The sequence below is a fragment of the Periplaneta americana genome, chromosome 3 (genome assembly GCF_040183065.1).
Source record: "Periplaneta americana isolate PAMFEO1 chromosome 3, P.americana_PAMFEO1_priV1, whole genome shotgun sequence".
Classification (NCBI taxonomy): domain Eukaryota; kingdom Metazoa; phylum Arthropoda; class Insecta; order Blattodea; family Blattidae; genus Periplaneta; species Periplaneta americana.
The window spans coordinates 40,817,601-41,105,958 of NC_091119.1; the positions used below are offsets into that span (position 1 = coordinate 40,817,601).

The 288,358-nt window shown below is 35.3% G+C and overlaps 1 protein-coding gene across 1 annotated transcript; it reads left to right on the forward strand.

Annotated features, from left to right (window-relative positions):
• The first annotated feature begins 3,855 nt into the window (after positions 1-3,855).
• LOC138697014 (putative transcription factor SOX-15) lies at positions 3,856-207,408 on the forward strand. The gene is made up of 4 exons (XM_069822607.1): positions 3,856-4,038; positions 29,867-30,254; positions 173,010-174,338; positions 204,405-207,408. The coding sequence occupies exons 1-4, from the start codon at positions 3,856-3,858 to the stop codon at positions 204,977-204,979; spliced, it is 2,475 nt and encodes an 824-aa protein (XP_069678708.1). The 3' UTR covers positions 204,980-207,408.
• The last annotated feature ends 80,950 nt before the right edge of the window (positions 207,409-288,358 follow it).

The following is a 288,358-nucleotide window of genomic DNA, read 5'->3' on the forward strand; positions in this document are numbered from 1 at the left end:
GCGCTCGTGTTCGGTCGCAGTTCAGATATAATATTAATAGGCCTATAAGAGAATATAAAATAAAATAGGAAATAAAATTAAAATTACAGTTACATCAATTATATAATACAATATTAATATAAGAGAAATATAGAAAATAAAAAAATAAATAAATAAGATGAAACAGGAACTAAAATTTAAATTTCAGCGGCAATGGAATTATATAATATAATAACACTTGAGAAGAATAATATCGCATGTGAAAAGCAGGACAGTATATATATATATATATATATATATATATATATATATATATATATTAGTAAGAAACACCTTAAAAAGGCAAAATAGGCAAAATAAAAATTGGCCCTATCACTTTGATTTACTCCAAAACACATTTATATCTATGCAAATAATGATTTACTTCCACCCAGTAAAAAAGCATTTTGCCAAACATTCGGGCTCTAATAATAATAATAATAATAATAATAATAATAATAATAATAATAATAATAATAATAATAATAATAATAATGATAATGATAATAATAATAATAATGATAATAATGATAATAATAATGATAATAATAATGATAATAATAATAATAATAATGATAATGATAATGATAATAATAATGATAATAATAATAATAATAATAATAATGATAATAATAATAATAATAATAATAATAATATACTCAACCTACTGCACTTTTGTACATTCTGAGATTTTTTTACAGCCATGAGATTAGCAACAGTGTTCTCTGTCTTTGTGGTTCTGAACAGCGTATTAAATTTTACCCACTTAATCAGGAATAAAGTTCAATTACACGCCTAGTTTTACTTCCTTTCCGAATGACTTTTATCGTCTATTGAGAATCTATTGCCCTCGGCGGGGTTTGAACCCATCAAGCATGATAATCGCCAGACCACCGAAGAAGTCCTTCTGAGTCATTACGTTACGTTATAAACAGGGGACGAAAAATGATGCCTGAATGTATCCAGAGACATGCGGAAGTGCTTCAACAAATAACAGCTCCTTGAAAAGAGGTCCCATTGGTTTACTAACTCACAAAGTGATGTGTTTTATGATGCCAGTGAAGAAGGCGTGTACGTGTAAGAAGATTCAGCACGTACGAACAACAAAACCACTTTCGCCCACAGCCATGCAAAAGCTGAATGTACTGTCACACATTTATTAAGTTGCAGTGTTGTAAGGCCTCAAAGTAAGGTCAGATCTGAATGTTCGGTATACAATATGGCTATCCTTTGTAACGTTTCTCCTCAAGCACACAAAAATGCCGATATTTATGTCTCCCTACTATTCTACGCGTTTCGTAATTATTGTACAGATCGTTTCAAATATCTGGAAACATCTGTATATTGAAGTCTAGCCACCAGATTCCGTCTCTGACGTATTTTGAGCACATAGTTGTGAATAATATTTGTGCGAGATCCTGCGTATTTGCTTGGTTTCCGCAAAAAACCAATGCGCGGAAAGTCTAAAATTCTACATTCAGCATTCCCAACCTAACACACGTAACAATTTCCCTCTTCTTACCACTTAAGTGACATATTGATTTTACTGCTTTAGGCTTTTAACATATTATTTTTAGAGACGTTCAATATAGTAATAATTATAAATTGGAAACTTACCACTGCAATTTCACCTAAATTGCACTGTTAATTATTGTTTTTAAATATTTGCAAAAATTAAGTAAACTCTACAACTCCACTGAAGTTACTGCATTCGTGATGCAAGTAACATTAAGGAAGCCGTGAAAAAATCAACAAGATTCCAGACTCATCATAGACTGGGGGAAACAAAAGACAGACGTATAGTAAACACAGAAAACATTTTAAAGCAACAATGTTGAAGATAGATATTTTTGTTTTGTAAATTTGCCGTCATTGAACAGAAACCAAGATGGAGATTTCATTGCTACTAATTAGAAATTCCTCTTTCAGGTATGTAATAAATGATCTTCGCACAAAATAATGTACGATACACGAGCGGTATGTTTTCTTTCAATTCTCGGAAATTAAAAAATTTCAACTACGTTTCGCTTTTTCAAACTTTTCCTCGAACATGAAAACTTCAACATACCGCTCTTTTAACGCATATTACTATTTCTACGTTTATTATAGCACAAGAGTTTTTAACCTATGTGCCGCGAACCAAAAATAGGTCGCCGCGACTTTCGGGATGGGTTGCCATAGCATTCACCGAAAAGAAAAATTAAATTTAAAAACATTTATTTAACATGTTGTTTGGTCAACTGTCCGAAGACAGGTCTGAACCTCACAAGTGATACTAAAAGGCACACTTATAAGGCAACTAGGCCAGGAGATAATGGGATAGGGTGGCCAGTTCCTTTCTCCCTCCATTGCATACACCGCCGATTAGCTACAAATTTAATTAAAATTTCTTTATTTATTTATTTACTCAATCATTCATTCATTCATTCATTCTTCCATTCAACCATTAATTCATTTACTCTATTGGACTGAGCAAGGCGACTCGCATGGGACTCGCATTCGGGAGGCCTGCAGTTCGATTCTCGGACCGACCGACTGTGATTATTCCACAGTTACTTAGGCAAGTGCCGGGTTAGAATTTTCATTGCCACGGTCCATTTCCCTTCCCTTCCCGCGTAGAAAAAGAATTCGGTTTTCATATCATTCGTTTTCTTCATCTCATTTTATACACATATTCAGGTCAAGACGCACATCTTCGTCCGCTTATGGGGGACGTCCTCTTCGCAACCGTTCCTGGGTTCCCAGCCTTTCGCAATATCTCTGCCAGGATTTATTTCTTAAGAGCACGTCCAAGGGCGCTTCGACATCTTGGAATGGATCCTGTGTTGCTTGGTCACCTTGGGGGTAGGGGGTCCCCATTGGGTGAGCGGGCGGGGGTTACATGCTGCCGGTGGGTTGGTACACATCATTCATCCCATAAATTCGAGGTGCACAATACGCCTCAGTATGGCCGATGTGCAAATGGTGGTCCCTAACCCGCCTCTAGCCATCGTTACCTAACCTAACATACTCTGGTGGAGTTGAAGCCATCAGGTCTTCTCTGCCACACCATTAGAAATGTAACTACAACTACAAGAAAAGGTGTAAGTTTACATCATAATTATGGAAATTAATCTACTATAACGTGTGAAAATATGAAAAGAACGTAAAAAAACTACACATACGAGTACAAGTGGAAATTCAAAATAATACAAATTAGTCTGACATAGTAACAAATTATACAAAAATAAAACAGATGCAACAAATACAGACACAAAATAACAGTGACACTCAGTTTCAATCTAATTAATCAAAGGAAGATGGGCTGTTCTAGTATTCTGACACAAATACAACAGAAAGAGTTAATCTAATACGAGGAAATTATTACTAAAATACTAAAACAAAACAATTTATCTATAGCAATCTCACTAAAGAGTTTGATTTGTCTAGAGAAAATCAAAACTTGAGTGGGATTTAACTGACTATTACACGACGAGAAGAAAGTATGTAAAGATTAGAAGAAATAAAGTACTCTATTACAATAAAATATTAACTGACTTACTATCTTAAAAATGTATTATTGTACCATCCCGTAACAAATATTCCGCTAGATGGCAGTAGTGTGTCATGATCAGCTCTTCTCTTGTTATTAGTTGTGCCAATTTTACAATCTTCATTGAATTCTATGGATGATTTCTAGTCAAGAAGGTTTTGTTGATTCTGTTTCATTTTTATTAAAACAGCTGCATTCCACTTCAATTATCAATATACAGCAAGTCCAAAAGTCTTGTCATCCCCTCCCCTTTTCTGTATGTTGATGTGCATCCATTTTGAACATTTCATAGCAGATGTGTGACAATGGTTAATACTTTACGTTCCAGCATCAATATGGGCACCATCGTTGTCGCGGCACAAAATGATGGGCGCCATGTCCTGTGTGAAATTTCCCGCAGCAAAGGCGGTGTGACTTCCCTTTGGGGAATAATTAAGCAGCATGTCTCGAAACATCGATACCAGACAATTGAAGATTTGAACCAAGCTGTTAGGAAGGCATTCAGGGAAATCACACCGACTTTGCTGCGGGAAATTTCACACATGACATGGCGCCCATCATTTTGTGCCGCAACAATGATGTTCTGGATCTCTAAACAAGCTGGAACGTAAAGTATCAACCATTGCCACACATCTGCTATGAGATGTTCAAAATGGATGCACATCAACATACAGTACAAGAGGGGGGAGGGGACAAGACTTTCGGACCTTACTGTATATTAAACAATCTCTTATACGTGATTATCCATAATCGTATACAGCAAAAGCTATAACATAAACTAAATAATATAAACAAGATAAATGATAGACGATTCTTTTTTTTTTTTTAGTTAAGGATGATGAAATAAACATGAATCATTTTAAAAGGTACAATGTTGGCAAACAAAGGAACAAATGCTAGGGAGGTGATAAAACAAATAAATGCTAGAGAGGTGATAAAAATTGTAGGATAAGCAGCCATTATTGGTTGAAACACGTCGTTCCGTACCACTTTATTGTGAAAAGTAGTATGACGTGGTAAAATTGTAATAGTCGAGATAAATGCTGTACAGAGTCTGGAGAAAAGGCTAAGAATAATTGAAGAACGAAAATGGTCTCCATATTTGATTCTTATAATAGTTGCCTATTGCTTAAAATGAACCCCAGTAATGTGTGAATAAATTTTTCTGAGTTGGTTATTTTACGACGTTTTATCAATTGCTACGGTTATCTAGCGTTTGAGTCAGATGAAGGTGATAATCTGAGACCGGAAGTTTGGGCATTATGAATCATTAAAATAGGCAGGCAAAAAGGCATCATAAATAGCTAAAATAGGCAGGCAAAAAGGCATTATAAATAGCTAAAATACGCAATGAAAGGCAATTACAAAAACCTTGCACTAGACCCACAAAGGGATTTCGGCAGCTAGAAAAGCTTTACATAAGTCGAATGCAAATTGAGATATTCGACTCGATGTTGCAATTACTATTGGAAGCAAAGAAATCTTCTTCCCAGTAGCCTTGGAAAGTGCATTTTTGTGTTTGGTTGTACTGATATGTTGCGATATGAAATATTTAGCTAGCTACAACAACATCACAATGAAAACTGAAAGAAAAATAACAGTTAAAATTAACGTTAGACTCGCACTTATTGTTGCCTTGTCAAATAAACACAAGCGATAATTAAAACGCTTACTGTTATACATTTTTGCACGGCAGCACTCATTGTTGCAAAGAGAATATGAACTGACTGAAAGCCAATAATATACATTCGGTGAAGTCACTCTCATTGTAGCGGTTATAGAATTAAATTATAGTCCCGTCGCTCTAATTTCCGGTAGCCAATCGCGTTGCAGGTCGGCTACATTTAAACGTGTGCGTCTTGTGATTCGATTATGAAGACGTTATTCATTTCTCAAGGCTCGATAAATACTTAATATAATCGCCCGCCATTTTGGCTCTTTCGTTGGCGTTCGCAGAAAGCACACGAAGACGTTATTTGCAGCTCAATTATTTGCTGAATTACAGTACGTTTGATTTATTATCATAGGAGCTACGACATTATAATGTTTAACGGTGTGGCAAATAGATTCCTTGTATGGTAGCTCGGCAACGAAAGAACAAAAATGACGAACGATACTATCTACCTAGACTTTATAGAGCCTTCACTTCCTAAGACGTAACCAAAGAGGAGGAGTCACGCTGGGAATAACAGCGTCGCGACTATAGCTACAACAACATCGCAATGAAAACTGAAAGAATAATAACCGTTAAAAATAACGTTAGACCCGCACTCATTGTTGCCTTGTCAAATAAACACAAGCGATAATTAAAACGCTTACTGTTATACATTTTTGCATGGCAGCAATTGTTGCAAAGAGAATATGAACTGACTGAAAGACAATAATATACATTCGGTGAAGTCACTTTCATTGTAGCAGTTATAAAAGTAAATTAAAATATACCTGTAAGCAATTTTTAATAATAAATTAATAAATAATAGATATATAATCAAATAAAGGCAGAAAAAAGCATTTATTTTGTAAATTAGGCATTTATATTAAAAAAGGCAAAAAAGGGCAACATAAAACTGTGACGTTTCAATCACAAAGGTATAATTCGTACAGATTTACTTTCAAAATGAAGATAGATTTAACATATTTAAAAAGACATTCTACCAAAAGATTTCGGTCTCTGGTGATAATGATAGCGAGATGAGTCCAGGCTCCACCAACGAAAGTTACCCAAAATTTGCTCTTAATGGGTTGAGGGAAAACCTCGGAAAAATCCTCAGCCAGGTAACTTGTCCCAACCAGGATTTAATCCGGGCCCACTATTTTCACGATCAGACAATTTTGAATAAATTGATGTATGTTTAGCAGGACTTGGAAATTTTCAAAGTGTCTTCACAAATAGGATATAGGCATAATATGGCATAGAGGATCACAGTAACTGTCAACGTGTTCAGTGCAGCAGCTGAAATTCGTACTCTAGCAAAATGTGACACAAAGTCCGGTCTTGCACGCACACATGAGCCGCATGTCTTGACCGCTTCTGATACCTAGTCCAGCGGTACGTGCTTACCGAAATCAAGGCAAAACGTAACGGAGAAAAATGCGAGATCAAAAAAGAAAAAGGAAAGAGAAAGGGGATTGGAGATTGATGGGGAAATAAAAGAAAATACAAATAAAATAACCTATCGCAAGGAAAAGAAATAAAAGAACGAGGCTGAAAAAGAGAGAGAAAGAAAGAGAGAGAGACATACAAGTTGCTGTGATTGGATACAGTATCCTATCGTGCTTCATGGTTCAATTCTGCTGCTACCGTTTGCACTGGGAAATCTTCACGAGACTTTAACATCGCAAGTTTTTATACAAGAAAAGTTGAAATTATTTCGTGAAGGCTCAAATCAAGTGAATGTTTTCACGTTCAGTCACATTAGAAAGATCCGTAAGAAACTGAATAAGAATAAATATTTTATTTATAGACTTTATTACAAAAAATGTGATCAATACTACTACTACTACTACTACTACTACTACTACTACTACTACTACTACTACTACTACTACTAACTTACTTACTTGATAGATAGGTGCATTTATTGATGCATAATAAATTATACAAACTCATGTACACAAGATCCTTCGCAAGAGCTCATACGGCCATTCGTGCTGTAACTATGCACAGTTTGAATCTTCAAAACGAAAATAATGCCTACTAATAATAAAATAGTAAAACAACTTACTTACTTACTTACTTACTTACAAATAGCTTTTAAGGAACCCGAAGGTTCATTGCCGCCCTCACATAAGCCCGCCATCGGTCCCTATCCTTTGCAAGATTAATCCAGTCTCTATCATCATTCCCCACCTCCCTCAAATCCATTTTAATATTATCTTCCCATCTACGTCTCGGCCTCCCTAAAGATCTTTTTCCCTCCGGTCTCCCAACTAACACTCTATATACATTTCTGGATTCGCCCATACGTGCTACATGCCCTGCCCATCTCAAACGTCTGGATTTTAAGTTCCTAATTATGTCAGGTGAAGAATACAATGCATGCAGTTCTGTGTTGTGTAACTTTCTCCATTCTCCTGTAACTTCATCCCGCTTAGCCCCAAATATTTTCCTAAGCACCTTATTCTCAAACACCCTTAACCTATGTTCCTCTCTCAGAGTGAGAGTCCACTAAGTTTCACAACCATACAGAACAACCGGTAATATAATTGTTTTATAAATTCTAACTTTCAGATTTTTGGACAGCAGACTGGATGAGAAGAGCTTCTCAACCGAATAATAACAGGCATTTCCCATATATTCTGCGTTTAATTTCCTCCCGAGTGTCATTTACATTTGTTTTTATTTGTTACTGTTGCTCCAAGATATTTGAATTTTTCCACCCCTTCGAAGGATAAATCTCCAATTTTTATATTTCCATTTCGTACTATATTCTGGTCACGAGACATAATCATATACTTTGTCTTTTCGGGATTTACTTCCAAACCGATCGCTTTACTTGCTTCAAGTAAAATTTCCGTGTTTTACCTAATCGTTTGTGTATATTCTCCTAACATATTCACGTCATCTGCATAGACAAGAAGCTGATGTAACCAGTTCAATTCCAAACCCTGCCTGTTATCCTGAACTTTCCTAATGGCATGTTCTAAAGCGAAGTTAAAAAGTAAAGGTGATAGTGCATCTCCCTGCTTTAGCCCGCAGTGAATTGGAAAAGCATCAGATAGAAACTGACCTATACGGACTCTGCTGTATGTTTCACTGAGACACATTTAAATTAATCGAACTAGTTTCTTGGGAATACCAAATTCAATAAGAATATCATATAATACTTCCCTCTTAACCGAGTCATATGCCTTTTTGAAATCTATGAATAACTGATGTACTGTACCCTTATACTCCCATTTTTTCTCCATTATCTGTCGAATACAAAAAATCTGATCAATAGTCGATCTATTACGCCGAAAACCGCACTGATGAAGTAAAAAAACAGTTATTATAATTACTACTGTTATCATTAACTATCACAATTACAACTAATCTAACTTCAAACCAAATTTCACAAAAATAATAAAAATAAAATAAATGTTTACTTACTTACAAATGACTTTCAAGGAACACCGACGTTCAATGCCGCCCTCACATAAGCCCGCCATCGGTCCCTATCCTGAGCAAGATTAATCCAACCTCTAACAACATATACCACCTCCATGAAATTCATCTTTAATATTATCCTCCTATCTACGTCTCGGCTTCCAAAGGTCTTTTTCACTTCGGCTTCTCAATTAACACTCTCTATGCTTTTCTGGAATCGCCCATACGTGCTACATACTCTGTCCATATCAAATGCCTGGATTTAATATTCCTAATTATATCAGGTGAAGAATATAATGCGTGCAGTTCTGAGTTGTGTAACTTTCTCCATTCTCCTGTAACTTCATCCCTCTTAGCCCCAAATATTTTCCTGAACACCTTATTCTCAAACACACTTAAGCTCTGTTCCTCTCTCAAAGTGAGAGTCCAAGTCCCGCTAACCGTTACTCCACAGGTGTGGACTGCTGGAAACGGGAAAACCTTGCTACTCCAAGGAACATCTCTTTACACCCTCTGTGAGGCAGTGGTAGCGTTTATAGGTACAAACCTAACGCATTCGAGTTCAATTCCCGGAAGAGAAGTAGAAATTTACCTCCCTTACATTGGTGATAAATATGTCATTATCATTATTTGCCTTCTGTTGACTTCCTTTTCATTGATTATTTAGTGACGCTGTGTCAAATGCGGAACTACGTAATATCGATGAGATTGGTGAAAAAAATTAAATTACGGTTTATTTAATGACGCTCGCAACTGCAGAGGTTGTATCAGCGTCGCCGATGTGGCGGAATTTCGTCCCGCAAGAGTTCTTTTACATGCTAGTAAATCTACTGACATAAGCCTGTCGCATTTAAGCACACTTAAATGACATCAACCTGGGCCGGGAGGAACCCGCAACCTCAAGCGCTATACCGACTACGCTACCGAGGCCGACTGAGATTGGTGATGAGATGGTATTTTCTGGAGACGAGTCTGAGGGCTCGCCGTGGGATTATCTGACATTCGAAGTCTTGCAAATCTAGCTTTCAGATATAGCTGTAACAGACACTAGCTCTATCTTTCCTTTATATCCACATACCTCAAGTGGGCTGACAAGATGTCAAAGACCCAACATTCAATGGACACAAACTCTGTGTCCCTCGCTTTTCGTTATGAAACCACAATTCAAGTCACACAGAGTTTGTGTGCACTCAATGTTGGGTCTTTGACGTCTTGTCAGCCCACTTGAGATATGTAGATGTAAAAGAAAAATTGAGCCAGTGTCTGGTAGCTCAGTTGGTAAAGCGTTGGCGCGCTCAAAGGTCCTGGGTTCGATACCCGGGCCCGGAACAATTTTTCGGTTGAAATTATTAATTCGAAGTCTTGCCCAAGCACAGCTTACACCTGCTCTTGAACCCCTGACCACGGCGCGGCACAGGTTTCTTTTACGTGCCGTATAACGTATATTTAATGGAGTCGTGCTACAGATATTTGTCGCTCAAAAATCCATCGCTTTAAGCCGGCGCGAATTTCGTACGCATGGCAAATGTCGTAACCGACGAGGATAATGATGATGATGGTAAATTATAAATTGAGATCGACAAAAATTCTTGACAGAAAGTAGTTTCAATATTTGTTGACTATAGACGTTCTACGTAATAATCAAATTAAGGCCAGACCTCTCGACCGAACGTCTGTGAACATCTAACGAAAGAAGAAGACAACGCTCACAGTATGTAAGAACTAGGTGCAAGAAGCGATGTACGCTACTAACGATACAAACCGCAAACACTTGTACTGCGCCGTGTCTAATGACTACAAACCGCGGAACATCTGCAGGCCTGGTTTATGATTTAATCAGGCACAAGCCGACCACCATTGTTGGGATATTCAGCGGGAGGAAAAAGTGGTCGGGAATGTAATAGGAGAAAACAAGGTACGGGATTTTTATTAATTGGCTTATTTCTCCATTAATTCCGCTATATATTCATAAATATTTGTCCATTCATTCCGCTATATATTAATAATTATTTGTCCATTCATTCCGCTATATATTAATAATTATTTGTCCATTCATTCCGCTACATATTCATAATTATTTTCCCATTGATTCCGCTACATATTCATAATTACTTGTCCATTCATTCCGCTACATATTCATAATTACTTGTCCATTCATTCCGCTATATATAAATAATTATTTGCCCATTCATTCCGGTACATATTCATAATTATTTGTCTATTCGTTCCGCTACGTATTCATAATTATTTGTCCATTCATCCCGTACATATTCATAATTATTTGTCTATTCATTTCACTACATATTCATAATTACTTGTCCATTCATTCCGCTATATATAAATAATTATTTGTCAATTCATTCCGTTACATATTCATAGTTATTTGTCTATTCATTCCGCCACATATTCATAATTATTTGTCCATTCATTCCGTACATTTTCATAATTATTTGTCTATTCATTTCGCTACATATTCACAATTATTTGTCCAACTATTCCGCTACATATTCATAATTATTTGTCTATTCATTCCGTTACATATTCATAATTATTTGTCCACTCATTCCGCTATTTATTCATAATTATTTGTCCACTCATTCCGCTACATATTCATAACTATTTGTCTATTCATTCCGCTACATATTCATAATTATCTATACATTCATCCCGTATATATTCATAATTATTTGTATATTCATCCCGTACATATTCATAATTCTTTGTCCATTCATTCCGCTACATATTCATAACTATTTGTCTACTCATTCCACTACATATTCATAATTATTTGTCCATTCATTCCGCTTTTTATTCATAATTATTTGTCCATTCATTTCGCTACATATTCATAATTACTTGTCCATTCATCCCGTACATATTCATAATTATTTGCCCATTCATTCCGCTACATATTCATAATTATTTGTCTATTCATTCCGCTACATATTCATAATTATTTGTATATTCATCCCGTACATATTCATAATTATTTGTCCATTCATTCCGCTACATATTCATAATTATTTGTCTATTCATTCCGCTACATATTCATAATTATTTGTGCATTCATCCCGTACATATTCATAATTATTTGTCTATTCATTTCACTACATATTCATAATTACTTGTCCATTCATCCCGCTATATATAAATAAATATTTGTCCATTCATTCCGTTACATATTCATAATTATTTCTCTATTCATTCCGTTACACATTCAGAATTATTTGTCCATTCATTCCGCTTTTTATTCACAATTATTGTCCATTCATGTCGCTACATATTCATAATTATTTGTCCATTAATTTCGCTACATATTCATAATTATTTGTCCATTAATTTCGCTACATATTCATAATTATTTGTCCATCCATTCCGCTACATATTCATAATTATTTGTCCATTCATGTCGCTACATATTCATAATTATTTGTCCATTAATTTCGCTACATATTCATAATTATTTGTCCATCCATTCCGCTACATATTCATAATTATTTGTCCATTCATGTCGTTACATATTCATAATTATTTGTCCATTAATTTCGCTACATATTCATAATTATTTGTCCATCCATTCCGCTACATATTCATAATTATTTGTCCATTCATGTCGCTACATATTCATAATTATTTGTCCATTAATTTCCCTACATATTCATAATTATTTGTCCATCCATTCCGCTACATATTCATAATTATTTGTCCATTCATTCCGCTAAATATTCACAATTATTTGTCCATTAATTCCGCTACATATTCATAATTATTTGTCCATTAATTTCGCTATATATTCATAATTATTTGTCCATCCATTCCGCTACATATTCATAATTATTTGTCCATTAATTTCGCTATATATATTCATAATTATTTTTCCATCCCTTCCGCTACATATTCATAATTATTTGTCCATTAATTTCGCCATATATTCATAATTATTTGTCCATCCATTCCGCTACATATTCATAATTATTTGTCCATCATTCGGCTACATATTCATAATTATTTGTCCATTCATTTCGCTACATATTCATAATAATTTAAAAACTGACTCATTTCATTACTTATTCCTAATTTATTAATTAATTTCTTCCACTTCATAATTCAATCACTCACTCATTCTACTAATTCAGAATTGATTGATTCATTCATTCATACTTCATAATTCAATCACTCACCCATTCCGCTTCATAATTCACTCACTCATTCCACTACTTATAATTTATCCCATTCATTCATTCATTCATTCATTCATTCATTCATTCATTCATTCATTCATTCATTCATTCATTCCTAGTATCCCGCGCAAGGGCAGGATCTTCACTGCAAAACGAGTGTTCTCCAATTTCCCCTTTTCTCCTCCTTCCTCTTAGTTTTTGCCCATGATCCATATAACTTATCTTAATGTTGTCTATCATCTGATATCTTCTTCTGCCCCGAACCTTTCTCCCATTCACCATCCCTTCCAGTGCATTCTTCATTTTGCAGTTTCTTCTCTGCCAGTGACCCAACCAATTTCTCTTTCTCTTCCTGATCAGTTTAATCATTGTTCTTTCTTTACCCACTCTTTGTATCACAGCTTCATTTATTATTCTGTCCGTCCATTTCACACGCCCCATTCTTCTCCATATCCACCTTTCAAATTCCACAACTTATTCATAATTCATTCATTCATTCCAATACGTATTCCTAATTCATTAATTCCCAGCCACCAGTGATAGGCGCGTGTGCCCATTGATCTAGAGCTGCGGTAAGGTGTGGCCTTGGGCCGATAATACGATTTTTTATTTCTAGGCTTTCCCAAACGTACGACGAATGTCATGCAATCACGTGATGAATTCCTGGCCTCATCTCCCCAAATATCTATCACCAATTCCAATGACACTATATAACATAACAGTTGACACAGCGTCGTTAAATTATAACGACTAAAATTTTCGATTCCACTATATATTTGTACTTCATTAATAACTGCTAATGTACTTACTCATAATACATTCAATAATTCATTCGCAATTTATTCATAGTTCATTCATTCATTCACTCAACTACTTTTTCATAGTTTATTCATTCACTCAACTACTTATTCATAGTTTATTCATTCACTTATTCATTCAACTACTTATTCATAGTTTATTCATTCACTCATTCATTCAACTACTTATTCATAGTTTATTCATTCACTCATTCATTCAACTACTTATTGATAGTTTATTCATTCACTCATTCATTCAACTACTTATTCATAGTTTATTCATTCACTCATTCATTCAACTACTTATTCATAGTTTATTCATTCACTCATTCATTCAACTACTTATTCATAGTTTATTCATTTACTGATTCACTCAACTACTTATTCATAGTTTATTCATTATCTCAACTACTTATTCATAGTTTATTCATTCACTCATTCATTCAACTACTTATTCATAATTAATCAATTTACTCACTTGTTCAACTACCCATTCATAATTCATTTATTCCACTATTAATTATTCATATTTAGTTCATTTTCTACCACTTTCACTCATTTGTGTACCGGTTTGATGGCTTAAGAGTAGGTTATTCGGATCAAATTTCTGCTCATTTAAAGGACAAAACTAAAATTCTTTGAATCATTGTTACCATAATATACTGCTCTCTTAAATTTACTGAGCATATTGAGAATTCAATCAATGGCGTTCCCAAAAAACACTATGAAATGTTTCGTATGAAACAATTTTTATCTTGAAAACGAAGCAAAAACAAGCAAAATTGTATTAAACTTTTTGTTTGAAATATCTCAAAGAATAGCCCCCTGAAATTAACGACATTTCTTACGGTTCATCCTGCATATGATTGTATTTTATTTAATTTTTCGATTCGTTTCGATATTAAACTCCCGCCGGATTTCGTTTCATCAATAATCTCGCCCAAATCTTTTAACCTTATACGGGTTGGTTATACAATATAACTTACTGAGCAATCGCCAGAGACATCACGTACCGTAATGGCGACGGGAAGGTTTTACATGAGTGAAAGCATTTTCTCAAAATCATATCACAAAACTGTAGTTAAAGAGTCTATATACAGATACGGATTACCATTTTGTAATGCATTACGAATGTGCAAATACCCGGTGGTAACGAACCGCATTAGGAATGGGTTCTATCGCCCACAGGAAATTCTACTGCAGCCCGTCTGCGAAATCCCTGTCTGTTTCCAGGAGCGCAGTGCCGACAGTCTCATGTTTCCTTTTCCATGAACAACGGACACCCGAGCGACCGCGCACGCGCTGGGCGTTGTGCAGGGACACGTCCCTGCTTCTTCGAACGACGTCCGGCCTTCTGCATGACAAAACAACGAGACTCGCTTTTTACTGGGCACTGGTTGACATCTGAAACTAACAGCGAACAATTAACAAGTGGCCATTTTTCCAAAGAATCCCGAGTTCGATTTCCTGCCATAAAATTTTGCCATAAAATCAAATTATTTAAATTTTTAACACTATTGTAATTATTATAGTTCATTTCAATATATAGTAGGCTGCAAAATAAAAAAAAAAAAAAACGAGATTTCCATTAAAATGCACATTTTAATTTTAAGCATTACTGGTGTGCCGAAAAGTGGTTCTGGACTTGTGAGCATTCCTGTGTATCCTGAAATATTAGACGGATTTTGATCATATATTCACTGCCTGCGAATCGATTAGCCCGGTAATTTTGCACATTACATAAGTTTACTGAGAAATTTGCTAGCTAGAGGCCTCAAACGTTTTGAAATAAAGTTGTTTTAGTCTCCAAAGAATTTTCTGTTTCAAAAATGCATTTTACCTACTGTACATACAGTACATAATAGAGAAAAAGTATTTACTGTTCTGCTCTCTGAACGGTGTATGATATTTTCCTTTCTATGACAAAAAAAAAACGAATAAATTTGGCTTCTGCGCCTGTGTGTACCTCATTCTTTTACTTCCGACCCCACACACATACGAGTATAAAACTGTTAATCTGCTACGTTTTGTAGCCACGGGTCAGCGGACTGGTATTATGCTAAGGGCTGGCTTTCATTACATGGTTCTTGAAATTGAAGAGCACAGGAGAAAAACGTGATAAGTCCAAAATGATCGATTTTCTGTTTTAGATGTCATGTAATAGCTCAGGTAGTGAAGATTTGTGTAGTTCAACTGTACAAAATAACAACCTTATTAGTCCAAAGAAATATGAATACTGATAACTAAGAGGGTGGAACCGGGATATTTTAGCAATCAATGTACGCAAGTATTGACTATAGCTTTTACACACTCGGTACTGGGCACACACTGCCGCCATGAACAAAGGTAGTACAGTCTGGTTATGATTGAAAATAAAGTACATGAATATATACCTTATATATGCAACGTTCCGTCTTCTTCGGTTTCATTGCCGGCATTACAATGAACAACAAAATACATCCGAAGATTTGCGAACTGAACCGTCCTGCGGCGATCACTCAAACAGTTTTTATATTTTGAGAACGACCGTTCACCATCACAGGATGTCAATGGTGAATGCAAGTAATACGACTGGTGTTTTGACATTGCACTTACACACGTTACGAAATGCAGTACAGCGTCTCGTTTAGGCACAGTGAAAACGTAAACAAAGTGCAGGTAACGTGTGGGGGAGGACGAGCCGTACGATAAACACGAGGGATGCACAAGGTTTTAGTTACAACATTTATGGCGGAGCAATAATTGAAATTATATTTTCCAAAAACATACAAAACAAAGGAACACAAATTGCATAACTTTATCGTAGATCTACACACATTTTAATAAACAACACTATTTCCTAAACATAATAATTATCTCTTCTCAACGTTCAAATTATTCAGGTACAATACAGAATACGGTGATATTATGTTAGTCATACAGAAAGTGAAATTCATGACCGCAAAAATGCTGCTTGAAATCACCATCATATAGCCTAAGTAGCAAAATTTGATTTGTTATATTGAATTATTTCAACATTACAATTCCTTGGTTGTTAAAATGTGTATATGATAATTTTTATGCAATTTGTGTTCTTTTATTTTGTGTTTTTTGGAAAATATAATGTCAATTAATGTTAATTAATATAATTAATTGTAACTGAAACCTTGTGCATCCCTCAAGTTTATCATACGGCTCGACCACCCCCACACGTTACCTGCACTTTGTTTACGTTTTCATTGTGCCTAAACGAGACGCTCTACTGTACACGTAAACACTGTGACAAACAACCTCGACACTAACGCTAGACAACTATTCACTATGACTGCGCACAGTACTCTGCAGGCTTAGGTTCGGTTCCTACAGCGCGCAACGGGACGGCTGACAGGTCATTTTGCGTTCTTAACAAAATGTACTTACGAGAGTAACGTCACATGTCTAAGCTACGTTGTGCATCAACCTATTGCCGCCGTAAAGGTATCCCAAACCCGCCGTCTACTGATAACTCAAAGACAATAGAATATAATGGGTCTTGAAACTTTTAACTTGACAGACGCAGAACTTAATTTAATAATAAGTTATTTCAAAATTTCTAAATTTTGACAAAGAAATACAAGGCTGAAGATATATAAAATCGTTGCACGATCAGTTCTAGTTCATGGAAACGAGGCATGGACGATGAGGGAATGTGATGAGAGACAGTTAACAATAGTTGAGATGAGATTCATGCGAAGAACTGCAGGAAGTTCATTACTTGACCACCGTCAGGTTGAAGACATTCTCGAAGAAGTTACAATTGATCCTGATCCTATCGTCATTTACCTATAGCAGTATAGACTCCAATGGAAAGAGCATGTCTATAGGATGGATCGTACTAGATGGCCTAAACAAATCTTATCATATATCCCAAGATAACGAAGAAATTTAGGACGACCTAAAAAACGCTGGCACGACAACGTAACAGATTCACTGAGGTCTAATACATGAAGGCTCATGATGATGATGATGATGATGATGATGATGATGAGGACGACACAGGATTCCGAAATTAAATTTTGGTTCAAGGCTTTTAATATCGAAGGTTGATTTTGATTAATTGTAGGCTTCTCTTGAAGGATCTGAAGTCAGATTTTGCTATCACGTATGAAAAAAATTGTATTATGATTTGAAGAATTGCCATATTTATAGCTCCATTCATGCAATATTAACACGTTTGAATACATAAATCAAGTAATCTTTGAAAATGTCTATACAGTAAACATAATCAAACAGCACTATCTTGTTCATATTCACAATTTACGTTCAAGTCATTCCAAGTTTCATGCAGGCACTTCATTTTTCAATACCGCTTCCTCTTCGTCTGGAAGTTCTGTCTTCGAGATTGTCTTCTATGTTGCAGCTCCACATTGTCTTTTTTCATAGACCAACAGTAGTCAGCCAACATCACTTCATCCCACCTGCCTTGATAAGGATTTTCAATTTTTTTCGTATCTTGATGTACCCTTTCTCCATATTCTATTCTGTAATCTCTAAGACAATGAGGGAAGAAGTCAAGACGGCTATGAAGGAAATGATTTTAATGCTCATATTGCATCCTAAGTTTTTCATAGCTACCAACATATTTTCTACAATGTTTTTGTTTTTTAATCTGGGTGTTTCCTATACCCCAGGAAATTGTCAACCACGGTCTTTAATCCTGACGAAGTCAGTCGTTCTTCAGGTGTCATTAAATTTTCAAAGTATTCATCTTTCACCAAACTTCTTGTGTTGGTAGGCTTTTTTTGACAAATGAGGTTATGTTCTCTCTCCGGCTTTTGAGAGTGAGAGAGCTGCAGATATAACAAAACACGTTAGAATCACTTACACATGCTCATCGTAATGAAGTCGCCATCAGTAGACCTATTTGAAACAACCTGATAACGTTTACATTTACAAAAATTTCACTTCAGCAACAGGCGTAGCTCAGTCGGTTAAGGCGCTTACCTGCCGATCAGAAGTTCCACTCCAACGCGGGTTCGATTTCCGCTTAAGCTGATTACGTGGCTGGGTTTTTTCAGAGGTTTTCCCCAATAATAAGACATAAGATAATCTATGGCGAATACTCGGCCTCATCTCGCCAAATATTATCTCGCTATCACCAAATTCATCGACGATAAATAACCTTGTAGTTGATACAGCGCCGTTAAATAATCAAGTAAAAAGAAAGTAAATTTCACTTCAAAATTATTATCATATGACTGTACTGCTTCTACACAACTCGAGAAGTATCGATTGTTTCACAGTCTATCGTGTTCAATCACTTTACTATAGATTATATCATTGCAGTATAAGGTTACGCGAGAAATTTAAAAATAGCGAACTTAATGGGTTAGGTACAGCTTACAGCAGTGAAATTTTGGAAATACTCAACTTTTTTTTTCCTCCATTACTCTAGCTTGTACAATGATGAAAATTAGCATGTGTAAAACACTGTCCTTCTGCTATATGAAGAAAATATTTTTACGATTTAAAAAATTTATTTACATTTTTTTTTTTCAAAATTCAGTTCACTGTGCAGTGATGAAGCGTTTCCCACATAACTAAAAACTATCCAACATTTTGTGATGACATTTTTTGTGTGTATTTATGCATGTCATATCTACAATATAATACACAATCACTTCTCTACCTTTGACAGATCGTCTGATAAAAAAAATTAATTCCTTTAAAAATGGTCAAATATCAGTATTTTCTTCTAACACAAATAAAAAAATATTATTTATTAAGGAATGTAGTTGAAAGAGCACGATATTGTAAACATCAGTTTCAGCAATAAAATAAAAGAGAGAGAACATAAAAAAGTTAACGAATTTATGAGTTATGCGGGAAACGTTTCATCACTGCACAGTAAACTGCCATCATTTTGAATTTTGAAAAAAATATATATAAATAATTTTTTTTAAATCGTTAAAATATTTTTTTTCGTATAGCAGAAAGACAGTGTTTTACACACACCAATTTTCATTATTGTACAAGATAAAGTAATGGAGGGAAAAATGTTGAATATTTCCAAAAATTTTACTGCTATACGCTGTACCAATCTCTTAGGGAATTATATAAAAACTGTGTGCGTTTGACGAAAACGGATGTCATTTTTGCAGAGAGCATCATAAGTCATTCAAAGTGACATGTAAAGCGCCAAAATATGGCAACCCTGCATAATAATAATAATAATAATAATAATAATTATAATAATAATAATTTGGAAAAGGATTTCAATAACACTTCCAATCTTTATTACATTAATGAAGGATCGGTGGAGAGGAGAAAAATTCATATTATATCATATGATAACGCAGAATTCCTTCACGGAAATATCATATGTACTTCGGTATATCGCAATAATATAATTTATTACATTAAATTCCCATACGCACTTTTTTCATCCATAGGCCACCACTGTTATTGTACGAAATGGAAATATAAAAACTGGAATTTTATCTTTTGAAGAGGTGGAGAAGTTCAAATATCTTGGAGCAACAGTAACAAATATAAATGATACTCGGGAGGAAATTAAACATAGAATAAATATGGGAAATGCCTGTTATTATTCGGTTGAGAAGGTTTTATCACCCAGTCTGCTGTCAAAAAATCTGAAAGTTAGAATTTATTAAACAGTTATATTACCGGTTGTTCTTTATGGTTGTGAAACTTGGACTCTCACTTTGAGAGAGGAACATAGGTTAAGGGTGTTTGAGAATAAGGTGCTTAGGAAAATATTTGGGGCTAAGAGGGATGAAGTTACAGTAGAATGGAGAAAGTTACGCAACACAGAACTGCACGCATTGTATTCTTCACCTGACATAACTAGGAACATTAAATCCAGACGTTTGAGATGGACAGGGCATGTAGCACGTATGGGCGAATCCAGAAATGCATATAGAGTGTTAGTTGGGAGGCCGGAGGGAAAAAGACCTTTAGGGAGGCTGAGACGTAGATGGGAGGATAATATTAAGATGGATTTGAGGGAGGTGGGCTATGATGATAGAGAACGGATTAATCTTGCTCAGGATAGGGACCGATGGCGGGCTTATGTGAGGGCGGCAATGAACCTCCGGGTACCTTAAAAGCCACTAAGTAAGTAAATAAGTAAGTAAGGGCACCACTGTTTTATCAGTTCCTTCTACTAGCTCCTTCTATTTTAAATACACTTTCGATCTACTTTCTTAGAACCGAATTGGCAGCTACAGCTTCACACTCGGTTGAATCAGGTGTATAAACCTCAACTTTAGATTTATGCATCCCATTTCAGTTTCATAACTTAAAAGAATCCCCACTCGCATAAAAAGTGCAGCTGTAACCAATTCATTTTACTACGCAGTGCTGCAGAGCCGTGCACGCCGCTTCTGTCGGCCGGTGGAGGGTTTAATTGCCTCTGATTCATAATCATGAGCGCACTTGACATCCTTCTGTTCAAGTAGGTCTAAAAATCACCACGACCTCTATTACTACATTTAAAAGTGTTGGTTAGGATTTTATTAAAGATCAGGATTAATTGTGTGTCAATACAAAATACTGAAATGAATGAGGTAGTATGTTTAAATAGTGTTCTATGGCAACAAAGGACAAGAACAATAAGATGAAGTATATGATTAATACGAGACTATTAAGTGAATGAAAACGAAAAGAGGAGGATGAAGGTAGAAGGAAGAGAATGAGAAGGTGCACAAGAGAAGTTGAGGAAAATAAATGTAGGAAATAAAAGATTATGAATGGAGAAAGGGGAGGAAAAGAAAAAGAGGACGACAAAAAGCATAAAAAGTAAAATGAATGGAAGAAAAGAAAGAAGGAAATGTGCAATAACATGACCAGAAATAAAAAGTGAGGAAATAAAATAAAAGATAAAAGAAGATAATCAGGATATAAGTGCCGTTCTTTTCATAGTCTTCGGGGACGGTCTACAGCAGTGATGTCAAAGAAGGCGCATTTTTCTGACCTTGACGTCGTGCGCGGGCAGCAAGCGTAAGTATGGAAAGAGGAAGGGTTGTATATATGAATAAGCAACCTGTTGGATTAAGAAAACAGTGGTGCACAAACTTCAAACGGAACGTGAAATTTTATGTCGATATTTTGATATGGCTTGTTTCTGTTTAATATTATCTATATTGTCTGTAAAACAAAAGTACTAATATTAATTTCTTAATATTGCAGTTGTGTTTTAAATCTTAATAACATAATAAAGAGTTAAGAAGAAATATTCACTTAAATTCCATAGTAGTATAATATTATACTGTATTAAGTGGATGAAACACATCATTCATAAAGAAAGTGATATTCCAAAAAAAGAGACTGAGTATGACATGATAAGTTGGAATTTATATTGATGGTATCTTTAGCCTTACAAAAGTAATCAATAAACTAATCAAAACAATATTACAGTACAAGGCAAAGTTACCTAGGTACTGTATCTGTTTTAAGTGTAACTAATAGTACATAACAAAACTCTTATCGCATTATGCTTTTAAGGTGATATTTGTGAGCAACTTCCTATCATCAGAATATTAAATTATTTTCTCGAAATCTGCTGAAGCTATAGAGCTGACGTTTTTACAACACATGGGCACTTATCTTTTGCTTATGATGTAACAGTAGTTGCTTTGTTAATTCATTTCCTTCCAAACAATTTCCATGCGAATATTTTCAAAAATTTTCAATACACTATCTTCAGTAATACGTATATACGGTATATTAGATTTACGAAAACATTCTGTAAGGCTACTAAATAAATAGGCCTATACCTGAAAGTTTCACTTTTCTATACGGAAAGTTGAGAAAATATTTCGTTTGAATACAAAAGTCAAACTTGTGAAAAATGAGCATTAAAATTAAAACTTACATTCTTATAATGCACTTACCCTTCTCAGGAAAATCTAAAAATTAGCATGGATACAGTTTTAATAAGTTCTCTTCCCTTTATCTATTGCATCAGTGCCGGCCATCCCTGAATATAGCTCGACCAAGCGGCATATACTACCTCTTTCGTCTGTCTCTTTCCTTTCCGCTGTAAAGCGCTCAGGCTCTCCTGGGCTCTAAAGCGCGCGCTTGCTCCTGTGGGCATAAATTGACATGCCTGGTCTACAGGATCAAAAAAATGTCTATACAACATAGGGACAAAACTTGATAGTTTTCCCAGGAAAAATATTTATTTTCTTATTTTATTTCCGTTATACTGCTTATATCGTTAGTAAAATTACGAAAACAATTACATCAGTAGGTATATCTAGCAAAGAGTTAATATTAGTTTAAATATATATTTGTGTGTTCTACTACGTTTTCGTGAAATTAAATAAATATGCATGCTTAAATTTGTTAATATTCTGGCGTGAGAGACGTGGCAACGTTCAGCAGACAGTATTCTACACAGACGTAAGTACGAGTCAGCTGAGTTCAAGCTCCCTGTCCATAGGTATACTGCCAAGCGGATGGCAGTTCAGTACAGGGTATTCAATAAACAACTTACTATGTCATTCACAGTTTAGGAATATCATATGTTATTAATTTATGGAGAAAGTCGTCGTAATTCAAGTGAGACAAGAAGGATGTACCATCAACGTTTTCCTCAAAGAAGATTACCTAATCGGCGAACTTTTGTAGCAGTTTCTCAACGATTTTTAGAAACTAGAAGTCTCTTACACCGTTTCGACAATCACACAACTATAAATTTGTTTAAAAATGATACTGCTTTACGGAAGCGGGAGAGATTAAAATTTTACATTAGAAAAAGTTCGTGTGTTTTTGTGCAGAAAACCATTATTGTTTACTTTTTAGACATACAATAAAAATGGAGCAATATTGTTACATAAAATATAAATTTACCATAATGTTCTATTAATTAAATTGAAAGTTTGTATTTGCTGCTCGTTTTATGTAAACAACAGTATTATCATGATCCGCCCCTGCATTAGAACAGAGCATCTGTACCGGTATGTCTGTACCCGCTTGAGCTGTACTGTTACTTATAAACCCACTCCTCCCTATCCAGCAACGTTGTAAAACGTCTAATATTGTAAACTTTAATAATTAGTTAAATATTGCAATTAGAAGAAAATTGAAAGGACATTTTTTCTTCCTTATAACATGACTAATCCTCAATTAAAATAATAGCACTTATATCCCTTACACCCTGTATAGAAAAATAATGAAGATGCTGACGGGAAAGATTGTAGTTGAAAAGGAAAAGAAGCAAAAAATGAATGAAGAAAGGCGGAGGAAAAGAAAAACAGGATGACGAAAAGCATAAAAAATAAAATGAATGGAAGAAGAGGAAGAAGGACCTGTGATATAGAGTGAGCTAAAATAAAAAAGTGAGGCAAGAAAATAAAAGATAAAAGAAGACAATGAGGATGGTATATGAAAATAATGAGAAAGGTGATGGGGAAAGTAAATAAATTGCTGGTTAAACATTACACTCTCACCTACACACACATACAAACCTTTGGAAAACATCAAAATGATGTGGTTACGAGGTCAACATTCAGGGAAAAACTAAAATTACAAGACTGTGGTCGTGAATGAAAATGTCAGTTGCGTCGCCATGGTTCCAAGTAACAGAACACGATCGGCTAGGTTCCAAGACCAATCTGAGCCAGGCACCTGGCTTCGTGGAATCAGACACCAACCCCATAATAACTCGCAGGCGTTTACTTTTCCGCCTCAATACCTTTAATTTCTGCGTATTACAACCACTGTCAATTGATTAAATTGTACTGATGTGAGTTGGCACTACTTTCCATAGAATATCTCGGTTAGGTACACATAACCGAAGACTGCTGTATGCAGTACTCTAAAGTACAGATTGAAATCCGTCTACGAGCCATGGTTCGAATCTTGGTTCATTTACAGATTAAAAGTTGTCCCTATACTTTGCAATGTGTGTGGAAGTCTCACCCCTACACATCATAATTAATTCGCCATCAGTCTACAGTAAATTTGCGCACACCGAATCCACTCCGAAATGTGATTCATTCGTATATATTCAAAGATATGTTTGTGTGTGTGTGTGTGTGTGTGTGTGTCCAAAGTCTACCTACTTCACTTGCGTGATTCGGGTTCCGTATATTGCGGATAGATGGCAAGACTGTGACCCATTTTCAAGTTGCACACCACTTCGGCGGGCCACGCTATGCATGATGTGTACCTGTGGAAACTTATGTCGTGTACTAAAATGAATGTATGTGTCAGTGTTTAAGTGTAGTGTAGAGAATGGGTGCAGATGATAATGAAAATGAGGAAGGGAGAAGGGGAAACCCAGTGCTGGCACGTAGCCTACTCCTGTCAAATAGCACCAAGAGGACCGCCAGGCTTAACGTCCCCGTCCGACGGACGAATCACTAACAACAGCGACAAATGTCTTTTTTCATATGCAAAGATATAATTATATTATTATGATGGGATCAAACGTCTTGATACTTCATTACTGGATACACACTTTTAACACTTATATAATCACTGATTAACTTTATAACTTCTTTAAAGTGTTAACATTAGAAAATCACCTGGATAGATATCTTAGTTATTTTGATGCGCGTTGTCCTGTATTTATGTATTAAATAATTTGTTTCGTCTTGCTACTTCATTGTTGGATACACACTTTTAACTCTTATATAATCACTGATTAACTTTATGACATCTTTACTGTGTTAAAATTAGAAAACAATAAAGAAGTTATAAAGTTAATCAATGATTATTAAGTGTTAAAAGTGTGTATCCAAGAATGGAGAATTATTTCATTGTCCATATTATTCATGTATTTTGTTTTAGTGTTATTAATTGACAGACTAAATATATTGGTTTCATCATGTATCTGCTTGAAAATGTAATTAACAAAATTCAAATTCCGGGATAAAATAACAATTTCATTAGCAAATATTAACTATTGAGATCTTATATTAAAACTGTATCACTTAGGTTTATTTTTATTTTCCGGACCAACGCCAAATAACAATGTAGGTAAAGAATCTCCTAATCTGATTGAATTAAAAAGGTTATAAAATTCCCCCAGAATTTATTTTTTACTGTAATCTTATTATGTGTTCATTCCAAGATCATTTTTGTCAAATTTAGTAATTTGTTTGAAATTCCAAATTCGGCCATTGATTGAAAAATATATTATGTACTATTGATATAAACAAAAACCTGTTTAAAATTAACCTGTAACTGATTTAATGGCAGATTGAATTCATAAAACTTTTCTAAACTCAGACGTAATGAAAATATCTGATCAGTAGTAGATAGGAATCTTTAGAAACCACACTGGTATTCATTAGAAATCCATTCCACATATATGGTTCAATATATTTTGGATAAAATATTAGTAAAAACTTTGTACAGGCCGATTATTTAGTCCTGACAGCTCAGCGACGCGAAAGAGGGGAAATAATAGGAGTAGTGGGGAGAGTTCCGGAGTAGAGATAAGGGCGAGCGGTCGCTAAAGGAATGCAGTACAGCTTAACTGTACTGGAAACACAACGCCATACCTCATGCGAGACATCCGATCGCTCTGACTGCAGGCAACAGACTAACCTGAACATCCCTTGGCGTAACTTAATGGACTCGCCTGACCCAGGCGCACATTGCCGGCGACTGTCGTACTGTAGCTGACGTTTAAAAGTGAGCTACATATTGTTACAATCCAATTTGTTAATTTTATATGCATAGCAGATATGACATTTCACTAATTAAGCATTTGTTATAGATTCCAGATGTTCATTATTATATTATGAATACAGCACACTTCCATGAATTCTTTACCGGCATATTTTATTAGTTCTACATTAGAGTAATCTTCTCTGGAACTTCCATTAATTTTCATCCTTCGTATGGTGCCATATTCCACACTGTTGAATGACATTAATAACACCAATCTGCGATGAAATTACTGCCTCCAAAGTTGAATGTTTTTAGGGTACTTTTAGCATGCTGAAGTCAAATTCGAAGCCAGAAAGTTCCTATCACGTACCATTTTTTTGTTATTTTAATTTTTGTATAATATATTACGACAATTTATAGCGTAATTATATAAACTATAATACTTCAACAACTGTAGTTTTAGTATGTTAAGATATGAAAACCAAATATATTCAACATAGTTTTAAGATGTTTATATTGAAAATCAGGGATAAAAGATGTTTCTTAGCAGATAGAGGGTGCAAGCGTATAAGGAAGTTAGGATGAAATAACGTGCAGCCTTGTCATTATCTTTATTTGTGGGAGATAGAAATGCCAGCCATACCTTGGTGAGAGACTCAACTCAACTCGTCTAGTTCCTCTCACATTTCAATAGTCTGTGTTTCACCTGGAAACGAAACGAAATCAGTTTTTGAAGCTTTATTGTGGAGTAGAAAGTTGAGAGTTTTTAGTTCAGTAAGAAAGTATTTACCATGTCGCATAGAGAATGTATAAATAATCCAGACCATTTTTGTGATATAACTTATATAAAGTATACTCATTGCCTAAGCAAAGGTGTAATTTTACAGATTTTGTGAAAACATCATATCTTGCTTATTTTGGAATCAAACTTAGAGATCAAAGTAAAACTTGGGCACCACACAAAGTATGTAGAGTATGCATTGAAGAACTTCATCATTGAATCAACGGCAGAAGACTGTTACTATGTTTTGGAGTACCTATGGTTTGGAGAGAGCAGTCGAACCATAGTAATGACTGCTACTTCTGTTCGTGTGATGTGAAGGGATACGATTCTAAAAATAAAAAGCATATCGTGTATCCAGTTATTCGGTCAGCCATTTTACCTGTACCCCATGGGCCTGATGTACCAATCACTGTGCGACTAGAAAATCTTGAATAGTTTTCATTGAATCTGATGTAGTGGTGAGGAAAATTGTGACGAGTGACAGTGACTACCAGAATCGGGTGCTGCAGAACTTGGCTTTAAATAAGGAAAGAGACTGTTTCAAATACATATGTGAGAAATTTCCACTACTACCTGAAGCAAATTAAAAGAAGGTATATTTAATGGTCCTGACTAAAGAAAACAGATGCCTGATGCAGCATTTAAAAACAATGTGGATGAAAAGGGGAAAGCAGCATGGATATCTTTCTGTGAATTTGTTTTAAAATTTCTTGATAACAACAAGGGTCATAATTACCGAAACATTGTGGCTAACATGCTTCAAGCATATGTGTAACATGAGTATCAAAATTCATTTTCTGTTTTCTCACCTAGATTATTTCCCCAAAAATCTAGGATTTTGAGCGAAGAGCAAGGTGAACGATTTCACAAGGATCTGCAGGAGTTCGAAAGGAAATACCAGGGACGATGGAGCATCAGTATGCATCCTCATTATTGTTGGATGTTAAAGCGTAAAATATCTGAAGACAAAAATAAAAGAAAGTGGAGCAGGAGGACTTCTTCAACTAAGAAGCAAGTGGTGTAATTTTTTATGTGATAAATTGTGCTAATTTATACATCCAATAGTGAAGTAAACAAGACAAAACAAAGCAAAAACACTCTAGTGACATGTATGAACAACCATACTCATAATTGCAGCAAGTTATGTCTTTTAAATATTGCTTTTGCATTTGAAATAAAAAAGTGAAATGAAAAAGTTTGTGATGAAATTCACGTATTTATACAATACATTTAAAGTGATTTTGCAAACAAACCTGACGTGATAGAAGTAAACGGATTGAAAATTCGAATTCAGCACATCGACATTATATAAAATCACATTACTTAGTTTAGGCAACAAACACAAAGTTGAAATTCGCAGGCTATGTAATGAATGGAAAATGACAACGAATAAAGGGAAGGCAGAGAAAATAAAAGTATAGATTTATAAGCTTTTCTTCTTGAACTGTATTAAGTTAAGTTGTGTGTTTATACTAGCGTAACAGCTTAAAATCCCACTGAATGGATATGTTACGTCAATTCAGACTGCAGAGTCTGAAAAAATAAAATCATAGTAGGCCACGTGATGGAAGTAAATAGACTGTGGTACAGTGCAACACTTGCAGGAGGGATAACAAAGATATGTCTAACATAAACGAGAGTGCCGGTAACGTTGGGGTACACGCGACCATAGCTAATGCCGTCTGGGGCACTGTACCACTATGAAAACTATAATTACACTATTATAGGGCACCACTGCACCTGATTCTTATGTACGGTATAGACCTGTGGTATGGAACGGTGCAGCAGAGCAGAAATTACAAGAAGTTCGATAGTTGCTAGGTGACCACACACTGTGATGTTAGAAAAGGTCTTAGTGCCCACACAGGAGGTGTCTACTGCAAGAGCGACTTAAGTTGTCCGTTGCTATGGAAACTGATTCAGAGATGCGGGAAGTATGGTTAGCAGAGCATTTGTGGCAAATTAGATGAGTTGTTTTTTTCCTGGTATGAACATGTGAGGACTATTCTGATCCATCACAGTGAAAAAAATTAAAAAAAAAAATTTGCTTCATCATACCACAACAATAAATCAGCAATAATAATAATAATAATAATAATAATAATAATAGCAATAATAATAATAGCAATAATAATAATAATCATCATCATAGCAATAATAATAATGGCAATAATAATAATAATAATAATAATAATAATAGCAATAATAATAATAATAGCAATAATAATAATAATAATAGCAATAATAATAGCAATAATAATCATCATCATCATAGCAATAATAATAATGGCAATAATAATAATAATAATAATAATAATAATAATAATAATAGCAATAATAATAATAATAGCAATAATAATAGCAATAATAATAATAATCATCATCATAGCAATAATAATAATAATAATGGCAATAATAATAATAATAATAATAATAATAATAATAATAGCAATAATAATAATAACAGCAATAATAATAATAATAATAATAATAATAATAATAGCAAAATAATAATAATAATAGCAATAATAATAATTAGTTATTTATTATTATTATATTATTATTATTATTATTATTATTATTATTATTATTATTATTATTATTATTATTATTATTATTATTATTATTATTATTATTCTGCAGTGTCTGAGAAAAATGACATAAGTCACTTTCCACAAACCATTTTTGATAATTTATTGACAACTTACGGAACATCTGCTCGCTTGGAAAAAGAGACATAAATATTCCTCCCATTACAGTAATTCATACAGAAAAAAATCAAATCGACATAAACCAGTGTAAGTTGTCAATAAATTGTCAAAAAGGTTTGTGGAAACTGACTTATGTCACTTTTCACAGTCACTGCAGAATTATAATAACAATTTCATCACCATCATACCACCACTACCACTACCACTACCACTACCACCACATCACCACACCACCATCAAACAACAACCATCACACACCACCACAATACCACCATCACACCACCACCACCACCATCACCACCACACCACCAACAACACCACCATCATCACCACCATCATCACTATGCCACCACCACCACATCAACCACACTACAATCATCACCACCACATCACCAACAACACCATCACCACCACTACACCAACACCACACCATCATCACCACCATGCCACCGACACCACCATCACCATCACATCACCACCAACACAACATCATCACCACATCAGCACCACCACGAAAACCACCACTACCAACGTAGGTGCTGAATATGTACAAAATCCGTTCAAAAACTCAGAAGAAACAGTAGTCATACGTTCACAAACTGACGGATAGACAGAGAGGGGACATACTCTGAAACACTTTTTCGGTTGTCAGAGATGCTGAAGACAATTATTTTCGCTAAAATGTTCACATAAAGTTTTCGGAGTATTACATTATTTTGTGTCAAAAAATATCAACGATCCAGTTCAAAAGGGAAACAACTCAAAATTTGAAGTTTTGGGAAACCTGCATTTTAAAGCTTCATGTTACTATGAAAAATTAAAAAAAAAACATTGAAATTATTCCAAACTCTGTTGATAATGTTTTATACATACTATAAGTTTCAAATTAAAATGCGTTACTTCGATTTTTCATAGCAACATAAAGTTTTAAAATTCAGTTGTTTGAAAACTTTTTGAACTGGCCCATCGATATAAATAAATATATTTCTGATCTTAATTTTAAAGTGGTCCTCAAGATTATTACTTTCCAAGATCAACATCACAGGCAGAGCAAGTGGCTTGTACATAATAATCTGCACAGTGTTATTATTTCTGTTGTCCATCGACAATAGTATCATGGTAAACAATAACACTTCCTTATTTACCTATACGCCATTATTATTAATATATTCATGAAAAAATATTAATGTATTCGTAAGCAGAGGTCGCAGGTGAGGAAGCAAGATTTCAGAATAAGAATGAACTTGAATTATGTACAGTACCGCTGCTCTAATCGCGAAAAAATCGAAACGTAAATGTTGCACCGCGTACTAGGTAATGCGGACGTAATGGTAGGTCTTCACTTCTCGAATATTGTAGGAACCACCATAATAAAATTCTTTTTATTATGGCGCGAAGAGCCCGCTGCTGGCCTGAGGAAAGGTAAGCGATCATCCAACCAGAACTAAGCTTTGTATCGTTGTAATGATGCTCGTAGTCTTTTTATGATTATTACAATTTTACTACGTCATACTATTTTTGACCAATAAAACGGTACGAAAGGACGTCTTTCAACCAATCATGGCTTCTTATCGCACAATTTTATCACTTCCCTAGCATTTGTTTCTTTTTATCACTACCCTAGCATTTGTTTCTTTGTTTGCCAACATTTCAAACTGAAAATTCTTTACGGTATTACAAAACATGATTTTGACATAATTTGTTTCCCGCATAGATAGCTGACTGAAATGGTGCCACCGTTCAAACATTTTGGTGAAGGTAACATTAGTGAAAAAGAATTTTAGTAAGTCAGTTAATATCTATTTTATTGTATTATTTCTTCTAATCTTTATATATGTTCCTCTGTTTTTAATCACCTCACTACCATTTGTTTCTTTATTTACCAACATTTCAAACTGCAAATTCTATACGGTACTATAAAACATGCTTTGCGATCGTCATTTGTTTACAGCATAGATAGTCAACTGAAAATGGCGGCTCCGTTCAAATGTTTTGTTGAAGCTAACATTAGTGAAACAGATTTTCAGTAAGTCAATTAATATTTTATTGTATTAGAGTGCTTTATTTTCTGTAATCGTTTATACTTTCTTCTAATCGTGTAATAGTCAATTAAATCCCACTCGAGTTTTGATTTTCTCTAGATAAATCATAACGGTTAGTAAGATTACTGTTGATAAGATTCCAGGCTATAATGTTACAATTTAGGTAAAATGTAAGTTGCCGTGTTAAGTTACGAGAAATTATGACCTATTTCAAATTGCATTCCTTAATAATATGAAGTTTAAAGGGGTAATGTTGTGCTATGAATCATGGACATGACTATGTTTTACGAAAATACGCATTTTTAGAATCGCTTACACTAAAAACGTGGTTTTCTACATTCCATATATGTAGAGTATTTTTTTTCTAATATATTGAATACAATGCTCGTCATATTTACAATAACATCTAGCAGGGAATTAAAACGCCAATCGTGGACTTGAGAATAATAATTTTACTTAAAATAAAGCCACTATTTGAAGAAAAAAAAACATAGCATAACAATAACAATGACTCAAAATCGGCAGATTTTTTTCTTAAGTTGGTGATAAACAGCATATGTAGATTTCGTGGACTATAACTAAAAATGAGTCTCAAAAAATGTATTATTATTATTATTATTATTATTATTATTATTATTATTATTATTATTAAGTCTTAATACCAGAGACGGGAAACTGCCACTCTCAGAAGATAGCTTAGCTTCTCCCGGTACAGTTGCTGTTGTACGTAGATACTCATGCTGACTGCTCTGTTTACAATATGAGTTTCGCACCCCTAGTATCACCAGTCTTATCATCACAATAATTATCACAATCACAATCAATATCGCTAATATTATTAGCATTATCGCTATTATTCTTATCATTATCTCCACTATCATCCCCACTGTTGTTGCTATCAGTATTATTATCGCTGACATTCCTATTATAGTCATTCATTCATTCATTCATTCATTCATTCAGTGTTGTGCCCAACAGCAGGTTTTTCACTGCAAACCCAGCTTCTCCAATCTTTCCTATTTTCTGCCTTCCTCTTTGTCTCTTCATATGATCCATATACCTTAATGTCGTCTATCATCTGGTATCTTATTCTGCCCCGAACTCTTCTCCCGTTCACCATTCCTTCCAGTGCATTCTTCCGTAGGCACTTTCTTCTCAGCCAGTGACCCAACCAATTCCTTTTCCTCTTCCTGAAGAGTTTCAGCATCATTCTTTCTTCACCTACTCTTTCCAACACAGCTTCATTTCTTATTCTCTCTATCCACTTCACACGTTCCATTCTTTTCCATATCCACATTTCGAATGCTTCTATTCACTTCTCTTCACTTCGTTGTAATGTCCATGTTTCTGCCCCATACGATGCCACATTCCATACAAAGCATTTCACTAGTATCTTCCTTCGCTCTTTTTCCAGAGGTCTGCAGAAGATGCTTCTTTTTTTTTATTAAGGGTCGTATTCATAGACGTGACTTTGGACCAAAGTTGACTTTGGAAAGTACAAAGTCACCATTTTCCTATTCCCAGTGGACACTTTGAGGAAAGTAAACTTCAATCGTGACTTTACTTCGAAGTCGCTGAAAATCTAGACTTTGACTTAGACTTTCGTTCATAGACAAAAGGAAAATGATTGATATTTGGGAAATTGTTGAATTTTCCGAGAATAATGCAGACATCCAGGAGATTATTAATGCTGCTCATGTTCCTTAGCGTGTTATTATAGATTATAAATTCAAATCAAGCTACAGATTTGATAAACAGACAGTATTAAATATCATCGTCATATTTCAACTTTCATTGATGAATAATCAACGAGGATTATCTGTTCCACCAATAAATAATACAACTTATTGCTGGTGATCTCGTCAGAGTTTAGTGCCGATAGACGGCAGGCGTACTGGTCCCTTAGGTTTGACTCGCTCTGTAGATTTTCAACTCTTTTAGAACCAGTGTTGCCAACTGGACGGAAATTCCATCAAAATTGACGTAATTTTTCAACGTAGCGGACGGGAAAAAATGGCTTTGACGGGTGACGGATTTTCTGGCGGAAATTATGATTTACATCACGTTTTGACATTTTTAGCTGCAGTCATATTTAATTGTTTAATTTTTGGGAGATTTTACTTTTTATTTGAAAAGCCCTGCCTGTTCCATACTATGTTTAAGAATCCCCTGTTTCAGATTTCCTCGTAATCAAGTTATATGTTGACAAATTATTATTTTAATCAGAATTGGGAAGTAAGTTGTGTTATTTTTTTTTTAATTCTGACGGATTTCCAGGTGTTATACTGACGGGGATACAATTTTATGTGTTGGCAACACTGTTTAGAATGTTTAGAACTACCTGACTGATAGTATTAGGCACTTGTCTCAGTCAGATGCTTGTTCAAAATTTCTAGGACGTGAAGTTGTATAGTGTGAATGTCTACTTATAGATGTTCCGAGGGCTTTTAAAGAAGTATGGTTAGGAAAGGAGAAAAAAGAAGAAAAAGCATAATCTTCAAGAGACAATTCTGTATCGAACAACAGCTAAATGCAGTTTCCCCATCCCTGAGTAATGGAAATAGCATTGCTTCGTGTACAGATCACGATTTTCGATGACATTGCACTGAGAATAGAAACATATCGACTTCAATTTGTATTCAGTCATCTTGACCTCTCTTCTGTCCAACCTGATAAGGATATCATACACATAACACCAGCAAGAACGAGTCTTCTTGTAACATACCATGTTTTTATATACGTGAAGACACTACCCAAGCTCTGTTTTCCATTTCTTTGACGAGTTGAAACAATTAGTTCTACTTGTCAATTTACGATCTTTTGCTTATATATATTTTGAAGCTTACTTCAAAACATACGTGATTTGACTCCATCTTCAGGTCACCACGTGAAAATAAATACATATTTCATAGCCGTTTCTTAAGTAGAATTGAATTCTTAATCCCTCATTCAACGTCTGTTTCGATATCTCCTCACCCGTCTGGTACTTCAGTGTTGTAGAGCGGGATTTACCATTAATCGAAATCAGTTTTATTCCTCCGATGACTAGAATGATACTTGTAAAAGAGAATATCGGAATTCTTCTGTTTTCCCCAGCACTAAACAATTCACCCACACCACTTCGTATAATCAACAAATGTGGTTACTTGGCTAATATTAAATGCAAATGGCCAGTCACAATGCAAACGACCAATTACTAACGCTATACTTCAACAATAACTGACAGTTATTAGAGCACACGAATGAATTGATGAATTAATTATTCTAAATCCTGAAGAAGAATCATTTTTGCAATTATTTTCTAGTTTAAGTCCTTCATCAGTCTGTTAACTAGAACTATCTTGGGTCCCTTCTTGAATAAAACACATTTAGACTAACATTTGGGCAGTAAAATTTTATAGAAATATTCTCAACATTATATAATATTTTTTTAGACTGGTTTTTATAAAATGTGATTTTTGGTCAGTGTAGCGATGGAGGAAATAAATTAAATACCGATATATTGATATTGCAATATATTGCAAACCCAATTTCGATAAACGATATATAACGCAGAAAATATATCGATATATCGAACGATTATCAATATATCGCTATTCCGTAAGCAAAATGCATTTTCAGGCGTACATTTACTGTATTACAATAAAATTACTTAAATTTTAATATTCCTTTTTACCATTGAAATTAACACCATAACAGTCAAATGTAAAATTGTAACAATAAACAATACATTTTCAATACCATATTACAGCCGTGGCGAAAAGGACATGGTGCGCCGAGCCACTGTGTAAGCTGCAACGTGCATAGCACCTATGGAGGGAGGCGGACAACCGAAGGGGAAGTTAATGTTTAGGACGTGTAACGAAGAAGGAAATGAACAAGAAAACATAGGACACATTACCACAACCTAAAATTAACTGTCTTCAGAATGTCTCTGCGACAAAGTTTCAAAATCAGGAATTATGTCACTTACTGCCAATCGTAGTTGATCACGAAGGTATTTGTCTGTCAGTCGTGATCTAAATTTGATTTTTACTATTTTCATTGTTGAAAATAATTTTTCACAAACGTAAGTTACAGCGAACATGGCTTCAACAGAGCAAGCGAAAGAACGAAGCTTCAAATATTTATTTTTTTTCCAAAGATTTGAAAAGTTCAATATCTGTCAAGTCCTTACATCTAGCTTACATTTAACGTCACATTGTAAATCTGTGAGTTTAAATTGAAAATCTAACCGCATTATTCGTACATCTGCTGTAAAAGAATCGACGTACAGAGATGATAATGATAATGATAATGATAATAATAATAATAATAATAATAATAATAATAATAACACTTAACCTTTTAATGTTTCATCAGTAACATGTAGTAACTTATAATGCCGTTTTATGTTATACAACCGTTTTCCTAGTAATATTTGTGAACAAATCATACATTTAATATTTTCATCATATTGTAGCAAAAGAATGCATCCTCCCATCCTACTTGAAACTTTCGTTTTTTATAGAGGTACATGGTTTCGAGAGAGATATTGCGACGATATGCCACTCGCAGGTCCGAGACAAATACAAATAGAACGGAGTTTGACTCCAGTGAGTAAGAGGGTGGGGGTTGTAGGTAGGAAGCGAGAGAAAAGCACTGCGAGCCACAATGTGCTCGTGAGTCGCATTTTCGCCGCGGCTGCCATATTATGACGTAAGTCTAAACCTAAATAAAAATTATGATGGAGGCAAGGGAGCTTAAATGATATAGTGGGAAAGAGTTAAGTGAACTCTACATGGTTGAATACTTGATATTGGAACACGATTCAATTATTCTAATATTATATAGAATTCAATCCAAGACACAGATATAATGCTTTTTTTTACCTAACAACGTAATCACTTTTAAATGTAAGTAAACAGAACTTGTAATTATTTTTAATGTAAGTATACCGTACTTAGAATGTTACAAGTTTTAACAAACTTCACAGTTGATTTGATACAATCCTTCTAGTAAGTTCCCATTGCAAGTTATTGTTAAACTCCAACATTCCAAACAATGGTGATGATTATAGGGATTAAATTTTCATGCACTAAAAGATATAAGAAAACAGAATGTCAGCACTAGGTTGTGCATAGAAATCATAGACGTAAACAAATGTCACATCGGTATTAAATCCTTGCTTCTCTTTCTATTTCAGAATATAGAAATAAAAGTTTTGAAGCCCGTTTTGAGGTCAGACGGTTCCCTTTCAGAGAGAAAGTTGCTCCTGCCTTGGAGAACATTGATAGCAATATTAAAACAGTAGTAGATAAACCTCCTGTCTGTCTCACGTTCGCACACTCTGCATTTTGAATTTGGTGCTGCATATTAAACACTTTGAATTCGAATTCCAGTCCATCCAATTAGAACAAGGTATTGAGTGAGGTTGCACAATTATACAGGGACATCATTTTATTTTTACTTCAATTTTTATTGTACCCGAGTTTTTTAATGTACTTCACTCCCACCCCTTCTACTAATGAAGTTTCAACTGTTCTCCAGACAGAATCAAGACCACGTATAGTAAACAGCACTGAGTTACTGAGTATAGTACGTTCAAGAAATATGTTCGCGCTTCCAATGACGAAAGAGCTATCAATATTGAATCACATTTTCGCACAGGTACTGTCCGTTTGCCTACGTCGCATCCCGATTTCCCCCACCTGCTTCTGCACAGCCCTCTGTAAAAGCTGGGCTGTCTTAGCTCTTTTCTGAAAACATTAATTTCTGTTACAAATTGGACGTTTAAGTAATATTATACAACTGTTTAAAATAGGCCCTAACTTAAATAAAAGTGCCTCGTTAAGTAATTAACTGTCACGTGATTTCCCCCCTTTCTACGATCCTGCGGCATAACCACTTAGACGGACAGTAGATAGCATGTCTGAGTAATTTTATCTGTGCGGGTCGGGCAGAAGTGAAGATTGAATTTACAGTACGTAAGGTACTCTTTTATAGAGTAGGTACAGAATTATTTCAACATGAGTTACTAGTACGAAGGACGAAACTGGCAATTGAAATTAGATGCAATAGTCTATAGTGCGATAATATGCACAAAAGAACTGAAGCCTGTATCGAAATGAACGGCCACTATTTTCAAAAATGTGTTTAAATATCCATATTATGATTGTTTTTCATTTTAACTTCATTCTCTATATTGTACGCTAATGTGCTGTAGACAGTATAATATACACTGCATAATGAATACGTTCGCATAGACAGGTCAGTTCGTGAGTAAAAACACTTATTCTTAATACAGTACTGCATTTTGATTAAACACAAACCTAATGAAAATTATCGAACTCAAAATCGCGATATTTCCTAGTTTACGTAAATGGATGAACTACTTTTCTTCCCTCCTGTACTAGTAAAGTGCTTTGTTTGTGTTTTACGCCAGTATCATCGAACTCCAGTTGTGGAAGGGGATAGCTAACGGTGTTTCCGGTTCTCTAAAGGTATAGCCAGGTTAATATTAAAAATGTTAGTAAAAATAAAATGATGTCCCTGTATAACTGTCCACCTTTATTAGCGCCATCTCTCGGGAACTATCGGAGTTGTCTAGTGTGGATTTTGTTGTTATTGATAGTGATAGTAATTCCACAAAAAATCGATAAATTTATCAGAAAATCGATATATTATACGATATATTGAATCAAAATTTCGATATCGATATATCGCTATATCGAAACGAAAATATCGGTATTTCGTAAAAACCGATATATCGTTCCCATCTCTAGTGTAGATCTACATTACCCCGTCCATAGAGACATCCGAATGATAAAATAGGAAAATAAAGGAAGTATGAAGATATGCATAGTAACGAAATGGACTACAGCATTTTCAAAACTATATGAATCAGGGATTGCAGAAACAGCACATGTCACTATTTGTGGCGAAGTGAGTTTATTTGAGTTTCATGGACTGTTGATATAGAGCTATCATCATTCCATGCAGAAGCCACATGTCAGTATAGCCGTCTCACATTTGGAGACCTGTGAAATCCTGGAAGCGCGGAAAAGAACTCATGTCAAAGACATATGCCGACACATTGGTTCCGATTCCAGAAGGCAAACATCTACGACACAAGGATACAAAAATTGATCCCAAGGAATGACAGATGTCTCAATTCTGGTGGTGAATACGTTGAAAAATAACTCAACCATTGCTATATCTGTTCCAATAAAACTTTCCATGAAATTTTGTCTTCTTTCTGTAAACGGCCCCAGGAAAACTTATTTTTTAAGGCCTTCGTAATTGCGCTCGAGTGGCCAAAATTTGTGTAAGCACTTTTTTGACATTATTAAAATGATGATAGAAAAAAGATTAATTTTTTATCTGCCCCCATGAGAATGTTTGCTTGTAAGTACAAAGAAGAATACCATATTTACCTTCTTCATTTGATATACAGACAAAATCGTGCCAATTCAAAGAGAGAAGCTTGACGGTATACGCAAACTAATGCGTTACATACCACATGAATATCAAGAATTTTACAATAATATTCTTCAATGGCCTATTATGAAAATATAAGTTCATTTAAATGCTGAACTTATGTGTTAAGTACACAGTAGGCCTATGCATAATATATTATAGCCCTAATTTGACAAATAAACTTTAGTTGAACTGAAATTATTATACTACAATTTTGATTCCTTGCAGAAAGAGCACATGTCAAGTTAATATATATTGATTTATTTCATTAACAATTCATTAGATTCCAATTAATGTGGTATAAAACGACACATCTATTAGACTTCTGTCTGTAGAAGCCAGTACTATAACCAATGATGTGGTCTACCTTCAGTAGACAGTGGATGCGGGATGACTTAAGGAAAAGTGAAGTTGTTTCGTATCGGAGTATATGGCACGTGCCGCGCCGCCCGGCTTTTGTGTACTTGGCGAGTGCAGCAGCGTACAGAACGAAGGAACCCCGGTCCACATTGCAACGCAATGTGTGCAGTTGTGTTATCCTGCTCAAGTATTTAGTACGAGTTGAATAGTGTAGTGCTGATCCATTCATAATGTCGAAGTCAAAACGTTAAATTCGCTCAGAGATACGAAATGCAATTAAGAAGTATGAGAGTGACATTTTATGTATTAACGAAGACAATATCGTGTGTAATGTATGTAAAATTGAAATAAAAACCAGAACAACTCAGCTTATGGAGAAACATTTCAACAGTACATCGCACAGGAAATGCGTTGAAATGAAATCTGAAGAACCATCATCATCATCATCATCATCATCATCATTTAGCTGACGAGTCTAAACGACACGTGCAACATGATGCTCAGTGCAAATATTCCTCTGAAGAAATTGAGTGATCCCCATTTTAGAGTTTTCTTCAGAAATTCTGTCGATACAAAAAGACGATTCAGCTGCGACAACTTACGAGAATATATCGTCGTATACTGCAACGCTGGTAATTGCATCAATGATGACGAGGACTGAACTTGCAAAGTATGTGCTACACTACTACAGTACGTTGTTTTTCTTTTCCTTCTGACTGTACGGAGATACAGTAGATTGTTGGTCTCGTCTGTTTACGTTTAAAACCTGTTGAGCCAATGGTCTGAATGAAAAAAAAATGTAATCTATAGTAAATGTGCACCTACATTCAACGATAAGTCATCCAGCATCTACTGTCTAATCATCAGTCTACTGAAAAATTTAGTTTTCATGACATGTGCTGTTTCTGCAATCCCCGATTCATATATAACTAAGACCTTTGAAATGTAAAATAATTGTAAATTCTCCTTGAACTACAGACATTATTTTGACACAATGGGTAGATAACAGGGAAATGTTTGAACAATTTGTTCATTTAAATAATGGTGAAAGTGCATCAATATAGAATAATAATTCAATAATCACTTTCTTTGATAGAAGTCTTGGATTCGGTATGGAATGGAATTTCAGCCGAATCGGTCCACATTCGAAATTCACGTCTCTTTTAACCAGAAGCCGTCAGTTCATTGAACTACGGTTGGTCTACCATAACTCGAGCTACTGGTATTATAACAACTTCTTACAATTTATCTGGAATCAAACTTCAGCAGAATCTATCTGGAACAGATCTTCAATGGAATGTGTTTGTCCTCTTTCGATCAGAAACCGCCAGCTAACATAACTACGGTTGGATATTCATAGCATCGAACAAATGCCATCTTCATTTCGTTTCGTAAGCCACTCTTGTAGTGAACAAATCAACGACATCCAGTATGGGCCATCTCCCTCCTGGAGGGCGGCCAACAATCAATCAAGATATCGATTAATCGAAATGGTTTTACGAGAAATAATTGACGTGCAAGATTGCTCAGACATATTTAAACTTGCGCGTGATTAATGGAGCTGCGTTCTGGAGAGATCTGGAACAATTAACTCGAGTTTCAACTATTTTGCTACGTTTTCCACGTTGCCTTGGTAACGCAGCATTTTTATTCCACCTGAAGCTTCGTATTAATCGACAGGGGGCAACACTAAGCACCAGACCCCTGGGGTTATCCCGTCAGGGTCCGGGGGAATCAGATTCCCGGGATGGAGTGGCACGTTGAAGGAAAGAGCGATACAACGCACATATCCCGCTACTGCATTTCCAGCTTTGTGAATGAATAAACACGTTTTAACATATTATGTATAGGTACATTTATTATTTATACTCATTTATCTATTTATTCATTTATTCTATACATTTATTTTTCTCTCACAATATACAATTTATTTTAAAATCATTACTATTTGTGTTATTTGTCTTTTACTTATATAGGGTGATTCACAAGGATTTACCGTCACTTACAGAGGTTATTTCCGAAGACATTCTCAGCAAGAAATGTCATATGAACATTTGTCCTAATCTCAATATTTTCAGAGTTACACCAATTTGAAGTTGTTGTAAAATACCTTTTTTCTTTAGTTTTAAGGGTAAAAAATATTACAAATAGAGAATGAACTATTCAGAAGTGTCATTTCTTTAATTGGCTAATGTTGCGAAGCTAAAAATGTGTTGGTAATTGCTTTGTACAGATTTTGTTTTTCAATTTTTAACCAGAAATTACATCATTCTTATGCACTTATCACCAAAATTGTTACAAATTATACGACTTTAGGAACTTGATTCTTTACAGTTTAATTATGCAGCCTAATATACAGTCTTAAAGAATTTACAAGTGTGGCGTGATTTGTAACAATTTCTCATTAAGGAGTAAGAAAATGTAATTTTGTAGTTAAAAATGGAAAAAAATCTGTACGAAGCAACTATGGAATTCACAACACATTTTTTGGCTTCAGAATACTAGCTAATTAAAGAAATGATACTCCTGAATAGTTTATTCTTTATCTGTAATATTCTTTTACCCTTAATACTCAAGAATAATTGCATTTTACAAACAACTTCAAATTAGTGTAACTCTGAAAATATTGAGATTAGGACAAATGTTTATATGACATTTTTGCTCAGAATGTCTTTGGAAATAAGCTCCTTAAGTGAAGGTAAATCCTCCTGAATGACCCTGTAGTGTAAACATTGGTAATTTCGTGGCAGTGGTTATTTCGTGACACTTTTTCTTTGCTCTTTTGTGAACTAACCAATGGTGTTACGAGATTCAAATTTCCACCAAGGGATTGCATATGTTGTCCAGTTTCCAGAAACATACAGCTAAGCTTTGTGTGACTATTGTAGTTGCTTCAGTGAGCTTTTATGTTTGGAGAGAGCAAGTTTGCGTCGACTTCTCAGGCATAATTATTTTTTGGATGTTTGTAATTACATTAAAGGCTTATTACTAAAGGTAAGCATATGATATTTGGTACAAAGATTTATTGTATCTTCATGAAATTTTAGGAAATATTTTTGGAATTTTAGATACATCTGTAGTCGCCATATAGGCTTAGCTTTACTGATAGATATCTTAGCTGTTTGAGGCGAAATTTTGTTGAGCATTAAGTGTTACATTTTATACTATTTTAAAAATTGTATTACAATAGGAATTTTAGAAATCTGAAGACAAGATGTGATAACAAAAAAGAAAACGGAGACGCAATGGGTTCAGTGTAGTTTCTGTTTGATTTGTTATCATGCTAAGTGTCAATGATAAGTGCTAGATGACTTACTTGCAAGAATTGTGACAGAAGATGGAACATGGCTCCACCATTTTGGACCGGAGACAGAGGCAGACAATGGAGTGGCATCGTGCAAATTCAACAAAGAAATATAAAATTCAAAAGCACACCTTCGGCAGGAAACGTTATGGCTACTGTGTTTTTCGATTCAGAAGGACTCTTGCTTGTGGACATCATGCCACACGGAACCACCATTAATTCTGACGGGTATGTTGCAACTCTCAAGAAACTTCAAGTTAGACTAAGTCGTGTTCGACGACATCGGGAGAAGCAGGATGTTCTGCTATTGCACGACAACGCACAGCCATATGTCAGTCACAAGACCACAGACCAGATCAGAAAATTCGGATAGACAACACTGAAATGGCCGCCTTACAGTCCTGAACTGGCACCGTGCGATTACCATCTCTTTGGTAAACTGAAGGATCCCTTCGCGGAACGAGGTTAGAAGATGACTCCCTTGTGCACGCTGCTAAAGAGTGGCTCAGACGTGTTGGTCCAGACTTTTACCGTGCTGGTCTACAGGCCCTCGTTCCTAGGTTACGTAAGGCAGTTGAAAGGGACGGGGATTATGTAGAAAAGTGACATTTTTGTTCCTTAAGGATACATCTACATTCTGTGAAAATAGCAAAGCTGTAGGATAAAAATATAATTTTTAAACAAACGTTATGCATTACTTTTGGAATTACCCTAGTAACATAGGCTATAGTAAAGTCCGTAATAAAAGTGTTCAGTCTTTCAGGGCAAAGAAGATCCCTTTTCAATTTCAATTTTTACTTTGATTTCATTCTTGTTATGTGTTGACATGTATTTCTATGTTTTCTTTCTATGAATATTAGACGGAATTACTATGTTTGAAGTCTTGTAACAATAAATGAGAATTTCATTTGACTTTAATGAATTTTTCCACAATTCTTCTACCTCTCACGAAATTATCAATGCAATATCACGAAATAACCAACCTTTCAGCTTAAGTTGTAAAAGTGGTTTTTGGCACATATTCAAGAACGTATCCAATCTTTTATGTCTCCATATTTGTACAGCAAGTTATCGTCTTTTAGATTAAAAAATCGGAATAAGGATATATTTACACATTTGCATTTTAAATTAGTTTTCATGAAATTATCACGAAATTACCTATATTTACCCTATACTGTAATCGACTTCTGTATTATTTCCTTATATTGTAATGTCAATTCCTAAATACTTCCATAGATCACAGTGTGTTATGTATTATCCCCTCTCTTCCAGGATCGTATATTTTGCGGGCCGTCGCCAATTGTCATATATTTTCTTTTATACAAATCCCCACTTTTCGCACTGCTCCAAAGGTGTGCTTAATAAGTATTCTAAATAACTTTTTCGTAGCCCCACTTTTCGTACTGCTCCAAAGGTTTCCATAACATATTTTCTAAATAGCTTTTTCGTAGCTTCTTTCGGGTTTTTATATCTACCCAGTTTTTCTTTGTTTCACTTCGTAGCATTTTTAGCATTTTCCAATGAGGAGGAAGTTGTCTTCTGCATTGAACTCGAAACTGGAGAACCAAGGATTTTTTTTTAAGAAAACACCATAGACTAATTTGCTTTCACTGCAGTTAAGAGTTTGATTTAATTTGCAATTTAATAACTGAAATCTCGTTACTATGCAACGCTTTAACAATAAGTAAACTTTATAAAAACAAATTTATTTTAATGACTAGTGAATAAAGTAGAAAACTTTAGCAACGCTTTAACAATAAGAGTGGATAAATTTTTTATCACTAAAGTGAATAAAGTAGAAAATTTCTTCAATCAAAAAGTTTAACGACCTTAGGCCTACTTGTTTTTTATAATAATAGGATCGACTCAAATATTTATCGAAAATCGATCAATTTCATATATCTATAAACTTCATTTAAATTTTTTCTAAAACTGGGAAAACATTTTGTGTGTGTATGTTTGTTCCAAAAGTATTGTAATGTGCAAGTGAATAAAGACTTTTATAATATGCACTCGCGGAAATTAACATGCTCGTGGTTAAAATATGGCTTGACTCACTAGCACCATAAATAGCTTTTATTTATTCATTCATTCATTTATTTATTTATTTATTTATTTATTTATTTATTTATTCGTTTGTTCGTTCATTCGCCGATTCGTACTGTAACAACAGTTGCAAAGCAAAAGTTGTCCTGTAATACCCGTTGCTAAGGAGAAATAGTTCTGTAATAACTGTTGCTGAGAAGAAGTAGTTTTATAATACCCGTTGTTACGAAAAAGTAATTATGTAATATCCCTGGCTAAGAGAAAGCATTTGTAAAAAACGTTGCTAAGCAAAAGTAGTTCTGTAATAACTGTTGCTAAAAGAAAGCATTCTGAAAAAACCGTTGCTAAGCAAAAGTAGTTCTGTAATACTCGTTGCTAAGCAAAAGTAGTTCTGTAATACTCGTTCCTAAGCGAAAGTAGTTCTGAAATACCCGTTGCTAAAAAAAGTATTATGTAATAACCGTTGCTAAGCAAAAGTAGTTCTGTAATACCCGTTGCTAAAAAAAATTACTCTGTAAGAACTGTTGTTAAGCAAAAGTAGTTCTGTAATACTCATTGCTAAGAAAAAGTAGTTCTGTGTAATGCACGTTGCTAAGAAAAAATAGTTTTTTTAAAATCCATTGCCAGGCAAAAATATTTCTGTAATACCTATTGTTAAGTAAAAAGCAGTTCTATAATACCCATTGCCAGGGAAAAATAATTGTTTGATACTCTTTGCTAAGTAAATTAATAGTTGTCTAATACCAAGTGAAAATAGTTCTGTAATACCCATTGCCAGGCAAAAATAGTTACGTAACAGCTTTGCTAGGCAACAGTATTTCTATAATATCTGTTGCTAACAAGCAAACATTCTCATGGGGGCAGATAAAAAGTTATTTTTTTTCTTGCACCATGCTAATAATGCCTAAACAAGTGATTGTACAAATTTTGGCCACTCGAGTGCAATTACGAGGGCCGTAAAAATAAGTTCGTCTGAGGCTGTTTACAGAAAGAAAATGTAAGTTCATTTAAACAATTTATTCAAACAGATACAACAATTGTTGAGTTATTTTTCAACATATTTCCTACCAGAATTGAGTGAGACATTTGTCATACCATGGGATCGGCAGAGAAATGCAGACGGCTGTCACACACTGGTTCCGATCCCAGGAGCAGACTTCTATGACACAGGAATACAAAAGTTGATCCTACGGTATGACGAATGTCTCAATGCCGGCGGGGAAAATCTAGAAAAATAGCTCAACAATTGCTGTATCTGTTGCAATAAATCTTTCCATGAAATTGTGTTCTTTTTCCTTTAACGGCCCTAGGAAAATTTATTTTTACGGCCCTCGTAATTGCGCTCGAGGAGCCAAAATTTATATAAGCACTTGTGACATTATTAATATGGTGGGAGAAAGAAAGTAACTCCTTTATCTTCCCCCATGAGAATACTTGCTTGTAAGAAGCACTTTTATAATATCCGTTGCAAACTACTAAGATTTATTTCAAATCATCCGTCCTCAAGTGAGGTTGACCATTGGGATCCGGAATTAAAAAAAAAAACATAAAAGATAAAGCGACATGAAACGAGGAAAATAATGATTCGATTTGTACATCAAAACAAAAATTTACGTGTTAACATATAGATCTTAGATGGGCATCGTGCCTCACTTGAGAATTTGTGCCTCACTGACCTTCACAGAGCTTATCGCTCTGAGTGACATCATCTTCACAGTCCCCGTTCCTCCCTCACGTAGCTCCTAGGCGTGGGCAGCTTCTATATCAGTTTCATAAGCAATATCAGTGGTGGCATAATGGCATTATCGAAGCAGTGTGTACGCGTTAGAAAACGATTATTTCATGAGAAATGGGAGGAAGAGTTTTTATGCTGTTTAGAAGGGGAGAACATACGATGTATGTTATGCTCTAAAATCCTATTAGGCATGAATAAATTTAATATACAACGACATTACTCCTTATGTCATAAAGAACATGCTGAATTAGAAGGTAAGACAAATTAAATGTTATTTTCCGTACTATTCCGAAGAAAATTTATGATCTTAACGTTTGCATAGTATACTAAATACATTATACCTTAGCACGCTGCTTTAAAAGGTACGAGGAATTAAGTGTTTGTACGTATTATTTCCAAAAGAAATTTATAACAAAATATCAAATGTGCTTAGAAAACGAAATATGATTTTCTGAAATTATTTTTGGTCGAGAACATGCAAATATATTAAGTAATCTTGAGAAACGCCAGAATATTCAAGAAAATAAACGTAGACAACGTGATGGAATATTATTGGCTAGTTACGCCATTTCTCGCCTGTGATTTAAATCAATTCAATGATGGAGAAATAGTAAAGAGGTTTATGATTAAAGCTGCCGAATTAATTTGCCGAATTAATTTGCCAAATTAAATAAAAGTTTTCGAGTCTCTCACGTTAACTAAGCGCTTTCCTAATAATTCGACACTGGCCGCCTTAGCGATTACGATAAGGTGACGCAGGTCACAGCAGTTTATATTTCCCATCCTACTCTGCAGTCTCCTGTCCTAGTAAACAAGCTATTTCAAATCGAGTGCCTCACGTAACCGAAAATTGTACCCATGTATGCTATAGATGATAGTGCAGAATTTGAAGAGAGGCCTTCAGGATTTCCATTACAATCTTCTGAACCTCATAAAAGGGAATTTGAAAGGATTTAAGGATATTACATGTAAATTTGGTAAACAACCCCTCGCTCCAAATAGTAAGCCTGTAACATCCCAGTTGTAAAGTGAAATATGTTGTCAATCAAAAGTATATTTGTAACACCTTTTCTGATCAACAGTATAGGCTATTTGCAACAACCGTAGCTAAGCTACAGTTTATGACAAATATTGATATAGAATAGTTTCTTTAAAGTATAACATTGGAAGTAACAATTACTTTATAGTACATTATGCAACGAGCCTATAATGATAGTAATTAAGACGCGAGGATGTTTATGAAACGAGCGCAAGCGAGTTTCATAATTTTCATATGAGCGTCTTAATTACCATTATAGGCAAGTTTCATACGACTTTTTATGCTCGACCATATTTCTAACTTGAAATTATTCATAACTTTCACGTTATCTTATGTGAATGGGAAGGGAACTGACCTTGTGCAATCTCGTGAATTGTGAGATGTGCGCAGACGCGAAAGTATTGATTTTTCCCCGAAACGTATGTCGACGACCTTGATGTAATCTCGTTAAACTTGATATAACCTTGAAATTGAATTCGACATTGAAAAACGAGATGACAAATTGAATTGATTTGAATATTATTTACAATTAACGCTAATTATTATAGTAACAGAACATAACCTTCTGCGACAGTATTGGATTTCCAGCCTGCGTGACGTTTTGCTAGTTGCCTTTCGATTGCATATCCGAGAATAATCGAAAACCTGAACTTTAATGAATAGGTGTACTTTAATGACACGCATTAAAGGACTGCTACCAGGTGTATAATTACTACATTTCGGCATGGTCGAGCATAAAGAAATTTACACTGCCAAATCTTTTATCTCCAAAGAAATGGAAATTTGAAGTGAATATAACACGCTTGGAGGATTTATTGAAACTGTCCTCCTGGGAAGTGCAATTTGAAGCTCGACATGTCCAGAACCTCCACCGTGTCCTCCGAGGGGTATTGGGTCAGGGACACAGCCTTCCCATAAGGCGTTCCAATCCCTCGCCTAATATCTATCATAACGCAATTCACCGTAGCAGCGGTGTAGGCTGCGGAAACAACAACAAATGCGGTTTGTGTTACTTTGTACAACAGCGTGAAGAATTCCACTCACAGACACGCCTAGCGTCGACGTGACTCATTCAGTCACTCGTCCCGATCGTCGTGGGTTCGATCCTGAACACAAGAAAACTTTATATTGCTGCAATTTTTCACATTTATTTGCTAAAGGCGTGCCATAACGTCGTCTTTTATTTCAGTCCTTGAACCTTGACACCTTTCATCACACAAGACGCTATAAACAATCTAGCAGCGATGCACTAGACATTATTATATTCTATTTATTGGCACATTTACACGGACACAATCCAAGTTGCCTCACCATGGCAACTCTCCTTCTCTCGTTGCTGAGAGAAACAAATGACTATTACCTGTGTGTAGGTATATCTGAATAGCAGATACAGGATGTTTGGAATTTCAGCAAGCTTATACTCCTTTTCTTTAATATGAATATGCTTATACAGAGTGATTCTCGAGAATTTACCGTCACTTACGGAGCTTATTTCCGAAGACATTCTGAACAAAAAATGTCAGTTAAACATGTGTCCTAATCTCAATATTGTCAGAGTTATACTAATTTTTAGAAAATTTTTGTTTGAGTCGCAAATCGAAACGAGTGATAGAATACTGTGTAAACACGCGTATTAAACACTTTCTGAAAGAATTAGCACAATCGGTTGGAATTTATAGATTATGAAGATACGGAGGTACAATGAAATTAATAAAATTGTTTAGACCTGACATCTTTAAAGGAAATCTACTTTTATTTCGCGTACTGAATTCCTCGTGAATCACCCTGTATATTATGCAAAGTATAATGTAGGTATACCTACAGTATAGATTTAGTATATATACATTCCTCTGTATGGGAAAGGCAGGATGACAACGCGAAAGTTTAATAGGCATAATATATTTCAGCGCCAAATTATCATACACACATGCCCCAATTTTGAAATTTATTGAGTTCTTTACGAAATACCAAAGGAATAGTGAAATTATGTACCATTTTTCAGCTGGTTATCGGCCACAAGAATGTACATTAACCCAAACTACATTATTATGAAGTATTTTACATTCCTCCTGAGACACTCTGTATGCATAACAATTCTTAACTATTTGCTCTACTTGTTCGTTAATTCAGAAAGTATTACTTTTTATAGGATATAACATTTGACTTTCATATGACATTTGTTTTTGGGATTCTGGAACCATGTTGAATGACATTTTTATAGCTCAGAAGCGTATAGTGAGGTGCATAGCGGGTGGTGATAGAACTTCTTGTAGGGATTATGTTTTACAGTATAATATTCTTACTGTTTATGGTATATATATATATATATATATATATATGAAGACATTATTACAAAAACAACCCTTGTCAAAATTTCTATTTTTCAGGAGAACAATAAAAAATAAAAGAATAACACATGTCAGCTATTCCCGTTTAACTGGTGTTTCATCCTTGTGTCTATTGCACTTGACATGGACCGTTTTTGAAGTCTATAAACATTCAAAATAGTAGCAAATGTGTCCTTAACTCAATTTCATTAAAAATGACTAGGGCTGTTTTTGTAATAATGTCTTTATATATTTTTTAATGTACAATTAATTTATTCTGACTCTCACCCTATATCATATATATCCAGATTGCTCGGCGTTATAGGTTTTGTCGGTAACAACTTTTGTCAGGTTTACTATGCTGCCATCTAGTTTTTACATAAGGAGTCACGTCGTAACTCCCATTTGAATTGCATTAGCGACTGTATTGCCATCTCGCGTTCGTTTACGGCGGACGGGTGGCGATCCTGGCGGTTGTTGTCTTCGAAGTGCAACCGATTTGAACATAGGAATGAGCAATCTACATGTGATCTGGGCTTTCACCAAAGTAGTGACTTTCATACTTATGATACTCGCAATAAAATAGTTTAAATATTCCGGTACACCATTTTATATTAGCGGAACTTATTTGGTTTTTCGTATTAAAATTTACAATAGCTTGGCTGAGGATAATAAATATAAAAATAATACTCTTAAATTCAGGAAATATATATATATATATATATATATATATATATAAGAAATTGATACAATTGTGTGCGTACAGTCTAGAGGATGCACGTGTGGATCTTTGAACTCTTGCCTAATGTATTTTATATTTTACTTTATAGTAATTTTAGTATAGTCTATTTAAATATATTTTATTGACAATGTCTACTCATATTTATGCCTCTGACAATAGAGTTTATGTTATCTTACCTTTCTTAGCTTATTATATTAGGAATTCAGTCAATGGCTTTTCTAAAATACGGTATGAAATATTTCATATAAAATAATTTTATCTTGAAAAGGAAGCAAAAGTAAGCAAAATTTTATTGTATTAATTTTTGTCTTTGATATATCTCAAAGAATAACCCCCTGAATTTAATGTTATTACTATGGCTCACTTTCTACATAGTGGATCTTGAAGTCATTTTGACATTTTACAGTGTAGACAATTTTAGACACCTGGAATCAAATTTGCATGAATCATATAGATCAGGGCTGGTCATTGGGAGCGGATCCAGACTCTAAACGGGGACGCGTAATATTCATCCGTTATTGAATCAACGCTGCGCGGTGTTCGGCGGGGAAGAAAGGGGATGAAGAGAAATCATATGGCTCCCCGTGAGAGAGTAGAATCCGCTCTTGCTGCCCAGCCTTGATGTAGATAATAAGGCACTTCAGTGTGGATCATGTCTTTATCGCTTGTTTGTACCAGACTTCTTTTTTTCATACAAAATAGACGATTTCTGGGTTGTAACTATGGTTACATAAAGCAGAGAATCGGTCATAATTGTAAAATAAACAACTGGTTGTAAGGATAACACTGAAGACCATGAAGAGAAAAACAAGGACTTGGAACGGAAGTAATTACAAGAAACAAATGAAAGTTTAATTATCTGTAAGAGAGAAACAGAAACAATCCCCTTCCGTCACGTATTGTGCAGTTACCATGCACTCCATTTATCGATCTTATGACGTTCATAAAACTGACCATGTATCTGCCGTAGTCAGATCTCAAAGTAACCATTTATTACCGTGTACATATTCAGATATTCTGTGAATGTTGGTTGCTATGGTTTCATCTGCGATTGTCTACCTATCATTGAACGCTGTTTAGATACGTTTTTTATTTTTTTAATCACTCATTGCTGTAGCTGCCCTTAAGAGGAGATGTAGGTCTACACTAACCATAAATCACATTTTATAAAAACTGGTCTAAAAATATTACATAGTTTTGGGAATCTCTCCACAAAAATTTACGGCTCAAATGTTAGTCTAAATGGGTTTCAATCAAGAAGAACCACAGTGTAGTTCTAGAAAAAGACTGGAGAGCGATTTGAACTAGAAAACAACAATAGTAAAAATGATTCCTCTTCAGGATTTAGAATAATTGATTTATCAATTTTTTGTGTGCTATAAACAGTGTCTGTTGTTGTTGTTGTTGTTGTTGTTGTTGTTGTGGGTCCCATGAGGAAAGAGTAATTAACCTCTAAATTTACAAAACTTCATTTCTCACACTAGTTTATTAAACCGTGTCGGACTGTAAAGAAAACAACTATCGCAATGTCCATATTACTAGCCTACTAAGATTTATTTAAAATCATCCGTCCTCAAGTGAGGTTGACCACTGGAATCCAGAATTAACAAACATAAAAGATAAAGGGACATGAAACGAGTAAAATAATGACTCGATTTGTACATTAAAACAAAAATTTACGTGTTAACATATAGATGATAGTGTAGAATTTGAAGAGAGGCCTTCAGAATTTCCATTACAATCTTCTGAATCTCATAAAAGGGAATTTTAAAGGATTTAAGGATATTACATGTAAATTTTGGTAAACAACCCCTTGCTCCAAATAGTAAGCCTGTAACATCCCAGTTGTAAAGCGACATCCATATGTTGTATGTACAGTATTATTGTGAAATTTTGGTTAAATTTAATTTTCCTACCAATTTTTTTTATTGTTCCATTAAAATTATAGCATATAGCCTATTAACCTGTTGTATCCTACAGGATACATTGTGAATTTAAGGGTTAATAATGTGGCATGCATATTCAAACTTTACGACTTATTATTCGCAATACTCAATTTTCACTTTTTTCATTTCATTTATTATATTCCATAGATCTTACATGAGCAATGAAACTTTAAGATGTGGAACAAGTCAAAATTTTACAATATTACAATTACAATTTTTACAATATTTTACAATTTTTACATTGACAATTTTGTAATTTTCTACACTTTTTTACAATATTTTGGCGAGATGTAGTGAGATGAAGGAACACTTTCTCAGAAACTATTTGAGATAAAGTAATGAAATTGTGCACACTCCTTTATTATTGCATAATAAAAATTCCCCTGCGGACTGGAAGGTCCGAGGTTCGATCCCAGGTGGCGACAGGATTTTTTCTCGTTGCCAAACTTTCAGAACGGCCCCGAGGTTCACTCAGCTTCCTATAAAATTGAGTACCGGGTCTTTCCCGGGGGTAAAAGGCGACCAGAGCGTGGTGCCGACCACACCATCTCATTCTAGTGCCAAGGTCATGGAAAGCATGGGACTCTACCTCCATGCCCCCCAAGTGCCTTCATGGCATGTTACGGGGATACCTTTACCTTTTTTTGTTACAAATTCCCCTGCAGAAAATTTATTTTTAGGTGAATACTGAAGGAACTTTACTTTTGCAAAGCAATGATAATTTTTTTAAATACAGCACTACTACAGTTTAAAAAAAACAACTGAAGTTTTAAAATTCTATCTGCAGGGATTTGTTACATATAGTGTGGAGCAAGTATATACAAAATTTCAGAACCATATCTTTAATAGATCATGAGAAAATGTTCCTTATATTTTGTGATAGGTTACTGTAGATTAGGTGGGTTCGTAATTAGGTTTACTGACATGGTAAGGCATTGTAATTATGTGTCTGTAAGTGAAATCAATAATTCTTTTCTGTGTTTATCAGTTTATTACTTTATTTATTTATTAGTAGTACAAATACAAAGCATGTCGAGTACCTACACACAACACAAACATAAATCGAGCTGGCATTTTCGGCTCTCGTTTCGTAATCACTTTTCATCTGATGTTTATGTAGCTGAATAAATAATGTCTACAGTTAACAGTGTTGTGGTCTTGGTGCTTAGAAAGGCATTCGTATCGACAACCAGCTGTGTAAACATCACTCGTGGAAGACCATAAAAACCATGAATCAGCTGGACGCGATTAGGACGCATGAAATGCGAACTACTTGACGTAGAAATGAGATTCTTGTTTCTATATATTCGGAAAAATAATGTTATTCAACCTAGTCATATGTAGACACTAAGTCACGAAGAACTTGTCCGATCGCACGTATTATTTTTTACAAGCGGCACTGCAGCGCTGTTGCTAATGGCTATTGCCGTACAAATAAACACGGCGCAAACGTCTGGAGATTTGGACCACACTGTAGCAACATATTACATTAGTCAGACTATAAATTAATGAATTCACTTATTAATTAATTTATTTTAATTAATTAATGAGGAAATGGAAGGAGAAACATTAATTAAAATGTAGGGCTATGCAAAAGAAAAATTGGGGCTGAGCGGAAATACCTTTAGAGACCGAGTAAAAAATCAGGAGGCATGAAGTTCATCGTCCATTTCTGTTTCCATGGTACCACGAGTGACGTCAGAGTAAACAGTTTATATCAAAACGTTACAATTTGTTTCACTCTTGTACCTCGAACATAGAGGTTTAAATCAATAGCATCACAACCTAATCGCCGTCAATCTTGATTCTGGAATCTTAAGAAATGATCTCGTCCATTGCGCAGGACTATTAAGGCCCATTCACAATGAAAATTAAACATAACCGTAACATAAACACAGAAGTTTGTACCCAGGCTACCAAATGGGATCATTCACAATGATTCACATAAGCATTGACATACACATTACCATAAGACGTTAACATGACAGTTTGCAAACTCCAAACTTTCATGCTTATGCTTACGTGATTTGCAAACAGAACACAATCGTGGAGCGCTGAAATATACGACAGAATATGAGAAAATGGCGTCGTTGTTATGTTTCCATGGTTACCAAGTATGTTTGCGGTTATGTTTATGTTCCCATCGTGAATGATGGTATGACTTCTTGATTTTACCGTAACGTTTATATTCTTAAGTTAACGCTTACGTTATGTTTAATTTTCATAGTGAATGAGCCTTTACAATCAACTTAAGTGTGCGCTGGTCCAATAATTTTCGGAACAGCGGGTACCTATTTTGTCTCGCACTAATCGATTAACACTATTCATCTAGCCAGAATGACGTGGACTGTGAAGAAGAGAGTGTGGAGTTGGCTAATGACGGAGATGACAAGTGACGATAGACTAATCTCACGTGACGTAACCCGAGAGGGTGCAACAGAGTTGGTCATGGCCACACCATCACGCAGTGGGCCGTGGATGCAACGCCTGACAGCCTCGGCTTCACCGCATAACTGAGTCAAGCGTCAGAGAAGCACTTCTCTGTTTTGTTTCCTCGGACGAAGAAGGTCCTTCGTAGTCGCATATCTCAGTGATTAGGCGTGGACTCGCGTTCTATTGTGGCGGACAAGATCGGAGAAAGAGCGTCGATGGAATTGGTGATAGCGAGATGGTATCTGGAGAGAGAGATCGAGGATTCGCCATAGATTACCTGACATTTGCCTTACGGTAGGAGGACACCTCGGAGAAACCGAACAAAGTAATGAGCCCAAGCGGGAATCTAACCCTTGTACGAGCGCAACTCAGGATCAGCAAGCAAACGCGCTACCGCCTGAGCTACGCCGCAGTTTCTGGGCTTCTTTTCACTTTGTACTGGTCTGAAGCACTGTTATTTGGTTAAGTTTCTGGAAAGAAGTGTGGTACACAGGGTGATTCAGGAAGATTCTGCAATACTTTTTTTATTTTATTGGGTTATTTTACGACGCTGTATCAACATCTAGGTTATTTAGCGTCTGAATGAAACGAAGGTGATAATGCCGGTGAAATGAGTCCGGGGTCCAGCACCGAAAGTTACCCAGCATTTGCTCTTATTGGGTTGAGGGAAAACCCCGGAAAAAACCTCACCAGGTAACTTGCCCCGGCCGGGATTCGAACCCGGGCCATCTGGTTTCGCAGCCAGACGCGCTGACTGTTACTCCACAGGTGTGGACACAATATTCTAGGACAGGCTTGCAGAACTGGGCGCCAAAGGTGGCATTGCGTCACTCATCGGAATACGTCACTCACCCCTTCCTTTCACCCCCGCATCATTGACTTATTAGGGGAGGGGATTTGTATTCAGTGTCTGTGTTATGATATTGCGTACGGGTCACAGTGACGTCATTCAACGCCGGTGGACTGTGGACGGGGAACCAACCCTTTCCCCATTCTTTCCACCTCTCTCTTGCCAGTTCTTATCCCTGTCCTAGGATGTGATTTCTGGCATCATTCTGATTTAAAAGTTCATATGAACAAATGTCATATTTTAAATTGAGTGAGTTACGCCCTCCTCAATGTTAAACGTAGATATTGTGAAGGTTTAAGCATGTAAATTATTCACAACAATGGTACTGGTGTATTAGAAATTCATTAAAGAACATTCACGTTATTACTCACCTGAAAAACCTGTATTAAAGCCGGTTTTCAAAAACCACAACTTTTGGAGCAATACACGTAGTCGCCCGAGTGTGAACCGCGCGCGCTGCATTCCCTAACTTCCGTTGTTCGGATGCTAGGTAGGTACGTTGTACCAGTGTTAAGTTATCTCTAACCATGATCCTGATGTCACAAGACTGTGTTCGCTGCTATCAGCTATACTATTAACACATACAGCTCCAGACGTCCATAGAGAGAGAAGTTCACAAGAATGCGTGTTACGGAAGAAAGAAACGTCTTATAAATGACGTCATATAAACAGAATAGTATTTTTAAACTTTACGTATCTTATATTAGTGTAGCATTAGATATAACACAACCTCCATAATACAGAATAGTACTGATGGCATGAATACTGTAATTGTGTTTTGTAACATATTAGTGCCAATACACAAATACTTTAATATATTATAGTGTGATCACAATGTGTGAAAATCCCACTTAATTTTCATTACAGTTACAAGATGAAATATATATGCACTTATATAATAATTGTACAGGGACATCATTTTATTTTTACTTCAATTTATATTGTACCTGAGTTTTTGAATGTACTGGGTGTTCAGTTCAAAATGTGTCTTGGCTCTCTGTATGCCGTCATGTGGCTAGCTGATGAACCTAGAGAATTCAATCTTCCTACACTTCCGCAGCTCAGGTGTATAATCTAAGAGGCAGAGAAGTTGGCTAGCAAGTACGGCGTTCATTCTGAAGAGTACGTGCCGATACGTACGGTAACGCCGGTAGTGGCAGGAATGTGAACTGTTTGGAAATACGTACTGTCGGGATATGGGGAGAGGGTTAAGACGATTACTTACGTATTTGTTGACATTAACTTCGACGGTCAACATGGACACGGAGCATTTGATTTGTGTTGTGGAATGTTACCGTACGCAACCGATGATAACAAATACCCTGCGTACGACTTGCCGGCGCAAAACACAGACCGCCATCTGTTGCTACGACGCTCAAGTTATGCCGTACACGTTCTCAAGTTCAGATTGAAGAACGCCTTAAATAATAGGCAACTTCTCTAACATATAAGCTGAAACTCGCTTCAAATCGGTGACCCAACAACAGTGACGTCATGACACACTTTGAAATGAACATCCAGTACTTCACACCCACCCCTTCTACTAATGAAGTTTAACCGTCCTGCACACAGATCCAAGACCGCATATACAGTCATAGTAGCCTTACGATCATAGTAAACAGTATGTTCCAAAAATATGTTTGCGTTTTCCAGTGACGAAAGAGCTTTCAATATTGAATCATTTTCGCACAGGTACTGTCGTCCATTTGCCTACGTCGTATCCCGGTTTCCCCCACCAGCTTTTATTCGCCAGCTAGTGGCTGGGCTGTCTTAGAACATTAATTTCTGTTAGGAATTTAACGTTTGCGTAATTATTATGCAACTGTTTAGAATAACTTAAATAAAAAGGCCTCGTTAAGTAATTAAATGTCACGTGATTTCCTCCCTTTCTACGACCCTACGACATAACCACTTGGACGGACAGTAGATAGTATGTCTGAGTAATTTTATCTTTTCGGATCGGACAGAAGTGAAGATTGAATTTACAGTACGTAAGGTACTCTTTTATAGAATAGGTACAGAATTATTTCAACATGAGTTACTAGTACGAAGGACGAAACTGATAATTGGGATTAGGTACAATAGTATATAGTGCGATAATATGCACATTAGAACTGAAGTCTGTATCGAAATGAACGGCCACCATTTTCAAAAATGTGTTTAAATATCCATATTATGATTATTTTTCAATTTAACTTCATTCTCTATATTGTACGCTAATGTGCTGTAGACAGTATAATATACAATGCATAATGAATACGTCCACATGGACAGCTCAGTTCGTGAGTAAAAACACTCATTGTTAATACTGTACTGTATTTTGATTAAACAAAAACCTAATGAAAACGATCAAACTCAAAAGCGCGATATTTCCTAGTTTACCTAAATGGATGAACTATTTTTCTTCCCTCCTATACCTAGTAAAGTGTTTGTATATTACGCCAATATCATCGAACTCCAGTCGTGGAAGGGGGTAACAAACGGCGTTGATCCAACGGTATAGCCAGGTTAATATTAAAAATGTTAGTAAAAATAAAATGATGTCCCTGTATTATATTAATATCGGATTTTAATTACTGAAAGTAACTAATTATGTGAAATATGCATGATAGTAGCTGGAGATAATATAATTATATTATTTTGTAATTATCAGAGTCCTGAGTAGACCTACATCAGGTAGGCCTAATTTGGTGGATTACCGAAGACGTTAAAAGCAGGAAGTTGTTTTCTTGAAATTCATGGGAAAGGAATCATGTTAAAGGAAATTAATTCAAACTTATTACTGAAGTTGAACGGCTTTAATTTATACCAAGTTTTAATTTGATTTGGAGAAAATGGCCCTAAATGGAATAGCAAAACTTAGAATATAGGTTTAATAGTTATATGAGAGTGGAGGTGACAGATCGTGGCATAATTAATATAAGGCGGTGAGGGGGAGAGGTTCAGACATGTAGCCAAGTCAGTTCTTGTCGTAAGCAGAGTCTATAAAAGTGGAGCTGGACAATAAAACAATGGAAATACTGTGTCAATGAAATACTTGAAAACTGCTGGTTTGACAAAGTGTCCATTCCTCTACAGGTAGAAGAATGCCACTAACTCGACTTAAAATTCTAAGGTAACAATGTGAAACTTGACTACCCTGCTCCCGGGACTGAATCTTGATATCCCAACAGTTCTATTTTCATGTTCAAAGTTTCTACAATGTTCCATTTTCTCGTTATCTTTTATCTAGTACGTAATCAGTAAAATATACACGCTTAATGTTCTATGCATGGGCAAACTATTTGGTTTTACAATTACGAAATTCGCTTTAAGAAGTTTAAAATTGTAACATAATTACTTTTGTTATTTATTGATATATTTATTATTTTTTTATTGTGCTCTAGTTTCTAAATTAGGCCAATTTTATTGATTATTTCACTGGAATTAAAAGTCCACCATCTGATTCTCGTATTTTGTGAATTATTTCACTGGAATTAAAAGTCCACCTTCTGATACTCGTATTTTGTGAATTTCTGATACTCGTATTTTGTGAATTACTTCACTGGAATTAAAAGTCCACCTTCTGATACTCGTATTTTGTGAATTACTTCACTGGAATTAAAGTCAACCTTCTGATACTCGTATTTTGAGAATTACTTCACTGGAATTAAAAGTCCACCTTCTGATACTCGTATTTTGTGAATTATTTCACTGGATTAGAAGTTCACCTTCCGATACTCGTATTTTGTGAATTACTTCTCTGGAATTAAAAGTCCACCCTTTGATACTCGTATTTTGAGAATTACTTCACTGGAATTAGAAGTCCACCTTCTGATACTCGTATTTTGAGAATTACTTCACTGGAATTAGAAGTCCACCTTCTGATACTCGTATTTTGTGAATTACTTCACTGGAATTAAAAGTCAACCTTCTGATACTCGTATTTTGAGAATTACTTCACTGGAATTAAAAGTCCACCTTCTGATACTCGTATTTTGTGAATTATTTCACTGGAATTAGAAGTTCACCTTCCGATACTCGTATTTTGTGAATTACTTCACTGGAATTAAAAGTCCACCCTTTGATACTCGTATTTTGAGAATTACTTCACTGCAATTAAAAGTCTACATTCTGATACTCTATTTTTTCAGTCATAATACTTTGAGTCTCATATTCGTATTGATTACCATTATTATTATTATTAATATTATTATTATTATTATTATTATTATTATTATTATTATTCGTAATACCATAGGAGTAAATATGAACCATTTTAAATTCAATCATAACATAACACTTAGAACCCCAATAAAAGTTTCTTGACAACATAAAAAGTCATACAAACCAACAAAATCACGTTTCAGCACGCGCTAGAATACAGACCTGGCGTCACTAGCAGAGTCGCCTCTACCAGGCAATGCCAGTACACTTTTCGCACCTCTGCCATATAGTGACTTTTTTGAAAACTTCTTTCACCATATACTACATCCAAATACAGAGTTTAACCATCATAATTCTGATTTATTATATACTATCCCTGAAAAAATGGCATTAATAATGTAAAGATATTAAAAATCCAAATAAAATCTAAAATATCTCAAAACCCTTACGTGATACAGCAATTTCGAAAACCTTTTCGGATTCTAAAACCAATAATTGATATGAATTCATTTATCACATACCATATGCAAAATGGCCGTTAAAAAGTGTTATCATTAGAGCCCGTATGTTTAGCAAAATGCGTTTTTTACTGGGTAGAAGTAAATCATTATTTCCATAGATATAGATGTAATTTGAAGTAAATCAAAGTCATAGAACCAATTTTCATTTTGCCTTTTCAAGATGTTTCTTACTAATAAATACATTGTTTGTCATTTTAAAGCAATATTTCTTGTCTATTTGCAATTTTCTAATTAATTGTAATGTAATGTGTATCAAATTTAAATATTTCAAACAGTGACTAACTTTACTAACAATAGTAAATAAAGGTAATTTATTTCGGTGCTGATAATCGTGCTTTAATACTATTGGTGTAATATGAATAATGATCGACAATCCAGTTACAAATATAATATTGTCATGTGTTCACGATACCAACAATCAGCTTTATAATTTTAAATATTAAGCTCGTTCTCATAGAAGTTGTCACGTAGCATTTCCCCTCCCTCCCCAAATCTTACTGTTACAATTTTGTGCTACACGTGTTTATTATTGTAGGAGAAAGAAATTTGAGTGAGGAACAGTCAGTTATTGTCGGGTGACAGAAAGTATAAGCTCGGTTAGCTAGAATGCCTAAATTCAATAAACCATTGAAAAGTAAACTCCATGCTTATGTTAGTGAATTTGGTGCCCATGTGTTTTCAACCAATGGATCAGTTTTGTTATGTAAGGTTTGTGAAAAGACAGTTAATCACGAAAAAAAAAGTATTTTATAAGTCAATATGTGTCACCTACGAAGTAAATATGTGAATTATGTTGACATAATTTAAATTTATTGCTAAAATATATTATGCCTTTTTCAAAAATTATTGTGCTTTTCCTTAACGTTTCTATTGCCTTTTTTTTTAACTATTATAAATGCCTAAACATCCGGGCTCTAGTTATCGTAAAGATGAAGACGATCCTAATAGCGAAGGTGTAATAATGATATGAAAGGCTGAAGCTGAAGAGAAACGGTAAGGAAGAACGGTGAGTGTGATGGAGGCTTTCGTTATCATCGCAGCAGCCTTTCGAGTCGTTAATTAGCTGGTACTTAATGGTGTGGAGAGAAGATAAGAGATTTCTCAGCGGAATTAGTGCAAGTTTACGATCCTCCGTAATGCCACTGTAAATTTAATTTATATCGGTTATTGCTGTTGACAGTAACTGAATTTCCGACACCCATCAGAATTATTTATAATGCATTGTTATTTTACTACAGTGTCCCGAGATTTTGAATCAGACTGTAAGTTTTGTTTCACCACTTAATTTTCTTTACGGTAATTATATTGACTTGGTTCTCGCTGTCTTGTGAAGTAAATGAGGTTTTTTCTGTGCCGTAAAATTTCCCAGCTTATCAACGCCAACTCTGAATGCACCCACATTGGAGATATCAAGTTGAGGAAGGCAAATATCGAGCACAGGATAAGCTTCTAATACGTCCCGTAAAAAACTTCAGTTTCCTTACAGTTTTACTTCCCTTCCAGAAGAAGCCGATTTGAAGCCGCTAACCTCGGACCCAACGGTCAGCATGGCAACCGTTCAATTTGTAAATGAAATCAAAAGTCTACTCTTCGGACCACAAAATACGCTTGTAGTGTGCAATTTATTTATTTATTTTATTTATTTAAGCTGGTAGATATAAGGCCATTAGGCCTTCTCTTCCCCTCTACCAAGGGATTACAACTACAATATCTGCTGTGCTCGGGAAAAGTGACATAAGTCAGTTTCCACAAACCTTTTTTGATAATTTATTGACAACTTACGGAACATCTGCTCGCTTGGAAAAAAATACATAAGTATTCCTCCCATTACAATAATTCATACAGAAAAAAATGAAATCGACAGAAATAAGTGTAAGTTGTCAATAAATTATCAAGAAAGGTTTGCGGAAACTGACTTAATTCACTTTTCCCAAGCACTGCAGATATTAAGAATACAATTACGATTAATATTAAATTTACAAATACAATAAAAATCAAAGTACTAAAAGATTAACTGATTAATAATAGCTAGATAATTTATTGTAAAAGTTAAGAAGAGAGAAAAAAATTTTTTTATTAATTAAGTAAAAATTAAACCTACTCTACGCAGTAAGAAAATACTTAATAAGTTTGCTTTTGAACGCTACTAAATTCCGACAGTCTCTGATGTCACTGGGTAGGGTATTCCATAAATTCGAGAGCGAGATTGTGTATGATGATGAATACGATGTTGTCTTATGTGTTGGTATGGTTAGTATGCGTCTATTTTGCGTGCGACTGAAAGTTAAAAGTTTAATTTCTTATTTTGGGCACATAGTGATTCCTAAAACTTGTGAGAAAGAACATTATGTTTAGTTTTCATAATATTATTTTCAAAGTATTCCTTTTTTTTTAGCGTGTCAGTTAGGTGGAGGATTTCCTGAACTTCAACATCCTATTCAATGCAATGTAAAATGCTAGTCTAATTGTAAGTAATAAACCTTTTATAACTTGTAATCATTTGTATCAGTTATTATAATATAATATCCTTCAAATGATTTCTTCTCATAAAACAGCTGAGTAAGAAACTTCCATTTATATAAAACACGTTTTCTACTTTGTCCCACTCTTGCACACAGCACGCTGGTAGACAATAATATCCACTACAGTGTTGGTAACACATCGACAGCAACTCAGGTATTTCATATACAAGGTGTTCCACGCACCACTTGACACTCAAATACACAAATAACCTCCATCAACACTCAACCTTATGTTTCCGGGATTCAGAGTCTATTCTGAGCAAGATGTGGTCATAAAATGAAGTATTTTATTACTAAGGAAGTATTGAATTTCATAAAATTAATTTTAGGCACTTGTTCAGGAAATAATGAACACACACACACACTATGAAGAATGTTAAATTCGAACAGTTTATTGCTGTTATCGCTTACTTCACACAACAGAACTCTATACTCAGTCAAACAACTTTCACATTGCTTCACAGAGATTGTATCTAAATATTTTATCATCCTTTCCAGGACAAAGTAGCATATTATTGTAATACAAGTGCAGAAAGACCTATAGTCCTATTGCTAGATAAGTATGAAAGTAGAAGCACAGTCTAGTATATACAGTCACGAAGCTTGAGTTGTGAGGGTGCTAGGAACAATTGACTGTGCCGGTACTATTTCACATTGTCTGTAATGAGGCGATATTAGCGATCCTAGAGGTTAGCAAATATCTATGGATGCATATTTACTACATATTGAGCTTCGTGACTGTATATACTAGACTGCGGTAGAAAAATTTTTCTACGAAAGTGACAGAATGGAGTCAATTAGAGCTATGAGATTTACACAGCTGCGTCTCCCCCTATTACTGTGATCCCAAGGAACGCAGCTCCATTTAACAGTTACACATGAACCCACCAACAACAAAATTTCCCCATTTTTTTTAAACTTCAAACCTTAGAAACTGCTAGGATATTCACAAATATTTTTTTTATATATTTGATCTTTACTAATTTAAAGAGTAATATATCCTATATTATCCAGCAACAGTTGAGAATCGTGAACCAATTAGTTAATCATTCGTTTTCAACTTTGATACTGAAAATGTAAGGTTTTTCATTTTGTTTGAAAAATTTAAAATTATTCTCTACAAGTACTAACAGTCATCATATAAACACCGAAATTGCACTCAAAATTAGTCTTTCCTATTGTTAATCAACAGTTAAAAACATTGTTAGTTCCTGTAATAAGACTGATCAACAATGATTATGTTAAATGTACAATTTCTGCTGTTTCTTATGTAATGTCATCTGTTGATTCCAAAAATGAAGTCAGAATTTTTCTATCACCCACCATTTGTTTTGTTTTTTTTTTGTTTTTTTTTTTTTGTTTTTTGTAATTTTAGAAAAATGTATTTATTTTTGTACTATATACTGTTAATAGCGAAAAATGTTTCAAATATTTTATTTTATTGCTCTAACAATTAACCTATAACTTTAGATCACTGTTGCCTGTGAAGTCAGAATTCATAAAAATTAATTTTATTCCTCATAAGACTGCGAGAATTATATTCTCAGTTAATTGGAACTTAACAATCATGAAACAATTTCATAACCCATGTTTTCTTTGTCCTCATTTTAAATGTGGTAAAAGTATCTTATAAAGTGAAACATACCTCGAAATACTGCGTAAATCATAAACAATTTTTGTTACGTTTGGGTTAATTAACTTTGAAAGCACACAGGTGAATTTTACTACACTAGTTAAAAGAGCTTACGAGTGTTCTGATTGCAAAATAGATGAGGACAGGAACTGGGCCCCTGAAAACTGTTGTGCTCCATGTAATTCTGTTAGCCTAACTGGTTGGCTAAAAGGGTCCCGTCATATGCCTTTTCCAGTTCCAATGATATGCCGGAACCTAAGGATCATTCAAGAGACTGTTACTTTCTAGGAACCACAGATCAGAAGATTACAGAGAATTTGTCAGCGAGCTGATTCAGAACTATAACGTGATGGGGTGTCATATAAGTATCTCTCAAAATAACTTCTTGGATTCTCATGTTTTTTTTCTTTCCTTAAAACCTTCGGGTAGTGAGCGACGAACGTGGAAAGCATTTTGATTAGGATTTTTCTGAAATGGAAAAGCGCTACCAGGAAAAATGGAAACGAAATATCTGACAGACTACTGCTAGACACTCAAAACAGATTTTTCTCAAGCGTAGTATAGATTAAAATCTATTTCACACACATTTTAGGTAAGTAAATATGATTTTAGGTCAAATGTTACAAGGTATCAATACCAGAAAAGTTTGAATTACATTTGATATAATTACTAAAAAACTCTGGGTGATAGAAAAATTTTGAAAACTGATTTGAAATCAGCACAAAAATGCTACAAAAATCACCCATTCTTTACCTTTTAACAAAAAATATGTTTAATTTTGTTGACCGGTGAATTTAAGGCCAGGGCAGCATTTTATAAGAATCATAAACTTTCTGGCAACACTGTACTGTTCTCCAACCAGGAGATTAACCGCGAAAGGAATGTGCTTACTATTGCATCACATATTGGAGCGAAGTAGATAGATAATATTACCGTTATAACGTCATATTAAAAAACATGCGCTCTCCTGCATATGTTATTTCCTGTATGGAGGGATTAAAAGACCAGGAGGTTAACAGTGATCTAATTTTGTAACTAGGGTAGTATAAATATGTGTGTATCAGTGTTATCGTTTGTGCTGTGAGAGTTAGCCAATAGAGATACGTGTACCCACGTGTGTGAACTTATGACATATCATGACATCAACATTCATTCACAGCATTACCCCGCTGGGTCTCATTCCCCTGAGACTTTCTCGTGGTTGGAGTGCAGTAGTACTCCGGGCGAAATCTTTCGACCATCTCACGTCCAAGTTGAATTTCGACTCTAAATAAAATCAGAAGCTAAGAGTCAGCAATAAAATAACAGTACCATATAATTTTCAATAGGGAGCATATGAGCTTGTTAAGTAGATACTATAGATTCCGAATGAAGTTAACTGCAATTGGGGTGTAGGAGTGGTCCAGATAGCTTCGAGAGTGCGTCGTCCACTTTTGCCGCAACAGTTCTCCTTGCTGCACTGGAAAATCACAGGTCTGCGGGCACAAGCCTCCCGCTGCAAGGCAAGAGGCCAGACCTTGTGTCAGACCGATTATTACCGTTTGGAAATCACCGTGCGTGGTGAGCTGATTTGTGTTTACACAATTACGGCACAAGGTTGCACGGGTTCAGGGTTCTGACTTCCGAGGTTATCGGTTCGAATCTCTCTTCAGTTTTTAACTTATGTGTAAATCCTGAACAAAAGAAAATTAAACTCCAAGACCGGTGCACAATGACACAGAATTAATTTGTATCAATTGGCTTCCATGGGTGTAAAATTTACTTGCACAGAAAGGGAGAGACAATGACTTAAGAACCTTTTAAAACAATGAGGCAGGAAATATTTCCACGTACGAGATATTAATCACAAAGGCGCTTTTATATAGCAAGTTCGATTCCAGACAAAGGAATTCTACTTATATCCCGTCCACAGATAATGCGTGAATTTCTGTTTTCCTTTTCTTCTTCTTTGTTGTCTCAAAATATGGACATGCTAAATATACGTATAATTTGAAAGTGTTAAAATGTTTTTAATTGGTTTGTTTCCAAGTCCTGCTATTTTCCTTTCAGTATTTTTACAGGAAGTACAAAAATTGCTGCCTTCGAAATACAGTATACGAACCAATTTTAAATACTTACTTACTGGCTTTTAAGGAACCCGGAGGTTCATTGCCGCCCTCACATAAGCCCGCCATTGGTTCCTATCCTGAACAACATTAATCCAGTCTCCATCATCATATCCCACCTCCTTCAAATCCATTTTAATATTATCTTCCCATCTACGTCTCGGCCTCCCCAAAGGTCTTTTTCCCTCCGGCCTCCCAACTAACACTCTATATGCATATCTGTATTCGCCCATACGTGCTACATGCCCTGCCAATCTCAAAAGTCTGGATTTAATGTTCGTAATTATGTCAGATGAAGAATACAATGCGTGCAGTTCTGTGTTGTGTAACTTTCTCCATTCTCCTGTAACTTCATCCCTCTTAGCCCCAAATATTTTCCCAGACACCTTATTCTTAAACACCCTTAACCTATGTTCCTCTCTCAAAGTGAAAGTCCAAATTTCACAACCATAAAGAACAACCGGTAATATAACTGTTTTATAAATTCTAATTTCAGATTTTTTCGACAGCAGGCTGGATGATAAAAGCTTCTCAACCGAATAATAACACGTATTTCCCATATTTATTCTGCGTTTAATTTCTTCTAGAGTATAATTTATAATTGTTACTGTTATGATTATTCTTATCTTTACGAAGACCATGGTCATAGGAAGAAAAATACAGAAGATAAACTTGCGAATTCTGAATAAGGCAGTAGAGCAAGTGGACAGCTTCAAATACTTGGGGTGTAGTATACGCAGTAATATGAGCTGCTGCCAGGAAGTCAAAAGGAGAATAGCAATGGCCAAGGAAGCTTTTAATAGTGTGTGTGTGTCTAATGCCTACCCACTTCACTTTGTGTGATTCGGGCTCCGCATACTGCGGATAGATGGCAGGACTGTGACCCATTTTCCAATTGCACACCACTTCGGCGGGCTACGTTATGATGTGTATCTGTGAAGAATTATGTCGTGTACTAGGATGAGTGTATGTTAAGTGTTCGTGTAAGTGTAGTGTAGGGAATGGGTGAGGATGATGATGAAGGTGAGGAAGGGAGAAGGAGAAACCCGGTGCCGGCACGTAGCCTACTCCCGTCGAATAGCACCAAGGGATCCACCAGACTTAACGTCCCCATCCGACTCTTAACCCGGTCACCATTCCTTCTAGTGCATCCTTCAGAAGGCAGCTTCTTCTCAGCCAGTGACCCAGCCAATTCCTTTTGCTCTTCCTGATCAGTTTCAGCATCGTTCTTTCTTCACCCACTCTTTCCAACACACCTTCATTTCTTATTCCGTCCGTCCATTTCACACGCTCCATCTTCTCCATATCCACATTTCAATGCTTCTACTCGCTTCTCTTCATTTAGTCGTAATATCCATGTTTCTGCCCCCATACAATGCCACACTCCACATAAAGCACTTCACTAGACTAGACGGCAATTTGGAAGGCGGTAGTCTGCTAGCATTTGCGTCGAGAGAGACAGATAGAGGGGCAAGTCTGCGTACAACATTGGCACATCGTACTTCACGAGCACGTGCAATACAAATAATGCAGGAGAGAATTTAAATTATCAAAAGACAATAATGACCTTAGCCGTTGATTACTGTAAGCATGACACCAAACAAACCCTCTTTCCTTCACTATTCTTTGCACGTTTCTCAATCCCACAACATATGTTTCTGCAGTCGTTTCTTGCACGTTGGCAACGTTGCAGTCAGCGTCAAGATGGCCGGGAGCGTTCTGTTCGTCAACGTTTTTAAAATAATTATACACCTTAAACACTATCTTCCGCGCCTGCCTGTGCAATACTTGTCTTTTTACAGTCTCTTCTTTCATTTATTTATCTTACACATACACAGTAAATGTTAGTTTTATTTATTCAATGTATTGAAACACTCACACGTGAACAAACGAACTCTGGAAGTACTTGTTATAGACTGATTCTGATTGGTTCTACTGTACAAGTTTGTGACGTCACATACCAGGAATGCTACGGCGCATGTAGCAGCTGACTCCTTCCGAAATGCTGTCTAGTCTAGTCCTTAGTTCTTTGGATAAATCGCAATATAGCGAACGCCAGTAGGGGAAGTTATCCCCACCCACATGAAATGTGCATTCGACACAACACTCGCCTATCACGTAGATTGTCTGATGAGCTAGTAGGGGAAAAGTGGAAGGGGTCGTGGGCGGAGCCTCTACGTTCGCTATATTCCGATTTGCCCAGTTCTTTCTCCAGAGATCCCCAGAAGGTGCTCCTTTTTCTATTAAAAGCTTCCTTTGCCACTGCTATTCTCCTTCTGATTTCTTGGCAGCAGCTCATGTTACTGCTTTCAGTACACCCCAAGTAGGCTACTTGAAGCTGTCCACTTGCTCTACTGCCTCATTTAGAATTCGAAAATTTACCTTCTTTACTTTTCTTCCTATGACCATTGTCTTCGTCTTGTTGGCATTTAACTTCATTCCATACTGCTCACAGCTCACGTGCCGTATGTTTGGTCACATTTAAGGTATGAATTCTTTAAGATTGTTTGAACCAAAATGCAACACTGCTACAGTATTTCATCATATTAGTAATTTAAGCCCAAGAATATATAACAAATTTATATTTAAATATCCTAATCTTGTCAATTCTATTAGTTCTAGTATTAAATTAAAAAAGTTATGTATGGATTTTATAAAACTGAAAAATTGTAAATTTAAATGTAATTATTCTTATTGCGTAGTAGACATAAGACAAATTGTATTATATACTTCTTAATTTCAATTCAGAAATCCGCCCCTGGGCACGAGTTCTACTCTTTGAGGGGCGAGCTAAAGTTTTTCTGTTTATATTATATTTTATGTTACAATAAAATTATTAGCAAAATAAATAAATAAATAAATAAATAAATAATAAAATAAAATTTGTTTATATGGTTAGACCATTTAAAACAGTCTCAAATATTAGTACGAGCATAAGAACAAAAAAAAAGTGGATTTTCTTAATTTTTCAGAAATATTTCACCGTAGTTTCTTCTTAAACCAATACAAGACAGAAATGAGATCAAGGATGGAATCATAGTCCAAACTGACAAGGGAAGAGTTTCGGCTCGAACAGGAATTTTTGGTTGAAGTTTGTACAGACGCTTACCTCACAATGGTGATGAAGACCGTCATTTGTGTAACTCTCCGTTTGGTTGGCATTGGTCAATACACTTCTTCAAAAATGTACATGAGGATCTTTACAAAATGCATGAAACAGCATGGAGCAGAGCAATAAGCACAACACGCAGAAGCAACACCTGAACAATCTTCTGAACCACACTCCAGTGCTGAAAAATCAAATGCTACCTGAATTACATTTTTGAAGACCGAGACTTGTTCAGGATTCACGTAACCAGCTGACTGTCAGGAATACTGAAGCATAGGGCGGTATACTGGAGCAGACAACTGGTTATGAATAACAGAGTGCATTTTCGTTATAAACATTCGATTTCCCAACTTAAGTTCTGGATTCTCAGCAAGAGTCCTTATGTAATCTGTTATCCTCCGAGCATAATATTGTCTAAGGAAATAGATATCCAGAGGCTGGATATATTTAGTTTTTTTTTAGGTGGAATGATCATACATTTCGTGTCCTAGCCTTGGAATGATTCATTTATTAAGGTTGTGTCCTTGTGCGCATTCAATGACTCACACAACAGTGTATACTTTTGATTAGCTGCAATCAGACAGAACGTTGGAGATAAATGTTCTTAAATGGGCTCTAGACATTTTACCACTCGCACTAGCTTCAAGGCTAGGCTAGGCTTAGGGGTAAGGTGTTCCATCTCCTTAACTTGTGCAGTGCTCTCCCCACCCCTCAACTTATGCAGTGCTGTAACAGACAAACCACACATTACACAAACGAATGCTTCTGGGAGCTTTACAGTGATGTAAAGATGGGCCTGTATACAAATTTTGGATACGAAAATCCTGTTCGAGCCGAAACTCTTCCCTTGTGAGTGGAGAAAAACCTCTAACTTCATGCGGGGAATCGAATAAGGATTCTTTAAAATTGCAGCTTAAATGCACTACTTCTTCAGCAAGAGAGGAGGAGGACTACGTGAAAAATCAGCGCGATTTCTTGTCCCACTCGAACAGAAATTTCTGGCGAATTAGTCAGCCGTCCGCGCGATTAATTGTGAGCAAGGCAGAGTCTACAAGCAGGGCTACATTGCGGTATCGCCCAAAAGCGACTCTGTGTTGTGCTGTGTTATTAATGAGACATGCTGCGAGTTCAAACACTATACACCCACGTGCGGCGTGATTGTCGGTTTAATATGGTATATACCGTTGGCGGACATGTTTCTCAATAAATGGGTAGGAACTCCCTATTTATGCCTCTGATTTATTGTTCAGAATGGGCGTCCAATCCGCTTGTACAATGACATACAAATTAAGCATTCCGAGGAGAACAATCCCAGGACTTCTGGAATTGAAGACGGTTCGCTTTCTTTCTGTCTTCCTTTCCTGAATCCTACTCTCGCTTCTTACTCAACAAAACTAGTGAGAACAATAGAAAGTATCAAAACAAAACAAGTCCGGGACATTTATTTGTTTAGCATCTTGCTATTAGCTTAATGTTCTCTTAAGCGGGGGGGGGGGGGGAATCCACGAATACTTTTGTAACCACGCACTTTATTAGGTACCGTTTCTATGTACAGAAACAGCGGAATCAGAATTTGATTCCTGAACAGAAGTGACATTTATCTCCCATTGAGACTGAAGTGTTTCTTCTCTGTGTTTATTCTGTGTTGTCTCACGCGGTGGTCATGCTCCATGCACTGAGGGTTTCGCTACTTGTGAATGTCTAGTGTTGGGTTAGAACTCTCATAGGTGTAAAGACGGAAAAGGCCAATGGGTCCAGTCCTTGAAGACAGGTGACGAATAATTAGTTTAGTTCACGACTTCTCTGCCAATATAAATAAATAAATAAATTATTAAGATTATTATTATTATTATTATTATTATTATTATTATTATTATTATTATTATTATTATTATTAGGAAGTGTGCCATATTCAGATATGACTGTTATTATAGGAAACGTCCGTTTCTTATTACGGATGGATGCTGTTGCGGAGCTGTGACGAAACAAAATATCAAGGGAAAGTGAAGGAAGGTAGAAAAGAAAGAAGAAAGGAGAAAGAAAAAATATGATGAACAAAAAACATGAGAAGAAAATATGTAAAGAATAGGTGATGATGATGGAGTGAGGACTGAGGATGGAAAGGAATTAAGGATAAGAAGGAAAAAAAAAAAGAAAATACTAGAAAAAGAAGAGAAGAGGAGCCATAATAATGAGCAAAACGATTAATAGGAATGAGAAGGGGATAAAAAGGAGCGGAGCAAAGGGGATAAGGACGATCAGCTAAACAAACAGAAGTGGAATATCTATATAATTAAATAGAAAGGGGAATGAAGAGAAGAAGGGGAAACAAATATAACAAGTGCAATTAAAAGAGAGGGAAGAATGAAGATCTGAAGTGGGAAAAGAGGTGGAGAAATGGCAATGAAGGTCTGAAAAAGGGAATAAAGAGAAGGAAATTGTAGAGGTAAAGTGCGGAATTAAGAGAAGGAAGAAAAATTGAGATGTAAAATGGAAAATGAAGAGCAGGAAGTAGAATGAAGAGACGAAGTGGGAAATGAAGAGAAGGACAAATTGAGATATAAAGTGTGGAAAAAGGAGGAGAAAGGAAAATGAAGAGGCGAAGTGGGGAATGAAAAGGAATAAGAACAATGAAGAGGTGAGGTGGGGAATGAAGAGAAGAAAGAATGAAAATATGAAGTGAGAAATGAGGTGATGGAATAATGAAGATATAATGTGGGGAATGAAGAAAAGAAAGAATGAAGATATAAAGTGGGGAATGAAGAAAAGAAAGAATGAAGATGTAAAGTGGGAAATGATAATGAAGATGTAAAGTGGTGAATGAAGAAAAGGAAGAATGAAGATGTGAAGTAGGGAATGAAGAAAAAGAAGAATGAAGATGAAAAGTGGGAATGAAGAAAAGAAAGAATGAAGATGAAAAGTGGGGAATGAAGAAAATAAAGAATGAAGATGAAAAGTGGGGAATGAAGAAAAGAAAGAATGAAGATATAAAGTGGGGAATGAAGAAAAAGAAGATGAAAAGTGAGAAATGAAGAACAGAAAGAATGAAGATGTAAAGTGGGGAATGAAGAAAAGAAAGAATGAAGATATAAAGTGGGGAATGAAGAAAAAGAAGATGAAAAGTGAGAAATGAAGAACAGAAAGAATGAAGATGTAAAGTGGGGAATGAAGAAAAGAAAGAATGAAGATATAAAGTGGGGAATGAAGAAAAAGAAGATGAAAAGTGAGAAATGAAGAACAGAAAGAATGAAGATGTAAAGTGGGGAATGAAGAAAAGAAAGAATGAAGATGTATAGTGGGGAATGAAGAAAAGAATGAAGATGTAAAGTGGGGAATGAAGAAAAGAAAGAATGAAGATGTAAAGTGGGGAATGAAGAAAAGAAAGAATGAAGATGAAAATTGGGGAGTGAAGAAAAGAAAGAATGAAGATGAAAAGTGGGGAATGAAGAAAATAAAGAATGAAGATAATATAAAGTGGGGAATGAAAAATAGAAGATGAAAAGTGAGAAATGAAGAAAAGGAAAAATAAATATGTGAAGTGGGAAATGAAGAAAAGAAAGAATGAAGATGAAAACTGAGGAATGAAGAAAAGGAAGCATGAAGATTTAACCCCTTACCGCATGGGACAGTCTTGCACACACCGGTTTAATATTCAAATAACTTAAGTAGTTCTTTCTTTCTCAACAGATGTCACATATGGTCAAATACAATTCTTGACAATGTGTCATATCTGTCCCAGTATGCAGTTTGAAATATTATATGCTTATATTATTTGTACATAGGCCAAATAGAAATGATCGGGACGAAATTGAAATACAAACTGCTGAGCCATTTATACCCGAACCCACGCTTTCAGAAGTCGAAATTGCGATAGAAAATCTGAAAAAGTACAAGTCTCCAGGTATCGATCAAATTCCAGCAGAATTAATACAAGAGGGCAGAAGCGCATTATATAGCGAAATTTATAAACTTGTACTTGCTATTTGGGAAAAGGAAATTGTACCAGAACAATGGAAGGAGTCCATAATTGTACCTATTTTTAAAAAGGGGGACAAAACCAACTGTGGTAACTTTCGAGGAATATCACTTTTGTTGACGTCGTACAAAATTTTGTCCAATATTCTTTTGAGAAGATTAACTCCGTACGTAGATGAAATTATTGGGGATCATCAGTGCGGTTTTCGGCGTAATAGATCGACTATTGATCAGATTTTTTGTATTCGACAGATAATGGAGAAAAAATGGGAGTATAAGGGTACAGTACATCAGTTATTCATAGATTTCAAAAAGGCATATGACTCGGTTAAGAGGGAAGTATTATATGATATTCTTATTGAATTTGGTATTCCCAAGAAACTAGTTCGATTAATTAAAATGTGTCTCAGTGAAACATACAGCAGAGTCCGTATAGGTCAGTTTCTATCTGATGCTTTTCCAATTCACTGCGGGCTAAAGCAGGGAGATGCACTATCACTTTTACTTTTTAACTTCGCGCTAGAATATGCCATTAGGAAAGTTCAGGATAACAGGCAGGGTTTGGAATTGAACGGGTTACATCAGCTTCTTGTCTATGCGAATGACGTGAATATATTAGGAGAAAATACACAAACGATTAGGGAAAACACGGAAATTTTATTTGAAGCAAGTAGAGCGATCGGTTTGGAAGTAAATCCCGAAAAGACAAAGTATATGATTATGTCTCGTGACCAGAATATTGTACGAAATGGAAATATAAAAATTGGAGATTTATCCTTCGAAGAGGTGGAAAAATTCAAATATCTTGGAGCAACAGTAACAAATATAAATGACACTCGGGAGGAAATTAAACGCAGAATAAATATGGGAAATGCGTGTTATTATTCGGTTGAGAAGCTCTTATCATCCAGTCTGCTGTCCAAAAATCTGAAAGTTAGAATTTATAAAACAGTTATATTACCGGTTCTTCTGTATGGTTGTGAAACTTGGACTCTCACTCTGAGAGAGGAACATAGGTTCAGGGTGTTTGAGAATAAGGTGCTTAGGAAAATATTTGGGGCTAAGCGGGATGAAGTTACAGGAGAATGGAGAAAGTTACACAACACAGAACTGCACGCATTGTATTCTTCACCTGACATAATTAGGAACATTAAATCCAGACGTTTGAGATGGGCAGGGCATGTAGCACGTATGGGCGAATCCAGAAATGCATATAGAGTGTTAGTTGGGAGACCGGAGGGAAAAAGACCTTTAGGGAGGCCGAGACGTAGATGGGAGGATAATATTAAAATGGATTTGAGGGAGGTGGGGTATGATGATAGAGACTGGATTAATCTTGCTCAGGATAGGGACCGCTGGCGGGCTTATGTGAGGGCGGCAATGAACCTTCGGGTTCCTTAAAAGCCATTTGTAAGTAAGTAAGTAAGTTATATTATAAATTATATGAATATAAAACCGGTATGTGCCATATCTGTCCCAGAATGCAGTAAGGGGTTAAAATGGGGAATGAAGAAAAAGAAGAATGAAGATGTACAGTGGAGAATGAAGAAAAGAAAGAATGAAGATGTAAAGTGAAAAATGAAGGAAAGAAAGAATGAAAATGTAAAGTGGAGAATGAAGAAAAGAAAGAATGAAGATGTAAAGTGGGAAATGAAGAAAAGGAAAAATGAAGATGTAAAGTGGGAAACGAAGAAAAGAAGGAATGAAAATGTAAAGTGGGAATGAAGAATAGAAAGAATGAAAATATAAAGTGGGAAATGAAGAAAAGGAAAAATGAAGATGTAAAGTGAGAAATGAAGAAAAGGAGAAATGAAGATGTAAAGCGGGAAATGAAGAAAAGAAGGAATGAAAATGTAAAGTGGGAATGAAGAAAAGAAAGAATGAAGATGTAAAGTGGGAAATGAAGAAAAGGAAAAATGAAGATGTAAAGTGGGAAATGAAGGAAAGGAAAAATGAAGATGTAAAGTGAGAAATGAAGCAAAGGAGAAATGAAGATGTAAAGTGAAAAATGAAGAAAAGAAAGAATGAAAATGTAAAGTGGGAATGAAGAAAAGAAAGAATGAAGATGTAAAGTGGGAAATGAAGAAAAGGAAAAATGAAGATGTAAAGTGAAAAATGAAGAAAAGAAAGAATGAAAATGTAAAGTGGGAATGAAGAAAAGAAAGAATGAAGATGTAAAGTGGGAAATGAAGAAAAGAAAAAATGAAGATGTAAAGTGGGAAATGAAGAAAAGGAGAAATGAAGATGTAAAGTGAGGAATGAGGAAAAGGGAGAATGAATATGAAAAGTGGGCTATAAAGAGAAGGAAGAATGCAGTTGTAAAGTAAGGAATGGTTAGAAGAAGAAAGAATGAAGATGTGGGAGTAAAGAGAAGAAAGAATGAAGGTGTAAAGTGAGGAATGCTCAGAAGAAGAAATAATGAAAATGTGAAGTGGGCAATAAAGAAAAGAAAGAATAAACATGTAAAATGGGGAATAAAGCGGAGAAGGAGGAACGAAGATGTAAAGTGGGAAATAAAGAGAAGAAGAAGGAATGAACATGTAAAGTGGGAAATAAAGAAGATAAGAAGGATAAGGATGTAAAGTCAGAAATCAAGAAAAGAAGGAAGAATGAAGATGTAAAATGGGCAATAAAGAGAGGGAAAAATGAAGATTTAAAGTGGAGAATTAAGATGAAAAAGAAGAATGAAACTCTGAAGTATGGAATGAAGATAGGAAGGAAGAAAGGAAATGGGGAATGAAGAGGCGGGAAGAATGGAGATGTAAAGTAGGGAATAAAAAGGAGGAGGAGGAATGAAGACGTAATGTGGGGAATAAGGAGAAGAAGAAGAAGAAGAAGAAGAAGAAGAAGAAGAAATGAAGATGTAAAGTGGGGAGTAAAGAGGAGAAGAAAAATTGAAGGCGTAAAGTAGAGAATAAAGAAGATAAGAAGGAATAAGGATGTAAAGTGAGAAATCAAGAAAAGAAGGAAGAATGAAGATGTAAAATGCGCAATAAAGAGAGGGAAAAATGAAGATGTAAAGTGAAGAATTAAGAGGAAAAAGAAGAATGAAGCTCTGAAATATGGAATGAAGATGCGAAGGACGAATGAAAATGTAAAAAGGGGAATGAAGAGGCGGGAAGAATGAAGATAAAAGGTGGGGAATGAAGAGAAGGAATAATAGAGAAAAGAGAAAATTGAGACGACAGCACCGACAAACGGAAGGGGGGCAATAAAAGAGAGAAAGTAAAAAAAAAAATAGGACAATGAGAATGAAACGGAAAAATGATATTAAGATGAGAGGGAGGAAAGAACGAAGATAAGTGAAATAAAAGAGAGAGGCTTAAAAGAAGCGAAGGGAAAAGAAGAGGGAAGGAGAAAATATATACCAGAAAAAATGTCGAGATTGAGAATATAGAAAAAAAATTTGAGGAGGAGAAATAGTAGAATACTGAAATGACAAAAGATAAATAGAAAGTAATGAGGAAGTAGAATGGGGAAAAAGTACGAGAAAAGATAACTAAAAAATAGAAGAATAAAAATGTTAAGCGAAGGTAACGTTAGAAGGAGAAATGAGGAAAAAATTGAATGAGGAAGAGACTAATATGAGGCGGAAAGAAAAAGCAAGAGGAACAGAAGGGAAAGATTGAAAAAAATAAGAGATTTAGTGAAAAAGGTAAAGGAAGAAGATGGAGGAGGAAGGAGATAAAGTAGAAGAATTAGATCGGATATATGAAGAGAAGAGGAAAAAGAGAGAGAATGTAAGATGATGTGGGCAAGAAGAAGAAGGAGTGGGATTCAAAAAAAGAAGAAAATTTCAAAATCTCTGAGAATGGAAACTGAAGGTTTATAATATGAAAGAATGGGTGAACGTCAGCAAGTAGTGAGAAATCAATTAAGAGCTAAGGGATGACAGAAGCGATCAATCAAGCAGTTTGATTACTATATACACGTATCGTAGCTCATCTCTATTCTGGTTTGATTGCGCCCAGATAAAGAGAACACAGCAGTCGGCTACACAATAAAGACCCTTTTAACAAAGAATTGAGTAGCCAAGGGCAAGGGCGAGTCTCTGTTCCAAGCTATCAGTACTGAAAATCAAAATATTCCCCATCTCCTCCCATCGTACATTTACGAAATAAATGTCTGGGCAATCCACCCTCACTTTCTAATCGTCTGCCTACGACGATTGTGAAACTCTAAGGTTGGCAACAATATTTTTGTGTAACAAGCTTCTTTTTTTAAAAAGTGCGAAATTGTTCTTGGAAAGCAATGCTAACGGTTGTACATTCAAATAAACATATCACGAAGGCTACTCCCACACAATGGCAGAGTATTAATACATCGCCCATAACTTTCAAATTAACGTGATTTCAAATTATTGTTCCAATGCGGTTCCAGGTAATTAGAAGGTCTCTTCGATAAAAGCGTGCCTTTGCTTTCTAAGTACTCATAGGTAGCACAACTGCAAATAGTTGACTTGCAGAAAAACAGCAGAGAGACGTGTCGGTAAGAAATAACAAGAACACAAATCCTTGAAATCAGGATCACTTCTTCTTCCTACTTAATCGATGGATCCAGATTTTATTTTATTCTTTTTTATCTAAGGAACTCAAATTACTTTTTTCCGAAGTGTGTTTCAAGTGTACAGTAGTGGTAAAAAAAACTGGACCGACCCTTGTAGCTGATTTCAGAGCCTTGTTCACTCCAGAGCACGATAGACTGGTAACTAAGACTTTCGTGGTTCGAATCCTCCTTGGGAAGGAAACTTTTTTTTTTTTCTTACTCAAATTTATTCCCAATACTTTTCGATTGCAGCGATATTTTACTACTTAATTAACTTTTATTCCCAGAACATGAATTTTACCAGCTTAATTTGTAATGGCTTCCGAAAGGTACTACTACGTCAGCAGTCGAAACTAAAACAATTTCAATAGATTACTCGCTATCTTGTGAATGTGGGGGTGGCTTGCGCAGTGGATCATTTCGAGGACTGATTATTCCGTTGGTCCGGGTTTTTTGCCACTACCGTACATGTGCTTTTAAATTTCCATTTAAAATTTCGTAACTTTCTTACTGAGAACGAAAACTTACAGCACTTTCGATATTTTCGCGGAAATGAACGTCTTCAGATTCATGACACTGTACTTAAAAATTTGTTGTCTGTCTGTCTGTTCACAACGAATTATCCTGAACTATTTGTCGAATTTTGTTGATATTCAGTATGTACTAGTTACTTTATTCGTGAATTATACACATGAAAATAATTTTCGTAAAAATGTAGTAAATCTTTATTTTAAACCCACATCACTTACAACATTTCCCGCATTATTTTCCCCCTGTTGCTAAGAAACGAAGCAGCGAAATTACTCGTAGTAGAGATAAAAAGTGTTTGTCAACAGACCATTATTATTATTATTATTATTATTATTATTATTATTATTATTATTATTATTATTATGTCGCCACGGTAGTCTAGTGGCTAGAGCATTAGACTTATAACCCTGTGTTCGATTCCCCGATTTAAAAACTTGTATTGGGCATCTGATGCTTTTCCAATTCACTGCGGGCTAAAGCGAGAAGATACACTATCACCTTTACTTTTGAACTTCGCTCTAGAATATGCCATTAGGAAAGTTCAGGATAGCACAGAGGGTTTGAAATTGAACGGGTTACATCAGCTTCTTGTCTCTGCGGATGACGTGAATATGTTACGAGAAAATCCACAAACGATTAGGGAAAACACGGGAATTTTACTTGAAGCAAGTAAAGAGAAGGTTTGGAAGTAAATCCCGAAAAGACAAAGTATATGATTATGTCTCGTGACCAGAATATTGTACGAAATGGAAATATAAAAATTGGACATTTTCGAAGATATGGAAAAATTCAAATATCTTGGAGCAACAGTAACAAATATAAATGACACTCGGGAGGAAATTAAACGTAGAGTAAATATGGGAAATGCCTTTTATTATTCGGTTGAGAAGCTTTTGTCATCTAGTCTGCTGTCAAAAAATCTGAAAGTTAGAATTTATAAAACAGTTATATTACCGGTTGTTCCGTATGGTTGTGAAACTTGGACTCTCATTTTGAGAGAGGAACAGACATTAAGGGCGTTTGAGAATAAGGTGCTTAGGAAAATATTTGGCGCTAAGAGGGATGAAATTACAGGAGAAAGGAGAAAGTTACACAACGCAGAACTGCACGCATTGTTTTCTTCACCTGACAGAATTAGGAACATTAAATCCAGACGTTTGAGATGGGCAGGACATGTAGCACGTATGGGCGAATCCATAAATGCATGTAGTGTTAGTTGAGAGACCGAAGAGAAAAAAACCTTTGGGGAGGCTGAGACGTAGATAGGAGGATAATATTAAAATGGATTTGACGGCGGTGGGATATGATGATAGAAGGTGGATTAATCTTGCACAGGATAGGGACCGATGGTGCGCTTATATGAGGGCGGCAATGAACCTCCGGGTACCTTAAAAACAATTTGTAAGTAAGTTTTGGGCAAGCCCATGGTCCATGTAACACAGGGGTTTTCTCCTGGAGCTCCGGTTTCCCTATGGCATCTCAACAAATCTCCATCATCTCATGACGGGTGTAGCGTAGACCAGCCTCCAGTGTCGCACCTTGTGCAACGACTCTGTCAGTGGAACTGGACTGGTCTACATATGTGGTTTCATATGGGTGAATGACGAAGAATCAAGTGATCGCCATTAGTAAAAAATTCTTCTTCTTATTTGGTATTACAGCCCAGGTGGGCCTTAACCTCCTCTATGGCTCTCTTTCATCCTTCTCTATCCATCGCCAACTCCCTCCAATTCCTTATTCCTAATCTATTCACATCCACTCGTACACAGTTCCACCATCTTGTTCTCGGTCTTCCTCTTAATCTGGTTCCATTTGGGTTGTTATTGAAGACAATCTTCACTTTCCTTGTTGTTTCCATCCTTGTGACGTGTCCCAACCATCTCAGTCTTTGACATCTTATGTGCGCCTCCAAATCCGATTCCTTGTATAGTTCGTATATCTCATTATTATATCTGGCTCTCCATCCATCCACTGTTTCAGTTGCTCCGAATATCCTTCTTAAGATTTTCCTCTGAAATACTGTTAGTTGTTTGCATGTATTTTTATTCAGAACCCATGTTTCTGTACCATATGTTATAATGGGTCTTATTAGGGTTTTGTAAATCTTGATTTTGATTTCTCTAGATATTATTTTATTTTTAACAATTGGTAAAAGTGAATAATATGCCCTGTTAGCCAGATTTATTCTTCTTTGTACCTCATTCCTTAGGTCATTATTTGCTGTCAATATTGATCCGAGATATGTAAATTCTTTTACTTTTTCAAACTAGTATGTTCCCATTTTAAATTCCTTCACTTGATAATTTTGTCTTTTGTTGACTGACATAAATTTAGATTTCTTTGTATTTATTTTAAATCCCAGCTTCTGAGTTTCCTTATCCAATGCTATCAAGGCTTCTTCAACGTCTTGTATCCTTCTTCCGGTGATGATGACATCATCCGCATAGCCTAAAATCTGTTGTGTCTTATTAAAAATAGTTCCATTAATTTGGACTTCTGATTTTATTATTGCAATGTGTAGGGCTATATTAAACAAGAGAGGTGCCAGCCCATCTCCTTGCCTGGTTCCTTTCTCCAATTTAAAATTTTCAGTTGTGATCTTTCCTAATTTCACTGTTGCCTTTGGTTCAGATGACACAATTCTGCATACATTTATCAGTTTAGTAAAAAATTAGAGTATTATTATTATTATTATTATTATTATTATTATTATTGTTATTGTTATTATTATTAAAGTAGTGTTGTAAATAGTAAGTGTCACGACACCAAGCAAACATATTAACCGACAATAAGAATGAATGTATTATTCCACTTCGCACGGCAACTGCAAGAGATTGCGTGGGTGTATAAAACTTTGGGAACGAATCCACTCACTTTGTAACAGAAAACGCAAACCAGTATTAGATGACATTTCCAAGCTTATGAGAATTTCTTTTCATCCTCGCTCTCCTGCTTGGAGGTGAATAAGCTTAATAAGCACAAGAATAAAGCCGACAGTCAGGTGTTTCTCCTATTATTCTCGAATAATTTCTGCCACTTGACTCCTCGTTACATAATGCGGATGAGTCAGGTATAATTTTTACAGCAAAACCTAAATTTCTCCTTTTTGTAATGTGAGCATCAGATATGTGCTGAATGCGACAGAATGCATCTCTGCTTGTCTGCCAATACAGCCGAAAAGTATACACACTTTTGTGTTTCTATCGCTATGGGTCGCGATCCCAAAGCGGGTCCCGACAAAGTTTTTTTTTTCTCTTGTACAGAGGAGGGACGCGAAGGCTTGCACTATAGCCTGAGGCTTATTGTGCTTACTACTCCTAGGCTCGGTTTCTTCAACCTTTGTTAAGTTATAACAGTGTTATTCCATTTTAACTGTAAACTTAACAGTTGAACCATTTCTTCAACTACTCTTAGTACCAACAGGCTGTTAAAACCCATGTTAATTTAACTGCTCAATTTCATGCAGTTAAATCATTTAACTCTCTGTTAGCATAGAAGTATTCAATATGGCTGGTGCGTTAGAGTCTGAACTTTCATATCTTGATTATTCAGAAAATAATATCCATGAATACATAAACAGAGCGGATGATTTCTGTGATTTTATAGAACAGAAGTTCATACAAAGGTATAGGCTATTTTCTGCCAAGCCTCACTTTTCGCTTTCCACGTAGATCCGTTTGTTTGTTTATTCTCAATAATTGGTTTATACCGCGAAATTGTTTCCAGCAGAAGAAAAATTAGTTCCATTGATTTATTTTTGTTCCAGTGTTTTTAATTTCACAACAGCAACACGGCAATACGCCGCTCCATGCTACTGTGATGCAGACGATGGAAAGAAGCGTAAGTCAAACCTGAGAGAATAGAAAGACTTCTATCCTCTCTGAATCAAACAACGGAAACAAGCGAGAATCGCAATTGTCAGGGTTAAGAAAACGGAGTTGAGCCTATACTTGGTTATAGGTTATGGTTAAATTCTAGAATCTCTGGTCCTAACAGAGTGTTAACAAACAGAATGTTAAAATGTGAAATGTAAAGTTGAAGAAACGCAATATTTTTAACAGCAATATATACTTTTAACTTACAGTTAATTAACGCTATGTTAGGTGCATTTTAACAAAGGTTGAAGAAACCGGGCCCTATTCTGTGAATGACTGGGTAGCCGAACGGACGCGCTCTTGTACAAGTACAGCATATTACACCGTAAACTGAACCCCGGCTACGTATAGATGGTGATATGTGAATTAATGATGGCGAAATGAGTCCGAGGTCCAACGCCAAAAGTTACTTAGCAATTCTGCTTCAATTGGTTGAGGGAAAACCCCAAACAGGTAACTTGTCCCAACCAGGATTTGAACCCGGAACCGCTTGTTCCACGGTCAGACGCGCTAACCGTTACTCCTAAGCGGTTGACTACGGACAGAGTTAGAACCTGTATAAGTATGGCAGGAATTAAAGCTGAAATAAAAGCGACAGCTCATGGAGGGCTAAGGACATCCAGCTGACAGCTGGTTTAACGTCCATGGGGTTTCTGCGGAGATGCACGATCATACGAGTACAACATCATTTTAGCTGATGTAGCAAACAAGATTACTGTACTTAGCGTAGCTTTCCAGAATGGTCGTGATGCTGAATGGACACTGCTCCCATACATTGGTCGAAATTTCGGAGTAAAATGTTTTCCTCCAAGAGAACTCGAATCAGAGTTTATTTCGTAACGCTAGTCCAAAGCATGACACGAAGGCGCGAGACTGAATTGTTATACATTTCATAAGAGGAGCGTTTTGCTTCCCCGCTACTTCTGAGTCTATCCCAGGCATTATAAACTCAGTTGAAGGGAAAAGTAAGACGTCAACCTCACTCCAAAACTTTTAGATATGATTGACATCCATATATCGCTTTCAATCAAAAACTTGATTCAGTGGCGGATAGTACATAAACTCATGTTATAAAAATATTCACCACTCTAAACATAAATTAGGATAAACTTGATAAGTTTAATACCCTCAAAGGTAATACGCTGTTTTATATTTTGACTAACATTCATTTTAATTTTTTATTGTCTTATTTACCGAGATTTATAATTTGCTGAATTTATTCGCAAGTCTGAGGAGATTTCAATGCAAGAATAGAAAATAACTTTAAAATATGTAACAGGAAAAGACAAACAATAGTACACTAGATAACTTGCTTTCACTAAAATTTACACTTTAAATATTCCCTAGTTTTCTCTGTGTTTCAAGCGATAACGTTTCGGACTTAGAAGTCCAGCTAGCCTTGGTTCGATTTCCCGAAAAAGAAATGGGTGATTTATCTCTCTTCCATTACAAGTGGATGTGTCTCGTCCTTATTCTGTGTTCTTACACTACACTTTCCATATTGCCAAGGAGTACGTATGCTGTGTTAGTTCATTATTCTCGGAGGGGTGACGACCAAAGTAATCAAACGAAGTAAATAATTATAATAATGTCTATATTAATTTAATGAAATAAAACTTAGATATTGTATATTGCTGACCGTGGTGTACGAAAAAGGTTAATTTATTCTAGTTTCAAGTCTGCGTTAAATCCAAAGCCCTAAGTTGGAATCTCAATCACGAGATGGATATTTGTGTAGTGTCAGGTCGACAAAAAAACTGATGTAAGGTAGGCATCTCTAAAACTTCGCCAGGTCTCCAAAGTTCGCCACTCGTCATTTTCGTTAAGATACGATATTTGGCCAAAATCTGGCACCAGTAACTTGACGCAAAAAGGGATAGAACTTCGTTGAATACGCAAGGTGCATTACCAGTATCTCTTGCTATATCGCCATATTGTGTTCACTGTGGTTGCCGGTATAAGATTTGCTCCGTAAGTATCCGTTTCATCTAACGGAATAACTAAGACATTTACAGATTGTAATATATCATTTTGAAGCCTATTTTGTGTACTTTCTGGCTGTATTTTTAGAATTAAATTTACTATAGTGATGTCCTACTTTATTACATTTTATTAAATGTTGGAAGTGTTCTTAAATTCGCCACTGCAGCTTCTTTCATGATAAACTTAGGATCATTCGTGAAAATTTGATATCAATATTTTAATTATAAATATATTTTTATATAATTTGGTAGAAGTTGTATTAATGTAGCCTACGAGTTATGTGTAACCAAAACTTTTCTACGTTTGTTTTCAACAACAAGTATGCATTTTATTTCTCAGTGGTTAAATCTAGAGTGATGAAACTTGGAATGCTTATTCACTAATATCTCTGTTGTGAAATGGAGCAATTGATTGGCTGTGTTTAGCATAGTTTTATTGCCAGATAATTATACGTCAAGCAGTATTACTGTATTTTTTATTAATGTTTGAACATAGAAGAAATTACATACATTTTTTTTTACAAATGAACAAATTATTATTTTTTAATAGGATTTGGATTCACTAAGAAAATTAAAAAAAAATATAGTAGAAACTCTATTATCCGTGGTAATGAAGGGTGTGGAGTGAACGGTTAATCGAAAAAATAGGATAATCCGTACCATATAAGGTTTTCATAAATTAAGTGCATAATACAGTTTTCCAATTTCTTCCGTGGTCTTGTGTTTTTAACATGCCAGGTAGTGGATCAGAAGTTCACTAATTTAAGTCTGGTTTTCAATCATGGGTTTTGAAGAGTTAAGGAAACTCCTTATGCTGACTGTCTGTTGAAAGATAGGAATAGTACAGGTCTCATGTTGTAGATTTACATACACTACCGGTCAAAAGTTTTCGATCACCTATCACAACTATGGATTTGTGGTTGAATATCCTATCATATCATAACACTAGAGAGAGAAAATATTTATTTTGTTGGTCTATTTAGTTTTTCCGATGTGTTCGTACATTGAAATAAAGTATAACTTATAGTTGCTTTCATAGCTGATCGAAAACTTTTGACCGGTAGTGTACTTATTACACTTATATAAACCACTCAATTACTTGTACTATTTTTCGTAGCACAACTCCTTTTCTTTGATACCTGTAGAAGGCATTTTGCATAGAATTTAGGCCCCTTTAAGAGTAGACCATACTGTATAAGAATAAAAGTTTGTAAAAAAACACTGTGTAGAAAAAATTCGTACTAATATATTGTACAGTAAGTTACTTCATATTTTTTCTGCAGCAAAAAAAGAAAAAAAAAGCTAGAGAGAAAAACAGTCTGATAAACCACCAATAGGTTAACAGGGTGACGGAAAATCGGAAGTTTACTGTATAAAAAAAACACAAAATAATTTTGATTTTTTTAAACGTTTATGAAAAAAGAATAAAATTTACAATGTGTAAATTAAGATAATAATTTGCGTAAGTATTCAGTAAAAATTTCAACTCTCTAGCTCAAAAATTTTGGATTTTAGAAATTTCAGTATCGCATCGCTTTAAGATTCTTTCCACCTAAAACTTCACTGCCCTCGGTCGGGCTCGGACGCGAGTACTTTTGGTCTAGAGGCTAGTAAGGCAACCGCGAAAACACCGAAGGATGCATATTTCATGCACAGTACCGTAAGTCTCATATACATCTCAATTTTCTTTGAGTTCTAACGTCACGAGGGGGAGACATATGTCACTGTTGCGCTCAGGTCCGTGAGGCCTCAAGAATGCGCGACACAGCAAGCAGGCAAGCACGTGCCCGCCGGCCGCATCATGTCAACACGGAAGAGGCTTCAGACTCCACATCCATCAGTCGTCTCATCTGCTCATATTACGCTAGCTGTGCACACACGACACACACACTTCTAATTGGAAACCATAGCAACACCGCTCCATTCCCCTGTGAGCGCAGTTTTTGCAAATAAATATGCTTCCTTTTGCTTTTACACCTCCATGGTAACTTATCGAAACGTACATGCACACCAATTTTTGCACATAAATATGTTTTCTTTTGTTTATACGATATACCTTCTTTGTAACTTACTATTATAATAAGAAACTTGCACTTTCATTAGTTTTCGCAAATACGCGTTTTCTTTCGTTTTTACATTTACATAACATATTGATCTACTAAAAAATGTATACGTCCACTAATTTTTTTTTCAAGTAAATATGCGTCAATTGTTTCTGTCTCGATAGTAACCTACTGATCTAATAAGAAACGAACATGTTTATTAATTTTTGCAAATGAATACGCTTTCTTTTGTTTCTACGTTCCTTAGGCCCGTAACACACTTGAAGAGTTTTCGCTAGCGAGAAATGTATTGCGAGAAAATTCAAAGATTGATAACATGGATTAAAATGGACGTCCACACACTGGAAGAGATTCCCGTTCGAGGCAAAAACCTCGCGCGAGTTTCTCGCTGGAATCGGTAGCTCAGCGAATTTTCTTGACACATTTATCAAAGATGTTTGATATTTATACTCTTTATGACGCTTGAATGTAGAAAAAGATATCACAGGTGGCGATGAATTGTATTGTTTTTATTTGAAAATGAGGAAAGATGGCTGATAACTGCAGTCAGAAACTTATGGAGCTTATACGATATCACCCGTAGGCCTATTTATATGACACACGGGATGAAAACTATAAAAACACGAAACTTAAAGAAATCTGGAGACAAATAGGGGAGACTCATCCAATTTGGGAATATTTGTATTTTGACACAGTTTGTAGTTACATATTCTGAAATTAAATATTCCTCTATTATGGAATGTGTTTAAACATTAAATCCCAATAAACCTCTGAAAGAAAATTCTACAAATCTAAATTACTTTACAATTGACACACTAATAAATAACAAATGACATGTTTCCAGATTTGGTACTTCATCAGGATAAATTGGCAATAGTACAGGGGTAGTTTGGCAATATGATTAAAAAGTAAATGTTTCAAAATAAAACAGTGGTACAAGGTTTATAAGACTTAATTTACTGGGACAAGAAGTCACTAAATACCATAAACACAAAACAAAAGCAAAAAAAAAAAAAAAAAAAAAAAAAACAAAACAAAAAACAAAAAAATTGAATGGATTTTTCCGACCACTCTTATTAACTATATTGAAGGGTTGTCTTCTAATTTCTTTTTCCGATAGCCCAAACCCAAGTTCTTGCATTTTGATTACATATGTCACCAGTTTTTTATCTTCCTCAACGGTTAGAGCTATGGGTCTTCCTTTCTTGGGAATGACAACGTCATTGGGTCCTGAGGATGCATACAGAAACCTCTTCAAGTTGTTAAAGGGCACATTGTACTTCTTAGAAGCCTTATAAGTCGACGATCTATTTTTAAAAACACTCCCAAACCGCAGCCCGCAAATCATCTTTGGAATATTTTTCAGAATAATGTCTTCGTTCCCTTGGCATATCTGCAACACACCACACACAGTGCTGCATTGAAGACTGTAAAAATCCCTCACATGTCCCTACTCTTAAATTTTACCATCGAGTACACATTCTTGTTCAAAGAGAGCAGCAATATATCACTATAAAGGAAAATGGCTAATTCACACTACCCTGGAGAAAACCTTTTTTGCTAAAAAGAACATAAAACGAGCTAAGGCCTGATGAGTTATTAACAGAAAATATTAATTATATAAACTGCTTACCTTATAATATGGAATCTCAGCTTTTGATATATAATGCACAAACATACGTAGGTAATGAACAACACTTTCTTTCCGTCTTTGTATACACACGTCCACACAACCACCACGTCTACAGGGAGTATTCAATACTTCTTTCTATTAGTAACAATATCTGCCACTATAATGCGCGGATTCGGATGAAACGAAAACTAAAAGTACACTCAGATGTTGCACTCTATGAAGGTGTCATTGAACTTCTTAAAACTGTGGAGGAAATTTGGCAATAAAAGAAATACAAGAATATTGCCAAATTTCCCATATTGCTAAATTTGCCGATTTTCCCCTACCAGATTATCTGAAAATAAATTGGGCTATGTTTTATTTTGATGAGATTTAATAGTATTAATTAAGCATTTGAAATAATGTATCTATATGTCTTAACAGTTTACATAATTTTAATCAGAACATAGCAAAGAATCCTCTATCATATCATGTATGGCAAAAAACTGAGGTCCATTCAACCTGAAATAATGCCTAAACGTATCATCATTCAAATCGAAACCAGTGTCCAAAACTCGCCCTTATTTTTCGTAAGATACAATGTAATTTTCAGATATTTCTGGCTTTAATTTTAGGCCTACTTTTTCTTTTCATTAACAGAATACGTTCATGTAACTCAATTTCCTCATCATCTGAATACTCAGATTCAACGTAGCGTTCGTACGTAATTTGTAAAGTACGACAATATACTTACAGGTTATATATTACACTTTTACTACGTCATACTACTTTTGACCAATAAAATGGTACGAAAGGACGTCTTTCAACCGATCATGGCTGCTTATCGCACAATTTTATCGCTTCCCTAGCATTTGTTTCTTTTTATTACTACCCCAGCATTTGTTTCTTTGTTTGCCAACATTTCAAACTGCAAATTCTTTACGATACAATAAAACATGCTTTGCGATCGTAATTTGTTTGCCGCATAGATAGTCGACTGAAAATTGCTGCTCCGTTCAAGCATTTTGGTGAAGGTAACATTAGTGAAATATAATTTTAGTAAGTCAATTAATATTTATTTTATTGTATTAGAGTACATTATTTCTTCTAATCTTCATGTACTTTTTCCTAACCGTGTAATAGTCAATTAAATTCCACTCGAGTTTTAATTTTCTCTAGATAAATAAAAATTTCTAATGAGATTACTGTTGACTATTACACTTTTACTAGGTCATACTATTTTTACCAATAAAACGGTACGAAAGGACGTCTTTCAACCAATCATGGCTGCTTATCGCACATTTTTATCGCGTCCCTAGCATTTGTTTAATTTTATCGCTTTCCTAGCATTTGTTTGTTTTTATCACTACCCTAGCATTTGTTTCTTTGTAAAAAAAAAAGAAGAAAATTACAAACCACTCCAGTCAATGCACAGCAATTTCAAATATGACTCGCATTGGCATTCAAGAACAAGAATTAATAAAGATCACTGGTCATAGCTATGCATCTTCCCTGAAATCCTATTTACAAATAAATGAAGAGCACCATTCGGAAATCCTGAATGAGTTGAGGAATACACCAAGTACATCAACGAGTTCCACTTCTTTTACGTACACGTCCAATATAACATCAACTGAACAACCAGTCACTAAAACATTCGAATTTGAAAATTGTACATTCAATAATTGTTCTTTTTAAAATTATTCATGTTTTTTTATTTCATCATCATTAATTAAAACTTTTCTTGTTTATTTCATCATCCCTAATTAAAGCTTTTCTAACACTTATTTATATTATTTAGGTTATGTTATAGCTTCTGCTGTATGATATTACGGATAATCATGTGTTTAATATACTAAGATTTATTGAAAATCATGTCAAGTGACGTTGATTACTGGGATCCGGATAATTGAAGTGGAATGCAACTGTTTTAATAAAAATGAAACTGAATCAACAAAGCGTTTTTGACTAGTAACCGCGCACAGATTTCAATGAAGTTTCCATATTTGGCGCAACTGATAACAAGAAAACAGCTAATCATAACACACTACTGCCATCGAGCGTAATATTTGTAATGTTGAGATGGTAAAATAATACATTTGAAGACAATTGTATTTTCGTAAGTCAATTAATATTTTATTGTATTGGAGTACTTCGTTACTTCTAATCTTTATATATGTTCTTCTAATCGTGTAATAGTCAATTAAATCCCATTCGAGTTTTGATTTTCTTTAGAGTCTGTTGATAAAAATTACTTACGTCTATCTAATATTAAATATTTTTCAGGTAACCTTGGAAAACTTGCAATCATTTTTCACCAGAAAATCTATCTGATAAAAATAACTTATGCCTATGTATGGTGTGTGATTAGGAGTTAAGAAGAATCTTAATGAATGACAATTATATTGGCTACGGCAAGTGAGGAACTCTAGCAGCGAAAATTGTGACTTCGCAAAAATGAACATCTGTACGAATGCGTTCGTGGATAACATCTAATTGACTAATAATTTTTTGCTCACCACCCTCACCCTATGTTCTACATAACATACTGTCTCACAAACTTCTTCCATATGATAAAAAAAAACTGTGTCTATCTACCGTGCATGGGTGGACGTTTAAAGGATCCGACTCAATGACAGGGTAAAGAATAAAATTAGGGAACAAATACACTCTAAACAAAGCTGTTATATTTCATTAACACCCCTTAAAGAGACAAGTAAATCAGGGTGGAAAACAATACATTAAAATTACCTGACTTCTGCCTCATTAATTTAGGGAAGATGATGTTTTATTTCAGACATTATGATTTGGTTGCACGGCAACTACCTTTTAATGTTTTTTTTTTCTTGTAACCACACAAAAGTTTATACACAGACATAGGCCTTTAATGTAATTCATTTTACCAGATACACAATAGAGGGCTGGACCGTTATAATTTATTCTGTAAGGTTTTTACAAGGGAAGATAAAATAAGATTTTCATTCCCCCCCTCTTACTTCACCGCCTCAAAAACTTCGCTCTCCTAACCCCCCTCCCATATTTTTTGGGCAATGAGGGGGAGAAAGATAGAAGGTGTGTCACTACAGGTCAAACCTACACATGATAGAAAAAATCGTTCATCTTTTGTCTTGTCTGTTACATCGTCTAGGTGTCAGGGCCCCGGCGCGTGCGCGGTGACTCACTGAATGACCTAGCTGCAATAATCGTATGGAAATCACTCGGGGATCTATATATTGTCAATAGGAGGAGCTAGCCTTTGTCTTGCTGGTGGGCAATGTGGCTTTTGGAATTAAGTTTGGGCGATGTTACACCGAATTTGTAGCATTGCGTGTGCATTAACAAAAGAATAAAGTGGGGTTATAATTCAGAACCACGCCACTTGTAGGCTTTCTTCTGCAGTCTGCACGCATGTACAATTGTGTTTACAACTTCTACTATCGTAATGAAAGCAACGGGATTTTACTTGTGTGCTGTGATAGTCATCTAGTGCGTTGCTAGGCTACACATCTTAAGTAATTTAATTTGACAGTTTACAGTAGACTTAAGAATGAAGATGTAAGGAGACAGGTAAAAACTCGGCGTAGAATGTACTTACTTACTTACTTACTGGCTTTTAAGGAACCCGAAGGTTCATTGCCACCCTCACATAAGCCCGCCATTGGTTCCTATCCTGAGCAAGATTAATCCATTCTCTATCATCATATCCCACCTCCCTCAAATCCATTTTAATATTATCTTCCCATCTACGTCTCGGCCTCCCTAAAGGTCTTTTTCCCGCCGGCCTCCCAACTAACACTCTATATGCATTCCTGGATTCGCCCATACGTTCTACCTGCTCTGCCCATCTCAAACGTCTGGATTTAATGTTCCTAATTATGTCAGGTGAAGAATACAATGAGTGCAGTTCTGTGTTGTGTAACTTTCTCCATTCTCCTGTAACTTCATCCCTCTTAGCCCCAAATATTTTCCTAAGCACCTTATTCTCAAACACTCTTAACCTATGTTCCTCTCTCAAAGTGAGAGTCCAAGTTTCACAACCATAAAGAACAACCGGTAATATAACTTTCAGATTTTTTGACAGTAGACTGGATGATAAAAGCTACTCAACCGAATAATAACAGGCATTTCCTATATTTATTCTGTGTTTATTTTTCTCCCGAGTATCATTTATATTTGTTACTGTTGCTCCAAGATGTTTGAACTTCTCCACCTCTTCAAAAGATAAATTTCCAATTTTTATACGTCCATTTCGTACAATATTCTGGTCACGAGACATCATCATTTACTTTGTCTTTTCGGGACTTACTTCCAAACCTATCTCTTTATTTGCTTCCAGTAAAATTCCCGTGTTTTCCCTAATCGTTTGTGGATTTTCTCCTAACATATTCACGTCATCCGCATAGACAAGCAGCTGATGTAACCCGTTCAATTCCAAACCCTCTCTCGACATGGAATATACACAAGATATATTAAATTATGTAAAAAGAAAACAGTAAAGATTAATAGGAAATCAACCTAGAATTTAAGAAGTAACACAAAAATGAATGACGAAAATTTCCACCAAATTTATAATTAGCTTATAAATTTCTGATCATAATACGTTGATACTAACGTGACCGTTAAGGGGAGATATAAGTCTAAACTGACCAAAATCATATTTTCTAAAAACTAGCTTAAAAACTATTACATATTGTTCGGGATCTCTCCACAAAATTTACGGCTCAAATGTCAGTTTAAATAGATTTTAATCGAGAAGAGCTGATTAGCTGGCTGGCTTTTTCCGAGGTTTCCTCTACCGTAAGGCAAATGTCAGGTAATGTATGGCGAATCCTTAGCCTCATCTCGCCAAATACCATCTCACTATCACCAATCCCATTGACGCTAAATAATCTAGTAGTTGATACAGCGTCATTAAATATTCAAGTAAAAAAAAAGTACAGGAGTTCTACCTCCCTGTCTCTTTTCCACCACAGTCGGCGTGTGCATACAGTATGTATACCTTTGTCTTTTACAAAGATCTCCATTAAAGAAAGTACACAAGGACATTAATAGCTACTATTTCATCACTTACAGACCCTCAATTGAAAATTAATTACGAATAGATATAAGAAGTTTTACATAACATAATCAACTATGAATATTAAATACTATATACATTTTAGTAATATTTATATAGGGTGTTTCCGAGGTGGTGTTACAAACATTCAGGGATGATGGCGAAGGGCACATGTATCAATTTGAGATAAAGAACCATGGTCCGGAATTGACTGAGTCCAAAATTATAAGCAAAAATAGGTGTGCGGAAATGGAATTGTAATTTGGCCCTCCTTCCCTTAACTTTTGGAATAGTCGTGGAAAAATGGTATGGGCCGGATGTCTCCTACGTGGATATTTGGCCCGATACAATTTTTGAGCTTGTCTACTGTTCCCACTGGCTCTTCCTTATTCGAAAATCAGGTCTGCTTATTCCGCTCTCGTGTACACCTCCATTTCACTAGGATTGATCGACTGGACACTGCAACTTGTACACATACACTGCTGTCTACAGACGTGCAGTTCAGGATCGACCATGTCCGTTACACATTACGCTATCTGCATTGCTTTAGTGTAGTTTCCTGTCCCCATCCCTCAGACAGCGCACTGAATGGAATACTGTAAGTAGACAACGTAAACAACGTCAGATAATACAGTATGTGTAAGATGTACAGATAAATAAGGTGTGTACGGAGGAATAAAATTATTTCATTTCCACACAACTATTTTGGCTTGTAATTTTCGATTCGATCATTTCCAGACCAGGGTTCCTTATCTCAAATTGACACATGTGCCCTTCGCCATCATCCCTGAAAGTTTGTAACACCACCTCGGAAACACCCTGTATACACACACAGTAGGGTGGAGTGAATCTATACATGAAATTGTTTTTTATCTGTTTTCTAAATGTAATAGTTGCAAAAATCTGTATTTTCATGTAACTTAGGAACGTGAAAAATATAGAGTTTCTATATTCAATTTCTGAGGTGCCCCAAGGCTTTGAAGTTTATTAAAATTATAATTTTTTTGCCTGTTTGTATATTTGTTCTATTATTTTGTTTTTCATTACATACGGAGGTGTGAAAATTATTAGAATAATCTTAATTTTAAAGGTTTTTTAATAGTTCCTTCACAAATATTAATTGAATTGATGAATATTGGTATATATTACTATACTGATGTAGGATATATTTACTACTAACAATGCCGGAAAGCATTGTTGTACATTGGTATTTTTCTTATTTTACAATTGTTATGGGAATTCAGAAATTGTTATATTATGTTGGCGGAATTGGAAACATAAAAAATTATATGCACAAAACATATGTATACGTTCATTTGAACCTTCACAACAATGTAAACGCAAAGAACAATTTGTTTAAAGCATTTCTTAATTAATTTTTGATGTTTCCAATTCCGCCAACATAATATAATAATTTCTGAATTCCCATAACAATTGTAAAATAAGAAAAATACCAATGTACAACAATGTTTTCCGGCATTGTTAGTAGTAAATATATCCTACATCAGTATAGTAATATTCAGGGAACGGATTTATATGGACTAAAAATATATGAAATATGTAAATATATATGTAGTTATTTTCACCAAAATATGGAATTAAATATGGATTTTTACCAAAATATGGAATTAAATATGGACTTAAAATTATAAAAAAATGACTATGTACGTTAAATATTGGTACATTTTAATCAAACTAAACAAAAAATATAATGGACGTACCTTATCTTCCAATGTAGTTTCAACAAAACACAATTTTTATTGTCTGTTACCATAACAATAGGTTACAAACATTTCTTTCAAGTGCTGAAAAGTGAATCTTCTTCTATTGTCTCTGAGGATAGATTTATACTGACTAAAAGAGCGTTCGACGTCACAAGAAGTAACTGGTACATAATTCAATTTCACAATGTCTGCTGGGGATAAGTCCAAGTTAATCTTGTTGATTCACCACTCATCACAGCAACAACCTTTTGTAGTTCTTCATATCCAAGGTTTTTTGAAAGTACAGTGTCCACCTTAGCTCTTACTGCATCTGCAACTTTACCTCTACCACGATTCAGTTGTTCCACAGTACTATTTATAATTTCAAAACTTTCAGATAGTGAAAGGTGCCTATTTTGGAGACTTTTGAGCGTTTTTATGATGCATGAAAATGTATGCTGAATGTGAGCTAAGTCATTCTTCACACTTATGTCACAGGTAACTGTTTTCGCAGTATCAATTGAGACTGCATCTTCAGAGTCCAATGCAAGGAGAACATTGTTAATAGAGTCTATATGTTCGGCATAATATTCAACTGCTTCTAGCCATGTACCCCATCTAGTTAAAATTGGCTTTGGTGGCAATGGAATTTCAGGGTACATTTCTTTCAACACATTAACTCTACTGGGAGCTTTGAGAAATACTTTTTTCACTGATGAAATCAACAAATCTACTTTAGGGAAATTGTCTCTGACCACTTCTGCCACACGATGAAATGCATGCGCCACACAAGTAAAATGAGTCAATTTAGGATATACAACAGATAATGCTTGTCCAGCTTTGACCATATAAGGGGCAGCATCGCTAATAAAGAATAACACATTATCGTACATAATACCCTTTGGCCACAGGATACCCATAGCTTCGTTGAACAGTTTAACTATAGTTTTGTTATTGCACTTTTCTAGAACATCACAATGTAAAAGAATTCGTTCAGAATATTGTTCACTTAACAAACCGATAACTACATTACCAACAAGTCTACCTTCTTTGTCGGGAGTCTCATCAATGGAAACCCAAATTGAACTATCTTTAATTTCATCTCTTATCTTCTGTATTGTCTCATCGTAGATGGATGGAGCATACGTCTTCCTAAGTGTTGACTCATCCGGGATTGTATGTTGAGTATATTTTTCAAGGAATTCCCTGAAGACCTTATTCTTTAGTTTGTAGAGAGGAATATCAGCAGAGATGAGAGAACGGCACAGGTCGATGTTAAACTCAGATCTTACATTCGATGTTGTTGGTTGTGTTAAAAACAATTGTCTCTGCTTGGAATTTAGTTGTTTGTTGGCCTGATGTTTACTAGTTGTAATGTGTTGTTGCACCAGGAACTTTTGTGTAGATGATACTGCACACTGACACAAATTACAAAATAATATTTTATTGTCAGTTGATAAACCATCTTCTTTAAATTCTGAAATGTAACTTGTTAGTTTTGATTTTAAATTGACTGAATGACGTACTTTTGGCATATTTACCGTCTTTATAGTATGATTTACAAAACTGAACCTATGTGTACTCTGACTGGCATTTAACTGTTGAGCTGCACAACTGAAGTCTGTTAAAAATTTTAAATTAAATTAATACAGTTTTGTAACTTACTTTCCCATTGTTGATAGGACTGCTAATTTTCAAATAACTCTGATGTTAAAGGGATTACTGAACATGTGTTTAAATCTCTATTGTTGAAATGTATTTTTAAAAGTTAATGGAATTTTGTTTTGTTTTATTGTTAAACCTAATATAATATGGACTGTTTTATATGAAATATGGAAAATATATGGAAATTAACGAAAATATGTACTAAACTCTAAAATATGGAAAAATATGGAAAATAAAAGTAGGATTTTTCAACCCTACACATTGTGAAACATAAAGATAATGCAAAATATAAATTATATTAGCTTTATAAGTAAATATGTATTTACATATAAATCCTTTCCCTGGTAATATTATATACCAATATTCATCAATTCAATGAATATTTGTGAAGAAACTATTAAAAAACCTTTAAAATTAAGATTATTCTAATAATTTTCACACCTCTGTAGCTAATGAATTGCTGTAAAATCACATATTTAAACTTTATTTAGAAGACTCTAAATTGGGGTTGTAGTATACAATATTTGTGAGAGGATCCAAAGAGACAAAACATATAGTATTTTACATAAAATATGACAAAAATTCCATTTCAGCCCATTTATTTTTTTTAATTGGAATTTATTCTTGTTTTATTTTTCATTTCTTTCTGAGCGGTAACTAAATCAACAGGTCCAATTAGCATCCTTCTTTCTGTCTTTGCTCTAGTAAAACATTCTTTCTTGTTGTGGAACACGGCGGTCTTTATCACGATTAGGCCTACAGTAGCCTATTATTTTTTTTTGCATTTGCAACTGCATATATCAAATAATTTGTTTGCTTTTTCTTTGAATTTTGCAATGTTGTCATTTTAGTTGTCGTCACTATGTAGTTTCTTACAAGGCTTCATTAAGTTTGTGTATTGATCAATGTAAGCACGAATCAGTTGTAATATTCTTGTATGACTGACTTTCAGAATTTATGCCTTCACCTGGATTTCCTTAGTTTTGATAGCAACTCTTCCTGAAATCTCTCCAACAGTGCATTCTTTTGATTTGAAGTCAGGTTTTAATTCATTTTTGATCCATAGATAATATTTCATTACGTCATGATAGGTAATTGTAATGGGTTGAGCCCCTCTGGCATTGCGAATACAGGGTAGGTCAGATTTTTTGCCTTAATTAGAGATATTCTGATTTAAATACCCTGCAACATAAGAAGAATGAATTTACATTAATTTTATTATATTAATTATACTATATCATACCTAAGAGTTTTGTGATTATTCCCAACTTTCTTATAAATTGAGATTTTTGTGACTCTTCAAGTTGAAAAAACAGGGGACCAAAAATATGCAGAGTCTTTTAACATGTTCCTGGTATCCTGTCCAGATTAAATCATTGGAGAATGTTCTCTCGCCAAAAAATCTGAACCTCAAAATATTAATCTAGAGATTAGTACATTATGCAACGAGCCTATAATGGTAATAATTAAGACGCGAGTATGTTTATGGAATGAACGCAAGCGAGTTTCATAATTTTCATACGAGCGTCTTAATTACCATTATAGGCAAGTTTCATACAACTTTTTATGCTCGACCATATTTCTAACTTGAAATTATTCATAAGTATTCATATTATTCTTATCTGACTGGGGAACGGAAGTGACCTTGTGTAATATCTCGTAAATTGTGAGATGTGCGCAGACGCGAAAGTATTGATTTTTTCCCAGGAACAAATGTCATTGACCTTGATATAATCTAGAGAGTAAAATAAACATTAATCTTGATATAACCTGGAAATTGATTTAGACATTGAAAAACGAGATGACAAATTGAATTTATTTGAATATTATTTACAATTAACGCTAATTATTATAGTAACAGAACATAACCTTCTGCGACAGTATTGGATTTCCAGCCTCCGTGACGTTTCGCTAGTTGTCTTTCGATTGCATATCCGAGAATAATCGATTCTTGCGCTTTCATATTGCTTTCTGATTGGTGGAAAACCTGAACTTTAATGAATAGTTGTACTTAAATGAGGTCCATTAGAGGGCTGCTACCAGGTGTATAATTACTACATTTCGGCATGGTCGAGCATAAAATATATTTTGCATTGTTCTTTATATCACCCCACAACTTTTCCCTGGATTACATTTTTATTCCATAATTTTCATATTTTCACTCCACCCTAATATACACTAAATATAGCAGATAAATATAAACTTTCAGCGGTTGTTTAACATTAAAAAAAATGTAGTGCAACGCCACTGAATGTAAGCAGTGGCGTGTTGCCGTGTCTCGCGCCTCGGTGATATCAGCATGCGATGATGATATCTTAATGATATGAAAGTTTAAAGGAGTGCCAACCAGGGAGTAGAATTGACACCCACCCACCCGTAGGAGGACGTACATGGAACTGGACCGAGCGATCGACACTACAAGAAGGGCGTAAGTCGCTCCGGAAACAAAATACACGGTATTTAGAATACCAGTATACTTAAAGAATCCGCTGCCAAAATTTAGCATGAGACAAGGTAAAAAAAAATCGCAGAGCAATTCACGAAGGACATAAAGAGGATAAATAAAGAACGAAATGAGAAGAAGAAGAATAAAGAAAGCAAGGGAGAAGAGAGAAAAAGAGGGGAGAGCAAAAGGCAGACAGATGGAAGAAGAAACATCAAGAGAAATACTTAAATTGAGAACAAATATTGAAAGAGAATAGAAAATAAAGTCGTATAAGAAAGGCAGAAAATAAAAAAATCGTAGATGAAATTATTGGGGATCATCAGTACGGTTTTAGACGTAATAGATCTACTAATGATCAGATTTTTGTATTCGACAGATATTGGAGAAAAAATGGGAGTTTAAGGGTACAGTACATCAGTTACTTATAGATTTCATAAAGGCATATGACTCAATTAAGGGAGAAGTCTTGTATAATATTCTTATTGAATTTGGTATTTCCAAGAAACTAGTTCGATTAATTAAAATGTGTCTCAGCGAAACTTACAGCAGAGTCCGTATAGGCCAATCTCTATTTACTGCCTGCTAAAGTAAGGAGTTGCACTATCACCTTTACTTTTTAACTTCGCTCTAGAATATGCCATTAGTAAAGTTCAGGATAACAGACAGGGTTATGAAATTAAACGGTTTACATCACCTTCTTGTCTATGCGGATGATGTGAATATGTTAGGAGAAAATCCACAAACGATTAGGGAAAACACAGAAATTTTACTTGAAGCAAGTAAAGCGGTAGGTTTGGAAGTAAATCCCTAAAAGAAGTACGTGATTATGTCTCGTGACCAGAATATTGTATGAAATGGGAACATAAAAATTGGAGATTTATCCTTCGAAGAGGTAGAAAAATTCAAATATCTTGGAGCAACAGTAACAAATATAAATGACTCTCGGGAGGAAATTAAACGCAGAATAAATACGGAAAATGCCTGTTATTATTCGGTTGAGAAGCTTTTGTCATCTAGTGTGCTGTCAAAAAAATCTCAAAGTTAGAATTTATAAAACAGTTATATTACCGGCTATTCTTTATGGTTGTGAAACTTGGACTCTCACTTTGAGCGAGGAACAGACATTAAGAGTGTTTGAGAATAAGTTTCTTAGGAAAATATTTGGGGCTAAGGGGGATGAAGTTACAGGAGAATGGAGAAAATTACACAACGTAGAACTGCACGCATTGTATTCTTCATCTGACATAATTAGGAACATTAGATCCAGACATTTGAGATGGGCAGGGTATGTAGCACGTATGGGCGAATCCAAAAATGCATATAAAGTGTTAGTTGGGAGACCGGAGGGAAAAAGACCTTTGGGGAGGCCGAGACGTAAATGGGTAGATAATATTGAAATGTATTTGAGGGAGGTAGGATATGATGATAGAGACTGGATTAATCTTGCACAGGATAGAGACAGATGGTGGGCTTATGTGAGGGCGTAAATGAAACTTCGGGTTCCTTAAAAGCCATTTGTAAGTAAGTATTTAAGAACGCACATCAACTACCAAGTTTGATGCAATTGGCGATAACGAGATGGTTATTAATGTGTCATCTACAAATATTTTTATATGCTATTTACTTATATTGATGTATTTTATTAATGTGTCGCCTACCTACTTCTTTGAAGACAAAACTAAACTTTATATAATTTATTTATTACAACATTTTCACAATCGCCGCCAAATAATAGCAAATGAATAACACTTATCGACAAATACGAATAATAACAAATGAATGACACCTATCGACAAATAACAAACGGCGATCACACATGAAATTGTTAGCGTCAAAAAAACAAACTATTTATTTAAATTAAAAATTATTAATAATAATTCATTTTTTTAAGATCGGCCAAAAATATAGTATGCAATACATGTGTTAAGTGCATAACAGAATCTCGGAAATGTAACTTTTCCTCGATTACCACGCTTGCATTGCAATATACTATTTTCAACTTTAAAATCCATCATTACAATTTAATTTCTCTGTACGTTCAGTGTCGCTATAGCAACCATGAAACAAACTCACGTAATGTAATGCATTTCTCTGTACACCTATCAACGTAGAAAATATTATAACGAATATTAATTCGAACAAAATCAATAAATATGTAAGAGACTCGCAAAAGTATTTTGGTCACTATCAATCGTGTTAATTGATAAATTCAATTAAATAACTCAACTCATAAGCTACTAAAATAATTATGTTTAAAATGGTATCAATATTCCCATAAATTAAGTAAATCCTATTACTAAATTACACGAAAGAGAACCTTAATAAAAAATAACATTATTAAATAATATTATCAACCATGAATTAATAAAATACCTATACATTAAATAAGCCTGTATCCAGACGGATAGCATGGAAAACATTGATTACGTATGGAACTTCAAAGAAGCAGTTTCACCGCTACGTGGAAGTCACTATTAAGAGTTGGAATTTCTTCTGCATCTACTGTAGAACAAAGGTGTTGGTGCTCTGTAAATTCAGTCATGACGACCACACTCCACAGGAGTCCCGCTTTCGTCTATCTAATGCCAAGATCAGAAGGAAGTCCACATAAAAAACTTCTTAAAGGTCCTTCAAGCAGGGGCGGCCCGTCCTTATGTGCTACAATGCTACAACACAATGACAATTTTTGCTGAAATAATGTATTTGCAGTACCATAGTATTTGATCTGTCATTTGACAATTTCCCGTGGTTATGTTCATGACGCGTTGTAGAGTGTTTAGTCTTCGTTCTTTGGTGCCTCAGGGGGTACGTTGTGCTACTCAAAACTCTACATGAGAATGTAGACAATTAATGCGCATGTGCGAAGCTGAAAGCACTATTCTGATTGGCTATTTTTACGCGGGGAAATTCTGTAGTCAGTTTCAGCACGATACAGCTTGGAGATTGCAAAAGTAAAGCGTAACGAAAGAATGCTTGTTTGTGGAAGAACTCGGAACTACTCGTATGTACAGTAGTGGCAAAGAAAACCGGACCGGCCCTTGTAGCTAATTTCAGAGTCACAGATTCAAATTTTGCTAGTCACAAAACACATCCATCTTGTATAATTAATTATAACAATGAAATGGATTGCATTTGTTCGATTCTTACCGTCTTTTGTTTCCTTCAGTGCCTCAAACTTACAGACGAAAAAACTTTGAGAGCTTTATTTTCATCGAGCATCAGTATTACATTTCTACCTCTATTCGGCAAAGATAACTGCGTATTTTTACATTAAATAGCAGTACATACCTCTGGCTTCACTATCCATATTGAAATTACCACAGTTTGACACAATACACAGCACAGGATTCTTTTGTATCAGCTACAAGGGTCGGTCCGGTTTTTTTTGCCGCTACTGTACAATGTATTTGGTAATTCAAGTTTCCGACTGCTGCTACCAGTTTGTTAGGTTCATCCTGTAACAGTCAGCAAGCGACGGAAAATGGAATCCTAGAAAATTGAAGCCAAGGAAGTAATGTTATTGTTTCCAATCTTTAAGCTACCTAGACGCAACAAAATTGTTAAACAGCAAATTTTTTAACAATTTTTCGCATAATTTTCCTGAACACGAATTTGCAGTTGCTGTCAACAGCTATACTGTACTGAACAAAAGAGTGTTAAAGTCACAACTTGGAATTCTATACGGAAGACCCGACTTCCGAAATATAGATGTCTGTTCAATTGTTACAATACATAGCCTCCAACAATTCACAGGATCCATTCTGTGAAGTAACGAAGATATTAAACATTTTGGTTACAACACCAATGACCACTGCTGAGCCAGAAATATGTTTTTCTTGCTTGAAACGCATAACAACATTTTTAAGGAACACTATGTCCCAGGATCGTCTCACTGCTCTTGCAATACTGTCAATAGAAAAGAGTATGATGTCCAAGATGAAGGAGTTTAACACCAGGGTAACTGAAAAGTTCTGCAATAGGAAGGAACGTCGTATGGACTTCATATTGTTTACTCGTCGGTTACCATGCATCAGTGGAGTATTTTAAATACAAAAACCTTACATTGAAATAATCTTGTCATTAGTTTGCCCAAACTCTTGAACTCATAATTGAAAAACGATGGCTAGTGTGCAAGTTGGCAATTGGAGGCGTTTTATTTTTAACAGTTTATCAGTAGAGTATGCAGTAATTTTCCTAGCAGATTGCTATGTAATTATGGGTGTAAAGTGTTTGTGGGTGGGCTATATATATATATATATATATATATATATATATATATGATTATTTTACGACACTTTATCAACTGCTATGGTTTTTCGTCGTTTTGTTGGAGAAAATTAAGAGGAAACGAATGTGCAAGATGAACTTCATGCCTCGTGGTTTTCCCCGCGGTCCGTCTTGCCGAATTAACAAAACTACAGTATATTGGTCTGAAGTGGCAACACTATTTCCTAAACATAATTATCCCTTCTCAAAGTTCAATTTATTCAGGTACAGTGCAGAAAAAGTTATATTATGTTAGTCATACAGAGATTGAAATTCATGACCGTAAAAATGCTGCTTCAAAGCAACATCATATGGACTAAGTAGCAAAATTTGATTTGTTATATTAAATTATTTCATCATTACAATTTCTTGTTTGTTAAAATGCGTATATGATAATGTTCTGGAATTTGTTTTCTTTTATTTTGTGTGTTTTTTCGAAAATATAATATCAATTAATGTTAATTAATATAATTAATTGTAACTAAAACCTTGTGCATCCCTCATGTTTATCGTACGGCTCGACCTCCCCCACACGTTACCTGCACTTTGTTTACGTTTTCACTGTGCCTAAACGAGACGCTCTACTGTACACGTAAACACTGTGACAAACAACCTCGACACTAACGCCAGACAACTGTTCACTATGACTGCGCACAGTACTCTGCAGGCTTAGGTTCGGTTCCTACAGCGGGCAACGGGACGGCCAACAGGTAATTTTGCGTTCATAACAAAATGTATCTACGAGAGTAACGTCACATGTCTAAGCTCCGTTGTGCATCAACCTATTGCCGCCGTAAAGGTATCCCAAGCCCGCCGTCTAGTAATACAGTTACAATAATACTGGCGGCAGTAATGGTAGCAACATGTGAGGTGATGCCTAGAGCTGCTCTAACAAATTTTGGTATGTTCAAAACCAAGCTCTCAGGCTCATTACCGGTGGAATCAAAACAACTCCAATAGATTCTATGAGATTTCTCACTAATATTAACAGCATCAAAATGATAATAGAAGAAAAAGCACTGATTCAATATGAAAAACTTATCAGATTACCAGGAAACAATTGGCATTAATACAGTCCTCTCTGTAGATTGAAACCTCAAAAAAGTTTCATATCCATTGTTCAAGAATTAAAACAGAAAATCAATATCCCGAATTTAAAAGAAAACTTACAAATTAAACCAAACCCTTTAACTCTATTAAATATAGAATATAATCTAAATTTAACAGAAGAAATACTGGAATCAGAAGTAAACACTGAAATAATGAAACAATTGTCTTTAGAGACAATTAATATTAGGTACCCTCCACAAAACTAGCTTCATTTATACACCGATGGATCCTTGATCTCCAGGAAAAAAGGTACAGGTGCAGGTGTTACGTGCTGCCTCTTCTCATTTAATATATCTCTTGGATATGGAACAACAAGTTTTGATGGTGAAATCATTGCAATAAGTGAAAGTCTCAGGAATCTTCTATGCCACATCAATACATTTAAGAATGCAGTTATATTGTCAGACTCCAAAGCAGCTATTCTATCAATAGTCTCTAGACACACACCTTCATCTCAAACAACAGAAATAACTAAAATGCTGTCTCAATTAATATCGCTTAATAAAAGAATTGTATTCCAATGGATACCATCCCATTGTGGAATCCTGGGAAACGAGGATGCGGATGCTTTAGCAAAGAAGGGCAGCACTGCTACTTGCAGACCTGTTACTAAATCTACGTATTACTCTGTGAAAAGATTTATTAAATCTCCATACTTAAACTTCAACAAACAAAATTTGATAACACAATCTCAAGGGAAAAAATAGAACTCTCTGCATCATAATCAACAGTTAATCCCCGATTTACCACGAAAATCGTCTGTAGCTGCATTTAGATTGGCAACAGGCCATGATTGTTTGGCCAAACACCTGCATAGAATTGGAATATATTAGTCCCCTAACTACCCATTGTGCAACTCAAACCAAGAAATGGATTCGGAACACCTCAAAATCTGTGCTTCAGTGGCTGACCATGAAAATATCTTCGAAAATATTGTAGTGCAAGAGGTCAAATGACTTTATTGAGCGTATTCCGAATCTCAGCGCTGAGCAATCTGATGGCATCACGGTGTTCGGAATTTCACCGATGGCTTCACACTGATGCTCCACCAGTGTCGCACCGGTGCCATCAGCTTGCAGAGGTGGTGGTAGTCTCCATCAGCCGCCATCAGTGAATCTGATTGGTTCTTTTATAGGGCGGGAATTAGCAGACGAATGACATCGTGCACTGTTGTGTCATGGCGGTGTGTTCTGCTTTAGTTCTGCTGTATTGTTTGTAATGAGCACAACGTAAGAACAATATGTTAATGGCTTATGAGCGAACATGTCAATGGACCAGTTATTACTACCGGTTCAAGAAATAAATTGTTTATGCTCTCTTTTCTTTGAACGAGATGGCAGTACGGAAATTTCGCAAAATTTTGCTACCGTAGCACAGACAACAACTTATACAATCGCCATGACAGCCATCGATCCTTCCAGCAGTTTTGTTCCTATTTAGCTGCAGCGTGACGCCATTGTTGTCCACCGGAACGTGAGATTCGGAGTACGCTGATTGTCAAACGCCTGGCATTAGAAAACAACAACAACAATATTTTGGTGGAAATTGTACTTTTATAGCATCAGTAGTTAGAAATCAATAATAATTTTTGCCGTAACGTGAGAAGACAAATTAAAAAGAAATTTCCTTGTTGTTCTTGCTCCTTGCCGCTATAGCTACATCTGATTTCTTAGTATGTCCCACATTAACCCGTGCTGTGTGTGTCCAGACAGATGACGAGCCATATTCGGCGTACGTACGCCGCTCTTGCAGTCAGGCCGGATAGCGGACAGGCGGGCCAACAATTCTAACGAACCCAAGTCTTGTGAAGATGGGGGGAGGGCCTGTCACAAGAAATTAATGATACTCTTGACTAAAGTCACAGAAAGGTGTACAAGCAGTCCCGATATTTTTATTTTAACACTCATAAAAAAGGGGCACAGTCAACTTTGTGACTGATATGGGAGTGACGGATTCAAATTCTGATATATGGGGGCTTGTCTCTCCCTCCCACCCACCCCCTTCTTGACTTGAAATATGGGGGAGAATGGGATATGGAATCCAAATTGACACAGTGTGGGCAGATATGATTAATCAAAGACTTATCAAGTAGGCAGACATGCAGTTCCAAGTGGACGAATGAGTATTTTCGTCTTTTACGAGAAATTATAGTTTCGCGATTTCTAAGGCCAGGTCACAGGAGAGCCAAATCCAGGTCACAGGAGAGCCAAATCCTAGCAATTCCTGCCCATAGAACATCCCACTATTCATCCTCTTTTACTGGCTCAGTCCCCCGTGAATGGAATTCTCTACCTCAGAAGATTAGGGGCTGCCAGACAATAACCACTTTCAAGAAAAGGCTAAACGATTTCTTACGGGCGCAGTCAAATTGAAGTTATAATTGTGATCGATTTTAATAATTTAATTTAATTTAGGTATGACTATCATTGTCATTGTATTATATTAATTATGTATTATATTGTCTAGTATTGTAGTACTGTATTGCTTTAAATTGTATTGTATTGTATTAATTATGTTATATTCATAGCATTGTAGTAATTTTCTACATACTGGTTGAGTGGAAGAGAAGGCCGAATGGCCTTAACTCTGCCAGTTAAAATAAACCATTATTATTATTATTATTATTATTATTATTATTATTATTATTATTATTATTATTATATTACACTATCAAATTTCTGTGTCACAGAATATGGTAAAATTTTTGATCACATAATATTATATGATCAAATGTAAGACTTTGACTATATTACACTATGTCAAAGCTTTTATCATATCTCATCACGGTTCTAATAATGGATCCACAACAGTTCTACGCTTGTTGTAACTGTAAATGCAGTAATGTATGTTGCTAAAGAAGAAATAAAAGAAAAAATTTATTTCGTCGGCTTAAGAGTGTAAACCTGCTAACCAACAAAAAGGAAATTTTACAGGGGGAAAAAACTGAGTATAAATTAACTCTGAAACTTTAGGGCCAATTCCAAAGTACAGGTGGTGCAGTTTCAGAGTTAATTTATATTCAGTTTTTTGTTTCCCCTGTTAAATTTCCTTTTCGTTAGTTAGCAGGTTTACGCTCTAAGCCAGTGATGTCAAAGCAAGCGCATTTTTCTGACCTTAACGTTGTGCGCGGGCAGCAAGCGCTAAGTATGGAAAGAGAAAGAGTTGTGTATATGAATAAGCAACCTGTCGGATTAAGAAAACAGTGGTGCACAAACTTCAAACGGAACGTGAAATTTTGTGTCGTTATTTTTATATGGCTTCTTTCTGTTTAATATTATCTATATTGTCTGTAAAACAAAAGTACTAACACTGATTTCTTAATATTGCACTTGTGTTTTAATTCTTAATAACATAATAGAAAGTTAAGAAGGAATATTCACTTAATTTCCATGGTAGTATAATATTATACTGTATTAAGTGGATGAAACACATTATTCATAAAGAAAGTGATATTCCAAAGAAAGAGATTGAATATGACATGATAAGTTGGAATTTATATTGATGGTATCTTTAGCCTTACAAAAGTAATCAATAAACTAATCAAAACAATATTACAGTACAAAGCAAAGTTACCTAGGTACTGTATCTGTTTTAAGTGTAACTAATATTACATAACAAAACTCTTATCGCATTATGCTTTTAAGGTGATATTTGTGAGCAACTTCCTATCATCAGAATATTAAATTATTTTCTCGAAATCTGCTGAAGCTATAGATCTGACATTTTTACAACACATGGGCACTTATCTTTTGCTTATGATGTAACAGTAGATGCTTTACAATGTCAATTTTTTATTTTCCACCTATGCTTATCTAAATGCATAGGTGGAAAATAAAAAATTGACATTGTAAAACATCAAGCTTATCGGCATCTTCAAAATGAAACTAGTAGTTGCTTTGTTAATTCATTTCCTTTCAAACAATTTCCATGCGAATATTTTCAAAATTTTCAATACACTATTTTCAGTAATAAGTATATACGGTATATTAGATTTACGAAAACATTCTGTAAGGCTACTAAATAAATATGCCTATACCTGAAAATTTCACTTTTCTATACGAAAAGTTAGAAAATATTTCTTTTGAATAAAAAAATCAAACTTGTGAAAAATGAGCATTAAAATTAAAACTCACATTCTTATAATGCACTTATACTTTTCAGGCAAATCTAAAAATTAACATGGATACAGTTTTAATAAGTTCTGTTCCCTTTATCTATTGAATCAGTGCTGGCCATCCCTGAATATAGCTCGACCAAGCGGCATATATACCACCTGTTTCGTCTGTGTCTTTCCTTTCCGCTGTAAAGTGCTCAGGCACTCCTGGACTCTAAAGCGCGCGCTTGCTCCTGTGGGCATCAATTGACATGCCTGCTCTAAGCCGACGATTTGGGGTAGGGAGAAAAGATACAAAAGGAATCCATCGAAATCTACTGAGGGAACTTCAGTGTGAAGATGTGAAATCCTATATATAGGCTACTAAGTACCGTATTTAATAATGATTGATGAAATATTTCATGTGACTCATAATGTGATATCAAATGTTTGTAGTTTTCACAGATCATGTGTACTTAATGTCCGCCATTTTCTTTCTTCTCCGTCACAGATTTTATCAAAGGTATGATGATGACCATAACTTTTATCTCAGAGCTGTGTCACAGTTAGATGTGATCAAAGATGCTATATTACACTGTAATAGTAATATACGTTACAAGAGCGGTATGTTGACGTTTTCATGTTCGAGGAAAAGATTGAAAAAGCGAAACGTAGTTGAGCTTTTTTAATTTCCGAGAACATGAAAACAAACATACCGCTCTTGTATCGTACATTATTTTGTGCGAAGATCGTTTATTACATACCTGAAAGACGAATTTCTAATTAGTTGCAATGAAATCTCCATCTTGGTTTCTGTTTAATGACGGCAACTTTAGAAAACAAAAATATCTATACTCCAGCAGGCCGTGATATAGGCCTACGTCTGTCTTTTTTTTCCCCCAGTCTATAAATGCGAACTTAAAACAAACGGTAAGGTTATGTAATGATTTATTTTTTCATTTTAATATTTTAACAATATTATTTATATAACATATTGCAGTAATAACATCGGCATCTGGAGTCTTGTTGATTTTTTCACGGCTTCCTTAATGTTACTTGTATCAGGAATACAATAGCTTTCGTGGAGTAGTAGACTTTACTTAATTTTTGCAAATATTTAAAAACAATAATTAACAGTGCAATTTAGGTGAAATTGCAGTTGTAAGTTTCCAATTTATAATTATTACTATGTTAAACGTCTCTAAAAATAATATGTTAAAAGCCTAAGGCAGTAAAATGAATGTCGCGCTTAAGCGGTAAGAAGAGGGAAATTGTTATGTGTGTTATGTTGGGAATACTGAATGTGGTATTTCACACTTACCGCGTATTGGTTCTGTGCGGAAAACAAGCAAATACGCACGATCTCGCACAAAAGATTTTATCATATAGGCTTATATTTTATCAAACTTCTGTGACAAGGAAATTTGATAGTGCAATATAGGCCTAAGATCTGATTTAAGAGTTGTCATACATGAAAACTCACTTCAATAGTTAAATATTCTGAAGTTCCCAACATGCTTCGTATTTAACATGTCAGTCCAGAAATTTAGCGTAATATTTGTAATGTTGAGATGGTACGATAATACATTTCAAGACAATATGAGATATGTTAATAATCATTATTTACAGTAAAATCTTAAAGAAATTAATGTCTAATTATATATACCATAGTAATAAAGAGGATGTGAAAGTGAAAAGAAGCAATATTAGATTATAAAATTCCTCTTTAGAAAATATGCCCACGACATAATAGAATCTCAGGTTGATAAAAACGCATCTAACGCATGCTTAAATGGTATATATACACACACATACATAGGCTATAAACGGAAATATTTACACACAGAATAATAAATTTTACAGGAGAAAGAGTTCGTCCAAAGGGCTGGACTCGGGAAGAGTACCGAAAACGCTCATTGCATTTCCGCGTTGAATTGCAATACTTAAACGTTGACGCAAATAAGTAGTGCAACGACGATCACCAATAATGGAGATCAAAATTTGGCCGATTTGAGATATCAAAACTTTAGCGCCATGACTCCAAGGACCGAAGGTCTCCACAGCAAAGGGGACAAAGATATAATTGTCTAAAAGATGAGCATATTTATTGATCTTCTTCTTCACGGCTAATTCAGCAGCAGACGCTGCTCGTCTGGAGATATTCGGCAAGTGAAATGGAGCTAGAGTGTCAACGCAAGTGGAGTTCCAAATTAAAGATTTTCCTCTAGAAATTTCGAAATACAAACCTAAAAACATTTCAAGCAAAAAGTCGTTCTTACTTCTTTAACTTCAGACTTTAAAAAATATACACAATTTTCATATTCTTGTTAGATTTAATACGTGAATAATGTCGTCATGGTAATACGCGTTATTTCTGTTTTATATGGTTGGTTATTACTATTATTTGAATAAGCTCTTATGTTGTCATATTAATACGGATCTAATTATTTCATAAATATTTTATTATTATTATTATTATTATTATTATTATTATTATTATTATTATTATTATTATTATTATTATTATCAATATCAACTTACAATGCTTTCAGGTTTCTGTTCTGCCCTATTTGTTTCAGAAATATTAACCAAGATTAGACACATACAGTACAAATGAGCGTTATTCATTTCTTTTGTGGTTACCATGGCGAACACAATACAAGTAGAATCGTCCTATATGAATGGGAGATAAATCGACACGTCCCGGAACACGAAAAGCTAAGAACCCTACCGCTAACCACAGATGAGGTCTATGGAGTTACTGCTGTTTGATAATAAATTAAGCTGTTTACTGCAAATTGCTGAATTAGGGGTTTGAGAAGTACCCGTCCATTTAATATTTGACCACAAAGAAGCACTTTAAAATTTCTCGAACCTCCGTTACAAGCTTCTGACCTGCAATCCGCAATCAATCGAAAAAAGAATCTCTTGGATACACACTCGTTATTTACCAATAATCGTTACTTACTCACAAATGGCTTTTAAGGAACCCGGTGGTTCATTGACGCTCTCACATAAGCCCGCCATCGGTCCCTATCCTGTGCAAGATTAATCCAGTCTCTACCATCATATCCCACCTCTCTCAAATCCATTTAAATAGTATCCTTCCATCTATGTATCGATCTCCCCAAAGATCTTTTTTACCCAACTAACACTCTAAATGCATTTCTGGATTCGCTCATACGTGCTACATTCCCTGCTCATCTGAAACTAAATCAATTATCGCTACTTAACTGAAATAAAAAATAGAATTAATAATTTGCATTTAGAGGAAGAGTTACAAATATGGAATACCATTTTGTTTTCTTCGTTTTGGAACCTACATTTTTTTTAACACTGAACGTAAAGTATCGTTCTGTTTATTGCTGAATGTCCCTGTGAATGGTACATACCAAACTTTGAACCTCATAAGATGTTATAATCTAAATAGGGGCTACTTTATTCAATATTTTTAAATTAGTTACCGAATTAATTGATTTACATCTAAACATTAATGCATATAGGGTCTACTTTACTTTATACTTTATAGTTTAAAATTAATTATTACATTAATTTTCACTTGAATTAACACACATAGCATTTACTTTACTGCACCACTTCATTCATGGAGAGCAGCTTTAGTCAGGATCCCCTAATCAAAAGTAAATGTATGAAAAGTAAATTAATATCTGCTAATATGTAACTTTAGTGAAAGCTTACTGTTTTCCAACCTCAAACATGCATACACAATCTTGTTATTGTACACGATTTCATGTTAAAATTGTTATGTCGCCTTGACTGTGATTCAAAATGGCAGATTGTACAATAAAGTGCTTTAGAATTTTATATTGTTATTGAAAGAGTTGCCAAGTGTAGGAGTTCATGGAAAGTGTCATTCATTGAAAGAAAATTTTTAAAATCTACTGCTTCTAGTTGTTTAATTCAGTAGAGTCTCGCTAGTCTGAACTACGCTAACCCGAAAATCTGGTTAATCCGAACAAAATTATTTTAAGAAAAAATCAAAATTATTGTATTGTATAATAGTACAAAGTAGCGAAAAGAAAAAAAATGTACAAATTCACTCAATTTCTTTTACTTAAAAAAAATATGAAAATAGCACATTCAAAGGTACTTACAACAATTAGTGTTTTCTGTTGTATCTCAGTGAAACGTACAGCAGAGTCCGTATAGGTCAATTTCTGTCAGATGCGTTTCCAATTCACTGTAGGCTAAAGCAAGGAGATGCACTATCACCTTTACTTTTTAACTTTGCTCTAGAATATGCCATTAGGAAAGTCCAGGATAACAGAGAGGGTTTGGAATTGAACAGGTTACACAGCTTCTTGTCTATGCGGATGACGTGAATATGTTAGGAGAAAATCTACAAACGATTAGGGAAATCACGGAAATTTTACTTGGAGCAAGTAAAGCGATAGATTTGGAAGTAAAGCCCTAAAACACAAAGTATATGATTATGTTTCGTGACCAGAATATTGTACAAACTGGAAATATAAAAATTGGAGATTTATTCTTCGAAGAGGTGGAAAAATTCAAATATCTTGGAGCAACAGTAACAAATATAAATGACGCAGAATAAATATGGGAAATGCGTGTTATTATTCGGTTGAGAAGCTTTTGTCATCTAGTCTGCTGTCAAAAAAAATCTTAAAGTTAGAAAATTTATAAAACAGTTATATTACCGATTGTTCTTTATGGTTGTGAAACTTGGACTTTCACTTTGAGAGAATAACATAGATCAAGGGTGTTTGAAAATAAGGTGCTTAGGAAAACATATGCGGCTAAAAAGGATGAAGTTGCAGGAGAATGGAGAAAGTTAAACAACGCAGAACTGCACGCATTGTATTCTTCACCTGACATAATTAGGAACATTAAATCCAGACGTTTGAGATGGACAGGGCATGTAGCACGTATAGGCGAATCCAGAAATGCATATAGAATGTTAGTAGGGAGGCCGGAAGGAAAAAGACCTTTGGGGTGGCCGAGACGTAGATGGAAGGGTAATATTAAAATGTATTTGAGGGAGGTGGGATATGATGATAGAGACTGGATTAATCTTGCACAGGATAGGTACCAGTGGCGGGCTTATGTGAGGGCGGCAATGAACCTCCAGGTTCCTTAAAAGCCATTTGTATGTAAGTAAGTAAGTAAGTAAGTACGTACGGTATTTTATATTACTATTGAAAGAGTTTCTACATGTAGGAGTTCATGAAAATTGCCATTCAGTGAAAGGAAGTTTTTGAAATCTAATGCTTCTGCTTGTTTAATAATATTGTATGACTAAGTTATTTCCTCTATAATATTCATTTTTTGGACCAACGTTTTCTTTTTTGTATCAGTTTATCATTTTATTACAACAAAGCCAATGCAATTCTCATTTTTGAACTTGGAAATTGAAGGAGCCAGGATGCATTTTTCACAACAGAGTGAGCCCGCCTACTGCAGGTTGGGTCATGTAGAGAGCAGAACTAGATTTCCCTACTCAACAATTCTGCAGATTGTCCTTGTCCAGCCGCTTTAAGACGCCCTGTAGATAGGGAAAGAGGGTATCGTTAAAAATGTGGTTGACAATATAGCAGACCCTACGTACAACAACACAGCGTATTTCATTGACAATCAACATACATTCTTGTCCTAGGCGGGGTTCGAACTCATAACTACGGTTCCTAGGAAGCGTCAAAAGCAATTCGCTCACACAGTCGACTTGATTAACACGTCTGACAGCTGAGCCATGTGTGCTTCCCGGTACAGCACACGTACAGCTGTCTGGATTGTCATCCGCCTATTGGAAAGTGACGGCCATTGATTTGTTATGCGCTTTGAAACAAAACCTGCTGCCCATCTCTCAGACAGCACACTAAACTCAACAGTGAAGTATATAGCATATTTGTTAAAATCCTCCTACATTTTTCTACATTGATTTAAACTAGTCAGGAATCTCTGAACAACGTCATTTTGGTTTTCCTAACCACAACTTAGTTCTTGGTTCTTTACCTAATGCCTCTTCCCATCTAAAGCCTATAGGTTACCGGGAGATAAAAATAAAAATAATAATAATAATAATAATAATAATAATAATAATAATAATAATAATAATCCGTGGCGCTACAGTCCTTAAAGGGCCTAGACCTATAAGTCGACTGCTTGTCTTACGTTCACGTGCCGAAGTAGAGGTGGACGATCATTCAACCAGAATGGAGGTATCGTGTTGTTACCACAACAATCCCCCCCAGCCGTTATAGCTGGCTTTCGCAACCGGATTTCGCTACCATCGTAGCTCCCCAAGTGCATCACGATGCTGGGTGGGCACCGGTCACATACACTGGCCGACATTTTATGATAAATTTTCTTGCCTCCATGAGGACTCGAACCAGCACGCATTCCGTAATGCGAGTCCTAGGCAGGATACCTTAGACCACGACGCCACGGCGCAGGACTGAGAGATATTAAGATAATTTGTAATTGTGAATCATCCTTTAACGCTCATTTTAAAACTACAGAGGACAATTATGTGGAATGATGCGATATTATACTCAGTTGCAATTTTTTACTCACTATTCTTTCTAACTAATATCTTGGAGCAACAGTAACAAATATAAATGACACTCGGGAGGAAATTAAACGCAGAATAAATATGGGAAATGCCTGTTATTATTCGGTTGAGAAGCTTTTGTCATCTAGTCTGCCGTCAAAAAATCTTAAAGTTAGAATTTATAAAACAGTTAGATTACCTGTTGTTATGTATGGCTGTGAAACTTGGACTCTCGCTTTGAGAGAGGAACAGAGATTGAGGGTTTTTGAGAATAAGGTTCTTAGGAAAATATTTGGGCCTAAAAGGGATGAAGTTACAGGAGAATGGAGAAAGTTACACAACGCAGAGCTGCACGCATTGTATTCTTCACCTGACATAATTAGGAACATTAAATCCAGACGTTTGAGTTGGGGAGGGCATGTAGCACGCATGGGCGAATCCAGAAATGCATATAGAGTGTTAGTTGGGAGGCCGGAGGGAAAAAGACTTTTGTGGAGGCCGAGACGTACATGGGAGGATAATATTAAAATGGATTTGAGGGAGGTGGGATATGATGATGGAGACTGGATTAATCTTGCTCAGGATAGGGACCAATGGCGGGCTTATGTGAGGGCGACAATGAACCTCCGTGTTCCTTAAAAGCCAGTAAATAAGTAAGTAACTATTACACTAATGAAAATTAAAATAATGATAATTGAAAATGAAAGAGGTAATCTTATAAATGAATATAATACAAGTGATATAAAAGATAACGAGAAACAAAAGACATAAGTTAATAACAGTTTACATAGAACTCCAAAAGTATATACTACACTAAATAGATCCAAGTTCAATCAATGCATATTAGCATATCTTATACATCTGCAGACCGGACAGAGAAAGATTTAGAATTTCTATTGTAAAAAAAAATGTATGAAATCTTAAACCCTTAGCAGGAATACGAAGATTGATATTGCTTAGGAAGGATTCTCAATCAATAACACCTTTAATGACTTTGCAAAAAAAATAAATAATCAAGATCTTGACCTCTGCCAAATAAACTACAGGAACTGAAATATTTGCAGTTAATCTCATATTTATAATCATCAGAATTACGTAAAAAGCTATAAGAACACAAGGAAATAAATTTTCTTTGAATATTCTCCAATTTAGCTGAGTCAGTGGAAGTAATGAGTACCATACAACAATAATAATAATAATAATAATAATAATAATAATAATAATAATAATAATAATAATAATAATAATAATAATAATAATAGTCTAATAATAATAATAATAATAATAATGATAATTTCTGGACGCGTTGACAACTTTCAACACCTGCAGAAGGCGGTTAGCACGCTGTTCAGTTGAGGCGGTAAGTGAAATTAAGTCTTTAATGCGCGTCCGCGGCGCTGCTGTAGCTTTTACTGCCGCATCATTAATCTCTCTATTATTGAGATTCAATCATTCCGGATCTGAAGTAAGGGCCGGCTGGGTGGTCCCGGTGCGATCAGCGTTAAGGACCCGCCTGGGCCATGTGCTGTGACATACCCTACCCATGCACAATGTTACATAGTTATGGTAATATTTAGCGCATGCGCGATGAACTATCTGTCAAAGTTTAGTGATAATACAGCAATAATGATTTCAGAAACAGGAATCTATCACAGCTATAATGCTGAATACAGTGCGTAGCTGAATATCCTTTACAAAGTCCTGGAATTATTTATTTATGTATTTATTTATTTATTTATGTATTTATTTATGTATTTATTTATTTATGTATCTATTTATTTATGTATTTATTTGTTTATGTATTTATTTATTTATGTATTTATTTATTTATTTATGTATTCATTTATTTATTAGTTTATTTATTTATTTATGTATTTATTTATTTATGTATTTATTTATTTATGTATTTAATTATGTATTTATTTATTTATGTATTTAATTATGTATTTATTTATTTATTTATTTATGTATTTAATTATGTATTTATTTATTTATGTATTTATTTATTTATTTATGTATTTATGTATGTATTTATTTATTTATGTATTTATTTATTTATGTATTTATTTATTTATTTATGTATTCATTTATTTATTTAATTATTTATTTATGTATTTATTTATTTATTTGTTTATTCATTCATTTATTTATTTAACCTGGTAGAGATAAGGCCATCAGGCCTTCTATCCCCCTCTACCAGGGGATTACAACTACAATATTAAGAATACAATTACAATTATAATTACAATTAATATTAAATTTACAAATACAATAAAAATCAAAGTACTAAAAGATTAACTGACTAATAAAAGCTAGACAGTTTATTGCAAAAGTTAAGAAGAGAGAAACAAATTTTTTTTATTAACTAAATAAAAATTAAACCTACTCTACGCGTTAAGAAAATGCTTAATAAGTTTGCTTTTGAACGCTACTGAATTCCGACAGTGTCTGATGTCACTGGGTAGGGTATTCCACAAGCGCGAGAGTGAGATTGTGTAAGATGATGAATACGATGATGTCTTATGTGTTGGTATGGCTAGTATGCGCCTATTTTGCGTGCGTGTGAAGAGATTATGATGTGATGACAGGTAACTGAAACGGGAGGCAAGATAGTTAGGTGTAAAGTTGTGGAGGACTTGGAAAAGGAGACGGGACTGAGTATATACAGTTGAACTTCCTGAAGTCGAACTTCTATAATTCGATTTTTCGGTACATCGAATCAATTGTTTCTAGTTCATTATTTTACGACGTTTTATCAACTGTTGTGATTATCTAGCATCTGAATAATATGAAGGTAATAATGCCGGCGAAAATGAGTCCAGGGTTCAGCGCCAAAAGTTACCCAGCATTTGCTTTTATGGGTAGAGGGAAAACCCCGGAAAAACCTGAACCAGGTAACTTTGCCGAACCAGGATTTGAACCCGGGCCCACTCATTTCACGGTTAGGCATGCTAACCATTACTCCACAAAGGTGGATTCGAAGCAATTTTAATTCCCCGGTCCCCGGCGGAATCATGTACAGAGTTTCTCAAACTGATCTATACACATTTTGAAACACTATTTCTCAGCAAGGAGATGAGACAGAAATACGATTTTTGCGGTTTTGTATTCCTTAAGGCCGTACATGTGAAATTTTGGACCCAAAATATATAATTCATTAAATAGAGCTTACTCAGAGTTAAGTACACTTAACATACATAGATTTAAGAAACAAATCAGATTTATTATTTAATTGTTTAAGCTAATTGAGTTAAAAAATTGATACTCTAATATTCATGTACTTTTGTATTTTCTATTTGTATAAAGACCCTTTTATTACATGCTGTATGTATTTTACCATTTATTAATGTTATTGTGCTCAATGAACTCCCTTAATTTTGTGATATATTTTGTATAACTGATCTGAACTGCCCCCGAGCACGAGCTTCTGCTCTTTCGGGCTGCAATGCCTAATGTAGCTCAAGTGTAAAGTATTAAATAAATTAATTAAAATTCAAATTACATTAAAAAAATGGTTCCCTTCCGCCACAGTACACTCCGAACAACGTCGTACAACAGAGCGACATACCAACTGGATTGTTGCTAATGGAACAGTTCCTCCAGTGTTTGTGGTGTACACGTGTCCTTTAGAACTCCCCATAGGTAGAAATCTGGAGGGGTTAAATCCGGAGATCGAGGCGGGAACTCCGCAGCACTTCCTCTTCGTCCTATCCATCTCTGGGTCGTCCTCATTTAGTGCGTGGACAAGTCTCGGAATGTAAGGTTTCCATTTTTGAGCTCGTAAAATTCGAAGAACACTGGATTTGCTGATACCAATCTCACGAGAACATTGCCTCATTGACTTCTTTGGGTATAGTGCAAAAGCCTGCATGACTGCATCAACACACTCGTTATCGGTGGAACTTGCTTTCTTCCGCACCGCCCTTTCAACACATGTTGCACCGTTCCGTGAAATTAAGTGATATCGTTGAGACACTCGTTTTCTTTTTACCAGAAACTATTCCTTGTACCTTTGCTGCTTAGACTGACTCGTAGATACCTAATCTAAACAAAAATTCGTATAGCCTACTAGTTGAGAAGAAATTGCGATACACAGAGAGCATGCAAAAACAAAATCGCTGCCGGTACCAAAGACGCTGAAAACTTGCTTCCAAGCAAATGTCACACTCAACTTTTTGCAGCTTCATAATATTTCTGCTATATCATATTTCGTAAAAATCGGAATTTAACTGTAGGCTACGTCTATATCAACTATTTCGCGACTCAATATCTTTCGATAATAAATGATGCAATAACTAAAATTAATGACGATCTCGACTCAATTTGGACATAGACACGGAAATTCCGACTTCAACTAAATCCAGAAAAATCACAGTCAATCATTGTGGGCCATTCACGTTTGTTAAGCACTATTACCATACCAAATTTTTTCCCCGATTAAAATATACGGCACCGAAATTCCGTTCAGTGAATCAGTAAAGAATCTAGGTATTTATATGGATAAAAGTTTAAATTGGAACCTTCAAGTTGCAGAAACCTGCAAAAAAAGTATTCTCATTAATCCACTTGTTTAGGCGATTGATGAATTTTCTACCCTTTTCCCTGAAAAAGATGTTTATGCAAACACTCGTGATGCCCCACTTCGATTACTGTGATATTCTGCTTACTGACCTAAGCGTTACTTCGGCGCAGAGACTACAACGTGTTCATAATATGTGCGTCCGTTTCGTCTGCAATATTCGCCGGGCTGATCACATAACACCATCCCTCGAAATGTTGTCCTGGCTCCGTCTAGAAGGTCGTAGGAAAATCCACTGTCTTTCCCTTCTCTTTCACATATTGCATTTCTCCACTCCTGTCTATCTTGCGTCTCGTTTTCAAAATTTATCCACCCATCATAACCTAGACACACGATCACAACACTCCTCAATATTATCAATTCCCTCCCACCGAACATCCTCATATTCATCTTCTTTCACTGTGGCTGTTCCTCGACTTTGGAATTCCCTACCGAGTAATGTCAGGGACTGTCAGACATCAAACCAATTTAAGAATAGGCTAACGAAACATTTTTCTAACAATTCTTGTTAACAATAATAGCTGTTTCAGGTTTCTCAATGTTTAATGGTTATGTATATAACAGAATAAATATTTAAATTCTCATTATTATTATTATTATTATTATCACTATTTCTTACCAATGTTTATTATTTTCACACTAACATTACTTATCCAACTTTCATTATTTACTTTCATGTTGTTTTATGGTCTAGATATTAAAGTAATAACCATGTAAGCAATTGTATTCAATTAGAATTAGAGTCTGGCTGGGCGGAAGAGAAGGCCTACTGGCCTTAGCTGTGCCAGATTAAATAAATAAATTATTATTATTAATTATTATATTCGGGACGGTTTCTTTTGAGCTGCGTTTGTCATTACAAGTGTTAATTCATGTTGCAGTACTTAATATATTATTATTATTATTATTATTATTATTATTATTATTATTATTATTATTATTATTATTACTACTACTACTATAGCTGTGCCTTATGCAGATCAAGCGTTCAGCAAAAATTTAACACGCCGCGATTGCAACTACTTTGTCTGGGTTCAAGATCCGCGGACGCCCTCCCAGAAGGTCGACGTCAGCGAGCATCTGAGCAAAAACTTATCAGCCGCAGCGCAGGCCTCAATAATGGTATGATAAGTGTCGCTACCTGACACGCTACGTAATAAAAGCTGGAGCAGAGGTCAGCGCTTAACAAGTACACACACTGCCAGCCAAGTGGCCAGCTGTTCGGTCAACTTATGGCTGCCTTGTTTTCTTTAAGCGGTCAGATGCGAACGGGGTTCCTACTCCAGTGTAGATACGGTGACTAATGCACAGTCATATCGCTACGCCTTTCAGTTGGGGAAAGTCTCGGAAAAATTAACCAGGGAATTGGCTCAAGCGGGATTCGAATCCACACCCGAGCAGAGCTCCCAATCGGTAGGCAAGCGCGCCTACCGACTAACGTTCTGATCGGGGCAGATAAAAAAGTTTAAAATTTTTTCTTCCACCATGTTAATAATGTCAAAAGAAGTACTTATACAAATTTTGGCCACTCGACCGCAATTACGAGGGTCGTAAAAAAATAAGTCCGCCAGGGGCCGTTAACAGAAAAAAGACACAATTTCATTGGACAAATTTATTGGAACGGACACAGCAAGTGTTGAGCTATTTTCCAACATATTTTCCATCGAAATTGATACATTTCTCATATCATGGGAACGACAGGGAGAGGTGAAAACGCAGTCAAACGCTGATTCCGATCTGAGGCGGCTGACTTCTACGACACAAAAATTGATCCTATGGTAAGACAAATGTCTCAATTGCAGTGGGGGATATGTTGAGAAATAGCGCAACAATTGCTGTATCTGTTTCAATAAATATTTCTATGCAATCGTGCTTTTCTCTATAAACGACCCCAGGGAAAATCACTTTCTGGACGGTCTCGTAATTGCGGTCGAGTGGCCAAAATTTGTATAAGCACTTCTTCTGACATTATTAACATGGTGGAAGAAAAAAATTTAACTTTTTTATCTGCCCCCATCAGAACGTTTGCTTGTAAGCTGGACCGGTAGTTCACAGAACATTAGTATACAGGGTGAGTCAGGAGTAAAGGTACATGGTTTGAGGGGTGATAATATTGGTGATTCTGAACGAAAAAGTTTATATGAACATATGCCCTGTTTTTAACAGTATCTGACATACAGCTGTTTGAAAATCACGGGCATCAGTCTCATGTCCTTCTTCAGCACTCATATGAGGACGCAACCAAAACAATAAAAACAATTTCTCAGTCACGGCCTTCTAGATTAGTACTTTTCCTCTCTCCCTCGAGGGTTAAAGTAGTGTTAGCTAACTCTCTGCCGAAAAGGCTTGGTGAAACGCACTAGTCACAACAACGAGTTAAAATTTTAACCTGAAGTTAATAAATTCAGGGTTAATATTTTTGTTTATTTATTTATTATTTAAATTTAAATATACAGAATACAGAATATAATTACAACAAATAGAAATACAAATAAAATAATACAATAATATAAAAAAGAAGGTACGGTAATATTAACAAAATTTGAGGACCGAATGAGCAGCGTTCGTGTTCGGTCGCAGTTCAGATTATATTATTCTTAATATACAAAATAAAATGAAACAGGAATTAAAATAAAATTACAGCTATAGTGAAATTATATAATATAATATATTAATATAAGAGGAATATAGAATATAAAATAAAATAAGAACTAAAATTAAAATTACAGCTACAATGAAATCATATAATATAATATTAACATAGAGAATAATAATATCGTACGTGAATAAAGTAGGACAATTTATGAAAAGATTTATGTTCCAAAATTTAGAATACAAAAATATAATATAGGCTGCTGATTAATTCATACACATAGGCTATAAATTTATTTAATCAATTTGAAGACATTAACACGTTTCTAATTTTCTTGTTATATATTAGTGGGTTACATGTTAGAAGTTCTGGGTGTAATTTAGCTAAAGAATTTTACAACCGAGGGCCAAAATTAATGCTATGCTTTAGACCAGCATATGTGAAACATTTAGGGCCGTATTCATAGACATTCTTAGCCCGGGCTTCTGGTGGATGATCAGCGATCTAACGCTTTTCGTATTCATAAACCAGTGTTAGCGATATGATATGATATGAATCCTGTACAATTAACCAGTCGATAGCCGGGGCTATTTAGCACGCTCCTAGCGCGGGCTAGCGAAATGTCTATGATTAGCACCCTTAGGTTCTACTAATTTTGAATTATTATTTCGTATTGTGTCATGATTATAATTATATTAACCATCATGAAACAAACTCTCTTTGTGATAGCTCATTCTTTCCCATCTCGCACAGCTCACATGCCAGGTCTCGCCTCCTCATCTATACATCGCACTTATTTGTTTATGGCTTTTAGAGAACCCGGACGTTCATTGCCGCCCTCACATAAGCTCGCCATCGGTTCCTACCCTGAGCAAAATTAATCCAATCTCTGCCATCATATCCCATCTCCCTTAAATCCATTTTAATATTATCCTCCCATATACGTCTCGGCCTCCCACAAAGGTCTCTTTCTTTCCGGCCTCCCAACTAACACTCTACATGCATTTTTGGATTCGCCCGTACGTGCTACATGCCCTGTCCATCTCCAACGTCTGGATTTAATGTTCCTAATTATGTCACGTGAAGAATACAATTAGTGCAGTTCTGCGTTGTGTAACTTTCTCCATTCTCCTTTAACTTCATTCCTCTTAGCCCCAAATATTTTCTTAAGCACTTTGTTCTCAAACATCCTTAACCTCTGTTACTCTCTGAAAGTGAGATACCAAGTTTTACAAGCACACAGAAAACCGGTAATAGGCCATAACTGTTTTATAAATTCTAACTTTCAGATTTTTTTAAAGCAGACAACATGACAAAATCTTCTCAACCGAATAATAGATCTAGTACGTATTTCCCGTATTTATTCTGAGTTTTAATTTCTTTTCGAGTGCGATTTATATTAATTGTTACTGTTGGTCCAAGATATTTTAATTTTTCGACCTCTTCAAAGGATAAATGTCCAATTTTTATAATTAGGCCTATTTCAATTTCGTTCTATGTTCTGGTCACGAGACGTAATCATATAGTCTACTTTGTCTTTTCGGGATTTGCTTCCAAACCTATCTCTTTACTTCAAGTAAAATTCCTCTGTTTTTTCATCGTACTACACTTAGATATTCCACGCTCAATAATTCGCTGTACATAATGCAGAAAATGATTTTCAGGAAATTTGAGACAAATTATTTTGAGTATAGCAACAATGGATCTCAGACTCTTCAATATATGCATCGAAAAGCGTCGATTTTAAATAAACATATTTGTAGCTACACCTCTGATTTAGTCGACTGAATTTTTCCTCAGAGGTGAAACAAAGAATGCAACGTACCACACACCAGTCCAGACTGAAGAAACCTTGATACAGCGCATTACGACTGTAGCGGAAATGATCGAGACACTCCTGCCATCTTTCAGATAGAGCAGCAACCCTTATATGCCGCTGTATTGCTTGCCGTAATGTAAGTGGAGCTAAGTGAAACTGTTTTTAAATGCATGCTGTGCATTAAATGCATAGCCTACATTTAATAAAATAGGTGACAAATCAGTGAGATTTCCTTTCATCTACCAACTAGGCACAAATACGTTTTCACAATTGCATCTTTAAAGTTAAATGAAGTAGGTCCGTAATGATCAGATTTTTTCTATTCGATAGATACTGGAGAAAAACATGAGAGTATAAAGATACAGTACATAAGTTATTCATAGATTTAAAAAATACACATGACTCGGCGAAGAGAGGTGTTTTATATAATATTCTTCTTAAACTTGGTATTCCCAAGAAATTTGTTCGATTAATTAAAATGTGTCTCAGTGAAACGTCTGTACAGGCCAGTTTCTGTCTGATGCTTTTCCAATTCACTGCGGACTAAAGCAAGGAGATGCACTATCACCTTTAGGCCTACTTTTTAACTTTGTTCTAGAATATGTCTTTAGGAAAGTCCAGGGTTTAGAATTGAACGGGTTACATCAGCTCCTTGTTTGTGTGATGACGTGACTATGTTAGAAGAAAATCCACAGACTATTAGGGAAAACACGAGAATTTTACTTCAAGCAAGTAAAGCGATAGATTTGAAGTAAATCCCGAAAAACAAAGTATATGCTTATGTCTCGTGACCAGAATATTGTACATGGAATTCAACACTACTTTATTTATATTACCATTACTTTTCCTTCATATAAGTATTCACTACATTAAACTTTTTTTAGCCGTTATTTAATTAATCTTTATCAATTACAAGTTTATATATCATCAAAGGAATTGATTATAGGGAGATGAGACCTAGAATTTTATTCGACATGTGATCACCTGATTTCGTGAAACAGCCCAACCAGATAATCAGTCCAGGCGGGTATCGAACCTACGCCGAAGAGCAGCCCCGGATCGGCACATTATCAGCGTATTCCGAATCTCACCGGTCCGGTGGCATCAATGACGTCACGTTGCAGCGAAATAGGAACAAAACTGCTGGAAGGATCGATGGCTGTCATGGCGACTGTACAAGTTGTTGTCTGTGCTACGCTAGCAAAATTTTGCGAAATTTTCGTACTCCCATCTCGTTCAAAGAAAAAATAGCATAAACAATTTATTTCTTGAACAAGTAGTAATAACGGGTCCGTTGACATGTTCGCTCATAAGCCATTAACATATTGTTTTTACGTTGTGCTCATTACAAACAATACAGCAGAACTAAAGCAGAACACACCGCCATGACACAACAGTGCACGATGTCATTCGTCTGCTAATTCTCGCCCTATACAAGAACCAATCAGATTCACTGATGGCGGCTGATGGAGACTGCCACCACCTCTGCAAGTTGATGGCACCGGTGTGACACCGGTGGAGGATCAATGACGTCATAGGTGGAATTCGGAACACCGTGATGCCATCGGATTGCTCACCGGTGAGATTCGGAATACGCTCTATGCTTTCAATTGCAGAGTTTATTCAGCGTTGAAATTCAACACGTGTGAAATGACAGACAAATTTTACCTGGAGCCCTTTTTTCGAGAGAGTGTGAATCTGTGATGTGTAACGCACACATTTTACTTCCATCCCGGATAAAGCTGTGTTAGGATTTTATAGCTCTTTAATATTCATCGTCGGCGGCCAGATTTGAACCGACGAACCACGGAAGAAGGCGAGAGAAATAAAGGAAGGAAGGCTGTAGGCCTGTAAGAAGAAAGAACTAGTCTACTGAAAAATATAAAGAGAAATATAAGACAGGCTTTGAAGGGTGAAACAAAAAGAAGTTATAAGAAGGGAATAAAAAATACACCGGAGAATAAATAAAAATCACTAAAATAGTGGGAAATATAAAGAAAAGCAAACAAATAAACTAAAGAAGAAAAACAAAGGAAGGAAGTGTTTCATCGCAGAATTGCTTATCAGATGCATCCTCTGGGGGGGTAACATTAATTATTTAATAGCCCTCCTCTGACTCCCAGAGTTTCCGGGACGGTAACTTCTGAAAACAATAATTAAGACTCATAATCCGCGTTAGTAAAAAGGCAGCATTTTCACACAAGGATGCAGTTATGCAAATCGCACGGAGCCTCTCCATTTATTTATGCACCTGTTCAACTCGAGGTGCAACGCTCGCTGGATATTTTATAGCCGCTGTTTGCTTCTTTTCTTTCAACTGCGTCTAGTTGTTGGGAGCTAACGCTCGCCGCCATTCTTCTGTTTCTGCTGCGATATCGAATAGCAAACCTGTCAGTGGCGTATCACACCGTTCCCTTCTACACGCGTTATTCCTACAGTCTTATAGATTTTCTTAATGGTGTTTCTTCTGTGGTAGAACTTCATTGCAGTTAGTAAAATCATTGTTTCTTAAACAAGAATTCGAGATTCGACCACAGAGAGACCCTGCAAAAGAATGAGAACATCACAAATGTAGGGTACATTTTCTCGAATAATACTGTATTAGCTACTGTTACAACTTCATAATACGGTTGCTCCATTTTCATCATTGTGTCACCAATACATCTTCCAAAATCTTTTTTCCTGCAATGGCAGGGTCCATAACTTGTCTTTATCCGTGGCTCATAGATGCAGTTAATCCTGAGAATAGTAATGATGATGATGATAATAATAATAATAATAATAATAATAATAATAATAATAATAATAATAATAATATCTGTTTATTCTGGCGAAGTTAAGGCCATCAGGCCTTTTTTTCCACTTAGCCAGAAACTAAAAGAAGCTGATATAGGGACATCATTTTATTTTTACTAACATTTTTAATATTAACCTGGTTTTACCTTTTGCTACCCCTTCCCACGACTGGAGTTCGATGATACTGCGTAAAATAAAAACAAATCACTTTACTAGGTATAGGAGGGAAGAAAAGTAGTTAATCCATTTACGTAAACTAGGAAATATCGCAATTTCGAGTTTGATAATTTTCATTAAGTTTTTGTTTAGTCAAAATACAGTACAGTATTAACAATAAGTGTTTTTACTCACGAACTGAGCTGTTCATGCGGACGTATTCATTATGTAGTGTATATTATACTGCCTACAGCACATTAGCGTACACTATAGAGAATGAAGTTAAATTGTAAAATAATCAAAATATGGATATTTAAACACATTTTTGAAAATGGTGACCGTTCATTTCGATACAGGATTCAGTCCTTTTGTGCATATTATCGCACTATAGATTATTGTACCTAATTCCAATTACCAGTTTCGTCCTTCGTACTAATAACTCATGTTGAAATAATTCTGTACCTACTCTGTAAAAACGAACCTTACGTACTGTAAATTCAATCTTCACTTCTGTCCGATCCAAAAAAATAAAATTACTCAGACATGCTATCTACTGTCCGTCCAAGTAGTTATGTCGGAGGATCATAGAAAGGGGTTAAAACACGTGACAATTAATTATTTAACGAGGCCCTTTTATTTAAGTTATTTTAAACAGTTGCATAATATTACGTAGACGTCCAATTCCTAACAGAAATTAATGTTTTCAGAAAAGACTAAGACAGCCCAGCCACTAGCCTTTTCAGCGGCGTGAGAAGAAGCAGGTGGGGAAAATCGGGATGCGACGTAGGGAAACGGACGACAGCATCTGTGCGAAAATATGATTCAATATTGAAAGCTGTTTCGTCACTGAAAAACGCGATCATATTTCTGGAACTACTGTACTCACTAACTCAGTACTGTTTAAAATAACCGTAGGGCTACTATGACTGTATATGCGATCTTGGTTCTGTGTGGAGGACGGTTGAACTTCATTAGTAGAAGGGGTGGGAGTGAAGTATTTTTAAAAACTCAGGTACAATAAAAATTCAAGTAAATATAAAATGACGTCCCTGTACTTAAGTATATTAATTAATGTGTTTGAATTCTAAGTTATGATGTTACACAATGTGTACATCTTCATTAAGATGACGCATAAAAGAAGCAAAAAATATAATACACTAGAAAATATGTGATTAACTTGTACTGTCTTATTGTCAACAACTGCCTGAAGTACTGGCTGCTGTACTATTGCAGGCTCGTGGGTGGAAATTTTCATAGAAACATACAAAACACATCATTTTTCTACAGCAATCACATTTTAGGAAGCTATAATTATTGAATTCGCACTTATTCTTTCGAATGTCTGGAGGAAAACACACTACACGCACATTCGTAAACATGTGTTTTATTATTAATAATTTTTTCTTTATTGACTATATACCATGCATCTCTACAAATATTTACAATGGAATTACTGTGTTTCATCTAGATTGATTTGTAGGATAGCTTTTATTATAGGTCTATTATAAGAGAAATACGAAATATTTATTCTTGCAAGAAAGTCTATCGCTCTAGCAAATTCCATAACAACGAAAGAGTCTGATCCGTTGCTAAGCAAGTAACGTCAGAAGAGTGACGCAGTAATTCATTGCCGTTGCTAAGAAGTGGCATCATATGTTGAAATTTTCGTAACGTTTTATTCATTTGACCCTCGAGCATAAATATTTCGCGTTAAAAATGTCAACCAAATAAAAAGTCCAAACGGAATGCGAACCCACGCTTTTGCCAGCTTCAGATTACGAGTCCCACTCCCCACATGAAGAATACGCCAGTGTCTCCTGTTTTATATTAGGAGAAGTTTCACCATAGCGCCAGCATCAGATGTCAGGTGTCAAAAGAAATCAGTTTAGATCAATATTCATTGAAGGCTGCAATTGCAATCTACAGTACATCAAAACGAGACTTTGTGTAAATGAAGCATAAAGAAGTAATGATCGTTATTTAGCGTTCGTGCATAGGTTGTTAAAGCGACGAAATAAATAAAAAGGTCGGAAACAATGCATTGTATTCTAGGAAGAAAAAACTAATTTGATAGATATGAGACAATTAAATTTACTACAACACACGTGTTTCACACGTTCACGCTTGATTTACTAGCTATTGTTACGCTATCAATTGTCGAGTGGATTATGATTTTAAGGCACGTTCCAGTAGTGAGTGCCTTGTTTATTTCAGGACAAATATTTCTATGAATTTAAAAACTCGCGCAGTTCACAACTGATTCCTGTTACTTACTCCACAAATGTATATTTAGCCAAGCAACAATCTACGTTCCTTTGCCTGTACAATCCCACACTCTACTGGCTTTCGTTGGACCGGTAAACGGATTTAGCTGTTTGTAAAGATCCTAATGAATAGGATAACATTCTCATCCTATTTTTTCGTTCACTTAAGGAGGAAAATAAAACCAGTTTTCGAAACGTTCTAGTAGTATGAAAAACCTGAACTAAATCACTCAATGAGTACAGGGAAAACAAAAATATTCCCAGATCACGCTAATGCTCTTTCGAGCGCACCTTTCTACTATAATTTATTAACTCCAACAACGAAAAAAGGACCAACCTGTACTTCTCCTGAAGTCATATCACTTTCAGAGATTATACTCAATATCTTTAGTGTGAAATCCAGAAAGCGCCTTTTTTTGTATGGACAGTAAATTTGTGGTTTTTTGAATAATGATGGTTCAAGAAAGTATATTACAAACTGGAAGATCATTCGTAACGTAACTGAATTGTTTCGAAATCCATAAAACGAATAACAACTATTTTATTTGATTTAAATTGAATCTTCCAGTGAATTTCAAAGTTTATCTAACATAGGCCTATATGAACGCTTGCTTTTGTTTCATGGAGTCCGAATGAAGTAAAATTTTGTAAACGGCTACGTTAGATAATAATAATAATAATAATAATAATAATAATAATAATAATAATAATAATACAGGTGGCCCGGGTTCGATTCCCGGTCGGGGCAAGTTACCTGGTTGAGGTTTTTTCCGGGGTTTTCCCTCAACCCAATATGAGCAAATGCTGGGTAACTTTCGGTGCTGGACCCCGGATTCATTTCACCGGCATTATCACCATCTCATTCAGACGCTAAATAACCTAAGATGTTGATAAAGCGTCGTAAAATAATCTACTAAAATAATAATAATAATAATAATAATAATAATAATAATAATAATGTTTTTTACTAGAACAAAGATACATATTCTTTTTTTTATAAAAAAACTTTCAGCACCCCTAGAAAGAGTAAATACTCGTGCTCAGGAGGGCATTACACAACATTTTCAAATAAATATTTTATTAATCAGCAGAATAAAATGTAAAAAAAAGAAAAACATAGATATTACAATAACTGATTTTATTAAAGTAAGGAGCATTAGCAAACTGAATGTTTGGGAATCTAGCTATTATCTTGTTATAAAGATAAAGCCTAAGTTGCTACTGTGATTATAAGCTACAGTTATGGTAGGCCTACATATAGGTTCTGTCAAGCATATGTTGTCCGATCTTTTAGTTTAATATTTATGTGAATACAAAATAATAGATCGACTATTGATCAGATTTTTTGTATTCGACAGATATTGGAGAAAAAATGGGAATATAAGGGCACAGTACATCAGTTATTCATAGATTTCAAAAAGGCATATCACTCGGTTAAGAGATGTTTTATATAATACTCATATTGAATTTGGTATTCCCAAGAAAGTAGTTCGATTAATTAAAATGTGTCTCAGTGAAACTTGCAGCAGTGTCCTATAGGCCACTTTCTATCTGATGCTTTTCAAATTCACTGCTGGCTAAAGCAAGGAGATGCACTATCACCTTTACTTTTTAACTTCTCTCTAGAATATGCCATTAGGAAAGTTCAGAGTAACAAACAGGGTTTGGAATTGAACGGGTTACATCAGCTTCTTGTCTATGCGGATGACGTGAATATGTTAGGAGAAAATCCACAAACGATTATGGAAAACACGGGAGTTTTGCTTGAAACAAGTAATGTTACTTGGGAGACCAGAGGGAAAAAGACCTTTGGGGAGGCCGAGACGTAGACGGGAGGATAATATTAAAATGGATTTGAGGGAGGTGGGACATGATAGAGACTGGATTAATCTTGCACAGGACAGGGACCGATGCTATGACGGGCTTATGTGAGGGCGGCAATGAACCTGCGTGTTGCTTAAAAGCCATTTGTAAGTAAGTGAATGCAAAACAAATATATTTCGGTTTTTATATACGAAATTTAATGAGATATTGTTATAAATTTGACGGATATTAAATACTTTAAATTCAGAATATAACATTTCTGAGTAATAATCAAGGAGCGTATTAAGTCATTTTTATTATACTTTTCTGTGGCAGTGTTATTGGCATGAGGCAGGTACTAAAAGCACAACTCCATCCTATAATACCATACTGTAATATAGCTTATACTAATTCGAGGTAAACCAGTCGTAAAGTATGGATAGTCAAGTAATTTCGTAGGGTAACCAAATAGTGAATAATTTTTCTTAAAGGGTTATGTACAGCTTACAGCAGTAACATTTTGGAAATATTCAACATTTTTTTCCTCCATTACTGTATCTTGTACAATAATGAAAATTAGTATGTGTAAAATACTGTCCTTCTGCTATAAAAAAATAATTTTACGATTTGAAAAAATTATTTACATCTTTTTTTTTTTTAAGATTCAGCTCACTGTGCAGTGATGATACGTTTTCCACATAACTCAAAAACTATCCAACATTCTGTGATGAATTTTTTGTGTGTATTTATGGATGTCATATGAACAATATGATGCAAGTTCACTTCTCTGCCTTTGACAGATTCTCTGATAAAAAAATAAATTATTTAAAAAAATGGTCAAATATCAGTATTTTCTATTACACAAAAAATATATTGTTTATTAAGGGATGTAGTTTAAAGAGCATGATATTGTAAACATGAGTTTCAGCAATAAAATAAAAGGGAGAACACATGAAAATTTAACAAGTTTGTGAGTTATGAGGGAAACGCTTCATCGCTGCACAATGAACAGCCAACATTTTAAATTGAAAAAAAAAAAAAAAAGAATATAAATAATTTTTTTTCAAGTCGTAAAAGTATTTTTTTTCGTATAGCAGAAGGACATTTACCAATTTTCATTGTTGTACAAAATACAGTAATGGAGGAAAAAAATGTTGAGTATTTCTAAAAATTTTACTGCTCTAAGCTGTACCCTAGATCATGTAACAGATAGGTCGGCCTTATAGGCTTTGACGTTAACAACTTTTGTCAGGTTTACTACGCTGCCATCTAGTTTTTACATAAGGAGTCACGTCATAATTCCCATTTGAATTGCATTAGCGACTGTACTGCCATCTCGTGTTCGTTTACGGCGGACGGGTGGCGATCCTGGCGGTTGTTCTCTACAAAGTGCTGCCGATTTTAACATAGCGATGAATTATCTGTTACATATATGATCTAGGGCTGTACCTAACCCCTTAATCTAATGCAAAGAGAAAGAATATGTTTATCCCAATAATTTTAAACATTTAAATGTCGATTGGTAATATTTTCTGTCATGTATGAGGGTTATTTGATATTGTTTAATAAAAGAAGCTCCCTTTCAAAAATAACGTATTCTAAGACAACAGCGCCGTTGATCCCTGTAATGCAATTATCCACGACGTCGGGCATGAAATTGCAAAGCTGAGCTTGCGGTCGGCTAAGTGCAATGGCTGTTGGATTGCTCAGTCTCCGGAAAAATATCTCATGGTCGAGTGTGGAAGGATTTCAATTTCAAGACTTAGCTACAAGCTATTGGTAAAACTTGCTTCACTGTTATTTTCTACGTTAAACTTCTGGATAATATATTGTTTCACATTATAACTAGAAAAACCTGCTCAGAGAGCGGTGATTTGATGTTAAATTGTATAATTTCATATCACATCTATCTACTCAATACTAGGCCATTTCTTCTTTCCCCCCTACATTTCCTTTTCAACATACAACTACATGTTTACAAATCTATCTAGTTACATAACTACCAGTCAGTCTACCTTATCTAGTAAGATAAGTAACAATATAAATCAATTAACCACACTTCATCCCTCCATCTTTCGTTATTGCTTCTATACGTTTGTTTATACTTTCATCTTTCCCTTTTATCAGTTTTTCTGATAATCTACCTTTCTTTTTGAGAGTCTTACGTCCATCCATCCGTTAATTTTTCTACCAACATATCTGTTATTATGACTGCTTATCTGATCAGTCAGACAGGCCAGCTGTTTGTAACGATACCCAAAGTAGGTTTTCACCTGACGACGAAGAGAGATCCACTCTTCGAAACGTTGTGATACAATTTTGAAAATTAGCAATAGAAAAAGTCCACACAGCTCAACGATTGAACGATTCACCGTTGCTCTCTCTCCTCCATTCAGATCTGTTAATCAGTTATTAGTCAACCAAGTATTACTCAGTTAGCCAGGCATTACTCAGTTAACCAGATTTTAGTAGGTCAGCTAAGAATTCGTCAATTAATCAGGTATTGGGAAATCAGTCTGGTATTAGTCACTCTGTCAGATATTAATCAGCCAGCTAGTTGTTTGTCAGTTAATCAGGTGTTAGTCAGTCATCTAGGTATTCGTCAGTTAATCACGTATTAGTCAGTCAAAATGATATTACTCCGCCAGCTAGGTATTCGTCATTTAATAGGTATTAGACAGTCGGCCAGCTAGATATTCGTCAGTTAATAGGTATTAGTCACTCATCCAGCTAGTTATCCGTCAGTTAATAGGTATTAGACAGTCAACCAGCTACGTATTCGTCAGTTAATAGGTATTAGACAGTCAACCAGCTAGGTATTCGTCAGTTAATAGGTATTAGACAGTCGGCCAGCTAGATATTAGTCAGCCAGCTAGGTATTCGTCAGTTAATAGGTATTAGACAGTCAACCAGCTAGGTATTCGTCAGTTAATAGGTATTAGACAGTCGGCCAGCTAGATATTAGTCAGCCAGCTAGGTATTCGTCAGTTAATAGGTATTAGACAGTCAACCAGCTAGGTATTCGTCAGTTAATAGGTATTAGACAGTCGGCCAGCTAGATATTAGTCAGCCAGCTAGGTATTCGTCAGTTAATAGGTATTAGACAGTCAACCAGCTAGGTATTCGTCAGTTAATAGATATTAGACAGTCGGCCAGCTAGATATTAGTCAGCCAGCTAGGTATTCGTCAGTTAATAGGTATTAGACAGTCAACCAGCTAGGTATTCGTCAGTTAATAGGTATTAGACAGTCAACCAGCTAGGTATTCGTCAGTTAATAGGTATTACACAGTCAACCAGCTAGGTATTCGTCAGTTAATAGGTATTAGACAGGAACCAGCTAGGTATTCGTCAGTTAATAGGTATTAGACAGTCAACCAGCTAGGTATTCGTCACTTAATAGGTATTAGACAGTCAGCCAGCTAGATATTAGTCAGTCATCTAGGTATTCGTCAGTTAATATGTATTAGACAGCCAGCTAGGTATTAGTCAGCCAGCTAGATATTAGTCAGCCAGCTAGATATTAGTCAGCCAGCTAGATATTAGTCAGTCATCTAGGTATTCGTCAGTTAATATGTATTAGACAGTCAGCCAGCTAGATATTAGTCAGCCAGCTAGATATTAGTCAGTCATCTAGGTATTCGTCAGATAATATGTATTAGACAGTCAGCCAGCTAGATATTAGTCAGCCAGCTAGATATTAGTCAGTCATCTAGGTATTCGTCAGTTAATATGTATTAGAAAGTCAGCCAGCTAGATATTAGTCAGTCATCTAGGTATTCGTCAGTTAATATGTATTAGACAGTCAGCCAGCTAGATATTAGCCAGCTAGATATTAGTCAGCCAGCTAGATATTAGTCAGCCAGCTAGGTATTCGTCAGTTAATATGTATTAGACAGTCAGTCAGCTAGATATCAGTCAGCCAGCTAGATATTAGTCAGCCAGCTAGGTATTCATCAGTTAATATGTATTAGACAGTCAGTCAGCTAGATATTAGTCAGCCAGCTAGGTATTCGTCAGTTAATATGTATTAGACAGTCAGCCAGCTAGATATTAGTCAGCCAGCTAGGTATTCGTCAGTTAATATGTATTAGACAATCAGCCAGCTAGATATTAGTCAGCCAGCTAGATATTAGTCAGCCAGCTAGGTATTCGTCAGTTAATATGTATTAGACAATCAGTCAGCTAGATATTAGTCAGCCAGCTAGATATTCGTCAGTTAATATGTATTAGACAATCAGCCAGCTAGATATTAGTAGCCAGCTAGATATTAGTCAGCCAGCTAGATATTAGTCAGCCAGCTAGGTATTCGTCAGTTAATATGTATTAAACAATCAGCCAGCTAGATATTAGTCAGCCAGCTAGATATTAGTCAGCCAGCTAGGTATTCGTCAGTTAATATGTATTAGACAGTCAGTCAGCTAAATATTAGTCAGCCAGCTAGACATTAGTCAGCCAGCTAGGTATTCATCAGTTAATAGGTATTAGACAGTCAGTGATTCACTCAGGTATTAGTCTGGCAGCCAGATATTAGATAATCAGTGTAGGTCTCTCAGACAGGTTGTAGCCACATGTCGGTCAGCCAGTCAGGTGTTAGTGTCAGTCTGTCAGACAGTCAGGTGTCACTCAATCATGTACCTGTCAGTTGGGTGTTCCAGTCTGTCAATAAACTGTCTGCCCGCTGTTTTAACTCAGATCAAAGATTACACTGCGTGGATGAGGTGTGATACACGCCACTGCGCATGACCGCTGTGGGGTCTTGCTCCAAGCTCAATTTTCAAACTGTCTCCGCCACTTCTTGCTCGTTAATTGCTGCTCCTCGGTTCCTGGTAGAGCAGCAATGAATCTGCCTTTATTAGCACTTGGATTTGCATATCCTAAGCAGAAAATGGGGCTTCTGTCTGTCCGTCCACTGCGACAGTTATTACACGTTTTAACGATGCTATATGGACTGCTTTCGCTATTTTGAGTCGGCGAGATGATTGGATGCTCGTGATTTATGACGTAACAGTCACCACGAAAAACCTTTCATAACTGCCGGTCACTGTGGTCGAAGCCACGACCATTCAGCTCTGAATCAGTGCCGGTGCAGCACTGCACTCTTTCATGCTCAACTGTAATCTCCCTTCTTTCTTTCGTTCTTTCACTCTCTCTCTCTTTCTTTCTTTCTTTCTTTCGTTGTTTCTTTCTTCACTTACCTTTCTTGATTTCTCCTGTTTGCATGAATTACTTTCTTTGTTCCTTTCTTTCTCTTATTATTCTTCTCTTATTTGCTGCTTTCTTTTCATTCCCTCTTGGTTACTATCTTCCCTTTATTTACTTCACATTTCCTCTGTTCTCTGTTTCTTTAGTACTTTCTTATATTTCTTTCGTCCATTTCAATATTTCCTTTTCCTTCTTAACTATAGGGACATTTATCTCCTCATTCTTTATAATTTCTATTTTTCTTGTACCTGTCTTTTCTTTTCTCGTAACTATTTCCTCTCATTCATTTTTTTATTATTTTTTTCCACATTTCTTACTTTCCTCTTTTCTCCCTTCAACGCTTTCCTTTCTGTTTATCATTTCTTCCATTCCTTCTTACTTTAATAATTATTTTCCTTTTGTGTTATTACTTTATCAATCGTTTTGTCTCCTGGTCTTCATATATTTCTATTTATCGCTCTTTTCCTCTCTTTCTATGTATTTATTTATATCGCTTATCCTTTTTTGTTCTTCTGTTTTTTTCCGTTCTCAACCCTCCTTCCCCCTCCTCTTTCTCGCCTTCCTTGCTCCCTTCCTCTCAATATTATTTTCTCACTCTAATTCTTATATCATAAGTTCGTTCACTCACATATATATTTACTTTTTTTTTTCTTGTACGGAAGAGGGACTCGAAGGCTTGCACTGCAGCCTGAGCTTATTGTGTTTACCACACCTATTCTGTGAATGATTAGATAGCCGAACGGCCGTGCTCTTGTACAAGTACAGCACGCCGCACCGTGAACTGAACCCGGTATATTGTATGGATGATGATGATTATTATTATTATTGAATTAATGATGACGAAATGAGTCCGAGGTCCAACGCCGAAAGTTACCCCGCAATTCTGCTTTAATTGGTTAAGGGAAAACCCCGGAAATAAACCCCAACAAGGTAACTTGTTCTAACCAGGATTTGAACCCGGGCCCGCTCGTTTCATGGCCAGACGTGCTAAGAATTACTCCAAAGCGGTAGACGTGCATTTACTTACTATTTTTCGCGTGTTGAATAATTCATTCATTCGTTATTACTTCACTTATTCGTCCATTCATTCCTTCATTCTCTCATTGCTCGGTTAATTTAGTTTATTCATTCATTCATTTATTCATTCACTTCATTCGTTCATTTATTCCCCCATTCATTCCTGTATTTCCTCATTCATTCATTCATTCGTTTATTACCTAATTTATTCATTAAGTCTATCACTGCTTGGTTAATTCATTCTGTATCCCTTCTCTCATTCATTCATTCATTCATTCATTCATTTAATTACCATATTTATTTTTCACTTATTCTTTTATCCAATCATTCAATCACTCATTGATTCAACTACTTCCTCATCCATTCATTTCCTCACATTCATGAATTCATTTTCTCATTCATTTCTTCCCTCATTCATTCCTGTATTTCCTCATTGATTCATTCATTCATCCATTAATTTATTCATTCACTTAATTAAGCCGTTGCCTCATTCATTTATTCCCTTCCATTCATTCCTGTATTTCCTCATTCATTCATTCATTCATTCGTTTATTACCTAATTAATTCATTAAGTTTATCATTGCTTGGTTAATTCATTCTGTATCCCTTCTCTCATTCATTCATTCATTTAATTACTGTATTTATTTTTCACTCATTTTTTTATTCAATCATTCAATCACACATTCATTCACCTACTTCCTTATCCATTCATTCCCTCATATTCATTCATGAATTTATTTTCTCAATCATTTATTCCCTCATTCATTTCTGTATTTCCTCACTCATTCATTCATTCATTCATTCATTCATTCATTCATTCATTCGTTTATTACCTAATTTATTCATTCAGTCTATCATTGCTTGGTTAACTCATTCTGTATCCCTTCTCTCATTCATTCATTCATTTAATTACCGTATTTATTTTTCACACATTCTTTCATCCAATCATTCAATCACTCATTCATTCACCCATTTCCTCATCCATTCATTCTCTCATATTCATTCATTAATTCGTTTTCTCATTCATTTATTCTCTAATTCATTCTCACACTCCCTCATTCATCTCTATATTCTCATTCATTAATTACCTCATTTACCATTCATTCATTCATTCATTCATTCATTGCTTCGGTAATTTATTCTGTATTTCTTCCCCCAGCCATTCACTCATTCATTCATTTATTTAATTACTCGTATTTCTTTCATCCATTCATTCATTCTACCAATTCCTCATTCATTCCCTCATAATTTCATTTTCTTGTCTATTTATCATCTCCACTCATTCGCATAATTGCACCATTCGTTCATTTATTTAATTATTCTTCCGTTTACTCATTCATTTATTACTTATTATGTTTTGTTATTTTCTACCAATTCATCCTCCATTATTTTACTTGTCCATTACCTCGTTCACTGATTCATTTATCTCCTCGTTCACCTATTTATTCAGTTCCCCGTCAATTTATTTATTCATTCCTTCTTCCATTTATTTATTCATTCCCCGTTCACTTATTTTTAATTCCTTCGTTAATTCTTTGCCTTAATTACCACTTTTTCATTCCCTCACTTATTGATTATTCCATTTAAGTAATCAATTCATCATTTCACTTAAATACTTATTCATTTAGATCTATTCATTATTTCATTCAATTCATTAATTTGTTTATTCATTAATTTGCTTACCTACTCATTCCTTCATTAAATTTTCCCTCCTTTCCTATCTTCCCTTTTAATTTTCCATTTTCTTACATTTTATGATCTTTAACCATTAAATTTACATCGTAAAGTCCGGCCATATTTCAATGTATGTTATTATAAGTGCTTTCCTTTTCTTATGTTTAATGTTGTCATGGGATATATTGGAGACTGTTTCATTGTAGGTCGGAAAAAAAAAACAATCTAAGAAACAAAACTCTACAAAGCCGCAAGGTCATCAAAACATTTTCTGCGGACGAAATAAAAAAGCCCGCAGACAGAAAAAAATAATAATTATCCTGTACGGTACTTGATTCGTTCTCAAGTTTCTCTATAATTCGAACCTAGAACACCAAGTCTCAAGTCACGCACAGTAATATTTTTCTAACATACCGTCTTCAACGAGGTGGGGGGCAGGAATTGTATGACGAAGACTCGGGTTTCTTTCGGCTTAACTTTATTTATGGGTTTCATACGAATCTATGGGAACATTTATGGCCTTCATCGTCTGAAGATTTGTATTACTTTAGTCTACTAATCCAGTTCTTTGTATATATATCGAATGAACGTTGTCAAGTAAATACATGCCGGTGTATGGTACAATGCAATTTCATATTAAGTATCAAGAAGTAAAACTTATATTACCAGGATCAACGGAGTAATATTTAGGAAGCTCTCAAATGTAGGATATCAATGACAACGCATTCACGTTAATGCATAAGACTGTGCTGTTGAGTACGTTCATTATCGTTCGAAGATTCTTTAGCAAAACTTATGGGTTTTAGTCAGCAAGCAGAAAGAAATATGAAATATTTGTGCATGTGATTATTCCCTACTAATTATCCCTTGATAAAAGATGTAGGACATCCCATATTATTTGCAGATGACACAAATATAGTAATTACAGCCAATAACTCCAACACATTCCAATCTTCAACAGAGGAAGTTCTCTTCAAAATATGTGACTGGTTCTCAGTCAATAAATTAGTATTAAATTGTCACAAAGCTAACAGAATTCAATTTAAATCCTATCCAAATTCAACCTTACAAATAATTAACAATAGGTCCCTATTAGAAACAACAACCAAAAATCGATAATGTGTTAAATTGGAAAAATCATATTAAAGAAATTACCCCCAAACTAAATTCAGCATGTTTTGCTATTATATCTATGCAAAAGATAATAAATATCAATACCTTGAAACCAATATACTTTGCATACTTCCACTCAGTAATGAGTTTTGGAATAATATTGTTGGGAAATTCCATAGATAGTAACAGTATATTCCTACTACAAAAAAGAGTATCCTAATTAGAATAATAATAATCCGTGGCGCTACAGCCCATGAAGGGCCTAGACCGACCAGCCGGCTGCTGGCCTCACGCCCACATGCCGAAGCAGAGGTGGACGATCATCCAACCAGAATGGAGGTATCGTGTGGTTAGCACGATGATCCCCCCCAGCCGTTATAGCTAGCATTCGCAACCGGATTTCGCTACCTATCGTAGCTACCCAAGTGCATCACGATGCTGAGGACTCGAACCAGCGCGCATTCCGTAGCGCGAGCCCTAGGCAGGATGCCTTAGACCGCGACGCCACGGCGCGGACAATTAGAATAATAGTAGGTGACAAATCTAGGGAATCGTGTAGGACTATTTTCAAAAAAACTACAAATAATGTCCATGGCTTGTCAGTACATTTTAATCTTCCTTGTATATAATCGTGAACACTTTGTAACTAAAGGCTGGTTCACAATAAACCGGAAACGGAAACAAGAACGAGAACGGAACTACTTTTAATATAAATGTATTTAAATGTGAGCAATAACAACTAATTATTGTGAATGTTCACATTTAAATACATTTATTTTAACATTCCGTTTTCGTTCTCGTTGTCACCTACGAGAACGAGAACGAGAACGGAACTACTTTTAATATAAATGTATTTAAATGTGAGCAATAACAACTAATTATTGTAAATGTTCACATTTAAATACATTTATTTTAACATTCCGTTTTCGTTCTCGTTGTCGTTTCCGTTCCCGGTTTATTGTGAACCAGCCTTAATTCAACAGTTTATAGCATAAATAATCGTTAACAAAAATGACTTTCATACTCCATCGGCAGGTCTATCGTGCTATTAAAAAGGAGTGTGTTATATGGCAGTAAAAATTTTTAATAGTCTCCCTATCGATATAAAAAATGAAACTCAAAACACATTATTTAGGGCGAAATTAAAGAAGTGCCTAATTTCTCACGCCTTCTATTCTGTAGGTGAATTCATGACATTCAACAACGCTTCATGAAATTGATACTAAAACTTTGTGTTGTACTAGTAGACTATAGCTACTGTAAACCTCGTCTGTATATATTTCATATAGACTGTGATTATAAATTATGACTTTATAATAGTATCAAGTTTTTTGACTTGTTCCATATTCTAGCTGTGAAGCAATGTATGCAAACAGTGGAATATTAGTTATTTGGGTGTCACTCAATTTAGAAGTAATCTATTCTATGTATGTTTTCCAGTTCAAGTGATTATCCAACTCTAAACCAAGAAACATTGTTTATAGAGTCTTTGAGATCAGTTCCGTTTAATCTAATACTTTAGGAAAACTGAGCAGTATTATGTGTATTAAATTTGACTACACTGGTTTTATCAACATTAAGTGCTATTTTATTTGCCCGAAACAATTCATTCATTAGATTCAACACTCTATTAAAAGTGTTTATTAAATTATCGTAATGAGACAATCACACTTGTATCAACTTCAATTAAAATTACATGAGATAATTTATTTATGGTTAAGACTAAATCATTAATATAAACTAGAAACAATAATGGACCTAAAACTCGTCTCTGAGGAACTCCATGTTTAATATTTCTACATTCTTAATAAGTAACTAACAGGCCACACAATTCTACCAACATTATTATTATTATTATTATTATTATTATTATTATTATTATTAACAAACAATATTACCGTCTCAAATAACAATACATTCGTGATAATTTATTCTAAAGTCCGATACAGAGATAAAATTTTGTCAAGCATTAAGTCCAGTTCTATTTTCCTTTGAAAAGAATTTATACAAAAAAATCATTCGACTTCGATTAGGTATAAACCCGCAAACCTCGAATTTAGTGGCAAGGACAATGACTATAAGACCAGCGAGATGAGAGATATAAAGCACTGTGGATTAATTACAAATTAGTTTCGTGTCATCTTAATCAAGCGCGTACTTGTGCCAGTGTTGCAGTTGTCGGTCTCCGTGGTTACATAATAAAGGAACATCGCAGGTAGTGTTTGGAATGGACCGTTTTGGTGGCCGTAAGTAATCCCCCGCTGTTTGCCTACCTGTCGACTTCCACACCTTGAACGAGGCGTCACAGGTCAACGCCACTTTCCCAATTAACTCGCCGACTGACAATTTTTCTCTGACGGCCCGACATCTATTCCCACCAAACACAAAAATTATATTTTCACTAAAAACTGTATTAAATGTCCGATTAAGAACGTTCTTAACTTACAAGGATCTAATGTTTGTGAACTTCGTAGCTAGTTGTCTGAAGGCTATGTGGCGTCTTGGTTTTCAAATCGGTTATTTAATTACCTTGTATCAACTACGAGGTTATTTATTTATTTATTTATTTAACCTGGTATAGATAAGGCCATCAGGCATTCTCTTCCCCTCTACCAGGGGTTACAACTACAATATTAAGAATACAATTACAATTATAATTACAATTAATATTAAATTTACAGATACAATAAAAATCAAAGTACTAAAAAATTAACTGACTAATAAAAGTTAGACGGTTTATTGTAACAGGTAATAAGAGAGAAGCATTTCTTTTATTGATTAAGTGCAAATTAAACCTAATCTACGCAGTAAGAAAATGCTTAATAAGCTTGCTTTTGAACGCTACTAAATTCCGACAGGTTATCTAGCATCGGTGGAATTAGTATAGCTTACATTCTTCTTACAATTGGAAAATTGAATCAGGTAATCGGGCCAAACAGTATGCGTGCGTGCGTGTGTGTATGTATGTATGTATGTATGTATGTATGTATGTATGTATGTATGTATGTATGTATGCATGCATGCATGCATGCATGTATGTATGTTAATGTTATGTTTTATTTAACGACGGTCGCAACTGCAGAGGTTATATCAGCGTCGCCGGATGTGCCGGAATTTTGTCCCGCAGGAGTTTTTTTTACATGCCAGTAAATCTACTGAAATGAGCCTGTCGCATTTAAGCACATTTAAATGCCATCGACCTGGCCCGGGATCGAACCGGTAACCTTGGGCATAGAAGGCCAGCGCTATACCAACTCGCCAACCAGGTCGACTGTATGTATGTATGTATGTACGTATGTATGTATGTATGTATGTATGGTCTACCCTATATGAATACATTTATTTTGTGTTACATTATCAAGCATTTGAAAGAACCATAACATTTACAGGAGAGTATTCATCATTTATGCTGATTCAAACTTCTATTTGTATGTAAAATTGAATGGAGATTTCAAATATGTAAATTTAGTATAGGGTGCCATTTAAAAAAGTGTTATTTTTTGCCACACTCTGTACATAAATCAATACCTTTGTGAGACCATAGCCATAAGTTTCAGTTAGATATCTCCAATAACTTTTGTTTTTGGTACTTTTTCATAAAATGGATATAGGCCTATAAAGAGTTTTTAGCAATATTTCATACCTAAGTAAGACACTGTATAATCCACAGTTTTTTTCTCGCTGTTATTTATACTCGCTTTAACATCTTTGGTCATATCGCGAGTTAATCTTTGGTTGAAATCCGATGGCCTGTGTACTATTGTTGAGACTGGTTCTATTGTTGTGAACTAGATGGCGACTGTATATGTATTACTGATTTGTTATGAATAGGATTTCGGTGATGAATGAGGCCGGTGATATTCAGGAATGTTGTGGCCCGAATTTCCTGACATTTGCCTCACGGTTGAGGAAAAACCCTGAAAACCTCAACCAGGAAATTCAACCTGACCGGGAATCAAACCCGGACCCTCTGCGTAAGAGACCAGCACGCTGACCCCTACACCACAGAGGTGGTCAAATCCACAGCTTTAAAGACACAAAGATTCGGTTTTCAGTATATATACATTTTTTTTTTTCACAAGAATTCGGTCTCTATAGAAACAACAGAGGTTCTGACAAAAGAGAAACTTCTCTTTTGAAGGGATGTCAAACTTTTGATGGAAGCTGTATATTTGAAAATAATTTAGAGAAGAAATATAACATGAAGAGAAAATTTATTATCAAATGATTGAAGTGACGAAAAAAAAAAGAGTACGACATATAAAACTAGATAAATTTCCATAATCTAAATTTGTATCATTTCTGTTAATGTTTTCGAATTACAACAACTCAAGTAGATTATATTCTTGAAAGAATGGGGAAATATAACATGAAGAGAAAATTTACTATTAAATGATTGAAATGACGAAAAATAAAAAAGAGTACGTTATGTAAAACAAGATAAATTTCCATAATCTAAATTTGTCTCATTTCTGTTAATGTTTTCGAATTACAACAACTCAAGTAGATTATATTCTTGAAAGAATGGGGAAATATAACATGAAGAGAAAATTTACTATTAAATGATTGAAATGACGAAAAATAAAAAAGAGTACGTTATGTAAAACAAGATAAATTTCCATAATCTAAATTTTGTCTCATTTCTGTTAATGTTTTTGAATTACAACAACCCAAGCAGATTATAGTCTTGAAAGAATTAGACCTATTTTAGAACTAAAAACAAGAAGAAGTTTATGTGTTTAGAGTTAGCCCACTCTAGCGTGCAAGATGGCGCAGGGTGGAGTATTTTGCAGCTGAGATGACTTTGAGGCGTGACTGGAGACACAGGACTCTTAATTTTGCCTTAATACCCACTATCCATCACGGACTCAGTATTTGGAGGGATTACCGATGTCGCAGTCTTCCGAAATTTGAAATCGTCGTAATAGGGAGCCTCAGCTGGATACGGCGACGCCCTGCGGGGGAGTCCCCCAGTACTTCGCACGCGATATCTCCACAAGAAATTACTTCCGGTGCCCGCGAAAATCCGCCCCGCCTAAATTTTTTACTATTTTACGGCCAAGATTCGGACAGGTTGATTCTGCCCTGTCATCTCACCTGCAAGTAAGTCCACAATTGAGTTTCTGCGGTTTCTGTATGTACATGGAGTTGGATCACTATGGTTACCGGTACTTAAACGTGATGAAGACAAAAGAAAGTAGCGCATCGTAGTTCCATTCCTAAAAAGAAATTCGAGGTGTAAATATTGCAATTTATTATGCGTTTAATGCTATTTATTTTGACGCAAATACAGTACGGCTACATGGAAGAGTCAGTGGAGAAATGACAATACGGGGTTATGAAATAAGGAAACGAAAAGTGTAAGACTAAATAAAACTGTGATAGTAAAAAAACTGAAAGCTTATGAGATTATCTGTAGTAATCTCAGACCTCGAATGACATTTATTACTACTATTTCGTGAATAAAATAAAAATATAAATAATATATTCCTAAAATTCGCTCACAAATTGTTAATAATTGTATATTTACGAATACTTAACCTATTCAGACATTGTGAAGTTGAGATAGATTGAATATTGATTACTGCAATAAAGAAATTGGATGTTATTCAATAATACCAATTGCGAAAAGCGAAATACAGGTTTAACAATGTTAATCACATGTACTGCGCTTTTCTCTTGTTATTATAACAGAAATACGTTTTCATTATCTGCTGAAATCATAATATAATTTAAATATTTTATAATATTATTACAAACTAGCCGTACCCGTGCGCTCCGCTGCATCCGTTAGAAATAAATATAAAGTAATTACATAATTAAAGTAGGACGTTTGATCCAGGGAACATTCGTGTTTGATAGAAGGATAAATCGTTTAATATGTTACTTAATTTAAATTGTATTTAAAATATTAAAATGCGATCATTTTGATTCAGAGACCACTCATTTGGTGCAATGACAATTCCTTTAACATGTTTCTTAATTGTTATTACCAATTATTTTTGGAAAAGCGAAAATTAAGAGAAAAATTTTGGCTACAGATTTATTATTATGTTTATATTATATTATATTATGAAAAAGTGTGTTGATAACGGATGTACTCGAATTAGAAAGTTTTTAATTTGTTGTGGGAGCTCTTGAATCTCAGGAGGAACAACTTTTACAACAGCGCAACATAATCTGCTTGGCTCATTACCCATTTTTTTGCATTGCATTTATTGCATATGTATTTTATGTATTTTAACACGATTCAATTGAGCATAGTTAAAATTTGAATTATAAAATAATGGATTGCTAAGCTAACGTACTACTACTACATACTAAATCAATACATTCTCGTTGTTCGTTAATTCTCTGAGATAAAAATGAATATGTTCATTAACATTATTTTAAGAAATACAGGAAATGAATATACAGAATAACCTATTAAGTTTTCTGTGCATAAGAAGCTATTTTAATCTTACCTGTCCTCAATTCACTCACAAGTTACTGTAATGATATTATAGCATTATGTCCATCCAGAGAAACTACACTTTCCAATGATGAAATAATAATTAATTATACAAATCGGTTAATTAAGCTTCCTATATTACTTCATACAAACACAGAAACATTGTCTGTAGGCTATCTTTCATAGCTTTAGATTGTTGTGTCCAAGGCCCCTTATAGACGAAGTCATTTGTTTTTTTATTTCAATACACCGCCTTAGATGGCAGTTATTTTAATTTTAAAACTCATTTATCTCATTAAATATCAGTTCTATCAAAATTTTTCAAAGAATAAAATTATCGGAAATGAATTTTAAATAAATTTTTGTTATGTAACATTTTTCATAAAAATCAATAATAAGCGAGATATTTCGATTTATTTAATTCAGGCCCCCTTATAACCCCCCTTTTAAATAATGTATTTTGAATGCCATTAGCCTAAAATCTAAGTTATAACGAACTTAATTTATATTCCAATTTTTAATCGAAATCCGTTCAGCCATTATTGCGTGAAAAGGTAACAAACATACAGACAGACATACAAACAAAAATTAAAAAAAAGCTCTTTTCGGTTTCAGGGTGGTTAATTATATATGTTAGGACCAATTATTTTTGGAAAATCGAAAATTACCAGAAAAATTTCGGCTACAGATTTATTATTAGTATAGATTAGCAGTTAATCTTACATTCATTGCTTGAATGCGTAAAGTTGAAAGAACAGTTTAACCGTGCATACGCATCTTAATGGATTCACGCTCATCAACTTACGGGGAAACAGTTGGCGACACCGACTAAACAAAAGAACGACCATGCGATAAATTGATAGCGATAAATCTAGCTGCAAAAATTATCGCGATGTTTGACTGTGATTGGTTGGAATTCAGAATTTCAATACACTTCATTGGTCGAAAATGGAATGACGTCGTATAAACGAAATAGTCTACGTAAATATTAATTTTTCGGTCCTGCAGAATATGTCTGTCACGGTGACAATTAATATTAGAGGAGAAAAATTCGCTCCGGCGCCGGAGATCGAAACAGGTTCCTTGGTTCTACGTACTAAGCGCTGGTAACCACTGAGCTACGCTGAAGTTCAATCTACAGCACTGGATCGAATTCCTTTCCTCCATTGTTTTTCTCTTTGTGGCCTGACTCCAAGTTCGACATGTATGTTGACATTTTTATATTAAGTCAACTGCCATTATACAAGGAGAGCACTCAGTTTAGTGACTTGGTGGCCGGGATTCCACAGTATATGCACTGTTGCTCGAAGAATGTACGTAAAAATTAATTTGTTGATCCTAATATTGTCACCGTAACAGACGTATTTTCTAGGACCAAAAAATTAATCTTTACGTAGATTCTACTTACGTACATAAAATAAATGTTTATTATTATTATTATTATTATTATTATTATTATTATTATTATTATTATTATTATTATTATTATTATTATTATTATTTGCGCTAGAGCCGGTCAACAATATGGCCTCCTACACTCCCGATAACCTTGTTTTTAGCTCTTATCTTTATAACGGTAGCAGAGCGGTGAGCCAGATAACGGATCATCATTCCTACGCAGGGGTGCGAGAGGAAGACGAGGAGAAGGAGGTTTAACACTGTCGTAAAGTGTCCTTCAATCTGCATAATACGTGGCAATTAAACACAACATAAAAGTTGAATATGCAACGACATGGTCAGTAAGAGAAAAAGAAACAGTCTACAGCTGAATAATAATTAATTGAAGATCTGGTTGCTAAGCAATTATACGATGGTGTGTTGTATTAAAGGGCTTGTAACGATAATATTATTTTGTTCTGTAATTTGAGTAGCAGTTTTTATTCAGTTCTTCTATTTTTCTGTTACATGAATTTATAACTTTCTATTAATTCTGTTCCCATCTTTGATTGTTGAGTTGGCACCCATGTGCATTTCAGAGGGCGCTGATAATCCCACAGGAGAGCAGTTAAAAGATTTCAAATAATTTTATAAAATATATGTAGGCCCTAGTTTGTCTTTTGTGTAAATTAAATTCTTTAAAAAATTATGTTGCCTACGTCATTTTCATTTCATTTCATTTATTATATTCCGTAGATCTTACATTAGCAATGAAGCTTTAAAATGTGGAACAAGTCAAAATTTTACAAGATTACAATTACAATTTTTACAAAGTTTTTTACAATTTTTTACAATATTTTACAATTTTTTACATATTATATTTACTGCCAAATGAGAATTAAAACTTAAAAAACTTATAGCTTACATAAAGTATGTCTTGGCATTTTAACGTTGCTTAAAGTGGTACAAGCATTTAGGTTTTTTGCTGGTGTTATAAGGTACATAGAAATCCAGCGTTTTGTAACTATGACTCAGAGAATCCATGTGTTGCATTCGTTATCTAGAAGCCTCCTAAAAAATAGCTCTTAGTAATAGATAATTTTCCATATTATTCTGTAGGGTTATTGAAAAATCAAGAAAGATTTGAACGTCCTCAAACTTTGTTAAGAAGCGAGTTTATATCAATATTCTCGTAATACAATTTTGTTTGTAAAAAGTGAGGAGGTCTGTTCCAAACCATTTTAAGTCCACCCGCTGTCGAAATTGAGTTTTATCTGATTTCGTATAGTTCTGAACGTGCTCTACCATGCTGTGAGGCCTATTTGGGTCTAACTTTATTAAATCCCCTTGAAAAGAATGTATGAAATTGGGTATTCGTGGCAAACCGTACTATGTTCATGTCTTTGCCCGCGTCAAATCGTATTCTGTCCAAAACCAGTTAATATTTTTCATTGTAAGGTTGCGTGTCGTGTAGACCGTCCCCGACGACTGTGAAAAAGACGGCAATTTTACCCCTTACATCCTGTATATACCACAGCAAAATAGCGCGCGAAAAAAAAATCGGTCGTTCACGTGATATTTCTTATACATCCCTGCGCTAGGTGGTTACTTCGCAGATCCTCTTATTCCGATTTTACGTTATTATTTTGTTTCATCCCCACCCAAAGGCCCCATCACTAACTCTCATTTAAATCATATCAGCCTTCAATTATCTCTCACGTGATGCAACACAGTGCAATGCTTCAAAAATCAAAGGTTACATTCGTCGAACTCCATTGAGATGCATTTCATAATTTACTAGATCTTCTCGTGATCAAGTTGAAGTTTCCCAATTAAGTTTAGTATCAAATTAAGTGACGTATATTTCATATCAATAATATCTGCATTTTTATACACTATCAAACGGATCCAAGTGTTATTCCTAACAGAGAGATTATATATTTAGGCCTATGTGTCTTTCATAGAAGTTCAATGTCTTTCTTGTCTGTCTTTGTCCTGTGTTCTATCAAGATTTGACTCTACATCGTATTGATCTCATATGACCGAGGATTTCAATTAATATACTGTAATTCCCAGTATCGGTAAACTTCACTATTCTTACTACTTACTTACTTACTGACTTTTAAGGAACCCGGAGATTCATTACCGCCCTCACATAAGCCCGCCATTGGTCCCTATACTGAGCAAGATTAATCCATTCTCTACCATCATATCCCACCTCCCTCAAATCCATTTTAATATTATCTTCCCATCTACATCTCGGCCTCCCCAAAGGTCTTTTTCCCTCCGGCCTCCCAACTAACACTCTATATACATTTCTGGATTCGCCTATACGTGCTACATGCCCTGCCCATCTCAAACGTCTGGATTTAATGTTCCTAATTAGGTCAGGTGAAGAATACAATGCGTGCAGTTGTGTTGTGTAACTTTCTCCATTCTCCTGTAACTTCATCCCTCTTAGCCCCAAATACAGTATTTTCCTAAGAACCTTATTCTCAAACACCTTAATCTCTGTTCCTCTCTCAAAGAGAGAGTCCAAGTTTCACAACCATACAGAACAACCGGTAATATAACTGTTTTATAAATTCTAACTTTCAGATTTTTTGACAGCAGACTAGATGACTAAAGCTTCTCAACTGAATAATAGCGGTCATTTTCCATATTTATTCTGCGTTTAATTTCATCCCGAGTGTCATTTATATTTGTTACTGTTGTTCCCAGATATTTGAATTTTTCCACCTCTTCGAAGGATAAATCTCCAATGTTTATAGTTCCATTTCGTATAATATTCTGGTCACGAGACATAATCATAAACTTAAGTCTTTTCGGGATTTACTTCCAACCCTATCGCTTTACTTGCTTCAACTAGAATTTCCGTGTTTTCCCTAATCGTTTGTGGATTTTCTGCTGAAGTATTATGATGAACTTAATTTATATTATTAGACTCGTATAAGGAATCATTTAGGCAACCCGTACCATTAAATAAAGATACCAGAAAATGTCTTAATTTTCAGTGGTAGTCATATGTTTTATGTAGTCGCCCAGGCAACAACATATTAATTCTAACACCCAAGGAAACATAATTAAATTTTATAAATTATATACTTAATAATATTCTTCTGGAACAGTTACGTGTTTCATAATGGTATAAGAGTGTAAGTATATAGTTGTGAATAGAGGAGAAATGCAGGTATATTTCAAATGTAGACTGGTTTACGATAAAAAGCTTGTAATTTCTCTTCGGTTTATGTTCTCTATCCTGTGGTCTTGTGAACTATTTCACATTTACGTTCTTAGGAACGTAATTTTCCCATACTTGACTTCTTCTATGCAGTCTATTGCCCGGTTATTAAATATGTATACACCATCCATCGCTTTACAGCACAATAATAAAACTCTTTGCTAGGAGAGGCATTTGTAAGAAAATAAAAAACACCGCACACACACGTTTTGAGGTATTATATAGTATTTATCCCTGAGGCACATCTAATAAAGTATTGAACCGAAGAGGCCACCACCTTCTTCAAATGTAATACATAAAACTCTAATAGCATATAAAACAGTGATGGAGGCAGGAAAAAACTCTTTTTTGTTTTTTTGTCGAGAAAGATCTTTTATTTCCAATACCTTGTTGTTTGTTGTTGAGTCCTCCCCCATTGCCAGCCCACCCCTTACAACGTCGGTACTTGATACTTGAGTTATTGCTTTTGGGAACATCTCGTATGCCACCTACACTAATTTTGCTAACCGTCCTCTGCTAATTACAGTATTGAGCTAACATAATGTAACATTGATGAATTGGACAATGATAGAAGAATAGCCGAGGCTATTATACTATGAATAACGTATTTACATCTCGGGATACGTGTAATCTTATGCACACATTGTTGCAACTATATGACTTCTCATGCGACCTGGGAACAGCTGTGTGCTAACAAGGGTACCACCTACTGTCTGTCTCCACCAAAATTATTCGCCCCCCCCCCCCTACAAAAAGAACGTACCTCTTTAATAGTACAGTTGGCAGAGCACCGACTTATAATAACCACGGATCCGAGTTCGAATCTAGGTGAAGGAGGGGCCCGCATTTATGCAGGACAAAACTAAGTTTCCTTTTTTTTTTTTCTCGGAGTTCTCCTGTTTCCATTGATCATCACTCCCCATTTCAATATTCATTATCATCAATTCAATATTATTCACTCAAAACTGTGAGGCGTGATGTAATAATAATAATAATAATAATAATAATAATAATAATAATAATAATAATAATAATAATAATAATAATAATAATAAAACTTGTAATATTTTACTTGAAAGAGTTAACATCTTGAGGTGTTCTCTTCCACTCAACAACGTCTACAACTGAATCGGTTACCGGTAGTTTTAAAACCCCGTAAGTCGCTCATTTTGTCATTTTTGTTTTATGTAAAAACAAAAATAATAATAATAATAATAATAATAATAATAATAATAATAATAATAATAATAATAAAACTCTGAGCCCGTACCGGGCTGATTAACATACTGCGTTTCACCTACAAGAGGTCTGACATATTCAAAATTGACATTAAACATTTTAATACATTATTAATATACATATTTTTTTCTTGCGTACAATAATTTTACTTTCTTCACTATTTGCCTACTCATTAAATGTGTCATCTTTATCGTTTGCATACTATTAATTTGGTATAATATTCATTTGAAATACTTTGTATAATGTACTGACATTTAAAAAATGAACATAAATTATAAAGTAAAATTGTGGCCACATGTTCTTAAGTAATTCAAAATGCATCCCTCATCCTTATGTTGTTGATATATTTGGGTTTTATGTTGTAGTCTTCTGATATAAGAATCCACTAAAACAGAAGTTCTCTAACTTTTTTCAGACTGCGCCGTCCTTCACATGTCAGATTTTCCGTGCGACCCAAAATTAAAAAAAAAAAAATGCTCAAATTGGATTTGGTGGTATTTTTTTAAGGAAATAGTCATTTAGCCTTCCTTACCAGCTTGTAAAAATACAAAATTGGAATAAAATAAATATCTACACGAAGTGAAAACTTTCATGTCATGTTTCATTAGAGGAAAGTGCCCAAAACCGGACCCCCATTTTTTTTTATTTTTAAAAAATATAAAACAGTAAAAAATTATGTTTCAAAAGCATGTAATATTTACTTTATAATGTTATGCTCCATTTACATTTTGCTTTTAGAAAATATAATTAAAAATTGGTATGAAAAAAAAAATATTTTCAATAACTTTACACTTTGGCGATTTGAAAAATAGTTGCCGAAATCGGACCCCTTGTAAAAATAATCAAAATAACACTAAACAAATTCGGAAAAAGGTATTAAATGAGAGAAAACATAATCTAGTTTCAAAGTATAAGTATAATATTACAATTACAGGTTTCAGTTTTTAAAAAGAGATATAGGATGTATTCAAAAAAGATACACAAAACGTACAACAGAATTAAATCTTTTAGCGACAAAAATCGCAGATGTTCATGTCCTTTTTAGTCCCAGCACATAACGCAAATGACCCAAAGATCTTCTTTAGAATCCTCCGAAAATTTTCTGTCACAAAACACACATACCAAGCATCATCTTTGGATGGGCAAACTTTCGAAAAGAGATCCAATTCAGATATTCCAGCGGACACGTTGTTTCCATCTTCAGTGCTTGATTCTCACATTTTTCACAAAATTTAGGCGATTTTTCACGAGCCCTTTCCCTTTTCTTGAAGGCGGTACTTCTGAACCACGTCCCTGGCAGCGATTGCTTTTGCGTCCTTGAGCACGATTCCGTGCTTGTTGTTCAGCTTCCATTGCTTCTTTAGCTTTCTTAGCTTCCACCAATTGGGCTTCATAAGACGTAGATGTGATGATCGTAGAACTGCAGATCTTTCGCCCCCTATTCGAGAACCTCTTTTTTATTTTTTGGAATGGAAGTGATGTCAAACGGGCTTGTCTTAGAAGATGTGGAAGCCTGAGGATCCTCAAGTGTAGCTGATGACAGAGGAACACCCTGACCTGCCGAAGATGTTGATCGTTGATTTGGGTCAAATTCTACAATAACTTGTGGTTCGTTCACATCACATTCTTCTCCGTTCTCTGGAAAGCTCTGATTTTCTGCTGTTCGTTTCTTTAAGACAGATTCATAGAAAGAGAGATCTCGTTTTTTGTTTGCCTCTTCAATGTATTCGGCATCTGAAAACAGCTTCTTGTTCAAAGGTTGCTTTAAATCCATTGATTGCTATTTGAGCTGTTTGGCATCTAATGTAGGCTTTGCCAAACAGGTCCATTGCATCAAAAGCACTGACAGCACGTTCATTGTGCCTTAACCACTGCCTGATTTCCTTGCTGTAGTGAACTTTCAGGGGAACCATGAAAGTTTTGTCCAAAGATTGTAGTTTGTGTGAAGAGTGAGGTGGCAGTCACACAATTGTAACATGATTTGTTTTTGCCAAGTTGATCAGATCAATATTCTGTGTGTGGCTAAAGTGGTCATTCAAGAGCAACAGCACAGGTTTTTCCTTTGTAGGATTGGCAAACTCGATGAAGTGTCGAAACCACTGAGTGAAGAAGTTCATTCGGATCCACCCTGAGTGGTACGCTGTAAAGATTGTTCTTTCCTTCCCCATTATTCTCTTGAAATTTGGAACAGAATTCCAATAGAATAAGAGTGTGTACGAATACAGGTAGACTTTAAACATGAAAAAATAAGGGGTCCGGTTTAGGCAACTGAAGGGGGTCCGGTTTACGCGACTATAGCCAACATTTTGTTAACTCAATAGATTTTTAACCAAACATATAAATTAAACGGTTTAATGACAAGAAGTAACCTTAAACCTTACCATTTAAGGATATATATAGATCGAATGGCTTAACTGCCAATATCTAGGAGAAAAAACAAAAAATGTACCACATTGTAAAAACTTTTTCCACTGTCAAAACACGTAATTGCAGACTGATAAGCAACAAGTGAAGAGGGCGACGTGTGTGCTCCGCTACAGAGTGGTAGAAGCCTAAACTACTATTTAGTACTGCTAGATTTCAAGAGAATGCAGAGCCAGGAGACCGGGGGTCCACTTTAGGGGGAGGAGTCCGGTTTAGGGCACTTTCCTCTATAGGCTGCATTATAAATTATTTTAGTTTCACCTTATAGCTGCGACGCCCAAAACATAAACCGACGACGCAACAGGGTGTCGCGATGCACAGTTTGAGAACCCCTGCCCTAAAAGATAAATGTTGTTCCCCTCTTGTTGTTTCTACAAATTCACCCTCAATAATTTTTTATACATCCGACATCTCTATAATTTTTAAGCAAAGACAAGTAATTTAGAAACTATAACAGGAACTATTAACAATGTGCACAATATAATTACAGTAGAGTATGTCAAAATATGTCCCGCGCCGTGGCGTCGTGGTCTAAGGCATCCCGCCTAGGACTCGCGTTACGGAATGAGCGCTGGTTCGCGTCCTCATGGGGGAAGAAACTTTCTCATGAAATTTCGGCCAGTGTATGGGACCGGTGCCCACCCAGCATCGTGATGCACTTGGGGAGCTACAATAGGTAGCGAAATCCGCTTGCGAATACCAGCTATAACGGCTGGGGGGATCATCGTGCTAACCACACGATACCTCCATTCTGGTTGGATGATCGTCCACCTCTGCTTCGGCATGTGGGCGTGAGGCCAGCAGCCGGCTGGTCGGTCTAGGCCCTTCACGGGCTGTAGCGCCACGGATTATTATGTCAAAATAAGGTATGTGAATGTACAAATGAAACAAAGTAGTTGTATGCCAGAAAAGTATACCTAAAAGGCTGTGTTAAATTAAATTAGATGAACCAATAAGTCAAATACTGTATGTAAAATAGGTTATGTGTCAAATTACTTTATGTCAAATAGCAGTAGGTAAAGTGCAGAATTTCAATCTACCCGGAACCGTCGGAGCCTAGACCCATCATGCTGTATTGAATCACCTAAGTCTGGTGTATGAAATGGCTGTGAGGACAACACATATAGTTGCTTTGGTTTTGAAACTCTTAAGTCACGGATTTAAGGGGGGAGGTAACCATTGACCTAGAAAAATTTAGTGAAATTCATTTTCTTATATCTGAGCTACTATAAAAGATAAATGAATAAATCTTTTCATCCTAAATATACATACATTACACTTTATAAAACACTATTCAGCATATTAAAATAGCTAATAATTACCTGTAAAAATAATATCAAATTTGCATAATTTTTTACAGTCTTAAAGCATTTACATAATAAAATATACAATTAATTAAATATCTGCATGTTTCTTTTACTGGATGTTTTAAAAACCTACATCAACAACATTGTCTAGGATCTTTTATCCATTCCCTCAGGAAATACTTTTTCTTAATCAAAAATTTTAGAAAAATTTAATATTGAATGTAACGTATATTGCAAGCTATTTTCTTTGAAAGTATCTATGCATGTGCAAATTGTTCAATGGATTTTCGTCCTAGTGCTGTGGAAGGTTTCTTTGTTAGCGCCCACAGTCCATTTGAGCTAACGGTAGCTACTAAAACTGCACATCTAATTTATCCATAAGATGTTCAAGGGTTGTCAAAAGCTTGAAGTTTTAGTAATCATCGAGTTTCTACACTTCGCACAGACCTCGCATTCCAGAGTTAATCTCTATGCAAGGGCGGGTGTACCAGATTATACGATTATCGAAGGGTAAACTATATTTCAAAATTGATTTTAAAACACGATCTTGTCGCAACACTTACCGGGGCCCCATTACAAGTAGATAATTATCGTATCATATCTCAAGATTGGGTTCTAACACTATGAGATAAGATTTATCACGCGTTTCAAGGATAATCGCCCAAGAACTAATGTCCGTCATATTTGTATGAAAATGCATAACACGGTGATAACAAGATCATTACAAATGCACACATGCGTTAAATTTTCCAATTTCACTCGGTTTGAGTAATGGAATTCATCTGGAAAGTGATTACAGACCGTAAAATGATTCCGTGAATTTATTTACAGTCTGATTCGTTTGGGTATGGATAATATTAATTTATTATTATAAAACTATTATAGTATAAAAAATTTCTTGCTGGATATATTATGATTAAAAGATGAGAGTTTCCATATATGTCAATCAACAATGCATAATATGTAAGGACAAATGAAAACCGTAGATGATTAAAATGGCTACTACAAATCAACAGCGGGCACAATGTGTTGTTTGGCATGCTAAATTTAAGTGTGTTAAAAGAGTTCAAAGGGAATTTCGACGTGAGATGGTGTGCGTAATGTACCTAAATACGATTTCATTGTGGTATCGAACATTTGTAGAAACAGGTTCTGTGTTAATGCAGGAGGTCGCAGGCGAAACCCAGTACGAGAAGCAGCTATCTCTTGGCTTGGCCCCCAAACTCCCCAGATCTAACCCCTCCTTACTTTTTCGTGTGGGGTTTTGTTAAAGACATTGTCTATTCACAGAAACCCAAGAACATTGATGATCTGAGAGTAAAAATTACTCAAGCTTTTCAACAAATCACCCCTCTTATGTTACAACGGACATGGGCTGAATTGTATCACCGTTATGAGTTGTGCAGGGTGCGCAATGGGGGTCATGTTGAGCTCTGAGGAATCTCCCATCTTTCAGTGTTGTATGCACAAAGTTTCAATAAATAAAGTTCAGTAGTAAATGTTTTACGGTGTTTTTAGTTTATTCATACCAAAAGGGATCACTCTGTATTGTAATACTATACAGCTGCTGTAACAAAATACGACTTATATGTAATATACAGGATGTTTAAAAAATACGGGGCATAATTTCAGGTATGTATTTCCCACATGTAGACAATCAAAATAGTTCATTACAACATGTGTCCGGAAATGCTTTATTTCCGAGTTATGGCCTTCACAACATTGAAATTCACCGGAACGTTTTTCTTTCCGCAGGTCGTTGCCGTCAAAGGAGACATTAAGAGGGCACTCTGACAGTTCATTCCGAGGCGAAGGTTACATTCAGTGTTGTGTAGGCGTTAGACTGTGCGACATGTATTCAAATCAAGAGCTGGCAGAGATACACTTCATGTACGGTAAGGCGGACGGCAATGCTGCGCTGGCTCGTCGTTTGTACCAGGAGAGGTACCCACAGCGACAATGTCCAGATCGGAAGACATTTGTACGTCTCCATTACAGTCTGTGCGAATATGGAAAATTTAACTCTCCTGGTTTGGAAAGGGGACGACCAAGATCTACAACTCCAGAAGTACAGGAAGAGATTCTGGAGGCTGTGAACATGACTCCTTCTATCAGCACACGAAGGGTAGCGTTGCAAGTCACTGTTCCTCATGCGACTGTCTGGAGACTGTTGAAAGAGTATCAATTGTATCCTTATCATTTTCAACGTGTACAGGCCCTGTCACCAGCAGATTACCCGCCTGGAGTTTGGGATCGTGTTCGCAGGTCAATGAGACATCGATGTGAGGTCTGTATTTAAGCAGGAGGTGGACATTTTGAACATCTTCTGTAATGGCAACGACCTGCGGAAAGAAAAACGTTCCGGTGAATTTCAATGTTGTGAAGGCCATAACTCGGAAATGAAGCATTTCCGGACACATGTTGTAATGATTGATTGTCTACATGTGGGAAATACATATCTGAAATTATGCCCCGTATTTTTTAAACACCCTGTATAATACTTGGGCTTGGAAGGTTGTGTCTACCACACCACCTCATTCTAGTACGGAGGTCATTAAAATACGGAGCTTTAACTCTTATGTTCTCCAATCGCACTCATGGCGTATAAAGGCACTACATTTATTCAATAATTTGCATGATTAATCACAAACACATATTAAAGAAAAACTTGTAAATTAAGTAAGTGAAAGCTCGTAATGTCAAATGTTTTAGCTTTTAACTTGTTTAGTATTTACTTTTATTAATATTTAATATCCATTATGCTTATTACACCAAACTTAAAATTGAGATTAAGATATTTGAAAATGTATCTTCTGATGATGTCGCAATGGCGACGAAAACGTTAATACTAGTCACAAAATATGTAATATAAAGGATTCATTCCTTGAATCTTGCATGATAAGTCATTGCTGAAAATAATAAAAACAATTAATTGAAGTAAACATTATGATGTGAAATTATTTCAATTGGCCTGATGTGTAGAAATCAGTCTCTGTTGAAGTTTTTGCCTGTGAGAATCACTTTGCGGAGTATCTCGATATGAGTAAACGTAAGTTAATTGAATTAACCATTGCAAGGAAGAAAGAAGTTATTGACCGTTTGTATTATGGTGTTAGTTGTAGGAACATTGCAAATTAGTTTGGAATTTATAAATCAACAGTTTCAAACATGATCAGTGTGGTTTTAGGAGTAATATATCAACTATTGATCAGGTATTTTGTATTCGACAGATAATGGAGAAAAAATGGGAGTATAAGGGTACAGTGCATCAGTTATTCATAGATTTCAAAAAGGCATATGACTCGGTTAAGAGAGAAGTTTTACATGATATTCTTATTTAATTTGGTATTCCCAAGAAACTAGTTCGATTAATTAAAATGTGTCTCAGTGAAACTTACAGCAGAGTCCGTATAGGTCAGTTTCTGTCAGATGCATTTCCAATTCACTGTGGGCTAAAGCAAGGAGTTGCACTATCACCTTTACTTTTTAACTTTGCTCTAGAGTATGGCATTAGGAAAGGAAAGGAAACAGAGAGGGTTTGGAATTGAACGGGTTACATCAGCTGCTTGTCTATGCGGATGACGTGAATATGTTAGGAGAAAATTCATAAACTATTAGGGAAAACACGGGAATTTTACTGGAAGCAAGTAAAGAGATAGGTTTGGAAGTAAATCCCGAAAAGACAAAGTATATGATTATGTCTCGTGACCAGAATATTGTACGAAATGGAAATATAAAAATTGGAAATTTATCCTTTGCAGAGGTGGAAAAATTCAAATACCTGGGAGCAACAGTAACAAATATAAATGATACTCTGGAGGAAATTAAACACAGAATAAATATGGGAAATGCCTGTTATTATTCGGTTGAGAAGTTTTTATCATCCAGTCTGCTGTCAAAAAATCTGAAAGTTAGAATTTATAAAAGAGTTATATTACCGGTTGTTCTTTATGGTTGTGAAACTTGGACTCTCACTTTGAGAGGGGAACAGAGATTAAGGATGTTTGAGAATAAGGTTTTTAGGAAAATATATGGGGCCAAGAGAGATGAAGTTACAGGAGAATGGAGAAAGTTACACAATACAGAACTGCACGCATTGTATTCTTCACCTGACATAATTAGGAACATTAAATCCAGACGTTTGAGATGGGTTGGCTAGTCTCTTATATATGAGACAACTCATCCTGCCTAAGGTATTCCGTGGTTTTCCTAAGGCGTAAGACAAATGTCGGGATGAGCCCTATAAGAAATGGGCCACGGACCTATATGCCCTTCCCCATATATATTCCCCTTTTCTTGTAAACGACGTATGCCCTAGTTCAGAACTTATAAATAAATTGTCTATTAAATGTACGAGGTGAACCAATTAGTCGCAATTTGAAAGGACAGGGACCTCTCCAATTGCAGATTTAGATTTCACGGCGCTTCTTCCGACGGCCTTCACATGCCTTGTCATCGAACAACAAATGACAGCGTCTTGCCATCATAACGGCAAACACCAGCCATCTCCTCCTCGCCCCGTTCCGTGATCACTTGATCAAATCTCCGTCCCCCTCGCGTATGTTGTACCTAAGAGGTTACGTCCAATTTCGGCTTCCCCTTCAAAATTTTCTAGAGCTCCTTCAGTGGAGCAGCGTAACCCGGAGTGAGACTAGTGGCCAACAGGCTTGGAGCTCACATATTTAGTTTTGTACAGCCCCCAACCCCTTGCAAGGACGCATTTTGCGTACCTTTTAAATTTGTCCTCCCAATTCTCTTTCGATTTTTCGATTTTTTTCGGTAGGGTATGTAGCACGTATGGACGGATCCAGAAATGCTTATAGAGTGTTAGTTGGGAGGCTGGAGGGGAAAAAGACCTCTAGGGAGGCCGAGACGTAGATGGGAAGATAATATTAAAATGGATTTGAGGGAGGTGGGATATGATGATAGATACTGGATTAATCTTGCTCAGGATAGGGACCAATGGCGGGCTTATGTGAGGGCGGAAATGAACCTCCGGGTTCCTTAAAAACCAGTAAGTAAGTAAATAAGTAAGTAGTATCAATAATAGGACCTCAATATTAAATGCAAGGGAATAAAATTGCAGTGGGGATAGAGAAAAGAGTTCGAAAAACTGTTAATGGCGAACTAAATGACAAAGTGTTTGAATGTTATGAACACTAATTTCCTTTCCATTACATGCTAAAAAATTATAGTTCCCTCTACCTTGGACACCACGTTAGATTGGACAATTTTTATTGGGCCATACGTGTCCAGGTTCGAGAGGTTTTACCACAGTCTAGTATATACCGTCGCGAAGCTCAATACTAGTAAATATGCAAACATTAAATAGTTGCTCACCACTAGGATCGCTAATATCGCCTCACTACAGGCAATGCAAAATAGTACTGCCACAGTCTATTGTTTCTAGCACCCTCAAAACTCAAGCTTCGTGACTGTATATAATAGAATGTGGCTTTACTGTGTATTTTATGTTATTCAATCCTGGATAAATTAACTCGTAGTCTATATTCCATGTAATGATAAAGAACAGCTAAAAAGGCTTTCGTTAAATTCTATAAGTCATTAGACAACGAAACTTGACGAGATGATCAGGCAATGAGTAGCAACAGATCACAAGAAAGAAAGCCTCTCTCTCTCACCTGCCGCCACAGCACTGCAACACAGGTGACGGGGGGAATGTGCGCGCGCATAAATCACTCAGTGTGACGTCAGAACAAGCCGCCATCTTGGTGTAATTAATCAAACCAAAGGAAGCGTCAGATATAAAATAAAAAATATATATATTATCCTCAATAGCCACGCACAAAGCAGATATTTTCTCATTAAGGATTGTATTTTCCCTTAATTTTGCTTTATAGTTCTTTCATGGGCCTTTGATTATGTCAGAATGACACACATATATACTGCGGAAAGGTGTGATAATAAATTTAAATTTAAAGAAGGCGAGGGGGGAAAAGGAAAGATAACAAGTGACTACATAAAAACGTGTTTCACCTCAAACTACTGTATACAACAATGATAGTACTGTTCATGCAGAAAACATCTGCGTCTATCTCCAATTTAATTAATTAAATTAGTCACAAACATTCAAGAGCCAATTACGTAGGCAAGATATTTTATTCAATAGTTAATTGAAGGGCATGGGTTCTACAATACTGCACGTCTCATTTTAATTGAATTAATTTAATAAATGGCGCGTAATGTTGGCGCTTAATTATGAACCACTTCTCTTTTTGTTAATAATCCTGACACTTTCGTTGTTTTCTTTTTTATGTTTCATAAGTCTTATTTTCCTTCTCTTCGTATAGGCTACTGTTCTATCCATATCCTCATTTTCTTCCCTTTATTTTTCTCCTTAACTATATTCTTTGCCCTTATTATACTTTCTCCTCATATCCTGCTTTTCTTAATACATCTAGTCTTCTATTCTCCTTTTTCTCTTTATACACTTTTCATTTTCTCTCTGTTCTTTTGTTATTATCTTACTTTTCTTACACTTTTTCCATCCTTACCCTTCACTTCTCCTCTTTTCAATATCCTTAGGTCTACTACTCTCCCTTGTTTCTTCTCGTCTCTCTCCCTATTCATTTGTTTTTCTTTTTTCTTGTTCTTTTCTAATTTTATTTTTTTTCCTTTCGTTTTTAATATCCTCACTCTTTGCATCCTTCTCTATAACTTTTCTTACTTCCATACTTTATTCCCTTTCTTTTCCTCTTACTATCCAAAATCTTTCATTCTTCTCCTCTACTAATTACACGTACTTTTCTTCTTTACTTTCATCTTCATTTATTGTTATTCGTTGATGTTTTTTATTGTAGACACTTCATCTTTCTATTTCTTCTTTCCCTTCGTCTGCCTTTTCTTCTTTTCTTATTCTCATTCTCTATGCTTCTTTCTTCTTTCGTCCTACATTACATCCTCCTTCTCCTCATTTCCTCATTTTACTTTTTTAATGCTTTGTTTCTTATTCTCTTCATTTATTTATTTTGCTAATACTTGTAACATAAAATATAATATAAACAGAAAAACTTTAGTTCGCCCCTGAAAAAGTAGAACTCGTGCTCAGGAGCGGATTCCTGAAATGAAATTAAGAAGTATATAATACAATTTGTCTTATGTCTACTACGCAATAAGAATATATAAATATAAATTTACAATTTTTCAATTTTTATAAAATCCATACGTAACTTTTTAAATTTAATACTAGAACTATTAGAGTTGACAAGATTAGGATATTTAAATATACAGTAAATTAATCTTGGGCCTAAATTACTACTATGATTAAATACTGTAGTAGTGTTGCATTTTGGTTCAAACAATCTTAAAGAAATTGAAGCGGTGAGATCAATAACCATTCAAGTCCACTTCTGGCCATTCATTTTTTACAAATTTTAAATTAAATTTTGGATATTTGCACAAGTATTACGACTTTGAAGGTGGTATGCATAGACATTTCGCAGCACGCGCTACGACCGTACTAAGCTAGCCCCGGCTATCGACTGGTTACTAGTTCAGAATTCAAATCATATCCTATCGCTAACACTGGTTTATGAATACGAAAAACGCTGATCATCCACCGAAAGCCCGCGCTAAAAATGTCTATGAATACGGCCCTAAAAGTTAGTATACTACTTTGTCATGATCTCTAAAACAACCAGAAATATTACGTGCAAAAAATTAAAATTAGGTAAGAAAATAAAAAAAAAGTTTTTTTTTGCATTTTTCTCGAAACTTGTGTAAATGGACTTGAATGGTTATTGATCTCACCGCTTCAATTCATACCTTTCGTTTCATAACTATGAGAATACGATTCAAAATTATTTCGATTTTTATTATCTTAAGTTCGTATTTTGAAATACTGATCCAATAATATACATATACAGATATGTGTGTGTGTATATATATATATATATATATATATATATATATATATATACACACATAGAATGTGTGTTCTGTGTATGTGTGTGTGTTTGAGTGGAAAAAAGAGAAGTGTAGTCTGTAAGTGCAATTGGGGCTCATAAATTCTGAGATTTATATTGAACATGATGTTTAAGTCAATTTTTTGTTGTTTAGTCAACTGTCCGAAGACAGGTCTGAACCTCACAAGTGATAGCAACAAGGCACCACCTATGAGGCAAGTAGGCCAGGAGATAATGCAATATGGTGGCTAGTTTCTTTCCCCCTCCATTTAGTAAACTGAATTACTTTTTACAATAAATACCAATATGACGACAGCAGTCACGACAGTGTCCCGAAAAAATTCAACTGAAACATCTCTCTCTCACACACACACACACACACACACCACCACCAACACCACCACCACCACCACCACCACCACCACCACCACGTCCACACCTGTGGAGTAACGATTAGCGCGTCTGACCGCGAAACCAGGTGGCCCGGGTTCGAATCCCGATCGGGCCAAGTTACCTGGTTGAGGTTTTTTCCGGGGTTTTCTCTCAACCCAAATTGAGCAAAGTGCTGGGTAACTTTCGGTGTTGGACCCCGGACTCAATTCACCGGCATTATCACCTTCATCTCATTCAGACGATAAATAACCTAAGATGTTATTATCGCGTCGTGAAATAACCTACTAAAAAAACAAATAGAAAAACACCAATACACACACACAAATTGAATTGAGGTCATAGAGATTTGTAAATCGGGTCGTCCTCGCAGAATGGAACGGAATGCTTCACTGTGAAGAATATTAAATTTTATCTTGAGAGTTCACTATTTTATGGTGTAAATATGTGCAATGACTTTCGATAAAATCTTAACAGTAGCGTAATTTCAATATTCACGAAAAAATTTAATGGAAGTTAATGTTTTTACAAAGGGTAGCTACACAATAATTGATTTTTTTTTACAAAAGGAATTACACGTAACTAATAAAATTCGTCTTAAAATGCAGAGAACAGGAAATCTTGTGCATTTATTTTTAATTGTATAGGCCCTACCCATTTAACCTGTCATGAACTACGATGTTTTCAAATTGTTAATAATACACAGGCAGCTTAATCAAGTATACATTATAAAACTTGTGCAGAGACTTCTTCTTATGGTCGCCCTCGGTAGCGTAGTTGGTATGGCGCTCGTCTATGCTCGAGGTTGCGGGTTCGATCTCGGCCGAGGTCGATGGCATTTAAGTGTGTTTAAATGCGACAGGCTCATGTCAGTAGATTTACTGGCATGTAAAAGAACTCCTGCGGGATAAAATTCCGGCACACCGGCGACGCTGCAGTTGCGAGCGTCGTTAAATAAACCATAATTTAAGGAGAGAGGATGGTATTTTTTTGTAACTTTTTTCCTATTTGGTGTAAAATATTAATTTTTTGTTTGTAGAGAGTTCATAGCTGTAGCAACTCAACCAAAAAAAATTATTTGGGGGCCCAGATTTAAAAAAAAATATATACCCAATGCAGGATTTTACTAAAACCCATATATCTGAACCATTTATAAAGATAGATTCAAACAGTTTTTGCAATGTACTTGCAAAAGCATGCTCTACAAACTGCCTGTAACAGAATTTTGATATTTGTTCCTACGTTTGTAAAATAAACAATTAAAATTTAATAACACTCTTTTGATTTCCTTTTTCGCAAACAAACGGACACATTTTAAAAATGAAATCAATTAACAAAATTCTGTTACAAGAGGAATGTTTCCTAATAGTCTAAAGAATGTGTGGTATAAATTTCATGCATGTATCTTTACTAGTTCAGAAAATATATACATTTTGTGTCTGGCAAAGTAGCAAAAAAATGAAGTTACCGGAAACAACGATAAAGGGGCGTGTGAATCCATAGCGCAGGAAGTTTAAAAATGGCGTCTCAGCATCCGATAAGGGCACAAATACCCACAAAATGTTATGCAATGCATTCCACAAATATCACAGAGTATTCTAAAGAATTTTTTTTTTTGAAAATTTACTCATTTTTCACCAAAAACTATCGTCCTCTCCCTTTAATTTAATTTAATGTTTTTCTCCTTATACCCTAAATTTTTGGTGTTATCTAAAAAAAAGATAACTGGTCCTGCACTCACAAATTGAACTTAATGTTTTCGAAATGATTATTGGTATACAAGTAAATAAAATTCGTGTAGTAGTTTAGCCAAGAATGATGGATTTTTAAAGGAAGTAAACATTGTTTATTAGCAAGACTTCCTTCGGGAAAGAAATAAATCTGGGAAGCCCTGTCGTACATATATACAGCGCCTAAAAAGGACATAGGCTACTTCTGGATAAAAGTACTCTCTGGAAAAATATTACCGGCCATTCATAGCCCACAACAAAATTAAACTCTGTAGGTAGAACAACTAGCCAATACGCGGAGAAAGTTCGCTTGGATTTGCTTCATATTCCATCGTAATCCATGCGGGTAGTATTTTGGTCATAACTTTTAAAAAGTCGAATTACAACATTTTCAACTATAGTTTATGTTTTCTAAATGACTAGTAGGACATAAGGTACTAAAATTTCGCATATTCGTGAAAACCTTTGCCATATATATCTGTATTTCCTATTTATTTTAGATACATTTTAACACACTTACCGTTTCAGTATTTGCGAGCTGAAGTCTATGTTTTCACGTCGAGTAATAGGAAACAGGCGAGGCAGCGGCGGCAAGACCAACCATCTAGAACGAATTGCTAGTGGGACACCTCACCGAAAAGGAAATAATAAAATAAAAAAGAACACGACAAAAAGACAACAATTCGTTATGTTTTGCGAGCAAAGGAACCTTAACCTCGTAATTCTACTGCATTGTTACGTCTTACCGCAAGCTACATTTTTTATTTTATTATTGTTATTATCATTTTACTCCTGTTATTTATAAACTGACACAGTTCATTTAGGGGTTGTTAACACATTCAGGAGGGAGTTTTTTTTCACAACTAACAAGTTCTATTATAACATTTTATATACTACTCCTTAAGTACTTAAAATATCTTTCCTTCTTTTTGTATACATTTCCAAATAAGGGGGCACGGGACATGGAAACAGATGGTTAATATTGAAACAGCTGATGCTAAAAATAGTGCCTGATTAGGCCTAATGATACTACTAAACGAGTAACATAAATAGGCCAAGATAACAACATAAAAATTCCGTCAATTGTGTTACAGATGAGAAATATGTCATCGAAGCGATATGTGATTTTGATCGCGCTCCTTTCGGGGAATGAACAACGCTATCCATCTCTCCGACAGATCAATATCAGAGTGAGGGCTTGTTCTACGAAGCGCGGTTCGATTCCTGTCGCTGACTGCAGTGATAGGCTATTGTCTTCTTCTTCGTCTTCTTCTTCTCCTTCAATCTGTAGGCTTTAAGCCCGTTGCGGCTCGTTTATTTCTTGTATCCACCTTTTTACTGGTCGGCCGATACTTCTTTTTCCAGTGGGTACATAGTCAGCGATTATTTTCGGGATTCTATCTTGGCTCTTGCGTTGTACGTGTTCCCACCATTTCTGTTTATACTCATCTACAGTTTCTAACAGGCTGTTAACTTTTAGAGTGTTTCTTATTTCCTCATTTCTGATGTGATTCAATCGAGTTAATCCTGCTACACTTCGAAGAAATCCCATTTCAGCTGCTTATAGTCGGCTTCTATCTTTCTCTTTGAAGGTCCAAGTTTCACTCGCATATAAACCCGTTGGTATTGCCATAACGTTATATAGTTTAATCTGTGTATCTTTCCTTGTTTTATTTCGGAGTGTTCTTCTAATGGTCCCACATATATTATTAAATTTGGAATTTTATAATCACTATGTTTTTCATGAGTATATGATAGATGGCAGCCAAGGAAGTTAAAAGTATTGTCTTGTTCTATGATACAGTCTTCCAGTACTACCTTTGATCTCACCATCCTTTTGCATATAAATGCCATTACTTTTGTTTTTTCTTTCGAAATAGTTAGATTCGTAACTTTCGTAATTTTATATAATTCAAATAGTCCCCTTTGTAACGTATCCTCGTCACTAGCTAATATGACTTGATCATCAGCAAAGAGGAGGACAGGCTATTTTATTTGTGTATATTCAGTTCCTGAAATTATTTTGGGTACCATGATATGAATAACCAGCTACAAAGGCTGGGGGGGATCATCGTGCTAAACACACGATACCTCCATTCTAGTTGGATGATCGTCCACCTCTGCTTCGGCATGTAGACGTGAGACCAGCAGCCGGCTGGTCGGTCTTGGCCCCTTCTTGGCCACGGATTTACTTTTTTTTACTTTTACCATGATATGAATTGAAAATGTTACCTCAGAAATTTAATTTCTCGTTGCGTTATATTATGATCTTTAACATATTTATAACATAAAGGAAGTAAAAAAATAAAAATTACTTCACATTTAGGAATAATTAAATGGTGCTTTCGAAGAGAAATAATGTTTCGTACTCTTTTCCTTTTTTTTTTTCTTTTTTAAGAAAACAAAAAAAATATTTATAGTTAGTTCGTCTTCTTTAAGTCTATAAACTTCATCTCTGTACTTGCGGATGTTTATACATATAATAATGGCATTTAATTCCATTCTATAATTGCTTCCTTTGTCCAAAGGAAAATACTCGTAAATCTTTTTTCACTAGAAATATAAACATAAATAAATGAGAGTAAATTAAAAGTAAAAACTTTATTATAATCCCGGTTGGCGTATTTCATTTGATATAGACGAGAATCAAACATCAGATACTCTGATTCGTTTTATATTTGAAAGAACGTAATGTGACCTAATAGTATTCTAGGAGGAGACATCAATGAGCGATCAGAACAGAAACACTTCGCGACCAGATTTGAAGTGTTGTTAAAACAAAATTGATAGTGTCGTCAAACAATAAAATTCAACTAATGATGGGTGTTTAAAAAGGAAGATAACTAGGTCAAGTCTGTCAAACGAAGAGCTTGTTTCTTGTCTTCAAATTAACATGATAAACTGCATGAAATATGCTAAGATTCTTGTCTTAAAATAGGCATTACACATAATTATCTGAATGAAACCTGTTAATATTTTAATGTAAATACATGGAATTAAAAAATAGTAATTAACTTTATCTTCTAAGTTACTAATACAGAAACTTTCAGTACTTACTGCACGTCCATACACAGAAATAACGAAGTTTGTAGTGATGTGCAGCAGAAAGAGACCTGTAAAACAAAAATACATTATTTTAGAGTTAAACATAACTTTGTACGGAGCTGTGCAACATCAAACATTTCGGAGCTAGAAATAATAATGATAATGCTTCATTTTTTCTGGCAAAATAAAGGCCGTGAGGCCTTCTCTTCCACTCAACCAGAGGGTAAAAAGGAAATACATAATAATATAATGTCAGTACAACAGAAAGTTAAAGTTATACCTAAGACAAGATCTAAACAGAAAAAATATGCATAAGCCAGAAGATTATCGAACTTAAATACTTACTTAATCTAGATGACAAAATAAATTATATGATTACTTTATAAACCAGTTACAATTGTGAATTTTAATATGTACCCTGAGACACTGTGCGTTGTAAAATAAAATGTTTCATTTTGGACTTGAAAGCGTCTAAGGTCGGGCAGCCCCTAACATCTGCAGGTAATAAATTCCAAGAATAGATAGAGTCCATTGTAAAAGACGAAGAATGCGCAGAAGTCCTGTGGACAGGAACTGACAACAGAGTGTCGTGTCGTGACCGTGTATACAGATTATGACATCATTATCAGGAATATTTATCTTGAATCCGTTACCAAGAGCAATTTTCAATAAAATCGTATAAAAAGATGATAAACAGAGAAAAGAAACTGAAGTGCATGTTCTAGTAAGAGGATCCGGCCTATGGGAAAAATCTATGTGAGCTCCAAGCCGGTAGGCCACTTGTCTCACTCCGTTCGTCGCCGTTCTATTGGAGAAACGAGGAAGATACTGAAAGAAAAACTCCGAAAATGGGCGTAATGTGTTAGGTACCATATAGCGGGTAGAAATGGCGCAGAATATAATCTGAAACATGGTTCAACAGTAGCAGTGCGGAGAAACCTATGATGCTAGCCATACTGAGGAGAGTATCTCACTACTTAGCCGGGTTCGAGTCCCAATAGGATAATGGAGTTTTAGACAAGCGGTAGCTTTGAGTCATATAATAGTGGCAGAAAATAATTCCTGCAAAATATTAATTCATTAAAGCGGTTTTTATTGCTGAAGATGTTTATAGTAATGATGACGATTATGATACTGATTCTTTAATACGAAATAATAACTTTAAAAACAAATCTATATTATATATATAATTTGAACTGGTAATGGAAATTACGGGAAAACGGCTGAACGGATTTTTATGAGTGACCTCTCATTTTCATGCCTGGCATCCAAAGTTTTGCGGAAAAGTAGTAGTTTTCAGTGAAATGTCAATTTTCCTACATAATTTTCCTATTTCCCAAAATCCATCTGTTATCAGTTTTCAGAACTAATTTTATTGAATCACGGCCGACTTGATTGAATTTCAGAACAAAACACACACTACAATAAACAAAAGCCTATTACACAAAGGCCATGACCTGCAGGATTGCCGACATATTTAGAGCTCAATTCAATTTGTTATTAAAAACTGATTCTGCAATGTATAATTTTCTGAGTACAGCTGTGTATTGGATATTCAAATCTACGAAACTTGAGGTGGTTTGATGAGATTATTACCATTAGAAATTAAATATTATCATAGTTAGTATCATGATGCGTCTATTCTTCATTAATTGTACATAATATTGATGCTATATTGATGACATGAAAGTGAAACTTTTGAGGTTATGTCAGTAAATGTAGAGAATATCTTAATCTAGATCTTCATTTCCATAATTTACTGAGTGACTGCTATATATAACTACAAAACTTAAGTAAGATAATAATATTGTTATTAAAAATAAAATATTTTTATACTTATTAAACCAGTGGGGTTGGGTCTTTTTCATATACTTAATGGCGGTGTAGTGTAGATATTGATATGGGTCATTGTCTTCAGTATTGGCTCGAGAGAGCGCAAAAATTACAGTTCCTAAGGAAAGATAAAAAGGTATTACTTACTGATAAAATAAGAGGCCTAGAAAATTTTGTAGTCTCCAGATCATTTCAGCAAGATCTCTTAGTAGGATAAAATGATTTTACGCTCTAAATTTCAAGTTCTACATGCAGCAGCTATACGAAAATGCTATTGTTCGAAAGCTTAGCAAACCTGACATTTTTTTAAATTTTGCCTACAATCCACAATGACCTGAAATAGCTACTGCTATCGTCCTGACATTGATACTTGCGTTTTCGCGTTGAAACTCAAAAACTGAAGTTGGATAGGTTCAAGAAAAAGTATTTGGCCTAAAAAAATCCATTCACAGGGAGTAGGTTTCATTATTATGGAAGCAAATAACTATCAAAAAGACAAGTATTCTTCATTGAAAATAAATCTGAAAAAATTTTATTTGAACGTCTAACGAACTTAGTTTGCAGCAGCATTTGCTGCACAAGCCACTAGTATACTTTATTTCTATGTCGCTATCTTCTTAAGTCGATTCTGAGCTCATTAACAGAAGTTATTTTGCATATTTTTTTTTTAGATTATCTTTGACGTATAAGAGGACAACTCAATAAGAAAGTGTAACGTGAGTTGTTTCTTGAAATTATTTTGTAATATAAATGGCGACGCTGTTATTCCCGGGTGACTCCTCCTCTTTGCTTACGTCTTAGGAAGTCAAGGCTCTATAAAGTCTAGGTAGGTATTATCGTTCGCCATTTTTGTTCTTTTGTTGCCGAGCTACCAGACGAGGGATCTATTTGCCACACCGTTAAACATTATCATGTCGTAGCTCCTATGATAATAAATCAAACGCACTGTAATTCAGCAAATAATTGAGCGGCAAATAACGTCCTCGTGTGCTTTCTGCGAACGCCAACGAAAGAGCCAAAATGGCGGGCGATTATATATTAAGTATTTATCCAGCCTTAGGAAATGCTTAACATCTTCATAAGCGAATCACAAGACGCACACGTTTAAATGTAGCCGACCTGCAACGTGATTGGCTGCCGGAAATTAGAGCGACGGGACTATAGCACAACCTTTTCTTCCGTAAATATTACACTCTTTTCATAATGTTAAATCACTCAGTAACTGTACATTACGAACATGACACAATGATTAAGCAATGCTATCAGTTGTCTGGACCAATATATTTTTTTTTTATTCTCGAAATCCAAATATATCTATACAGAAATATTTTTAGATGTTAACGCCACTGAACAGCTTGATGAACATTAATCCCCAATATGCTCAGTCAGTAACATTGAAACATTCTTTGCAGAACGAAAAGTTACATTTGTTCGGATCAAATTTCTGCACATTTAAAGGACAAAACTAAAATTCTGTAAATCATTTATTATTTTTCATAATACACTGCTCTCTTAAACTAACTGAGCATTTTTTGTGTTGCAGGGAAGAAGTGGCGAAGTCTTACGCCACAGGATCGCCGACCCTACGTGGAAGAAGCAGAGCGTCTGCGCGTTATCCACATGCAAGAACACCCCAACTACAAGTACCGACCGCGACGCCGGAAACATAACAAACGGGGAGGGCCTTCTCCTTCAGGGGTTCCTGCCTCGACCTCCAGCAACGGTTCCAACGGCAACACAGCTACTACCGGCGCCGTGGGGGCGCCCGCAAACAGGCGTACCAATCAGCACCACCTGCACCAATCTCAATCCCCCATCCACCAGCTGCACCACCAACAGAAACTCCAGACTCAGGCCCACCAATTATCGTACCAATCCTACCAACACCCCCACAACATCGCAAGTTACTCCCCTCTCCTTCAGCAACACCAGTCATACCAACATCTCTACTCAAAAAACTCCAGCACGGCGAATGTGATGTTTGGTTCTCCTTACACCCCTATAATGCACACCCCTGAGGCTTCTCCTACTGGCAGTCCGGAGCCAGACTCTTTGCGGATAAGTCTAAGCAACAGGGTGAGTAATACGTCGTCGCCCCTGCTGCAGCAGCCACAGCATCAGCCCCAGCAGCAGGCACAGCAGCAGGCGGAGGCTAGTGAACCCCCACAACTGCCTTCAACGCCGCAGCCCCCACAACCGCACCCTTCGGGTCAGAGTTCCTCGTCAGCCAGTACCGCCGCGTCGAGTTTGATCGAGGACGTGAACACCGCGGCGCTGCCGACGCCCGAGATGTCGCCGATGGACCAGGACAAAGACAACTTCCAGTTCAGCGGCGGGAGCGAGGACAAGAGACCGGCGACCTGCAGCACCACCACGACCACCACGTCTTCCATCGGGTACCACCACCTACCGTTCCACCGACAGACGACCCTGTCCAGCTACGGCGGGTCGCTGCTGCACCCCCACCCCCACCACCATCACCATCATCACCACCAGCCTCAGAACGCCCTGACGGCAACAATGGGGCTGAGCAACGGGATGATGATGATGTGCACGAACCAAAGACTCCTGGACAGCTACGAGCACAGCGGGATGGTGACCGGCACGTTCTACCCGCCCGTGGCGACGTCGCAAGACAACCAGCAGCTGGGAAGCAGCAGCAGCACCAGCAGCAGTAGCAGCAGCAGCAGCCACCAGCTGTACTCCACACCCAGCACCACCGCCTCGTACCTGGCGAGCACGGCCAGCACCAACGTGGTGTACGGCAGCAGCTCGGCAGTGCTACCTACCTCGCCCAGTGGCAGCCACTACTCCTGCAACAGTCCAGTGGGAACCGCACATTCGCTGAGGACGACTACCGATGGGTACACAGGTCAGTCCTCGGTTACTTCAAATTGTAAATATCTGCGATATTGTTAAGTCGGATTTTATATAGATAAAATATTAAGGTGATATCACAGTCTAGTATATACAGTCACGAAGCTCAATACGTAGGGAATATGCATCCATAGATAGTTGCTAGCCACTAGGATCGCTACTATCGCCTCATCACACACAATGTGAAACAGTACCGGCACAGTCTATTGTTCCTAGTACCCTCATCAACTCAAGCTTCGTGACTGTATATACTAGACTGTGGTGACATGGGAATACGAGCGTAATAGTGAAAAGGAAGCAGGTTAAAGAAAGTAAAATGGAAAGTAATAAAATAAAAGAGAACTAGAAATAGAAAACAAACATTGGAAGAAAGAATGTACAATAAAAGTTAGGCATGAGAAAATGTAAAAGAGACGAAGAAGAACAGCAGCAGAGGAACCAACAGTTCCGGTATACAGGTTGATTCATGAGCATATTCCAGAAATTAACAATTCATTTTTAATATGATCAGCTAAGCCCAATACTAATGTTGTTATATAACAATATGTTAAATCTTTCAATCTTATAATGTTGTATTATTCTACAAACGTTTTCACCCTCCTAGGGGCACCATCAGGTATATACAATAGTGTTTACAACATAAAATATCTAAAATCAATTAAAAGAATATGACCACATGTTCAAAGTAATGCATCATAGTAGAATAATAATATGTTTAGAATATCAAGCATAGTGTGCAATTGAACAAAATATTAGAATGAGCATACAAATTATACACTAAGGCATGACCAGGACAAAATATTAAAATCACAGGCCTAAATGGCTCTAAATTGTTTGTTATGTTGATAGTATAGAGAATGCAATATGTTTAATTATAATTTAGTGCTAAAACATAAAAGTTGAGTCCTAATATAAGATTAATATACTATCGTAGAGGTTAACTATCTCATTGTTTGGACACATTATGCTTATGGCAAATGAACTTTCATTAATAAAATTATGTATTTAAAGAACATATTATGCGTAAGCGTGTGCATTAATATAACATTATACGTTGAACAATAATAGTATCACGTCTGCATTATAACTAACCATATAACATACTATTATTGCAGAAAATTAATATCTTCAGGCTGGCTTCAAGAAGCTACAGATTTTAAGAAAAATTCTAATAAAGCAGTACGTAATATCTGTAAACAGAGAGCAAAATGCAAGTATCATAGCTCAATAATGCCACTTAATGGTCCTGAATCATTGTATTAAATAATATTAACAATAAAATTATTACAAATTTATTACTGTATATGAATGGTTATGTTCATAATTACACTGTAGGTTTCTTTTTAAGTTTATTACTCCTTTCACTATCAACTTCAGAGATAATTGGCTACTTTTTGGCACCTTGTAGGTGTACAGTTGGCGACATTGGTCTAGAATCTTCTGGAAAATCTGGTCCTAATGTACAATCTTCAGGGGATTACAAGAATGACGTTACTTAATTATTTTCAAATGTGATAGTAACTTGACGAACAAAACACGTTTAGTGCAGTCATTAATGTTAATACGATAGAAACAGAACATACGAGCAGAAAGCACATAAGAAGATTTTGTGTCAATTTCAAGCTATTATGGGTTTACAGAAGAGCGAGGATTTATATAGACGCCATTAATTATGTGTGAACGAGGTTAACACTCTGTTTAAACAGATTATGCCGCGGACGCTTGTTCAAAAACGAATTAACAACGAATTAAGTACCAGAACGTGTCGGAGAGCAATTAAAAAAGAGATACGGCGATTACACAACAAAAGACAATAAATCTCTTGAACGGGCGTTGAAAATTTGAAATTCCTGTCACATCAACAATAATGACTAATAAAAATCACATTTCGATAACAATAATTCCTCTAAGACTTTGTTAGACTTGCAACATCCCTCCAGCAACTGCCGACTAATTGGTGATAGGCAGGCCGAAGTCCAAAATCTCAGATTTAACGCCGCGTGGAAATCACTGCCGTGAAATGGAATCTCGCATACAACATGGAGATTTGTGACGTTAGCATTAAGTTATGTGGTGTAACAAAGAGAATAATAATAAGAAAATTTTATTATGAAGAGATATGATTAGTGTGACAAATATTCTCAATATTAATCTTACACCTATCGTAACAATTCAGTTCCTTTATCTTATTCGGAAACTATGACCTTTTGTAGTTTATTTTCGTTAAGCTTAACCTATATGTTACTTAAAGGACAAAAATATTTTCAGAAATAAAATAAATATATCGGTAAAGTTAAAATCAACCCCAAAATAGGAAATTTATCCTTTGAAAAGGTGGAAAAATTCAAATACATTGGAGTAACAGTAAATGAAGACCAAGAGAAAACAAATACAAATTATACAGGGACATCATTTTATTTTTACTTCAATTTTTATTGTAACTGAGTTTTTGAATGTACTTCATTCCCACCCCCTCTACTAGTAAACTTCCAACCGTTCCCCACACAGAACCAAGGCCGCGTATGCGGTCATAGTAAGCAGTACTGAGTTAGTGAGTATAGTACGTTCCAGAAATATATTCGCGTTTTCCAGTGACGAAAGAACTTTCAATATTGAATCATATTTTCGCACAGGTACTGTCATCCGTTTGCTTACGTCGCGTCCCGGTTTCCCCCACCCGCTTCTGCTCGCTTCTCTGTAAAGGCTAGTGGCTAGGCTGTCTTAGCTCTTTTCCGAAAACATTAATTTCTGTTAGGAATTGGACGTTTACGTAATATTATACAACTGTTTAAAATAACTTAAATAAAGGGGCCTCGTTAAGTAATTAACTGTCATGTGATTTCCCCTCTTTCTACGATCCTGCGACATAACCACTTGGACGGACAGTATCTTTTCGGATTGCGCAGAAGTGAAGATTGAATTTACAGTACGTAAAGTACTCTTTTATAGAATAGGTACAGAATTCTTTCAACATGAGTTACTAGTATGAATGCCGAAACTGGTAATTGGAACTGGTACAATAGTCTATAGGGCGATAATATGCACAAAAGAACTGAAGTCTGTATCGAAATGAACAGCCACCATTTTCAAAAATGTGTTTAAATATCCATATTATGATTATTTTTCAATTTAACTTCATTCTCTATATTGTACGCTAATGTGCTGTAGATAGTATAATATACACTGCATAATGAATACGTCCGAATGTATAGCTCAATTCGTGAGTAAAACACTTATTGTTAATACAGTATTGTATTTTGTTTAAACAAAAACCTAATGAAAATTATCAAACTCAAAATCGCGATATTTTCTAGTTTACTTAAATGGATGAACTACTTTTCTTACCTCCTATACCTAGTAAAGTGATCTCTTTGTATTTTACGCCACTGTCATCGAACTCCAGTCGTGGAAGGAATGGCAAACTGTGTTTACGGTTGTGAACCTTTAATCCAAAGGTATGGCCAGGTTAATATTAAAAATATTAGTAAAAATAAAATGATGTCCCTCGTAGATGATGCTTGAAATGAAAGAAGAGCAATGGAGGAAATAACCTGAGGAAACGAGAGACAAGAAAAAGGAAAAAAGAGGAGAAAGTGAGAGAGACTGAGAAAGATATAGAGGAAGTGATTTTGGTAATAAAAAATTACAAATAAAAACTATGAGAAGGAAGTTTAGAAAGGGGAGAGGGAAGGAGAAAAAATAGAGAAGGAACAGGTAATTATGAGGGGAGACAGTAGAAGGAACTGCAGGATGAGGAGGTGGCGATGAAGAGATAATAATGAAGAGAACTAAGGAGGGAAGATGAGAAATAAGAAGAACTAGGCTATAGGGAAGCTTAAGATGAAAACGAAGAAGATGGATGGAAAGAAGAAAAAAGGCGAAATGACGTACAAAAGGACATTGAAGATAATCTGTTGGAAGAATACAGTTTGTGTAATTTAAAGAGCGTGTTAAGCAGCAGTTAATGAGCGAGTTGCGGAGACAGAGGAAGATCGCGGCGCGCGACACACACGTCCTGGGGGAGCGAGCGGGTCTGCGATGGTCACGACAAGACTCGAGCTCGGCCCGCCTCGCAGGGGGAGGCGCGCGTCACGAAGCTAGCAACAGATCCAAACGTGTGGCCCCGACCCGGGCCGAAATCCCGCAGCAGTAGTCGCGTCGCCATGACGACTGTGTCGCCTGCAACAGCGGCTCAACACTCCAACTACACAGACTTCCAGACTACAACAATGTTACAGATTTTTCCTTTAAAAAGTGGCGCTTTCCAAAGACGATTAGAACGGCATCCAGCCCTGCGACTATAGAAACTTTTTGTAGTGATCTATTTGAAATATTTAATGATAGGCTATCCCCTGGTCTGTGTTTCATTCATTTACTGTTCTGCCCAAGGGCAGGTCTTTCATTGCAAACCCAGCTTTCTCCAATCTTTCCTATTTTCTGCCTTCCTCTTCGTTTCCTCATATGATCCATATATCTTAATGTCGTCTATGATCTGATATCTTCTTCTGCCCAGAACTCTTCTCCCGTTTACCATTCCTTCCAGTGAATCCTTCAGTAGGCACTTTCTTCTCAGCCAGTGACCCAACCAATTCATTTTTCTCTTCCTGATCAGTTTCAGCATCATTATTTTTTCATCCACTCTTTCCAACATACTTTCATTTCTTAATCTGTCTGTCCACTTCACACGTTCCATTCTTCTCCATATCCACATTTGAAATGCTTCTATTCGCTTCTCTTCACTTCGTTGTAATGTCCATGTTTCTACCCCATACAATGCCACACTCCATATAAAGCACTTCACTAGTCTCTTCCTTAGTTATTTTTCCAGAGGTCCGCAGAAGATGCTCCTTTTTCTACTAAAAGCTTCCTTTGTCATTGCTATCCTCCTTTTGACTTCCTGGCTGCAGCTATAGTACACCCTAAGTATTTGAAGCTGTCCACTTGCTCTACTGCCTTGTATAGAATTCGCAAGTTTATCTTCTGTATTTTTCTTCCTATGACCATGCTCTTCGTCTTATTTGTATTTATCTTCATCCCATACTGCTCACAGCTGTCATTTAGCTCCAGTAGCATATCCCTTAGTATCATCTCCTCTTCTGCTAACAACGCCATATCATCAGCAAATCTTATGCACTTTATTCTTCTTCCTCCTCCTACTATCACGCCTCCCATGTTCTGAAAACAGTTCTTCACTAAATCCTCCAAGTAGATGTTGAACAGGGTAGGTGATAAAGAACATCCTTAATGTACTCCTCTCTCTGTTTCACTTCCTTCTGACATTTCTTCTCCTATCCTGACTTTAACTCGTTGTTTCATATATCTTATTAAAATACTCTGCAACATTGTGGACGAAGCCTTGATAAACCAACTGAGCAATGCGACAGAAAACACGCCAGAGAAGCAATTAGAATAATGTCGAACATATAGGCTACTGCATTTTTTAAATTATTTTTACGCAGTTAAACCTGTCTCTAACGGAACCTGTAATAAACGAAATTCTGTATATAAAGGAATTTTTTCATGGTCTCGTGAAAATAGCTATGTAAACAGTACTTAGCATAAACTGTCCAACAAGGAAAATGAAAGGAAAATAAATACTACATCGGAAAGCAGGCTTCTTGAATTCACTTATCTATAGCTAATTAAAAATTAATGTGGAAAATCAACGCAGTATAGTCTTAGAAAAACGTTTTGTCGCACAGACACTTTATAAGTCCCAGAAAGGAGGCAGTGCGCATGATCAGACATACAACGAAACAAAACTAATCTTATTATCTCAACTATTCGTTCTCGTGTGAACCAGGTCGCTCGTCCTCTGATCATATGCAAACAAAGTTGTCCTGGTCTATCAACTGACTTCCCTTTCCCAACATTCACAGTAGTTAGACCTGACCAGGCACCATTCAGTATGCTGGAAAGGCGTTGTACACTGAATATATTTCACGAAGTGACAGAAATGACAATGAATAGTAAGGGCGGGAGATTTTTATTTTATTGCTGAGTAATTTGGTTTCTGCACCTGTATCAACAGAAGTAAAACGTGCATAAATACAGGGACATCATTTTATTTTTACTAACATTTTTTAATATTAACCTAGCTATACCTTTAGAGAACCGGAAACACCGTTCGCTACCCCTTTCCACGGCTGGAGTTCGATGATACTGGAGTAAAACAAAAACAAATCACTTTACTAGGTATAGGAGGGAAGAAAAGTACTTAATCCATTTACGTAAACTAGGAAATATCGCTATTTTGAGTTCGATAATTTTCATTAGGTTTTGTTTAATCAAAATGCAGTATTAACAATAAGTGTTTTTACTCACGAACTGAGTTATCCATGCGAACGTATTTATTATGCAGTGTATATTATACTGTCTACAGCACATTAGCGTACAATTTAGAGAACGAAGTTAAATTGAAAAATAATCATAATATGGATATTTAAACACGCATTTGAAAATGGTGGCCGTTCATTTCGAGACAGTCTTCAGTTCTTTTGTGCATATTATCTCACTATAGACTATTGCATCTAATTCCAATTTCCAGTTTCGTCCTTCGTACTAGTAACTCATGTTGAAATAATTCTGTACCTTCTCTATAAAAGAGTACCTTTCTTACTGCAAATTCAATCTCCACTTCTGCCCGAACCGCACAGATAAAATTACTCAGACATGCTATCTACTGTCCGTCCAAGTGGTTATGCCGCAGGATCGTAGAAAGGGGGGAAATCACGTGACAGTTAATTACTTAACGAGGCACTTTTAAGTTATTTTAAACAGTTGTATAGTATTACGTAAACGTCCAATTCCTAACAGAAATTAATGTTTTCAGAAAAGAGCTAAGACAGCCCAGCTTTTACAGAGGGGCGTACAGAAGCAGGTGGGGGAAATCGGGATGCGACGTAGGCTAACGGACAGTACCTGTGCGAAAATATGATTCAATATTGAAAGGTCTTTCGTCACTGGAAAACGCGAACATATTTCTGGAACGTACTATACTTACTAACTCAGTGCTGTTTACTATATGCGGCCTTGATTCTGTCTGGAGGACAGTTGGAACTTCATTAGTAGAAGGGGTGGGAGTGAAGTACATTAAAAAATTCAGGTACAATAAAAATTGAAGTAAAAATAAAATTATGTCCCTGTATATAATAGGACATCCTCTATATTCTATAATAGGGGTCTTCAAATGGCAGACTCCGGTCCGCATCCGGACCACGAAGCCTTTTTCTCCGGATCTCCACCGTTTACACGATGTCCAGGGTAAAAAGTAGAGATGAACAACGATCGAGAAAGCAAGACTTACAGCGCCCGCAAAGCCGAAAACCCGCACGACAATGTTGTATAGGTCGCGTCGTTGACGTAAAGACTGCTTGTGAGTGTTCCGAGATGTCGAGATTGATCACTCCCGAAGTCCCGAACGTCAAGCAGCCTTGAATCGCCACAGTTGTTTGTACCTGACTGAACTTTTATCTACTTTGGCAACTGTTATATATGTATAAACACTCAAGTAGCCTATTTGAAACATCTTCTCTACCTTTCAGTGTATAATAATCCGTTCCCCAGTCTTTATTTAATTATTAGGTCCTTATTAAAAGGCTAGGAATTTTCGTTTCTTATGTTTGAGATCAAGTGTGCAATCTGAAGTAAAATGATAATAATGTTATGTTTTATGTTTCTTAGAAATGCAAATTTATTTGAGAATTTGTTTTCTATTTATATAACCATAAGTAATATCATGTAATAGAACCAGAAAATTCTGATAACTAAGAAGATACTGTTCTGTTTTGTCTTTTTATATCATTTAAACATTCATAGTGTTATTTATTTCAATGATGTATGTTATTCTAAGTTACGAAATCTTTCTACGCCAACCAAATGCTATTTCGAGAATGATGAGCGAGACTCGAAGCGCATGAGAATGACGAGACGAGACTCGAAAGACAAATGCAACGAACACAGCGAGCGAGAGCGGCAGTTAGTTTTGTTCATCTCTAATATACGGAATTAAAATTTGGAGCGAGTCTTGATGTAAGTCCACCTGTATGTAGGCAACAATTTCACACAACTTTCCACAAGTAGCATATATATACAGGGGCTCTTATTTACTGCACATGCACAGTGTGTTGTAAGGAAAACATAGAGTAAGGAAGCTATAAATTTTATTAGAATTCAATCAGAGGTAAGAAAATGTTATGGAATGAAAGTTAAGAAGAAAAAGTTACGAAAAATGTAGTTGAGAAGAATATTACGAAAAAGAAGTTAAGAATAAACATTTATTAAGAAATAAATATAAGTCAAAAGTTTAGAAGATAGTGAAGAACTAGATGATGATGATGGTGATAATGACGACTTACGAACAATCGGTTTGATAGTTTGAAAAATGAAGAAAATGATAAGAAATATGAATTAACAAGTTAAGATTAAATGAGAGATTTGAGGAAAGTTAAGAAGATTTTAAAGACAGTGTTAAGAAGAATGTGAAAATAAATGAAGAAAAAGGAATTTTAAAAGTTTAGAAGATAGTGAAGAAGTAAATGATGATGATGATGATGATGATGATGATGATGATGACGACGACGACTTACGAACAATCGGTTTGATAGTTTGAAAAATTAAGAAAATGATGAAATAAGAAATATGAATTAACAAGTTAAGATTAAATTAAAGATTTGAAGAAAGTTGACACGATTTTAAAGATAGTGTTAAGAAGAACATGAAAATAAGTGAAGAAAAAGTAATTAAAAAGTGATGAATACAATTTTATGGAGAGAAGAGCAAGTTTAAAAAGTCCGAAGTTAAGGAGAAAAAATAAATTAAGCAAAAAAGCACGACGATGACAATGACGATGATACCTACGAAACTCTGTAGGCTAATCATCCATAGCTTGCGAAATGCGGACGGAGCAGAGAGGAGATTTCGCTGTTGGATCTGACTGCAGGTAGAAAGCCAGACCAGGACAACGCCCTGTATCAATTAATAATGTACGTTCACTCGATATTCCAAACCCCTCGAGACTAATTTTGCAACGCTCCGAGACAAGCCAAGTGAAATAATGAGTACAAGTATGGATTCACTTCGATAAGGCAAGATAATCACATGAATACACTATATATTTTGCTTCATTTGCCATGCCCGAACAATTCAATTGGTTGCAGCACACAGTTGAACTAGCAAATGTCTACAAATGCTGTTATTACTACTTACAAAATTTAGTGTAAACTGAGTAACAATAACAAGACTTGGTAACTGATGGCTATAGTTGTCAATCGCTGTGGAGTAACAGTTAGCACGTCTGAACGTGAAACGAGCGGACTCGGGTTCAAATCCTGGTTGAGACAAGTTACCTGGTTGAGGTTTTTCCCGAGCAGAATTGCCGTGTAATTTTCGGGGTTGGACATCGGACTCATTTCGCCATAATAATTACACTTTCCCTTTTTCCTCATTATCTGCTTTCTTATATTTCGGCTTGCACCGATGTAGATTCGGCTGAGGGCCGTCACCGACCTTGGATATGTGGTCATTAGTTGCTGGAGGTAGTGCTCTCCACTGAGCTCGTGGGACCAAGGATGAGGGACTGCGGTGAGGCCTACATGGAAAAGTAAAGGGATCATGTAGTAGGCTGTAGGGGACTTCGGAGGTAAGGGAACTTAGCGTATGACAGCCTGTGATTTTCTTTTGTCCAAGACTGTACATACAAGCATAAATTAATTCATGCATACATGCGCCGAGTCCTTTTAGACGATGACAATGACCGTTCGTACTAAAAGGAATTGTAATAACACGTGAAAAGCAGAAGAGCGATATAAAATGTTCAATTTATCCTTCAAGACGTCGGCCTCGGTAGCGTACTTGATATAGCGCTGGCCTCCTATGCTCGAGGTTGCGGGTTCGATCCTGGGCCAGGTCGATTGCATTTAAGTGTGTTTAAATGCGACAGGCTCATGTCAGTAGATTTACTGGCATGTACAAGAACTTCTGCGGGACAAAATTCCGGCACACTGGCGACGCTGATATAACCTCTGCAGTTGCGAGCATCGTTAAATAAACCATAATTAATTAATCCTTCAGGTCTAAGAGTTAAGTTGTATGTGAACATGCATAGCAATTTAAACTCGCCGTCTCTTCATTAAATAACTGAGCAAGGCGCTCTATCAGGAACGACGGTACATACATACATACATACATACATACATACATACATACATACATACATACATACATACATACATACATACATACAGTCCACACCTGTGGAGTAACGGTTAGCGCGTCTGGCCGCGTAACCAGGTGGCCCGGGTTCGATTCCCGGTCGGAGTAAGTTACCTGGTTAAGATTTTTCAGGAGTTTTCCCTCACCCCAATATGAGCAAATGCTGGATAACTATCTGTCCTGAAATTCGGACTCATTTCACCTGCATTATCACCTTCATCCCATTCAGACGCTAAATAACCTAAGATGTTGATAAAACGTCGTAAAATAACCTACTACTACATACGTTACTTACATACATACATACATACAAGCCACCGGCGTAGCTCAGTCGGCTAAGGCACTTGCCTGCCGATCCGGAGTTGCGTACGGGCGCGGGTTCGTTTCCCGCTTGGGCTGATTACCTGGTCGGGTTTTTTCCGAGGTTTTCCCCATCCATAAGGCAAATGTCAGGTAATCTATGACGAATCCTCGGCCTCATCTCGCTATCACCAATCCCATCGATGCTAAATAACCTAGCAGTTGATACAGAGTCGTTAAGTAACCAAGTAAAATATAATAAAATACACACGCACATACATACATACATACATGCATAGGGTACATACATTACACGAATCTGCACGGGCACGAGCTAAGTTCGGTCTGAAGATTTTAAGAAGTTCTCGGACTCGAATCGAGGTCGGGCAGTTTCAATAAGAACTAAATATTTAAGGTTGCTATTCATAGACATTTCGCAGCACGCGCTACGAGCGTACTAAGCTAGCCCCGGTTATCCACTGGTTACTTGTACAGAATTCAAGTCATATCCTATCACTAACACTGGTTTATGAATACGAAAAAAACTGATCATCCACCGGAAATCCGCGCTAAAAATGTCTATGAATACGGCCCTAAGAGACCTTTCCTCGGGTTATGTTATTAAGAAAAACATGTTAATTTTTCATCGAAAACAGGAAATATACAATGGTTATAATTTTTCTGATAAAGTTAGATTTATACTCAGCACCTCTAATATATCGACCGTGTTCTCTTCCTTTCATGAAGAACAATGTTCCTTCTGGCCGCAGAGATAATCGTTTGAACTAGCCCCAGATAAGAACTGCTGTCCATTGAGTCAGTCTCTCCCGCAACACACACGCCGTGGTCATCATGCTCCTAGTCGGACCTGAACCCGCTTCTGCGCTTTAAGGCTGTGGGCTACAATCTTAAATCTGCGACGGGTTGTTCACATCCAGGGGATCTATCTCAGTATCAGCAACCAAAGCCAGTTACAGTTAAAATAATTTACAGGTCTGATTCAGCGTTGTGTAATTTTCCGAGTACAGCTCTATATTGGATATTAACATCTACAAAATTTGTGGTGGTTTGGCGACTTTTACCATTAGAAATAAAATATGATTATAGTTAATGCCATGATGTGACTATTTTTCATTAATTATACATATTAATGCTACTAGTGGCTTGTGCAGCAAATGCTGCAAACTAAGTTCATTAGAAGTTCAAATTAAAATTTTTCAAAATTATTTCCATTGAAGAATACAGACATTTTGGAAGTTATTTGTTTCCATAATAATAAAACATATCCCTCTGAATGGCTTTCTTTGTGCTAAATAATTTTTATTGAACCTATACATCTTCAGTTCTTGGGTTTCATTAAATATATGGAAAAGGCCTATACCACTTGATTAAAAACTATAAAAATATTTCATTTTTAATAACAATATTATCTTACTTAAGTTTTGTATAAACTACTATATAGCCGTCACTTAGTAAATATTATAGAAATGAAGATCTAACTTCAGATATTCTCTACGCCTACTTATATAACCCCAAAAGCTTTCGCTTTCATATCATCAATAAAGCATCAATCTGCATAATAAGTTACAAATACTCACATCATGGCATTCACTATAATAATATTTCATTTTTAATGGTAATAATGTCATAAAAATTCTTAAGTTTTGTAGTTTTTAATATCCAATACACAGATAACTGTACTCAGAAAATTACACACCAGAGAATCTGACCTGAAAATGTTTTTAGTAAATCTTGAAGTTTTTAATAACAAATATTACATAAACATTCTGAAAAAGTCACACAAATGAAGATCGACATATTGGTATTATGATGTCAGAGAATCTGAGCCATCTGAACTCTAAATATGTCGTAGCCTTCGTGTGATATTGTTTATTGTAGTGTGTTTGTGTTTTGCTTTATTCTCTAAAAGCCATTATTTCTGAAAACTGACGACAGATGGATTTTGGAAAATAGGAAAATGATATAGGAAAACTGAAAGTTCACTGAAAACTACTATTTTTTCTGAAAAATTTTGGGTTCCAAGCTTCAAAATGAGGGGTCATTTATTAAAATCCGTTCAGCCGTTTACCCGTAATTTCCATTACCAGTTCAAATTATATATATAGATACTGATGATATGCAAGTGAAAGTTTTGGGGTTATATAAGTAGATGTAGAGAATATCTTAAATTAGATCTTGATATTTTCAATAATTTACTGAGTGGCGGCTACAAAACTTACGTAAGATAATATTGTTAATAAAGATCAAATATTTTTATAGTTATTAATCAAGTGGGGTTGGGTCTTTTTCATATACTTAATGGCGGTGTAGTGTAGATATTCATATGCGTCATTATCTTCGGTATTGGCTCGAGAGAGCGCAAAAATTATAGTTCCTAAGGAAAGACCAAAAGGTATTACTTACTGATTAAGAAAGAGGCCGAAAAACCTACAATCGACAATAACCTGAAACAGCTATTGCTTTACTCCCACATGAAAAACTCACTGATCGTCCTGACATTGTTACTTACGTTTTGGACTTGAAACTCAAAAACTAAGGTGGATATGTTCAAGAAAAAAGTATTTGGCATAAAAAACTATTCAGAGGGAGTATGTTTCATTATTATGGAAGCAAATAACTTCCACAAAGTCTGGTATTCTTCATTGAAAATAAATCTGGAAATTTTTATTTCAACGTCTAATGAACTTAGTTTGCAGCATTTGCTGCACAAGCCAGTAGTATGCTATAATTTTAATAGAACAATAGAAAAAAATTGGCAGTAAAAATAAAATTTCACAATACTAAAATATTGTACAAGATATGAAATTGGACATTGCGACAGTTGTTTTCTTTACGGTCCGACAAGGTTTAATAAACTAGTGTGAGAAATGAAGTTTTGCCAATTAAAGGGACTATTTCGTTTATATGACGTCATTGCATTTTCGACCAGTGAAGTGTAATGAAATTTTGAATTCCAACCAATCACAGTCACACTTTGCGATAATTTTTGCAGCTAGATTTATCGCTATCAATTTATCGCATGGTCGTTCTTTTGTTTAGTCATTGTCGCCAACTGTTCCCCCGTAAATAGATGATCATAAATACATTAAGATGCAACTACACGGTTAAACTTTTCTTTCAACTTTAAAGCAATGAATGCAAGATTAATATTTAATATTAATAAATATATTTACGCAGTGAAGACGACGTTCAAAACGGCGCTCCATGTAGACATAAAATCTTCACACATCTTAATTTAACGTACGTTTTAAACTTGATTCTTTCAATATTCTTCCCAGATTGCATGCATACGCGATTAGAATATTGAACTGTATATATGCAGCCTTAGTTCCGTTACAAACTACAGCGAGAATGCGTTTGTCGAGCTATAAAAATGCTTTCCTGTAGCACGTAGTAACGGTCGAAATAAGGCACAGCTGACACTGGTCGTGCTCACACAGGTAATCTAACCTATAACTGTAGCCTATAAAATACGTCTTCATCTTCCAATTCCATGTCCATTGTAGGCTATCTGAAAAAAATTACATTCCTTCATTCAGATTAGATAACTGCGTTTTCAACAATTCTTCATTTAATTAATGTATTAATCAGGTTACTGTAAATATATTATAAAATTTTAAATTAAATCATGATTTCAGTAGATAATGAAAATGTATTTATATTATAATAATAAGAGAAAAGTGCAGTACATGTAATTAACATTGTTAAACCTGTATTTCGCTTTTCGCAATTGGCATTACTGAATAATAACATCGAATTTCTTTATTGCAGTAATCGATATTCATCTATTTCAACTTCACAATGTCTGAATAGGTTAAGTATTCGTAAATATACAATTATTAACATTTTTTAATCGAATTTTAGGGATATATTATTTACATTTTTATTTTACTCGCGAAATAGTCCTAATAAATGTCACTCGAGGTCGGAGATTTCCCAGATAAATCCACTCGCTTCGCTCGTGGATTTATCGGCAGATCTCAGACCTCTCGTGACATTACTACAGATAACACTAATTTTTGTTAACTAGAGTTTAGATGTGTAACGAGAAAATGTGTCCTTTACACGACACCGATCTTGCTTCTTTTTCAAGAATCTGTGTCATAGACGGAATTCGAACCCAGGGAGTAAATCCACGGTATGTCAAAACTGCTTCATAACCGAGACGTACACAGCAGTCGGCACATTTAAATTATTTAACAACGTTGCACCAAGTGTGAGGCATAAGCGGATTAGGGAGGAACTGTAGTGCCTTCATACGCCCATCATCCGTTCAAGACTTTGTTATGACTAACAAGAAAGAGCGAGCAGGTAAATCGTCCGTTATTTTAACGTGTGGATATTAAGGGGACGGTAGCAGGCGATTAAACTTAATCAGGCTAGCTCTTTGTCACGATCTGAAAGCCCAAAGGGGGCGGGATAAAAAAAAGCGAAAGTAATGTTAAAAAAAGTATCAAAAAATTTAATAAGTCTTGCTGGGTCCATCGAACACGCACTCCACAGCTGCATTCCATTGCAAATTGCTTGGCCGACTAACGGGATGTGTGAAGCGACCCCTGATCCCTGCACAGCCCAAATGTTATCATTAGCTGATATTTTTCTACAGCACTAGGCGTGGATAAGTCTGCTTCCTTCTCTCTCTACTTCTATAAGTAGATTGAAGGTGTGTTTATGTCACCTAATATTTTACTGTGAATGCAGATACGTACATTTATTCATAAATAAAAATATAAATTACATTGTTTTGCATTAAATTTTAGTATACAAATTGATCGAAGATTATCTGGGTTTTTCATACTCAAACAGCTTACAAGGTAATTGACCAAAATAAGTGACTTATCTTTCTGAAAACTCTACAAGCTTTTTTTTTCCTACCTCATTAAGTCTCTATGTGGGCACCATTCGACCTTTTAAGTCAGCGGTGACCAAAACTTGAAAGGCAGTGATTACACGCGAGAGACAGTCTGAGAAGTAATAATAATAATAATAATAACAATAATAATAATAATAATAATAATAATAATAATAATAATAATAATAATAATAATTTAATTATTTATTTATTTAATGTGGCAGAGCTAAGGCCAGTAGGCCTTCTCTTCCGCCCAGCCAGACTCTAATTCTTATAGAATACAATTGGTTGCATAGTTATTACATTAATATCTAGACCATAAAATAACATGAAAGTAAATAATGAAAGTTGGAAAAGTAATGTTAGTGTGACAATAATAAACGTTGGTAATAAATAGTGATGGTAATAATAATAATAATAATAATAATAATAATAATAATAATAGTAATAATAATAATAATAATGAGATAATTTAAATATTTAAATATTTATTATATATAACCATTAAACATTGAGAAACCTGAAAGAGCTATTATTGTTAACAAGAATTGTTAGAAAAATATTTCGTTAGTCTATTCTTAAATTGGTTTGATGTCTGACAGTCCCTGACATTACTCGGTAGGAATTCCGTATTCGAGGAACAGCCACAGTGAAAGAAGATGAATATGAGGATGTTCGGTGGGAGGGAATGGATAATAATGAGGAGTGTTGTGATCGTGTGTCTAGGTTATGATGGGTGGATAAATTTTGAAAACGAGAGGAGAAATGCAATATGTGAAACAAAAGGAAAGACAGTGGATTTTCCTACGATCTTCCAGACGGAGCCAGGACAACATTTCGAGGGATGGTGTTACGTGATCAGCCCGGGAATATTGCAGACGAAACGGACGCACATATTATGAACACGTTGTAGTCTCTGCGCCGAAGTAACGCTTAGGTCAGTAAGCAGAATATCACAGTAATCGAAGTGGGGCATCACGAGTAAGGAGAAGGGAGAGAGGTACATGGCATGAAAACTACAACCAGTGATAGTTCGTGCACTAACATTGAGTTCTTCATCAACCCCGCGAATAAAAATTGCAAGCTTTGCTGTATCAGTAATGTCACTACTGTTATCAAGAGCCAATAAAAAATATATACAAATTTTCTTGCTTTTTTTTTAATATTCCTCATGAAACACAATTAGAAATTTCCTGAATCCTCTTCGAGGAATGCTCAGTTTTTCAAAATTAATTAACAACTTTCACTGGACAAATTATTTCAGCCACCTTGATCATTACGCTTTTATAAAACTCTCCTTCGTTGGAAGACTTAAGAGAACGAGCTATTCCGTTCGCCACTAGATAGCTGCTTCCTTACATTTATTTATGTCATCTTTCTCTTCATGACGATGATTTAAGACTGATTTCAGTTCTTGGAGTTAAATAGCTCACTTCATTACTACACTAGCACGTAATATTCAACAAGTTTCTCTATACTATTATTATTATTATTATTATTATTATTATTATTATTATTATTATTATTATTACAACTACTACTACTGCTGCTGCTACTTATAATGCTACCAGTATTATTATTATTATTATTATTATTATTATTATTATTATTATTATTATTATTATGCAAATCTAGTCTTTCAGGTAAAGCTCCCTGGTACGTTCAACCAGAGGTCCCGGGATCGATACCCGGCCCCGGAACAATTTTTCCCTTGAAATTATTATTATTATTATTATTATTATTATTATTATTATTATTATTAAATCAATAATTAATAAATAACTGATAATAGTCATCAAAACATTAAAGAAAAAAAAAATTAAAATGGAGATAGAGCGTAGTAATTATTTTATCACTCAAGGGAAGATGTAGGCCTATATATCGAGATACGTATTTAAGAATTATGGTAACACTTGCTGATTAATAATAATAATAATAATAATAATAATAATAATAATAATAATAATAATAATAAAAAAAATAATAATAATAACTGTCATGCCTGCGTATTCAGCGTAATGCCCTGTAATGTCACTTCTATATACTAGGCCTACTACTAATTTTCCCGGTTGGAGCAAGTTACCTGGTTGAGGTTTTTTTTTCTTGGGTTTTCCCCTCAACCCAATATGAGCATAAGCTGGGTAACTTTCGGTGCTGGACCCCGGACTCATTTCACCGGCATTATCACCTTTAACTCATTCAGACGCTAAATAACCTAAGCTGTTGATAAAGCGTCGTAAAATAACCTACTAAAATAAAATACTACTACTACTAATTGAACCGCTGAGCAAAGCAATATATTACGACAGAACAGCGAATAAATTCCTCTTCCCATTCTGTACGAAACCTTCTGTTCCTGATCGTAGAGACAGAGGGTTTGTAGAGCGATATGGTACCGACACTGCTTACCTTCAGTACGTGAGCGAGACAGAGAGCAATGTACAGGAAACTCCCCTTACCAGTATGAATGTCTTTGATTACACGATGTAATCACGATACCCAGTTTGGTCACCGTTGTTATATGCCTTTGCTTTACATGAACACAAGAGACTTATTCATTCATTCATTCATTCATTCATTCGTTTGCTTGTTTATTCATTCGTTTACGTATATTACAACAAATATTTTATTATCATTATTATTTGTATTGCTCAGAAAAAGAGCTGAGCCCTCAAGATATGATGAAATCCCCCCCCCCAAAAAAGGCCGACCTAACCATACCTTAATAATCATAATTATGATTATCTTCATCACCATCACATATTTCAACTTCCTGCATTGGGATCTTGTTCTATTTCGTCTGCATGAGAATAAGCATTAACTATAAACCATGATACTCCACCAATAACTGTATTATATGGTTATTACGAGCACAGATCAGTTTCCTAGAAATATCTGAACTTCATGCCTTTCCTATTCGCTAACTTACAGATATCTATCATCTCCGTTATGACCACGGTCATCATCGAAAACAACAGCGAATTACTTTATGATACTTACTCGTAAGAACACGTCTGGAATTACTGCAAATTTTCACTGCTTTCATTCGTTATTTTTCACACAGAACATATTTCACAAATCATTAACCGTTTCACAATGTCATGGTGCATAGTTGTGTGTCAACATGGCCATGTTATCCTTGTAAACTAGCCTGAACGTGACTGTAAACCTCTCGCAGATTGAAATTCGGTCACATAGCAACGCGTCGCATCCATGGCAACGAAACCCAATATTATATTTGCACCATAAGCATAGAAGATTGCAGATAGTCTTAAAATGCTAATCATAAACAAATGCTCTAAGTAATAATAGACATCAGGAGCAATTTGTAGGGTGTGGCACATCTTGGATCTGCAGTTAAAATTAACATAGGCAATTCGATGCCTTCCCTCTTCCTGACTGCGGGTAACTGGACGGCGTGGTACAACAGACGTTCTGCTTCTTCGTGCGAGCTTTCAGTTAAATATTAGTTTTGTTTGTACAGCTACAGCGAGAGAAAACCCAAGTTCTGAATGTCTTATGTAGATATATATTATTGTATTTTAGTTTATTGTTGTTTAGTCAATTGTCCGAAGACAGATTTGTCCCTTATATTGACACCAATCAGGCATCACTTATGAAGCAATAAAGGCAGGATATATGGCTGACTGGTGAATATGTTAGGAGAAAATCCACAAACGATTAGGGAAAACACGGGAATTTTACTGGAAGCAAGTAAAGAGATAGGTTTGGAAGTAAATCACGAAAAGACAAAGTATATGATTATGTCTCCTGACCAGAATATTGTACGAAATGGAAATATAAAAATTGGAGATTTATCTTTTGAAAAGGTGGAGAAGTTCAAATATCTTGGAGCAACAGTAACAAATATAAATGATACTCGGGAGGAAATTAAACACAGATTAAATATCGGAAATGTCTGTTATTATTCGGTTGAGAAGCTTTTGTCATCTAATCTGCTGTCAAAAAATCTTAAAGTTAGAATTTATAAAACAGTTATATTACCTTTTGTACTTTGTGGTTGTGAAACTTGGACTCTCACTTTGAGAGAGGAACATATGTTAAGGGTGTTTGAGAATAAGGTGCTTAGGAAAATATTTGGGGCTAAGAGGGATGAAGTTAGAGGAGAATGGAGGAAGGTACACAACACAGAACTGCACGCATTGTATTCTTCACCTGACATAATTAGGAACATTAAATCCAGACGTTTGAGATGGGCAGGGCATGTAGCACGTATGGGCGAATCCAGAAATGCATATAGAGTGTTAATTTGGAGGCCGGAGGGAAAAAGACCTTTAGGGAGGACGAGACGTAGATGGGAAGATAATATTAAGATGGATTTGAGGGAGGTGGGATATGATGATGGAGAGTGGATTATTCTTGTCAGAATAGGGACCAATGGCGGGCTTACGTGAGAGCGGCGGTGAATATCCGGGTTCTTTAAAAGCCAGTAAGTAAGTAAGTATATGGCGTAAGGTGGTCAATTCCTTTCCCCCTCCATTGCATACATCGCCCACTAGCTACATATTACACAAATCAGACTTCAGATCTATACAAACTATTGTCCTTCATCTGACACATATCGTCAAGTGAGATGTACTGCCTGATAATAGACGTACATATCAGTCAGAACCTCAATCAAAGAAGGTAGTTTTCTACATTAATTCATTATAGTGTTCTGCCCAAGGACAGATTTTCACTGCAAACCCAGCATTCTCCAGTCTTTCCTATTTTCTGCCTTCCTCTTTGTCTCCTCATATGAACCATATATCTTAATGTCGTCTATCATCTGATATCTTCTTCTGCCCCGAACTCTTCTCCCGTTCACCATTCCTTCCAGTGCATCCTTCAGTAGGTAGTTTCTTCTCAACCAGTGACCCAGTCAATTCCTTTTCCTCTTTCTGACAGTTTCAGTATCATTCTTTCTTCATCCACTCTTTCCAACACAGCTTCATTTCTTATCCACATTTCAAATGCTTCTAGTCGCTTCTCTCCACTTCGTCATAATGTCCATGTTTCTGCTCCATACAATGCTACACTCAACAGAAAGCACTTCACTAGTTTCTTCCTTAGTTCTTTCTTCAGAGATCCGCAGCTGTCATTTAGCTCCAGTAGCATATCCCTTAGTATCATCTCCTCTTCTGCTAACAACGCCACATCATCAGCAAATCTGACACACTTTATTCTTCTTTCTCCTACTATCATGCCTCCCATGTTCTGGAAATAGTTCTTCACTAAATCTTCCATGTAGATGTTCAACAAGGTAGGTAATAAAGGGCATCCTTGTCGTACTCCTCTCCCTATTTCACTTCCTTGTGACATTTCTTCTCCTATTCTGACTTTGGTTTGTTATTTCATTATAAAGATTACTGAACAGTCTTCTGTCTTTCCAATCCACATCTATTTTCTTTAGGATCCCCATCAGTTTATTTCAATCCACTCTGTCAAATGTCTTTTCTATGTCCACAAATACCACATACCCTTCTTTATTTTTCTCTAGGTATCTTTCGCCGATTGTTCGTAACAGTCCAATTGCATCTCTCGTACCTTTTCCCTTCCTGAAGCCAAACTGCTCTTCTTTCAACTGTTCTTCCATCTTAGAATATAAACGTCGATTCAGGATTCGCAGAAGAATCTTAGCCGAGTGCAATACCAGGCTGATATAGTCTTGAACTCGTTATATTTCTTAGCAGCACTGTATCCGTAAAATCTTCGGGACAGACGCTTTTCTCATATATTTCGTTGCTAATTATAGAATTTCCTTCTTGTCTTCATCCAAGCATTTCACTAATTAATTGGATATTCCATCAACTCCTGTTGCTTTCCTATTCTTCATTTCACAAAGCGCTAATTCAAATTTTTCCCTTAAAACTGAAAATCCTTTATCGCCTTCTGATACGGCTGCTTCGTCTTCTATAGCCAAGTCATCTGGACGATTTCCTGTCTCATATAACTCTACATAATTATTTCGTCCATCTTTTCAGTATTCCTGGTTCATCTGTTATTTCATTTCCGATTTCGTCCTCTATCAATCACATGGATAGGGTTACCATAAGAAGAAATTCTATAGGAGGACATGGAGTCTAAAATAAGAGGACATTGCTGAAAAAAGGAGGACTTTTTAAAAATTGAACAAAATTAAAGATAAAAACAATGGCTCACCTTAGTTTTCTGACTAGTTACTGGATCAGTATTACATCTGTACCCTACTTATCGGTGGAGCCCACTTTGTGCACAAGAGCCTGAAGGGACCAACTTATATCTTGTAACAAATAACTATGAACTGTTCACAGGACATGTCCTTGAAATTATATTTCATCATGATGATATCTCTGACTGTCTCCGTTAGCATGCGATTTCGTTCTTTTGTCCATTGAGCAGATATTAGGAAAATACTCTCTCAGCACTTCCATTGTGACTTGAGATAAATAAATAGAATTGACATATTTCTAAGAGTTCTGAGAAAGTTTCAGTGCTCGCAGAACTATTGGAATTGAAGAATTTGCACCATTGTTTATCTAAACTTAAATCCTTGTCAAAATTAACTTGATTGGCATATATTTGTCCATTGCAGAATAAAATTGATAAAATAGCTTAGAATCATGAATAGTGACATTTTTACAGTGTAAGAATTCAATGCATGTCAATAGGTCATCATATTTTATGTTTTTATGTGCTCCAGATTCAACCATTGAAAGCAATTAAATTCTTCCATAGATTTCCACCATTTGTTTAGATATTCTATGCATAATATCGCACATTATTCAATATTCACATTAATTCTAGTTGAAATGCGAAATGCCGGACATTTCAAATTTTTTTTAAATGCCTGCCGGACAGGTTAAAATGATTAAAAAAAGGACATGTCCTCCTTTTGCCGGACGGATGGTAACCCTATACATGGATGTCCTGTTCTTATATGTGAAGTCCATACATTTTACTTCACGGTGATTAAATAACTTCCTTTTCTCTCTAGACCATACCTGCACAAACAGCGCTCAACGAGCGCGCGCACTCCTTCGGAGCGGGAGAGCCGTGTTTACCGCTCGCCGAAACGGAGAGGAAGATACGTCAGAATGACATAGACTTGCTATAGGTAGAGGAGAGGGAAACGACCACTCAGTTATCTAGTGGAGTGCAGTGTGTAGGCCTATTCTCAGTAACCGTTTCACGTTGCTTACCTACTGCTACAGTACAGTATGGAGGAATCTAAAAGACGGAACATAACATTTAACATTTAACGATTTACAGCTCGAACTTACTGATCTTCAATGTGACCTAAGAGCTAAAGATCGTTTGAATAACACTACTAGCCTGGTTGAGTTTTAGAAGACTAAACATTAGCAATAATATCCACCACTACACAGGCTGGCTGTGAAAATGATTGCTATGTTTGGTTCAACATTTGTATTTGTGAGCAACTGGTTTCTATAATCAACTTTAATAAAGGCAGGCATCGAACATCTGTAACTGATGTTTCATTACGATCAGTAGGCTACTGTTCCTTTCAGCTGCCAACAGCATAACACCTCGTTTTGATGTACTGATAAATAAAAATATAACAAAATAATATTGTACATATAAGTAGCTATAGAATTTCTATTATTTCTGTAAAATAAATATTTCTTTATTTATTAATAATAGTCCAAGATAGTTTTGCAAACACTGAACGGGAATTCATTTCATAAACACTTGTAATAGTACTTCCTTTTGTGTATATTTTGTACGAGATCACCCCTTCTTCCAGTCCACTCTTATACAGAGCGCAGCTAATATCTGCATTCCGCTCATGAGCTGGTGAGCCAGCTCGGAGAGCGCAAACCTTGTGCAGGCCTGCTCTAGATACTCTATTTTTTTACATCTCTCTTTCATCCAGTCTTCCTCCGCCTTATCAGTTTCTCTTCTTAGTTCGTTGTTAAGTTTCCTATAGTTTTTCTATCTTCTTCTGTATAATTTTTTTTTTCATTTTCTCCTCTCCTTCATCTTCTCCAACATTTTTCCTGTGATCCAACATTTCTTAATTCTCACACCTCCTCTGTAACCTATTGTTTCTTCTACTGTTGTCTGTATATAGCTTTATAGATGAGTCCAGATGTCATTACCATTCTCAGGTGTGGATTCTAATGTATCGGCTTTCTCTATGTTAGTTAAAAATGTATGAACTCTAAAAAAATTGGAAAGGTATTTACTAGTAAATTTGTTGGGCCAGAGTTCTCGTCTTTTGGAAAAAAAATTTACGGATCACTGTCTCTCAAAGATTAAGAACCATTGCTGTATCTATATATATAATTTGAAATGGTAATGGAAATTACGGGAACGGATTTCAATAAATGACCCCCCCCCCCATTTTGAAGCTTGGAACTCAAAGTTATTCATAAAAATAGTAGTTTTCAGTAAAATGCCAATTTTGAACATAATTTTCCTATTTTCCAAAATCCATCTGTCGCCAGTTTTGAGAACTAGCTAACTGCATTTCAGAATAAAACAAAACACACACTACAGTAAACAATATTACACGAAAGCCATGACCTGCAAGAATGCTGACATATTTATAGCTCAAATTAAATAATATTGGTTATTAAAAACTTAACTTACTAAAAATAATTTACAGGTCTGATTCTGTGGCGTGTAATTTTCTGGGTACATCTGTGTATTGCATATTAAAAACTACAAAACTTGAGGTGGTTTGTTGATATTATTACCATTAGAAATGAAATATTATTGTAGTTAATGCCATGATGTGACTATTTTTCATTAATTATACATATTAATGCTATATTGATGATATGAAAGTGAAACGTTTTGCGGTTATATAAGTAGATGCAGATTTTTATTTCTAAATTTTACTGAGTGGCTGCTATATAGTACATATAGTACAGGGACATCATTTTATTTTTACTAACATTTTTAATATTAACCTGTCTTTACCTTTAGAGAACCGGAAACACCGCTTGCTCCCCCCTCCAAGACTGGAGTTCGATGATACTGGCGTAAAACACAAATCACTCTACTAGGTATAGGAAGGAAGAAAAGTAGTTCATCCATTTACGTAAACTAGGAAATATCGCGATTTTGAGTTTGATAATTTTCATTAGGTTTTTCTTTAATCAAAGTACAGTACTGTATTAAGAATAAGTGTTTTTACTCACGAAGTGAGTTATCCATGCGAACGTATTCATTATGCAGTGTATATTATACTGTCTACAGCACATTAGCGTGCAATATAGAGAAAGAAGTTAAATTGAAAAATAATCATAATATGAATATTTAAACACAATTTTGAAAATGGTGGCCGTTCATTTCGATACAGGCTTCAGTTCTTTTGTGCATATTATCTCACTATAGACTATTGCATCTAATTCCAATTGCCAATTTCGTCCTTCGTACTAGTAACTCATGTTGAAATAATTCTGTACCTACTCTACGTACTGTAAATTCAATCTTCACTTCTGCCCGACCCGAAAATATAAAATTACTCAGACATGCTATCTACTGTCCGTCCAAGTGGTTATGCCGCAGGATTGTAGAAAGGGAGGATATCACGTGACAGTTAATTACTTAACGAGGCCCTTTTATTTAAGTTAAATTAAACAGCTGTATAATATTAGGTAAACTTCCAATTCCTAAGAGAAATTAATGTTTTCAGAAAAGAGCTAAGACAGCCCAGCTATTACAGAGGGGCGAGCAGAAGCAGGTGGGGGAAATCGGGATGCGACGTAGGCAAACGGACAGTACCTGTGCGAAAATATGATTCAATATTGAAAGCTCTTTCGTCACTGGAAAACTACTGCTTACTATCTGCGGTCTTGGTTCTGTGTGGAGTTGGAACTTCCTTAGTAGAAGGGGTGGGAGTGAAGTACATTCAAAAACTCAGATGCAATAAAAATTGAAGTAAAAATAAAATGATGTCCCTGTATATGCTACTGAAAGTTATAAAACTTGCGTAAGATAATAATATTAAAAATAAAATATTTGTATAGTTATTAATCAAGTGGGGTTGGGTCTTTTTCATATAGGCGGTGTGGTGCAGATATTTATATGCGTGGTTCTCTTCAGTATTGGCTCGAGAGAGAGAGAGTATCTTTCATTATTACGGAAGCAAATAACTTCGAGAATGTCTAGTATTCTTCATTGAAAATAAATCTGAAAAATGTTTATTTGAACGTCTAATGAACTTAGTTTGCAGCATTTGCTGCACAAGCCAGTAGTATTATTTATATCAACCTGAGAATAGCATTACCATGCAGGTACTCGTCTGCTATACGAATCCTTCATATCTGAATAACGATCCCTACAGACTGGTCTCTCCGTAAGAGAGCCTTATAAATATAATTACATAAAAATTACTGCCATGTGCTTTTGTGCCACTGTTGCACTCGGCTAGGCGGGCAGACTGCAGAAGTGAAAACTAAGAATTACTATAATACAGTTTTAATGAGCGCCCGCAGTCTCTGTTCTGCTGGCACTATCTTTGCACTTTTTTTCATCCCTTTCCCATCTCTTTCTGCGAGTTAACTCAATAAAAGCACTTTCAGAAAACACGTTTATCTGCGGATTTAAACATAGTTATTTTGGTGTTTAATTTTTCGACAAGTCACTGCCTGCAACACGGATGAGAATGTAATTACTCAAACAAGGGTCCAGTCAGCCGCTTTTTGTGCGTGCCACGGCGCGCTCATCGCTCATTAAAATATTGCTACACACTTCGTTATGTTGTGCTTGCCGTAATGGACGATTTAGACGTTAAAGCAAACATCTTCCTGGTCTTGTTAATCCGCAATAGGTGAGAGAAATTGATTTTTTGTACTGCAAACCGAAGTTCAAATCCCCGGCGAGTCTAATTGAAATGTATGTTAGTGCAGCAACGGTATTTTATTTAACGACAGGATATTCAGCGTGGGCGAGATATGATCGACGAATTTTGCCTCGCACTCTCTAACAGAGACGTTATTTTCCTTACGGTAAAGGAGAAGGTGGAAATATGGTCTATCATTTTGTTTTCCTCATAATAATGGAAAATGGTGTGGCATATTCCTTGGAAATCTTTATTGAGATACAGAGTAATTATTCATATACAATTTTTCCAGTCTTAAAGGTCAATAGTTGCAATAGATATTTGCATATAATTACTTTTTGAAAGTAAAACGAACTGGTCTTCTACAGGTAGTAGGATCTAAATATAGGCTACCACAAAAAATTTGAAAAAAAAAAATAAAAAAAAACATAAGTAGGAAACTTGTATCACATCAGTGGCAATATTCTGTAACAAATAACACAAATCACGATAGTGAAAATACGGGACGTGTTAATGTGCTGGTAATATGGGTTACCTATCCCATATTTGACACATAGCGGTAGCCCATATTAGCAGCATCGACTCATGAAGGTTCCTAAGATTATGTATGGCAATTGTTGTCCTAAATAAATATTACTCTTATGCCATGTGAAAAGTCCACTGCAAGAATGATGGATGTCACTTTCTTGTCGAAAATGAACCAAGACTGTCAATGCATAGCTTAAGACATATAGAATGTACATAGAGAGTTATATGGCATTATCACTGATAGCCATTGTCCAGTAATGATCGGAAAATCACAGTTAAGCTTTGAGCGCTAAGCATTTCAAACTTTCAATTGCTTCTCCTGCAAAATGCATTCCAAATGACATCCATCATTCTTGCAGTAGACTCTTTATGTGATAGAACTATTATTCATCAGTGCAACACATCAAGCGTGATTTCTGAACACGAAATATATTTTTTTTTCAATAAAATTGAAACTACATACCTGCAAAAACTTTGAGATTTATGAAAAACACAAAGAACACACCACATCCACACCACAAAGGCAACCGGTTTGTCTCTGTGCACGCAGACTGATGGACACGAGATGTACTTTTAGAGCTTTTTCGCTAGGTAACAACACCATATATAGTAAAAAACGAGGTAGCCCATATTACCACTCCTAGCCCATATTTCCACCTTCTCCTCTAAATATGCGACACGGGTCTTATAGATTTAATTCCATTCCGGAGGAAGCCAAGTTAAGCATTTTATGGTAATTTATAATTCATTATCATGATCGGTTCGGACATATTAATCTCGGCTTCAACGACTAACACAGTAACCACTAGACCACCGATGAAGAAGAAAGATAGGCAGAGAGAAATAAACATAGAGGGAGGGAGTGTAAGATAAAGAAAAATAAAGACCAAGAAGATAAGATATGGGATATGATGTGACGATTATGATTATGATGAACATGTGGGAAAACAAGATAACTTAGTACAAAACTCTTCAACACTGCTTTGTCCATCATAAATTTCACCTTGACCAAAACGAGGATCGAATCCGGTCGTCACGGTGTAAGACAGAAAGACTAACAACTCGGCCACCGGTGGTTCCACGCGTATCAGAGGGTATCGGTCATATCCGCCATACCTTAACTTGATTTTGAAACCAATGAATCCTGTAACTTGAATATTTCGAAACCAAAAAATGAATGTATCCCTGGAAACGAAATGACCAATGAAGTAGGAGGTTTTATACATTGTCAACACATTCTAACAACTTAATCAACCAGATTCCTCGGAACCTGCCCCCTGCACGGCCTGATCGTCGCCTCAAGAGGAAAAGGCACACTGATTTGTTGATGCTTTGAGGAACGTTAATGGACGTCACCCTCTCCACAAGTCTCATATTATTGTAACGTTAATTATTTAAGCACAATTGATAGTACTAATGTACAAAAATTGTCAAATAAATTTAAAAAAAAAAAAAAAGGAGGTTTTATATTAGGCTACGTATAATTTTATATAGGTATCATCAAGGGAAGCGATACGAAGGGGGAAAAATTGTGATGGCGAATAGTGATAAGCAGACTTAGAAACGAAGGGTGCTATTCATAGACCTTCCGCTAGCCCGCGCTACGAGCGTGCTAAACTAGCCCCGGCTATCGACTGGTTACTTGTACAGGATTCATATCATATCATATCATATCATATCATATCATATCATATCATATCATATCATATCATATCGCTAACAATGGTTTATGAATACGAAAAACGTTAGTTCGCTGATCATCCACCGGAAGCCCGCGCTAAGAATGTCTATGAATATGGCCCTTAATACCCAAACACGTAGAATACCGCTGGTTCAGGTTGGCTGCTGGCAGAGTTGTAGCGGCACAGCTACCGTGGCGCTTGTTGGACAGGCCTGCTAATTATAGTTCAGCATCACTCAGTTAAATGGACACATCATCACATGTGATGCTGAAATACGAGGGGATAAACGTCGATTCATAAGGGATCATTGTAACAGCAAAAAACATGCGTAAAATTTTTAACTTCTTTCAGAACATTCAAAAGAGGAGTTACCATTAGTTTCTGCACCAGTTTCAAGTAATCACAATTTTTTCTTGATCTCTTTGAAATGATGGTAGCTGCTAATATCCCTTTCAATAAAGTAAACAATCCCTACTTCAAGGCTTTCATGGAGAAATGTACTTCTAGAAAACTCTCGTCTGATGCTACTTTAAGAAATAGCTATTTTAGAATGTGCTATGAAAGTGCATTGCACAAAATAAGGCAAGTCGTGGCAGACAACAAAATATGGATACCTGTAGATGAATCTCACGACTCTGCTCGATGAAATGGCCAAAAATATCAACAAGACACCAAAAGCATCACTTACCGAACCAGTAAAACGGAAATTAAATATTTTTTTTTTTTCACAAAACAGTGGCTATTTACATTTATGCGGAATAAGAGACATGCTTTTTGATAAAAGTGCATCTAAAATATCTCACATAAATAACAATAATATACCGTATTTTTGTTTTGCTCCAATCACGTCGTGTGATGTTTAGCGAAGTTATTCTCAGTACAAAAATTGTTTTATAGAAAAGAGGAGAAAACTGACATTTGACACACTTAGAATGACTTTTGTGGTTCATTGTAACGCTGTAAACATCAACTAAGAAGATAGAAATGAAAATAAACTAGTGTTAATAGAGATCGGCTATAATATACATATTTTATGCTATACTGTACATTGTGTATCAGGCATGTTCTTCACCACATGTTGTATATAGTGTATACATTGTAGCCTACATAAAATAGTCCAACATTCTTTGTAATTAGTTTTAAAAATAAGATAAATCAAAATAACCAGCATAATATTATTTTGCTGGAGTGTAAATCTAAGTATTGTTTTTGTTGTCATGCTACACTGCCTGTCCTTCCAACCCCACCTGTTCATTCACTGACTCTGACGATCTCTGAATTCACTTATCCTTGTCTTAGTTAAGTGTTGTTTTCGGGAACTAAGTTTCTAAGTCTGGTGACGAGGAAATTAAATTGGTGACAAAAGTGATTTGGTGACAAAATATGGTGGTGACAAAACTGAATCGTTGACAGAATGTTGTACTGACAAAATGTAATATGTGACGAAATCACCGGGTGACGAAAAATCGGTGATAAAAATTCCGGATCTCACTTTGCAAAACATAAATCTTTTATTGGATATTCTCCACACGTACACCCACTATATTAGGCCTACATTTAATCTCCGTATCTATCTAATGTTGTTTTCTAAATTTTAAAAACGTAATTGTTTTATCCCTGCACGAATGTAGCAACATCTATTAACTATAACTTTTTAATTATGAATTCCAGGTGGGGTCATCATGACTGACGATCAACAGAGCCGCAACTACCACCACAGTGTCGTGACGTCACAGTCACCGCACTCCCATCACACGTCACACCAAGTGTCGTACGTGAGCCAATCAGAAGAGGAGGATCTCATCCTAGACGACGCAACGGACGGCGGTGTCGACACCAACGAGTTCGACAAATACCTCAAGTACTCTGGGGGACAGCACCAGACGAACCACGAGGCCAGTCCCTCCGATGACGCGTCCAGCATGCAGATGGACTCCAACCACAACTACCACCACCAGCATCACCAGCACCAACACCACCACGCCCTGCAGCAGCAGCAACATGCCTACTACAACCACGCCACCATGGAGTCTGTCATCCTCAGTAATGGCGGACACTTGCTCAAGGCAGAGGCCGCTAATATGCATCTCCACCAGTCGGACATATCCCCTTACGGGGCCCCCGATGTTCCTCAAGTGCCCCCCTGCGACTACGAACAACAGCAGCAACAAATCCAGCAGATCAAGACAGAGGACGACTTCAGCGTCATCTTGGCCGATGTCCGCAAAACTTGCTACAGCAGTTGATTTCGTGGTTCTAGAGATATGAAATGGTTTATTTATCTTGTGCCGCAGTGATAGTGGAAGCATTCACCGCTTCTTTCTTGATTAAAAATGTGCTCAAGAGGACAATGCATGAGTGAGACACAAACTAATAAGGTATAAGCTATACAAAACTGCTATAAACATACCACCACCAAGCAACCAAAGAAATTCACACGGATATAAATTATTTTCTCGTGAACGAGTCAAATAACTTCAAGTCTTCACATAAAAATGTCTTCCTTGTGCACGTTCATTTCCAAATATGGAACAATTTTCATGGCAGAACAAAATTTTCCAAAAGATTCGCTTTAAAAACAATAAGAAGCATTAGTTCTTGGAGAATTTTGAAGGTTTGTGCCAGGACCCAGCAAAACACAGACTTTTCTATTATATTAAATTATAGTGAAGAATATTTCCCGTATTTGGTGTTGAACGTGATAAAGAAATATTAAATTTACCAAAAAAAAAAAATGAAAGAAAACAAGTCAATTTTTCAGCAAATATTGTGTTCCTTAAAAATAGATGACAATCACAAAAACAATTTCATCTTGTCGATTGTTACAATGTGTAATATTTTGTATACCTATATACAGTGAAAAAATATTTATGAGAAGTTATAGAAAATAGAAAAAACGGTTTGATGGTACGAGTTATAATAGAATTTTAAGATCTCTGTACTATGTGATGAAGAAGAAAACCAGGAAAGACATGTTGTACCCAAAGATAAGCCTCGGACCATTGACAAACAAGAAAATACATTATTGTGTTTAAATTGCGGAATGGTGTTTGATTACCGCTCGTGACACAGATCAAATTTATATTTAGAAATTCCGAATATAGGAAACTGTTATGATTACAAATTTACTGCCGACTGTAAGCGCAGTTCTATTTCGCAATGATATAATCATAATTATTCTTTAGTAATTTTACTTGACGTGCATCAGATTGTAACACCAGTGTGACTTTTTGTGAAGACAATAATTGTAGAATAAGATTGACATTGCAATGCCGTATTTTTCATGACAGAAATTATATAGTTGTCTCCAAGGTTCCTATATTTTTATATTATAACAATCTTAATCGTGTTACATCGAACTGAAACTTGACTGCTGACGGATTCTATCAATTGTTTGCATCTGCTAGTATTAGACTGCATACTAGAAAATGATAATCAGGCCATTAAACAAGTTAAAGAATTTATTGGTAAGTTCTAGAAACCGTTAGTAAATGGAATATGCTACAGTCAAGGTAATGAGCAAGACTTCAAAGAGTCTTTTTTTTTTGTCGATTCTAATGGATTTAGACATGGAAAAGTTATATGGAGTCCACGAAAACCAGGATGTGTTTGTTGCATTCGGAAGTTGATCAAAAGCAGGAACACTAAAGTTATTCATTTGTTAATAAATGCACCCATTCCTGCCAACATACCCAAACTACAGTTCTATCAGATTATCCCTGTGTATGTATATATCGCTTTAGCCAATGTACAGATCTTGAAAAAGTGAAAATGGAATACGAATTTATTTTGTATTATAGCTTGGTAGCTTTAGAAACCATTATTAGCTTTCACACAATATGCTAGTTCATAAAATAAATATACTATTATGTTATAATTATTAAGTTTTATTGGACATAAAAAGTGTTTTCAACGATCTTGGTTTTGAAGAAAAAGTATGGAATATTTCTGATTTTTTGCGCTATTTCAATTTCCTAATTCTATATGATTTTATCGTTTTTTTATGTAATATATTGTTAGTTTCGTAAATCAGTACATTAGCACCTCTTTTGTTTTGTTCTGTAACAGTCGGAAAAAACCAAGATTCTGCTCTTTGTACGTTCATAAATTTTATTACTATATTGCTGTAGGAGGCCTTTGCATATTACCATTATTCCGTCCGTGTATCCCGCAAGACAACAATGATGAAAAAGGCTTAGGAATTATCCCACGGCCATCTTGGATCTATTACGCCTTCTCAAAGCTGTGATTGTTATTAGCAATAAAATATGTATAATTGCATTGGAGTAAGAATATCTGTTTATATTGGGAATGTGAGCATAGACTTTCTTATAGTCGCTATTTGCATAATCAGCCATGTTGAGTTAGTTATATAGCTAACACAAATAAAAGTTTTATTTGGCTGGTTTTGTAAATGGCGCGTACCTTGAGATTGTGTACTGATATTAAACGTACCATTGTAATGTGCCTTCAATTACTGATTCAAATAAAATTGTTGAAGCAATACACATATTTTACATACATAATATGAAATTTTTGCTATTTTATGAAGATATACTATTCATTTTTTCAGCTATTGATGAAGTATCTATCGAAATCTGAAAGTGATTTACAAAGATTGTGACAAATTTGTTAATTGTTGTAAAGGCAGCATTAAAGCTACATGAAACATTAATTTTTCTGTCATATTTCTTATCTGTCACCTCAATATAATATTATGATATGGTTAAAAATAGTTAGACTACCCCATAATCACTGCTAGTCTTTGGTCATTTATAAAATTAATAATAAGACGTTATTCACCTTAAACTTTTCGTATTATTTCTAATATTGTAATACTAGTAATATTGTGATACTTTTTTTTTGAGAATTTATTACAATTTTACTGAGCGAGAGAAGGACCGGTTTTGTGCAGCAACTTGTCCACGAGCATTCCCTTAATACGTTGACGCAAAAAAACCGATCTTTCTCTCGCTCAGTAAAATTGTAATACATTCTCAAAAATAACTATCATAATATTACTCGTATCACAGTATTGCCAACCTTTACCCTAAGTTTGGTGCCTTGATAATTTCAAATTTATCGTTTTCTATTGATACAGTTCCATAAATAAATCCAGATTTATTAAGTAAAAATGAATTAGGCCTACTGCAAAGAATGTAATTGAGTTACAAACTGTAATAGATTACAAAGGAGATAAACATGGACACTGTTATACATACTAGGTTCAAAAAGTTCCCGGGATTTGCTAGTATCATAGAAACAACGTACCTTAAACACTATTCTACAGCATTCCCTTCAAAATAGTTGCCTTCCAGAACAACACATTTTTGCCAACGCGTGTAGAGTTCCTGGAAGCAGGCCTGGAAGCCATTTTGTGAAACCCGTCTTGGTGCTCTCGTCGCGTTTGCGATAACCTCTTCAGCATTGAATGTCCGTCCTTTCAGATGACTTTTCAGACGGGGAAACAGAAAGTAATCAGGGGGTGAGAGATCAGGAGAGTATGGTGGGTGATCCAAAGCAGTTATGTTGTGCCTGGCAAGAAAATTCTTTACAATAATTGGGCGATGAGCAGGTGCATTGTCATGCATAAGGAATCAGTTGTTTTCTACCCACTTTTCTGGACGTTTCCTTCTCACTGTGTCCCGGAGGCGACGGAGGATTTCTACGTACAATTCTTTCGTTACAGTATGATCTTCTGGAATGAACTCATGGTGGATGAGACCCTGAGAGTCGAAGAAAACTTCCAACATAACTTTGCCTTTGGAAGTGTCCCTAGGAAATTTTTGCTTCCGAGGAGATGTTTTCGATTTCCACTCAGATGACTGTCGTTTAGAGACTGGGTCGTACAAGTGGCACCAAGTTTCATCACCAGCAATAATTTTGTTTAAGAAATCACCATCTTCATCAGCCATACTAATCATGTCCCCAGCAAGAGTCATTCTTGTTTCTTTCTGTTCTGCCGACAACATTTTCGGAACTAACTTCTGATACACGTAATGCATGTTGAGGTGCTTGTGAAGAACATTGTGTACACCTCCGACTGATATTCCGACCTCTGCTGCTATCTCTTTTATGGTTTTACGTCGGTCGTCCCTCACAACATTACGCACACGCTGAGCGATTGCTTCATTTGTTGCAGTTGTTGGTCGGCCGCTGCGTACGTATCGCGGCCACCAGAAAAGCGTTTATGCCAGCATACACTTGAGTTTTTCATTGCTGCTTCGCCATATGCTTCTTCCAACAATCTTAATATCTCTGCAGGAGTTTTGTGTAACAAAACACAGAACTTGATGTTTGTACTTTGCTCTGTGGACATAATTACAAAATGCGACGAACAAGCAAAACACTATGATAAACAATTGCCTACAACTCAAAACCAACAATCGCCATTATCAACAAACTTTAAGGAAATGACATCATGAATGTTACCAACAAAACAAATGTATAATATCCCTTGTTATATATTAATACGAAAAATGGTAGTAAAATTCCGGGAACTTTTTGAACTCAGTAGTATACAAGAGGTGTGAAACGTCATTTTTTGAACCAGAAGCAACACTTTGTGAAGTTACACTGACCCACAGTAAAAATCCTCGTATATTGCATTCTTATTGTTGTGAGTTCAGTACATTTCTTTATGCTCGACCATGCCGAAATGTAGTAATTATACACCTGGTAGCAGTCCTTTAATGCAGATCATTAAAGTACACCTACTCATTAAAGTACAGGTGTTTTCAGCCAATGACAACTCAGCTTACAGGTGTTCAGCCAATAACAAGTCAGCTTTGTACCGTTATAAAACCCCAAGTATCGATTATTCTCGGATATGCAATCGAAAGAGAATTAGCGAAAAGTCACGGAGGCTGGAAATCCAATACAGTCGCAGAAGGTTATGTTCTGTTACTATAATAATTAGCGTTAATTGTAAATAATATTCAAATAAATTCAAATTGTCATCTCGTTTTTCAATGTCGAACTCAATAATCAAGGTTATACCAAGTTTAACGGGATTACACAAGGTCAATGACATTATTGTTCCTCGGAAAAAATCAATACTTTCGCGTCTGCGCATATCTCACAATTCACGACCTAGAACAAGGTCACGTCCGATCTTGTCAGATACAAATAAAATGTATACATCTGAATAATTTCAAGTTAGAAATATGGTCGAGCATAAAAAGTCATATGAAACTCGCCTATAATGGTAATTAAGAAGCTCGTATGAAAATTATGAAACTCGCTTGCGCTCTTTTCATAAACATCCATACTCGCTTCTTAATTACTACCATTATAGTCTCGTTGCATAATGTACTATTTTATATTTCAAAATTCATTTTTGCAAGGTGTTTGTTAGAGATGAGAAAAGTCCACGAACATTTAGGAAACTAAAAAAAAAAAAAAGGAAAAAGCAATGTACTACCTCAAAATTTTGAACCCAAAGCCTTCAGTTCCAATGCCAAAGCACTGTAACCACTAGACTACCCACAACGACGACCTCCGCAGTGGTTGAGTGGTTTTAGACCAGACCCACCAAATATTTACATGAATTTATGTGGGGCACTTCTTGTTCTTCCTGTCGGAATATGGCGTTTCGCATATGACTAAAGAAAATGTGCCCATTTATTTCAATCTATCAGTGCGTGTAAAATTCATTTAATTACAATCTATACAGAGTGTTCAGAAATCCTTCGACAAACCTTGGGGGCATGTTCCTCACAACAAAACAAAAAAAAAAGTCCATATAAACATATGTCCGAAAATCCTTAGTTTTTTTAGTTATTAATGAAACATCTGTTAGATATTGTCAGCTTGGTAGCAAGTGTTGCAACTTTAATGCATTCAGAAACTCATAACAATGAAAGTTTATTTTCAACGTGTTTCGATGTATAATTCAACAACTTTACTTAAGTTTGTAACCGAAAATAATAATAATTTTGTTAGATAATCGAATGATGTTATCGATACAAGTCTGCTGATGCACCATTGTATGCTAAATGTTTATATGTTTCCAAGGAGATTTGTTTTCTACAGGAGAACATTTTGAATATTTGTTGTGAGTTTCTGAATTAATTAAAGTTGCAACACTTGCTACCAAGCTGACAATATCTAACAGATGTTTCATTATGTTTTCATTAATAACTAAAAAACTAAGGATTTTCGAACATATGTTTATATGAACTATTTTTCTTGTTTTTGTATGAGGAACATGCCCCCAAGGCTTGTCAAATTATTTCTAAAACACCCTGTATAAATACAAAAATTAAATAATTCCTGAAAACCCAATATAGCAGTGACTCATACCACATACACTCAAAATATGAATCTAACATAATACGAGTACATTCACCTCATTTATCTTAGCCTTTTTATCAATTGAGAGGATTTTTCTGTTAGTATTAAATTCAATAATGGAAATAAATTATGCACACACCGAAAATCATATCCGAATCGTGTAAGAAAGCGTTTTACTTTTTTTCATACCTATCTTAATTTGTCTAATTTCTACCATTCTCACAATCTATACCGATTTGAGCCGTTCAGAGCAAAAGTGGTGTAAGTCAAAATTGGATAATGAGGTTTAAAGTAAAAATTCTGTAAAATACAGCGCAAAGTAACAATTGATATGTCGTTCTTGATATCCACTGACTACTAATAGTTTAAATAAAGTGAATATTAATTGCTACTTTGCGCTGTATTTTACAGAATGTTTACTTCAACCCTCATTACCCATTCTTGACTTACACCACTTCTGCTCTCAACGGCTCATTTAATATCTGCCATAATATTTAAATTTTTGCGATTAAATTAATTTATAAATTTACTGATTCATATTCTATGTTATTATTATTATTATTATTATTATTATTATTATTATTATTATTATCATCATCATCTTCATCATCATTATTATTAAGCTGCGGATTTTCAGGCACTAAAAACAGTTGATATAGGCAGGCAAAATAGGCATTCAAAATTCTAAAATAGGCGTTTAAAAAGGCACTAACAAATTTCTAATTCTTAATGGCTAACACGACCATAGCGTAGCATTATACACTACTTTCTATAGTAATGTCATTATGGGAATGAATAATTAAATATTCCTCCAAATGTTGTAATGAGAACTGATGTCTACTGTCTGTAAGAATGTTCTTAAATTGGGAGGAACTTCCTTACACTTCACATGAAGTGATGGGGCGATACTTCAGGGATCCAATCTCAGCTGGGAACCAAACCAGTGGGAACGCAGTAATGTCAATGTGTTTTCCAATCAGTGCTTCTGATGACTTTTACTTTGGCATATCTCCACGGTGTACTTCACGTATTACAGCAGAAAACTCAACTCAATTCACAAACTCACAAAACGGATACACAGTTTAAAACAACTACCCTAGTCATCTACCACAATGATTCATGCGGCTTTGGAAATACATTTTTTCTTATTGGTTGATTTTAAATTATTCGATTTCTCCACACTCTGATGGCAGTAAAACATAACACACAGAATTATCAATAGTTCTATATCACTTCCCTCTGCCAGATAAGAAAGAAACGAATTACAGATTCAAAAAATATCGATAGAATGGTCAGTAAATTCAATTATAATATATAATACGGATATTTAGTCAACTTTTAGGTATGCATAAACAAATAGGTATTTACTAATGAAATAGGCAATTATAAGCACTGTAGAATTCGCATATAATACTCACAATGTCTTAAAATGGATATGTAACCTAAAATCTTCCGCCTTCAGGTTAAGGATTAAAATAGGCATCAATCCGCAGCTTAATTATTATAGATCAACTGAATAAAAATGAATAAAAACACGGTGACAATTTAAAGAAAACAAAAGTGTGACTTGAAGACCTACTGGCATGAAAGTGCGAGAAGGTGAAGAAAACAACAATAAACGATATAGGTAAGACTGGTAAGTCTTGTATTATTTTAAATGATATTTCGAACGTTATTAGACAGTATTAATTATGTATTTTATCAATTATCTGAATACTGCGGATATTTTATGAAATACTGTTTTAAAGGGACTTCTTTAAGACAGCAAGTCTGTGTGCCTTTTAGTAACAGAAAAGAAACATGAGGTGTTATGCGTTTCCTGTGTTCGGCCGTCAGCTGTTTTCACACGATTCGTCATAGTAATTGCAATAACAAGAACCAATTCTGTTTCCTCTGGCAATAATAAAAAAGAAAACAAAATACGGTGTTGTCTACAGAACCGCACTATGTACGTAAAGTTATGGTTGCAAATATATATTTCTTACCAAATAAGAACATAAATGTGTATTGAAACTTGTTACAAATGCATGTATTTAAAAGTACGTGATTGTTGGTACGGCTATTAAATTTCACACTTGGGGTTTTAAATGGAAGGCAATTATTAATATGATTTATGGAATATCATTCTAACCGGTTTGAGATTTCTTATTTTATTTTTTAAAAGCAGACATTGCAATATGATCTGGAAAAACTAATGTCTCATGTAGCATTTTTACTCTTTGAAGAAAACAACTTCATGTCTACTTTCTGTGACAATCAATGCTGCTTTTATGAATTGTACAGCAAACGAATGATTGTGTATTTAAATTTAGTACTGCTATAATTTACATTGTTAATACTATTTCATATCATAGATTGTACTGAATTTACCAACAGTGTCTTGTATTTTATGCATAAATAAATTATTCTTCCATCTTTTCTTGAGGTGAACAAAATGGTCTTCCGGTATAACAAAACCAAAATGAAACAAAATAAAGTTCCGCTCACAGATAATAATATTTTTTATTAATTCCACGGGATCTGCTCTGTATAAGACCAAGAATATTATTTTGTAAACAAAATGTTTCTTCATACGTTATCAATATGGAAAATATTGCATATTATTACATTACTTATAGTTATATACTTTATTTGTATTTGTGTACATAATGTAATTCAGACTGTTTTTTTAATTGTGTACCTGTTACATATATATCTTATTATATAATAACATGTTGAGATTGAAATCAAATAAACTTTTTAAAAGATCACTGCAAGCTTATGTGTAGTACTTAGGGGGTTCTAATTTTATTCAGACTTTATTTATTTATAAACAATAAATAACACACAAACATTTTATGCTTTGAATATAATAAGAACAATTATTCTTCAAAACAGTCCTGCACCTTATTAACACATTTCTGCCAACGACCTGATGGCCTGTTTTACAGAAGTACAAGTTAAAAATTACAGATGAATATATCGATATGTAAAACTTGTAACTTACAGGTGTACTTTCGAAACTACTCTCTTTTCAGCTAAAGATTGAAGTAAATGTAAATAAATGCACGTGGCATGATGGTTCCTGATTGGTTATTGAACGCACAACGCCTCCAGCTCATGCTTGTCATCTTGTTCATCACATTAAAATAGTTCCTTTTAAAATAATAAAATGTATAATATATATAGAATATGGCTAAATTAGACATGCTTATAAGAACACTTCGTTCCTATTTAAACAATATGTAGTTTCAGACATCGCATGATAAATCATTGTAAAGTGTATTATTGTAACGCGCATGCGTAATAGGCATTAAGTTCCTCCCAAGGTGACATGCAGCTTCACAGAGCACATCAGCACAGCTGTTAACACAGTGCGAGATTCAGTGTTGCCAATCTCAAAGAAATTTCTGTAGAATTAAAGAAATTCTCCGCTCTTCAAACAGTAACATTTAATAACGAATCTACAGAAAAAGGAAATTCACTATTCCCAGTAGAGAAATAATGAACTCTTTGATATCTACGTACATATATCTAACTAATGAAAATTCTTCGATATCCCTGATTCCCCCCTGCCTCTAGCGCGTGTGCGTTCCGAGAACGATCACGTGAGAGATGTATGCCTTGATCACGTGAAAGATGTCTTTGTGAATCCCCGACTTCGTCTTTCTCTCACCATCTGAGGTCGAGGTCAATCTCAGTCCCAACAATTTGTTCGTGGCAGAGGACAGTGATTTTGTATTGTATTGTAATAGCCTATTGTTAAAGCAGTCCATACACGAAGTGTTATAGTGTTGTGGTTGTGTCGGATATGGAGGGGATAGAGCCGCTATGAAGTTCCGATTAATGGTATAATAGTTCACACACTGACGTAAGTAGAATCTAATTATTATATTAATAATATTTTAACTTTTTAGGGTTAGTTTAATGAATGTGTTGAAATATTGTCTGCAATATATCAGATGATGGCTGCCCTGCGTGCTCACTTGCTGAAAATAATGCGCCCTGGTGGTTGCTTTGGTAGCTAGCTTGCGATTGCGGAGTAATACATTTCGGATTTGTTTATGTCTACTTCAATTTTTAGTTGGAAATAGTATACTCTTATGCACTTGTAACTGAAATAGAGAAAGTACAGGTTATATGTGAATTTTATGCATTTTTTATCAGTGGTCACCAATGTTTCTTTACAGTTACGCAAGTCTTACAAGCAAACATTCTGATGGGGGCAGATAAAAAAGTTAAATCTTTTTCTTTCACCTTGTTAATAATATCAAAATAAGTGCTTATTCCAATTTTGGTCACTCGACCGCAATTACGAGGGATGTAAAAAAATAAGTTCGCCAGGGGCCGTTAACAGAAAGGAAACACAATTTCATTGGAAAAATTTATTGGAACAGACACAGCAATTGTTGAGGTATTTTTCAACATATTCCAACCGGAATTGAGACATTTGTCATATCATGGGACCGACAGAGAGGTGTAAACGGCTGTCAAACGCTGGTTCCGATCCCAGGCGGCTGACTTCTACGACACAAGGATACAAAAATTGATCACATGGTATGACAAATGAGGCGTTCAGACCTAAAGTGGATCAAGTCACAAATTGTTATAAATTGAGTTTAATTCATTTTCTGATTATCTGAAGTTGGATCTCTTCTCAACAATAATGGATCAAGACTTAATTCCAAGTATTCGCCGGTAGGTGACACCAGTGACTTTTGGCTCAGATTATTTGTTCACGATGTTCTGAGCCATAGTGGATCAAGTCACTAAAGCGTTGCATCAATTAACATCACAATTGTTTATATTTTATAAATCTAGAATTTGATAAATGAGCAATACAATTATTGCTAGTGAAATTAGATAGTCCACTAGAGCAAGTTAACTGTAAGTCCTATTATCTCAAAACTACGTCTCATGGTCTTGATCCACTTTAGCTCTGAACGCCTCAAATATCTCAAATGTCGACAAATAGCGCAACAATTGCTGTATCTGTTTCAATATATCTTTCCATGCAATTGTGCTCTTTTTGTGTAAACGGCCCCAGAGAAGATCACTTTCTGGACGTAATTGCGGTCGAGTGGCCAAAATTTGCATAAGCACATCTTTTGACATTAATAACATGGTGGAAAGAAAAAATTTAACTTTTTTATCTGCCTCCACCAGAATGTTTGTTTTAGGCTAGCAGTGTAGTGAAAATATTACACAAGTCCTACCCGTTTCTGTCAGTAGTAGGTAGAATATACGACTTTATAGGTAGTTTATAGGTTATGTTACGTATAATTAATTCATTTGTTTGTTTTGTAAGCCTTTTATGAAAAGCTCAGAACAAAATATTCTTTTTCTCCAGAATTTTCCTTCACGATAACCATTTTGGAATCCATTTCTACGTTACAATTTACAGCAATGACAATCGTTCATAATAATTTGTAACTACCACCGTGCAATTAAGGTAATCCAGAGGGCCATGATGTGAACAAAGAAGCATCGCCATGACCTACATTGCAGAAGCCATGACTTTCTTAAATACTGTAGCTTCTTTTCCTTTCAAGTCAAACAATGAATTAAGAAATGCCTGTACCCTATAACTTGAACTTCACAGTGCAGTTTCCTGTACACTTGCAGATCTGTAACATGTATTTTCGTAAAACAGGCCCCCGGAAGGTTCTTTATTCACTTTTGAAATAACTATTTTGGGGTTATGTAGACATTTCCGCACTCCTTTTATGACCAGGTCATTTCGTTACAAATGCAAATTTTAACAATTATTTGAATAGTGCAAAACTTTTAGGAAGTTTGGAGATCACAATGGTTAAAAGAGATTTTCATTTGTTTTCATTTCATTTATTATATTCCTTAGATCTTACATTAGCAATGAAGCTTTAATACGTGGAACAAGTCAAAGTTTTACAAGATTACAATTACAATTTTTTTACAATATTTTACAATTTTGCAATTTTCCATAATTTTTTACAATATTTTAGTGAGATGAGGTGAGGCCCGAGGATTCGCCAAAAGATTACCTGGCATTTGCTTTATCGTTGGGGAAAACCTCGGAAAAATCCCAACCAAGTGATCAGATTAAAGGGGGTGAAATGAAGTGAGGCCTAGGAATCGCCATAGACCATCCGGCATCAGTCCCACGTCTGGGGAAAACCTCGGAAGAAACCAATGGGACCAAACGGGGGATCCAACCTAAACCCGAGCACAGCTCCGGATCAGCAGGCCAGCGAGTCTGCCAACTGAGCTACATCGATGGCTCTACTAAAAATATACAGTACATAGCCAATCGGATTATAAAATTTACAATCCAAACTATTATTCATCAGTTGAGTTATAAAAATAATACATAACAAGTCGATTAGGGAAAACACGGGAATTTTACTTGAAGCAAGTAAAGAGATAGGTTTGGAAGTAAATCCTGAAAAGACAAAGTATATCATTATGTCTCGTGACCAGAATATTGTACGAAATGGGAATATAAAAAATTGGAAATTTATCTTTTGAAGAGGTAGGAAAATTCATATACCTGGGAGCAACAGTAACAAATATAAATGATACTCGGGAGGAAATTAAACACAGAATAAATATCGGAAATGCCTGTTATTATTCGGTTGAGAAGCTTTTATCATCCAGTCTGCTGTCAAAAAATCTGAAAGTTAGAATTTATAAAACAGTTATATTACCGGTTGTTCTTTATGGTTGTGGAACTTGGACTCTCACTTTGAGAGAGGAATATAGGTTAAAGGTGTTTGAGAATAAGGTGCTTAGGAAAATATTTGGGGCTAAGAGGGATGAAGTTACAGGAGAATGGAGAAAGTTACACAACACAGAACTGCACGCATTGTATTCTTCACCTGACATAATTAGGAACATTAAATCCAGACGTTTGAGATGGGCAGGGCATGTAGCACGTATGGGCGAATCCAGAAATGCATATAGAGTGTTAGTTGGAAGGCCGGAGGGAAAAAGACCTTAGGGGACACCGAGACGTAGATGGGAAGATAATATTAATATGGATTTGAGGGAGGTGGGATATGATGGTAGAGACTGGATTAATCTTGCTCAGGATAGCGACCAATGGCGGGCTTATGTGAGGACGGCAATGAGACTCCGGGTTCCTTAAAAGCCAGTAAGTAAGTAAGTAACCACTCCATTTTTAGTTTTTACCTATTTTTATTATATCATTTACTTACCCATTTCTCTTTATTCTTCCTCCCTTATGCTCTATCATTCTCTTCTTGCTTATTATTATATAGGCCTACGCAGTGCTGTCATGGAAGCCATACGGGGTCATACATCGTATGCGAACCTACAATTTTTTTATTTATTCGTATGGAAAAAATAAAATTTTGTCGGTACGGAGCCATACGGCATATGGATGCCTAAGTTTTGTACGCGGAGATCTGTACAGATCTTAGATCATATCTTGCTGGTTCTAATGTATTTTGTTTGATGTTCATAAACAAAAATTATCCACCTCTTCAGCACTGGAATCCAGAATTATATAAAATAATTGTTGAAAAACAGGAAGTCCTGCAAATACACACTCAAAGATTCATCGAGACAAGTGTGCATCTACGGTGGTGCTACATGGTGTATTCTTTAAATCAAACTTGTTGTACAATTAAAATGTAAAGCAAAACAATTTCTTTACCTCTTCTTGAATATTAAAAAAAAATCATTAAATGACAGTCGGAATGATAGAGAGAGGAGAGTAAAATATATTTTAAGGGAGAAAACAAGAGGTGGGGAGTATGACCAAGAAAAGAATTACCATGCCAACACTGAGCGTACGTATCTTCCTTAATTCATTGCCTCAATATCCACCTTACTCTCACATGTCACTTATTTCTCTTTATTTATTTTATCACATTTTTCACCCATGACCTGCTTGCACTCACTTTTCTCATTTTCTTTCATCGCTACTTTCAAAATACTTAGTATAAACGTAGTTGGATAAATTGGGCTTAAGTTTTTATGTATAATAGTTTAATCCATTATTTAAACTGCAATTGGTTTTATCCAAGAAACTTTAATCTCTAGACTTGTAAATAGTTAAACCTTCACCTAGTGTGTTTAAACCCTCATTTAATTCATACGATTTGAGTAATAATAACAGTTTCCATGCCATTCTACTGTTTAAGGTTATGCTAGTACAACTATTCACAGCACTGTAAAACAACTTTGCAGAAAAGGGGAAAAACAATTCATAAATTATAATAAATTAATTTAATAACAATAAATTCCTCACAAACAGCTGGGTCAGACATCATACAGGCCTTTCTAGCTCCGAGCGGAGAGATGCGCTGAAGATGACCGGTAATGTTGCTTCTGTACGCGCTATTCTAGGCAGACCTCAAGACAATAACCACTCTAGGCGATGCCACAGTGAGGTTGAAACTTTGGCTCATGTCTTGGGTTCATGTCCATTTGGCGAAACTCTTCGTAACAGCAGACATCACAAAATCAGATCTGTAATCGCAACATGTCTTAAGTCCAATGGCTACACTGCCTATGAAGAAGTCCATGGAATAGCGGATACCGGAAATCATCAGCGTATTGATATTATAACATTTAAACCTGGAGAGACAAAAGGTTAAAGGTTATATTCTGGATCCGACCATCAGATTTAAGACGCATCAGAATCAACCTGAGGAGGTTAATCTAGAGAAAAGGAGAATTTATGAACCCACTACCCCTTATTATAAAACATCATATAAACTCAGGGATATAGAAGTCATCGGATTAATGGTGGGCGCTAGAGGGACCATGTCATTCTGTCATAAATTTGGAGTCCCAACAACAACAACAATTAAGGAAATTTCTATGATAGCTTTGAAGGGTTCTCTGCAGATTTTACGGCGACATTTGTATTTGAATTCAAATTACAGTTGAATTTTCTCAGTCCATTTTTTAAATCTGTATTTTTATAAATTTTCATTATGTGAAATATTATCTACTGCAAATTTTAGTTTCTTGTAAGACATTTTTAATGTCATTTTAAATGTTACTGTTTAACATTCTCTGTCTTTGGCAACCTTACCAAGTTGAGGAAGATTTATTTATTTATTTATTTATTTACTTATTTATTTATTTATTCATATCTTTATTTATTTATTTCTTTATTTCTTTGTTTATTTCTTTATTTATTTCTTTATTTGCTTATTTATTTATTTATTTATTTATTTAGTTACTTACTCATTCATTTATTTATTTATTTATATAAAAGTTGGAGATTTATACTTCGAAGAGGTGGAAAAATTCAAATATCTTGGAGCAACAGTAACAAATATAAATGACACTCGGGAGGAAATTAAACGCAGAATAAATATGGAAAATGCCTGTTATTATTCGGTTGAGAAGCTTTTGTCATCTAGTCTGCTGTCAAAAAATCTGAAAGTTAGAATTTATAAAACAGTTATATTACCGGTTGTTCTGTATGGCTGTGAAACTTGGACTCTCTCACTGAGAGAGGAACAGAGATTGAGGTTTTTTGAGAATAAGGTTCTTAGGAAAATATTTGGGGCTAAGAGGGATGAAGTTACAGGAGAATGGAGAAAGTTACACAACGCAGAGCTGCACGCATTGCATCCTTCACCTGACATAATTAGGAACATTAAATCCAGACGTTTGCGATGGGCAGGGCATGTAGCACGTATGGGCGAATCCAGAAATGCATATAGAGTGTTAGTTGGGAGGCCAGAGGGGAAAAGACCTTTGGGGAGGCCGAGACGTAGATGGACTTGAGGGAAGTGGTATATGATGATGGAGACTGGATTAATCTTGCACAGGATAGGGACCAATGGCGGGCTTATGTGAGGGTGGCAATGAACCTCCGGGTTCCTTAAAAGCCAGTAAGTAAGTAAGTAAGTAAGTAAGTAAGTAAGTAAGTAAGTAAGTAAGTAAGTATTTTTATTTATTTACGTATATTTATTTTTATTTTTATTTATTTATTTATTTTTATTTACTTATTTATTTATTTGTTTATTTATTTATGTAAAATGCTGAAAATTGAATTAATTTAAAATAACAAGACAGACAGACAGACAGACAGACAGAGAACGATTATTGCGTATATGTGGAATATTGAAAGTCATTAAGTAGGACCTAATCATATTTTGTGACTACAGGGACTGTTTCTGATTTGTATTAAGTAATACCACCCTAAAATGTTCAGTAAGTATGAACAAAGGTGATTCATAAAAATACAAGTTGCTAGAGGAAAAATGTAATTCAATGCTTTAGGGCATTACAAGAAGCCTGTGGGAGAAAGTTCAACCATAACGAACTATTGCAACATGGGTGGAAGTGAGGCATTCGCTTTCAATCAAGAGTTGACCCCCAAAGAGCTTTAGATCGATCAGTGAGAGTGATATCCAGAAATGGTGCTGCAGATGGAGTCCGTCATCTTCCGAGGATTTGGCAACATACATATTATTGCCATGGCAAGGGACTATATTTGAGGCGTTCAGAGCTAAAGTGGTTCAAGTCACAAATTTTCATAAATTGAGTTTAATTCATTTTCTGATTATCTGAAGTTGGATCTTTTCCGAGCAGTAATGGATCAAGTCTTAATTCCAAGCATTCGCCGGTAGATGTCACCAGTCACTTTTGGCTCAGATTATTTGTTCACGATGTTCTGAGACATAGTGAATCAAGTCACTAAAGCGTTGCATCATTTAACATCACAATTGTTTATATTTTATAAATCTATAATTTGAGAATGGAGCAATAAAATTATTGCTAGTGAAGTTAGATAATCCACTAGAGCAAGTTAACTTTTAAGTTCTATTACCTCAAAACTACGTCTCATAGACTTGATCCACTTTAGCTCTGAACGCCTCATTTGAAGTGTGTAATGTCAAAAATAATCTAAAATGTCTAAATAAATGAAGTGTGAAACAATATCTATGTTGCTATTACCGTACTTTTCGAACGCCCTAGTATTGTTGAATTTATGACGATATTTAACTCGGAAGTTTTAAATATTTTATCAATATACCTGACAACCAATCATTATAGACTATAATATATAGTGATAGGGGAGAGTTGGGTAGTATCGGACATCGGGTAATATCGGACAGTGCGTTTCTTTCATCTACCACCAGATGATAGTACCTGAATAACATGGTTACGTTTCTGTATGCGACATCACAGAAACGTAACCATGTCATTCAGGTACTATCATCTGGTGGTAGATGAAAGAAACTCACTGTCCGATATTACCCGATGCCCGATACTACCCAACTCTCCCCTAACGTTAATTATATGTTACAGATGGCAGCTATTAATTATTGTTCTAGTCTATGTAACTTTTCAAACTTATAATATGCTTCCGCGAGTATTAAAAATTAATGTATCACTTTCTCTCTTGACTACAAGAAGCCGCTGACAACAGACATCATTAGTCTTTTCCAGGGCTACATAACTTCCCAAAATGTATTCAAGAAACTTACAATTCAGAGTAACGCAGGTACAAATTAATTGAAATCATTATACAATCATTTTAATATTTTATTTTATTTTAAATCCACAAACAGAAGCAAGCTTCAAATTATAGGTGGCTTACATTGTTACATATACAAACTACATAATAAGAAAAAAACAAAACAAACAACACAAACGAAAGAAAGAAAGATACATAATAGATGATAGAATATAATATTTCTGTTAATATAGTGCCAAATGTCAATGTAATAATGCAAAAATTATTTCAAAACTAGAATAAAAAACATTGTAATATACTTATTCATAATTTAAATATCTAGGAAATACAATTCTTTTTAATACTGTATGAAATTTTTTAACTGTTAAACTGGAATCTAATTGAGAATCACAGTTTAAAGACAGAGAGTTGTAAGTATTACACATAACAAACAATGGAGAGTTCTTGAAGAAAACAGTTCTAGGAATTGGAATAACAAAAGGTTGCCTATGACGTAATTCTGTTCTGTTTACATTGAACTGAAGGAATTTAAGAACATCACAGTTATTCAATATACTTTACCAGTCTTATAGAGTAAAATTTGGCTATTTATTAATCGTCTAGATTTTAAAGTTTTATAATTAAATTCAAAAAGCAACTGATTATATGAAATTTGCTTTTCATAAGACGACACGTGATGTATTTTAAAATATAAGTAACGTAAAAATCTTTTCTGTATCCTTTCTATTTGCATCTGATGGGACTGGAACTGAGGTGACCATATTACAGACCCATACTCTAGTTTACTCCTAACTAGAGTTTTATATAGAGTATCAATAGTATTGATATTTTTTAATTCTTTTGTATTTCTGATTATAAATCCTATAAATTACCACGTGAATTAAGTGCATTTTGAAACATAAGCTGTGTGTAAAATAAATACCCAAATGCTTAAATGATTCTACTCTAAGTAATTTCACACCATTAATTTCATACGAATTTTGAGCAACTGTCTTATTTTTAGAATACGTCATAAAGCAACATTTATTAGGATTTAACAGAAGAAAATCTGTCGATACTCCATCTATATAGTCTGTCAAAATCATACTGTAGATCAAAAGCGTCTTGTTGTTTATCAATGACTATACAATTTAACTTCATCAGCATATAGTAAACATTAGAGTGCAAAACCTGTTTAGGCAAGTCATGATATTTTCTCATACAATTCCCATAATAAATTTTGAGTGGAAAAGAAACTGCCCACCCTACCCCATTATCTCCTGGATTAGTTTCCTCATGAGTGATGCCTGATTGGTGTCACTTATGAGGTTACAATCTGTCTTCGGACAATTGAATAAACAAAAACAACTTTTGTTACACTTTCTAATTGTTATACCATCCTTCCTGTTACTTTATGTGTTTATTAATAAATTCTTGTAAAATTTGATTTTTTATTTATATCTTGTTATCTTTGTGAAATGTGAAGACAAAACTGGAAACTTCTCAACGTCACTGACGGCTTCAAATTCTCACTAAAACATCAAGCTAAGTACGGTTGGTTTAGGTGCTGCTCTCTACAGAAAACCTGTTCCAGTAAAATACTAACGTGTCGTGAAACAGACCGTAACATTGACTTACATAAATCAAATTTGGAACATAATCACGAGTGCGATGAGAAATTAAACCGCCAAATAGTGTGCAATAATCTTAAAAGAATATTAAGACGTGATACATCACTTCTTGAAAAGCCAGTGAAAGGGATAGAAAGAGAAGTTTCTGAGTAGAAGGACGAAAATGATCTAACTACAATCGACGTCTTACATAAGCATTCGTTGCAACGTGTAGAACATAAAAAATGGTCCATGACGCAGTTTACACTATCTTGGTGACGCACATCACATATGTTTGTCGCGCAGTTTACTTACACTATCACCGCAGTCTAGTATATACAGTCACGAAACTCAATACGTAGTAAATATGCATCCATAGATAGTTGCTAACCACTAGGATCGCTACTATCGCTTCATTACAGACAATGCGAAATAGTACGGCACAGTCTATTGTTCCTAGTACCCTCAACAACTCAAGCTTCGTGACTGCATATACTAGACTGTGCTATCACCACAGTATCCCAGAAGAACACCAGCGAAGTCCTTCCCATATCAGACTATTTTAAATTATTTCAGATGATGGATGAAATGAGGTGGAGTGTGTTGGTGGAATGAAAGAGGAAAACGGAAGTATCTCTACCTTGTGCGTCGTCGCTTTGTCCACCACAAATTCCATCACCACCTGGCTGGGGATCCAACTCGGGCCACCTAGATGGAAGACCAGCGCGTTAGCAGTTCAGCCATAGACTTAAAAATTGCAGCAATTTTTCTCTACTTTAGTTTAATATTTGACTTCATTTCATTCCATTTTCATTTCATTTATTGTATACCATAGATCTTACATTTTGTTAATTGTTTTGTTTGTTTCATGGCCTACTCCATATGAATACACACATTTATTTTGTGTTAGGCCTACATTATCAAAGCATTTGAAAGAACTATAACATTTACAAGAGAGTGTTAATCATTTATGCTGAGTCAAACTTCTGTTTGTATGTAAAATTGAATGGAGATTTCAAATATGTAAAATTTAATATAGAGTGCCATTAAAAAAAGGTGTTACTTTTTTGTCACCCCTGTACATGAATCAATACTTTTGTGAGACCACAAACATAAGTTTTAGTTAGATATCTCCAACAACTTTTGTTTTTGGTATTTTTTCATAAAATGAATATACAGTATAAAGAGTTATTAGCAATATTCCATACTTAATTTACACACTTTATGTAAATGCTTGTTATTGAAAAAATATATCTACACTGCCGAGCAAAAAAAAAAACGCAACACTTGAATAAATTGGAAATATCAATATCAAACTATAATACAAATTATAACATTACTGTGTGCTTCTACGGACCTGTTTGTCTTAGGCAAGTGTTAATTCATGTTTTGGGAAGGAAAGTATACTCATTGGGTGGTTTGTGACACCCTGTTTGCCACTACCAGTCCCTTACTCTATATTTATTGCTGTTCCATTAAAATTTACAACCCTAAACACAAGCAGCCAAAACAAAGCTAGAACACTATAGTTTTCTTCTTATGCTTATAATGGAATTCTGTGATAATGAACTCAGTTTTAAACAATATTTACGAGAGTTAAGATGCCGTTCAGCCCCGAAAACACCACGAGAGTAGTCGCGTTGGTTTAATTTTAGTTGGTTATTTAACGACGCTGTATAAACTACTAGGTTATTTAGCGTCGATGAGATTGGTGATAGCGAGATGATATTTGGCGAGATGAGGCCGAGGATTCGCCATAGATTACCTTGCATTCACATTACGGTTGGGGAAAACCTCGGAAAAAACCCAACCAGGTAATCAGCCCAAGCGGGCCTCGAACCCGCGCCCGAACGAAACTTCAGATCGGCAGGCAAGCGCCTTAACCGACTGTGCCACGCCGGTGGCTGCATTGGTAGAGGATGACCACAGCTTACGTTATGTGACTCAGGTGTTGCATACATAACCCCATAGCTCTTGAAGAGTAACTGGACCATGGTGACGGACATTCCTTTCCAAAATGTCCCACAGATGATCAATTGAGTTAAGATCCAGACTGAGTGATGGCCATTGCATGAGTTGAATTCCTACTTCATTGAGGTACTGGAGGACACATCGCGTCACACGAGGACGTTCGTTGTCTTCCAAGAGCACGAAATTGTCACCAATAAATGATGCAAAAGGAAGAACATGTTCCCCAAGGATTTCTTTCATGTATCGATGGGCAGTAAGAAACTCACCCTCCACAAAGACAAGGTCCATTCATAGAGTAAAACTGATGCCTGTCCACACCATCACTGAACGGCTATGAAATGCTGCCCTTGATGAAAATTTGCATGGAGAATACTTTTCTCCAGTTCTCCACACTCTTTCTCTTCCATCTGGAGACCTGAGGTAGAATCGGGACTCATCTGAGAACAAAACTGTTCTCCACTATGTCTCAGTCCATTCCTGATCTTCCTTTGAAAACTGTAAGCGAGTTTGACGATGTTGTCTTGTAGGTTCTGAGCCAGGAGCAGGTCTTCTGGAGATCAGGCCAGCATCATGTAACCTCCTCCTCACAGTCCACTCACTGACATTCACACCTCGCAATTTTTCCAGTCGATTTCTGGCTTAGACTGCAGTGTGTGGCGGTTACGGAGCACTTGAAGGCTCAAGAACTGGTCATCTATTGCAAGAAGTTAATCTTTTCTTACCATATCCCGGTCTTCGAGAATATGAACGAAGTTCCCTGTACCTCTGCACTGTACGTGAAACCGTCGACGGAGTTGTATGCAACACCTGAGCTACATAACGTAAGATGCTGCCATCCTCTACCAACGCCACTGCTCTAGCAGCTTTCATGGGTCTTAAAGGCATCTTACCTCTCTGAAACGTTGTTTAAAACTGAGTTCAATATCACAAAATTCCATTATAAGCAAAAAAAGAAAACAAAAATGTTGTAAATTTGTTTTAGCTGCTTGTGTTTAGGATTGTAAATTTTAATGTCACAGCAATAAATATAGACTAAGGGACAGGAAGTGGCAAAGATGGTGTCACAAACAACCCAATGGGTAAACTTTTCTTTCCAAAACATGAATTAACACTTGCCTAACACAAAGAGGTCCATAGAAGCACACAGTAATGTTATAATTTGTATTATGTTGTGACCTTTCAAATTTATTCAAGTTTTGCGTTTTTTTTTTTTTTTTTTTTGCTCGGCAGGTGTACTGTATATATATAATTCTTCTTCTTCTTCTTCTTCTTCTTCTTCTTCATGCATTAAGCCCTACTAAGGCTTGTTGCGCGCTCCAAATTATTAGTTCATTGCTCTTCCCATCGTTTTTTTGGTCTTCCTCTGTTTCGTTTTCCTTCTGGTAGCCTATATAATTTAATACTGTATTTTCTTTGGGTATCTTCTCTCATCCCTTCTGTCTACGTGATCTAGCCATTTTTTTCTGTGATGGTCTATTTCTTGATTTAGGTTAAAAATCTGTAATTGATTTCTTATATCTTCATTTCTGATTCTGTCCCTTTTAGTGACACCCAGAACTGATCTTAAAAACCTCATTTCTGCTGCCTGAAGTCTACTTTTATCAAGTATATATACTGTATATAATTTAAACTGGTAATGGAAATTACGGGAAAACGGCTGAACGGATTTTAATAAATGACCTCTCATTTTGAAGCTTGGCATCCAAGGAGTTTCCGAAAAATAGTAACTTTCAGTGAAGCGTTAGTTCTCCTACATAATTTTCCTATTTTCTAAACTCCATCTTTCGTCAGTTTTGAGAACTAACTGCATTTCAGAATAAAACAAAACACACACTACAATAAACAATAGGCAATTACACGAAGGCCATGACCTGCAGAATTGCTGACATATTTAGAGCTCAAATTCAATTGGTTATTAAAAATTGCAAGGCTTACTAAAAATAATTTACAGGTCTGATTCTGCGGTGTGTCATTTTCTGAGTACAGCTGTGTATTGGATATTAAAATATACAACACTTGAGTTAGTTTGATGACATTATTACCATTAGAAATGAAGTATTATTATAGTTAATGCCACGATGTGACTATTTTTCATTAATTATACATATTAATGCTATATCGTTGACATGAAAGTGAAACGTTTTGGGGTTATATAAGTAGATGTAGAGAATATCTTAAATTAGATCTTCATTTCTATAATTCACTGAGTGGCGGTCATATAGGCCTAGTATATAACTACAGAACTTACGTAAGGTAATAATATTGTTATTGAAATCAAATATTTTTATAGTTATTAATCAAGTGTGGTTGGGTCTCTTTCATATACTTAATGGCGTGTTAACGATGATAAGTCTAATATTTCCATGTTGATCATTGGATTGGATTAGCGATGTCTCAGCAATGGACTGCTCAATAAAATAAAATTAATAAACGGTTAAGTAATTTTCCAATGTCGCCCAAATTTCGCAAAATTCCTGCCAAAAGTCACTCAAATGGCGTTAGTCTTCTTCTTCTTCTTCTTCTTCTTCTTCTTCTTCTTAAGGCACTACAACTTCAAAATTGAATGTCTTGGCCCTCTCAACAATTTTTAGTAGTAGTATTTATTTATTTATCTATTTATTTATTTATTTATTTATTTATTTATTTATTTAACCTGATAGAGATAAGGCCGTCAGGCCTTCTCTGCCCCTCTATCAGGAGATCCCAACTATAATATGAAGAATAAAATTACAATCAGTATTAAATTTACAATTACAATTACAAATAAAATTACAATATTAAATTACAATTACAATTACAATAAAAATCAAAGTACGAAAAGATTACCTAACTAACGAAAGCTAGATAATTTATCATAGCAAAAGAAGGAATATTTTATATTTATTGAATTACAAATTAAACCTAGAATAACAAAATTGCATAGTGATAAGTTACTGGATATTGAAATATTTTGTGATAGATTATGGAAACTGTTTACAAGAAATCAATTACTGACCAAGTGCCTAGTAAGTTTGCGTTGGAATTCAATTTTATTTCGACAGTCCCTGATACTAGCAAGTAGCGAATTCCAGAGTCTTCGCAGGGCTATTGTGAAAGAGGATGAGTATGAGGAGGTACGATGGGATGGTACTGTTAGTATTGTTTCATGGCGAGAGCGTGTGTTCAGATTGTGGTGGGAAGAAAGGTAAGTGAAGCGAGACGACAGGTACGAAGGAATAGAAGAGTTCAAGACTACGAAGAGAAAGAGAAGTGAATGTAAATTTCTTTTCTTATCTAGTTTAAGCCAACCTATTGCTTCCAGGGATGGGGTAATATGATTATATTTACGAACATTGCTTACAAAACGTACACACAAATAATGAGCACGTTGAAGTTTCTTTTTGTTGTCGCTGAAGAGGTCAGTCAGTAAAATGTCGGCATAGTCAAAATAGGGAAATACAAGTGTCTGCACAAGGGACTTTTGTGCGAGATCGTGCGTATTTGCTTGGTTTCCGCACAAAACCAATCCGCGGTAAGTCTAAAATTCCACATTCAGTATTCCCAACCTAACACACATAACAATTTCCCTCTTCTTACCGCTTAAGTCACATATTGTTTTTAAATATTTTGCAAAAATTAAGTAAACTCTACAATTCCACTAAAGTTACTGCATTCGTGATGCAAGTAACGTTAAGGAAGCCGTGAAAAAATCAACAAGATTCCAGATGCCGATGTTATTACTACAATATGTTATATAAATGATATTGTTAAAATATTGAAATGAAAAATAAATCATTACATAACCTTACCGTTTGTTTTAAGTTCGCATTTATGGACTGGGGGGGGGGGGAAGACAGACGTATATCACGGCCTGCTGGAGTATAGTAAACACAGAAAACATTTTAAAGCAACAATGTTGAAGATAGATATTTTTGTTTTGCAAATTTGCCGTCATTGAACAGAAACCAAGATGGAGATTTCATTGCAACTAATTAGAAATTCCTCTTTCAGGTATGTAATAGACGATCTTCGCACAAAATAATATATGATACACGAGCGGTATGTTTTCTTTCAATTCTCGGAAATTATAAAAGCGCAACTACGTTTCGCTTTTTTCAAACTTTTTCTCGAACATGAAAACTTCGACATACCGCTCTTGTAACGCATATTACTGTTTTAAGCAAGAGGGGAGATGAACATTTATCCTTTTTAGCACATGAATAACAGAATATACTTTTCTGCAGGTTTCTGTGATTTGCATAATGGCGTTAGTCGCAATTCTTAAAAAAATAGGTCGCAAAATCTCTGTTTATGTAGCCCAAACGGCGAAATATCGCCCAATCTGGCAACCCTGGTCACCATCAAATCTACAAGAATGGATCAAACTTTAATTGAGAGTGCCAGGAACCAAAGTTTTCTTACGAAACCTAAGTACGTAATTTATAGTTGCCTTAACGACAACGAATTTCAATAGCATCTGCCGAGAATCGAGTTGTGTTCCCTTTGTCCAGAAGCCGTCAGCTGACTTGGCCGGTCAGAGAGGACCACATGTTCGACTGCAGTACCTACCTCACGTCTTGGCCGCAGAACTCCATTAAATGCAACCTCTGACACAGCAAGAGCGGCCTATGACGCGTTGCGAGTGAGGTTAACAAACCCTCGCCTGGAATGGGTGGACCCGCCAATCTGTAGCACAAGACTCCAGCCTCAATCTGCGATCATTTTTCTCTCGTGTCTGAACTTGTGACACATTTTGTTCGCTGTGAATATTTATTTTCTGTGACCTGATGTTCAGTGATACGAAATAAGGCGGGCACAAACGAATCGTATGTTATAGTACCTGTCCGTCCGTAACTAAGCAACCACATTATGTTCGTGTTTTGTTTTGTAGTTCATATGAGGTTATCTAGATCATCTCGAAAGACAGTGCCAATGTGTGTATTAATCGCTGTCATTGGGTTGGTTGTTACTACCATTAAAACTTCATCCGAAGCTTTCTACAAAATGTTATTTAACAATACTGTATTAACTATACGGTTCAGAGGTTTGCATCGGACATTTTCGCTCGAGCGCCAAGTAGTTCATAGCATAATCCGATAGGTAGCCCACATGCATGATGGGTAAAATTGTCACGAGCGATAAATCCTCGAACGGTATAAGTCGAGCGTTAGACACTCGTTCTTGTTACAGTGATGAACTGTGTAGTAACATCATAGATGTTTATAATTTCAAAACTTTCCAGTGTTTAACTAACCTCTCCATAGTACAACTACAAAACTTGCTTTAAAATGTAATATAAATGTTGCAGGTAAATGTTCCCCCCCCCCCACACAGGAGTGATTTTGTTTTTGTCACATCTGATAGATGTTTTTGGATGTAATAGTAATATGCGTTACAAGAGCGGTATGTTGACGTTTTCATGTTCGAGGAAAAGTTTGAAAAAGCGAAACGTAGTTGAGTACATTATTTTGTGCGAATATCGTTTATTACCAGGGAAAGGATTTATATGTAAATACATATTTACTTATAAAGCTAATATAATTTATATTTTGCATTATCTTTATGTTTCACAATGTGTAGGGTTGAAAAATCCTACTTTTATTTTCCATATTTTTCCATATTTTAGAGTTTAGTACATATTTTCGTTAATTTCCATATATTTTCCATATTTCATATAAAACAGTCCATATTATATTAGGTTTAACAATAAAACAAAACAAAATTCCATTAACTTTTAAAAATACATTTCAACAATAGAGATTTAAACACATGTTCAGTAATCCCTTTAACATCAGAGTTATTTGAAAATTAGCAGTCCTATCAACAATGGGAAAGTAAGTTACAAAACTGTATTAATTTAATTTAAAATTTTTAACAGACTTCAGTTGTGCAGCTCAACAGTTAAATGCCAGTCAGAGTACACATAGGTTCAGTTTTGTAAATCATACTATAAAGACGGTAAATATGCCAAAAGTACGTCATTCAGTCAATTTAAAATCAAAACTAACAAGTTACATTTCAGAATTTAAAGAAGATGGTTTATCAACTGACAATAAAATATTATTTTGTAATTTGTGTCAGTGTGCAGTATCATCTACACAAAAGTTCCTGGTGCAACAACACATTACAACTAGTAAACATCAGGCCAACAAACAACTAAATTCCAAGCAGAGACAATTGTTTTTAACACAACCAACAACATCGAATGTAAGATCTGAGTTTAACATCGACCTGTGCCGTTCTCTCATCTCTGCTGATATTCCTCTCTACAAACTAAAGAATAAGGTCTTCAGGGAATTCCTTGAAAAATATACTCAACATACAATCCCGGATGAGTCAACACTTAGGAAGACGTATGCTCCATCCATCTACGATGAGACAATACAGAAGATAAGAGATGAAATTAAAGATAGTTCAATTTGGGTTTCCATTGATGAGACTCCCGACAAAGAAGGTAGACTTGTTGGTAATGTAGTTATCGGTTTGTTAAGTGAACAATATTCTGAACGAATTCTTTTACATTGTGATGTTCTAGAAAAGTGCAATAACAAAACTATAGTTAAACTGTTCAACGAAGCTATGGGTATCCTGTGGCCAAAGGGTATTATGTACGATAATGTGTTATTCTTTATTAGCGATGCTGCCCCTTATATGGTCAAAGCTGGACAAGCATTATCTGTTGTATATCCTAAATTGACTCATTTTACTTGTGTGGCGCATGCATTTCATCGTGTGGCAGAAGTGGTCAGAGACAATTTCCCTAAAGTAGATTTGTTGATTTCATCAGTGAAAAAAGTATTTCTCAAAGCTCCCAGTAGAGTTAACGTGTTGAAAGAAATGTACCCTGAAATTCCATTGCCACCAAAGCCAATTTTAACTAGATGGGGTACATGGCTAGAAGCAGTTGAATATTATGCCGAACATATAGACTCTATTAACAATGTTCTCCTTGCATTGGACTCTGAAGATGCAGTCTCAATTGATACTGCGAAAACAGTTACCTGTGACATAAGTGTGAAGAATGACTTAGCTCACATTCAGCATACATTTTCATGCATCATAAAAACGCTCAAAAGTCTCCAAAATAGGCACCTTTCACTATCTGAAAGTTTTGAAATTATAAATAGTACTGTGGAACAACTGAATCGTGGTAGAGGTAAAGTTGCAGATGCAGTAAGAGCTAAGGTGGACACTGTACTTTCAAAAAACCCTGGATATGAAGAACTACAAAAGGTTGTTGCTGTGATGAGTGGTGAATCAACAGTGAAGATTAACTTGGACTTATCCCCAGCAGACATTGTGAAATTGAATTATGTACCAGTTACTTCTTGTGACGTCGAACGCTCTTTTAGTCAGTATAAATCTATCCTCAGAGACAATAGAAGAAGATTCACTTTTCAGCACTTGAAAGAAATGTTTGTAACCTATTGTTATGGTAACAGACAATAAAAATTGTGTTTTGTTGAAACTACATTGGAAGATAAGGTACGTCCATTATATTTTTTGTTTAGTTTGATTAAAATGTACCAATATTTAACGTACATAGTCATTTTTTTATAATTTTAAGTCCATATTTAATTCCATATTTTGGTAAAAATCCATATTTAATTCCATATTTTGGTAAAAATAACTACATATATATTTACATATTTCATATATTTTTAGTCCATATAAATCCGTTCCCTGTTTATTACATATCTGAAAGAGGAATTTCTAATTAGTTGCAATGAAATCTCCATCTTGGTTTCTGTTCAATGACGGCACATTTGCAAAACAAAAATATCTATCTTCAACATTGTTGCTTTAAAATGTTTTCTGTGTTTACTATACTCCAGCAGGCCGTGATATACAGTACGTCTGTCTTTTTTTTTTTCCACAAAGTCTATAAATGCGAACTTAAACAAACGGTAAGGTTATGTAATGATTTATTTTTCATTTTAATATTTTAACAATATTATTTATATAACATATTGCAGTGATAACATCGGCATCTGGAATCTTGTTGATTTTTTCACGGCTTCCTTAATGTTACTTGCATCACGAATGCAGTAACTTTAGTGGAGTTGTAGAGTTTACTTAATTTTTGCAAATATTTAAAAACAATAATTAACAGTGCAATTTAGGTGAAATTGCAGTGGTAAGTTTCCAATTTATAATTATTACTATATTGAACGTCTCTAAAAATAATATGTTAGAAGCCTAAAGCAGTAAAATCAATATGCCACTTAAGCGGTAAGAAGAGGGAAATTGTTATGTGTGTTAGGTTGGGAATACTGAATGTGGAATTTTAGACTTTCCGCGGATTGGTTTTGTGCGGAAACCAAGCAAATACGCACGATCTCGCACAAATATAATTATTATAAACGGAGAACACAATCACGATAATGCAAGAACTGTATCAAGTTTTCTAGTAATAATAATAATAATAATAATAATAATAATAATAATAATAATAATAATAATAATCTCTAATAATTAATATATCAATCTTTGCGCCTGTAACAGTTGTGCAGCATGATTATTCGTTTTATTATATTTTCTGTGACGTTATCTCTGTACTAATATTTTTATTAATCTACTGCTATATCAATAATATTTTGTAAAACTTTTCCTCATTGTCGCAGTATATAGGCGGAACATTATGTATGGACCTATCATATTATATAATGTGGTAAATCAAATAATGAATAATTATTAATTAGCAATAATAACTGTATATCGAAGTTTTTCATACTATTTTATTTATAATTTCATGTTCCTGTTTTGGTACGTTCCATTGACTGTTCCATTAAACGTTTGTCATAAACGCAGAAAATAAAGCCTTATTTTTACCGTGTGAGCAAAACATATACGTATCTTATCTGTCGCCTTCCATACAAGATAAGACATGTCGGTGAGATGACCTTGTACTGTGCTTCTATTCATTACGAGCGTATCACGACCGATCGTATCTCACTCGAGGGTGCAACACTCGACCGAGTTCAAGCGAGCGATTTAACTCCAATGCAGCACTCTGTAGTATTGTAATGTCGATGAAATTGGTAGAAAATGGAGATATTTTGGCTAAATTCGCCTTTCAGTTGGAAAAATATCGGGGTAGGCTATAACAGAGAGACAATCGCAAATTTTATATGTGAATACTTCGCTGATAGAATTGCATTTAAGGTAAACTGCAGCCTTGACAGTTAACATCTCTTTTTTCTGAAAGCCCGTAATATCTTCACTGTGCTTTGAGAGAAAACATGTCGTTTCCATAATAACCATCGTAATCTATCGTTGCTTATTCTCCCCCTCCCATTTTTTGTGCATAGTATACCTCTTCATTGTGCATTTTCTATGCTTCACTCATATTCACTCGCGAATTTTTCCAATTTAACGTCTCGACTTCTGATTATTGCTCAATTGAAATTTTAGCACGTTCTGTTAAGGATTGTTTGACATCACTGTGAACATTCTATCGCTTAGTATTCTCGAGTTACACTGCCTCGGCTGCCAATAGGGATATCTTATGCGAAGTTTTACCGCTAGATGGCAGGAGCGTTCCATGCGGCGTAACATGTTGTAGGGCTATGTTATGTCACATGCTACAGTTGATTACATTTTCCCGCTTGTTAGTTTTCTGTGCGTGTCAGAATTACATTAACACTTATTTTGTATAACCTAATATAATTTAATTTTCTTACCTCATAATTTAATTTAATTTACAATAATACCGTAAACCTGTATAATTTGATCGATTCCACGAGATGGGTGGGGAAATCTGCAGTATGCAGAATATACTATAGATACAAGTAAATTGAATGTTCATGAACCTAAACGAGAACCTTAAGAACGAGGTGCACGAATAAAAAAAATAGGAACTTTATCAAAGGTAAATATTGTCTCTTTAATCATTAGTACTTAAGAACCATATGCTAAAAACAGGATATGCAGCCACCAATGTGTTTTTTTTTATAGGGAAGAGATATCGAAATTGAATTCCTTGTATTTTTTCTGTAGTTGCAGAAAGATCAATGAAAGTTTTAATAGGATGATATAATATGATCGCAGTAGTATCACGATTAGTCGTGCGTTTTGTAGGTTAAGGACATGCAGTTTTGAATACTGTGTAGGATGATTTTGAAAATTTGAAGTAAAAACATGGTTTTAATAATTAGGGTACAGTACATTAAAAATATTATTCACGAAATGGATTTCACTGCGGATCGTCCTGGATAATAAACATTCCAGTTTATCGAGAGTTTACTGCAGGTGTAAAGTTCGGAGACTCCTACAACTACTGCATATAATCTAAGCTAACACAGCTCGCTGTCGAGGTTGCATATGTTTTTATTAATTTTTCTTTTTCCTCTTCCAAAATGAAACTGTAGTCAACAATTCCTTAATTGAAGTAGTTACTTTCGAGGCGCAATTTAATTACGTATATTTTTTTAAGGTTTAAAGTATATATTCAGAATATTTCGGGACCTGATTGAAGACAAAAAGTTTTCCCTGGTTTTTACATAAAGGAGCATAACAAAAATTTGCCATTTTTAGTTGTTTTTAAGAGTATTTAATATACTAATACATTACGTATATCCTCAAGGTTTATGTACCGAGAAACATATGCACACGCAAAGCGCATCCCTCAAAGTACACGTGCGCTATCTGTTGGTGCTAGTTCAGGATATCCCTATTAATGCCTCAACTTCCCCTCCTGCGTATCGCTAGATGACGTCACTCTCTTCAACTCAAGGTCATGTTGGATACATTTATCCTTCGTCTATCGATTACCGTTTACTTCACTGCAATGTGTCGTGTTGTTCAGAAATTATAGGTGTGACAAAACTGACCTGAAAATGTGTAAGTCGTCTTCCTTGGATGGTACCCTAGTACAGGACCGAACTTATAGACGTAAAGTAGTGGCAAAAAAAAACGCACAGACCCTTGTAGATGATTTCAGAGCCTTGTTCACCCCAGAGCACGATAGACTGGTAACTAAGACTTTCGTGGTTCGAATCCTGCCTGGGAAGGAAACTTTTTTTTTTGTCCCTTATTGAAATTTATTCCCAATACTTTTCGATTGCAGCGATATTTTACTACTTAATTAACTTATTATTCCCAGAACATGAATTTTACCAGCAATCGAAAAGTATTGGGAATAAATTTGAATAAGGAACAAAATAAAAGTTTCCTTCCCAGGCAGGATTCGAACCACGAAAGTCTTAGTTACCAGTCTATCGTGCTCTGGAGTGAACAAGGCTCTGAAATCAGCTACAAGGGTCGGTCTGTTTTTTTCTGTTTTTTTTTTTTTGCCACTACTGTACATTATGAGAGATTTTCAATGCATCTGGTACATTTTGTAACCAGGTCAATTTTTTCATTGTCAATAATGCATGTAAACGGTTAAGAAAGAAATCATAGCTGCAACATTTGGTGTGTTTTTTTCCACCTTTACGAAACAATTTTTAATTCAAATGGTGAAAAATAGCATTTTGTACGTTCTGTTTCAAAACTTATCATATTTTGTTAGCTAATTATTTGTAAATTTAAATAAAAGAATCAAAATATTAGGCCAATCAAAACTTACTTTTAAATTTAAAACTTTATATTATAAAATTTGAGGTAGAAAAGAAGATACAAAAAAATCGCTGTGTTGGAGAAATTATGTTTTTTTTTTGTTACTTTCTTAACTTCAATTATTTCTTTCTCGACAAGCTTAGAAGAGTGAGGTTAGAACTGTAAGCACCCCATCCTAATATGTATTTAATACTGGAGAATAGATTGAAATAAAGCTAAATATATACCTAAATAAATAAATTAAAGAGACCCATTAATGTTCTACTAAGTTTTACAATTCTTTAAAGTATTGCTCGGTATGCCTGACTGCAAAACTAGCGGGTTCGGGATCGAATTCTCCTTGGGACAAGATACCTGGTTCGGTTTTTTCTCTGAAGTTTACCCTCAACCCACTAAGAGAAAATGATGGGTAACTTTCGGTGCCGAACCCTGGCTCATTTCGCCCGTCTTTATCACCATCATCTTCATTCACCCTATTATATCTGTACTCACGTCATTCACAGACGAAGAAAATCCGACGTGATGGGTGTCCAAACCTCAGAACAGGATTCTTCATTATAATTGCCAGAAAAGTAGGCAGGGCTCAAATGGCTACACGTCAATATGCGTGGTGTTGTGAAAAAAATTCTACCAAAATTATTAAATTTAATGTCCATCATTACCGGATAAATTTACTCGTACATACAGAATATAAATAAATTCCGTCTATTAATTGAAGAAAATTTTCAGTAGGTTTTTCTAACAGTGTAATTAAACTTACTTACTTACAAATGGCTTTTAAGAAACCTGCAGGTTCATTGCCGCCCTCACATAAGCCCGCCATCGGTCCCTATCCTGTGCAAGATTAATCCAGTCTCTATCATAATATCTCACCTCCATCAGATCCATTTTAATATTACCCTCTCATCTACGTCTCGCCCTCCCCAGAGGTGTTTTCCCTCCGGTCTCCCAACTAACACTCTATATGTATTTCTGGATTCGCCCATACGTGGTACATGCCCTGCCCATCTCAAACGTCTGGATTTAATGTTCGTAATTATGTCAGGTGAAGAAAACAATGCGTGCAGTTCTGTGTTGTGAAACTTTCTCCATTCTCCTGTAACTTCATCCTTCTTAGCCCAAATATTTTCCTAATAACTTTAAGGCCCGATTGTATAAACCATTTAATCTTAGATCAGAGGTTAAATTGATCCTTGTTTCAGCTGAACTTGGAATTTTGTGTTGTATAAAGTCTAATCTGACATTAATTTGTCTCAAACTAAAGTAAACTTCGACTGAAGAAATTTCTCCGATTAAGTTAGATGATCCAAGTTCAGTTATTTCTTTTCTGTTTGAAATATACGAGTGACAGATTGCGCAAATAAAATATCCATTATTATTAATATCAATAGATATAATAGGTACATTTATATATATTTCTTTCAATTTCTTGCCTTAATACACAAACAATCTTACATTTTATAAGGCTCTATCGTGTTCAGCAGTATCAAATAACATAATCTATAATTATATTATGTTTATAACAACCATGAATTATTAATGGATATGATAGGAACATTCATACATTTTCAATTAACTGTATTACTAAACCAAAATTGTCGTTTTATAAAGCTTTATTATGTTTAGCAGTATCAAACACCATAACATGTTAACAACTCGGAGAACAGTCAACCTTCTTCTTATTGTCCGCCATTATTTACATTGCACAAAAAACCAGTGTCTCCAACAGAGTATACGGAAAGTCGCCAAAAAGTAGTTGTAAAGTCGCTAGATTTCTCATTATCAACAAAGAAAGATTAAATTTTGTCATTATTGGGGTGCTAAAAAGGTCACTAAATCCCTATTTAAGCAATATAAAAGTTAAAAGAAATTGTTGTTGAAAAAGAGTTAAAGTCGCTAGATTGGCAACACTGAACAAACCTGTATAACATGGTCCGCGCATCACGTATTTCACCTGTTTATGCGATGTTGCCAGATCCTTTTCACGTGAACTTAGATTGCATTTGAACCAAGGTAATTTGATCGCAGAAAAGTTTTATACAATAGAAGAAGTGTCTGAACTCGGTTCACTTTTCGATCTACGATCAAAGTTGATCTTTAGTCAGGGAGTTTTATATAACTGGGCCTAAATGTAATTAAACACAATGAAGGAAAACAGTTAATCCAAGAAATAGCCTACGACCTTACGCTGAAGTACAGAAAAGAAAAAACACCCAGAGAGATGGCAGTAATGCTGAAAACTTGTAAATATACGAAAATATCAATTTTTTTAAGCAATGAGAAAGTAAAAACTATCACCATAGGAAATATAAAAGATGCAATCACAACGAACACACATTCATGCCATTGTCAGAATTCAAACCCGTGGTCGTGGTTCCAGAGCAGCGTCGAAGACGAGATTATTGGACCTAATGCTGGAAATTATGAAACATTTGAGCAGCTGGACCAATAACTTATCTGTCTCCTGCAGCATCTGTTCAAGGCATCAGGCAGTGGTCATAGAAACGTGAGATAAAACAGGTGAAATTCCAAATCCAAGAACACACGAAGCACGGTATAAAACCATGGAAACAAAACAGAAACTAATCACTAGGGGGAAAAAAGAAAAGAGGTAGAAAGACATAACGCAGTACATACCGAAATAATAAAAACGACTTGATCTGTGTGCGTGTCTGTAAGATCGATCTTTATCGATATCTCAAGGGAAAAAAAGAAGAACGTCGAGTGGCGCAGCTAAAAGCTTTGGCCGGCAGAGCCTCGCATGAAAAGGTGCGCACGTTCACCCATAAATCATGACATTAGAACCGAAGCCGTCCTGATTTACACGATCCAACGCGGCGGCCTTTTGATATTCCTGTTAACGGGGATTAATGGTTGTATAATGATAATAATAATAACAATAGTAATAAAATAGTAATAATAATAATAATAATAATAATAATAATAATAATAATAATTGACTGCAAAATTAAGTATACATAATCTTCTTTACGCAGATTATCAGTCTGCAATTGTAAGGTAATTATGTAGACGAAGCTAATTAAATTAAAACAAAAAACAGAAGAAAATATAACAAAACTAGTGGCTTGTGCAGCAAATGCTGCTGCAAATTAAGTTCGTTAGATGTTCAAATAAAAATGTTTCAGATTTATTTTCAGTGAAGAATACTTATCTTTTTAATAGTTATTTGCTTCCATAATAATGAAACATACTCCCTCTGTATGGATTTTTTTAGGCCAAATACTTTCTCTTGAACCTATCCAACTTCAGTTTTTGAGTTTCAACGCAAAAACGCAAGTAACAATGTCAGGACGATAGCAGTAGCTATTTCAGGTCATTGTGGATTGTAGGCGAAAGTTAAAAAAATGTCAGGTTTGCTAAGCTTTCGAACAAAAGCATTTTCGTATAGCTGCTGCATGTAGAACTTGAAATGTAGAGCGTAAAATCATTTTATCCTACTAAGAGATCTTGCTGAAATGATCTGGAGACTACAAAATTTTCTAGGCCTCTTATTTTATCAGTAAGTAATACCTTTTGATCTTTCCTTAGGAACTGTAATTTTTGCGCTCTGTCGAGCCAATACTGAAGACAATGACACATATCAATATCTACACTACACCGCCATTAAGTATATGAAAAAGACCCAACCCCACTGGGCTAATAAGTATAAAAATATTTGATTTTTAATAACAATATTATTATCTTACTTAAGTTTTGTAGTTATAGATAGCAGCCACTCAGTAAATTATAGAAATGAAGATCTAAATTAAGATATTCTCTACATTTACTTACATAACCTCAAAACGTTTCACTTTCATGTCATCAATATAGCATCAATATTATGTACAATTAATGAAAAATAGATGCATCATGATATTAACTGTAATAATATTTAATTTCTAATGATAATAATGTCATCAAACCACCTCAAGTTTCGTAGATTTGAATATCCAATACACAGCTGTACTCAGAAAATTGTTATACACTGCAGAATCAGTTTTTAATAACAAATTGAATTGAGCTCTAAATATGTCGGCAATCCTGCAGGTCATGGCCTTCGTGTAATTGCCTATTGTTTATTGTAGTTTGTGTTTTGTTCTGAAATTCAATCAAGTCGGCCGTGATTCGATAAAATTAGTTCTCAAAACTGACAACAGATGGATTTCGGAAAATAGGAAAATTATGTAGGAAAATTGACATTTCACTGAAAACTACTACTTTTCCGAAAAACTATAGATTCCAAGCTTCAAAATGAGGGACCATTTATTAAAATCCGTTCAGCCGTTTTCCCGTAATTTCCATTACCAGTTCAAATTATATATATAGATACTGTAGACTCAAAATAAATTAATATTTATGTAAATATCACACAAAATTTGCCGGTATAGAGAAATTAGGCTTTTTGTAAGACATACTTTAATAATAATGTTCGGATAGAAGTAACTCATGTACTGTACGTGGGTGGTTGTAATTCAAGCCAGATTTCAGTTTTCGCTTGGAATAAAATAGTGTACCTAACTTATATTCATAATAATTCTCACTAAGTTTAGTCAAATTAATGTCAATGTCAAAAATTAGCAGAAGAAAACAAACACGGAAGATGAAAAACTAAAAAAAAAAGCTGCCCTTTTTGTATTTTTGTGTGCTGAAGCCAGAAATTACATAAAAAAGCACACATTTTTACACAATGCTATATTTTATGTTCTATAGTATTAATATACTGCTGATTTTGCTGCATCCACAAACCAATGACTTAATGTAAAATTTCGTACTAAACTATTGAAGAGTATCAGAAACATTATCTAGAAGGCTGTGTGATGTAGAAAGTGAAAGTCCTGAAGACTTTACCAGTTTGATTTAGGATTTTCTAAGGAAGAAGCTGAGCTCTTACGCTCCAGAATAAAAGAAAAGAATTTGGCACCAGAAACATATCTTCATTGTTACAGGAGTAGAGAACAGGAATTTACTCCCTACTTTTCACAAGAGTGTGCCTTAGTATACTGCAGTGATATTCCTAGTTTGATACAAAATTTTAATGTACAATGCGAAGTGGATGATCTTTTATAGATTCCTCCAAAAGAAGTCTGAAACCAGTGATCAGTGCTTTTGTACAATGGCAACAAGTAGGCCTATACTTCGTTACCTGTTGATTATTCGGCACACGTTAAGGAAACTTATGAGAATCTTGAACTAGTTCTTACAAAGATAAAATATAAAGATCATAACTGGAAGATCTGCGGAGATCTGAGACAGTTGTGCACGCTTCTTGGTGAGCAGGCTAGGTATACTAAGTTTCATATTTCCACTGTGAATGGGACAGAAGAGCAAGAAGCAGTCATTGGGAACAAAAACACTGACCATAAAGATCATTTCCTGAACTTCACACAAGAGGAAAAACAACGAACGCAAATTTACCTGGAAGTGAAGATGGCGGCAGGCCTACAAAGCATTTGACTAAATGTTAGTTGTTAATTATTATGACAATCTAATAGTTTTTGTAAAATATACTACAAATATTTACCACCGGACATGTTTCACTTCATCACCTCTCCACATTAAATTCAATTAACTATATTAGCACTGCTAAAAGTGCCAAGTGCACAAAACTGATATGTGATAGAGAAAAATGTTAGCTCAGTTTTGAATTCAGCACTCTAAGAAACCATAAATGTAGCATAAATTTTTGGAGAAGTTTTTATGACCCTTAATTTTGCAGGTCTGTGTTATCTTTCTTTTCAATTCATTGTTAACTAACTCTCTAGCATCTATTAGAGCTTTTTGGTTGAGGTAACCGACAGCGTTACATGTCAACAATGTGATGGTGAAGCGTGTGTTCAGTTTCTGTCTGGCGACAGACCTGATAATTATATTGAATTTTATATTTAGAAAATTGGTTCCTTTTGGAAATAAAATTTGTTTGATATGAAACATTTCGTAGCATGTTTTGGGAAAGCCAAATATGCTCAGTCAATTAAAGAGAGCAGTCTATTATGATAATAAAATAATGATTGAAAGAATTCTAGTTTTGCCCTTTAAATGTGCAGAAATTTGGTCCGGACAAATGTAGCATTGTAAAATTCCTTTGCAAAATGAAAAATTACATTTGTTCGAATCAAATTTCCGCACATTTAAAGGTCTTTCAATAATTTATTATCACAATACACTACTCTCTTAAACTGGCTGAGCATTTTGGGAATTAAATCAATGGCTTTCCCAAAACACGCAATAAAATGTTTAATATTGTAACGTTTATTTCGACGTTTACCCACTACAAGACAATAATGTGACTTTTATTCTTGACAATTCACCCTACAACAATGGGTATTCCACTCAATACAGCAACACAATAGTCGTTATTGCACTCCACACAACGACAATGACAATACACGTGTATTATTGAGAAGAACAACAATGTACTCCTGATTTCAATTAATATTAACAAAGCACCATGTGCAGAACAGAACTGTCAGTTCTCAGTTCAAAGTTCGTTCGCCTTGGCTAGTTCTTCTAGCTCACTCACTCAAGTCCACTGTACGTCGCACCCAAGCCTTTCAGATAACAGTTCACTACACATCGAACCCAAGCCTTCCAGATGTGGTTCCCTGCATTTCGAACCCAAGCCTCCGGATATGTCGCACTCGCCTGGATACTGTCACAGTTACAGACTCATTCAAGTTCACTGCAGATCGAACTAAGGTCCACCTTGCTGCTGTCCAAGACTTAAAGGTTGACTGAAGACTAACTAACTTCGAAGACTCACTCGTGCTTTTATTACTAAACCATAACATCTCGAAACTTCGATTCGCATGGCTTACAGAATCTTCGGGATAGAATTGCTTCCAGAAGTTTCTCCTACTCTCTCCGCTCCGCGCCGTCCTATATTTTTCTTTCCCCTCGCTCCGCGCCGCGCTACAGCGCCTACCGAAGCTCGAGTTTCGTTTCACCGCGCCTTCCTTCTCGCTGGATGCGCGCGCAAACTCCCGAGGCAACTAGACGCGACCAGAACGTTCCAGACGGGTGCCACAATATAAAACAATTTTTATCTCGGAAAGGAAGCAAAGACGAACAAAATTGTATGAAACTTTTTAGTTTGAAATATCTAAATAAATAAATAAATAAATAAATAAATAAATAAATAAATAAAAATAAAAAAATAACCCCCAGAAATTAATGATAATGCTTACGGTTCATACTGTATATTAATAGCGTCACACGTGAATCATTGTCACCTCAAGGTGACTTTCAAGTGGAAGTTCTACTGCTTGATTACTTCTCTGTCAAAATTTCGATATTTTCCCCTTGAGTTTTGTGAAAAATATAATTTACGAAATATCACCATCATCGTGGAAGAACTTTAGTGAGAGTATTAGCTGCTTGCAGTGGAATTGAAACGAAAACAAGCCTCTTTGAACGAGTTCGACATCATAAGTGCATCGCACAGTGGGGTATTTGCAGTGAAAACCCGGCGAAAATTCCATTTTGTGAAATTCACCGTTTCTCAACAACAACGCATGCATATTAGGCTTACAGCTAAACGATCTACGAACTGAAATACAATTATATATTTGTGTCAGTATTTCGTTATACTTCTAAGTTTTCTAAGTGCTCAAATTCACTTCAGACTGGAGTACACTTATCTGAGAAGATATTTAATACAGAAGTAATCGCGGAATGTCGCAGATGTATTTTTTGTATATTTTTTTCTCTGACAAGCGGAATTTTCTGAAAAATACAAAAATTCAATTATTGACGTGTTTCCATTCCAGGACCTTGAAGCACCACAACCCCATGTCAAAACTTTATTTGTGCTATAATTTACGCCTCAGGGGAAGCAAATTTTGGCAAAAAAACTTGAATATATTGAAAAATATCTTCCTGATAAATATTGTAGGGACGAATATCGACAAAAAGATTTGAAGCATACATTATCTATTATGAATCATCAATCAAGGTCAGATGGCTAGCAGAGCATAAGAAGAAATCCATATAAAAATACAATGAACGGCTCACTGGAAAATTACTTTACCTTCATCTACGAGAGATTTTCGCAATTGTTGAGTTAAAATATAATGTGACTGTATTTATTTAGTTAGTTATTTGTTTGTTTGTTTCTGTTTTTCTTTGTTTGTTTATTTTTTTAATGTTTATTTGTTTATTTATGCATTTATTTGTAATCAAACGAATAACTAAACGAAACATTACATGATTCACAAGTAGATAAGTGGAGACGAACTCGTGAAAATAGTCGAGTCAGTAACTTTAGTTATTAGGCGTCAAACAGTTCTGTTCAATTTTTAAACATTATATTTGTTAATGTAATATACCTAGTACCTAAATATCAACCCTGAAGTCGGTCTGGATGGCGTAGTCGGTAGAATGCTAGCCTTCTGTGCCCGAGGTTGCGAGTTCGATCCCGGGCCAGGTCGATGGATTTAAGTGTGCTTAAATGGGACAGGCTCATTTCAGTAGATTTACATGGTATGTAAAAGAACTCCAGCGGGACAAAATCCGGCACATCGGCGACGCTGATATAACCTCGGCAGTTGTGAGCTTCGTTAAAGAAAACATAATTCAAATTTAAATTTCAATTCTGAAAAGCGCAGTAACGACTGCAAGCAGGAGCTGCAGTGGGGGAGGCCAGCCGATGATCGACTGACAGAAACTGTTTTTCTTGTTCGATTAGATTCGATTCGGGCGACTTCACCTTATATTAATAATTCATAATACAGGGTGATTCACTAGGATTTACTGTCCCTTACGGAGCTTATTTCTGAAGACATTCTGAGCAAAAAATGTCATATAAACATTTGATCTAATCTCAATATTTTCAGAGTTACACTAATTTGAAATTGTTAGTAAAATACCTTTTTTCTTCAGTTTTAAGGGTAAAAAATATTACAAATAGAAAAAAACTATTCAGAAGTGTCATTTCTTTAACTGGCTAATATTCTGAAGCTAAAAATGTGTTGTTAATTGCTTTGTATAGGTTTTGTTTTTCAATTTTTAACTAAAAATTACATCATTCTTACGGACTTATCACAAAAATTATTAAAAATCATACGACTTTAGGAACTTGATTCTTTACAGTTTAATTATGCATTCTAATGTAGTCTTAAAGAATTTACAAGAGCGGCGTAATTTGTAACAACTGTTGTGATAAATGCGTAAGAAAATATAATTTTGTACGTAGTTAAAAATCTGAAAAAAAATTCTGTACAGAGCAACTACGGAATTCACAACACATTTCTAGCTTCAGAATACTAGCTAATTAAAGAAATGATACTCCTGAATGGTCCATTCTTTTTTTAGTAGGTTATTTTACGACGCTTTATCAACATCTCAGGTTATTTAGCGTCTGAATGAGATGAAGGTGATAATGCCAGTGAAATGAGTCCGGGGTCCAGTACCGAAAGTTACCCAGTATTTGCTCATATTGGATTGAGAGAAAATCCCAGAAAAAAACCTCAACCAGGTAACTTGTCCCGACCGGGAATCGAATCCGGGCCACCTGGTTTCGCTGCCAGACGCGCTAACCGTTACTCCACAGGTGTGGACTAGTTCATTCTTTATCTCTAATATTCTTTTACCCTTAAAAGTAAAGAATAATGGTATTTAACAAACAATTTCAAATTAGTATAACCCTGAAAATATTGAGATTAGGACAAATGTTTATATGACTTTTTTTGCTCAGAATGTCTTCGGAAATAAGTTCCGTAAGGGATGGTAAATCCTCATGAATCACCCTGTATAATAAAAAAATATGACTTCAAGAAAATACAAGAGATACAAATCAAATTTATTTGCAAGAAAGCTAAGAAAACATTTCCATAAAAGGGAATCGACAGATTCCGGTAGCTTAGCAACGAAAACTGTTATTGTACAAAGTGTATATCAAACGAACATAATAAAATGTTGCAGATATTATTTACTGGCATCGTTTACAAAGTGCATCGGATCGTGTAAAGCAGGCTTCGTCACAAAAGGAAAGCTTATCCCCGAATCTATCCGGTTATTTCCTTTACCATTAGAGTATAATTAATAAATCCATTTTATATATCTTAGTAATTAAGACAACACTACATGCATCTCAGCTATAAATATCGGACGGACGGACAGACGTGTAAGCCGAACCCGGGGCGCACTATGGGAATCAGAGAGTCACAATTCAACTCATCCCGGAGCAGATTTCGTAATCAATAAATCGGACTCGCTGCCTCGGACTCATTACTGAGTTCCCAGTGACGGGAGCCCGCAAATTGAATTGTCAAGCGAGATGCGCCGCTCTTGCACGCAACCCCGTCGCCCCATGCCGCCTCACCGCCCCGCAGAGGGCCAACACGGCCGAGCGTCATTAGAAAGAAGGATGTGTACAGATTTATTATTACATGGAGGCATCCCTTGTGAAATATTGCAGAATATTGGTGACAACTTTCCTCAAGAAATGAACAGCCAAGTTGTGCACTTTCAGGCTGGTGTTAGTATTGTATGATGCTACAGTTCTTTGACTGAGGTTAGCAGGTGTTATCATATCAACGTCAATGCCATAGTCATCTTCGTCTTATCATAGTAGTCAATGCTGTCATAGTCGTCTAATCACTAACACATTCATCGCATCATCACAACAATCGGTATCATATTATCACTACGTCCATATTTAATAATATTTCTTTAATAATAACATATACATGAAACTTCTCATTTGCGGACATCGAAGGTACGTAACAATCTGCCCGCATCTGGGAGGTGTCCTTTATTGGGAGGGAGGCTCCTCAATTTAACAGTAGATTTATAATATGCAATTATATCCCTTCACGCTTTAAATGAAATGTATTACTGTAGTTTAATTCTAAATACAGTCTACTGTACTATAGTAAATTCTTTGCAAATTTGAACTACAGTAGATAAGACCGAAAAAGGAAATGCAATTTCATTCTAGGTCTACAGTTATGCAGTACTCTAATTTACAGTTTTCAACTTAACCTTTACTTTCATGTACCATGTCTCTCGAAACAGTACAACTGATTGAAGTGTGGAGAGTAATCCTACTAACCCTATCTTACTTACTTACAAATGGCTTTTAAGGAACCCGAAGGTTCATTGCCGCCCTCACATAAGCCCGCCATCGGTCCCTATCCTGTGCAAGATTAATCCAGTCTCTATCATCACACCCCACCTTCCTCAAATCCATTTTAATATTATCCTCCCATCTACGTCTCGGCCTCCCTAAAGGTCTTTTTCCCTCCGGTCTCCCAACTAACACTCTATATGCATTTCTGGATTCGCCCATACCCATAACCCTAACTAACCCTATCATGTGTCGAATTCAATTTCACTATCGCAGAAACCTTGGATTCATCAGACTGGTTAAATTTTATGATTTTGTTTAAACCACCCGCTTCCAACTAACAAGGGGTAGCCGGCTGGACTAGTGGTAGCCTACGAGACCTTTATTGTTTTCTTTCATGTTAAAGAATTTCTTCACAGTTCTCAAAACTAAATTTTCCATTTTTGTAACATATTAGGTGTTGAAATTCAAGTTCTGTCCGCAGTCAGGAGGTAAAGCAAGCTTTAGGACTGTGAAACAGCTGTCCGTGTCTGTGTGTGAGAGTGTCCTTAAACGAGAGTTGAATTTATCATTATTTCTATATTATTTCAGTTGAAACATAAAAATCTGTCCGTATATGAGGAATGTCCGTATCTTGGAGGTGTCCGTAAGGAGAGGTTTCACTGTACATAAAGATGTTTCATTAAAGTACCCCGAAAGAGCAGTTCCGTTACATACAGTAGATATACATACTTTGTAGACAAAATACTTAAGAAAAAAGGTCACATAAAGATGATAATAATGTTAGTAATAATAATACTAGTAATAACTGAGTGAAAAAAGAGACGATGTTGAGATTGGTGGATTAATATTAACTTATTATTAGTAGTATAATTAGTGCAGGTCATGTTGATACAGTAACCAAGATAAGATAGAAAAAATATACTTCGGATAGAAATAAACTTGTTTTACAATACATGGTACATAACATAATACAGGGAAGTCTGTCATATAATTTTTTAAATTCTGGATCTGAAAATTTCATTGCTTAAAGTAGTCAATTCTGGACGAAATTTTATTATCGAATTATATAGACGTGGACCATAATTTGTACTGTGTAGTAAAGCAGCAGATGTGAAACATTTAGGTTCAACTAAATTAAGAATTTCATTTCATCTTGTGTTATGATCATGTGGCTGAGCTACAAATTTCATTCTATTTTTTATGATAGAATTTCATTAAAGAGTATTTATAAATTTGGTCAATTCTAAAAACATTCAATTCGGAATGGATCAAATTTGTTGGATAATCCAGTCACCTTTTCAAAAAAATTTTGATTATACGTTTTTGCAACATAATTAGAGGAAAAAGAGCAGTTTTTGTAATGCCTCCCCATCCAGTTATACCATATTGGATAACAGATTCAACTATAGCCAAATAAACCAAACGTAATACATGAGTAGGCAAGTAATGGCGAAGGCTTACAAATTTGTAAATTGTTTTACGGATCCTGTTACATAGAAAGGTGATTTGTCTATCCCATTTCAAGTGCTGATCAACAATAATTCCCAGATATTTCACATCTACAGATTCTTTCAGGCAAGGGTATTTACAGGCTGTAGGGAGTTTACAAAATGAGTTGTGGATTATTAATTTTAAATGAGAAAGTGATTTCAATTTGTTCGATCCAGAGACTGTTAAAGAAAATGGCGCCAAAGTAGTTTTAGTTATATTTAGAGATAGCAAATTTGCATCAAGCCAGTTTTTGATCAAATTTATACCTACACTGGCATGTTTATAAGTGTCCTCCCAAGTTAAACCACTGAAAATCACCACCGTATCATCAGCGTAAGAATAACAGGAGCCATTATGTACTTTCAAATCAATGTTTAATAAATCATTAATATATATTAAACATAGAATAGAACCTAAAATTGTTCCCTGAGGGACATCTATATCAATATTTACATTTTCACTGATATTATCATCAATTTTGGTTACCTGATTTCTTTTGTTTAAGTATGATTGAAATAATTTATGCGCAATACTTCTGACTCCTATATCCAATAATATGTCCAGAAGTAAACGATGGTTAACCGTAAATATGATCACATTACACCACTAACGACATAAATATCACCAGGATGATTATATGGCCTTATCAGCACCACCATTGACAAATCACAGTAATCGTCACCATATCTTCATCATCGTGGCAGTCGGTCTAGGTGGTGCAGAAAGTGCTGACCTTCTGTGCCGGAGGTTGCGTGTTCGATCCCGGTCCAGGTAGAGGACATTTAAGTGTGCTTAAATGCTACAGGCTCATGTAAGTAGAATTACTGGCATTTAAAAGAACTCCTGTGGGACAAAATCCCTGCACACCGGCGACGCTGACAAACTTGGCACAGCGTCGTTAAATAAAACATAATTTTATCATCGTATGGTGACTTGCTTGCAGACTCTCATTCAATCCTGAACAGATGGAAAAACTATTTTGGGCAACTACTAAATGTACAGAGGTCAAATAGAAATGATCGGGACGAAATTCAAATACAAACTGCTGAGACATTTATACCCGAACCTACACTTTAAGAAGTTAAAATTGCGATAGAAAATCTAAAAAGTACAAATCTCCAGGTATCGATCAAATTCCAGCAGAATTAATACAAGAGGGTGGAAGCGCATTATTTAGCGAAATTTATAAGCTTGTACTTGCTATTTGGGAAAAGGAAATTTACCAGAACAATGGAAGGAGTCCATAATTGTACCTATTTTTAAAAAGGAGGACAAGACTAACTGTGGTAACTTTCGAGGAATATCACTTTTGTTGACGTCGTACAAAATTTTGTCCAATATTCTTTCGAGAAGATTAACTCCGTACCTAGATGAAATTATTGGGGATCATCAGTGCGGGTTTAGGCGTAATAGATCGACAGATATTGGAGAAAAAATAGGAGTAGCCCTATAAGGGTACAGTACATCAGTTATTCATAAATTTCAAAAATTCATATGACTCGGTTAAGAGAGAAGTTTTATATGATATTCTTATTGAATTTGGTATTCCCAAGAAACTAGTTCGATTAATTGAAATGTGTCTCAGTGAAACGTACAGCAGAGTTCGTATAGGTCAGTTTCTGTCAGATGCGTTTCCAATTCACTGTGGGCTAAAGCAAGGAGATGCATTATCACTTTTACTTTTTAACTTCGCTCTAGAATATGCCATTAGGAAAGTTCAGGATAACAGAGAGGGTTTGGAATTGAACGGGTTACATCAGCTTCTTGTCTATACGGATGTCGTGAATATATTAGCAGAAAATCCACAAACGACTAGGAAAAGCACGGAAATTTTACTTGAAGCAAGTAAAGAGATAGGTTTGGAAGTAAATCCCGAAAAGACTAAGGACATGATTATGTCTCGTGACCAGAATATTGTACGAAATGGAAACATAAAAATTAGAGATTTATCCTTCGAAGAGATGGCAAAATTGAAATATCTTGGAACAACAGTAACAATTAATATAAATGACAATCGGGAGGAAATTAAACGCAGAATAAATATGGGAAATGCGTGTTATTATTCGTGATAAGCTTTTGTTATCTAGTCTGCTGTCAAAATATCTGAAAGTTAGAATTTATAAAAACAGCTGCGGGTTCCTTAATAGTACATTATGCAACGAGCCTATAACGAAGGTAATTAAGAAGCGAGTATGGATATTTATGAAACGAGCGCAAGCGAGTTTCATAATTTTCATACGAGCTTCTTAATTACCATTATAGGCGAGTTTCATACGACTTTTTATGCTCGACCATATTTCTAACTTGATATTATTAATTTTCTTTGTATCTGACCTGGACCAATGTCCCGTATGTTGTGAGATGTTGGCAGGCGCGAAAGTATTGATTTTTGTCCGAGGAACATGTTCACATTGACCTTGCTAGGCCATAAGAACCTACAGAGATAACATTGAAATTAAATTAGACATTGAAAAACGAGATGACAAATTGAATTTATTTGAATATTATTTACAATTAACGCTAATTTTTATAGTAACAGAACATAACCTTCTGCGACAGTATTGGATTTCCAGCCTCCGTAACTTTTCGCTAATTCTCTTTCGATTGCATATCCGAGAATAATCGATACTTGCGGTTTTATAACGGTAGAAAGCTGACCTGTCATTGGCTGAACAGTTGTAACCTGAGTCGTCATTGGCTGAAAGACCTGACCTTTAATGAGTAGGTGTACTTTAATGACATGCATTAAAGGTCTGCTACCAGGTGTACAATTACTACATTTCGGCATGATCGAGCATAAAAGCTATTTATAAGTAAGGGAAAGTATCGTTAGCACAATCAGCATCATAATATTATCATAGTCATCGTAACATTATCATCATAGACATCATTATTATCACAATAGTATCAAATCATTTTCTCCTGAATCATCGTATTGTTATCAATAGACTCATCGTATCATTATCATCAGAGTCAAGGCTATAATTTTCACCAGTCATCATATCATTATCACCATGGGTCGTCATGTACTTGTCACCAGTTATATAGCTATCACCAGTCACCGATTCGTTACCACAAGTGACTTGTCATTTTCATCAAAGTCATAGCATATCACCAGTGTCGTATCATCACTAGTGATATTACCATTATTACCAGTTATTGTATCATTATCATCAGTGATATCCATATCACCAAAAGTCACCATGTCTTCTACTGCATTAATGGAGGAGATACAGCTTTCCAATAATACGTATAAATTAAGTGTATTTAAAACATTTATATTTCAGTATCTTTGAGTCCTACTGTAATGACATTTTGCATTTGTTTTATTCTGCATTCTTAGATATTTTCCAAAAAACAATTTTTCGTTCACAGTAATTCATTTCCAAATTTTTTGACGAAAATTGTGCTATAACTGTGCATTCTCCTGATGTTTTCCACAGGTCTCTGTATTTTTAAGCGTTTCTTATTTTAAAATGTTGGACAATATAAACCAACAAGCAAACATTCTGATGGGGCAGAAAAAAAATATTTTTTCTTTCACCATGTTAATAATGTCAAAAGAAGTGCTTATACTAATTTTGGCCCCTCGACCGCAATTACGAGGCCGTACAGAAGTGATTTTCCCTGGGGACGTTTACAGAAAAATAGCACAATTGCCTGGAAAGATTTATTGAAACAGATACAGCAATTGTTGCTCTATTTGTCAACATATCCCCCACTGAAATTGAGACATTTGTCATACCATGGGATCAATTTCGTATCCTTGTTTCATAGAAGCCTGGCATCGGAACAAAATTTGACAGCCGTCTGCATCTCTCTGACGATCCAATATATGACAAATGTCTCAATTCCGGCTGAGAATATGTTGAAAAATAGCTCAACAATTACTTTGTCCGTTCCAATAAATTTTTCCAATGAAATTGTGTTTTCTTTCTGTTAACGGTCCTGGCGAACTTATTTTTTACGGCCCTCGTAGTTGCGGTCGAGTGGCCAAAATTTGTATAAGCACTTCTTTTGACATTATTAACTTGGTGGAAGAAAAAAATTAACATTTTTATCTGCCCCTATCAGAATGTTCGCTTCTAAGATATTTTACTTTTCTCGCAGAAGAATACTTTTTCTTTAATTTTCATAGATTCTTATTACATTTTTAAATATAAATAGCCTACATTTTAGAAAAGTGTTTGAGAATAAGGTGCTTAGGAAAATATTTAGGGCTATGAGGGTTGAAGTTGCAGGAGAATGGAGAAAGTTACACGACGCAGAACTGCACGCATTTTATTCTGTTTCTGACGTAATTAGGAACATTAAATCCAGACGTTTTAGATGGGAAGAGCATGTAGCACGTATGGGCGAATCCAGAAATTCATATAGTGTGTTATTTGGGAGGCCGAAGGGGAAACGGCCTTTGGGGAGGCCGAGATGTAGATGGGAGGATAATATTAAAATGGATTTGAGGGGGGGTGGAATATGATGGAAGAGACTGGATTAATCTTCCTCAGGATAGGGACCGATGGCGAGCTTATGTGAAGGCGGCAATGAACCGCTGGGTTCCTTAAAATCCCTGAGTGAGTAAGTAAGGATTATAGTTTGTAATGCTATGATGTGAAAAAGACACAAGCATGCAAAATTGCGTTAAAATGTGATAAACTTTTTTAATTGTAAGGGAAACAAGTGTAAATTTTCAAGTTTCAAAAACAAGAATAAACAATAAATTTAAAGGGACATTCAAGTGACAGAGGGGAAAGTAAAAGGGCATATACCCCGGACTCTATTAGAGATATTTAGGAAATTATGTTATCTTAAGAAAGAGAAAAGTTTATTCTATAAAGAAGGAAGTTGAAAAATGTCATTCTTTGACCCATAAAGGTGTATTTCCCTCTTTAAATCATCTTCGAAGTCTTCAGTATTGTGCACCCCTGGTTCGTTTCCTATAAATCTCGCCTTTTTACATTTTACGCTTAGATCGTTCAATTGCAATATTTAATTCCCAGTCTGTCCGCGTAAAAACTTTCGCGCTGCTGCTAATAGACCCACGGGCGATGGGAAGGCCAGGCTCTTAAATTGTAATATAAATTATACACGTGAGTGCATGCAATTTCCTAATTACTTCTCTAGTGATAAGAGGTCTCCGGGTTCACAACAAACAGCTGTGAATTGACACTCGCAAGCCTTCACGAGGCACAGGTTGCTAAGATACCGACGCGAATTAATGAAACAGTTGAAAGCGAAAAATGTGAAGTTACATAATGACCTTGTTTCATCAGGCACTGGCTTCGTAATAGGGAGGTTTAATTAAAAGTGGAAGAAGATGTTTTTATTTTGTGATGTCCAACATTCGACTCCCGGATATGACTGGATTACGGAGGACAAATTTAGGCGTTAATTTCATTCCCAGAGACAAGGTCCAAACGAAAAGGTCCATACAGGAAAGTCCAGATGCGTATTCGTCCATGATATTTACTCCATAAACAAAAAAGTCCAAAAGTAGGAATGTCCAAATTTAAAATGTCCAATAGACAAAAACGTCCAAAGTGCAAAAAAGCTCAAAAGGCAAAATGGGCCTTTATACAAAAATATTTATTTAAAAAGGATGAAACCAATACCACGAGAAAAAAAAAACTCTGGACGGGAATGTTTCCAATGCGACACACAAGTGATTAACTCACGAAAGCAATGTTTAATAATTGGTGTCGTCTTCCACAAAAAGGCAAAGGAGTGGTAACTTACAGTGAAGATCCAAAAAACAACTCTTGGATTAGTAATAGAAGAGGGATATCATCCTCAGAGTGGACCAATGCCATAAAGATGTCCACAAACATTGCAGCAGTACGATCGGTGCCAGGTCGTTCCTTTCAAGATCAAAACTGTCGTCATCCAGGATGCAGTGAAGTAGAAACCCTTGGGCATGTTTTGGGTTATTGTCCTAAAGGAGAACTACTGAGGAACAATCGCCACCATAAAGTGAGAAGCTCCATCGCAACCACTCTTCGGAAGGCAAAGTGGGAGGTTTACGAAGAAGTGCACTGATTGGCTGAGAATGAGTCAACGAAAAGAGCAGATATTATAGCCATCGATCGCCGGAATCAAAGAAGCCTCATTCTTGACCCCACTGTCCGTTTTGAGAAGGATGATTAACAAACCAATAACGTTAACGATGAAAAGAAGTCTATTTACGACCCATGTATTCCTCACTTCAGTGAGAGATACAAAATGAATATTAATACATGGGAAGTGAAAGGACTTCTTTTTGGCGCTAGGGGAACTTAATATAAGTTAACCAAAACCATTCTCCTTTCTCTTAAATTTTCTAACGAGGACATTAACAAAATTTGTCTGATGGTATTGAGAGATTCATTATCCATTTTACACAATCACTTGTATAATACTATGTAATTTTTTTTCCACTTCATTTCATTACTCTTCAATGTATTTTCATCTCATGTTTCTCCGAAATCAAATTGTACTTTATTTTTAAATTTATCATTGTTCCGTATTCTCTCCGCAATCATATTGTATTTTTCATTTAACCTCTGCTTTGTATTCTGGATCCTAGTGGTCAGCCGTAGATTTCGGCCAGATGTCCCAAATTGTGGAATTTGTTGTTTGTTATGGAAATGAAAGACTTCGAAAATTCTTAGTGCTTTGTAGTAAACCTCAATGACAATTTTGAAGAAGAAATTATGGAGTTCGTCCAATATGTGGATACTAAATACATCAATAGTAGGCCAGCAAGATGAAGGAGGAGGGCTGTTCTCCCCGAGTTCCCACCTGAAATGTGGGATGTTTATGAATTAGTGTTAAATGGTCGTCAACTAACGAACAACGCTATGTAGGGATTCCACTCTCAGTTTCAAAGATTAGTTATATCTCACCATGTAAATATATGGCGATTTATAGAACATTTGAAACAACAGCAGAATGAAACAAAAGTATTGGTGACACAATTATAAGGTGGACATGAAAATATTAAACACTCACTGAGCAGAAAATACCTTCACTATCAACAAGTGGAAAATCTTGTAACCAGATACCAGTAATTCAAAGGCGAGAATGATATACCTCGCTGCTTGAGAGCAATTTCTTTCCACCTAAAATAGATTTCTGACCCACAACTGATTGGCTCTAATTTTATTATCTTTTGTATTTTTAGTAGGTAGTTATAATTTAATAAAGTTTTATGATTTTCAGGTTCCCACAACCTGAAGATGATGATCATCAAGGTGAATTTTAAATTACTTCTTCAGTTTCTTGTTATAACAATTCTGAATAAATTAACTGAACTAATTTAAATACAGTTACCGTAACAGTTTTTAATCACTATTCGTTAGTAATATATTGTTAGTAAGTCGGGACATTTTACACAACTTCGTTCCAAGTGGACATTTTAGGCATTGGATCATATTCAATTAAGAATAGGACCTTTTCAGATTGGCCCATGACAAATTCGGATATTTTAATTTTGGACTTTATGTAAGTGGATATTTTCTGAGCTTGGACATTTTACATAAATGGACATTACCTCATTATAGACATTTTCGTAATATGGACATTTCATTATTGGACCATGTATCTGCTAACCGTTAATTTGAATGAGGAAAAATCAGCAAATTTGATATAATATCTCTTCGTTCAACTCAATCAGAATCAGAATTTTTTTAAATGGACTGTTATCTGAACACATGAAAAAATTATTATAAATATGCCCATATTTAAACTGCAGATATACAAAAAGTTGCAGCTGTAATTTAATGCAATTTTACAGACTTATACCGAATCATTAGGGGACATTTCAAGGTGTGAAACATAACTTTTCGGTACATAGTCTTTTTGTTTACTATTTACATTTTTACTGTGTAGATCCACCGCCTGTAGTGCACTCTGGATAGTCTCTAACGAACTAAGTGTTCCAAGCTTCTCGGCACTACCGACATCTGTGGGTTTACCTCGTAGTGACGGGGCAAATGACAGAAAATTAGGGTCCCTAGCACTGAACAAAAAATAATTTTGGATGTGAGAACGATCAGTAAATTTTGTCCGGAATTCTCTTCTGCAGGGTGAAGAGTCTCTTGAGTATTCTAAGTCCATGTTAGATTTTCTTTCCCTTTCGAAGCTCGTCATGCTAAATCTTTTTTATCGGTCTAGATCAGATTTTAACTCAATAACTTCGGATGTCACATGAAACAATCTACTGCAGAGGACAATTCAAATAATTGCCGCTGGTTACCTGATTCAGAAGCGAGCATTTAATTTTGTTAGGATTAGGATTTCTTGCGATATGAACCCTGTCTGCATTTTCCTAGCGATAGATGTCATTTGAAATTTCTATAAATTCAAGAGGTTGCCAATGGTTACGTTACTAGACAGCCAAGAAATTTCCTTAACCCTTAAATTGGCAAAACATCATTTCTCACACTAGTTTATTAAACCGTGTCGGACTGTAAAGAAAACACATTATCACATTATCATTACATGTTGTACAGCATTAGAGTATTGTGAAATTTTGCTTAAATTAAATTTATCCATGACCATAACGAAAAGCATGCCTTTACTAAATACTTTTGCGTTTGTAAAGTAGGCTTTTATTCAACATTACTTTATTTCACTAGTGAGATAAAGACTTTACCTCACAGTTTGTACTTTATCTCACAGTTCATTAGTATTTTCCTAGTACCCGGGTACACACGTAGGCCTATACTTTTCCATTGAATTATTACTCAAGAAGTTAATATATTAGTTACTAGATGTCACTACCTCTACTTCTTTATTACCATTTCTTAAATATACATACACTCAATCTCCTTCTCTTTTCTCTATCTGCTACGTCGTAATTTGTACATTACATCCATATCTAATATGCATCTTTTTAAAATGTTGTAATAATTTACCTTTTGGGATGCGAGGAGACTTGAACCTGCGAAGTTGGATTTATAGGATTTTAAAACAACACGCGTTAGCCAACTGAGCTAAACAGACACAATGATTAATTAAGTTTTAATATTCCTCTTAAGTTTACAGAAGTAAAATGTGAAATTATTTTAATCACAATAATCCCGTGAAAACTTCTAAATAATCCCTTAAACTTCAAAAAGACGAAAATACACGTTTAAAATGAAATAATATATATTAAAATTATATAATTAATTATAATTTGTTATTTATCCAACGCCTTAGATACCATTCTTTACTAATCATGGCCTCCTGCATCATGACCTACCTAGTACACGTATTGATTCTAAAAATCCATGCCATGGTATGTGATTACATGAGGACTTATTTTCAACATATTTTCTTTTATAAAACATAATATTTCGTTATGGTCATGGATAAAATTACGTATGGTACTTGTGAGAGTGATCTTTATTGCACGAGTGGAAAGATTTAAGCACGAGGCGTCAGCCGAGTGCTTAAATTACACGAGTGCAATAAAGATGCACTTACCTCACAAGTACCATAAATAACTATTTCCTACGATTTTTTTCTATTGTTCTATTAAAATTATAGCATATAGCCTATTAACCTGTTGTATCCTATAGGATACTTTATGAATTTAAGGGTTAAGGTTAGAATTCTTTTCTACTGTACAAACTTGCGACACGAGACTCCTTCCTTCTCTTCCCTATCGACAAATTTGTTTCAATGTAGACTGGATTTGAACCCGCGAACTATGAGCTACGCCGGTGGGTAGGTATTGTATTGTACTGTATTGCATTTATTAACATTCCATAGCGTTCATATATTGCTTCACAGCTAGAATATGCAAAAAGTCAAAAAAACTTAATACTACTATAAAATCTTAATTTGTAGTCACAGTCTAGTTGAATATATATAGAAGAGGTTTACAATATAGTCTACTAGTACAACACAAAGTTTTAGTATCAATTTCATGAAGCGTTGTTGAATGTCATGAATTCAGCTACAGAATAGAAGGCGTGAGAAATTAGGTACTTCTATAATTTGGCTTAAATAATCTTACGTTTTGAGTTTCATTTTTTATATCGAAGGGAAACTAATAAAAATGTTTACTGCCATATCAGGAAGATATTTTTCAATATATTCAAGGTTTCTGTCAAAATTTGCTTTCCCTGAGGCGTCAATTATAGCACAAATAAAGTTTTCACTTGGGGTTGTGGTGCCTCAAGGTCCTGGAATGGAAATCCGTCAATAATTGAATTTTTGTATTTTTCAGAAAATTCCGCTTATATACAAAGAATTCATCTGCGGCTTTCCGCTATTACTTTTGTATTAAATATCTTCTGAGATAAGTATATTCCAGTCTGAAATGAATTTGAAAACTTAGAAGTATAACGAAATACTGACAATTTGCATATTCATTTAATACTCAAACTAGCAAAATATATCTGACATTTCTGTGCCTTCTATTTATCTAAATTTAATATTATTACTGTAAAAAAGTAATGTAGGGGCCATTAACATATCTTGTTCTGAAGAATCCATAACAAAACCTTCCTATATTTCAACTAAAAGAAGAAAACTACAAGTTTTATTAATGAAAAAATATACTGACAAGCCATGGGTATTATTTGTAGTTTTTTTTAATAGTCCTACACGATTCGCTAGATTTGGCATCTACTATTATTCTAATTAGGATACTCTTTTTTTGTAGTAGGAATATACTGTTACTATCTGTGGGATTTCCCAAGAATATTATTCCAAAACTCATTACCGAGTGGAAGTATGCAAAGTATATTGTTTTTAAAACATTGATATTTGCTATCTTTTGCATAGATCTAGTAGCAAAACATGCTGAATTTAGTTTGGGGGTAATTTCTTTAATATGCCTTTTCTAATTTAACACATTATCGAATTTTAAGCCAAGAAATTTGGTTGTTGTTGTTTCTAATAGCGACCTATTATTAATTATTGCGCTTGAAATTTGCGAGGTTGAATTTGGACAGGATTTTAATTGAATTATGTTAGTTTTGTTACAATTTAATACGAATTTATTGACTGAGAATCAGTCACATATTTTGAAGAGAATTTCTTCTGTTGAAGATTGGAATGTGTTGGAGTCATTGGTTGTAATTACTATACTTGTGTCATCTGCAAATAATATGGGATGACCTACATCTTTTATTAGGGGAACAAGATCATTTATGAAGATCATTTATGAACACTAGAAAAAGTAGGGGACCTAATATTGATCCTTGAGGAATTCCATTATCAATAGTTCCCCATGTTGAGGCACATTTCATAGTTGTGTTGATTTTTTCTATTTCCTGTCTATGAGATATGACAAACGATTGGTGTGCAACTCCTGTAATTCCATAATAATCTAATTTGTCTAGCAGCATTTTATGATTTATACACTCAAATTCTTTGGATAAATCACATAAAATCCCTCCATCTTGTAATTATTTCTTATTAACTACCTCCAGATTTTTGTCAATTAAACTAAATGATGCATTTTCCGGGCCTTTATTTTTCCTAAATCCAAACTGCTCTGGGACTAAAATGTTGTGTCTTTCTAGATGACGACGACGACCCCGACGACGACGACGACGACGACGACGACGATGATGATATCTTTTATACATTACTCTTTCAAAGATTTTCGAGAAGACTGGAAGAAGTGATATGGGTCTGTAATTTTCTGGAGACGTTGTTTCTCCCTTTTTGAAGATAGGAATAACCACTGAATATTTTAATCTCTCGGGAAATATACCATTGAACATTGAATAGTTACATAAATAACTTAATGGCCCAGCTATAATATGTGAACTCGCTTTTAATATTTTGCTTGTTATTTCATCATACCCTGAGGAGTTCTTTGATTTTAGATTTTTAATAATTGCAATTATTTCTTGTTTGTTTGTTGGAAATATTTGAATATTTGGGGATTTTGTCGGAAAATATTGTGTTAAGAAATCTAAACTGTTAGTGACATTATCTTGGGGGATGTTGAGGTTATCAGTTATTGCAAGAAAATACGTATTTGTTAAATATGTTTGCAATTTCATTTGGGTCTGACGTTTTTGTATTGTTAGATATAAGGGTATAGTTTGTTACTTTACTTTTCGAGCGTCCACTTTCTTTTTTAATTATGTTCCAAGTTGTTTTGATTTTATTATCAGAGTTTTGTATTGTTGTATTATAGTGTAATTCTTTAGTTTTTTTAATTACTTTGTGTAATATTTTTTAAATAATTTTTATAGTATTGTTTTAAGTTTGTATCATTACTATTTCTGCTCTGTATGTATAATGATCTCTTGGTTTTGCATGAGATTTTAATACCTTGTGTAATCCATCTATTGTTACATATTGTTTCATTTTTATACTTTACAGGAAAACTGGATTCAAAAATATTTATAAATGTTTTATGAAACTCGTTGAATTTACTGTTCATATCACTTTGACTGTATACTGATTCCCATGTTTCATTTTTAAGATTTATTTCAAAATTATTTAATGATTCCCTGTTTATATTTCTGAATCTCACTTTAGTTGGTTTTTTTGATGATGTGTTAATATTTATACTTAGGAGTTGAGCATCGTAATCCGAAAGACCATTAATTATTGGGGTTGTTTGAGATATACCTATTTTTTCTTTTCCGATGAATATGTTGTCTATTGCAGTAGCTGAATCCCCTTGTATTCTGTTCGGAAAGTTTACTGCGTAAATTAAATTGAAAGATGCTAGCAATGAATTTAGTTGATCTTTCCTATTGCTTTCTGTTAGATAATCGACATTGATGTCTCCGCAAATAATGCATTCACGTTTCAGTTTCTGTAATTATTCTAGTGTCTTTTCCAATAAATGAATAAAATTTTCGTAGTCTCCAGATAATAATATAGACATATTATAATTAAATTACATGTTTCATTTTCTAATTCAACAGCACAAATTTCTAAATCCCTGTCTTTGCAAAAATGTGAAAGATCAATATTTTTTTTAATTAAGGCCAGATTTGAGAAATACACTCACGCCTCCATCCTCAAGAGTTTGTCTGCAGTAACTAGCACCTAATTTATATCCTTCCAGTGAGAGAAACAATATTTCCTGTTGTTTCATATGGTGTTCGGTAATACATAGCACATTCGGATTTAAATGTTCGGAATCTAAGGATGCAAGGAGTTCATCAGTCTTATTTCTTATACTTCTTATATTCTGATGGAATACACTGAATGTTGATTGTAATACGATTTGTTGATTCTGTTTATTATTATTATTGTTGTTATTTTGACTTTTTTTATTTACCCTAAAAAAGGAGAAGCCTTATGACGGATTACAACAGGAATTTTATTGTCACACTGCCATGGTCACATTGAAGACTGTATTATTGTATTATAGTGTAATTCTTTAGCTTTTTGATTACTTTGTGTAATATTTATGAATAATATTTATAGTGTTGTTTTAAGTTTGTATCATTATTATTTCTGCTATGTATGTATGTATGTATGTATGTATGTATGTATGTATGTATGTATGTATGCATGTATGTATGTATGTGTTAGATATAACGGTATAGTTTGTTACTTAACTTTTTGAACAAATTCCGAATAGCAAATATTTTCAGGAAAGAGCCTGACACACCCAGCCACTATTTTTGTAGAGAGACCAGCAGAACCCTGGTGGGGGAGATCGAAATGCGACGTAACTATTTTGTCGGACAGTACTGCCTTTCCTAAATTTTATATTCACAATAACTAATAGCATTAGAACTCTAAAAAAATACAGCGCTCCGAAAATTTGGAGCAGTTAGTGTTTTGTCATCATGAGTAATTATGAAGTTGCCACGGAGACACGAAAACAATAGAAAGCGACTTAAAACAAAAAGCTACATTGCTGATGCTGGCATTTGAAACGTAGCCATAGAAACACAGCAAGCGGAGAGGTACGCACAAATCGCGTGATGTTTGAGGAAGACAGTTTAGTGACTAATGCGAGCCCGTGGAGACTTTGACTCGTGAAAGATGAGCGCCCATTCGTTTCGGGACGAGCCACAGAAATAAAAGAATAAAGAGAAGCAGACCTCAGAGCCATACAGATCGGCTCCTCAGCTAACAGTCGTTCCAAAAATATAGAATCAATTACCAAACTTAGAAAGTAAATTGCTCCTGTTGCAGATAAGAAGCAACCATCATTATGAAGGCAATTCTTCCGATCCCCTGTTTCCAAAACGGGCAAGATTATCAGATCGTTCAACTCCGTCCCATATTCAAGCGTTGTTTCGTAAACGAGCGGCTATATAGCGTAATATTTCATCTTACCCTCCAGTTACGTAACGTTTTCATATAATGGACAGTTTCTGCCAACTGAAAACTATGTTACAACCCATCGGTAGTTTATAAAGTGGTTTTCTTTTTCTGATAAATTCCAGAAGTTACGAAATTCATCTACTCTTTTCGGTTTTTCTGTCCCAACTTTTTGTGAAGCATTAATAGTAATAATATTAATAAAAAAACGATAAATTAAAACAGGAACTCGTGCCCCGAGGCTACGCTTGGACATGGGTTCGAATCCAGCTTGGTATGATTTCCTGATTGGCTTCCTTCCTAGGCTAGATAGAGACACTCTATCCTAGGCTATGTAACAATGCAATTGATTCAGTGTTTTAAAATAATGAACTAAAACAGTAAATTAAATGTTAAGTTGGAAAGCTTCAGTATTGCAAGCCAAGACTGCACGCTAAACAGAAAACATTACAGCAAACAGTCCCAATAAAATTGTAGACTATGGATGGAAACTGTGGAAGAAAAAGTGAACAAAGCAGATTACGTGGTGTCCAAAATTATCACTATAGTAATACTTTGCTATACATAAAAATTAAATATTATGGAATATACAAGGAAACTGGAGAATCAGAAGCTGAATATGGTTTCTAAATGGTGCAAAAGCTTTTATGACATAAAATTATGCCATCGTACTGTGAAACTTTCCAATACCACCTGACATACAAACTGAAGAAAACAAATCATTATATTATGTCATAATAAAACCAAGACTTTCCAGATTGTTGATGTACCTAGGATAAGCTGATAAAATTGTAATAAAAAAGGAAGATAAAATACTGCTGAAAAATTTAATTTATCTCGAAATAGAGGTGCAACGCATAAATCACGCGCAGGATACTATCATAATAACATTTATGACCGGTACTCTAGGATATATCATAAAACTTTCACTAAAAATGTTACTATCTTTCCTGAAAACCAGACTTCAATAGAACAACAATTTTAGACACTGTTCTCTTCATACGCAAGACGCAAAGCTTTCTAATAAATTGCAACCACAAGAATACAGATCATTCACGGTTACTCTTTTTTCCAGCTTGCAGTTGTGCCAGAATTAATAATAATAATAATAATAATAATAATAATAATAATAATAATAATAATGGTTATTAGTACTATAATTTCTACGATGCTGATGATGATGATAATCATCATCATTATTTTTATTATTATTATTATTATTATTATTATTATTATTATTATTATTATTATTATTATTATTATTATTATTACTAGTATTAGAACTATTTTCGCCTTCTGATGAATTAGGGTAAAAGAGATTCCTACTATAGTCAGAATCACGTAAGATAGTTCTAAAGGGCTAATTTGGCCGTCTCTTCAGCGTTGCCAACTAATACCAGATACCACCAAAGAGGTAAAATTACAATGTCATGTAGCGTACTGAAATACTACTACTATAATAATAATAATAATAATAATAATAATAATAATAATAAAGTATCAATAATAACAAAGTCTTGCTTATTTACTTATTTACCACATATTTATGTTTGGAAGTGTTTTCTAAATGGTTCAATAATAATTTGTGAAAGAGTATATTTTTCTTCTGAACCTCTCGCATATTAGTTGGTAATTAGTAGATTAATATGAACTAATATTAAAAAGTATTTTGTCTGACAACATGAAATTCATTGCTTTGACTAAACCAGGGCCGGGCATGAGAGCGGCTCCATTTAGTCGGCCAGAGCTGCTCTCGCTCCGCAAGGCAAGCCAGACCAGAACGCTCACGCAGTGGCGGACTCGCATTACAGCTACCTTCCCTGCATTAATATAACAAGAGCCACGGTTGTTCTAGTCATTCAGTCTGTCAGTACATAATAGTTTATAAGGATATTACATCAATCCATTGTACATTACAGAATTTATAACACTCTTATTAATTTAATGAAATAAACTTCGCTCTATGCACACACACAAATCATTAGGCTTACTTACATAACCCATACACACATACAGCAACCTCCTCACCACGGTTCTGCGAGACAGGCGTATGGCTTCCACTTCCCCTACTTGCTGTGGACAGAGCTCATCTGCCAATATAATTAAACATCGCTTGATGAATTCACCTTCGTTAAATGTTTCCCATTCCTTTGCAATTTCGTGGAAAATTTTGTAGCTAATTCTCATAGCCGATTCACTAAGTGCATTATTGTCATCCTGTTAATACACAATATATAATATAGCGTGATGTGTGATGTGATGTGATATATTGTGTGATATATGATATGATATGATATGATATGATATAATATGATGTATGATATATGATATATCATTAATTTTAATATACTATATTATGATATATCATAATACTTGTATAATTTAAAATTATATATTACTAAATGTATAATAACTTATAATGCAATATAAATATCAAATAGATACTCTAATATAATGTACCTTAGAAACATCTTCTTTAAGTTGTATTAATTTATGGCGTTCATTACCAACATATTTATCATATTCAGTAGAATGTTGTAAAGAATAATGTCGTTGGATATTGAACTTCTTAATCAGTTGGAGTGTTTTATGACAAATTAAACACTTTGCTAATCCACTGCTCTCTACGAAAAAGAACTTCTCCTCCTATGATACATTAAAAGCATTGGGAGTAGCGGGCCGCTTTAATGTATGAGCGGAAGCTCCGTCTTCAAAGTTCGCCATTATACTGCAGAGTCACCACTGCACCGACACTGAATGACGTACAGTATGCATACGTAACAGCGCTCGCAAAACCCGCTCTTTAAAGCACACAGCGCTCATTTCACAGAATCACGTAATGTGCCCAGCCCTGGACTAAACACTAGACCTAAGCTAAAAATGTATTTTGTTTGATCACGTGAAATGACTAGTATGGATTCCCGAAACAGAATACAACTTTGAAATGTAGGGGAAACTCGGCTAATTTCGCAATACGGGTAATTCCGCAGTAGTGTATACATGATTTTACTGCTGCTTTACAATAGCGTGAACGTGAGTTTTGGGAGGCTGTCAACAGGAGGCATGTCCTCTGCAGTGCTATACAAAAAAATCAAGGATATTGGTCGACACCTCTGTCGGCAATACAGTGAAACATCGAAAGTTGGCTGTTTTTCGTGTTTTGCTACACAGCTGTGAAGAAAGTGAGCATTGTTACATATAAATTGTTCCTTTTATGTTACTTTCATAATGTATTTCATAATTATTTACTATTTCGGAATTAGCCAAGTCCTTTTGCGGATTTATCCGCACTGTTGCGGAATTACCCGAGTTGTTCTTTTCAACTGTAATGTATGTACAACTTAATATATTTGCATTTTAATAGGTCTCTCTATATCATTTGGTAATGAAAGGCTTCGTCCATGTGTACATACCTTGATATTATTTTTCAATAAACATTTTGATAAAAATATTATAGATTTTCTTCTTAATATTGCGGAATTAGCCGAGTCTCCCCTATACCCTACTTAAAATACATATTCCTAAATCGCTATCACGCTATTTCCTCTCTTGGACATTTTAATAAAAATCTTAACACTAAAAATATATTTCTGTCCATTAGCCACATGCATGTTTCATACCAAATACGTCTATAAGTTACATCTTATTTATATACACTTACCTGAATATAATGTTGAATTAGAATCACAAAGAAACACAACTGAATTATGTATTGGTGTAATATTAATACCGGTATTACTAATTAATTATTAATTACGTTCATATTTCACAAGCTTAGTTAGGTAGCCTACTTCCATTTCATCAGATTCCTTCTACTGCAAACCGAAATAATTGCTGCCAACATAGCAGTTATAAAATAACTGTTAGTTGTAGTATTTGTCAGTACTCGAAATTCGAAACGAAGTTGGTAAAAGAAAATTCAGTCTGGCATCTAGAAAATCACTATAATCCACTAGCATATATATGTAGTAATAGGGGGAAAATAGTTAGGTTTCACCCTTAGGGAATTAAGTAAGGTGATCCGATCTATAGTTGGGGTCATTGCAAATAGCTAAATCTCTTTGTCAGTTAGTCAGTCAGTCAATCAAACATATTTAACACTCCGCAGTTACCCTAACGCAGCGTTTCTCAAACTATGGTCCGCGGATCACCTGTGGTCCTCGAGGTCTGCCCTTGTAGTCCTTCAAACAAGACAGAATAAAAAATAAAATTCAAACGAACTGCGTATCACACTATAACTTAAAATCTCAGAGTTTGGAAATGATACATGGCAATCGAATTTCACTTTTCCTCCCAGTACTGACATTTTATGAAATTTATTATCCTACCCGTCTATCGACTTCCCACTCTATTCTCAGCAACAAAAGAGGGATTTAAAGCAATATCCACCTAGTGTTTCTCGCCATCCTTTCCCTGCACATCTGACGCCGCGCCTGTAACCCAGCCAGGGATCACCCGAATTCATAACAGAGGACCAAAGTACCGAATCTTCGTTCAATTTTAAAATATAAGTATACTGGTATCAAAATATGCTACGAAAATAATAAATTTGCTTTCGAAGGGAACAAGAGCAAGGTGGTCCGCGGAACTGTTCTGACTTTAAAAAGTGGTTCCCACTTCAAAAAAGTTTGAGAAACGCTGCCCCAACGAGTAGAAACTCCATCTCAATACAACGTTTGTTCACCTGAAAACTAATATAGAGGCAATCGATTTCTTTTTTCATTAACAGCGATGCAAAATATCTAATCTAAACCTCATATAACTTATGTATAATGGGATATTCTGATAGAAACTAATATAGAAATAACAATGAATAGGCCACATATCATAAGCTACAACTGTAACTACTTTCGTATTACATTAATGTCTAGGGGCTTGCGCAGCAAATGCTGCAAATTAAGTTCATTAGAAGTTCAAATAAATATTTTTCAAATTTGTTTTCCAGAAAGAATATCAGAAATTTTTAAAGATATTTGCTTTCATAATAATGAAGCATACCCTATTGAAGATGTAACCACAGTCTAGTACATAGTCACGAAGCTTGAGGTGATTTTTTGCATTTCTCGCAATACATTGCTTCAAGCGGTTAGCAACTGAGAGTACTGGGAACAATAAACTGTTCGATAGTAGCGATCCTAGTGACTAGCAACTAAAGTTCAACTGTCATTGGATCCATATTCCCTAAGTATTGAGCTTCGTGACTGTTGTATACACTAGAGTCCAGCGTTTCTCAAACTATGGTCCGCGGACCACCTGTGGTCCTCGATGTCTGCCCTTGTGGTCCTTCAAAAAAGACAGAAAAAAAATAAAATTCAATCGAATTGTGTATCACACTATAGCTGAAAATCTTAGAGTTTGTAAATGATACATGGCAATCACCTTTCACTTTTTCTCCCAGTACTGACATTTTAAGAAATTTATTTACCCTACCCGTCTATCGCCTTCCCACTCCACTCTCAGCAACAAAAGAGGGATTTAAAGCACTATGAACGTGGTGTTTCTCGCCATCTTTTCCGTGCAAATCTGGCGCTGTGCCTGTTGCCCATCTAGGGACCACGTGAATTCATAAGAGGACCAAAGTACCGAACCTTTTCATGTTTTTATGTCTTTCTTAATATTTTTGCTGACACCCAATCTGCACATTCAAATGGTCACGTACTGTACGCCGTACACCAATAATAGAACATTCAAAATTGCATCTTTACTTGTTGAAAATCGGGCATGTTTCTGCATTAATTTTTTTTATTTCTGTTTTTGCAAACGACGATATAAGAAATTTTCTTCTATTAACATTAACTGAATTAGTTAATACTGATATCAAATTAATTGAATTAAATTCATTTTAATTAATTACTTCTACATTAAAATGTAAGTATACTGGTATTAAAACATCATACATAAATGCTAATTTGCTTTCGAAGGGAACAAGTGTAAGGTGGTCCGCGGAACTGTTCTGACTTAAAACAGTGGTCCCCACTTCAGAAAAGTTTGTGAAACACTGTACTAAACTGTGATGTAACATTGAAAGCAAAGCAATAAATCAGTGAAGTGCAACTCTGTTAAAAACTTTTGTCTATCAATGGCTTTAGATATGACGTAGTCGATAATAATTATTACTAATTATTAGTGTTTATGTTGTTTCATATCAATATATCAATGAATCCTTTGTAATGAAATCGTTTGTTAGGCGTATGATATGGCTTGCTATGGCGAGGAATATGACTCGTTGCTAGTTTCTGGCAGCAAGACGTGAATTGATCTCATATTGTTTCTGCAGGAAATTATATGCTTGTCAGGGATTACAACTGATCCAAAGGAATAGATAACAAAAATGTCAGCTACCGGTATAGTTCAGTCGGCTAAGGCACCTATCTGCCGATCCAGAGTTGCGCTCGAGCGTAGGTTAGATTCCCGCTTGGGATGATTACCTGGTTTGGCTTCTTCCGAGGTTTACCCAAACTTTAAGGCGAAGGTCAGGTAATCTATGGCGAATCCTCGGCCTCATCTCGGCAAATATCACCTCGCTATCACCAATCCAATCGACGCCAAATAACCTAGTAGTTGATACAGCGTCGTTAAATAACCAAGTAAAAAACAAAAGTGTCCTCATTAATATCTGGATTCCTGAAACTGAATTTGGTTGCAGCGGCGCTTGTTCTTCTAGAACAGCGATGTCGACATTTTACTGTAGTTTAATCAAATAATAGTAATAATAATAGTAATAATAATAATAATAATAATAATAAATACTAGTGGCTTGTGCAGCAAATGCTGCAAACTAAGTTCGTTAGACATTCAAATAAAAAAAAATAGATTTATTTTCAATGAAGAATACCAGACATTTTGAAAGTTATTTGCTTCCATAATAGTGAAACATACTCCCTCTGAATGGTTTTTTATGTTAAATACTTTTTTTTAATGTATCCACCTTCAGTTTTTTAGTTTCAACGCGAAAACGCAAGTAACAATGTCAGGACAATCAGTGGGTGTTTCATGTGGGAGTAAAGAATAACTATTTCAGGTCATTGTGGATTGTAGGTGAAAGTTAAAAAAGTCAGGTTTGCTATGCTTTCGAACAATAGACATAGCATCTTGGTATAGCTGCTGCATGTGGAGCTTGAAATGTAAAGAGTAAAATCATTTTATCCTGCTAAGAGATCTTGCTGAAATGATCGGGAGTCTACAAAATTTTGTAAGCCTCTTATTTTATCAGTAAGTATTACCTTTTGGTCTTTCCTTAGGAACTGTAATTTTTGCGTTCTCTCGAGCCAACACTGAAGAGAATGACGCATATAAATATCTACACCACAACGCCATTAAGTGTATGAAAAAGACCCAACCACACTTGTTTAATAATTATAAAAATATTTGGTTTTTAATAACAATATTATTATCTTACGTAAGTTTTGTAGTTATATAATAACCACACTCAGTAAATTATAGAAATGAAGATCTAATTTAAGATACTCTCTCTATCTATTCATATAACCCCAAAACGTTTCACTTTCATGTCATCAGTATAGCATTAATATGTATAATTAATGAAAAATAGCCACATCATGGCATTAACTATAATACTATTTGATATCTAATGGTAATAATGTCATCAAACCACCTCAAGTTTTCTAGATTTTAATATCCAAAACACAGCTGTACTCAAAAAAATTACACACCACAGAATCAGACCTATAAATTATTATTATTGGTCCACACCTGTGGAGTAACGGTTAGCGCGTCTAGCCGCGAAACCAGGTGGCCCGGGTTCGATTCCCGGTCGGGGAAAGTTACCTGGTTGAGGTTTTTCCGGGGTTTTCCCTCAACCCAATACGAGCAAATGCTGGGTAACTTTCGGTGTTGGACCCCGGACTCATTTCATCGGCATTATCACCTTCATCTCATTCAGACGCTAAATAACCTAAGCTGTTGATAAAGCGTCGTAAAATAACCTACTTAAAAAATAAATAAATTATTATTTTAGTAAGTCTTGAAGTTTTTAATAACCAATTGAATTTGAACTCAATATGTCTAAATATGGCCTTCGTGTAATAGCCTATTGTTTATTGTAGTGTGTTTTTGTTTTATTCTGAAATCCAATTAGTTCTGAAAACTGACGAAAGAAGGATTTTGGAAAATAGGAAAATTATGTAGGAAAATTGACATTTCACTGAAAACTACTATTTTTCTGAAAAACTTTGGGTTTCAAGCTTCAAAATGAGGGATCATTTATTAAAATCCGTTCAGCCGTTTTCCCGTAATTTCCATTACCAGTTCAAATTATAATATATAGATATTGCTAACTTCAAAATAACGTTTCAACTGCTTTTAACGCAGAAACAGAAGAATGTTAATTTACTAATCGTATTGAACATTTAATATTATATCCATGGTTACTTAAATTATTTCCACTATAATACGCTTTTCACAACATTGCAAACTAATGGTGATACTCCCACAAGCTAATACCAGTATGATTTTAGTTAACGATTTTCTGCCTTAATGGTATGCAGATTGAGGTTATTAATCTATGAATTATGAATGCAAGGGAATAAGAAATCATTTTAGAGTTTCTTATACGGTAATTAAAACTACTTGGTGGGAGGTCCCGCGGCCATGACAGGATCTCAAGCGTATTTCATTTGTTAATAAAATTATTATTGTAATTATTTCTAAACAAGAAATGAACTATTCAATTTAATTTTCAAAACTTGTGTGGATCGCCATATATTTAACAGCTGAGACACACCATTAGTATTGCACCGAATATACGGTTGCGTATTTGAATCCTTTACAGCAAAAATGGCAAGTGGAGACCAAAAAACCCGTTCTGAACTCAATTGAATAGCTGTTTGTTAAAAGGGATGAAGTCCAGAAAGAGAAATTTTACAGGAGAAAAAAAAACTGTCGGCCTCGGTAGCGCAGTTGGTATAGCGCTGGTCTTCTGTGCTCGAGGTTGCGGGTTCGATCCCGGCAGATCAATAGTATTTAAGTGTACTTAAATGCTTCAGGCTTATGTCAGTAGATTTACTGGCATGTAAAAGAACTCCTGCGGGACAAAATTCCGACAAACCTGCGACGTTTATATAACCTCGGCAATTGCGAGCGTCGTTAAATAAACCATGATTATAAAAAAAATTAAACAAAAAATAATTTCCTGTTATTTAAGTTTATTAATTTTCTGAATCATTCAAATTAAGAAGCTATACTTAACTCACATGCCTGAGAAGTCCATTTGGAAATATAATTAATCATGCCCTTAGTAGGGACACTTAAATTAGCTGGACATATGCCCTTTTAACAAATAATATATTTTAACGTGTATTTTTTTCTTTAAATATAATAAAAGAGAGTTTTGTATGAAATACAAGATTTATTAATATGTATTAATGTATACAAACATTTTATCACGAATTTGAGCAATTTGAAATTTATTTTTTTGCAGTACGAAAATATAACATTAGACCTATATTGATAAAGTAATAGAAATCAATAAAAATTCAATTCAACTCCAAACATAGTTTCATCTACTGCAGCATCATTATAGTAGTTTTTCATTATACAGTGTTACTATAAATGATCTTTCCGATTACAAACTTGAATAACTATCGTTAGGAGACACTTAGAAACATGATATTGTTATTAATGGAAAGAGAAACTCAAATATTTTTGTTATGTTGGTGAACCTGTCGCATATTTATTAATTTCGTTGCTAGGAGACGATATAACAGAAAAATGGCTGCAAAGAAGACAGGAGGGCATTTTGCGTGCTAGATTTTCACATATCCCAGTCTGTACTATAAGCCGTGAAAAGGTGTATGACCCTTTCTTTTTTGTCGAGGCGGCAGTCAATGGTAATTCGTACCTAGACATGTTACAGCTATGGCTTCTTCCACAACTGGAACAGGACATCGAAGGTCTCATTTTTCAGCAGGATGGAGCACCACTCCATTACCACTTAGATGTCAGAAACGAACTGAATACACGACTTCCAAGGAGGTGGATTGGACGTGCTGGCCGTGAAGATTTAGAAGGTTTGCATTGGCCTCCCCGTTCCCCCGACCTCACTCCTTGTGATTTTTTTCTGTGGGGTTTTATAAAACAACAAGTGTATCAGCCGCCATTACCACCTACCATTGAGGATGTTCAAGTCCGCGTCACATAGGCCATTGCACTGGTGGATAGTCCAATGCTACAACGTGTATGGCAGGAAATCGACTACAGACTTGATGTGTGTCGTGTGACACAAGGAGCTTACATTGAGCACATGTGACTTACTTACGGTTGTGAACCAAATGTTTCTCTTTCTGTTTCATGTTTTCCAGTGAAATTTTTTTTTAAATTGTTGGAGTTTCTGTTTCTGTTGATACCCATTTCATGTTTTCTAATTTTTGCTGATTTAAGAGTAGCACATGTGATTTCCGAATGGATAACAAAAAATGTTTGAGTTTCTCTTTCCATTGATACCAATATCGTGTTTCTAAGTGTCTCCTAACGATAGTTATTCATTATTATTAAGATTATTTATAGTAACACTGTACTATACTTCCGAAGAACAATTGTTTGCTTACATCTCAAGTCTCATTAGTTTAATATGTAACTACTCAGGGATGTATGCAATGGAGGGAGAAATGAACTGGCCAATCTACCCCAGTCTCTCCTGGCCTAGTTGCCTCATGAGTGATGCCTTGTTGGTGTCACTTGTGGGGTCCAAATCTGTATTCTGACAGTTGACTGAACAACAGCAACTTCCGAAGAAAATATTCAAGACTGAAACCTGAAGTCAGGATGTGTAAGATAACAGTATTACCTGCCCTAAGCTGCAGGAATAAGGAATATTACTAGTAAAACGAAGCAAATGTTAGAAAAACTGAAATGAAAATAACTAAGATAATGAGAATTAACCATGTTAGAAACCGAGATATTGGAGAATCATGCAACATCATACCAGCATTCGAAATGGTAAGCGGACGTAGGGAAGACTAGAGAAGTCATGTATCCAGAATGGACGAAAATGTAACTGTTAAGATTGTCAGAATCAATCGTCCTAAGGAAAATTGAGCCCTAGAAGACCATACAAATGATGGTCCGAATCGTTATCTATGGACACAGGCTGATAAACCAGGAAGAAAAACGACCTCCGACGACAGGTCAATATTTCTCTCCTTAGAAGCATATATTGTTGTTTCAATGGGAACGTCTCTATTGAATTATATTTTCCCATTTTAATCTAAGATCTTAAATGAATAAGTATTCTCAGATTTGTTAGAAACCTTTTTTTTTTTTTTTTTTTTTGCTTTCCAATAACGGGTATACTTCACGTCATTCACCCAAGCGTCCCCACTTAGAAATATGATGCGCAGAATCTGTATTTTCCGCCGCTTTAAGGTTGTCCTCGATACAACATGGCAGGCGAGCTATATAGAACCACAAGAATAGGTCTCGGAAGTTGATGACCTAAAAATCACAGAAAAATGACTTTAAATTTCTGAAAATATGACACTAAAATTTAAAAAATGACCAAGATGATGATGATGATAATGATAATAATAATAATAATAATAATAATAATAATAATAATAATAATAATAACTCCTTTTTACTTCAACTGACGTCATGGACGCATACTTGAAACGCTCAAGATCCCTTCCTGAAAAATCTTCATCAAAAGCATTGAAGTCAAAATTTTCACTTTGCAGAAGTTTCTCGACTTTACACATTCACTGGTACCCAATGTTGTTTTCCAATAACTTTTTCTTTTCTGTCTAATTTCTTGTCCAATTTTTTCCTACACGTTTTTGCAAATTGTTAACTCGCAGTAATTCTTTCATTTTTCTATGAAGAGCAAGAGCCATGCATGTTAAGTGAACCAATTTCCTGTAAAATGGTTTAATTTTCGTTGCCGCTTTCACCATATGTCTGGGTATATCTGCAATTTCTTTAATTTCACACAAGTTATAAAAAAAAGTTCAGCCTACTTCCATATGTAGAAAATACATTATCACCAAATATTTGTCTATTTTACTTCACTTTCGACATTTGTATATCTTCACTTGTGTGGTACAATAAAATACTAACTGCGGACACTGCGGCTGCAGTATTTGCTCTGTTGCGTTGAATGGGGGGAAGCACTTAACACACGTGATCAGGAGTCAAGGCCGATGCAACCATGAGGAAAATTCCTGCATGACGCAAGCAATCTGCAGTAGGTTCCCAAATATGGACTACGGCCGTTAAAAGCAGAAAAGGGCAAAAGAAAATGCAACAAAAAGTACTATATTTCTTTAAAAATGACCAATACACAATAAAAGATTGAAAAATGCAAAAACTACGAAATAAAAGTAGTCTATATTGGTTTGTGTTGAAGCGAAGTGAGTTTATATTGCATCCTGCATTGTCTGTGATTCTCAGAAAAAAAATTATATTTCAACAACTTCCGAGCTCTAATGATTAATGACGAAATGGTGGAATATCTGTGGAGGAAACGGGAATATCAAGAACCGTATTTGTTCACCACAGATTTCCATTGCATCCTTCGTTATGTGAACCCGAGTTACCAGTATGAAAATTCCGACGTTCTAGAGCAGGCATGGGCAGTACGTTCCCGCGCGGGCACTGTATACACCAAACCGTCATTCTTCTCTCCACAATATTCTACCTGTCTGCTTGTACTAGCGTCGTGGATGACAGGCGCTATGTTCGGTTCAAGTCTGTCGAGTATGGCGAAGTTCAATATTCGCCGATGTTCGTTCCGCAAAAGGAGGCCTGTCGTGTTTGTTTCACCTTGTTATAAACATATTTGCTATTCTGTATTCCCACTCCTTCATGTTTCAACCGCTTAGGGGTTTTAGCACCGATATTTTGATTAATTTTTAATATGAAATAAGACGAAGTTTTTAATGTCTTGGTTGTCTCTCTCATGCTCAAGCTTTGCAGGACAAGCACAATAAGTAGGGGTTGAACTCGGTACCATTGCGTTCTAGTCAGGGGTGTGTAAGTGGTGGAATATGATGAATAAATTCTAGGTTTCGTTTTAATTTCTAAGAAGCATAGGAAGAAAACTATTTTATTATTATGAATAAAGACAAAGCTCAATGTTTTAACTGTTCAGTTGAGATTTACATAAAACATTATACCAGATGGCATATTATTATTATTATTATTATTATTATTATTATTACTATTATATTTCAAATCTTTTGATCCTCGTATTAGTGTTCCTTTTTAAATTAAATTAAACATAGGCTATTTTAAATTATGTTTCTTCAATCAATTACAATTATACTAAAAACTGTAATAGCTTAAATAATTCGTGAATCAAGACTTTAATAAACATACAGTAAACACAAAGATGTTATCGTGGTTTCGAATCCACGAATTTCAACTTACAAAACTTCAAACACACTTATTCTCTTAGACCAAGCTTACCTAGCTTCTGTGACAATGAGCGTATTCCGAATCTCAGCGCTGAGCAATCTGATGGCATCACGGTGTTCCGAATTTCACCGATGACGTCACTGATGCTCCACCGGTGTCGCACCGGTTCCATCAACTTGCAGAGGTGGTGGCAGTCTCCATCAGCCGCCATCAGTGAATCTGATTGGTTCTTGTACATGGCGGGAATTAGCAGACGAATGACATCGTGCACTGTTGTGTCATGGCGGTGTGTTCTGCTTTAGTTCTGCTGTATTGTTTGTAATGAGCACAACGTAAGAACAATATGTTGATGGCTTATGAGCGAATATGTCAACGGACCAGTTATTACTACCTGTTCAAGAAATAAATTGTTTATGCTCTCTTTTCTTTGACGAGATGGCAGTACGGAAATTTCGCAAAATTTTGCTAGCGTAGCACAGACAACTTATACAGTCGCCATGACAGCCATCGATCCTTCAGCAGTTTTGTTCCTATTTCGCTGCAGCGTGACGTCATTGTTGTCCACCGGTCCGGTGAGATTCGGAATACGCTGAATGTTAGAAGGCAATATAAAAAATTCATCCACCGGTGTGGAATAACGGTTAGCATGCCCGACCGTAGAATGAGCAGGCCCGGGTTCAAATCCTGGTTGGAGCAAGTTACCTGGTTGAGGTTTTTCCGGGGTTTTCCCTCAATCCATTAAGACCAAATGTTGGGTAACTTTTGGCGCTGGATTCTGGACTCATTTCGCTTACATTATCATCTTCATTTCATTTAGACGCTAGATAACCATAAGTTAATAAAGCGTCGTAAAATAACCAATTAAAAAATGGAAAATTTAGCACCTACATCAAGAGGTTCAACATTGTAGCTGGGAGAAACCACACGCATATGCCAGAAATCACCCCATTTAGAGTAGGTACCATCAATTATTCGTTTTCTAATGTTAGCGAGATAAAATAAAATATCATATTATTTATTGTAACGTCAATTTTAATATCCATTAAGTATAATATTCAAAAGGAGATGATGTTACAAAGTTTTACAGTACTTTCTACATCATTATATAACAGACTTTGAAGTGCATGAAAATTTTCCGTTTTGAATTCCAATTGAACTGTGTTATTGTTTTATATTATGTACATTTTTTTCAATTAAATGTAACAAATATAATACTAACTTGCCTTTGTCTAAATAGAGTTACTACAGACTAGTCTGATCCGTTTGTGTATGGATAATATTAATTTATTATTATAAAGCTATTATGATTAGTAGGAAAAATTTATTACTGATTAACTTATATTATGTTTCAAAGATGGAAGTTTCCATATATGACAATCAACAATGCATAATCTGAAAGGACAAATGAAAATCTTACATGATTAAAATGGCTACTACAAATCAACAGCGGGCACAATGTGTTCTATGGTTTGCTAAATTTGAGAGTGTTAAAAGGGTTCGAAGGGAGTTTCGATGTGTGTAAGGGGTGCGTAATGTACCTAAATGCAATTCCATAATGTTGTGGTACCGAACATTTGTAGAAACAGGTTCTTGCAAAAAAAAAAAAAAAATGCAGGATGTCGCAGTCAAAACCCAGTACGAGAAGCAGCTATCTCTTGGCTTGGTCCCCAAACTCCCCAGATCTAACCCCTCCTGACTTCTTCGTGTGGGGTTTTTGTTAAAGACATTGTCTATTCACAGAAACCCAGGAATATTGATGATCTGAGAATAAAAATTACTCAAGCTTTTCAACAAATCATCCCTCTTATGTTACAACGGACATGGGCTGAATTGCATCACCGTTATGAGTTGTGCAGGATGCGCAATGGGGGTCATGTTGAGCTCTGAGGAATCTCCCATCTTTCAGTGTTGTATGCACAAAGTTTCAACAAATAAAGTTCAGTAGTAAATGTTTTACTATGTTTTTATTTTATTCATACTCAAACGGATCGACCCGTACATTTGGAAATTCAACCATAAATACCGTAATACTGTATGTACTGTTATGAGTCTTAAATCACATTACTTAGCTACTACATTACGTAGAATTGCCAATTAAACTTTCGGAGGAAAAGTGAACATTGACAAGAATATTTTGGAGTAGATTCGAACAACGAATAAAGTCATGATTTATTAAAAAATATATCACTCTGTATTTCATGCAGGATCGAATGGGACTATTATGATACAAAAAATTTATCTTTTGCTGTAGTCTTTCTATCAAAGCAAATACAAATTTGAAAAAAATAAATCATATCCCTCTTTAGACATATGCGAATGATTCAGAGTTAAATATATTTTTTATTTGCAATAATGGATAAAATTAAAAGAAAACCTGCGTATAATAATAGTCTTCTGTCTTTGGCTATTGTAATACACCTATGGGGCTATACTGATACAGTGCTATAAATCTGGCCATTTTATACGGAGCAATGAAGTAAGGCTATAGTGATACACACATATGATATAATTAATATACCTTCTGTAAAGGTTTGGTTGAAATCACATTAAAATTGACTCTGAGATTTAGCTACTTTTGTAATGACGTATATTTCCCATAAAATTTAGGCTTATACAATTTACTGAAATATTAATAGTCTACTTTACTGTCAATGCTAGAAAATTTCTGTCTGTCAAAATTATTATTATTATTATTATTATTATTATTATTATTATTATTATTATTATTATTACTACTACTACTACTACTACTACTACTACTACTATTATTATTATTATTATTATTATTATTATTATTATTATTATTTGTGTAAGGAAATAGATTGAGACAATTATGATACAGTTTTTATTGCTAAAATAAATTAAAATGCTTTTTTAAATAATTATGAATATACTTTCCAAAATTGTGTTAAATTTTAGCTGTAAGAAGAAAGACTATTAAGCTAAACTTGTTAGGTAAATAAATAAAAATGAGTCTACATGTGAAATTTTTAACATACTGTATTATAGGTTGCAACATGTCAATTCAAACGTCCCTCACGAGCTGAGAAATTATGAAATACCCCTCAAGATGTAATAAATTACTTTAAATTAGAAAATTAATCAACCTGTCAATTTCTTTCATTGTAATCATATCACAATAGTCGTTCTATCTTATCATAATAGCTCTAAAAAGTATATCGTAGTAGCCCCTTTCGTTCATACACTAAATACTGCTACACTCATCTACATTCATAGTTTTTCTCTAGGGAAAAATGAAGCTGACGCTATTCTGGGTAAAAGGAAAATTTAAAAATTATTCTATCTTTATTAATTCAAGAGCAATAACAAAAGTAACCGAGTATGACATCAAAATTTTGTCAAGAAACAAAACTGTCTTTTCTTTTAATACATTTATGAGGCTGATAATGATTTTTTAAGTTTGTTCAAAACTGCTCCTTAAAGAGCATAAAATGTACTTCTATAATAGCAGTTTTAAACATTTTAAAACTGAACCTTTCGTACATTTTAAAATATGTATCAAATAGCATGGGGGAAATTCTGGAGACTCAAATTCCTGCTCTTAGACAAAGATATTAATATACAATTAAGACTGGAAGCCCTACGGACCTGTATCATACCGACCCTAACATATGGCAGCCAAACCTGGTCGTTGACTAAGAAACAAGCACAGAAGATACAGATATGTCAACGTAAAATGGAGAGAAAGTTACTAGAGATTAAACGACAGGACAAAGTAAGAAATGAAGAACTGAGATTAAAAAGCAGTATCGAAATGGCCTGCAAGACAGCGAGAAGACTAAAATGGAAATAGGGAGCACATGTAGCCAGACTACCCGCTGACAGATGGGCTTACGCCACTACAGTCTGGGACCCAAGGAGGGGAAGAAGAGGAACGGGAAGACCAAGGAGGAGATGGGTACAGGACTTCGTTGACTTGATAGGACCGCAGTGGACGCGAAACTGCGAGAGACAGAGAAAAGTGGAAAGACATAATTTTAGATTTAGAATAAGTAACAGTAGAACACAAAACAGTGAAGTGAAGTGAAGCGAAGTGAAGTGAAGTGAAGTGACTCAACTTCGAATAAGGCCCACAGGGACTATCTCACCCCGTGAGCAAAAGTAGAGCTGCACTACCGATGGTAGGAGGTCCTTGCTTGCTAAGAATGTAATGGCCTTTTCTAATTATAATTATAATTCTAATCAAACAGTCCGATTTTTTTATTGCATCATATTAGCCCCATTCCAGATTGAATTAACTCGTAGATATTGAATACGAACAAAACCGTTCAATAATTTTGAACAAATCTCTGTACACAGAGAGGACGGACGAACGGACGACAAACGGAGACAGACAGACAGATTGTATGCCACAAGCCTTTCTTTAATGTTGTAGTGATAAAAAAAGCTATTTTACAACACACACTCGTAGTTCTCCCTCTTTATGAAGCATAACAACAAAGTTAAAAATGAAGTAGCAGCAGAACTGTTTGTGTAACAAGACTGGGCCCGCCCTGTTTTGACACCCGATATTTTAACAACGGCTAGTACGTTTCAAGTAGCCCCATCAAGACCTCAACAGACATATTTCTGATTGATGACATCATTAAAACACCTTATATAGATGACACGTGCTTCAATGAAATAAAAAACTCCAGCCCTCACCTAACACTCACTCTCTTCTCTTTCAGGCGCGCCCGGTCTGCGAGCAAGAGTGGAACATGGTTACAAGACCTCAAGTTAACTGTGAAACAGAACGGGTTGATCTCTGGAGCGGAAATTACATGTAAAAAGTTCATAACTATTTCTGCCAGTCTAGCGTCTATAAGCATTCTGGGACAACCACTGATAACTGGTGACAATTAAGTACCTGCCCCAGTCACCTATGCAGTATCTCAAGAAATGGAAACTCGACCATACGGTTTCACACCCAGCTTACCTCAACCTCCCAGGAATTAATCAGAACTAAATGAAACTGTGGCCAGTTCGGTCAATTCCTTCTGATTATCAAATAGGCTATTTGACTTACACTATCGTAAAACATAAAAACACTGTAAACTATTATAAAACAATATAAAATGGTTGTTGAAATCAATGTAGTAAGTACAGTAATCAAACAGTTTAAGGATACAGAACAGTAGAATGATAGGCCTAGTAATTAAGACGCGAGTATATTTATGAAACGAGCGTAAGCGATGTAATTGTCTCCCTCCCGGTTATCTAAAGTATAGGACTTACTTCTGTATACCCTTTCCTTCAAGTAACCCCACGGAAGGAAATCTTGGGAATCTCAATAGCCCTTTAACCAAATCTTACTGTAATAATACAGAACAGCTGTATACTAGCAGCATTGACGTGAGTGTGAAATGTCGCGGACCTGACATCTAGCGGAGCGACGTGGAATTACGTCCACAAATACAAATACTAACATAGCGGGAATCGGACTATTGTTTAAAATGTGAGGTGCTAATGTGGAATAATATACGAGACACTTCAGAAATATTGAATAGAATTTAATGTAACATTATTTTATATCAAAACTGCATATTATGAGAAATATTCCTTTATATACCCATTGCTGACAACTGCAAAGATAAAAATGGTAGTAATCTGATACTTGTAATAATTAGTAAAGGCATGTGGAAAACAATAAAACTTAATTTGTTAAAACCTTAAAATGTCCAATACATTTTAACTTCTATTCATTTATTAGGCCTAAATAAAAAAGCTAATTTTTATTACTCTATCAACACAGAGACAAAGGCATTAGGCCTAATAAAGAATTCTGTTGACTCACGTTTCATGATCTCTCGGAAATTGAAAGTACGATTTGGAGCAATTTGTAATGCTGTAATTGTAGCAATTCTAACAGCGCATATATTCCCTGACATTTTAACACAGCACTAATTAATAAAACTATTAACTAGCCCAGCAACAATATACATCGCAGTTGATTACAGCTTGTTTCGCGATTATCGCCACACCGGCCGCCTAGGTAGCACCACCAGCATCGTTCGCGCGCAAAACTGCTAGCTGTCCGGTATTATTATAGTAAAGTATTTGCTTTAACCCTTAAATTGGCAAACTTTATTTCTCACACTAGTTTATTAAAGCTTGTCGGTCTGTAAAGAAAACAACTATCGCAATGTCCATATTTTATATGTTGTACAATAGTAGAGTATTGTTAAGTTTTAATTTTCCTATCAATTTTTTTCTATTGTTCTATTAAAATTATAGCATATAGCCTATTAACCTGTTGTATCCTATAGGATACTTTGTCAATTTAAGGGTTAAATGGAACAATGCTTCATTTCATCTATTGCGAATGAAGTTAAGGAACCTCCTACAGACTGGCGCTCCTGTATCACCTATTCCCGATATATATATATATATATATATATATATATATATATATATATATATATATATATATATATGTATATATAATTAAGATTTACAGCTGAATTATATCTATGGAACATGGTTATGAAAGAAAAAAAAAGGTGAACGTACGAATTCGAAACGAAGCAGTAGAACAAGTGGACAGCTTCATGTACTTGCGATGTAGGCCTACTATAAGCAGTAACATGAGTTGCTGCCAGAAAGTCAAAAAGAGGATAGCATTGATAAAGGAAACTTTTAATAGAAAAAGGAGCATCTTCTGCGGACCTCTGGAAAAAGAAATTAGGAAGAGACTAGTGAAGTGCTTTTTGTGGAGAGTGGCATTGTACGGAGTAGAAACATGGGCATTAAGACAAATGAAGAGAAGCGAATATAAACATTTTAAATGTGGATATGGAGAAGAATGGAGCGTGTGAAATTGACAGACAGAAAAAGAAATGAAGCTGTGTTGCGAAGAGTGGAAAAAAGAAGAAGAATGCTGAAATTGATCAGAAAGACAAAAAGAAATTGGTTGGGTTACTGGCTGAGAAGAAACTGTTGAAGGATGCACTGAAAGGAATGGTGAACGGAAGAAGAGTTCGGGGCTGAAGAAGATCTCAGATGATAGACGACATTAAGATATATTAATCATATCCGGAAACTAAGAGGAAGACAGAAAATAGAAAAGATTTTAGAATGATGGGTTTGCTGTGAAAGACCTGTATTTAAATTTACCAGTTGAACTCGCCCGTTTCGAAGGGGTATTGGACGAGTCTAAACAGGAAAGTGTGAAATTCTCTGTTCCTATAGTATGCAAAAATTTCATTGGAGTGATAGATAGTATCATGGCTATTACCGCTAAGCGCTGCTGATGCACGATGGATTCTGCAAAACGCAAGCAAAATATTCTTACACTCAAATCATCGAGCGTTATTTCATTGTCTTCATATCTGTGACGTTGGCTACACTGCTCTTCACGTCACATGACTCACATGACCGCCATTTAAAATTGTCATAAGGTTACGAAAACTTTTAGTATTTTTTACGCTATTATGTATTATTGTTACAATAAGTATGAACTGATTAATGTAGCCGAGCTCTCATGGTTAACATGCCGGCATCATACAATAACGTGCGGTGTGCTTTTAAAACATAATTTTGCCGACCGATTGTTGCTCTGTAGGATTCACTCCAAGCTTCACGTTGTCACGCCTACTTCCTCGATAAGAATAAGCACTAGTTTGTTATATTGTTAAATGGCTATTATTATTATTATTATTATTATTATTATTATTATTATTATTATTATTTCATATACGAGTACGTTGACATTCTTAATTCTTTAATAATAATTTTTAATCACATACCTTAATGTTCGTCCTCAGCTCAAGACATTGCAACCTTGGGTTTAGTCCACGTGGATTAGACAAGTAGGTGTCATTTAATAATGGAAGCAGCTTATTGGTTGCAATATTGAAATTGAGGCGAGTGATTTGAGCGGCGACATAAAAAATTGAAAACAATAATACAATTAAATTTCAAAGACCTGCACGAGGCCGCTCAAAGACCTGCCGAATGTTAACCATGAGAGCGCGGCGATAATACCGTATTCAGTACTAAAAATAAACATTGTACGAATTTCAAAACTTTATCTTAAGTATCTAACTTATATGAAAATTATTAAATTTCAACATGGAAAAAAAATGTTTGTGCAATACAAGTGTGTCTTTTACATAACCTATAAACGCATTTTCCAATTATCCGGCAAGATTTGTTATCCGGCACTGGCTTTGTCCCACAGTTGCCGGATACGAAGAATTGCACTATATTTCTATAAAATACTATCCTAGTTTATTGTGAAATAATTAGTTGATATGCAGTAGTGATCCAAGTAACAGTCGACCTGGTTGGCGAGTTGGTATAGCACTGGCCTTCTAGCCCAAGGTTGCGGATTTGATCCCGGACCAGGTCATAGCATTTAAGTGTGCTTAAGGTCGACAGGCTCATGTCAGTAGATTTACAGGCATGTAAAAGAACTCCTGCGGGACAAAATTCCGGCACATCCGGCGACGCTGATATAACCTCTGCAGTTGCGAGCGTCGTTAAATAAGACATCCAAGTAACAACTCCATTTGGAAAAACAAATTATTTTCTTAAAACTAGAAGGACAAAAGTTGTAATCCACACATGGACAATTAATTTAGAATATGTAATAATACAGGGACATCATTTTATTTTTACTTAAATTTTTATTGTACCTGAGTTTTTGAATGTACTTCACTCCAACCCCTTCTACTAGTAAACTTCCAACCGTTCACGACACAGAGCCGAGGGCGCGTAAGCAGTATTGAGTTAGCGAGTATAGTACGTTCCAGAAATGTTAGCGTTTTCCAGTGACGAAAGAGCTTTCATTATTGAATCATATTTTCGTACAGGTACTGTCGTCCGTTTGCCTATGTCGCATCCCGGTTTCCCCCACCTGCTTCTGTTCGCCCCTCTGTTAAGTCTAGTAGCTGGGCTATCTTAGCTCTTTTCTGAAAACATTCATTTCTGTTAGGAATTGGACGTCTACGTAATATTATACAAGTGTTTAAAATAACTTAAATAAAAGGGCCTCGTTAATTAACTGTCACGTGATCCCCCCCTTTCTACGACAAAACCACTTGAACGGACAGTAGATAGTATTTCTGAGTAATTTTATCTTTTCGGATCGGGCAGAAGTGAAGATTGAATTTACAGTACGTAAGGTACTCTTTTATAGAGTAGGTACGGAATTATTTCAACATAAGTTACTCGTACGAAGGACGAAACAGGTAATTGGAATTAGGTACAATAGTCTATAGTGCGATAATATGCACAAAAGAACTGAAGCCTGTATCGAAATGAACGGCCACCATTTTCAAAAATGTGTTTAAATATCCATATTATGATTATTTTTCAATTTAACTTCATTATCTATATTGTACGCTAATGTGCTGTAACAGTACAATATACACTGCATAATTAATACGTCCGAATGGATAGCTCAATTCGTGAGTAAAAACACTAAGTGTTAATACAGTACTGTATTTTGATTAAACAAAAACCTAATGAAAATTATCAAACTCAAAAGCGCAATATTTCCTAGTTTACGTAAATGGATGAACTACTTTTCTTTCCTCCTATACCTAGTAAAGTGATTTGTATTTTACGCCAGTATAATCGAACTCCAGTCGTGGAAGGGGTAGCAAACGGTGTTTCCTGTTTCAATCGTTAATAGAAAGGTATAGCCAGATTAATATTAAAAATGTTAGTAAAAATAAAATGATGTCCCTGTAGATGGCATCAAAATAAGAAATATAAAAACATTAATTTATTATAACAACTGAAAACACACTACCTTCTTTTTCTTAAAAGTAATCAATTTTTACTTTGGTCAATAAGGTTTTGAGGCATCTATATGATGCTGTGTAAATACACAAACATTTCACACTGTCGTAAAAATCTACGTAAGAAGAAACCAGGGGCGGAAGCAGGATTTTTTTTTTTCGGGGAGGGATTTGAGGAGATAGTAAAAATGGAGTAATGAGAAATAAGTTTATATACTCACAATTTGTTTTCGAGTCACAAACATTTACACGTTGGCCTGAGTAGCGTAGTCGGTATAGCCTTCTGTGCTCGAAATTGCGGGTTCTACCCCAACCCAGGTCGATGGCATTTAAGTATGTTTAAATGCGACAGGCCTCATATCAGTCGATTTACTGGCATGTAAAAGAAGTCCTGAGGGGAAAAAATTCGGGCACACCTGCGACGCTGATATAACCTCGGCAATTGCGAGCGTTGTTAAATAAACCATAATTTTTCAATTTTAACATTTACAATGACTGCAATACAAAAACAATGACAGAGTGACATTTGCAGAAGAAGGCGACGAGGCTTCTTAGACATTTCATCCAGTACTTAATGAGCTTTTACTTCTACATTTTTATGTATATACATCAAGGCCAGTGCATTTAATCTGTCTGCTCCCATCGTGCTCCTCAAGTAAGTCTTCAAATACCGCAATGTTGAGAACGATCGTTCTGGTGTTGCTGTAGTTACAGGCAATGTGTAGAAAAGTTTCAGCGTCTTGCGAGTGCAGGGAAAAATAATTTCATTGCACCTGTTCAAAGATGATATAAAGTCAGTAGGTATTAGATGAAGATTTTTCTGATCAAGGAAATTTCTTCTCTACATCTTCAATTCATTGAAGAAAGACTCTGGTGATGCATCAATATCATTGGGCCACTGATCA

Bases quoted from the DNA above. Each gene is read 5' to 3' on its own strand.
- LOC138697014 (XM_069822607.1), top strand. From the start codon at position 3,856: ATGGTTAATACTTTACGTTCCAGCATCAATATGGGCACCATCGTTGTC. The intron at 30,255-173,009 runs GTGCTGAATATG...TTTGTGTTGCAG, and splicing joins AACCACCACTACCAACGTAG to GGAAGAAGTGGCGAAGTCTT. The intron at 174,339-204,404 runs GTCAGTCCTCGG...TATGAATTCCAG, and splicing joins GACTACCGATGGGTACACAG to GTGGGGTCATCATGACTGAC.